Raw genomic sequence first — 258027 nt, forward strand, 5'->3', positions numbered from 1 at the left:
TGCATATGTCATTAGTTTGATCTTAGAGATTAATATGCTACACTAAGAAATGAGAAGACAACAGCCAATCATTCATTCAGTAAGCATTTAAAGAGTGCCTACAGTGAGCAAATCCCTGGGGAGAGAAGACCCAGTCCCTGTCTTCCCTCACAGGTCAGTAGGTTTCTCAAACAGCCTGTGGGGTGGGGGTGCGGGGCAGAATTTCAAACTCTTCTCTAGTGAGGCGTTAATAAGGTGGAGAACAGATGCCTGGACATCTGCTTATCTTGAATTTCAAGGTTCCTGGCTAGTGGCAGGGGTACCCTTGGAAGGTTGCTGTAGGCTTAGCTTCAAAGCATGCTGGGACAAGGAGCAGGTGGGACTGACAACTCCTGAAATTACAACAGCCCCTAACATGGGCAGCTGGCAACAGAGGATGTATTCTCTAAAGCGCTAGAGTGACCCAGGCTAGTTTCAAGCAGGAGGGTTATTGTCGTGGCTGCTTAGCTTGCAGGACCTCATTTAATCCCCACAATGAACTGCTGAGGTGGCTGTCATTAACATCCCCACTTTCTAGATGGGAGCTCAGACAGGTTATGTGACTTGCCTAAGATCACAAAGCTTATAAAACCACGGAGCTAAAATTCAAACCCAAATCTTAAGTCCATAGCCTTCAGGCTCAGCCTGGGTCTTCCCTCAACTGTTGTGATAAGGGGTTGCAAGACCTGGATTTAGTTTCTCCTCTACCATTAATCACGGTGTGATCTTAGGCAAGTTGCTTCCCTTCTCAGTGTCTGTTTCCAGGTGTGGAACATAGAGGGGGTTGGCTCAGATGATGACTAAGCATCCTTTACACATGGGCAGTTTATGGTAGGAGGGGGTAAGTCAAAAGGAAGAAGAAATGTATAAATATGGTCCAGAGGTGAAGCTTTTTCTCCTCCAAGCCTCAATTTCCTCATCTGTTAAAATAGGAATCAAGACATACCTCACATGGGTGTTGCGTGTGTTAAAAAAAGATAACACAGGGGATCCGTGGGTGGCTCAGTGGTTTAGCGCCTGCCTTTGGCTCAGGGCCTGATCCTGGAGTCCAGGGATCGAGTCCCACGTCGGGCTCCCTGCAGGGAGTCTGCTTCTCCCTCTGCCTGTGTCTCTGCCTCTCCTTCTCTCTCTGTCTCTGTGTGTCTTTCATGAATAAATAAAAATCTTAAAAAAAAAAGATAATGTAAAGTACTTGACACTGTGCAGGAAGGCACACAGTAAGTGCTCAATAAGCACAAGTTCTTATGTATTCCTATCACTCATGTACTGACAGGTGCTCCACCATGCTTGGAATCCTGAAACTTCCACCTGTGGTAAGGTCAAAGCACCATGTTTGCAGGAAGATGAGTGATCAAAACAGAAGAAAGGGAGTCAAACAAAATTACTGTCTAACAGGAATGTGTGCTGTTGCCCTTTATTGGTTTTACATACGAGTTAGTTTACGAATACTTTCAGGAGCATGTAAGTGTGAAATTGGAAAGCGTCACTCCAAGACTGCCACGAGCCACCGCACTGGCGATATATAAGGGGGAGGAGGGGGGAACAAGGTGGGCCAGGGAAGGGAGAAAAGGAGACACACAGGAAAGGAAGGTGAACCCAAAGTGTGGAAGGACAAAGAGATATAGAGCAAACGGATTTTAAAGTTCAAAGCTCATTCATCCAGATTTATTGTTGAGCACACACACTCTTATTTAACTTTTTAGACACACTCCACCCCCCACCTCTGCTTTTACTCCAGTCTTTTCCTCCCTGTGCAATTCCTGCTCCCAGCCATGGACCCTGCTCCAACCTGCCTTGGCATTCAGGCCAAGTTTGAATTTTATTTTCTTTCAGAAGACACTGTAAAGCACTCGTGGTTCAGGAGAATGTAGACTTTGGATCAGCGTCAACCTGCTCTGGAATCAAACTGGGAGAACTTGAGACAAGTTTAATTGTTTCAAACCTCAGTGTCCCAGGCTGTAAATCCCAGATGTATAACAACAAATTCAGAGGGCACAACAAACTATTAATGAGATAATGCATATGAAGCACTTAACCACCTGGCTCCATAACTTTCTCCATGCCTCAAGTGTAGCCCCTATTCGGTGGAACTAGGAACACTGACAAGCATGGCTGTCCATCCTCAGTGTCCCAGAGAAAAGGAACCATGCTTTTACTTCTGAATCCTCCATAAGAACCTAGACTTCTACTCAATAAATGTCACATGGATTGACTGCAGGAACTATGTCAATCCTCAAGCTTGTGATTATTTGCTATTTCAAGTAGAAGATGAAACATCCCAAATAATTGACTCCACGTGACCAGATGATCGTCTCCTGTCTTGCTTGGGATGACACTGTAGTTCCCCAGGAACCCAATCCATGGCAGGAATCCTTTGTTCCAATGATAATGAAAACAAGAATAATAAACCAACTTATATAAAGGATTTACTATGTCCCAAACACTCCTTGCGAGTGCTTTAGCTGTTAAGAAATCAGTTAATCCATGGAATCAGCAACTCCATGGCAAAAGGCCAATTCTCATCCCCACTTTACAGAGAAGGAAACTGAGGGGGGTGACCAAATATCTCTGTTTGCCTGGGTCTAAGACACTTGCTGGGATGCAAGACTATCAAAGCTAAAACCAGAAAAGTCCCAGGTACATTGGGATGAGTGTGCCCAAACACTGACGCACACAGGCATTAAGTAGATATCCCTAAATTAAGGAGCACCCAGGCCAGGATTATGAATAGAGGACACCCATCGCCTCTCTACAGCTAGCCATATTAACTTAGGCACATCATTTACCATCTTTGGGCCTCAGCTGTTTTCATGTTCAAAACTAAGGGGTCAAGCTAAATCAACAATGGCAAATCAATGGGCTCCCTTGCCCATGGCAGACAAAGTTAATTGTTAAGCCACTCCTCCATTTTACCCATCTTGGGCTTCAGAATCCTTCTCAACTCAATGCACTGGGCACTCCCATTTGTAGGAACGGATGCTTAGCATGGTCTCCAAAGCTGGCAGGTTTACCTTCACAGTTTGTTGGCACTAAATCAGCTTCCTGAAATCATTCTAGTCTTGTAGGATTTGGGAGATTAGCATCCAAAGACAGAGAACAGATAGATGGCAGCAGCACTAACAACGGAAGGGACAGTCTCCAGAGATGGGGCACTCCCTCGGTGTTACATATCCCTCAAAGCACAGTATGGTGAATGAGAGCAGGGACTCTAGAGAAACTGGGCTCAGAATCCTGGCTCACCATTTACCTGCTGTGAGATTTGGGACAAGTTATTTAACCTGTTTCTTGATTCCCTCAACTACAAAGTGAGAATTATAATAGGAGCTACCTAGCAAGTTCATTATAAGGATTCATAAAATTAATATGGGTAAAATGCTTAAGTGTTTTATGCGTTAATATCAGAATTCTCAAAATCATGCTCTGGGGTGGATATCAGTATCTAAAAGATGAGGAAACTGAGGTTGAGAGATTAAAGTCACATAGCAGCTAGTTAATTTAAGTAGCAAAGCTGGATTCAAATACTGATTACAAAGCCTCTGCTTTGCCACACTGCTACTACGCTTCACTGCATCTCAGGAAAAACTCAAAAACTTATTAAAAGAATGCTGGAAAAAAAATGTTGAAATAAAAGTGATTCTTGACTATCTGTAGGGACTTGCCAACCTAGCCACTGTCGTCCTACCTTCAGTACCTGTTTATCCCCCATTGGTAGTGCTTTCCTAGAAGGCTCCGAAATATTGCCTACTATGACCCCACACCCATTCACACCATCAGCAGGCAGAGATGGTGCCAACAGATGGGCAGCATCTGCTGAGTCTCCAACTTCTGAGAAACACGTATCAGTAAAATGAATTTTGTTATTTTATAGATCTGTATCTTTTAGGGAATTGAACAAACACTGATTAGGGAAAATGGATAAAGGGATTAATCATCTAGGTATGTATGCTGTATCTTATCTTCCTTGCTCCCCTAGAGATCCTCCTAAACATGTATATTTTGGTCTTAATAATCATATTCACAAAAATATCTACTCTGGTAAAAACTAAAACTCCTAAAGCTAATATATTTATCACCATGTCATTACGTCCAAAGAGAGTAAGCTGGTACCCACATTTTTTTTTTAATATATATTTTTTTATTTACTTATGATAGTCACAGAGAGAGAGAGAGAGAGAGGCAGAGACACAGACAGAGGGAGAAGCAGGCTCCATACACCGGGAGCCCGATGTGGGATTCGATCCTGGGTCTCCAGGATCGCGCCCCGGGCCAAAGACAGGCGCCAAACCGCTGCGCCACCCAGGGATCCCAGGTACCCACATTTCTAATGCATTCCATCTACTATATTCCTTTTAAAAGCAGGAAAGGTGCTCAGCTTTACACAAGATGGATTTGGGCCATCAATAACACTAGTCAAAGAGACCAGAAATTGCATTCGTTCCTGCCTCTCTCCAAATACTCAAACCCTGGGTTTGGTTGTTATGCGGGTTGTTGGTTGAGCTGAGCAGGCAGTCTAAAGCAGGTGACATTGAACTGGTGTGTTCTTTCATTCAGTGACTCTACTAGCAGGACATGACATGACAAGGTCCACTAACATCCAGAGAGCAGCCAGATGTAGGATGTCCTGCTCTCTGTCTACATTTTTAGAAATCAGTTCAACGGCTCCTCCCCCTCTTACTTCAGAGGTGACAAGAAAGGCAAGCAGGGGACACCTGGGTGGTTCAGTGGTTGGGCAGCTGCCTTTGGCTCAGGGTATGATCCTGGGTTGGGGATAGAGTCCCACATCGGGCTTCCTGTGGGGAGCCTGCTTCTCCCTCTGCCTATGTCTCTCCTCCTCTCCATGTCTCTCATGAATAAATAAAATCTTTTTAAAAAATAAAAAGGACAAGCAGGAAGAAAGTGATCTGGTGGGGAGCGGAGGAGGGGAAGACACATGTTTTCCTCCAAAGGCTCTCATGTTGCTTATTAGATAAAGTCGGCTCCATCAAGACTACTCAGTCTTTACATTCTAAATGGTTCCTTGTTTTTAGAACTCTGACACTCCTGCCCATGCTGTTAACAGAGGAAAGCAACCTCTTGGCTAGTAACTGTGGCTCTCTCAGCTCGATTACCAAGGGAGAAGCCTGGAGTTATTCAGCAGGGGAAAGGGTCCTAGAAAATAATAGTGTTTTTGCCTCTAAAATCTGCTAACTCTTGTGTGTAAGAGGTGAGGGCAGATAAAAACAAATTCCCAGGGAAGGGCTGGAGAAAGGTGGAAATGCTGAATGTAATTTTAACAAAGGGAACTAGGAACAGACTGCACAGTGCAGTGGTTAGGAACCCTGGCTTGGAATCTGAAAGATCTGGGACTCTGCAACTCAGCGTGTGACCTTGAAGAAATTACTGAACCATCTCCTGGGACTAAAGGAATGTGTTTCCTCCCCTGAAAACTGGTAGTAACAAGAGTGTCTTTTCTCCGGGGTTGTTATGACGCTTCGATGAAACAATAAAAGTGAAGGGCACAGCACCTAGGGCTGGCGTTCTTATTATTCACCAGTCTGCCTGTCTCTGCACATCATTTTACACTAACGTTATTGGACAACATTTACTGAGCGCTTACTATGAAAAGGGACAGTGCTGAGCTCTGGGTTTGACAGGAGAATTAAGTCTCAGACTGACTAGGTTAACGAATATATCAACAATGTAGCACATATAAACAAATTACATTAAAAAATATGTTGGGAGTATTAGTACTCAGATCATTACAAGGGCTAAGTGAGAGAACACCTGCCCTGAAGGGGTTTAGTATAGTGCCTGACATATACAAAGAACTCAAGTGAAGCTGGATATTCACATGAAGGGCAAGTCCCACTGGCCTTGGCGACAAGTGGGAGGGAACAGGAGTAACCTGGAGGGTTTTCACCTCCCCCATTTCGCCACATCCCCATCCTCTAACATCCTTGGCTGGACCCTAGCCTCCACCAGGCACTTGGCTCTTCAAAACAACTATGAAGAAACCAGCAGCTCAAGAGCTTGAAGATTAAAGTGATTAAAATACAGAAAACCGGTCAGGCTAACCATTACCCTTGGAGTAGCAGCAAGCTGAAGAAAGTCTGCTCGGGGCTGTGAGTGCTGGCTGTGCTCTTTCCTAGTCTATGTGGACTAGGTTATGTGGACGCATTCACTTTGAAGAAACTCAACTGCTACAATGAAGATTTGCGCTCTTTTCTGTACAAACGGTATGTTACAATAAAAAAATGTTAAAAATAGCCACTGCCCTTTTCCAATACCCAAAGCACAGAGCAGCCCTTCCTGATGGCATGCCACACCTGGGTCGTGAGCACTCCAGGTCAATCACCTGTGGCAGCCAGCAGCCACCTCGATCTAGCCACCAGGGAGCTGTAGAAATACCAGTAAAATTGAGAAATATTGCACTAAAGTACCAAATGACAACATCCTCCTCAATCACAAGAGTCTACCTGAAGGTTTTCCTTATCTAAGGTCAATTTTATTGACTCAGTTTTTAATGAGATTGTTTTATCATCTCCAACAAGGAGAGAATACACCACATTTACGGGTCAACACTCCTAGACTGCTCTTTACAAAACTGAGAGCTTGTCTTTGACATCATTCCATATCTTATTCTTCATAACAAACAAATATCTAGCATATCCCTCCCTCTTTCCCGATTTCCTTTCTCCACAATCACTGGGGGGGAGGGGCAGAGGAGGAACATAAATTTCAATCATTTATCAAGTCAATGGATATAACACAGACTACATGCTGGTTTTCTCTTTGAAAGTTTATTGTTATTAAAAAAAAACAACCCTATACTTTTTACATTTTACATTCACCTCTCAGAACATTTAATGATACCAGTTAATGATGATATATAAAAAGCCCACCAGCTGCTTGAAACGGCTGCAAATTTTTACCATGTACTGGTATTAAAGTGGTTTGAACTCTTTGGAAAAATTGGTGTAACATTAAGTACCGAGATTTCAAATTCCCAGATTAGAAGATTTCTAAGTCAGGAGGAAATTTAGTAAAAATTCAAGGCCTTAAAAGGAAATGTTAATAGAAAAACAAAAACAAAAATACTGTAAAAAATAGGATTTCCCTCCACCCCCAAGTTAGGTTAAGAAAAAAAAAATGCAACCAACCCCAACCCATCCCCAATATTTCTCTTAGAAAAGTCACCCAATCCTGAACACAGGGTCTCACACACAAATACAAGTAGCTTCATTTGCAGATCAGCCTCTGGGATCTTACACTGGCCCCAGTTCAAAGTTTAAAAAAAAATTAAGTTAGGTAGTTAGATATCCATAAATACTGGTATTCAAATGAATGAAAACATCCTAGCTTTGGTATGGCTACAAAAATCTGGAAATTGTTCAAGAGGACACTGGCTTTGGAAGAGGAGTCAGAGGGTGGGGAAGGCAACACAAACCCCCAAGCAGAGGTAAAATAAATATTGGGATACATCCACAGAAAACACAGTGTGTAATACTGAGGCAAGTGCCTCAAACAAAACACACATAGAGGTTCTTGATCAAAATAACACAAGTGCAGGTTCTTGACCAGATTCACACATATACGGGTTCTTCCTAAAAGCTGTCTAGACCAACCTTTATCAAAGTATTATTTGCAAGAAACAGTTTGAATCTGGGAATGCAGGTGGTACCAGGAATTCAGTCTGGTTTTGCCCATCACAAAAGCACCTCCAACTCCTAACAAGGGGGCTCAACCACCCCTGATCACCACAGGGGCCTGTCCAAGGGGCTGAACTGCTCAGCTCATCTCTGCAGTGATGAAAAAACTCAACCTTCTGGGATTAAGAGTACAATTTACTACGCTGTGTCACAAGTCTACTTCCCACTTGCCCCCATTCCCACAGTCTTGATTACGGATTGTGAGGATATTGAGGAGAAGGCAGTGATGTGGCTGAGGCCGGAGCATGACCTCATCACCCTAAAATTTATAGAAGAGTCCAACTTGCCCATACCCTGGTCTTCAGATGAATAGTTACTTCACAAAAGCACAAAGGTGCTACCAGAGAAGGCGAGAAAAAAAGGCAACTTGTTGCTTTGATGCTTAAATCCCCAGTAGTTATCAACACAAGCCTTTCTAAAAATAATAACAACAAACTTTGGTGTACTGCTAGGAAGCCAGTAAGACAATCATCCAAAAAACAACTTGGATGACCACACATGCTGTATCTAAATAAATTTCCATTGCAGGGCACTAGTAGAGAACAGACAGCCACCTATGATGGGATGTTACACACACCACAGTGACAATTCAAGTGACAGAGGCCCTCTCTTGGAGCAAATGCTATCAAGAAGCAATGAAAGATGAAGGCCCTGTTTACTGTGGACTTGGTTCACTCCAGTAATCATAATGGGGGCTGCGGGCAGAGGAGAAGCACAGAACATCCAGGCAACTCTAAATAAACAAGCATAATTTACCCTGTTCTCTAAAGGAGACTCCAACACCAGAAAAAAGAGAGGAAAAAACAACAAATGGGTTATAAATTAAAAACCAATCTGTACAAGTCTTTACTCTGAGTCACTAAGGTTTGGTCTCTGTTGAAGCCAGGACTTATAGGAAGGTGATTCGCTTCTCATCATGTACCCCCCAACTTGCTTTGGGGTGTATACATTAAGAGACAACACAGAGAGAATCACCGGAGTCCGAGGGTATGGCATACAAATATTTCCTAGAACGTGTAAGGTCTACTGACTACCCACAGAAATGCTAACAGTTACCCTAACCCCAAATTCTCTAAATATCCTAAGGTGGCAGCTACAATACAGAAAACTCCATCTGCCAGCGAATCATTTTTCTAGTGCTGGGAATGAGGGGCAGGAGGCAGGGAGAGTGGGGAAGCTGTTTCACCAGGACTCCTTCGGTTACTGGCAGCCACAGCAGAGCTTTCCTTTGTCTTCCACCTGGGCCAGACTCCTGGGAGGCTGGGGGCACTGACAACCAGGCTCCACGGGCTCAAGACAGTCCGTGTGCAGTAACAGCATCAGCAACAAGAGTGCGAGTGGAGTTACGAGTGAGAGTCTCTAGATCACTGACAACTGCCCTATCATTCTCCCTCAAATCATCCAAAATCATCCAAATCATCCAAAATCATCCAAAATCCCCCCCACCTACAAGAGACAACCCAGGCAATGCACCCATGCCAGGTACCACTTCATCTCCTTAGGAGCAAAGAACGGAAGTGAATTAGAAATAAAAACTTCTGAAATGACTATTTGTTCTGGTTCAGGCTAGATCAAATGTGCCTGAATCAAATACTCACATTAAGTAACATTTACACTGCAGTACCTTCAGTACTTGAGGAGCATGAGACGCCCCCTCCCCCAACCCCATTACTTCAGCACACGTAGCCACCCAGGCAAATTTTTCTGTCACTCAGCCAGTGGAATGGATGGCATACGCCAGATGTTACACAAGGCATTTATTTCTCAGAGAAAGCTGAGAGCCAGGAGAATTAATCTCCTTCTGCTAGGACCTCTGCCCCAAGCTTCTGGAGAAACAGTGAATTGGGCTCGACAAGGGAAAGAGCTACGTGATCCACTAATCAGATTCAAAACATGAAAATGCAATGCAAAGTATATCCCTTCCTAGTAGAAAGACCTAAAGACAAAAAAAAAAAAAAAAAAATGTCCCTTTAAACTCAAAGGAGGCTTAAAAAAAATAAAATAAAAAAGGCAAAGTATAAGCAAAAAAACAAAGAAATGAGTAAATCGAACTCGCAACACTCCCAAAAATAAAAGTTCGTGGTGACTGCCGGCTGGAAGAGGTCGAGGCAGGAAGGAGTAATGCAAACAGCGGAGTGGCTGCCACCAAAAGCGCCTTGCAGAATCCACAACAGCTCTCCCCGTTTTCCAAGGCCAAGGAGCAATTCCCGAGTTAAAAACTTTCTATTTGGAAGAAAACAAAACCAAAAACCACTCCAGAAAAACGGTCAAGGGAAGAAGAACACTGTAGAAAGTCAAGCCGCTGACCTCCGGCGGATCACAAAGAGCCCGCGCTGAAGCTGGCCCAAGTAGATCCTCATCTTGGTGCTGTCACTGGTCTTCCTCACCCAGATCTGCAGGGGAGAAGGAGAGGGAACAAGATGAGAGGGTCCAAGAGTGAATTCTGAGGAGTGAATCTTCCAGAGCATCAAAATATCTGCACGAGTGAGGTGTGGGCGGAAAACTGGCAACCTCTTTCCAGCAGGCCATGGCCCCCCCTCCAGGAAACCTCTAAGCGCAGAGAGCAAGCATCAACCGAGGACTTCCTTTCTCCTTTTTTCTCCCTCGCTCACACCTCTCATTAAGAAAATGTAAAGCACAGTGATCTCAGGTTCTATTTTTGCCTTGATCTTAAGGACTTTTTTTTAATTTGGTTTGATTACGGTATTATCAACATTCAAAATACATATATTCATGAATAAAAACTTTCAATCAAATTTGGAAATATTTTCCTTGCCCCAAGGGACTTCTATATTACAGTTTTTCACTCCTCTGGGTTCCTGGCAATCAAGGCTACCAGTCATGGCAGAAAAACTAAAAAATAACAAGGAAAAAAAGAAAAACCCCATGAGTTGAGTTAAGGCCCAATTAGGATCATCACAAGGCTAAATTAGCTTAAGACAGCCCTTCCCTCCTAACCATATCCTTTTCCCACAGATAGTATCAGAGGTCTGACATTTCACAGGGCAGATGCATTCTTGCACAGAATGGAAAATAACTCTTGGCAGCAGGGTGACCACCAGAGCAGACAAGGGCACTGTCATCCCTGTGGCCAGGACTGGGAAGAAAGCCACCTCCTCAGTCACCTGATACACCTGAGCTTTTCATCTTAAGAAGAACCTACAAAAGTAAGATCCTCACCCCATTTTATAGAAAAGGAAGGGCAGGTCAAACCATCCATTGTGAATCCTGGTGTCTGCTCTCAAAACCCCTTGCATTCTCGTCTACTAAACCAGCTGACTCTTCTTCTCACCTGTTCCTCATCCCTTTGGTTAAAATGCCATCAGATGGGCCCAAAAGCTGGATTAAGTTTCACGTCTCGCCCACATATGCAAGTACAAGTCTACAGAACAAACTATCTTCTCCCTCCCCCGTTCAGCTCTCAGGTTTTAAGCGTGTGTCCTCAGTCTCATTTCAATTCCTTTGATGTGATTATTTGGCAAGAGACTTTAAGGTCAAATACACCGGTTTGAAAATAAAGTTAAAGGCCTCACAGGAAGCTGAGCCTCTAAGGACCTTGCAGAAGCACTTTATGTCAAAAAATGACCCCACAAAGGGCTGATGTGTGTTTGTGGGGCTCACCACCAAGCACAGATCCACCCAACAAATGTGCCTGGAGTCAAGTTATGCCAAGGCCAACTAGCTCCAGGGTCACTTAGGAAGTGACCTGAATAATCAGCCAGAATACTTCCAAGAAGTGAGAAATGTTTCCCTCTGTTGCAATCCTCTGATGCACTGAGGCTTCTCCTCCCTCCAGGTGACAGGGCTCAGTGTCATCATTTTCTTGTCAGACCTCGTTGACACTCTCTTATGTCAAAGGATGACAATCTTCAACAGAGAGAGAAAAAAAATGTAACTTGCATTTTCTCTTTTCCTGAAAAATCTTGAGGTGTCATGGGGAGGATGAGACACTGGTTCTGATGCTAGGCTTGGGTCCTAGGAGGGCCACACAGCCAGGCACAAGGACTCTGCTGTGAAGTCACAACACCTCTTGCTGACAAACAGCAGGTCTCTCCATCAGATCCCATGTTCTGACTTGGGTGACTCACAGACACCCCCTGCCCCCAAGCCCAGAGAGAAAAGATGTTCATTCATCTGGGAGGCTCTCCCTAACTTCTGAGGAAATAGTCATTTTGCAAACTAGTCACATTTGAGGGCATTTTCAATTCCGGAAGCTAGGAGAATGGAAGAAGCTTAAGTTATTTCATAATCCAGTTTCATTAGATTTCCTGTGCACTGACACGAATAAGTTACAGAGGGTAGGCACATAAAAATCAATTTCTTTGCAGACATTTTGTGGACTGATAAAAGATCAAGCCAATTGAGCTATTAAAGTTTTAAAAACTTTTAAAAAACTACTAATAATACAAGTTACACATTGCTGACATCCCCCTAATGAAGGGCCAGAGAACTCACTCACCAGTCATCCCATCCTTGAGCATAACCCCTCTGAACTGACTTAGAACCAGTCTCTAGCCTGCAGGAGAGACTCAAGGAAACCAATACCAGGGGGGCAAGAGCCTGGCAGCTCACCGTTGAGAGGCACAACAGGACGTGTCAGATCATAAAGACAGCAGGCAAGGAGGAGTGTGTAGCTCAGATCAGGCCAACATCCATTTACTGAGCACTTACTATGTGCCAGACCCTGTGCCAGGTTAAAATCTCAAAGCATAGAACAAATCTCTTAATAGACATAAAAGCTCTAGAGAAAGAACATAGATGGAGTACGCTCCACAAGCAAGTTCCATTGTTGGTACACAGTTACCTTACAAAGCAGCAGGACTTGAACACACAGAGATCACACAGACTCGCCTTCTATTCTTTCCTGTAGTTTAAGTGGCTCCCAACTCAATTACTGTATGTGGAGCTCACCAGTACCATTAGGAATATACAAATCCACGTTATGTTGGTAATCAAGCAAAGTAAGGGATTTTCAGGGATCTTTTTATCTACATGCAATTTCTGCCAGGAAGTGCTTACTTAGATCCTAACCCACATATAACACACAATTCCCATACTTCTGTGGTGGCACCTGCACTGCAGGTTGGTCACACTGTGCTCTCCTGAGGGGGGAGGGAGTTCAGTCCCTACCTCATTGGCTCCAACAGAGCTGATCACACAGCTCAGTTTCTGGTTGTCCTTTGACTCTAAATAGATGGCCTGGCTCTTGTGGTACCTGTCAAAAACAAGAAACAGTTTATTTATATTTTTAGCCATTTTATCAAGGTAAGACTGACATGTAAAAAAAAAAAAAAGCCATACAGATTTACTGTTTATAACTCAACAAGTCTGGGAATAAGTATACACACCCGTGAAATCATCACTACCACGAACATATCCAACTGCTCCCAAAGTCTTCTCCTTCCCATTTCATCATAATATATATACATTTTTTTTTTATAAAAAGAACACATAAGGGCTATACTTTTAACAAATTTTAAGTCAGTAATACAATACTGTTGAAGGATCAAATTTTAAAAAAGAAAGAAAAACACCCAAAATATAATTAAAAGAATCTCGGGGCAGCTGGGTGGCTCAGTTGGTTAAGCATCTGCCTTTGACTCAGGTCATGCTCCTGGAGTCTGGAATTGAGTCCTGCATGGCTCTGCACTCAGCAGGGAGTCTGCTTCTCCCTCTCCTTCTCTCAAATAAATAAAATCTTTTTTTAAAAAAGATAAATAAAACAAGAGTCTTAGTTTACATTTGAGGAAAATTCTGGATTTTAGGTTTAATTTGAAGGCCTCCATCCTTCGATTAGATCACATGGCCTCCTAATCTTCTCCTAAATCTAAAACATATTCCTTGGTCCTTCTGCAGAGGGGAAAAAGGAAGTGGAGGAAAGTCTGGAAAGCAAACTTATATTTACTTTCTACTTGGGACTATATACCCAATTTATTAAAAAAGCATATTATAATTTTTCAAATAAAACCTGTTGCTGCTTTCCACCCATTCCCAAAACACTAAAGACAGCTGGATGGACAAAATAAATAGAAGGGTCTGAACAACTGATCTATTATTTATTTTCAATGCATCCAAATAGGTCATCCACAAGAAGGTAGGCCAAATTCAACTCTTACTATGGTCACTCATTCAACAAATGCTCATTCATCACTTATTGTGTACCACACCACTGAGTATGTTGGAGGTTGGTGGTGGATAGTGAACAGGTCCCTGCTATCACACAGCTTCAAATCCAGTAGCTGTGAAGAATATGGAGTAATCACACCTGGTAAGTACTAACCAGGTGAAGTTCTGAGTGTCAGGTTGTACCACAGGGATCTGATTTGGCCCGGTTAGTCAGGAGAGCTGCCTTGCATGGAGAAGACCAGACAGACACTCCATTTCAGTTCTGGTAGCTATCCTTCTTGGCCTATAGCACAGGATCACCTTCAACTTCTACAAGTTCATGGAAAAGGCCAAGGATGAAAGTGAGGAAGCCAGGGCCAAAGCCCAAATGAGATAGCAGCTGCCACAGAATGAAGGAGCAGCTGCTGGATTGCAAAAGTCGGGAATATCAGCTGAGCTATGGCTGGCAGCCCTGGCCGGGGCCAACCCTAGTCAGTCAAGAACATAACCTCTGGTTAATTCTGGCTGCACAGACCCACTAACTCATGTAAATTCTACCAAAATGCATCTCCCAGGAAAGCACGGCATTTTATCATTATTTCTGTGGGGGAAAAAAGGCACACTGTTTTGCTGGTTTAATGAAATAATCTATTGCCAGGATATCACGGTAAGAGATATACTTCACTCCCAAAATGAGCTTTTTCCAATCTAGGTTCTAAGTACTCCTCAACTTGTTACTTGGGAGCTGAAAACTCAGGTTTCCAACTCAATTTACTTCCTGAAAACACTGTTAAAAGAAATCGAATCATAAATGCAATTAGAACAGCAAGATTGGTTTAGACTCAGCTTTAAAGTTGCTTTTGGCCAGAGATCAGTTGGTAAACTGGGTCAGGGGACCTTCATTATGCTAAATATGTAATATCCACAAGGCCTGAAGTATACAGTGCGCGAGACAAGGCTGAATTAGTTCACAGCATGACTCAAAACCTCCAGTTTCCCTCCTCCATCTAAGCCAACTTTCCTATGTAAATAGTAACATCTCGAGTGATGGTTAAAATAAAAATACAGAGCAGGAGAGCATTCACAGTTATTCTATGGGGATTGTGAGTTATTAAACAAATAAACACAAAACAACATGCACCTGGCCTCAAGTCATTCTGATACTATTTTCTAAATACTTTAATAAAGAAAGGTCACAGTGAAGTGAAGGAGTATGTTACTAGTGTGGAAACATGCTCAATATATTGCTATGTGGAGGGGGAAAGGAATCTATGTCCCATTACCTTCCTGTGCTTATTAAAAAAAGGGGGGGGGAGAAAAATGCATGTCACCTGTGTATCATACATACAAAAAGCTGGGTAAAGTTATATAGTTAAGATACATAATAAAACGTGTATTACAACGTTATAGAAATAAAAAGTGTATATTAAGAATGGTGTTCATTTATTTCAGTAAAAAGAAAGCCATGGAATAAAACAGATACTACTCATATTAAAAATTAAATAAGTCATGGTTCTAGAAAATACCTAAATAACAAAGACGGGTAAAAACAAAACTTGATGATACAATTAACATCTTAATGTCTGTTAAGGACAACAGCTAACTCTGGGAGGCTAGTCAAACAATTCTCATGAGATGTGCTTCATTTTCCTTCAGATGTGTGTAGAACCCAAACCCCCAACACCTGTGACTGGCTTTTATATGAATATCGGAAGTAAACAATGAGATCCGATCTATTACCCTCCCACTACCCCCCCCCCCCAAGAAGTGGTCTGGGACTTGAGTATCTGGCCACCTCCCAAATCTGCCTGCTTTGGGGTCACCAAATGGTGGCGACTTGAATGTCCACCATTGGTCACCATCTGCTCCACAGCAGAGCTGTGGAGTTCCCAAAGCAACCCACTTCCAAGACTTCCAAGCCAACAGATTCCCAGATCTTCCTGAACCAGAGTCTCACACTATACAACAGTCTTGGAGAACCATTATCCCTAGATATCAAATCTATTCAATTATCTGAATTCCCTAGAAGAAAAAAACCTTTAGCAATTAGCATTCATATTTTCAAGATGAAACTAAAAATTATATGACAACCTTACCATACAAATTTACTTTTTAATTTCTAAAGACTAATAAAAGAGAGGGAAAGAATTCAAAATAGACATAAAAACTGTTAAAAAGCAGTAACAATGGAGCTAATTAATAAAAATGTACATTATCACTTTTTTGCCAATTAACCCATTTTACAAGCTGCAACTCATCTGAGATGAAAAAAAAAATATTTTCAATAGCCTAAGAGAACAAGCCCCAAAAGTCAAATCGATTTTATTGCTTTATTACTAATGGAAATCCTGACCTGGGAATCCCAACAAATGAGCTCTTAGAGCTTTGCTTCTACTATTAAATCCAATGAACTAGAATCAACACTACTATTACAGAAGAAAGCAATTTCTCCAAAAGGTGGGTCAAAAAGGAGGGGGGTAGAATTAATTTAATTTTATATCCTACTGGGAATCCTGATATTAACGTTTCATTTCCCAAAAAAAAATGAATACTATGTTACAGCTCTGGAACCTGAGTCCCAATGCCAGTTGTAAATATTCACTGCCTTAATAGTCTTTGTCAGTTGACGGCTGGAGGAAGCAGGGGACTTCATCCCCGATGCACATTAGCAGCCCCACATTTAAAGTGAGAAATAAACCAGTCCACCAGCACCATCAGTTAGTTATTTTAAAATATCAGCTACTTTCATGGTACTTTCTAAGAAGAGTCATCAGTCCAAATCAAAATGTGAGGAAAACTTACAGCAGGACATAAAATGCCTTAAAAGCACTACCAGAACAAGGCAAAGTGAAGATGCTTATCTTTCAAAATGAAATGTAGCTTGATAAGTCTTCATGCCAAGATGGGAAGCCTGAATCATACTCAGTTTGCTGAAGTCATTTAAAACTCAATGAAACATGTTTTGCCAGAAATAACATTGCACCAAAATACTCCATACCCCTGGAACAAGCATAAATCGGTTCACTTGCCTGTTTAGCCACAGGCCATGACTAGTGAAAAAAGAGGAAGAATGAAAGCCTCCCAACTGAAAGGGCACAAAGGCCAAATATCAGGTTCAGCCTGGTGAGAGATGAGGCCAGCTATGCACTAGTGAGTGTTCACCAGGACCCCCATGAACACCTTCCAAATGTAGCAGGGAAAGGAGACCCAGCTTCCCACAAATACGTCATCAACTCTGACTGCCAAGGCCAAAAGGAAAAACACAGAACACAGATGAAAAATCAAGAGTCTCCATATTCAACAATAAGCAACTTTAAATTCACTGAAAAAGGAAAACGCTCCGAGAGACCTTCTTTTAAAAATTTCAAAAAAAAAAAAAAAAATTCTGCAGCCCCTATGAGACAGACAGTGAAATTCATTCAAAATGCTTAGGAGGTCTAGCACAACAAATGCAACCACTCTGTTTATGTTATGAAACATCAGGCACCATGTATCCCCTCTTTAGAAAAACAAGAATTTTACCTTACTGCATTTTCACCCTCAAGTCTCATAAAGTCTGAAAATTAAGCCTTAGAAAGATCTGAAGCAACACAATTACAAAATGAACATCATTTGAAATATCACATAGCTTTAAGACTCATAGATCCGTAAAAATGTTAGTGATAAATCTCATCATTTTTGAAGACGGCTGTTATGTGCGGGCTTGATCTTTAAAGGTTATTTGGTTTTCATTATTAGAAACATTTTTCATCTTACTTTGCCCCTCAGTGTGATGAGCTGTTAGGGCCTGCCACCCAGTGGCGATATGTTCTGATAAGCAATTTTAGGATACACTAACTGGCCTCTTTGAAGAAAACCAAATAGAGGGGCAGAAGTCACTCAGATCAGGCTCCCAGACAGAGGCGGCCTTCAGCATTTACCGGGTAAAAAATTCACTGTAACCTAATATTTTGGGAGATAGATTCAGTTCAGGCATGACTAGAGGACTAGATTTCTAAGCACTTCTGCCAACTTCAGAAGTGTATTATTTTAAGGTAATCAACTAACAATCTTGGGGTTTTTCTTAACAAAGCTCAAACAACTCAAAATAATCATTACTCTAAGTTTAGAACTTTGGGTTAACATACTGAAACTCAAAAGATCATTATAAATGATAGCCGTCATAAATGATCATTACAGGGCATAAAATAACACCAGACAAACATTTTCCAAACAAGTGGAAATTCAGAATGCAAATATGTGTCTACCATGACTTAAACTGAGTATATCTGCATATGGACAATGAATAAAGGGATATATCAGAATTAAAGAGCTGTGACAAGGTAGTAAGACCTGGGGTGGCTTAACACCTAGCAGAATCCCTAGCTACAGAGCAGATAGTAATGTTTGTTGAATAAGTGAATGAGTTTGTAAACCCTCTCATATTGCTTTACAATTTCCTCCTGATGGAAACACTGGTGGTCTCAAGCTTTTAAACTGTCTTTATTCACAAGTATTTCTGGCATATTAAAAAAAGTAATGTAACATACCTTATACTCATGTGTAGCTATGAAATAATAATACACAAAACGCAGTTAAAAAAAACTATTTTTAACATAAACTGGTAACATTTTAGGATTCAATTCCCCCAAGTATGTTTCTCATAACACTCCTATAATAGGATGATGCATACAAAAAGGGTAAACCTGGATCAAATCAGTAATACCTGTTAACATCTCAGAAATTCACGGCACGCACAAGTGTATCAGAGAACCCAAAGAGCACCTACAGTGAAGAAACGCATTTAATTTAATTAACATGGTCATCCCCCAGACTCACATGACCACAAAATCCTTTTTACCACAGAACAGCTATTAATTTTAGTGCACAAGGGCAGAGTTAAGAAAAGGCAGAGAGGGACATAAACCCTGGCCTCCATCTACAGGGCACACCAAAGAATGGATGCCAGCAAATTCTAGTCTGATGCACAGAGAAAAAGGACAGCTCCCATCAGAACACATTTTTGGGAAGCACTGCCTTCAGAGATCAAATGAGCAGTATCAATCAAATGACTCCTGAAAAAAAAATTTTTTTTTTTTTTTAAAGTAAGCTCTATACCCAACATGGGGCTCAAACTCATGACTCTGAGATCAACAGTCACTTGCTCCACTGCCTAAGCCAGCCAGCCTCCCCAGTCCTGACGTACTTTTAAATGTTATTCTGCTTCAGTACTACATAAGCTATGTGGCAGCCATGCTCAGAAACAATGAGAACAAGCCCCAGCCCTCTTTCCAAGGGGTTCTTTTGAGACTCTTTAACGAATAATCTTGTGTTTATCATAACATACCATCTTTTATCATAGTACAGCTTCCCGTCTTCTATCCGAGCTTCAAATCTCTGGGCTGGAGACTCTGCCGGTGTGGCAGGCAAGTGTTCAGGAGAGGATGGGGATGCTGGAGGAACCAAAGATATTTCAATGACTAAGCATGTAACAAGCATGTGGTCCAACTGCCAACATGCTTTAACTGCAATGCCATTAAAAAGTGGTAATAATCAGCAATGCTAAGTCCTCAGGGGTATAAAAATGAGAATTCAACAAAATTCTTGTATATTATACCTAACTTGCTCCTCAAAGCAACCCTGTGAGGTAGGCAAGGCAAAGATTAACCTCACTGCACAGAGAAGAAACCGGGGATGCAGGCAGGCTGTGATTTACCCAAGTGTCCATCAGAAGCCCAAAGAGGCAGCAATTAGGAATATCTCTTTAAAATTTTAAAACTCCTGGGTGGCTCAGCAGTTCAGCATCTGCCTTCGGCCCAGGGCATGATCCTGGGGTTTAGGATCAAGTCCCACTTCAGGGTCCCTGCATGCAGCCTGCTTCTCCCTCTGCCTGTGTCTCTGCCTCTCTCTCTCTCTGGCTTTCATGAATAAATAAGTAAAATCCCAAAAAACAATAAAAAATAAAAAATAAAATAAAATTAAAATTAAAATAAAATATAATATAAAATAAAATACAATACAATAAAATACAATAAAAATTTAAAACCAAAGTCATTTCTAGATCTATTTATTACTAGACAGAGCAGGCTTGTAGTTATGAGCTAATACAGTGTCAAAGGATCTAAATTCACAGTCACGTAATCCCCTCCCCATCATGCCTTCAGAAACACAGAACCTCTCTGTGGACCACAGTGGCTCTCAGAAGCAAACTGCTTAGAGAAGATAAAAAAAAAAAAAATCTTGTTTCCTTCCACAAGACTTGGTGAGTGGATAGACATGTGAGTAATCATGGTGCTTAAACCATAACAATGCCTTGCCTCCAGAATTTTATTTTGCAGCCTAGCACTTGAGTGCCACTCTGGAAGGAACCACCTCGAACACTGGGCTGGCCCCTTCTGTAAGCTGGGACTGTCAGTCCCTCAGCAGACTCAGGACATGAAAAGCCACTGAACAGCAGTGCTTAGCACTCAAGTCCACAAAGCAAGTAATACTGAAAAATCCTTCAAGTTTCATTTCTACAAACGGGGGTGCACTTAAATCTTATGCCTGATGCCTACACAGAAGGAAACTTTTACCAAAACGGTGTGGGGGGGGGGGGAGGGCACATAAGGTTCCCTTCAGTTTTCACAATGACTACTCTGAGGCAAACGATGAACATTTTATTTTTGAAAACTGCAACAATTCCCTGTCAGGTATAAGCATGCTTCCCCCACAACATGATAAAAGAGACTGCACAAATGCCAGCAACACTGTGCACTTACCTGGTCTCTTGGGTGACTTAAGCTGTAGGAAAAACAACAAGAAATCTTAGAGCAGATCATTTCAGATGCAACGAAAGGTATCAATAGGTATCAAAACGATTTAACAAGTAACACGTGAATGACAGCACAGAGACCTATCATTCATACCTAAGCTGTCAAATAAATCAGAAAATCAGACTGTACCTTATTCAATGTTCTCAGATCCTCCATGATCTGTTCATCTGTTAACAAGTAGTTTAGCTGGGGTGTTGAGAGTTAAAGGAATGTGTCCAAGAAGCATGGGTTTTGAGCAAGCAGAAATCAACAGCACAGTACCAGGATTTACGGAGTGACTCTGCCAGATGCTGCTTCTACAACCTTTTGCACCTCACAAGTTGCTGGTTCTACTCAATGTTGTAGTGCCCAGGTACGTAAAAGAACTCACAAATTTCTTTCAAAGGCCTCTAAGTTGTTTGTAATTCTAAGAATGAGAGCACAGGACAATACAAGGAGAACTTCCTCCTTGATTTATGAAGTGCTTTTGTTTCAAAGATCTGAAGACTTGCACATATGTGTGCAAGCCACACAAATGTGGGCTTATTCTTCCTCCAATAACTTAAACCCTCAGTTGTGAAGACAAAGGAATCTGAAGTTAAGCCCTTTCTCGGCGGCAGACTACTGAATCATTTTATATAAATGTCCTCTCCTCAAGAGAACAGAAACAGACCTTTGCCGTGTGTGCCCTCTTCCCACTCCTCTATTTTTATGATTAAAGGGCTTTTTTATGTGACTGAAATCTCATTTGCTTTAACATAACAACAACTTGAGTTCTACTGTTTTCAGGATATAGATAATAGAGGTACAAAACCTTTGACCTCATTTTACAGGTAGAAAAATTAAAGCATGTGAAATCTGAGGTCGCCCTTGAGTGTCCAGATGTTAAAACCAGGTTGAATTTTCAACACAAAGTACCTTTCCAAGTAACTGCTCTCTACAAATTCCTTCCACTAGAAATAGCAACAATCGGGGACTCGATAATAAAATGGCCATTCCCAGGTGCTTGGGTGGCTCAGGGGGTTAAGAGCCTGACTCTTGGTTCAGGCTCAGGTCTGATCTCAGATCTCTCAGAGTCATGAGTTCGAGCCCCACACTGGGCTCTGTGCTTAGCATGGAGCCTACTTGGGATTCTCTCTCCCTTACTCTCTTTCCCTCCTGTGTGTGCACACCCTAATAAATAAATCTTTGAAAGAAAAAAAAAGGCTATTCCCTAGCCCAGGGATAAATACACATGCTTGCCAATCACATTCAATTTCTGTAGGACAATGGCCATGTATATTCTAGCAAACAGATAAGCAAAGGATTCAATAATCTCAAGAAAAAAAACGATTAAAGTTTGATGCAAATGGATATCAGGAGCAGGTTTTCTCCTCTTGTCTGGGATGGGGACAGGATCATTTGGTCGCCTCCGCAACTTTCTGGTCATGATGGGTTTCACTTCCATAGAATCTGTGGCAAGAATTGAATGGGTAAATCTATCCAACTCCCACCTGAAGTCAGTAAGAATCACTGTGCTATAAGAACATCTGCCCCACAGCCACCCAATCAGAACTATTTTACTGGGGACATTTGGTTCACACATGGCCCAAGCCAGACACCTGTATCAAACTTGAGAAAGAGTGCTGTGTTAGAAGTCTGACTAGCTGGCCTCAGCACACGCCCCTCTCAAAAATGTAGCCCAGCCATGCAATCTTACTTGGGGAAACATCTCTCCAGCATCCCGAAAACTAGGATTTTCCTCCTCTTCCCTCAAATTAAGAAGCCACAGAGTGGTAGGCTCCTGGGATCAGAAATCCTTGGATCACCTAGGTCAACTAATTCCTGCTGTTCCCACCGAGGGAGGAAGGAGAGCTGAAGTGTGCTTGTGCACAAGGCTCCATGAGAGGCCATGGCCTCAGTGCCACCATCTTTATAGTACATGTTCATCTACAAACTGGGCCACTATTTAATTTCAAAACCTCTTATAGCTATTTGACTATCAAGAATGATCTAATGAAGGCTTATAATAAAAGCTCTTGACTTCTCTCTGCAGTCAGACTTTGTTGCTGACTCTTTCCCTTGCCTTAAAATCTCTCCTCCCCTACCCACCATTGCACAGATCTCTCCTCTCCTGATCTGCCTCCTTGGCTCCTTTCTGCTGGTGACCACTGGAGTCCAGTCAGTTCTCAGCCTATGTCCCAGTGAGCCTCCATCGCCAATGCCAGCTCCCTCAACCTTGTGAATGGCAACCTATGCCCACCGACACCATCCACTCTCATCCCCTTGTCCCATCCTCATTGCCCTCAGAGCAATCTTCCAAAGACACCGATCAGGTCATTTTACACATCCCCCTTCTTATTCAATACTTGCATGGCTCACCACGCTCTACCAAAAAAAGGCCAAGTCTCTTTCTGGTCTTGCTTTTTTCATTTACACACACCATGTGAGAACTTCTGGCTAAATCTCTTACCCAAGGGCACATGCCTTACCACACCCTAAAGCCTTTACACACTCTCCCCTCTGCCTGGTCTTCTCTTTTCTGTCCAGGATACTCCTATCCAACATCCCTTAAGAACCAGCTCAAGGCTCTCCGTTTCATGATAGCTTCCAGAGTCACACATCTTCTAAGTAACCAGAGCAAACCTCTGTACCAAGCACCAAACTGTAGGGGACATTTTCCCCAGAGACACCTGAATTCCGATCCAGCACCTAGCAATAGTTCGGGCATGCAGTAGGCACTTCACAGTAGAGTTTCCTGCAGAATGACTAGATGAGGTCAAGTCTGGTAAGATCATCCATTCATGACCATGCAAACTTATCAGCAGAGCAGACAGAAGAGCCTTTCAGAATTCTAGTGTAGCCCTTCCACCACAGTAATGCACAGGATCTGCAAGTATATAATAATATGTAGAAAAATACTTCAAAAACTACTTCTGCGTGTTGCTCTTAAGGAGGAAAATGAGCAAAACTGATTTCTCCCCCAAATATGGAGGGAAAACAATGAGAGCCACAGACCTAATCAGTGTGTGTAAAGATGTGCATGAGAGTGGGGGCAGGAGGGAGGAGGACAAACATACTCGCCCCTGAGAAAAAGTGAGGAAAGAAATTGTCCTCTCTACGAGAACTCTCTACCTTCTCCTGAGCTGGCAATCCTTCTCCAGTTACTAACTGGCCAGTGGGTGTAAATCCCTGCTGCAGCTATGTGACTCAAGGTGCACTATGTAAACACTGTCTCAACTTTCTTCATCTATAAAATGGAATCATCAGTAATATTTCCCCCACAGGATGCTGTGAGAGTTATAGGAAAAGATACCAGTAAGGCCCTAAACACAGTGCGTGGCACAGCAACATTCAATCGATACTAGTTTTTGTTATTGTATCTGCATCCAGGAAAACACTATACAAAATCTTTAAAAAAAAAAAAAGTCAAGATGCAAAGAGCTGAATGAAATTACTTGAAGACAACTGTTATCAGCTGCAACGCTTTGCAACATTCACACCTTATTAGGAAAATAAGGTGTAAAGGGAGCTTACCCAACCCAAAGCCACTAGAGAAAAAGCACCTAGTACATGAACAGCATGGAATGTTCTGTCCACCGAAGACAATGGCCCAGTGTACCCTGCCCTCTGGGCTGCCGAGTCTTGGAGGTGGGGAGGGTAGGCAAAACACGATGGAAGTAAGCCAAGTAAAGGCATAGCTGAGAGAATACAGGAATAACCCAGTCCAATCATGGCCAATAAGCTCAGAAAGTTGTAACTGCATCACTCACGGATCAGAAAACATAATCAAATTCTTCTTACGGAATAATGAAAATCAATCCATTTTATTAGCCTAGCCACCACAATAACCTAATCAGTTGTCATCCAAAAGACAACTTCAGCAGAAGGAAGGTGCTCTGAAAACACCTCTGAAATGTATTGGCCTGTCCCCACCACCATCTAGGAAAGAGGGAGTGGGGGAGCAGATCCTGCCAGTGGTCCAGGCGAAAGATGGGATTCACAGGAAGACCAACATATAAGTATCACAGCCCCAAAACTACACAGCAGATTACCTACTCCACCCTCTTCGCTCCAGACTGCCTGAGATAGATTTTTCATGGAGGGAAGGGACAGCTGACTACCTGGAAGTTGTATTTCTCAAGAGAAGCAAGAGGTTGGCATTCTGAGTCTATGACATCAGGATCCTTGGAGTTTTGCTAGCAAGAGTCCCAAGGAGTTCACTCTGAATCCACCACAAAAATCAAACCTCTGGAAGTGACACTCAGACCTTGGAGGGTGGCCCCCCTGGAGATAGCAGTTGAGCAGAATATCAGTCTTCCTTGCAGACAAGCCCAACACAACTCTAACTGGCTTAAATCAGAAAGCCTCCCAGAAAACCTAGGGCCCTTCATGATTTTGTTCTCTTGGGGATACTCTCTGTGATCTTACTGAACACCACACACACACCAGAGATGGGGGGAGGGTGCCGGGGTGCGGGGCTGAGAAGAGACAGAGACACTGAGCAAGTGCTCCCCACAAACCACCTTGTCTATGTGATATTTAATAGTGCAAATCCTCCTGCTCTGTTTACCAGCAAGGACAGAAGGAATGGTCACACCCGAGAGAGGCACACTGGGCATCCTGGCTAAGAAATGGGAACGCAGACTGAATCAGTGCTGGGCAGAGCCATTACAGCACCATCCCTAGGGAGATATATTCCCGGTAACATTAATTACCTGCAATTACTATACAATTAGCACTTCCCTGCTGGCCTTGGGTTCCACACTTCTCTGGGCCTTGTCCTTCACTCCAACAGCTCACTATCTATAGCTCACGTGTGCAGTAAAAGCTTGATGTTATTAAAACAAACCCATGCTGATTCAGCTACTGAAAAATAACAGTGGCAGTGATTCAAAGCAGCAGCCTTAAGGAAAAGAATGTAGGGGCACTTGGGTGGCTCAATCAGTTGAGCATCTGACTCTTAGTTTCAGCTTAGGTCATGATCTATGGGTTGTGAGATCAGAGCCCTGCACTCTGGCTCTGCACTCAGCAGGGAGTCTGAGTTTCTTTCCCTCTGCTCCCCCCTCTCCTCTCCTCTCCTCTCCTCTCCTCTCCTCTCCTCTCCTCTCCTCTCCTCTCCTCTCCTCTCCTCTCCTCTCCTCTCCTCTCCTCTCCTCTCCTCTCCTCTCCTCTCCTCTCCTCTCCTTCCCCCACCACGCTGGCTCATGCTCTCTCATAAATACAAAATTAAAAACAAATCAAAACAAAAGCCACCGTGGAGTAACCACTGTAGCAGATCGTCAATTACCCTCAAACCAGGAGCAGTGCAACATGGCATGGGCCTAGAGGCCCAGAGCAAAACCCAGCACATCCAGGCCCCTCTCTAAGAGGTTGGCAGACTCATTAGCATCACAAATGGACGCTGTGCCTGTGGGAAGTGAGAGAAGAATCAAGGTTAGGTGTTTAGTGACCAACCAGGTTAAGAAGGAAGGGCCCAATCTCCCTCAGGCCAAAGCTGTCCAGAGAACAGCAATGGTGTTAAGAGAGTGAACCAGTCAAGCCTTCTCACGTCTGCACCCTGAGACACCTAGATTCCACAATGGCAGCACCAGCAAAGAGTATCTTGGTGACAAGCCTGCTCTGCCTAAAATCCAGTCATCTCTTCCATTCTCCCCGCCTAGATATCTGTGTGGGGCTTCTTCTCACCTGGACTTCCAAGGTCCCCTCTCTCTGGCATCTGTTCCTCATTGTGTGAAACTGCCTGCATTAGTACAACCGGAGAGATCTCTACAAGGTTTTACAATCAGTAAAAACAAGCCTGAGAGATCTTCACCTTCATTAGAAGCATGCTTTCTGGACACTGCCTTATGCTGGGCAAGACAAACAAGCTATGTCAGCCTTGTAACTATCAGAACCCAGGCTCCTTGAGGACACAGACCTCACCTATTAGCCTCATTTTATGAATCACTCAGCACCACATGAAGCCACAATACTTCCGTGGTAGAAAGTCAGTATACTGTGGTGGTTAAAGACCAATTCTGGGGATCTGGGTGGCGCAGCGGTTTAGCGCCTGCCTTTGGCCCAGGGCGCGATCCTGGAGACCCGGGATCGAATCCCATGTCGGGCTCCCGGTGCATGGAGCCTGCTTCTCCCTCTGCCTCTCTCTCTGTGACTATCATAAATAAATAAAAATGAAAAAAAAAAAAAAAAAAGACCAATTCTGGCTTAAGCCCTCTCACATTGGGGCACTTTGAGCCAACACTCTGTTCCTCTGAGGTTGCTCTGCCATGTCAAGTCAAAGGGAATGGCAGGAACCGAGGGATATTACAACTTTCCAAAACCTATGTGATTATTACTAACTGCACCAGCTGCTCTTGGAAGCATCTCACCCGATCTGCACACACTAAACCTCCGAGGTAGATCTGACCATCGCCTTCCTAAATGAGAAAACTCCACCACAAAAGCAAGCTCAGGACAGGCTGGGATTCATCCATGTCAGCCTAATAATAATGAGGCAGTTCTAACATTTTTATGTAACACCTGGCTCAATATAAGTACTTTTAGCGTTATGTTTTGATATTATAATTTTGATTTTAATATTATAAATACTCATAGCTCTAGCCAGAAATTCAGTTATCTTCTAAAGGAAACTCACAGGCTAAATGAAGTCATGAGTAGCTTCCACAGGGGCCAGAGGGTTGAAGGATGCCCCAGTGAGGCAAAAATTTACAAAGGAAAATGATGTAGTGGTTGCTGGGCTGGTGAGGGAAAGAAGAAAAGGCAACCATCCTCAAGACAGGAAGAGGATTAACTTGACAAAAAATAATAAGACTCCCCACACTTGAAAAATCACTGAGTTCTCACTGATTATTTGGGTTACTTATAACCTTCGCCTGAATTGCAGAGAAAACTCACACTCAAGTAATTCTACCTACACCCTGACTACTCAAAGCATGGTCCAGCCAACAGCATCAGCAGCCCCTGGGATGTGGTTAGAAATGCAGGATTATAGGCTCCACCCCAGGCCGGCTGAAGCAGCAACTGCACGTCATCAAGACCCCCAGCTGACTCATGCACACACCCAAGCGGGGGGAGCATGGACAATTCATCCCAGTCTCCTCACCGACAGTACACCTTTCCACCAGCACAACCTGTTGTCCTTTAGTTCTTCTCAAGCAGTGTGCACAGTGAGAGAACCTCCCACTAATTCCCACAGAGTCTGCAAATGCTTTTGGTCCTGTCTGGACAAACCAGGTCACTTGATCTCCCCTTCTCAATGGCTTAATTTGGTCTAAGTTTCCCATCAGTCTATAATTCGAACTTTGTTTTTCAAGAGATCTTCATGTTGAACCAGAAGAGGAGATTTTAAGAGGTATCTTTTCTGGGCAGAGCTAGGCAACACTGATATTGGGCATCAATCCACAAAGGTGAAATAAGTCACTCAATGAGAGGAATGAAATCAGGCCTTTAATCCAGCACCATAGCAGCACCATCTGTGGAAATGCTAATTATCCTTCTAGCTCCACTGCCTTTTCTTCTGACACTCTATCATTACCTTGGCAGAGCTTTCCATACCAAGGGTACCAAATGGCTTGAGGAAGGACATCAGTACCTTTAATGCCCATGGCTAGCTTTAAGCACTTGTGTAATCTATTTTACTGCGTTACAAATGACTTCCCTGCATTTATTTGTCTTTTCTACCCTGGCAGGATCAGCCTCAAGTCACTGGGGATGCCTCCTATCCCAGTTAAGATTCTGGCTGCAAATGGCCTGGCCAAACAATGTCTATTGCTTGTCAATAATCAGGATGCCAAATCACAGGTAAGTTGATGATATCCTTCCCTGCAGATGGAAAGGGAGCAGCTATAAACTGACAATATTTCCCACTAGCCTAATGAAGACTCCTGAACATCTGGTGGCTCTAGCAGAGAGCGATGAGGCATCAGTGCCAGAAATAGCCACTGTCAAAGAAAATGGTGTACAGTTCAGAAAACAGGCAGAGAGACTGGTATCAAACAAGGTAGCACAGTGCTAATGGTCTAGTCAACAAAGCATGGCCACAAGAACAAGACAGTGCTGTCTCAAGATGCTATTTTTAGCGTCCATTCCCCCCCCCCAAAAAAAATTTCTGAGCCTCTTTCAGAGGCCTTCAAGGAATTCCTTCTGCCAAGTCTTTCAAGGAGAAAGCTACCAGAAGAGACTTTCAAAAATGAGACCTCCCACTTCAGACACACCACATTCTCATAGGTGTATCTTGGGGGTTGGGGCCAAAAGTTTATGTCAACTGAATGGTCATGCTGGGTCACAGCAAGAGAAATACAGAAAAGGAAATACTACTTAACTGTTACTTTTAAAGTCCGTCCCCAAGGACTTAACATGAAAACAAAGCATTTCTTATGGACCCCTACTAAAATCATACATGCCAGACCACCTTCAGTACATGATAAGAGTCAAATCTGGGCTGTGCAGGAGGCCTACACTTACATGTCCAGGTGACAAACTTCGTCACTGACTGTGTTGCAGTATTCACTGACAGAAATGTTGCCAAATTCCAAAATACCCAGTTCAAGCCACTTCCTGCCCTGTATCCTTCTAGGATTCATCAGTCTACATATAGCAACAGAACAATCAAACCCATTTTGCTTCTCCCTTAAACTTGCCTACAACCTGCTGAGTTCTGTATGCTGATGACTAAAACCTAGAAGGCAAGGGAGGGATTGGCACAGAGTCTAATGTAACTTTACTACCTTTACAGGAAGCTAGTTCAGTTTAGCTACTCCTGCCAAATTTGTACCAACTCTGTCTGAAATGTTCACAGTAACACCTGGGGAAGGGATCTAAGAGCATAGATGATATAGTCAAACGCCTTTGTTCTCACATCTAGGTCAAAGGAAGACAATGCCTTTTCTGTAATTAAGGCAGACTGGGAAAAAAAAGAAAAAACAAAGCAGATTCCCACCACCACAGAGGGACTTGGATAAAGAATCTGTGAATATAAGCAAGATGAGAGTGGCAGCTGACCTGGAATTAAATAAAGCACAAGCCAGAAGTGGCAGCCACTCCTAAGGGTCTTCCATTTCCCGAACTCCTGGTACGCATAGGGCACTATGCTAGGCACTCACATTTCTAAGCACAATCCTGTGAGATGAGGTCTGATCAGCCCCATTTTGTAGAGAAGGAAATAAGCTCAGAGACATTCAGTGGCTTGACCAAAGTCACACAGCCAATACCCAACAGAGTTGGAACTCTGAGCTGTCATATCAAAGTCCTATCAAAGCCCTCCTTTGGGGTCCCTCTGCTCGGAGGAGGAACTAAGACAGAGGAGTGATTGTCACACCCCTCAGGCCCTACCCAGGGCTCCTGGGACCGTGCTCTGGGGTGCTTTCATACCTCCAGTCAGCTCCATTGTCAGCTTTTCATTTTCAATCATTTTCTTCTTCTCTTCTAGCTCAGCAATCAAGTTCTCTTTCAGCTCCACCTTCTTGTCTTCAAATTCTTTCACCGCTGCTTTCTTTTCTTTAATGTAGTTTCTCTCCACCTGTTCTGTCTGAGCAAAAGATAAAGCACAGGCTAGGCCTCCATGGGGACCTCACAGCCAGGGCTCCAAGTCTGGCTCTGCACTCCGGAGCCCAGAAAACACTTTGACGAGGAACACAGGAAAGCTGAACTCACATGTGCACTGGCAGAACAGGATGTCTGGGAGCAAGTTTTCCAAGAATGCATAAAATGAACCCTATGACTTCTACTTGCCTTTACGAGTATCCCCTGCTTGCTACTCATATTTCCCCTCCTCCACATCTTACATTGCACAGCTATGTTAAAATAAAACTTAAGATTCTCAAAAACAATCTCTTTTATAGACATTAATTTTAAAGGAAAATAGTACATTCCAGATGAAATACCTACATTCAAAATTATGATTACAAAATACTGAATCAGGGCAGCCCGGGTGGCTCAGCAGTTTAGCGCCACCTTCGGCCAGAGCATGATCCTGGAGACCCAGGATTAAGTCCTGCATCAGGCTCCCTGCATGGAGCCTGCTTCTCCCTCTGCCTGTGTCTCTGCCTCTCTGTCTCTCTCTACGTCTCTCATGAATTAAAAAAAAAAAAAAACCTGAATCAAGATGGCCCAAGTTACTATAATTGTTGACATTTATGCCAAGATAAAGATCAACTAGAGTAGATCATTTGTTAGATACCTGAACCCTCAAGTACACAAACACTGAAATAATACTAAATAAAAAGGTGTTCATTTTTTAAATCTCACCATTGTATCAAGTGAAGAACAAGGGAGCTTATGGTGGGCTATGGCTGCAGATCACACAATCTTGCTTACTGTGATTATGTGTGTTGCCCTGACTTCAGTAGAAAAATGGTTTCTGATAATGTGCTCTATTAAAATGTGACCTTCTCATACTTGTGTGTGGTTCTGATAAAGTCAGGACTCCCCCCACACATACATTCTAGCACCTCAGGAACAGATCATCATTCAAGATTCAGGCTCTCATCTCTGTACTACCACTGTGCCTCCAAAGAACCAACATTCAGATGTCTGCTGTAGGAAAGGAAAAATGTTAAATCCGTCCTTCCTACTGACCCAGACCGCTTCAGCTGTAAAACCACTGAGCCAATTCAGAGACTGGGCTACATCAAGGACTAATATTTATTAGACCATTAGAATTCAGACATACTCCTAGGGTGGCTTTAACATGAGATAAAAGTTAACAAGAAAGCAGTGAGGGGGGTGTATCCCCCAGCCCCCTGTGATAAGCAGAGGCTGCCCACCCTATAAATGAATAGATGGTAATTTCAAATTGAGACCCAAGATGTCCCTTAGTGAAACAGAACACTGATGAAGGCTTTGCAGCTGGGGGCTTCTTAACTGTCCCTTTGGTGACAGAAGGAAAGGTTCTCCCGATTAGGAGAGCAAGATTCCTGTCTCTGAAAGAGACTGCAAAACCAGAAGATCCAAGGTACTTACCTCCAGCTGGAGGAAGAGTTCTGAAAGAGATAAAACGTGCAATTAGACTCGCTAGGCTGTGTCACCTTTCTAGACAGTGATGGTACGATTCATTTAGAAGCAGTAATTGCTTTCTGAAAGCACAGTTACACAGAGCAAATGTTTCCATCAGTAGAGCGTTGATATACACGAAGGGGAAGGATGCAAGAAGCACTCATGTCTAGTTAAAATTTGGCCCTGAACAGAATCACTTCTGGCAGTTCTGCCCAAGGGCAAAAACAAGCAACAGGAAACAAACTACCCTGGCAAAATAAAAGCGAAAGGCATCCCTTCTTTCACTCAGTACATGCCATCCAACAGTCCTACAGGGTAGGGTGGGTCAGGAAGGAACAATGCAATTACTCCAGGAGCAGAGTCAACAGGGATGTTTTTAAAGCATGGATGAAGGGCTATGTGTAGCAAGGATGAATACTGCTGGAGAACTCAGAAAACAGAAGCTCTGAGCCCTCCTGGGGCTTTCTTTACAGGCCACCAAGCCTCTGCATACGGCTGCACGTGTACAGCCACGCCCTCAGGGTCCGAGTGTAATTCCAAGCTTCAGATCTAATGTAGCCCTTCCTGAGGAAGGGTCTCATTCACAAATGTGGTAAATCCTATGATTCTACTGTCTCCTATAAAAGCATATATATGCACATCCACATGTAATTTCACAGAATTTTGAGTTTCAGGACTCCAGATTAAGAACTTAGATCTCAATTAATAGATGTTGAACAAGAAACTTAACTGAGGAACAGCACCTGACAGGCTCAGTCAATGAAGCATACAATTCTTTTTCTTTGGGACTGTGAGTTCAAGCCCCACTCTAGGCGTGGAGCCTACTTAGAAAAAAAGATGCCTCAGGAACTGACTGCAGTGGGGGTGACCTCAGGGGCAAGCAGGTTGCGGGTAGGCAGAAGGCTATATTTCCATTTCCCCAGCACCTCCCACACCCTCCAGCTCCCCTTCTCTCTGTTGGTATACACAGGACATCTACACCCTGGAGGAAAGGAAGCTGGGGAAACACTGGATCAGAAAGCAAGAGGACAGCAGCCTGAGGAACGGCACGCAGACCTCATCTGAAAACCCAGCATTACTTTTACCACTGCAGGAGCAAGCACCACGCTTGCACTCAAAATGCTGGCTGACAAGGAGCTCCCAAATGGGACCATTGTGTTCCTGTGAGCCCGGGAACCTGTGTTTATACACTGAATGGTCATCACATTTACTTTTTGCGTGATTATTTACCTCAGAATGTCCCTTAACTTTTCCCACGTTGTATGTCTTATCAATAAAATCCCACACTTCCTCAAGTCAAGGACAATGTACTCCACCCATTTCATTTTGCTCAAAGCTTGGATGTAGCAGGTGCTCAACAAATTCTTACTGAATGAATACATTTACTATGTACAACAAACCAAAGCATACTCTTCCCCTAATGCTTATAATGCTTGAGAGAAAAAACAACAGAGCACCCCTTCCTCCCAGAGCAGAGAATTCTAGAAGAAACAAACTTCCAGGGATCCCTGGGTGGCGCAGCGGTTTAGCGCCTGCCTTTGGCCCAGGGCGCGATCCTGGAGACCCGGGATCGAATCCCACGTTGGGCTCCCGGTGCATGGAGCCTGCTTCTCCCTCTGCCTGTGTCTCTGCCCCTCTCTCTCTCTCTCTCTCTCTCTCTCTCTCTCTGTGACTATCATAAAGAAATAAAAATTAAAAAAAAAAAAAAAAACTTCCAGTAAGAGTGAAAAAAGCTCCAGTTCTTTGCCATGTAGCTCCTCTGATGGCCCATTTAGCCAGCCATGCAAACGTGGGAACATAATAGCATGGAGACATCAATAGCATGGTTAAAATAAGCTCAACCACAGGCCATTCATTAGCCACTGGAAAAAAGATGAACCAGTTTTACACAACTGCAGCTTTGAAGTCTCTCTGCATCAAACTCTCCCCTCCACCTCATCTGAGAACATATGCCATGCATTCTCAACAACAGCTTTTATGGCCATGCTATATCGCTGATTAGCAAAAAGCAAGAACACCTGAAGATGATTTACTTCCACCTAAGAGCCTCACCTGCATTTCGGATCCTCTCTTTATACTGCTGATCTAGTTTTTTCATCCTCTTCTGATATTCCTGTAAGGTACCTGATTTAGAGATTTACAAAATAAAATGTTACTTACTTTGGGATCAATATGCTCTACATTTCAGTTCCTAAAATTATTTAACACTAGCAGTGATTGTTTTAATAATGTCAGAGTAAATAAAACACAAACCAAAGAAACGCACGTGCAAACAAAGCTAACTGGACTCTGGTTCTCAACCAAGGCCCAGAGCAGAAATCACCCCATCTAGTGGATTAAGACTCTCTAGCAAGTGATGGGGAGTAGAAAGGCACAGGCTTTCTCAAGTGATTGGGATCACCTGCTGCTACAGTTTGAGCCAATGGGCCTCCTTTTCCAATTTCCTTCAGTAAGGCCCAGATTAGTGCAGTCAAGTAGAACTCTTTTTGCAATGGTAGAAATGTCCTATGTTGCACTGTCCAATATGGGAGCCACTAGTTATATGTAGCTGCTGAGCACCTGAAACAACAAGTGCAACTGAGGAACTAAATCATTAATTTTATTCAATTAGATTTAAATAGCTACACACGGCCAATTACAATTCTGGTCAGCTCAGGTACAGACCTTCACCAAATGTCTACACATGTCATTGTTTTACCCAAAAGCAGCGAATGACAAGGGTCAGAATTAGTGCAGGAAGTGTTTTCTGATCATAATGTAGCAGCGTATCTTTTTCAAAATCTGTCACTCAACCATGCCAGGTATGCCTCACAGACTTGCTGGAATGGAATGTATTTCTTTCTCTGGTAGTAGTTCTATTATCGCAGAAAGGTTAAAACAAAAAAACCCACAAAGATGTGTAAATGCAACTCATGGGAACATTTTTTCACTATTAAGCAAAAATCAATGTCCAATGGGCTAGTCCAAGCAATGTAAGTACCTACTGGAAAGTTGCTTCACTGATGTAAGGGTTCCACAGAAATAAGCCAAAGAGCTGCTGTCCACGGCTGTCCCTGAATTCCCAGTGCACCACCCCACAGTGCTAAACACCTGTCACAGGTAGTCACATCTGCTTCTGCTTTCCGAAGTTCAAAGGTCGGAAAACAAATTTAAGCAAAAGGAAGTGATGTGCCCAAGGTCAAATTTCCAGAAAGTGGTAAAGTTAGAATTCAAGCCTATGATGGCTCTTAACCTGATGCTGAACTGTCTTTAGCAGGAAATAGCATTGGATAAGACAAATTCACTTTTAACTTACCAAGCACATGACACAGAACACCATGAGGATAACCCAGAGTTCATCAGTATTTAGTTTAGAAAGAATGGTAAAATTTCATGTATTCTTTGAAAACAAGAGCCTTCCTAAGAAGGTCAAGCTTTAGGCTCACAGTGGTTTTCAGCTCATGCTTTTCAGAAGGCCCTAGGTTAGAGTTCAAAAATGTTTGAAAGCCACCACTTTACTGACAGCAGAGGATAGCAAAATGCATACTGAACAACTAAAAACAGCCGATCAAATTTCCCACAGGGGAGTGAAATACATAGATTTCAAAGGCTTGCAATACTATGTATACTTAGAAATGAAGGGTTAAACCACACACCAACCTTCCTGCAGTTGTTGCAACTGCCTCTTGAGAGAAGCCAGTTTATCCTGATACATTCTGAAAAGAAAAAAAAAAAAAAAAAGAAAACCATGTTGAAAGACAAAAACGTTCAATACTCAATTCCAAAATAATCTACACACAGGAATTACCTCGGTTGTTACAGGAATGTCATTGATGTCCTTTAGGAGACAGGGAAAACTGAAATCTGCCAGCTGGTTTAAAATGTACCAGCAGCTAAAGGGATCAGAAAGGGACAAGGATTCTGTGTTCTTGAATCATATCCCAATTCTGTAGATTCTCCTGTGTTATCCCACCTTTAGAGAATCAGTCTGAAATCTACAAATATGAAGACACGCAGATTTTAATAAATAAGTGACAATGATAAACAGGCAAGAAGATACAAAGAAAAACTGAAAGCGTGATGCCATTTTCTTAGGGGTTTAAAACTATAAACAATGCACACGAAAATGTAACAAAGGCATTAAGCTCATATCAACCTTACAATTAGATTATAAATTCCAAAGGAATAAGATTATGTCTTTGGCATGTTTTTCTATATAGACAGCATAGCTGTGTAAGCATCAAATTAATAAACCTTTATGTCATTTTTAAAAGCACTATTCTTTTAGGATCAGAGAAATAATAGTAATTCAGTACCAAAAGTTAAAATGCAGGATTTATTTGCAGCCCCAGCTGGATAAGAACACATAGCACACACAAAGCACAAGAGCCTAGCGTGTTATTCTCCACCCCCCACCCCGCCCCAACCTCGAATGGATTATAAGCAATTATATACTCTGGCAAGTCTGTTTGAATGGCGGATTCCACAAGTAAATCTTATTTCAACAATATTTTTGCTTCTACCTGAAAAACACCCTCAATTTTACAGTGACAAAAACAAGATTTGCAACCTGAATGCGCACTGCCCAACAGGTAATAAGCAGGATAGCTTTCTGACTGCTCAACTAAGGGCTGTAAATAAAACCCAACTACACAGACAGGAAACACTGGGCAGAATCTGGGGGTCACACAGGGGCTCTGATCAAGACATCAGTGACAACTGAGATGTGCTCTCAATACCCACCGTGAGTCACACAAGGCATTCAATTTTGATCAAAAGTTTTTCTGTATCCAACATTAAGAGGCACATTCAATTAAAATATGGTCTCAAGAGAAGGCTTAAATATGTCGAGTAAGAGGAGGGGAAACAATGTGTAAACTACACAGTTAAGTATTTAGAGCCCAGCATGTTCAGTTTTCTGCCACATCGAGTGCAGGAAACAACACCTTTGACTTCTGAGTCTGTCTCTGAAAGGGAATATTAACAGAAGAAAAAAATAAACAAGCAAAACAAATTTAGATTTGGGGAAAGGAAAGGTATGTGGAAATGGTTCAAGGTAAATCAGTAAAAAACCTGAAGAGAATAAAAAGCAAGCACAGTTTCAGGAATGAAGCTATGATAAAAATCACATGAATTATTAAAATAATCCTTTATTCAGCACTGGTGGATGTTAGGTGAATCGGTTTAGGTGCCCTTTTGGTTTCCAAGCCTGAAAAGAATAACAGAATCCAGAGGATGGTCACGAACCATTTGCAAATAGGACCTATAAAAAAAAGGAATGTGGATCATCTAGTTTAAAGTAAAAGAACTTAAAGTTAAATCAAGATCCTCAAAATACATTCAACAAATACTTATGGAGTATGTTTTATAAAGTCTTCCATCTGTGTTTATTACAAAAGTGAGTGGTTTTCGTTTCTCTGGGCGCATTTAGAGAACGCTTGACCCTGGATGTGTGACAAGTGGAAAGAGTACTGGAGCAGGAGTCGGGAGTCCTGCTCTCCAGTCCAGGTCTCCCTGAGCTCTCCGGGCACCCTGCACACCGTCAGCTCTCAGCAGGGTCACCCCCATCTGAGAACCAAATAGCTATGACACATCCTTTACTCTGAGTAATGGTTTTCACATTTAGAAAAGAAAAGAAAACAAAACAAAACAAAAAAAGTCAAAGGAGTGGGAAACAGTTCTCTCCTGATACATGGTTTTATTTCCCTGGGATCATCTCCCTCAAGGTTCTTCCTAGCCAACCCTCGAAAGATTGTTTTAACAGGAAGATCGATTAAACAGGACAAATCTAAGGGGGAAACTGTACACATACACATGGTCTCTGGAAGCTCTATGGTCAAAATCATAAATACAAGGTCACTGTCATGATTTCCCTGTCAACTCTAGATTCCAAACAAGAAATTTAAGACTCATACTCACTGTTCCTTCATTTCTACATAGTCCTCTTCATCATGCTTTGCCAGGTCAGTTTCACTAGCATCTTCAGTGTCTAAAAAATCAGGGAAGAAAGGTTAAAAGCATAATTCATAAAGCTGGTATCACCTGACACAGTGTCACTTAAACTTCTGTCAAATGAATGCAGGCCTGCATGAAGCCATCAGTGAAAAATATCACAGTTACTTCAGGAAAGAAAATGCCCTTTCCAGTTTAGACATGGCCAGATTTATGCAACGAGCTGCCTTCACCTGAAGTGCAGCCAGAGAACAGGGTGCGGTGCCTCAGAGGCAGGCAGTCATGGTCAAGGCTGCAACTTCACGAGAGAAGTCATGCTGGCAGTTCAGTAACTGGAGCTGCGAGCATCAGGACTACAGGCGGACAGGCCTTGCTCGTTACTCCAAAATGACCTAATGAGTCCATTCTCTTCTGGTCTCCCCCCAGTTTGGAACCTTCAGCAGATTTGACAACCCTATATACACGAAGGAGAATCCAAACCAATGAACCCTAATAAACTAAAATGTTTTCAAAGTTACAATAAGGGGATCCCTGGGTGGCTCAGCGGTTCAGCGCCTGCTTTTGACCCGGGGCGTGATCCTGGAGTCCTGGGATGGAGCCTGCTTCTCCCTCTGCCTGTGTCTCTGCCTCTGTGTGTCTATCATGAATAAATAAATAAATCTTTAAAAAAAAAAAAAGTTACAATGAAAGGGGGAAGATGATCGAAGAGAAAGTGTTTCAGAACTTTTCAAACGCTGTTCTTAGACTATGTCAACAGTGAAGGGTCTACATTATTTCAACAGCCCACTCCAGGCCGGGAATAAAAATCAATTTCGGCTTCTCGGCTCCCCCTAGTGGGCATTTAAAGCGGTCACAAGCGTCTCACGTTCAAAACCCCTAGTGAAGCCCCGTCTTCGAACGTAACTCAGTCAAACGCAATGAGTTCCTTCGACTCGGATCATGTGCACACGCCCCTGCCTTCCTAAAGGCTGCTGCAGCTCCGAGTCTCCACGGAGCCCTCTCCTCTCTCTGCCAGGAGGCCTCCGCTGAATTCCTGTCATAGGCCGGAATGACCTATGGGGAGCGAGAGGAACCAAGCATGTTCCGTATTCCAGGCACCTAGCCCAACCTTTTGCTCCACTGCCAGAACATTCTACCCACACGTTGGTCTCTATCTCCTCTCTTCTCCCGTCTTTTTTTTTTTTTTTTCCTTCCTCACCTTTCTCCGTCTCCAGTAAGCTCCTTCCGCAATCCCTCCAGAACAGTCTTCCTCCTCACACTTGCCAGACCGAAAAGCCCAGTCTGAAGAGCCAGGCTCTGAGAAGGCAGTAACGATAACACGCAGAACGTGGCACCGAAGACACAACACCTGGCTGGGCACCATTAGGCAAATCCCTATCTCCCCCTGTGCCTGCTTCCCGGCGCCGTGAGGGCCTCCCAGACCAGGCCCAGCGCTGCACGCGCGGGGCGCCCCCTCTAACCCCCCCCCCACACACACACACACACACACACGCCTGCGCCAGGAAGCCCCGCTCCGGGCTGAGGAACCTGAGGCTCGCAAGCTCAAGTAACGGGCGGCCGAAGGTCACAAAGCTGGGTTCGGTGAGCCAAGCGGAGACCCTGACCTGGCTGGTCCCAGGGCCTTCTACGCAACCCGAACTCTCCAGCGGCACCGGGCCGCACGGTCGGGGCGAGCAAGCCGGGAACCCGGAGGCCAAACTGGCCCTCACCCGGATCCTCTCCGGACCTTTCTAAAACGGGGAGCGGAAGGGTCCTCGAGGCACTCTGAGGAAAGCTTTCTCATTCCGACCAGCAAAGCCCGGGGGTTCGCCGGAGACGGCTGCGGGAGTGGAAAGGAGCCTTCGAGGGACCTCCGGCTCTGACAGCAGCTCCCCCAGGCCCTCCTTCCCGTGACCGTGAGGGCACGACGTCCCCCCCGGCCCCCCGCGGCCCCGGCCCCAGAGCCCGTGGGGGTAACTTCCTGCAGCCGCGCTCCTCCCGGCGGCCCCGCCAGCTTCCCCCGGCCCCGGACTGCGCTCCGGGCAGCGCCCTCACTCCCGCGGCGGCCCCGCCCCCGGCGGCCGCAGGACGCACCTTCGTCCGACTCGCGGCCCCGGCAGCTGCGCTCGTCGTCCTCGGCGCTCTCCAGCTCCTCGTCCTCCTCCGGGTAGAACTCCGGAGCCGGCGGCGCTCCAGCCGGGGCCGGGGCCGGGGCCAACAGCCCTGCGGCGCTCATGTCGCCTCTGGCCGCGGCTGAGCGTGCCACCCAGCGGCCGCGGCCGCGCGCCCTGCGGACTCGACGCCCGCCTCGCAGCCCCCGGGGGAGCCGCCGAGCCGACGAGCGGGAGCCGCGGCCGCCGCGGGAACCCCTTCCCCGTCTCCGCCAAGCCCCGCCCCGCGCGCCCGCGCTCGGCAACGGGGGCCTCCCGCCGGCGGCGACTTCCGGGTCGTGGGCTGCCCGGAGACCGCCTGACTCCGTCATCCCTGGGGAGGAGACGCCGCCCGACGCCCCCTTCGTCTTAACCTCAGCCCTTTCATCGCAGTCTTAAAAATCCTCGACGGGCAGTGGGAGGGGCAGAGACAACGTTCTCCAGAGTTAGGCAAATCCTTGGACGTCCCTGGCCGCGGCTAGGACCCCCGAAGCTCGCTGGCCACTTCTGGAAATGGCCGCCAGGCGGCGCAAGGAGCCAGAACTAAAGCGAGGAGCCTTAGCGACCTGAGAGGCAGAGGGGTTGAAGGGTCCTGGGAGGCGGAGGTGACCTCCTTCCCTTGAAACGGGTGAACGGCTTGAACCACCCCCCTTTATAGGCTGGGAAACGCTGACATCTAGAGTTTTTGTGATCATCTCCCAGAGCCTGGCTCCTCCCCTAATTGGAGCTTTATTGAAAACGAAAAGGCAAAGATGCTGATATTCCATCCGTGGGTCAGCAAAAGGATGTTTTTCCCCGTCCGTGGGAGTCCTTTCTGTTTGTTTAGGTGTACTAAATAAGGTATTTTTCCAATTTTACAGACGAAAACGTTTACCTAAAAAATGGTAGCGTCCCGGCTGCCTTGTTTACATGATCACACCCAAGCGCCGTACATTACAGCCGCCTCTTATTTCTTAGAATATTAATTTTTTAAAAGGTGCTTTTCCCCATCCAATAACTTGCTAACAACTCTCCACTGAGCAAGCAGAACATTTTGCCTGCCGGAAGTTAATTAAGCCGACATAAGGAAGGTGCTGTGTGGAAACTTAGAAAAGGAGAGAACTGGGGGACCTTGGGTGGTTCAGCGGTTGAGCGTCTGCCTTTGGCTCAGAGTGTGATCCTGGGGTCCTGGGATCGAGTCCCACATCCGGCTCCCCATAGCGAACCTCTTTCTCCCTCCACCTATGTCTCTGCTTCTCTCTGTGTCTCTCATGAATAAATAAAATCTAAAAAAGAGAGAGAGAGAGAGAGAGAGAACTGAATACCCACATAAATTAATGCATATGATTCCATCTGAGTAGGAGACACTGTTATAAGCTTTGCTTGATGAACAAATTTAGGATGTCCCTTGTCTAGCTGTGGGTAACAAGAAAAGGGATGTTTGTTTAAAGTACCCCTGCCCCCTCCCTTCATGTTGCTCCATAAAATAATTTATGAGTAGTAAGGCTGAACACAGATGTAAAAGCTAGGGTGGACCCAGTATCCTGATTCTCAGATCATTTGTGCTCAAATTCGTCTCTGAATGGGACCCTGCAGAGTCTTCTCAAAGTGAAAAAAAAATTTATTCTCATCCCATTTATTTCAACATTTATTTTCTACCTTGTCTTAATGAAAATCTTGGTTCTGTTTGTGGGAGATTTTTTTCCTCCCAGCAAAACAACAATTTGCAAACTGGACTGCTGCAATATCTTTCCATGAGTTCTGAGGTCTTCTGAAGCTCCTTCTAAGTAAGAGTCATTCTTGAGGCTCACTGTAGAGCCACCGTCTGTATTGAAACTAGGATTTTAGAACTGCCTCTTGCCCGAAGGATGAAGTCATTTCTATTTTTATATTAGATCACAGCTAACTTATTTGGAATCAGCTATATTGAGCAACTTGGGTTTCCATCAGAAGCAATAATCATAGACCAGAAAAAGCACCATTTTAGAAATTAGAGTTCATTGATATAATGAATCAAAAAAAAAAAAAGATTTGGCTTCGTTGCTAATTGGTTTCTTCAAGATATGGAATTTTCATCTTGCTTATGTTTTCTATCTTCTGATTGCAAATAACATCTGTTAATGGTCATGCATTTTTTTATATGAATAGACACAACTGAACACTGGTAGTGAAAACTTACATTTCTTCGACCCATATTCCCAACTGCAGAATTGCTAGGATGAGCTCTTAATATATGTTCTTTAAAAGAAGGAGGACCTAGTCAAAAAAGTTCTGTCATGACTTTAGCCTTACCTGACCTTTATAATTGTTGAATATAATAATTTTCAGGGCTCCTGGGTGGCTCAGTCGGTTGAGCATCCAACTGTTGTTTTCAGCTCAGGTCGTGATATGGGCTGATAGGATCTGACCCAGCCTCGGGTTCCACACACAATGGGGAGTCTGCTTGGGATTCTCTCTCTCCCTCTGCCCCTTCCCCACCTCCTCTAAAATAAATAAAATCTTAAAAAATACATATACATATATATATATAAAATAATCTTGGATAGTCTCCCTGGACCTATAAAAAAATCAAGTTCCCCTAGAACTACCTTGAAATCTCTCCTCATCCCTTTCCAAAATGCCAATCAACACTGCCCTGGGGCACCTGGGTGGCTCAGTGGTTGAGCATCTGGCTTGGGCTCAGGTCATGATCACCACAGTGTCCTGGGATCCAGTCCCACCTCAGGTCCCCCGCAGGGAGCCTGCTTCTCTCTCTGCCTGTGTCTCTGCCTCTTTGTGTCTCTCGTGAATAAATAATAAAATCTTTAAAATAACTAACACTGCTCTGGAAGCATCCACTTCAGAACTCACCCCAAATGAAGTCCTGCCAGCTTCATTTCCACAGGCTCTCTCTGCATACCCTATACCCAAATTCAAAGGGGACCATTGTAATTGGAACGTGGTGTAATTTTAAAACACTAGGGAAAACACGTAGTTTTTAGAAAACAAATTTTGCCAGCAGGAGTTAACACAGGAGTTCGTGATGGGAGAGTTTCCTGAGAGCAAATCTAACAAAGGCTTAGGATCGAATCGTGTGCCTGAAAGGAAACAATTTCTTCATAAAATGCTGAATTGTCAAAGTCCATAAACTTTGGGGCTTATGGATAAGGACAGCAGATTTCGATTTTTGGTATTGACTTAACATATCCAGTTTCAAAAACAAACAAAAACAAAAACAAAAATATATATAGAAGGGCTGAGTGACCCATGCCCTTTTACCCCTGGCAGACGAGTCTCCCGGATCATCACAGGTTGCCCTTTGGCCATCAGTTCACACAGAATCATGACAACATTAGCCCTAAAAACGAATACGCTGACTAAGCTCGCTGAAGCCTACCACACAGTTCCTGTTCCTACGGTCGAAATGATTATCAAAACCCACAAACTGATCATTTCTCAAGTTTGGTCCTTGTTCCTCCCCAAAATGAGCCCCAACGGTGCTGAAGGCTTTCCTTGCGCAGAGTACGGACCTCGTATAAAGATCTTCCCCTCCTCCAACAGCATTAAACTGACGTATGTCCAACGCCATGCAAGGGCACCTCCCTTGCCAAAGATCTACAAGAACTGAAATCCAGGAACTATTTACAAGGCCGCAGGAAATGCACGCTGTATTAGTTGACGGCGCAATTACTTAGGGGACTAAGCCAGGACGGAAGAATGGGGACCTCCTCGAAGACTCTCCACACGGTGGGACCCCGCCCCCGCCCCCGCCCCCACCCCACCCCGGAGTCCCAGGGGGCTCGGCCTCTGGGAGGCTCCCAAGAAAAGTGAAGGCTCAGAGGAGTGCCATGAACTTTGACCCCAGCGCAGCACAAACAAGGCGGACCGCACCCCAGGCGGGCCCGCGGGGTAACTGAAGCTGCCAGCTCTTCCGCCTCTGAGAAAACCCCGCCCCGTCTCGTCCCGCCCACCGTCAACTCCGCCAATCCTCCGGCGCCATCGGCGGCTCGGCTTCCCAGGCGCCTCCAATCGAGTACCTATGCCAGGCCCCAGGCCCGTGCCCCGCGGTCAGGGGAGGTCAGTAGAGAGCCTATTGGAGCCGAGCTGGGGGCGTGGTCGGGGGCAGGGGGCGGGCGAACTGAGACCGTGGGGCGGAGCGCGCTCGGCGCAGTCGGGTGCGATTGGCCACCCCTGGCAGGAGCCGCACCTCGGACAGCAGCAGCGGCGGCTGCGGGAGGGTCGGTGTGGCGCCCGGCGGCGACGGCGGCGGGGTCCTGCCTGAAAGAGTGGGACCCGACCTCGAGACCGCGGGCGGAGGCTCTGCGTGGCCGGGCCCGGCACTCAGCGACCCGACCCGGGCATCCTCCGGGGGACCAGCGGCAGAAGAGCGACTCGGGAACAAGTGTGGGAGAGGAAGCGGCGGAGGCGGCGGCGACGCCGGGCCCGGGGGTGGTGACAGCGGGTCTGAGGTGAGAGCACTGGGGCGCGGGACGGTGACAGAGTGAGCCGAGGCAAGGGGACCCTGGGCGGAGTGAGGTCCGGGAGGACTCGAGTGGCGGGAGTTCGGGAGAGGGTTTGTCCGGACTGGGGAGAGGAGACCCCGAGAGCTGCTGAGGTAGCGGGTCTGAGCGGGAAACGCGAGAGGGCTCGGGATGCGCTCTGAGGAGGGGGGACCCCAGAGAGTTGGGGCAGGGGGTCTGAAGAGAGGGGACCCCGAGAGGGCTCGGGATGCGCTCTGAGGAGAGGGGACCCCAGAGGGCTGGGGCAGGGGGTCTGAAGAGAGGGGACCCCGAGAGGGCTCGGGACAGCGCTCTGAGGAGAGGGGACCCCAGAGGGCTGGGACAGCAGGTCTGAAGAGAGGGGACCCCAGAGGGTTCGGGACGCGCTCTGAGGAGGGGAGACCCCAGAGGGTTGGGGCAGGGGGTCTGAAGGGAGGGGACCCCAGAGGGTTCGGGACGCGCTCTGAGGAGGGGAGACCCCAGAGGGCTGGGACAGCAGGTCTGAAGGGAGGGGACCCCAGAGGGCTGGGACAGCAGGTCTGAAGGGAGGGGACCCCAGAGGGCTGGGACAGCAGGTCTGAAGAGAGGGGACCCCAAGAAGGCTGGGACAGCAGGTCTGAAGGGAGGGGACCCCAGAGGGCTGGGACAGCAGGTCTGAAGGGAGGGGACCCCAGAGGGCTGGGACAGCAGGTCTGAAGGGAGGGGACCCCAGAAGGCTGGGACAGCGGGTCTGAAGGGAGGGGACCCCAGAGGGCTGGGACAGCAGGTCTGAAGGGAGGGGACCCCAGAGGGCTGGGACAGCAGGTCTGAAGGGAGGGGACCCCAGAGGGTTGGGACAGCAGGTCTGAAGGGAGGGGACCCCAGAGGGCTGGGACAGCAGGTCTGAAGGGAGGGGACCCCAGAGGGCTGGGACAGCAGGTCTGAAGGGAGGGGACCCCAGAGGGCTGGGACAGCGGGTCTGAAGGGAGGGGACCCCAGAGGGCTGGGACAGCGGGTCTGATAGGGGGACGCCAAGAGGAGCCAGGACGGAGGGTTTAGGAGTCGCAGAGAGCACTTGGGACAGGGGGTCCGGAGAGAGAGGACCCCGAGAGGGCTCGGGACAGCAGGTCTGACGGGGAGGCCTCCCCTCCCCGAGAGGGGTCTGGACAGCGAGTGTGAGGGGAACCCAGAGACCGGGTCGGAGCGCGCGAGCGGAAGTGGAAGAGGGGAGCATGCCTGGATTGGGGTCGCTGCGCCGGGCGATCCGACGGCTGGCGGCGCGCAGTGAGGGGACGCGTGCTGCCCCCGGGGTCCGCAGCCAGCGGATCTCCCCGACCGTGCTGCGTGAGACGCGGGACAGCCCGAGCGCCCGTGACTCTGTGGGCGAGTCTGGAGCAGGGATTATGTAATGAAACCTCCCCTGAGTAGAACTCAAGGGCTGGAGGGTCTGGCAGAAGCGCCGAGGTCTCGGCAAGAGCGAGAGACGCACCGCCCGACCTCTCTCCTCACTGGCCCCCTGGCTTCCGAGGTGTTCCTCAGAGTTTGGCGCAGATGCCTTGAAAGTGAGGGGCTTCGTCGACCTTGATACCTTCTCCAGAACCTGAAAACTTGGTCAGGGCTTCTCCAGGCCGCCACAAGCCAGTTGAAAGGGAAAGACCCATGTTTGGGATTTATTGGGATGTTGGTGGTGATAGACTCAGGTATTTTTTATTTCAGCTCAAGGAACTAAGATGGGTTTTAGGATTTGGCAGCGCTTTGGTATCAGTGTTTACAATGCAGATTCAAAGGAGCTATATCCACTAAGTTTGACTGTTTAACTTTGACGTGTTGGAGATACTTGGGAGGTCAAACCAAATTTTGAAAGGAGGTATTGGAGTGCCTAAACTGACAGCGCTTTCCAATTAAATTTCTCATCCTAAACGCTACCAGGACTGAGCTTTAGGCGTAATTCCAGGACAAGCGAAGGAGAGAGATAAGCCTATTTAAACCAGACCTTGTGCCCTGGTAGGAGGCAAGTGTGCGTCTATTAAAATGCTGAAACAAAATAGTGGCAAGCCAGAGGGGGTGGGAATTGGGGGGCATCTTCCTACTTTGATGGATGTGAAAATTAAACTAATGACCAGGCTAGTTGTTCATAGTAGTTAGGATATGTTAATACTGCCTGACTACCTCCCAAATGTTCTCTTGACTGCACTAGCTTTGTCACAGCTGTACCAAGCAGTTTTGCACTTGAATCTTTTTACCTTTTTCTCTATGTGTTGCTCCTCCTCACCCCTTCTCTTTGTGACTGTTTTTTTTTTTTTTTTTTCTATAGAAGCAGACTTAGAAAATGATGGTTTGGGGAAAATAAAGAGGAATGTCATTATCATTTCACAGTTACTTAGATATCTTCTTTGTTTCCGGTTTAGAATGTGTCTTATTAGAAGCTTTTTACCCTTATGTAGTAATGGGCGGCTTTAACGAATGGGAAAGAAAGAAATGCTGCTTTATTTCCCCAAGACATAATGGAGAAAGCTTACATAGAACTGCCTATTTAAATCCAAGACAAACATTACTGAAGTCATTTTCATCAGGGTGATAATAAGTAGAGGACATGTGTCATTTGGGGATTTTATTTGATATTACCTGATACAGAGCAGTTCTTATATGACTGCAGAGAGTGTGTAGCTGGATATGGTTATGAAACTTCCACCAACTAGAAGTCCTCCCCTAAGAAATAACAGGGACATAGGAAGAGCAACAACAGCAAATACAAATTTAAAATATGACACTGTGATTTATTTAAGATGTATTATGATTTTTACAGTAAATATATTTTTCCAGAACTCTAGATCAAATTCAAGTAAAAAAATAAAGTCAGTTCATTCAAGGGGTTATTTACACAGTGCATAGATTCATTATGTAGTGCTTATAACTTATGAAATGGTCTGTGGAAGGATTGGGAATCTCAGTACCAGTAATTCTGCAAAGTAATAGAAATGTTTGAGCAGAGGAGCTTTTTGATCATACTTGTTAGATCATTTCTGACTGGTACAGTGGTAGTTTCTTAAGACAGAACTAAATTAATTCCTTTTAAGAAAAGAAAATGTTCTGGTACTCGCTAGAATGATGACTAAAGCAATCATTTTAACCACATTACATTATGGTATTGATCCAGAGATGATGAAGAGAGATTCTTCATAATAGAATTTTTAGTGATAGAAAAGGCCTATAGTGACTTTTTTTTATTCCTTGGGGTGATGAGTGGGTAGATAGGAGGGTAGGAATTGTATGGGAATTTATTTTCATTTATTTCACAAAATAGAAGGACACTATGAGAAACTACAAATATGTGAAGTCATTGAACCTGTGCTCATTTAAACGCTTTCTTTTCAATTAAAAAAATATATTGAGGGATCCCTGGGTGGCGCAGCGGTTTGGCGCCTGCCTTTGGCCAAGGGCGCGATCCTGGAGACCTGGGATCGAATCCCGCATCGGGCTTCCGGTGCATGGAGCCTGCTTCTCCCTCTGCCTGTGTCTCTGCCTCTCTCTCTGTGTGTGTGTGACTATCATAAATAAATAAACATTTAAAATATAAATAAATAAATAAAATAAAAATATATACTGAAAAGAAATTAAGAAGGAGCTTCCCACTTCTAAGGGAATGATTGTAGCAACCACAGAATGCAAGTCCTTTTGATTTGTTGGAGTTCTTAAACTATTCTTACTCTTGGTTTAGCGGGAAGCAAGTACTACCCAGTAAATACAATAACCCATTTTACACTTTCTTTACCACTTGAGTCATACACAGTCAAACCATTGTCATCACCTTTTGAATCTACCTTTTGATAGTTGCTTTGGTTCAGTATTTAAGGCAACCTGAATAAAAGTTCTCATTGCTTGACAGTATGCATATTTGTTGTTTTCAGTAGTATAGAGATGAATGAAAACTATTGATACTTTCATTTTAGAGCTTCCTTTGAAAGCATCTTTCTTTAATAATCTTTTCTTCTAGTCTTTGTTTCCTCCTTCCCCCCAAAAAGAAAATACACTGACAGACAGACAGAAAGCTTCTACCCAAAAGTGTTTTATGACTCTGCTAGGGGAAGACTTCTTTTCAGTCTTCAATGAGATTCAATGAGCTCATCTTCAATGATTCTGTCGACCAGTGAGGAGTTTTGAATAAATAGTTTTGAGTTGTGAGATATTATGCAGTTGTAGTTCAGCATAGGAGCTTTAGATTGTGATTATTTAGCTTTATCATTCATTTAATTGGTTGCTTTGTTATTTATGAGGATATATTAAAAGTTTCTTACTGTTTCTTAAACTCAGACTGAGTAAAAACAAAACATAAGTGGTATCTATCAGTCTAGCTGTCCTTATAGATAGGTATATTGAGTTTATGGACCAAAATGTAATCTAATTCATTTCTAAACTACAGGCATCAAATTAAAAACAACTATTTAGAATTTTTAGGATAACTAGCAGGAATTAACTTGATCATTACAGCTATATGTTATATTAAATCTACCTAAATATTTTATAAATCAGCCTAATGCGATTTTTTTTCTGTCTGACCTGAGATTTGTTAGAGATGTTGAATCTAAATTATTTATATTTTATAATAGAATGACTTAGGGGTCAGTTTCTTGGTTTGTTTACACAGATCAGCCTCCTAACCATTGTCAGGTATCCCACACATACACATTTTTCATCTGCAGAATGAGTGAGAAAGAGAATTGGCCTTAGAATACTTTATACCTAGGAAGAATATTTTATGCCTAGGAAAACCACTCCCATTAAACAAAGAGGTGTGGCCCATGTGGCTTTAGGTACTAACATGAGAATTTACATGCTGGAGTCTAGTCTTTGGGGCCCTTCCACTTAGCCTCAGTGAAATGATGGATAGCAAATTCAGCCCCACAATATATTTTGTTATTCTTAATATTTTAGTCAATTATCGAAGTACCAATTAGAAGACTTCAGTTTTACTTCCATCCACTATTTCTGATGGACAATGGGATAACCCTTTATTTCCAGATTAAGCAAGGACTCTGGGCACCATGTTTATTTTGATGTTTCAGCTCTGTCTCATGACATACATAGGCTTATGTCCACAACAATCAAGGCTTATGACAATTCAAATAGATTTTATTTACCCATTACAATAGATGGCACTAATTAAGGCAGAATGCTTTCTTACATAAACTAATAACCTGGGATCCCTGGGTGGCACAGCGGTTTGGCGCCTGCCTTTGGCCCGGGGCGTGATCCTGGAGACCCGGGATCGAGTCCCACGTCGGGCTCCCGGTGCATGGAGCCTGCTTCTCCCTCTGCCTGTGTCTCTGCCTCTCTCTCTGTGTGTGTGTGTGACTATCATAAATAAATAAAAATTAAAAAAAAAACTAATAACCTAATAAGTGTTGGCAGTAGACACACAGAACAAAGTCGTAGTTTGTGGCCAATTTTCCATTCTGTTGTGGACATTAGCCTTTATTTCTTTTTTTTTTTTTAAGATTTTATTTATTCATGACAGAGAGAAAGGCAGACATAGGCAGAGGGAGAAGCAGGTTCCATGCGGGGAGCCTGACATGGGACTCGATCCCGGGACTCCAGGATCACACCCCAGGCCGAAGGTGGCGCTAAACCGCTGGGCCACTTGGGCTGCCCTAGCCTTTATTTCTTGAAGAGAGTGTGTGTGTAAATATACAAATATTTCCAAAAAACACATACAGTTTTTAAATGATTTAGGTCAAGAATTAATGGCAGAGATAAAAAAAACAATATTATGTTTCATGTACCTTTATGTTTCTATTGTCTCTTGTGCAAAACTTCTCTTCTGTCATTGCATACCAGTTCCTTTTTTGCATGCATTTGTCTTTTACTAGCCTGTGAGCACTTCAAGGCAGAGCTGAGTAGTATTCATCTTTGCATCCCCCATGCCAAGTTTAGTACCAGGCACAAAGTATGAAGGATGCTCCATAAATGTGAATTGAATGAGTGAATTAATTAATGATGAGCAAATTATTAGATCATATTTACATTCACACTTTGTTTCTTTTACACGAAAGAGACAGGGATTCAGTTGGAGCACATGAGTGAATGTTAGCATTATTCATCTGTTGTCTAAGAAACAACATGATACATTGGAAGGAGAAAGGACCTTTCACTCAGAGAGACCTAGGCATCTACTTTGGCTTTGTCATTATGCCAGCTGGCTTTCCCTGGGTAAATAACTTAAGTCTTAAGGCTCTCCATTAAAAACGACAAATACCCACCATTTGCTTCGACGTGGATGGAACTAGAGGGTATTATACTGAGTGAAATAAGTCAATCGGAGAAGGACAAACATTATATGGTCTCATTCATTTGGGGCATATGAAAAATAGTGACAGGGAATAAAGGGGAAAGGAGAAAAAATGAGTGGGAAATATCAGAAAGGGAGACAGAACATGAGAGACTCCTAACTCTGGGAAACGAACTAGGATGGGGGAAGGGGAGGTGGGGGGTGGGCAACTGGGTGACGGGCACTGAGGTGGGCACTTGATGGAATGAGCACTGGGTGTTATTCTATATGTTGGCAAATTGAACACCAATAAAAAATAAATTTACAAAAAAAAAGTCTTAAGGCTCTCCATTCTCTCATCCATCAAATATGAATATATACTTCACAGGATTCTTATAAGGAATAAATGAAGTTTATATAAAGTGCTGAGCACAATGACAAGCACATGAAAGTGTTTAATAAATAGTAGCTGCTTATTATTTTAATCACTTGAAACAACTTTTTATTGTTGTTTTGTTCTATTGTTTTTGCTCTATTCCCATTATCTAATCAGTTGATAAATCCCATGGCCCCTGACTCCAAAAAGAATAATTAATAGATTCACATATGGGGAAATAGAGACAGTAAGAGTAAGTGACTTCCCAAGATCAGACAGTGGTAAACTTGACCCCTGTGACCCAGATTTGGTTTTCCAACTCACTATAGTTTCCACTTCATACCTCTCAGTGGTCTAAGAAGGAGCTAAAGGACTACTGTGATGATCTTGCAGTCTCTTTTATACGGTTGCTCTTACTCTACCTAAAGTACAGCTCTGATTTTGTCACTCACATGTTCAAAACTTTAATAATTCCCTATGGTCTACTGAATGTGTCCAGATTTATCATATCTGTTCCTATTGCTCCTAATCTTTCTGTGTGTGTGTGTCCTGCACCCCAACCAGATGGGCCTACATACTGGTTGATTGCTTACTGATTTACCATCTCCAGGTCTTTGTTCCTGCCATTTCTTTTCCCTAGAATACCTTCTGTTTCTTTTTCAGACCTACTTTCATGCTGTCTTCCCTGAAGCCTTTTTTGATCATCCTCCTTGCTTCTCTTGCCTTGAATTCCTTAAGTACTTTGTATGTTTTCTTATTACATTAGTATTCCCTCTGATTTTACATTATAAGGTTTGTACTTGTCTTTCCTAGGTGTCCATCTTCTTGGTTTTAAAAGGATGGTGTCATACTCATCTAACTAAGTATCTTGCACCTATTATCTGCTCAGTAAATATTTGTTGAATTGTATTAAATTTAAATACTTATTTTAGGTTCAAAAATAATATTTAAATATAACTGTTGCTCCCAGTGAAGATAACAGAGAGAATTCTTAGATGAAACATTCCCTCCTGACCCTGGCAGTTGGTAAATTCAATGCCAATGCTACCAAGGACTGGAAAGTTGTATGCTCATATTTGGCTTGATAATATTCCCGAAAATGAATTTTGACTCTTGAGTGTTTGGGATTTGTTATTTTTGTTTCCTTACGTGTTGTTTTTATCTGTAAGGAATGGGTTCCTTACAGATAAAAACAGCTTCAGGTCTTCGGAAGTTTCCAAACTTTCTCTGGGTATTAGCAACAAATAAAATAAGATTCCCTTTCATTTGCAACAGAAGATGGTCACTTGAGTCAAAGGTAGAGTCTGGGAGAGATCTAATAGTTTGCTCTTCCAGAGAAAATTCCTTACTTTGTGACATAAACAATTTGCAACTATTAACAGATAAAATTATTATTATCTCTAACTTCCATATTGTATTCTTCTCCACAGTGCTTACTACCTTCTAACATACCAAATATTTTATTTATTTATCTTATATATTTACACTAGAATGTAATGTAAGTATGAAAGCAGAGAGTTTTGTTCTATTCATTGCTGTATGCCAATTCATAAAACAGTGCCTACCATGTAGAAGGTGTTCAATAAACACTGAATGACTAAGTAGCTCAATTTGTCTTTGGGAATTCCTCCAATTTGTTGGCTAAAAAGACGGTTTTGTTATTTTAAACATGCAAAGTAAAATCCTAAGGAAGTAAGATATAGCTTAGAAGAGTAGTTTATCTGTATATCTTACTCTCTCTGGATTTTACATTTTTCTTTGAGCTGCCTTGAATTTACTCTATTTTTGTTTTATTGATTTCAAACAAATGCCATTCTTGCTACCACACCATACATCCAAGATGATTGTGTCTCAGTCTGGCTAAAATCGAAGAAAACTGTTCATTGTAACAAAACCCAATGGACACTTGCTAGCACAGCTCTTAGGCATTAAAGACTAGTAAAACCAAAATTATAATAAAATTCAGTATAGAGGCATTATCCCCTTAAAATCACTTCAGCTGTTTTTCTTAGGTGGTAATATTAACCCTGAAAATTGGTCAGTCAAGCTTCTGATATTATCAGTTATCAGTTTTCTGCATATATAAGTGATTGGGGTTGAAATGTGCTTTAAGCCTGAATTAAAAGAACTTAGTCACTGGTGACTCATGATGAGTTTTTCCTTTTCCCTGCTGGAACATATGCTATTGCCTCCAACTTGGCTTTTTTGAAACATTGAAAACATAAAGAATCCTGCTTTTGTGTACTATGTTCTGGAAAAGTTCTTTTGGGTTTAAGGTGAGGGCCTTAATTACGATGTTGTTTAGTAATGAGCTCTACATTTGACTTTTCAAATTCCCATACAATTTTTTTTTAGTCACTGACTTTATGGAAGTTTTCTCATCATATATGAAATAATCAAAAGTCTACTAGATAGTGTGTGAATGACCACAAGGACTTTGTTTTGTTCTTTACTATATTCCTGTTCTTTTACTATATCCCCTCTCTGTACAAAGAACAGTGCTTTGTACAGAGAGGGGATTTTCATTTTTGAGTGAAGTCACATACATTCTTAAAAACAGTGCATCTTAAAAAATAATGAAAGTCTGTTGAAATGAATTTTCTCCAGCCCTGTTGAATTAAATAATCGTCAATTCAAAATCAAGCTATTTGGGGAAGCTCTGGAATTAGCCCAATGTAGTTCTACACTAATAGTTCTTAGCATTGATTGTGCCAACCTGAAATCTTCAGTGGTTCACTTACAAAAGGAAGAGTTAAATCGGCAACACCCAAAGGCACTTGCACCTGTGGGAACCAATGGGCGTCCTAACAGGAAATACTTTTAGCTTGCAATACCCATAGTAGTGTGCAGCGCCCAGGACATGCTGTTTTATCTGCAGTTCCTTATTAGGATTGTACATTTCTTCAAGGTTTACAAATATATATATATATATATATATATATATATATATATATATATATATATATATAAAGAGAATGCACTTTAAATTTGAAAATTAAATTGTGGATGGTTATTTCCATTTTCTTCATTGTCAAGGAATTGGTGAGTTGTCTTCCTTTAAATAAGTTCTTTCTTTACCTTCTAATGTTCTGTCCCCTGAAACTTGACGGTAGCATACAGGGAGGGGGGGGAAATTGAGGGTACATCAGTGTAAAATAATTAAAACTTAAACTGATATTATTGTCAATAGGAAATAGTTCTAATATTTACATGATACCGTGTCAGTAGCTATTGGTAGAATTTCATAGATCTTTACATAAGATGTGTTTAGCTCTACCAAGTTTTTCTCTTTTGTAAGGACTGGGGGAAAAATTCAGTGAAAGTTTTTAGAAAGTTCTCTCCAAAATGTCAAAATGTAAAGCTGTATACGTTAATGTAGAGTTGTTAACGTTAACTCTCTGACCAGGAAGTACTCTCTTGAAGCCTCATTTATAAAACTGTGTCTATAATAACTTCCTTTCTCGGAATGAAGGTGCTGATAGCGTGGTGTTGTTCTTACAACTTAAGCTGAGCTTGGTTTTATCTTTCCTAATGAACAAGAGGCGGCTTTTTAAAGAAAGTCATCTCTGGGGCAATCTTACTTATTGCTGGAGCTAAATAAAGAATTTTTCAGGTTTTTAGTATGTTGGATTGGAGATGTAGGACATGCATTTGAGAAGATCTGTGAGTAAGCTTACATTTTGTTTTACATTTAGCATTTTATTATAAATATGGTTTGTGTCTAAGCATTGCTAATAAACTTTGTTGAATTTCATGTGAATATTTATGGCTTTAGCTCAAAGTCCAGCTGAGAGTAATCAACCTCAAAAATCACTGGATTCCTATGTTCTATTTATTTTAGTTTGTAGTTTCATATTATACAAATAAATATGAGTGGGAACTTTTTTCAGAAATTGATTTTTTCCCTTTTTCTGCATAAGTAAGGTAAATACTCAGCTGCAAATAAAATATGAAAATCTTGTCAGAAGAATCTTTTAAACAAAAATTTTAGATATACTGAAGGCTATTTTTATTAAATGAATAGTTTGTGTTTATGATTGATATTCCTGTAAAACAGTATTTCAAAATGAATCTGCTCAAAATGGCACACTTTTCATCCTAGAGATCTTAAAAAATCTCAAGGCCACGTCCTATTTTTCTTCTTTTCCAGAAGGGAAATAGAATAGAACACAGAGCAGTTTCTTGAACATAATGCCAAATTTAGAGACAGAAAAGTCAGAAGATAGGATCATGTTTATCTTGTTTTGTAACTTTTTTGTTTTAATACATAAGATTAGTTACTTATTAAAATATAAAAATAAGATATCTTAGCCGTGAGGTAATAATTTATGGCACTACTCTAGTCCATAAAATGAAATTAGATGAAGTAGAAAAGTAAATAATTTAACAGTTTGTATGTTGAAAAAGTAATGCAAAATATTTCATTAGCAAAGAAAGCTGCCTTAATAGTTTCTTTACTAATTTCTCTAGGCTCTTTAAAACAAGGTTGAAATGAAATGTATATAATCCTGACTTCCAAATTCCTGATACTTTACGTGTTAGATGTGTAAATTAAAGCCATACAACCGTAGGTAGGATGAATTTTCATTTAAGAACATCGCAGTAGGGATACCTGGGTGGTTCAGTGGTTGAGCGTCTGCCTTCGGTTTAGGCCATGATCCCAGGATCTGGTATCCAGTCCAGATCTCTCTCATGTGTGTATGTGTGTGTATCTCTCATGAATAAATAGAATTAAAAAAAAAAAACATTGCAGTAGATATTACTGATTTGGGAACTGTTCCTCTGATATGTAAGAAAATTAAAACTTTCAAATAATCTTTGAAATGTGATATTTTACAATGTGTTTTTTAAGATTTATGAATATTAAACACTTAACATAAATTGTACTTTAACTTCAATTTTCATGGTTCAGGAGGCCTTTTTTGATCTATCAGCACCACAAGTAACCCAATCATAGCTGGGGTGAGGGTGGGGCAGAGGAAGTAGATGGAGCTTCACAGCAGTGACAAGATTATTGCAGATTATATGGCTGCCTGCCAAAAGGCCACTAGTTGGAAAAGTGGAAGTTACTAACTGCATCCTATTAATTTGTACATATTTATTTGTAACCATTTTTAACTGTTTGCTGGTTTCACACTGATGATGAGTATTAAACTTCTGACTCAATATGTGCTTAATGTTCTGTTCTTTAGTTTACGTTGGTCATATTCCTTGCGTACTCTGCAAAGATCACACTATTTTGTGGAAGATTGTGTGTTAGCAGAAAAAAAGGGGGGAGGGGTACATAGAACTTTAAACCTTAACTGTTTTGCTTTCTAGTTAAAAGTGTTACAGAGTTAGGGATGCTTGAGTGGCTCAGTGATTGAGCATCTGCCTGCGGCTCAGGGTGTGATCCCGGGTTCCTAGGATCAAGTCCCACATCAGGCTCCCCTAAAGGGAGCCTACTTCTCCCTCTGCCTGTGTCTCTACCTCTCTCTCTGTCTCTCATGAATAAATAAAAATCATTTAAAAAAAGTGTTAGAATTAAAATGTAAGGCATCCCATCAGATTTGGCAATTTCTGTAAAAATACAAATAAAAATAATGTCTTGTGAAGGAAATTGTAGTTCTCAATTATATTGGTTCAGTTTGAAATTGAGATTCCTACTGTTTTCAACATACAAGAAAGCTTTGTAGAGGAAATATGACATCTCTGCCCTGATGCATAAAGTGGGAATTACAGTGGAGAGTTATTTTTAGAGGTGTCTTCTCATGAATATATTTTATGTGATGAGAAGTATCTCTCAAAGTTTAGTTTCTGTTTCAGGGTCACTGGTAGAAGTTAAAAAGGCTGTTCAGGTCACTGGATATTCTATTAAGAAAATACTTCTAAAAGCATTCTGATGTCACCAACAAGCAGCCTAGTTAGTCTTTAGCTGGCTGATCTTAGTGATAGCATTTTTCAAAAATGTAACCAAACTGAGAAGATATCGAGATGCTATCAGTACCATCAAGTAGTAATATAAGTGTCCTACTAAAAGAGGGGACAACTAATTTCCATTTCATAGCAGTGTCCTACTCCTTCAAGAAAAGAGTGCACTGTTTTCAGTATAAAGAAAGATTATAAGGGATTCGAGGAATCTGTTCATTGGTCTCTGACAGCTCTTAGATGTCCCTCCCTAATTCTTATACAGTGAATAACCTGTCCAGGTTTTATTACTTTTGGTCCCATATGTTTTGAGGCTGGCAGTTAATTAACAGGAGCATATCAGCTGAACATGTCTGCCTCTTACAGCTCACCAGCTTTGTGACCTTATACAAATCCCTTAACTCTTGAAGCCTTGGTTTCTTCAACTGTAAAATGGACACAATCATAGCACCTACCTTATGGATTATTGTGAGGCTCAAGTGAGATTACATATTAAAGGAACAAGTTTGGCTGCACATCATAAAGGAAGATCTCAGTGAGTGGTAGTAGCTATGGTTATTTTTGCTGGTTTTTGGACATTTCAGTTCTTATTCACAGTTCTACCAGAAGATGATTCATGGGAAGAGATATAAAACAATACATGCAATCATGTATAGATAATAGAATCAGTCTTACTGGGATCCCTGGGTGGCGCAGTGGTTTGGCGCCTGCCTTTGGCCCAGGGCACGATCCTGGAGACCTGGGATCGAATCCCATGTCGGGTTCTTGGTGCATGGAGCCTGCTTCTCCCACTGCCTATGTCTCTGCCTCTCTCTCTCTCTCTCTCTCTCTCTCTCTCTCTCTGTGTGTGTGTGTGACTATCATAAATAAAAATTAAAAAAAAAAAGAATCAGTCTTACTATAGTAGAAGTATGTAAAAATACCATGGGAGGGGGCACCTGGGTGGCTCAGTCAGTTCAGTGTCTGCCTTCGGCTCTGGTCATGATCTCAGGGTTCTGGGATGGAGCCTCTGCATTGGGTTCCCTGTTCAGTGGGAAGATGGCTTCTCCTTCTGCCCCTCCACCCCAAATAAAATCTATAGGTCTTATTTATTTATGCCACTCTTAACACATTATATACTTCCTATCCTCAGGGGAGAGGGGAAACAAGGGAAGAGTCGACTGTAAATTTAATTTATTAGTATAAAAAGTTAATGTGCCAAATTCAGCTTTAGCAACATTTTGTTGCTGTTTTTCACTTCAGAGAAATTTCCTCCCAATAGGATATAGCACAGCTTAGGAAAGCAACATGGCTAAGTGTTGATTTTGTCATTCATTTTCTCAACAGTTTTTCTTCTAACTGGATCACCATCAGATAAAGTTAGGACCATGTCTAAAGATTCTGGGTCAGCTCAAAAAAAAAAAAAAAAAGTTGGGTTTTTTAAGGAATGTTGTTCTAGTTTGGTTTGGTTTTACTTGGGTAAAACCACACAATAAAGAGTATGCATTTGAGTATAAAGAGTGTTTTCTGGTTTTGTCTTAATGTCAGGGGTTGATACCTATAATGGGTCAGTTAACTTTATTGAAAAACAACTAATTTTTACATTAGCAGATTTTCATGGGGGCTGTGTTAACAAAGCAGATGTGAGATTGGGGGGGGGGCACCTGCAGTAAAGAAAGCAATGAAACTACTTATAGGGTATTTGAAAAACATTTAAGGTTTGTGAGTATATTTTTAGTGTTGGAAATTTCCAGATTTTTTTTTAAAGATTTATTTATTTATTCACTAGAGAGAGAGAGAGAGAGGCAGAGGCACAGGCAGAGGGAGAAGGAGGCTCCATGCAGGGAGCCCGATGTGGGACTCCATGACCATGCCCTGGGCCGAAGGCAGGTGCTAAACCACTGAGCCACCCAGGGATCCCCATCCAGATTTTAATCTATAGCGCAACCCCTTTACCTGGTTGGCAGCCTTTGCATTAGTCTGTATCTCATTCTTGTTTCTGATACCCCCTAATTTTATAGTCTGAAGGCCCAGCATGTTGCTACTAGAAAACACAGTTTCTCTGTGCAACTGTCTTACTTAGACCCTTAGGCCCTCATCTCTGGATTACCACAGTTGCCTTCCTCCATTTCTGTCTGTTTTTTTCCAATTCATCCTGATTAACCTTCTTTAAATGCTACTCCTCCCCTTTTCAGAAAGCTTCACTGGTTCTATGTTTCTGCTACATTAAATCTAACCTCTTCTGCTTGACTTTCAGCATCCTTTCTAATCTGTCCCACACTACTCATCCAGCTTTATTTCCTATGTTCTTTGGCCTCTTCTTTCTGCTCTATTGAAGTCAGTCTGTTTCTGCAACACGCCATACGAGTTTAAATCTGCACCTCTGGTTCTCTCCTTCATTCAAAAAGCCCTCCTTCCTGGGGGGACACCTCGGTAGTTCAGTCAGTAAAATATCCAACTCTTGATTTTGGCTTAGGTTATGATCTCAGGGTTGTGAGATCGTGCCCTGCATTGGACTCTGTGCTCGGTGTGGAGCCTGCTTAAGATTCTTGGTCACCCTCTGCCACTCCCTGACTCAAAAAAAAAAAAAAAAAAAAAAAGCCCTCCTCCCTTCTCTCTGCCTATTCAAATTTTACCTTTTCTTCAAGATCCTGTGTAAAGTTCACTTCCTGTTTGAAGTAAAATCAATTTTGCTGCAAAATCCCAGATTTTTAAATTAGCAAACCATCGAACACAAATGTGCATAGTATCTTAAATCATCCAGTTTTATCTTCACTAATGATGTAAACACTTTGAGTACAAGGACCATGTCTTACACTTAAATCTTTCAGAGTTCCTAGCAGAATGCTGAGGTACCTGACCTTCATTTGAAGGAAAAGAAAAGAAAGTAAATCTATTTCATCCTGCCTATCTAAAGTCGAGTCAACAATCCTAATAATATTGAAGAGACCAGAATGTTTCTCCAATTTGAGTCAGGTCTGTCACTTCATTGACAAAAAAAAATGTGAGGCAAATGAAGACAATTTTGTAACTGATTACAGATTGACATGTTTGCTTTTCTTTATAAGAAATTGTGTATGTATAGATGTTCATATATATGTGTGATTTTGTTTCCTTTATTAAGGAATGAGATAGCCAGCTACTCTCAGAGAAGTTTAGTTTTGGTATTAACAACTTTCCATGCTGTCACTATAGAATTAAATATGATCAATAAATTTTATGTAATCAAGGAGTATTCCTACCCAATTCTTTAAGTGACATAAGTGTAAATGTCTAATTTTAGGCTTTGTGAAGGAATGTTGAAGTTAATTATTAATTACATATGATCCCTTCCCTCATAAAACTGTTAATTCTATTAGGGAAAAATATATATATACTCAAAAGCTTAAACATAAGAATACTTGTTAGTTCAAGTGGATGCCTATTGCTTTAATTTTTAGTCAATCTCTTGTCTTTTGAAATGATACATGCTGGGCACCCCCGGTGGCGCAGCGGTTTAGCGCCGCCTGCAGCCCGGGGTCTGATCCTGGAGACCTAGGATCGAGTCCGCGTTGGGCTCCCTGCATGGAGCCTGCTTCTCCCTCTGCCTGTGTCTCTGCCTCTCAGTCTCTCTCTCTCTCTGAATAAATAAATTTTTTAAAAAAATGCTTAAAAAAAAAGAAAAGAAATGATACATGCCTTCTTGTATTGATGCCAAAGACCATATAGGACGAAGAAATGAAAGAAAAATTTAAGAAATTCCCCCATCATTGTTTTTCCAGTTTGTTGAGGTATAATTGACATGTTAGTTCAAGGTGTACAACATAACTTATGTATATATAGTGAAATGATCATCACAATAAATTTAGTTGACACCAATCACCTCACATAGTTACAAATTTTTTCCATCACGAGAATTTTTAAGATTTACTATCTTAGCATCTTTCAAATATACAATACAATGTTAATTATTATCACCATGCTGTACATTACATCCCTAGAACTTATTTATCCTATAACTATAAGTTTTTACCTTTTGATCACCTTCACTTAATTTCCCCCTATCTTCCACTCACTGCCTCTGCCGACTACCAATCTGTCTCCAGTATCAATGAGTTCAGTTTTTTTAGATTCCACATACATACAGTATTTTATTTCTCCTTCTGACTTATTTCACTTATCATACTGCACTAAAAGTTCATCCATGTTATCGCAAATAGCAGGATTTCCTTTTTTTTGGCTAATAATCCATTGTATACTACATTTTCTTTATCCATTCATTCATTGATGAACACATATTATTTCCATGTCTTGGCTGTTATAAATAATGCTGCAGTGAACATGGGAATACAGATATCTTTTCAAGATAGTGATTTCATTTCCTTTGAATATATATCCAGGGGTGGAATTGCTGAGTCATATGGTAGCTCCGTCTTTAATCTTTTGAGGAGCCTCCATGTTTTCCATAATGGCTGCACCAATTTACATTCCCACTTGTTTTTAATGTATGCCTTCCTTTGTATTGATGCTAAAGAGCATAAGGGACACCCAAATGAAAACTTTTAAAATACAAAATGTTTTACATATGTAAAAGTATGGATATTTGGAAATGTCTAGTTAATGCTTTATTTTTTAAAATACTTTATTTAAAGATTTTACTTATTTATTCATGAGAGATACAGAGAGAGAGGCAGAGATATAGGCAGGGGGAGAAGCAGAGTCCTTGCAGGGAGTCCGATGCAGGACTCATCCCAGACTGGGATCACACCCTGTGCCAAAGGCAGACACTCAACCACTGAGCCACCCAGGTGTCCCAAGTTGATGCTTTAGATTTTGTTTTGATGCTTGGTTTTAGATACTACCTTTCATTTCAAAGATTAGGTTCAATAACTCTGTGAAGTATTGTACTGTTAGTGCCCACAGAATAAGTGCTATAAGTCCAAGATGCCATTCATATATAACAATAAAAGCTGGTTATCTAACTTACCAATGATAAAAAGCTAAAATTATGGGCTATTCAATACAGTTTATGATTTTAAAAAACTATTTTACAAAATAACAAGGTTTTTCATTTATAAAGGGCTTTAGAATTTATATAATGATTTCACATTATTTCATGAGTCTCACAACTTTGTGAGGTATTATTCTCACTTTATAGATGAGTATTGAAGCTGAAAGAAGTGATGTACTTAAGATCACACAGCTAGTCAGCTAGTAAGTAAGTGGCAGAGTTAACTTAAACCCAGATTTGCTGATTTAAAGGTTAGACTTCTTTTCCTTTAGACCACAAATCCAAATTGAGTTATTTGGGGCTTAAAACTCAGTTTTTTCCTTTTTCTAGTTAAGATAAAGTTCACATAACATAAAATTTGTCATTTTAAAGTTTATAAATCAAGTTTTTAGCATATCCACAATGTTATGCAACCATCACCACTGTCTAATTCCAGAACATTTCCATCACTCCAAAAAGAACCCCAGAACATTTCCATCACTCCAAAAAGAACCCCTGTACCTGTTAGCATCCCATCTCAATTACCCCCATCCCTTGGCAACCACTGACTTTCTATCTCAATGGATTTTCCTACTCTGGACACTTAATATAAATGGAATCATAAAATATGTGAATTGTCTGACTTCTCCACTTAGCATGATGTTTTCAAGGGTCATCTGTGCTATGGCATGTGTCAGTGCCTCATTCCTTTTTATGGATGAATAATACTCCATTAGATGGGTAGGTCACAGTGTATTCATTCATCAGTTGATGGACATTTGAGTTGTTTCCATTTTTTAGCTATTATGAATAATGCTACTCTGAACATTCATATGCAAGTTTCTGTGTTAATATGTTTCAGTTCTTTTGGTTATATACCTGGAGTAGAATTTCTCATAATTATTCTTGTAAAATAATTCAAATGGAAGTGCTTTGAAGTTATTTCTTTTGAGTTCTTCATTCACAACTGTCACACACATATGCACAGAATTGTTTATTTCGCTAATTTGTTTCCCACATCTGTTCTTCAGAAGTAAGGCAGAGGCAAACTTTAGCTTAGATCTTGGACAAGAAGTCTCTAATTCTAAGTGAGTGTAGTCTGAGTTCAACACTGCCTGCTACATTCAAGATACTGTGGAGTTCAAATAATTCAATAGTATTTCTTTTGCTAGTCACATTCAATTAATGGAATTAAGAAATGTCCGTGTTCTTTCAAAGTAAGGCAGAATGGCATCAATGCCACAAGAAGTACTTTCTATATATGAGAAACGAAGAGATTACTTCCGCACTAGGGTGATGGAGTAACTTGGAGATAGAATTTGAGCTGAGTCTTGAACATTGGGTAGTTTTTCAGCAGGTGCAGTAGAGCATAATCTGTGTATTTCTTAGCCTAGTTCAGACATTGTGAATAAAATATAGGATACTTAGGGACAGTGGCAAATCAAAGGCCCTTGAATCCTGTACAAAGAGATTTGAACTTTGAACATTCAGTAGTGGAGAGCCATTTAAGGTGCTTGAATAGAAGATACTGATGCAATCAGAGCCTCTGAAACATGACTCCTTCAGTAGTTGGTAAAGCAACCAAAAGAAAGAAAGGGATTTGGGATGAGGACTTGGACTGGTAATGAGGTTCTGGAACTAGGACAGCCTCAATGCAAAGAAGAAAAGCAGCTTGTGAGAGATTTAGTGAGGACATTGGCAGCTTGAGTGAGATAGCTGAAAGCATAAGAGTGAATCAGATCAATAAGAGAAAGTGCAGCGAGAAGAGAAGGGGCCCAGTATAGACCCTTGTGTTAAGAGGTAAGCAAAAGAGGACAAGCCAAGAAGGTGGGTTGGAAAGAAACTTCTAAGAGGAAAGTGCCACACAAGCCAAGAAATAAGATGTTTTTCATAAAGGTTATGAAAGGGTACCACCTGAGAAGGATCCTGTTGGATTTGGAGACTCGGAAGTTAGAGCTAGTGAGTCCTAGGGAAATAAATAATAAATAGAATCTTCAAAAAAGAGAAATAGAAAATATCTTGAATTACCTCAGGCTTATGTAGAAAGATCAAATTCTGTCTTTCCATCTTATATTAATATTCACTTTTTTATCTGTGTACTGAACATCTTTGCCAATTCTTTTAAATGCACTTCCCTCTCCAAAACATAGGAGACCTAATATATAGACTACCAGTTATGCTTGTTGAGTCCATTTTTCTACTAATTTTTCAAGATGTGTATTTTAGTGTTGGCAACTCAAGTACAGTATTTAAAAGTTCATAGTCCTCAGTTTGAATTTTTTTTACATTTTTTTCTAAAAAATGCCCCAAACTAATATTATTGTGCTTTCTATAGAATAGAAACTTGTTAGTGATCCATTATAGTGTAGCAAGCACTGTGAAAACATTGTAATCTGTACAATATTTTTTTGGTTAACAGTAATATTGCTGAAAAAAAACAGTAATAATCATGAATAGTCATTCCTGTTGTAAGATGTTGCAAAATTAGTTCCTTATGAGTCCTGAAGTTTGGAGTTCCCAGCAAGAACACTTGTTGGTAAATGAGTAGAAATGGAAGCAGGTATCTATCTCCCTTGTTCCCATTAATATTTTCTCCTATTCTCTACAAAATGGTGGGAAGTCCTTGACCCAAGATAGTTCTTGGTAATTTTTAACAACTATATAAATAACATATGCTTTTCATTTTAACAAATAGAAAATATAGATGAGTAATTAGAAAGTAAAAGTTATCTTCTATACTCAAATATATTTTGACATATAACTTCCCACACTTATTTAAAAATATACTTTTTTTAATGTAGTGATTAAGGGGACACCTGGCTGGCTCAGTTAGAAGAACATGTGACTTTGAACGTGTGAGTTCGAGCCCCACATTGGGTATAGAGATTACTCCAAAATAAAATCATTTAAAAAAATAATGATTAAGAAGGTTATATTGCATTATTTTATGGTTTTATAAGCTGTTTTTTAACTTCAACAGCAGTATATCATTATACCACATAAATAATCATATTTCTATGCCCAAGTGTATTGCTTCCATAGAATTTCCTTTTTTTTAAGATTTTATTTATTTATTCATGAGAGAGAGAGAGAGAGAGAGAGAGAGAGAGAGAGAGAGAGACGTAGAGGAAGAAGCAGGCTCCCTGCCAGGATCCTGATGTGGGACTCCATTCCAGGATCCTGGGATCACAACCTGAGCTGAAGGCAGAGGCTTAACCACTGAGCCACCCAGGCATCCTGCTTCCATTTTTTTTTTAAACCAATATTATTTTATGGATATTCAAGGTGAATTTTTTTGGTTAGTTTTTATTCTCAGAATTTATCCTAAATAGCTCCTTAGTTTTTCATCTCCATTAAAACTCTAGATTTCTTTACAGTCATAGAAGATTCTACAGCAGATGGACCATAAGAACCTGGTTTCCAAGATCATGTTTTTTTGTTTTGTTTTTTTAGAGTTTCTTAAGATTTTATTTTATTTATGAGAGACACACAGAGAGAGGTAGAGACACAGGCAGAGGGAGAAGCAGGCTCCGTGCAGGGAGCCTGATGTGGGACTCGATCCTAGGACCCCGGGATCACACCCTGACTCAACCACTGAGCCACCCAGGCGTCCCTCAAGATGATGTTTAGTTTTGTTTTAAAAAAAGGGGAAGAGCATTATTATACTATGTGTTCCAACAAAGGCTCCCAATGCTTAAGAACTGTCCTCTTTCCCCACCTGCTAGAAGCACAAGCTAATAGCGTCTAACAGTTCTGTCGACCAAAAAGGGTTTGAAAGGATGCGTACTTATCTCCCTAAACACATGGCTTTTTCCTTGGCCTTCATCTCCTCCAGAGGAACTCCAGCTCCCCTTCTTCCTTTAGACTATCACCAGCCTTCCTTCCTCTTATATTCCTGCCTATTCAGGATTTTTTTGTTTAATTTTTGCATTCAAACTTCTTGGTTAAAAGCCAAGATCATCATTAAGGGGGGGTGGGGGAGACTTTGGATTTGTATAAAGTAACCAATTACTACAGTTATTTAATTAGTGAATATTTTATGCCCATTATTATAAAGGCTATATTTCAGCCTCCTTAATTTATTCTATTTTGTATTTTTTTAAAAAACTGTTTCCTGAGCTGACTGTAAAAAATAGATATTTTCATTCTCATCATACTAAAACTTTTACTTTAAATTTATATCACTACAGTAAATATGAATATAAGTGTAGAAGGTGTTCAGTAGGTTCAGAAGGCTTAGTTTTTAACATTTTATTTAATGGCTAGGTGATTGAGTAGACTAAGCTTATAAAATTTGCCAAGTGATCCTTAACTGGCTAGCATCATAGGAAAACAAATTAAAGTTGTAATTGTCCTTGACAAGGTGAAGGGGTACCTCAGTATTAACAAGAAGTTAACTAGAGGACTTGAAGTTAACCAAGCGATTCCATGAATGACTTAAAAAAAAAAATAGAACTGCAGCAGGGGACACCAGACTTTCAAAAAGCATGGCAGAAAAAGAAATAGTCTTGCTAGTTAGAGTCCTGTTAATTATGGGAGAGTAAACTACCATTGTCATTTAAAAAGCTGTAATACTGTAAATAGTATTATTAATAGAGCTTGATTTCTGTTGCAGTTAAGGAGACTTCAGCTGAATTCCACTAGTTTCTAATATGTATTGACAGAGAAGAGATGTATGCAAGTGATAAAAAAAAAAAAACCAGAGGTGAGATCAAAACATTCTAATTGCCACATATCTTTCATTTTACTGAACGTATCATAAAGCGATAGTTGCTGATACCACATTTCTTAGATGGAAGTTCCATCACTGTCAGTGTATGAATAGGTATTGTTGATGTGAAAGCTCTTCTTGTGAGCCAGGTAAGATGAATGGTTCGGTCAGAATGTGGTGTTCTGTGTGCTGTATATATCAACAGAAATTTACACCTGCACTTTTATATAACTGAACAAATCAACTCTGTAATTGCCTTATTTGAACCTAGTGGATTATATGTACTGTGACACCTGCTTTCACTTTGCTTTAAAAGAATCAAGACCGGGATCCCTGGGTGGCGCAGTGGTTTGGCGCCTGCCCAGGGAGCAATCCTGGAGACCCGGGATCGAATCCCACATCAGGCTCCCGGTGCATGGAGCCTGCTTCTCCCTCTGCCTGTGTCTCTGCCTCTCTCTCTCTCTCTCTCTCTGTGACTATCATAAAAAAAAAAAAAAAAAAAAAGAATCAAGACCTTGAATTTTAGTATTTTGCCAAATCAGAAAAAAAATTTAAAGATGTATGCAGGATAAAGGGCAATTAGTACATTAGAGACTCTGGGGGGAAATGAGTGAAGTCAATATAAAAAACAAAAATGAACAGGATCAGAAGTCAGTCCATTGTCACTGTTCTAAATTTGTAAGTGTATACAGGGTTTCTTATATTGCAGAACTTGGAAAAATTAAGCTCTAGGGAATTTTTTTTTGTTGTTCTAGGGAATTTTTAAAGAATCTCTAGGTTTTGGTTTTTTTTTTAAAAAAAATATTTATTCATGAGACACAGAGAGAGAGAAACAGGTTCCCTGTGGGGAGCCCGATGCGGGATTGGATCACGCCCTGAGCCAAAGGCAGACCCTCAACCACTGGGCCACCCAGGTATCCCAAAGAATCTCTAGGTTTAAAAGAAAACCTAGTCTCCAAAATTCCCATCTCTGAATTGCTGTCTTTAAGTACTTCTTTAAGTTTAAATGTATTCATGGTTTAATTTGGTATCATTCTGACACTTTATTTTACAGTTTGCTAATGCACCTAATGCAGTTCCTTGTACATATCAAACACTCAGTATTTTAAATTTTTTTACTGGGTATTATAAGTCCTAGGTTTAATATAAAGTGTCACATATATGGAATGTACAGAGACTCCTGAATTTCCATGACAAATTTTTGATGTTAATTAAGAATTTACCCCACAATGTAGTGCTATCTAGATTCTACCAACATATGTGGAAGGGACCTGTGTGTGTGTGTGTGTGTGTGTGTGTGTGTATAACCTGAGAGATATGAATAGAACCTGACGTGTGTGTGTATATATATAAATATATATGATATATATTATATATGTATATAACCTGAGAAATATGAATAGAACCTGATATCCAAATTTTTGAAGACCTTAATAGGTCTTTTAGTTAAGGTTTACAACGTGTTTGTAAACCCTACAAAGTAGGGTTTACAATTTTTAGTTAGGGTTTACAATGTCTCACAACCAACCAAGTATCATCCATTTATATTGTATTACATATTTTATTTATTGATAGCACACGAGTTTATAACTCTTTGTTATTTTACCTGGGTGAAGAGTCTGACATTTACTTATTGATTTCTTCAGGCTTCTGGGGATGATAAGTTTCTAACCATTATTTTTTGTTTGTTTCTAACCATTATTATTTCAAATCTTGAACTAAATGTACTTCCTTCCTACTTGTATAACAAGATCTTTTAAACATGTTGGAGAAAATATTCTTTACCAAGCTTTAAAAAGGGTAAAATTCAAAGTTAGTTTATTTTGTACTAATAAAACTTTTACTGATCATATTTACATAGTAGGCTCTGTTAACATAGTCTATAGCTATTAGCAAATTGATTTCTTAACCTAGCTTTTCACTGGAAGCACCAATAATATAATAACATCAAAGCTGACTGATACAAGGAAGCCACATGGTCCCTCCCAACTCTGAAATCCTGTGATTTCAAGCTAATTTCAAATAAAGAAGAAAGTCTTTGGCTAAAGTAAGACAGTGAAAATATTAAAACAAGCAAGTGAAGGATTAAAAGTTTTTTAGCAGGGTTTAGTGAACTTCCTTGATAAAAATCTTATTAAAACTATTATAATAGGCAGTTTTATAGTTAAAACTGTGAACAAAGAAGGAAATGTTTTGAAAACAGGCAAAAATGAAATCAGCGCTTCCCCTTACTTTTTTTCTAAGTTTGCTTAGTTTGACCACATACCCATACATTTGTAGCACGCATGTTAACAGAGTGACAATGTGGTTACTCCTTTTATATTAGATTTAATTATTTAAATTAGTTAAAACTTATGGTTAATTAAAAATTTTAAGATGTATTATTGCTATTAAAATAAAATTTGGCCAGATCAACTAACCAAAATATTTGTACCTAATTTATTTATTTTTTGTGTGTGTGTACCTAATTTAGACTCATATAAAGACAGTAAGATAAAAAAAAAGAGAGAGAGACAATCTGGGAAATTTAAAAATTTGACCTTATATTTGATGACATTAAAATTTTGTTAAATTTTAGGTATACTGATGGAATAGTTATTATGTTTTTTAAAGTAGGTTTTTTATTTTTTTAAGATTTTATTTGAGAGAGAGATAGATATATAGTGAGAGCACAAGCAGGGAGGAGAGGGAAAAGCAGACATCCCAATGAGCAGGGAGCCTGACATGGGGCTCAATCTCAGGACCCTGATATCATGATCTGAGCCAAAGGCAGATCTGATTGAGATTGAGCCATCCAGGCATCCCAAAAGTAGAGTTTTTTAGATGTGCAGTCTGAAATGTTTATGGTTGAAATGGCGTATCCAGGGTTTGTTTCAAATAATGCGAGTAGATATAGTGGCGAAGTCATGAGTTGATAATTTAAAGCTGGGCATGACACAGTTCAACTTTTCTTTACATTTGACATTTTCCATAATAAAAAAAATTCAAAAAATAACATTTAACACCCATCTATGAAGTTTTACTACAAAACTATTTGAAATGCCTTTTTATTCCTTGTACAATGGAAGAAAAGCATTATCTACAATAAATTCGACACCTTGACATTTTCTCCTTATACTCCATGTTCCTGATCCACTCTTTGGTGTTGGCAAAGAGCTGTTAAAATTGCCACATGGTAGAAAAAGAGCAGAGGGGAGAAAGTCACTTCATTGTGCCCAGAAGGAATTATATTTAGCTCCTTTGCTTTTCTTCCCTCTCCAACCTAGTGGAGAGTTTTCTCCTTTTTTGGGAGTAGGGTTGGAGGCAGCCAAGTTATCATTAGGTAATAATAAAAAATATATATATGCACAGAAATGTATGGAAAATACTTATAGTTATCTCCACAATTCAAGTTTATAATTTATTCTCTACAAAGATCAATATTTTAGTTATCAAAGCTCTAACTTGTTGCTAAAATAGTCACTTTGTGTTTTAAGAGAAATAAGTGTCATTTCTCACTAGCATGAATAGTTGTAGAAATGGTCATTTTTGATGATCAAAATATAAATAAGCTAACCACAATATGCAAGATTTTGTGAAATATGAAGAATAGCTTATTATTTCAAAATTTTAGAAATTGAGAAAAAGGAGAATTTCAAATAAACTAAATAGCATGTTTGTATTAGAAGAATCTGTAGAAAAGAACAACTAAAATTCTCAATAAATGTCTCCACTTCACAGCCCTATGATATGATTCATTACACAGATTTAAAGATAACAATGTTAAATTCAGGCCAATAATTTACAAAGAATTAACTTCACAAATGCAGTACAATTGACTTTTGGTAAATTGAATATTATGAAGAACTGAGACTTTTCATTCACTTCAAGCCCTTGTCTTGGTTTCTCAGCCTCTCTCTCTCCCCCTTCCTGCTGTGTGCATCCTGCTCACTGCCATCAGAGTTAACTTTCTAAAAGGCAAATCTGACCATCATTCACTGGCTTCAGAAACTCTACTGTCACCCACATTGTTCATGCACAAGTCCATATTGCATCCAGAGTCAGGCCACTAACTTCATCCTTTTTTTTTGGCCTCTCCTAGGAGAGAACGCTAAGCTCAAGCACAACAAAGTCTTTGCTGGTGCTAGGGAATCCTATGCTTTTCTGATATGATTGTGCTTTTAAAATGCCCTGTTCCCTCAGCTTAAAATGGTTTCAACACTTCTTATTGCCTCCTCTGTTTTCATAAGCACTTTTCATTATGTCACTATTTTTTTGTACTATATTCTAACCACTTGGTGGTGTTTATCACCCTTTCTATTGATTTATTATTTCATTCAGTCATTTGTTCAAGTATTAAGTGAGAAGTTACTATGTTCCAGACACTGTTGTGGCATTGGAGCTAGAGTGGTAATTAAAATTGTCATGGTCTCGGGGATCCCTGGGTGGCTCAGCGGTTTAGCGCCTGCCTTCCGCCCAGGGCGTGATCCTGGAGACCCAAGATTGAGTCCCACGTCGGGCTCCCTGTGTGGAGTCTGCTTCTCCCTCTGCCTGGGTCTCTGCCCCCACCCCCGTGTGTGTGTGTGTGTGTGTGTGTGTGTGTGTGTGTGTGTCTCATGAATAAATAAAATATTTTTTAAAAATTGTCATGGTCTCTAGAGGAGGACGCATATATTTGTAGATTGCCCACTCTGCCTTCCCACCTCCACCCACCAGCACAAAAGCTAACCCCTCACACTAAAGAATTGGCTCAGTAAATGCTTAATAAAATGAGTGATGTGGGCAGCCCGGGTGGCTCAGCGGTTTAGTGCCGCCTTCAGCCCAGGGTGTGATCCTGGAGACCCAGGATCAAGTACAGTGCCCGGCTCCTTGCATGGAGCCTGCTTCTCCCTCTGCCTGTGTCTCTGCCTCGCTCTCTCTCCCTCTCTCTCGGAGAATTAAAAAAAAAATGAGTGATGCATGTATAACTATACGGATTTGTTAGGTTAAAGTTTATTTTGAGATTTTTGTAGATTGACACAGTTGTAAAAAATAAAGATATTTCACATACTCTTTACTTATTACTCTACTGCAAAGATAATGTCTTAAAAAACTGTAGTATAGTACCACAACTAGGATATTGATGTTGTCCCAAGATTTCCCTGTACACTGGTACATGTCTACCTATATATATTTGTGTGTGTCTTTAGATCTGTGCAACTTTTCACATGTGTAGGTTTGTGTATTACACCACCACAGTCAAGATAAATAAAACAGTTCTACCACCACAAGGCTACATCACCACTCCATCCCCATCTCTCCAGCCCCTATCCTTAAACCCTGGCAACCACTAATCTGTTTTGCATCATTTCAAGAAAGTACACAAATGAAATCCTATAGTAGGTAACCTTTGTTGATTGGGCCTTTTTTCCCACTCAGTATATTTCTCCAGGGATTCTTGAAGTTGTTGCATGTATCACTGGTTCATCCCTTTTATTGCTAAATAGTATTCCATGGTATGGATGTATTACAGTTTCTCATTTATCTGTTGAAGGACAACTGCATTGTTTCCAGTTTTGGGCTATTACAAATAATGCTGCTGTGAACATATGTGTATAAATCCCACTCAAATTTCCATTTCTCTTGGATAAATACCCAGGAATACAATTAATTGCTGGGTCATATGGTAATGTTTAGTTTTATAAGAAAGTACCACAGTTTTCCAGAGGATTGTAACATTGTATATGTAAGAGCAATATAGGGGAGATTCAGTTTCTCCATATTCTCACTAGCATTTGGTTATATCACTTTTTTTTAATTTTAGCCATTATGGTAGGTATGTAATAAAACCTCATTGTGGTTTTATTTGCATTTCCCTAATAGCTGATAAAGTTGAATATCTTTTCATTTGCTTGTTTGCCATTTGTATATTCTCTTCAGTGGAATTTCTTTTTCTTTTGCCCATTTTCTAATTGCATTTTTGGCTTTTTTTTTAAACTGTTGAGTTTTGAGTTTTCCATATATTCTACATATTACTCTTGTTGGATATGTGGTTTGCAAATATTTTCTCTCACTCTATAGCTTGTCTTTTCATCCTTTTAATGAGATCTTTTGCAAAAGAAAGGTTTTAAATTTTGAGTAGGTACAATTTATCAAATTTTCTATTTATGGGTCATGCTTTTGGGGTTAAATCTATGAACTCTGTCTATTGCTAGATCCCAGAGATTTTCACCTATGCTTTATATCTAAACATTTTATAGTTTAATGTTTACATTTAAGTCTGTAATCCATTTTGAGTTAATTTTATATAAGGTATGAGATTTAGCCTATGGATGTCCAGTTGCTTCAGCACCATTTGTTGAAAAAGGTATTCCTCCTCCATTGAATTACTTTTGCACCTTTGCCAAAAATCAGTTGACCATATTTGTATGTGTATTTTTCTGGGTTTTCTAATTCTGCTCAATTGATGGATGTATCTATCTCCCCACCAGTACCAAATTGTCTTGATTACTATAGTTATATACTAAGCTGTAATACTGGAGAAAGTGATATTTATTCTTCCAGGTTGTTTAGCTATTCTAGTTCTTTTCCCTTTTCATAAAAGTTTTAGAGTAAGTTTGCATATGCCTACAAAAAAAAACTGCTGGAATTCTGATAGAAGTTGCTTTAAAACTATACATCGGTTTGGAAAGAATTGACATCTTTTCTATGTTGTCTTCTGATCTGTGAACACGTTACATCTCCTTTTTCATTTAGATCTTTGATTTCTTTTATCAGCATTTTGTAATTGTGAGCATGCAGATTCTGTCCATGTTGTGCCAAGTTTTTTCTCAAGTATTTCATTTTCTTTGGAGTGATTATAAATGATGCTGGTTTTAATGTCAGTTTCCCCATGTTTAATGTTAGTATATAGAAATTTATTTTTATGGTCTGATCTTATATTCATATCTTTGTGACCTGGCTCAACTTACTTATTAGTTTTGTATTTTTGAGATTCCTTAGGATTTTTCATATTGACAAGCATGTTTCTGCAGTTACAGTGTTATTTCTTCCTTTCCAATCTGTGGGCCTTTCTAGTATATGTGCTGCCGAAGCAAGCACTCTGTAGGCCTTTCTTTTTCTTGTCTAGCCACCTTAGCTAGAACCTCAGTACAATGTTGAATAGAAGTGGCAAGAGCAGACATCCTTGTCTTGTTCCTGATCCTAGGGAGAGGACATCCAGTCTTTTACCATTAAGTATAATGAGATATATGTATGTATGTATGTATGTGTACATGTATGTATGTTTTGGTAGATGTTCTTTACCAAGTTAAAGTAGTTCTCTATTCCTAACTTTCTAAGTGTTGGGGTTTTTTTTAAAGTCATAAATAGGGACGCCTGGGTGGCTAAGTGGTTAAGCATCTGCCTTCAGCTCAGGGCGTGATCCTGGAGACCCAGGATCGAGTCCCATGTCGGGCTCCCAGTGCATGGAGCCTGCTTCTCCCTCTGCTTATGTCTCTGCCTCTCTCTCTCTCTCTGTGTCTCTCATGAATAAATAAGTTTTTAAAAAATTAGAAAACATTAAAAAAATAAAGTCATAAATAAGTGTTGGGTATTGACACATGCTTTTTCTTCAGCAATTGATATGATCATAGGATTTTTCTTTAGCTTGTTGATGAGGTAGAGTATATTCAAATGTTGCATCAGCTTTGAATATCTTAAATAAATTATGCTTGTTTATAGTCTATAATTCTTTTTATACATTGTTAGACTTAATTTGATAATATTTTGTTGAGGATTTTAAAAATTTTATGAATATATTTAATAATTTTATTAGACCTTTTTTTAAAGTAATCTCTGCACTGAGCATGGGGCTTAAATTTACAACACCACAACTCTTACCGACTGAACCAACCAGGTGCCCCTGCTTTGATGAGAGTTGTTGTGTTCATAAGAGATACTGGCTTGTAGTTTCTTTTTTTGTACTGCCTTTGTCTGGTTTTGGTGATATGATGACAATAGCCTCGTAAAATGAGTTGGGAAGAATTCTCTCTTCTACTTTCTGGAAGAGATTATATAAAATGTGGTAATTCCTCTTTAAATATTTGGCAAATTTTTCCAGTTCAGCCATTTGGGGGCCAGGGATTTCTTTTTCAGGAGCCTTGACATTACAAAGTCCTTTTTTTTTTTTTTTTTCATGGTTATAGGACTATTCAAGTTATAGTTTATGTTGGTGGATTTTTAGTGGTTTGTGGTTTTGGAGAAATTGGTCCATTTCTTCTAAGTTGTCAATTTGTGAATATAAAGTTGTTCAGAGTATTCCCTTATTATCCTATTAATGACTATAGTGATCTGTTGTAATAGCTCCTGTCTCATGGATAATTATTAGTAATTTATCTGTCCTCTCTTTTTATTTTTATTAGTCTTGCTGGAGATTTATCAGTCTTACTGATTTTTTCCAAAAATTCATCTTTAAATTTCATTGATCTTTATTTTTCCCATTTTCAGTTTCACAGATTTCTGCTCTTATTTCCTTCTTTCTGCCTACTTAAGGTTTATTTTACTAATATTTTCTTAAGTTCTTAAGGTAGAAACTTGGATCCACTACTTCCAGACCTTTCGTCTCTGTTAATATAACCATTAATATTATAAGTTTCTGTCAAGGACACCTGGATGGCTCAGTTGGTTAAGTGTCTGATTGTTGATCACAGCTCAGGTTTTGATCTCTGGGTCCTGAGTTCAAGCCCTGCATTGGGCTCCATGCTGGATATGGAGCCTACTTTTAAAAAAAGTTTCCCTCAGAGCACTCCTTTAGTTGCAGCCCACAAATTTTGATATGCTGTGTTTTTATTTTCATTCAGGTCTATGTATTTTTCATTTCCTTTGAGAAATAAAAAGCCATGCATGGTTTAGAATGTGGTGTTGATTTCGAAATGTTTGAAGATTTCCCTGTTGTGTTCCCATTATTAATTTCTAGTTTGATTTCATTATGGTCAATAAACATACTCTATATGATTTCAGTTATTTTAGATTTATTACAGTTTGTTTTGTTGTCCCAGGATATGGTGAATGCTCCGTGAGCACTTAAAAAGAATGTGTATTCTGCTGTTGTTGGGTAGAGTGTTCTATAAATGTCAGTTACGTTGGTTAATGGTATTCTCCAATTCTTTTATATCTTTGCTAATTTTCTGTTCAGTAGTTTTATCAATTGCTGAGAGTAAAGGTGTTAAAGTCCTCAATTATAACTGTAGGTTTATCTGTTTCTTCTTGTAGCTTTTATAGCTTTGTCAGTTTTTGTTTTGTATATTTTAAAGCTGTTGTTTGGTGAAACACATTTAGGATTGTTGTCTTTTTGGTGGATTCATCCTTGTATTCCTATGTAATGTCCTTCTTTGTCCCTAGTAATTTTCTTTTCTCTGAAGTCTGCATTATCTGATGTTAATATAACTACTCCTGCCTTTTTTGATTCAAGATAGTATATCTTTTTCTGCGCTTTTACTTTCATCCTACCTATGATGTGATATTTGAATTGAGTTTCTTATAATCATCATATTGTTAGGTCGTGTGTTTTTATCCATTCTGTCAATCTCTGTCTTTTATGGTGGCTACTTTAAAATCTTTGCCAAATAATTCCAACTTCTGATTCATCTTAGTATTGGCATTAGTTGATTGTCTTTTCCCATTGAAGTCGTGATTTTAATGGCTCTTGGTATAACAAGTGATTTTTTTTTTTGTATGCTGAACATTGTAAGTATTATGATTGGAACTACAGATCCTATTTAAATCTTCTATTTCACCAGGAAGTTGCCCTGTTTAGGTTCAATGTGTAGGTTCTATCCTACTTTTGTGGGTGGTAGTTTCTTTTTTTAATTTTAATTCCACTGTCAGTCAGTTAAGCATCGGACTCTTGATTTTGGCTCAAGCCATGATCTTAGGGTTGTGAGATTGAGCCCTGTATGGAGCTCCATGCTCAGCTTAGAGTCTGCTTGAGATTCTCTCTCTGCCTCTGCCCCTCCTCATGCTTACTTACATGAGCACATGTACTCTCTCTCTAAAAATATAAATAAAATTTGATTCCAGTGTAGTTAACATACAGTGTTATATTTATCTCAGGTGTGTAATATAGTGTTTCAACAATTCTATATGTAACTCAGTGCTCATCAAGATAAATATATTCTTAATCTCCTTCACCTATTTCACCCATTCCCCCTACCATGTAGGTGGTAGTTTCCGTGATAATTTACTTGTCCTTTCAGTGCTATCTTGGTCTTACTTCCTTCTTCTGGTTCCACTTGAGCTCCCCACTGGGATCCCTGCTGGTACCACCTATGAGGATTGATGACACTTCCCTGGACCTCCCTGGGCTTCCCATTGTCATTAGGTAGGGGGTGTAAGATGCTAGATATCCCCTTTTACTTCCACTCTGTCTCTGATGGTGCTTCTGGGAGAAGTAAGCATCTACCCTGGGCCACCTGCTGCTGCTGATGGAAGGTCAGGAGCCAAGGGATTTAGGTGGCTCTCTGCTACTTGATACAGTATATGAGACCAGGCCTGGTTCGCTTTGGGCTGTTGGGTAAAGGGCTGGGAGACACCTGGCCTGGATTGGCTTTTGCCACGGAGTGACTGGCCAGGAGCCACCTGTGTTGGGTGGTTCTCTGCCACTGGGTAGAGGCGGAGAGACATCAGCCCTCTTGGGGTCACTAGAGTGGATAGAGGTGCACACCTGCTGCCATCTGTTGTGAGACAAGAATTGACCAGCCTGCTTGAGTTCCACTGTTGCCACTAATGTGGCAAATGGGTCCCACTGCTGCCACTAGATATGAACCTTTCTGTGAAGTCCCTGATATGCTTCCTCTTTCCCAATCCTTTGGCCAGTGAGAACAGGGGTTTTTGTTTGGTTTGTTTGGTTTTGATTTTATATGTCTGTTGGTGATTCAGTGTGTAGACATTTCCCAGGCTCAGATTGGGATATAAGGGAGATAAAACACAACCTCAGGGAAACAGTTAAGGTGCTCTTTAAGTCCTGAAATCCCTATCCAGTCTGCACTCTTGTTTCTACTGTTTAGGGTCCTTTATGATCGTGTCTACTGAATCATTTCCAGATTGTATAGTTGTATTTAGAGGGGGAAGAATAGGGAGAAATGCATCATCTCTTGTCCCAGGTTCAGAAACCTACATGGATTTTTAAAGAGAAATACTGTACAAACAGCACTAAAACAATACTGGACATAACTGAATTTTTGATGATGTATCTGTTGCAAAGTATAAGTTGTGTGTGTGTGTGTGTGTGTGTGTTTAAACAGCATAGAAGATGATGAGTTTACTTAACATTTCCTTATCCTAAGAGAACCACGATTTTCCAGTTTTTATTATGACAAACCTGAGGTTCTTCAGGTCTTTCTCTTCTTTCTCCTTAAGCTGGGGTGGAGCAAGCTGGCCAGCATCATGAGTGTCACAAAAGTTGGAGATGTTTCCTGGACCTTCACAGGCATGAAGCTCCTGAATATCATTTTTAATGCACAGTAAAGAATAGGAGCTTGGGTTAAATTTGTGGTGATTAAGTAACATAATCTGTAAGTGTGTAATATTAGTTTATTTAGTATTTGTCTCTATTTTATAAAAGTAGAGTTCAATTTTTAAAAAATCTTATTTTGGGTGAGGATAAATGAGAATTTAATCTACTTTTACATGATTTCAAATGTTTAATTTAAATTTAAAAACTGCTTGGTGATTGCATGATCTAATTCTACCACCTACCCACACCACTGTGTTAGAGACTGTGCAGTTCTCCTTATGGAAAATGATATCACCAAGCAGTGGAGAATGACTAACTGATTTAATGACAGGACAACAGCATAGCTTCTTTCTGTGTATTCTAAGGAAGGAATGCAGTAAAAAAAAAAAAAGTGAAGGCACTTCTTTATTCTGATCTAAACTGTAGACTTATACTGGAAAAGAAGTACAAGATATATAGGTGCTGCTGAGATGTTAGTTGGCTTGCAAATAGAGGAGAAACATTTCTGTAGTGGTATTTTTTAAAAATAATTAATTTCAAGAAAACAAGGAGGAGAGAAACCTACAAGATAGGTCTACTAATAGAGAAAAAAGGGGGGAGCAAAGGAAGAATACCTTAGAAAAAATAGCTTTGTATATAACCCAAGTGTGAGAAAATAAAGTCATATGATAGAAACCGAAGACTGGATAGTAGGGGAAAGGGACAGTAGATGACAAGAAGAAAATACATAAGGAAAGACTATCCTTAGTTCCTAAAAGTAATTAGTGTAAACACTATATTTTTCCCTAATTTTTTATCCTATTCATGGTATCAAAGGTGTTAAAAATAAATTTATTTGTAATGTAATAATAATCATACTTTACTTTCATAGGTTTTAAAAGGTTTTTACTTACTAGTAGTATATAATATTTATAGCAATTTATAATATACCTTTACATGCATTATTTTATTTGACCCCCAAGACTGTCATAAGATTTGAGGTTATTATACTTATTTTGGAGTGAACCACTGACCCAAAGTCACAAAGCAAGCAAATGGTGTGGCAAGGACAAAACTAAGCTCTTTGCTTTCTAATTTAATGAGGTACAATGTATCTTCATTCCCTCTTTACATCAATTCAAAAATCAAAGGTTAAATGTTATTATAGACTTTGTTCTAGAGGAAATGGAACTGAATTCCAAGTCACATTTCTATTCTTTATTTTTTTATTTATTATTTATGATAGTTAGAGAGAGAGAGAGAGATGCAGAGACACAGGCAGAGGGAGAAGCAGGCTCCATGCACCGGGAGCCCGACGTGGGACTCGATCCCGGGTGTCCAGGATCGCGCCCCGGGCCAAAGGCAGGCGCCAAACTGCTGCGCCACCCAGGGTTCCCACATTTCTATTCTTTAATAACTACTCCCTCATAAAAAAATACTAATTATCTGTATGCATGTTTCAAGAAATCTTCCCCCTCAATATAACATGAGACTATGACCTGTGTGTACCATAACTACAGTTTTATATTGCTTATTTGACTTTTGATTGTTTTTGGTAGGTGGCAGTTAGTCACAGATAAGTTCCATATTCTTGTTCTTCACACCAAAGGAAACAGATGTCTCATATTTTCATGAGGTTTATGGCAGTTTCAGACTTATGAACCTCATAAAGACAAATGAGTACTGTCAAACCAAAGGCTCTTTGTTCACCCAGATTGCCTTCTGCACCTTTCTACCCACTTCTGGGTCTTTCTTACTTACTTTTCCCTGTTTTTCTCTCTCTTCTTTTTCTACCTTCTTCTTTCCTTTCCTTATTCCCTCTTTGCTTGTTTTGACCTCCTATCCCCCCCCTTGATTTTTTTCTTTTTTTGCTTATTGTCAATGAACACATTTAAAGTTTAATTAGCAACTGCCTTCTTTTGTAATCAAAAGGAGCTGCAGTGCAGTATATACTTCCTCTTTGTGATAGGTTCCTCTTTGCCCTACTATCAACCGGGACCAGATATACACAAACATAGTATCTTAACTATCTGGAGGGTGCCTAGGGCCTGAGTTATGATAATTGAGTTGGATCAAGAATGTGAACAATACCTAAAATTACACAGAGCTACTTTGGCATAATTTAAAATTCATTCAGCAATGGAACTTTTTTTTCTACCACCAATAGATACGTTTATATTGGCTTTGTAAAAATACGTATAGTTATTCTTTGCCCACGAGGGAAGTCGATAAAGACTTCTCAGACCTCACTATTCTACTATAACTCAAGCAATCCACTTTGAAACAATTTCATTCATAGACTTGAATATAATCTTTACATTTACTTTCTCAACTTTCATTTTTACTTTTTATAGTGAGGGCTTTGTTTTTTGTTTCCCATCCTGACATCTCTAGACATAATTCTCTTAAAAGAAAAAAAGACAGGAAATGAGAGTTCAGGTTTTACTTTAGGACTTCTGTCATTTTGTAGGAAGCACATGCCATTGAATCCCCTAATGTATTTTTCCCACTAAATATTGACAATCTCCAAATACTTTTTTGTGTTGTTGATGACAAACAGTTCTAACTTAATGGCAAACATTGACAGTGTCTTGCTATTCTTCTGTCATTGCTTAAAGAATTAAAAAGCTCATAATCTATTGTTCTTTCTGATCAGCTACATACCAGACTTGCATTTTCAAGTCACAGCAGCAGTAGCTTTATATAGCCACTTCATTCAAATTCTGATTGTTTTTACCAATATCATGTCAGAGAAGTCATCTTGGATTCATATGGAAGACATCAAAATTGAGGAGATATTTGTGTTTACATGTCCTTTGGTTTTTATTTAGTTCTACAGTGGTGGCTAAGTGAACACTACTCACATTTAAAATGGGAAAAGAGGGATGCCTGGGTGGCTCAGTTGGTTAAGCATACCCCTTTGGCTCAGGTCATGATCTCAGATTCCTGGGATAGAGCCCTGTATCAGGGCTCCCTGTTCAATGCTTCCCCCTCTCTCCCATCCCTCCATCCCCCACTTGTGTGTTCTCTCTCTCTTAAATAAATAAAATCATTAAAAATTATAATAATAAAAGAAAATGGGTAGAGAATGACCTTCTTCCTAGTGTAAGCCGAAGTCATGGGATATAGCTAGCTTTTTATCTTGATATAAAAATCTTGTTCCTCCAATCCCTGTAAGTATGGAACATATAGAAAAATAACTCATGGTATAGAATATAGTCTTTTTGCTACTTATGGTTCTGGCCAATATTTATTCTTAGTACATTATCTTCTTTTTCTCCATTTTACTTTTCCTAATTATACTCTGAAAGAAATGATGTATAGTATTTTTGGTATTTTGCTGGGTTTTAAAACATTGAAAGTTTTGAGTTGCTCTGGAATTCAAGTCTTTCAGGACACAGAGTCCTGGTGTATTCCCATGTTCTTCTGGAGAAAATAATCCAAATCCCAAGAACCAAACCAACCTTCTTAGTAGAAGGGACTACCACATCATTTCTTTTAGGAAATATCACATAGTGTTTAAAGGAGGTTTAAAGGCCCAAACCTCTATATTCTGTTATCCAATCTATTGATTGTGTTCATTAGTCATTAACTCTGTCATGCTCTCTTGCCTCCAGGCTTTTGTGTTAACTACTCCCACCTCAAACACTTTTTGGTTTCTCTGGGACTCCTTTACCCCCTTTCTCAAGAGACTAGATTAGATATCCTTTATCTGTGCTACACTATTCTGTTACTGTCTATATAGGCCTTGCTTTTCATCAAATGTCATCTCCTTGAGGACAGAGATTTTTAACATGTTCATGATTATATCTTTGCTACCTGGCATGAAAACTGGCATATAATAGATATTAAATAAGTATTAGCTGAATAAACAAATAAAATTACAGGAAAAAAATAATTTCATATTTTCTTTCATATTTAAAAACCTTTACAAATCCCTTATACGAAGGTGTTTGTTATCTTGATTAGTACTACACTTCATTATACAAATGGAAAGTTTCGATTATTTGGTTAATTTTATTTATTTTTTAAAGATTTTCTTTATTTTGGGGGGCACTTGGCGGGATGAGCACTGGGTGTTATGCTATATGTTGGAAAATTGAACTCCAATAAAAATTTTTTTTAAAACCCTCTAAACACTTAAAAAAAAAAAGATTTTCTTTATTTTTTATTTGAGAGAGAGAGTGGTGGGGGAGGAGCGGGCAGAAGGAGTTGAACAAGCACACGCCATGCTGAGCATGGAACCCAATGCAGGGCTTAGTCTCACCACCCGGAAATTGTGACCTGAGTCAAAATCCAGAATTGGATGCTTAATGCACTGAACCATCCAGGTAAATGTAACCTATTTCGTTACATTTTAAATTAGGGACTGGCAAAATGGATTCCTTGGTAAGAGATCTCCAGTTTTCCTTGAAGAAAAAAAAATTTTAGGTCATCTACCCAGAGGAAATAATTAATATAACCTGTTACCCCTTAATGTGATTTTTCTGAAATAGCTAGATTTTTTTGTTTGTTTTAAATAGCCTGCTTCTCCCTCTGCCTGTGTCTCTGCTTCTTTCTCTGTGTCTCTTATGAATAAATAAATGAAATCTTAAAAATAGATAAATAAATCCTTTTAAATTCATCTTAGTTCTTTGTGTGGACTCTGTGATAGAGTGTAAATGGCCAATATATAGAGTAAACTCACTGTTTAAATATAATATACTTTCTGAAAATAATCCAAATCTGTTTAGATTATGAAAATCACAAATTTGCAGTCAGTTTTATATAATATGGTCACTCTTTCAGGAAAAGTCAGTCTAAAATTAATCCAAAAAGAGCAAATGGACTTTTCAAATTTTATCTAGCAATAGAAGTTGAGAAGGATAGTGTTTGTGGCCACTAAGTAGATCTTTATTCAGGGAGACATAAAATGGAAACTCTAAATGGGGATCCCTGGGTGGCGCAGCGGTTTGGCACCTGCCTTTGGCCCAGGGCATGATCCTGGAGACCTGGGATCGAATCCCACATCGGGCTCCCGGTGCATGGAGCCTGCTTCTCCCTCTGCCTGTGTCTCTGCCTCTCTCTCTCTCTCATTGTGACTATCATAAATAAATAAATTAAAATAAAATAAAAAAAAAAGAAACTCTAAATGCCAATAATCCTGAGGTTTATTTGTGAACATTATGGTTTAGGGTTTTTATAAAAGTTCATCTTCTGCCAGAAAGGAACCTTGAGTTTAAGAACTAGTCTCCAAGGAGTTGATAATATTGAATGAACTTAACTCTTTGTCTGACACAGATTGATTTTATTATTTTTGGCACAAGGTCAAAATAGCTTCAACATAGCTTTTATTTGAATGTTTGGAACATTTTCCTTTGGTATTTCTCAACATACGTGAGTGCTTTTCTTTCCAAGTGTTATATGCTCACCTTATATGAACAAGTGCCTCAAACTTGTTTAGACTTGAGCTTTCATGCTGTGATTAGAAAATCATCAAATGAACTTTCTCTAGTTCTGGTTCTTAACCTTTCCAGAACTTCAGCTTCCTCATCTGTGAAATTGAGTTAATAGTGCCTACCAATTAGGATTCTTCTGGGAATTAATTAATATAATATACATAAAACCTCTTGCACTAAATATGCATGTTGTAGATAGATGAGTGATAAGGTAGAATCAATAGTTTGCATCATTAAAGCCAGATGTTGGGATCGAGTTAGGTATTATGCTTGTCTGTTTGTGTTTGATCATTGTGTCTTTTAAATATGAAATACCAGTAAGGAATACTTTGCAGTTACCATGTAGTAATTTAGGCTGATATGTGAAGATGTACATCAGCAAGTTGCAGTTGGTATTATAGTATGACTCCATTTGTGTAATAAAAAGGGTATGATCACTGTATGTACTTACAGATAAATTTTTAAAGAATACACAAGGGGCGCCTGGGTGGTTCAGTCGGTTAAGTGTCTGACTCTTGGTTTCAGCTTAGGTCATGATCTCAGAATCATGAGATCCAGCCCCACATTGGGCTCTGTGCTCAGCATGCAGTCTAGTTGAGACTCTCCCTCCCTTTCCCTCTGTCCCTTGTGCTCTCTCTCTCCAAAATGAATAAATCAGGGCACCTGGGTGGTTCAGTGGTTGAGCATCTGCCTTTGGCTCAGGTTGTGATCCCAGGGTCCTGGAATCGAGTTCTGCATCGGGCTCCGTGCAAGAAGCCTGCTTCTCCCTCTGCCTGTGTCTCTGCTTCTCTCTCTGTGTCTCTCATGAATAAATAAATGAAATCTTAAAAAAAAAGATAAAATAAAATAAATAAATCATTAAAGAAATACACAATAGTTTCTTAGGAGTAATTACCTTTGGGAAGTGAGAATAGGGAGGCTATCCCTTCTCCACCCCTTTGTACTTCTGGAATGTTGTTGGAGATATATTACTCTTATAATAAAGACTGTTGAATGTTTTGGCAGCAGTTGGTGGAATGAAGACTGTAAGTAGAACCAATAAACTGCCTAAGTGAAACGTAGTGAAATCTAAGTGTGATTTTTTTATCATAACTAATAATTTTGGTAGTTATATCCATAATTATGAAAATGAAGTGATATGGATAGTTTGCTGCTCAAATTATAATGAATCCAAACTAACTGACAGTGCTGTATGTTCTGTTAAAAATGAGCACAACAAAAATTGAAAATGAAATTCCTCCCTAATGACACCACCATTGACATTTACTTATTGGTAGTGATCTGGTATATTTTTCTGGAATTTTTCCTGTGGACATTCATAAGCACTCACATAATTATAAGCATGTATTTCTTTTTTTTAAAGATTTATTTATTCATGAGAGACACAGACTGAGAGAGAGAGTCAGAGACACAGGCAGAGGAAGAAGCAGGCTCCTCGCAGGGAGCCTGATGTGGGACTCCATCCCAGATCCCGGGACCACGACCTGAGCCAAAGGCAGGCCCCCAACCGCTGAGCCACCCAGGCGTCCCATAAGCATGTATTTCTTAAAGTGGGATTTTATTATACGTACTATTATGTAACATGCTTTTCTCACTTAATATATTTATATAAGATCAGTACATATGTACTTATCTTCTTTCAATCACTAACCTGTAGTACCTTCATTTATCTAATGTTACTGATGAAAGTAAAAGTTGTTTGCATTACTTTACTACATTGAACATTACTATTTCTCTTGTGTATTTCAGTAGAGCAAATGTCTAGAAGCAGAATTGCTGGGATGACAAGATATCCCTGTTCTAAAATTTGGTAGACATTGCCAGCTTGGCCACCAGTGAAGCTCTCTTGTTATACAGACTTGCACAACCGCCCACCCACAGGTTCTGATACGTTGCCTCTTTACCCCTTCTAACACAGTACTGCCCTGGTATGAATAAATTAATATGATATAATTTAATTTACATTTCTTTATTACTGTGATCAAAAAAAACTCTTCACATGTTCATTAGCTATCTATAGTTCTGTAAAATTAGCTAGTCACCTTCTTTTGCCCATTCCCCCTTTATATTGGTAGTTGCTCTTTATACATTTTGGAAAATGGTTATCTCTGTAGTATATGAGACAAGTATTTTCCCCATTTATTGTCTATCTCTTACTAGTATTTTATGCCAAAAGAGCATCAACTTTTATTTTTACTTTTATTTTTATCAATATTATACATTTATACAGTTTAAAAAGTAAAAATTTTCTTCAGATTGAAATGAAAAATTATTGTCTCCTGCCTCATATCTCTACTCCCATTTCTAAATCCTGCACTTCTTTAAAGTAAACACTTTGAAGGTTCATAGGGGTTTTCTCTGATTTTCTTCTCCATATTTCTGAAGAATATATTTATTCTGCCATCTCAGATTTTAGTTTTAGGTGAAAGGTGAGAATTGCACTTTCTTACACATAGGTTTTGCCCTCATCTTCTAGATATAGTTATAATTTTTGGTTAGCTCAATATATGATATTTCCATTATCGTGTATATTATTCATGGCTATGATTTTTTTTTTAAGTAATCTTTCTGCCCAACTTGTAGCTCAAACTCATGACCCTGAGATAAAAAAATCTCATGCTCTACTGATTGAACCAGCCAGGTGCCCCTGCTGCTGTTTTTTTTTTAATGTATTCTGAATAAATTTACCTTTTTTGCATAACATTTTGTTTTCCCTAGGGTAAATAATTGTTTTACTTTCTTTTGTTAATATGGATTAATTAATTCCCATATTTTATGCCAAATGATAAATAACCCCTCAATATATCCATTCAGTATATTTGGTAACTATCTATTTCATCTTTTTCTTTAAGATTTCCATACAGGATCCCTGTATCCTTTCACTCCAGTCTGGCCTTGTGGTTCCTAGAACACAATTATCCTGAAATTTCCCTTCAGCATCATCTTAGAGATTTGCATTTTTATTTAGCAAAAATAATTAGTGTTTCTCTGAGTTTCTATATTTTGTGTCACACTTAAAATCTGAGATCATACAAATATTCATCCATATTTTAGCTGTTTAATGGTTTTATTTTTTCCATGTATGTTCCTAAATTATCTTGGTGTAATGAATGAGGTAGAGGTTTATTTTTATTTTTATTTTTTTACACTTTGAATGACTAGTCACTTTTCCTTACATCATTTTTATTGAATTAGTAATTCATCTTTACACACTGATTTGAAATGCTACCTGTATCACATATTATTAAAAACCCATTTGTATTTGGTTCTATTTTTGCAGCCTTCCTTCAGTTACATTGACCTTTCTGTTCTATTCCAATGCCGGATCTCAATATTTGATTTGTTTTAGTTTTATAATTTGTTTTAATATCTGATAGAATAAGTCTTCCTTCATTACTGTTTTTTCTTCCTAAATTTCCCTGGCAATTTGTTAGATGTTTATTTTTCTAGATTAGAAGTTTGCAAATGATAGCCCACAGACTGAATCTGTCCTGCTGCTTGTTTTTGTATAAACTGAGAACTAAGAATGGTTTTTCAATTTTTTAATGGTTAGGGGGAAAATGAAAATAAAATTTCTTGACATGAAATTAAAATCTCAGTGTCCAGTAAAGTTTTATTGGAACATGTGCTCATTTATTACTTATTATCCATGGTTGCTTTCACACTACAACACAGAATTGAGTAATTACATCAGAGACTGTATGATCCACAAAACCTAAATTATTACAGATACTTTATAGAAAAAGTTGGCTGACCTCTGATCTAGATCAAATTTTAAACCATTAAAAAGAAATCTATTAGAATTGCATGTAATATATAGATTAAGGAGAAATAATCTCTTCAATGCTAATTTTTACCATCAAAGAAAAAAGTATTCCTTTCATTTATTTAGATTTATTATTATATCTCTTAGTAGGAATTTATGATATTTGTTCCATCTGGTTCCTGTACATTATTTACATTTATAACTGGATTCTTTTTTAAAGATTTTATGTATTTATTCATGAAAGACACAGAGAGAGAGAGGCAGAGACACAGGCAGAGGGAGAAGCAGGCTCCATGCCGGGAGGCTGATGTGGGACTCAATCCCAGGTCTCCAGGATCACGCCCTGGACCAAAGGAAGGCCCCAGACTGCTGAGCCACGCAGGGATCCCCCTTGGATTTTTTTTTTTTAAGATTTTATTTATTTATTCATGAGAGACACAGAGAAAGAGAGGCGAGAGAGAAGCAGGCTCCATGCTGGGAGCCTGATGTGGGACTCAATTCCGGGACTCCAGGACCACACCCCGGGCCAAAGGCAGACACTAAACCATTGAGCCACCCAGGGATCCCATATAACTGGATTTTTTTGGATTGTTGTAAATACAATTTTGAATGAGATATTTTCTTCCATTCTATTTTCTTTATAAAAAATTAGAAACATATACTCATTATAAAATTGTGAAGATGTATCATAAGGTCATCACTGAGTAGGAGCAATCTTGCTGGGCGCATGGGTGGCTCAGTCAGTTAAGCATCTGCTTTCAACTCGGGGCATGATACCAGGGTCCTAGGATTGAGCCCCTCATCAGCTTCCCTACTCAGTGAGAAGCCTGCTTCTCCCTCTCCCTCTCCCTCTGCCACTACCCCTGCTTGTGCTCTTTCATGTTTTCTGTCAAATAAATAAAATATTAATTTAAAAAAAGCAATCTTGCTATCTCAATCAGGTAAGTGAAACAACAAAGAAGATAGAAATTGGTACAAATGTAGGTATTGGTAAAAAATTATTTACCTGGAATTTTACATTATCATTTTTTGGAAATGTCTTGTGATCTTAGTTTTTTTTTAAATAAGATTTATTCATTTATTTTAGAAAGAGAACACAAGAGCATGGGAGGGAAGGGGCAGAGGAAGAAGGAGAGAAAGTCCTCAAGCAGACTCCCCATTGAGCATTGAGCCCCACTTGGGGCTGGATCTCAGGACCCTGAGATCATGACCTGAGCCAAAATTAAGAGGCAGATACTTAACCACCTGAGCCACTTAGGCACCCCCTTAGTTTCTGTAGTACATGTTTTAATTATGAGTCAAAGACAAAATTACTCTAAAATTATTACTTAGTTTAAAATTATAATTTATAGTTGAAATTATTTTAAATTAAAAATATACTTCTATTTTATTGTTTTAAGATTTTGTTTATTTATTCACAAGAGACACACAGAGAGAGAGGCAGGCAGAGACATAGGCAGAGAGAGAAGCAGGCTCCATGTGGGGAGCCTGATGTGGGACTTGATCCCAGGACTCCAGGATCACACCCTGGGCCAAAGGCAGATAGATGCTCAATGGCTGAGCCACCCAGGCATCCTAATACTTCTATTTTAAATACCATAATGCACAATATATAAAGTAGATATCCCCAGTCAAGTAAAAATCCCCAATCATACCAACCTTTCCCACAACAGTCACTATAAACAGTTTGAGAATATTCTTCTATATTTCTCCTTTATGCTTCTTAACATTGTTCATATTATTAATGCTACTTTTAAAAACATATCATATTACTATTTACTTGATATTCTAGTATATAAATCTGCTTCTGGTTTTATTAGCTACATAGTAGTCAAGTTTGTAATTGTTCCAGTTCCTTTGATGGGCATTTGGGTTTTTCCAAATGTTTTCTATTACAAACCATGCTGTAATTATCATTATAAATAGCAGCATGATTCATTTTCAGTTCATCTACTCTGACTTCAGAATATTCCAGTTTAGGGACCCTCTTTCTTCATGAACTCCCATTAGGTTAAGGGCCCCTTTACTTTAAAGCAGTGTGCTAACCAGCAGTTCTTTCTGTTTTTTGTTTCTTTAAGAATAAAATAGCCCTTTTAACAGTGAACTTACAGTCTAGTATGGTTGGCCAGGGATACCCAGTTGATCATAACTATGACTAATTAATGTTGTTTGTAAAATGTCAATCATTACTATGAGCCAATAAACTTAACTTGCCTTGGGCTTCCATCGGATTGTGGGAGAGTGGGTTGATTAATCCAGTATAGGAAACAGTATACATGAAATGGTAGCAAAATGCTGTTTATTGATGGGCTTGTGCCAAAACGTATCTCTCATCTAGTAGGCTAAAACTACATATTTTAACAAGGGGGGAAGAAAAGGGGGAAAAGAAAAAAAGGATGTAAATCCTATCCTGGCATTCCAGGATATGCTATCTTGTTTCATTATTCAATATGTGCTAGCAGCATCAGCTTCAAGAAGTAATGGTTGGGGACGCCTGGGTGGCTCAGCCATTGAATGTCTGCCTTTGGTCCAGGGCATGATCCTAGTCCAAGTGTCAAGTCCCGCATCCGGCTCCCCGCATGGAGCCTGCTTCTGTCTCTGCCTCTCTCTCAATCTCTCTCGTGAATAAAATCTTAAAAAAAAAAAAGAAGAAGAAGAAGAAGAAGTAATGGTTGAAATACATGTAAACCTATTTTTTCAAAATATAATTAAGTCACTTAACCTTTATTAAATCTCAAAATTTCACTAGACCTCTGATCCTATGTTTACTAGGACATGTGATTATAAGAGTACAGATGATTCATATTAAGTGAAAAATTATTAACTTTATTAATAATATAGAAATGTAAATTAGAGGGGCATCTGAGTGTCTGTTGGTTAAGCATCTACCTTCAGCTCATGTCATGATCTAGAGGTCCTTGGATCTAGCCCCATATCTGGGTCTGTCTCGGCAGGGAGTCTGCTACGCCCTCCCCTTCGGCCCCTCCCTCCTGCTCATGTTCTCTCTCTCTCTCTCTCAAATAAATAAATCTTAAAAAAAGAAATGTAAATTAGAGTTAATGTTAAGTGTCTTAATTATTATATGCCTTTTGACAAATCAATTGCACTTGTAGAAATTTATCCTAAGGAAATAATCATGGGTACATCACCACATGTATTTCCAGAACTTTTTTGTTATCCCGGACAGAAACTCCCTACCTGTTAAGCACTAATCTCCATTCCCCTGTCTTTGCCCAGCACCTAGTGACCTCTTACCTACTTTGTCTCTATGAATTTGCCTATTCTAGATATTTTATACAAGTGGAACATATAAAATTTGTCCTATTTTGTTTGACTTATTTAAATTAGCATAACATCTTCTTATCATGCTGTAGCATATACCAGAACTTCATTCCTTTTTATGGCTGAATAATGTTCCATTGTATGTATACCATCATATTTTGTTTATCCACTCATCTCTTGATAGACACTTAGATTGTTTCCACCTTTTGGCTATTATCAATAATACTGTTATAAACATTGGTATACAAGTATCTCTTTGGTCCTTGTTTTTGATTCTTTTGGTTCACCCAAATCTACCTATGCATAGAGTTGCTGGAATAAATGGTAATTCTGTTTAACTTTATAAGGAACCACCAAATTGTTTTCCATGTTCCTGTACCATTTAACATTCCCACCAGCAATGTAAGGGAGTTCCAAAGTCTTCACAGTCTCAACAACACTTGTTATTTCCCATTTTTAAAGTAATGGTTATCCTAATGGTTGTGAAGTGGTATCTTAATTATCAGGGAAATGTGATTGTTAATAATTAAGAGTGTGGAGCATTTTTTTCAAGTGTTTATTGGCCATTTGTCATCTTTGGACAATTGTCTATTCTAGTCCTTTGCCCATTTTTAAATTAGGTTGTTTTATTGTGTTGTTCAGATGTAGGGATTCTTTATATTCTAGACGTTGAACCTTTATCAGATATATAACTATAAATTGTATAATTTTCTTCCATTCTCTGGATCATCTTTTCAATAATGTATCCTTTGCACATAAATTTTTAATTTTAATAAAGTCCATTTTATTTGTTTTTACATTTCATTGCTTGTGCTTTGGATGTTATATTTAAGAAAACTTTGCCAAATCCAAGGTAATACAGATTGCCCCTATATTTTCTTTAAGAATATTATAGTTTTAGCTCTTAAATTTAAAGTTTGGATCTATTTTGGGTTCATCTTTGTATATGGTATAAGATAGGGGTCCAGCTTCATTCTTTAGCAAATGGATATACAGCTATTTAAAAACAAAAATTGCCTTTCCTCCATTGTATTGTTTTGGTACTCTTGTTGAAAATCAGGGATAGATAGGTCGATTGATTAATGTAAGAGGCTTTATTTCCATGCTCTCAAATCTGTAGTGTTGGCTTGTATATGTCTATCATTAGGCCAGTAACACACTAGTTTCATTACTGTAGCTTTGTAGTAAATTTTAAAGTCAGGAAATGTAAGTCTTCCAACTACGTTCTTTTTCTTCAAGGAAATGCTATTCTGTCTGGGTCCCTTGAAATTCCATAGTTTTACGATGGGCTTTCCCACTTTTGCACAAAATACCATTGGGATTTTGGTAGGAATTGCATTGAATTTGTGTATTGCTTTGGATAGCATGGTCATCTTGACAATATTAAACCTTCCAGTTCTTGAACACAGGGTGCTTTTCCGTTTATTTAGGCCTCCTTAATTTCTTTCAACGCTGTTTTGTAGCTTTCGGTATACAAGTCTTCCATCTACTCAAAAAAAAAAAAAAGTCTTCCATCTACTCAAATTTATTCCTAAGTATTTTAGTCTTTTTGATGGTACTGTAAATGTAATTGCTTTCTTAATTTCCTTTTCATATTATCCATTGCTAGTTCATAGAAATAACAACTGATTTTGTGTGTTTATTTGTATCCTCCAGATTTGCTGCATCTGTTTATTAGCACTAACAGATTTTTTTGTGTTCCTTGGGGTTTTCTAGAATGAAAATCATGTCATCAAGGCAGAATTTTTAAAAAGATTTATTTATTTATTTTGAGAGAGTGGAGGGAGGGGCAGAGGGAGAGAATCTTTCAAGCAGACTCTCCACTGAGTGAGGAGCCCGACACTTGAGGCTCAATCCCACAACCCATGCATTCATGCCCTGAGCTGAAACCCAAGAGTCAGACGCTTAACTAACTGAGCCACTCAGGTACCCTGAAGCAGAATTTTTTTAACATCATATCTTCTCTGAGTAAGAAAAAAAAAAAAAACAATTTATGTCAAATAAGTAGAAGCTCTTCAGTTTTATGTTTTTTTTTTTTTTTTGGTTTGGTTTTTTTTTTTTTTTTTTTTTTGGTTTGGTTTTTTCAGTTGGGGAACCATTTCTAAATGGTTTCTAAAAAGGAACACTTGTAATAAACAAAATTTCTGAAGGAAAACTAGTGCATTTAACCCAATTCTTTTGAATAGTAGGTATGCCATAGTTAAAGGGAAAAATTAAAAGAGAAGTTGAAATGATAAGATTTATATAGACAGATTCATGATCAGCCTTTGTTCAGACTCCTTTAATTGAACATTTTAATTTAAAACATTATACTGCATATAAATATATTAAGAAGGCAGAATCATCGCAGATTCCCCCATGTAGAATGCCTATTCTGTAATAGGCAAAAGTGGAAACAACCTGAATGCTACATGTCTACTCTTGGATGAATGGATAAAGAAAATGTGAGACAGACACACACATACACACAGATATTAGCTGTAAAAAAAAGAAAGAAAGAAATCCTGCCATTTGCAACAACACGGATGGACCTTGAGGGCATTATTCTTAGTGAAAAGAGAAAGACAAACACTCATCTCACTGTGGAATCTAAAAAAAAGCGAAACTCATAGAAACAGTAAAATGGTGCTAAGCAGGCACTAGGAAATAAGGGAGATTGGGACATGTTCGTCAAAGGGTACAAACTTGTAGTTGTAAGATGAATAAATTCTGGGTATCTAATATTCAACATGGCAACTATAGACAATAATCCTGAATTATATACTTGAAAATTGTGAAGAGAATAAATCTTAAATGTTCATAACACACATAGGGGAGGTGATGGATCTATGATTAACTAACCTTATTGTGGTAATTCTTTTGCAACCTATACATGTATCAAATCATCACGATGTACACCTTAAACTTTTACAATGTTATGTCAGTTATGTTTCAAGGAGGAAAAAAGGAAGGCAGAGTCAGTCATCCATTAGCATTAGGAATAATTTGAGGAGATATCTAAGAAGTCAAATAAGATTAAGTTTCTAGGGATCCCTGGGTGGTGCAGCGGTTTAGCGCCTGCCTTTGGCCCAGGGCGCAATCCTGGATACCTGGGATCGAATCCCACGTCGGGCTCCTGGTGCATGGAGCCTGCTTCTCCCTCTGCCTGTGTCTGTGCCTCTGTCTCTCTCTCTTTCTCTCTCTCTCTCTCTCTGTGTATGACTATCATAAATAAATAAAAAATTAAAAAAACTGGAAAAAAAAAGATTAAGTTTCTAAGTTATATATATGTGATATCCCATCCCCTGTGCAATCTTTCTTGATATCAAAACCTCATAATAACCTGCCTTTCACTGCACCATCCTGAAAATATCCTAGCAGCAACCTAACTGTTTTTATCAATATCACCAGCTCATGGTGAACTTGGAGAATTATCTAGTCCAGAATTCACAATCTCCTTTTATTTACTTAATTTCTTCTATCAATTTTGCGTTGTGATTTACACTTAAAATTTAGTTCAATTTTACCCCAAACAAGTTTTTTCTCTTACGTGTATATGCATATTATATAGTCAATCTTTCCCCAGACTCTCAATAAACTATTCAATCTAGTTTCCTCCCTGTTTAGATCTGCACTGGGGGAGGAAGGCAGGGGAGGAGGATTATCTTCTTTTTTAAAAAGGTGAAATATTTCAAAAATGGAAAATGTAATTAATATCTGTGAACCTCTCAATTTTTAAAGAAATACAGCATTATATAATTGAATTGTCCGTTGTACCACTTCCTAGTCCCATTCCTACCATCTGTTCCATATCCATTTACTCTTCTGAGGTTAGTGTTCATTCCTGCCCTTCCATTTGTACTTATATGTATGCTTCTACAAATAATATGAATGTTTTTGTGTTGAAATTCTAAATAAATTTCAATATATCCTACATGTGATTCTTCAGTTTGGTTTTTCCTCCATTATGTGTTTGACATTTATCTATATTAATCAATTTAGATTAAGCTCATTGCCTTAAACTATGATATGGCATTTATACGAGGTGATTATACCACAACTATCTTTTTCCCTATTGATAGATGTTTAAGTTGTCATTTTTTACCATTACAATGCCTTAATGAATATTTATGTGCCTATGTGGGGGTTATGTAGTGTACACATCTCCAAACTTACTAGATATTGCTAAATTTCATTGATAAAATGATTATGGTAATTTTTTAAATTTTATTTGTGAGCAAAATATGGTGTTGATCATGACTGGTAAGCCTTTTATAATGGAAAGACACTGGATGAGAATTAGGATGGGGTTTCAGCTCCAGAACTAATTGGTTGGATACCTTGTATTTTTTTCCATCTGTCTGAGTCTCAGTTTCTCCATCTCCAAATTAAGATCAGATTGAATATGATCTCTGAAGTCTTTTCCAACTAGATGTTCTGTGGTTTTCGTGCTGATGATATATGGTATGTCGAAAGACAGAAGAGCCATACATTTTCTTTTTATTTTTTTTTATTTTTTTTTTGAGCCACACATTTTCAAATGAAAGTGGATCCAATAAAGAACTGTCAGCAGTCCCTAACATCCTTAAGTAATCCAAAAGTTCAATTCAGAATGTCTTCAAATCTGTCATTTTTATGTACTCATTCTTTTTGCTTTGTTTTGTTTTTTTTTAAGATTTATTTATTCATGATAGTGAGAGAATGAGAGAGAGAGAGAGAGAGAGAGGAGAGAGAGAGAGAGAGGCAGAGAGAGAAGCAGGCTCCATGCCGGGAGCCCGACGCGGGACTCGATCCCGGGACTCGGATCCCAGGACTCCAGGATCATGCCCTGGGCCAAAGGCAGGTGCCAAACTGCTGAGCCACCCAGGGATCCCCTATGTACTCATTCTTAATTCAAGATATAATTTTTAAATTACTCAATTAAATGTTTTCTGATTTGCATAATTAGTTGTATTTCAGCAGTACTTTTTTGCTGTTGTTGATCTCATTAACTTTATTGTAGGGTAACATTGAACATGTTACAGAGGCAGGATGTTTGACTTGCGAGATAGGTGACCCTAATTTTAATCTGTGCTCTTAGCAGTACTTTTTAAAGGTATTTTAAGTGCAAAATAAATTACTAGGTTTGATTATAGTTAATATACTCTGTGGACTAACCTCAAAACCTAAATTCTATATGAAACATTGATTTGTGGATAAAAACATACTCAGTTATAGATAGATAACTAACTTGGAAGTGCACATTTGGAACCCAACCCTTTTGCAAGTTGGAGACTTTCTGTAACATTAATCTCAGGAAATCCTAGGCAAATATACAATTATTACTCCAGAAGATATATAGATGATATGTACCGTGATGGAAATTAAAATGTCACTGCTAAAAGATTTGCATTTTGTGGGCTTGGAAGGCTCTGGACTTCCATGTTAGGCTTTGTTTTCTCTACTAGCAATATCATTCATTTTACTACTCCATGAAAAAGCAGGCAAACATAAAGGCATGGAAAGGAGAAAGTTTTATCAAATAGTTTGCAAAAGGCCAAAGAGACAGATTTAAGGGCAATGATAGTAAATAACTTTTTTAACTTAGTCACCAAATAAGATAGATAAGATAGAGCTGCAATTACTTATTCCAGTTTGAGTTCTTCATAAGAAGTTTTTCTGGATTTCCTTTAATGTAAAGGTTTGGTTTTCATTTCTCTAAATTTTAAGCATCAGATTACTGAGCAGTTTAGACATTGCTGTTATGTATAAGTTTACTATTGAAATATCAGAGGGATGCCTGCATGGCTTAGCAGTTAAGAGTCTGCCTTCGGCTCAGGGCGTAATCCTGGAGTCCCAGGAACGAAGGAGTCCCACGTCCCCACATCGGGCTCCCTGCGTGGAGCCTGCTTCTCCCTCTGCCTGTGTCTCTGCCTCTTGTCTCTCATGAATAAATAAATAAAATTAAAACAAAAAGAAATATCTGACACAACCTTATAATGGGGTTACTATTGACAATAATCTTTGAAATATTGGAGTGCCTAAGTCTTATGTGAAGTTCTAAGAGACGGCCTTTTGTTCTTTGTAATACAGCTGAAAACACCTTTTTTGCATAATGTCTTACCTGATCTTTCTGCTGGGATCCAGTATTACCTCTAGTTGGTTGGCTATCTTTTTATATAGTTTTTAAGCTAATTTTTTACAGATTCATTTTGTTTGCTTTTAATTCTTTTTCAATAGCTGTTCAACCTCTTTTCTGCATTTTTTCCTCTCTTTAATGATAGGGATTTTTTTTTTGTCAGTTTCATTTTCATTCCAGTTTTTAACACAAGGCTCAGCAGAAAAGAGCCTCAGCAGATAAGCACTTTTGATTGACGGAATTCACATCTGTTGTGTTTCCCCAAATGTATTTTTTCCTCCACAGTCTTTCAACACTCTCATTATGATTTTGTTGTGCTAGATCATGATACTACAGGCTTCTGGTTAAGATCAGTGTTACTCAGTAGCCAAAAATAATGTGAGAGTGCAAGGTTGTGACAAAAGCTGTGAGAGAAAAACAAAAAATCCAAGTAGAGTGATACTCTTCTTCTGTTGACTCAATATGCAACTTTGGGCAATTCATTTCCTTTAGCTTTGCTTTCATTTCTTCATCTGTAAAATGACACAGAAGTTGTCTTGTGGATTTCTTAAATAATTTGATTATCAAACATTTATAAATTATGATGCCTACGAATTGGCTAATAATAACCTATACCAAATAAATTATTTTAAGAAGCCAGTCCTTCAGTACTGTCCAATTCCCTACTCCCAAGAAAAATACCTTTATTAATCTGCCCATGGAACACCTGCGTGGCTCAGTGGTTGAGCATCTTGGCTTGGATCGTGATCCCAGGGTCCAAGGATCAAGTCCCGCATCAGGCTCCCCGCAGGGAGACTGCTTCTCCTTCTGCCTATGTCTCTGCCTTTCTCTGTGTCTCTCATAAATAAACAAATAAAGTCTTAAAAAAAAGAAAAGAAAGAAAGAAAAAGAAACTATCCAAGGGGATCCCTGGGTGGTGCTGCGGTTTGGCGCCTGCCTTTGGCCCGGGGCGCGATCCTGGTGACCCGGGATCGAATCCCACGTCGGGCTCCCGGTGCATGGAGCCTGCTTCTCCCTCTGCCTGTGTCTCTGCCTCTCTCTCTCTCTCACTGTGTGCCTATCATAAATAAATAAAAATTAAAAAAAAAAGAAACTGTCCAAGGCATGACTAGTTGCAGATTCTGGAAACATGGCAATTTTATCAACCATAATCCATAATTATGGTTGGTAGTGGTGTTTATTTTAAAAGTCACAGTTGTTTATATATTTCTTCAATGGATTTTTAATTATTTCTAATAAATGTTAAACTACAAACTAGATACTAGATTTTCTTAAAATTTTAATCCTTAAAGGGAGTAAAATCTGTCTTAAATTTTCATAGCTATGATTTTTGTCTTTCTGGTATAAAATAATTAATACACACAAAACCTGTTTTGTTAATTACTTAATTTTTAAGTCAGTAACTCAAGCAGAAGAATATTGGAGTGACAGTAGTCTCCAGGTAGCAAATATTCTCAGATTTGTTCTTGAGCCTTTTTTGCCTGATTGCCCGAAGACTATTTTTAATTTTTGGAATTTAGTAGCTTAATTAGGACTTGTCTCGGCATTTAATTATTCTATGATCATTTTCTCTGGTTTACTGTGTGTCCTTTCAAACTGTAGCTTTTTTTAATTCCTAGAAAGTTTATCATATTAATTTTCAAATTTTATATTTCCATTCTCTTCTTCAAGGATGCTTATGAATATGTTCATCGTTTGTATCTATAATTTTCCCTAATTTTTAAAAAACTTATTTAAAATTCTGTATTCCATGTCTGTGGCCGTGCTTTCTTTGACACTACAGGTTCTTTGTCCTGCTTCCAGTGGAGGCTTTATTTTGGTAGTGGTTTGATCTTTACCCACATCTCTCTTGACTTCTGCCAACTCATGTTTCATTCCCTTTTGGCTCATGATATCTTCCATTAACTCTTCTATCCCTGCTATGAGCTCCTGCTTCACATATCAACTACTTCATCGAGGTTTTTTTTCTTTTTCTAATTCATTGTCAGTATGTTCTGACATAACTTCCGTCCAATGTATGACTTTTTTTTTTTTCTGAAGAGAGTTCTTCACCTTCCATTTCTTTTCCCTATTTCCCTTTGGTTTTCTTTTTGTTTTCGTTTTCACAAATCTTTAGGTAGACCCGATACAGTTTCCTTTTTATAATTATTCATCTCTAAATGAGATGAATTCTCCTTGGTCTTGTGGTAGTCCCATGGGGAAGAGTCCAAAGCCATGTTTTAGGCCAGCAAGTGTTTTCCCTATTTAATGATGAAATCCTTATAACAAACTTATTTGTGAGTTTTTCAGTCTTTACTTTTACTGAGACCATGGATTTGCAGTTTCATTGCATTAATTTGAAGAAAGGGCCAATACAAATCTCTTCTGGACACAGTTCATTTATTGTACTTAAAAAGTTCTGCATAAATATCCATGAAACATTTATAAGAAAAAGTAAGGTTATAGACTGTGAATATCTATACACGTTTTGTGGATATAGCCATTAGCTATTATTTACAGATGGAACAAGGAAATAATGTAGCTGTGAAATGTCATATGAATGCAATTAGTTTTCCCACTGCCCTACAACTCTAGATTCAGCACATATTATGGTGATACTCATTGTAAAGTTTACACATTCTTGACTCCTTTCTGTCCCATACTTTAAATCCCTCCTCCATACTCTCCTATAATAGAAGAAAAGACCTACCAACTTCACTAAGCAGATGTGGTAAATCTATTTATATGACTAGTAACAATTCAATAGAAAGGTGATTATAAACATTGAACAAATTATATCAAATGGATATATGTTAAATATACAATAGAAATCCGAGCAAAACAATGGATAACTTTCATATTTCTATTTTAAAACAATATACAAAGAAAGGAAAGGAAAAGTTTCAGGAATTAAATTTGAGAGCTCAATTAATAACATCTGAATATCATAAGGAAGTAGATTATAGGCATTTTTTACAGTGTGCACTTTTCCCAGAGCCATTTTTTGGGGTAGCATTCTTGCCTTGTAGAGGTATTGGTATACTAGAAAACATGAAAAATCAGATACTAATAAAAAAATCAGAATAATAACAATTGATCTTTCTATCCTACTAGGATGTTAACATTATTAAATGTGATTAGGTATGCTTTATACAAATATAAGCTTTTAATATTGTTTGTTAAAATATGGAGGAGACCGAACTTGATTCTAGCAGTCTCTTTTAGTCTCTCCTGTAGTGACAAACTCTTTTATACTATAACCTGTAAAGATGGTAACAAGTCTTAAAACTACTCACTGGAGCAGTACGCAACCTAACATTTGTAGTATTTGAGTAATAAAGTATCATTTCCTTGGGTAGAGAGTTCAGCATTTTGGAAATCCTTTAAGGCAAGAACTCCCTGAACTTTGTTAACAGTTTAGGGAGGACACCATTACCTCTAGCTATTGGTGAGACTATACTATCAAGTACTTGGAAACTTCTCTAACAGGAAGAAGGAAGGAGAAGCTATAGCTGTTCTTCTAGACCATGAAAACACGTATTCATACATACTCTCATCCTTCCAGTTGCTATGTGATAACTAAATGCCATAGTTCCTGTTTCCTATTGTGGTTCTCTTTCATTCCTGTTTAAAACAAAGACAGCTGGTCTCAGAGCTAACTAAATGTAAGCAGCCTGAGAAGATATTAGAGAAAGACAAGGCATCAGTGGCAATATCTCCATCCCTCAGAGGTTAGGCCACCAAAAACAATTGACTAACCTTAGGAGCCTCCATAGAGTTAGACTACTGGTTAGAATTTTAGATCTTAGCTTTTTGTTTTACAAATGATTTCAATGAAAGCGTATGAGGCCACTAATGAAAGCAGGAAGGGAGAGGGAGAGGCTGGTAGAAGGTTGATTCGTAAAGTGGTAAAACAGTGTGAAACCTCAGTACTCTGGGAAACAAACTAGGGGTGGTGGAAGGGGAGGAGGAGCGCGAGGGGTGGGGGTGAATGGGTAACGGGCACTGAGGGGGGCACTTGACGGGATGAGCACTGGGTGTTATTCTGTATGTTGGCAAATTGAACGCCAATAAAAAATAAATTTATTATTAAAAAAAAAAACCTCAGTACTTCTTGCTCAGTTAGTCAAGCGCTGTGTCAACAATTCCTGAGGCAATGATAACTTTTATAGCTAGTTATAAGAATCATTATTATTCATTTTCATCATAATTACCAATGTTTTTAAAAACTATCTAGAACTGTGCTTTCCAACATAGTAGTTGTTAGGCATATACTACTTAAAACTTAACAAAATTGGAAATTCAGTTCCTCAATCACATTAGTCACATTTCAAATGCTTAATAGCCACATGTGGTTAGTGGCTACCCTATTGGACAAATGCAAAGATACACTATTTCCATCATGATGAAACATTCTATTTGAAAGCACTGATCTAGAACAAACTGAGAACAAACGTATAATGTTAAGCATATCTAGTTTACAAGCAAATGACTGAAGTCCAAAGTACAGTATGTAAAATGATGACCTTTTAGAGATGGAGTCTACAATTGTGGCTTGGTTATTCTAGACATAAATAATACTTCTAAAATGAATCAGTGTCCACTAAAAAGGACAAATAGATGTTAATTTTAGGCTTGAGGGAAACATGTATAGATAATGAAAAATGTCTTTCTATTCACAATCCTTCAGGATAAGTCAAAATTTAGAGAAAGTATTAGAAAGAATTTAGAGAAAGTATTCATATAATTAAAGTTATTGGTAGAAAATAAAACATGAAAAATCTAATTCAAACAATGACACAGGGTACTTATAAAGTATGCAATATTATTTGATGAAAATATGTCCTCTTGAATATATCTTAAAAGTGGTTTCTATAATAAAATTTAAGCATCAGTAAAGAAAGAAGGTTTATCTAATTCTTAGTTGTAAAACAGTAATGAATGTTATTACTGTATCCAGAGCAATAGGGGAGAATAATTGAATGCCAATTGAGCTCATTTTTTGAGCTATTTACTATTCATAAATAGAATAGTAAAAAAAATAACAGCCAAATACTTTGTAATTTATAGATAGGCACTATACAGATTTCACATTTAAGTATTTCATTTATTAATAGTAATAGATGAAATTTACTGAATGTGTGCTCTGTGCCAACCACCCTATCACTTCACATGCACTATCTTATTAAATTCCCCCAGGAAACAATTCTATAAGTTAAATACATTGGTTGTATTCATTTTACAGATGAGGAAACTGAACCTTGGAGTTTTGATACTTGCCCATGCTACTTAGGGACAGACTGGAACTTGAATGTAGTTCTGCTCCAGTCCAATTCCCATAATCTTAACTGTGATTGCCTTTCCAAGTAGCAGGCTAAAGATCATAGTAGTAAGCAGAAGAGTCGTATTTAACAAGAGAGCTTTGAGGGTTCTAGTGTTCAGTATGAGAAATACCACAAAACGTGAAATTTCTAGAGAGTAAAAATCAGAAGTTCTCTTTAGTAGAATATCCCCTGAAGTGAATGAAATGTAATTCAGCCAGTTGAATCACTGAACTATTTTATTGCATTGGAACTCATAAAAGAATTTTGTTTGAAAAACACTGCTTGCCGTTTCAACAACTTAAAACAGCAGTCTATTCAATCATCTCATAACAAAGTAGTGTGGAGAGTGACTTCACTGAAATAGGGCCAAACTCTCTTGAGCAAAGTGGAGTTGGCATGAGGCAGCAAAAAGGAAGGGCCAGGGATGTAAAGAAGAGTTAACAATACTTTTTTTTTATTAGCTAGCATTAAAATATGAAAGCAATAAAGAAATAATATGTGGAACATCTTCCAGAAAGTTATTCTAATTGAGAGAAACCAGTTCATATGAAACAATATGAGATTTGTAAAGTGACTAACACAGGAAAATGATACATAGTTAAAAGTCAGTGCAAAAATATTTTACATCATTTTGTAATAGAATTGATTGATTCAGTCTTTCATTAACTATTTTTTGCAGAATTATCAATTATAGTCAAATATTGTTTCAAGCATTGGAAATGTAGTAGTTAACAAAACAGACTAGAAAACCTGCCCTTAATAGAGTTTACATTCTAGATGGGGAGACAGAAAATATACATATTATGCAAAGTACATTGTATTTTAGAAGCTGATAAGTGCTATGGAAGAAAAAGAAGAGAAGATGGACAGGCAACAGGATGGGGGAGGAGGTTGCCATTTTAAGAAAGGTAGCTAGGGACTATGATATATCTTTTATTAAACTTGTATTAGTCTGTAGAAACTGAAGTTGAAGCAGAGCCAAAGCTCTTCTCCTTAGTGAAGTAAGAAGTGAAAGGAATTTAGTGAAGGGAATGAGAATGGTGTCAGGTACTTTGTTGATCCCTTTCCTGATTCTGGATGTGTTCTTTTATTTGTTTGGCTGGTGTTTGAGAAGTACATACGGCTTTTTGGTGGGTCAGTTGGCCATTTAGATAAAATTGAGTGATGGTTGTAAGATATTATCCCTGATAGTACAGCACAGTTCCACTCATCTTCCCCTGAACTCTGCAAACAGTTACATCCATTACTATGGAATGATATTTCTGATAATGGCATTTTCACTTTTTTTGCTCTGTCCTCTTAAAATCTTGAGAAGTAATCATAGTTAAGAAAACTCTGCCTACCTCTTGCCAAACCCCTCTAAAACAAAGTTGATCAAGGGTTTGGCATTGAATTATTGGCATTGTCGATTCATTGAGTGACTAATGTGCATATGTTTGCTTTTTCAAGTGTATTTAAACATTTCCTACTTTGCCATGTTTTTTTTAAAAGATTTTATTTATTTATTCATGAGATACACAGAGAGAGAGAGAGTGAGAGAGAGAGAGGTAGAACATAGAGGGAGAAGCAGGCTCCATGCAGGGAGCCTGAGTGGGACTCCATCCCCAGACTCTGGGATCACGCACCCTGAGCCAAAGGCAGACCCTCAACCACTGAGCCACCCAGGCATCCCTGCCATGATGTTTTTTTTTTAATTTTTTAAAATGACTAAGTATTAGCTGTCCTTGTCTCTTCCTCTCCACCGACCCCTTCCCTCTTATCTGTAGGCAAGCATAGATCTCTACTTATCTATAAAAACCTGTTCTTGACCCTCCTACTTTATTTTGTTTTACTCTGGTGTGCCTATAAAAATATTCCCCCTGCCTTCATTTCCTTCACTTTCTACCACAGTCCAAACCCAACCCCATTCCAGCTAACTGAAATAGTTTTCTCAAAGATCATCAGGAGTTCCATTTTGCCAGCTTTAATGATCTTTTCTAAATCTTTATTTAACACTTAATCCTTTTTCCCAGTTGTATGCTAATGGCATTGAAATGGATGCCTGTAAGAATTAGTGTTCTATCCCATTTCTCTGGACTGTCTTACTGTCTTACAATTCAAACTGTTTAAAACATACTTCATCAATATAACTTCAGATGGTACTGCCTTCTAGTGATTTAGTCAATGACATTCTCATCATCCTAATCACTCAGACTTGAAACCATCCTTTACTTCTCTTTTCCATTTCCCTATCCTAATTCACATCAGCTGATACCGTGTTATTCCCAAGGGCTACAAATATATGACTAATCCTTATGTGTCTGATACAGATAATAAAGTCAATCTGAGAAGTGTCTTCATTACTTCCCTTTAGTTAAAAACTTATTATTGTTCGCTGTCATTTTAGAAACATACAGTGAAAAAAACTAAAAGCTGTTGGAAATTTTATATTTTTGGAAACTTTTTTTCCAGTATCTTACATAACTGGAAAAATGACACATGTCACTCTAGATTCTTTCCTTGATCTGTACAGAAAGCCATGTTTTATTTTTTTGTATTTTCCCCACTTAGATATGAGTAAATTGAGACAGAGTGACCAAAGACATCCACTAGAAAAACATCAGAAAGCACACAAAAATTCTAAAAGAAGCACTTTGTCCATATATAATGTAATTCTATGAAAGTTAAAGGGAATTAGTCTGAGAAGAAATAAATATCCATTCTTTCTCACTTTTGATGTACTCATTCTTGTCATGCTTTGAACTCTAACATATTCTGACCACAGCTTCAGGCTTTAATAACTGTAAATCAAAATGAAAAAGAAAGCATTTTTGCTGAATCATGAAGAATTTCATGAATTCTTGCTTTGGGGAGGAGTCTTAGTTACAAAGTACAAGATTAGTTGTGATGAGAAAGTTCTTTAAAACTTCAAGAAAACACTTAAGCAAATATATTACTGAGTTCCTTCTATACCAGGCAGTCAGCTACATGCTAGAATATTTTTTCAGCTTCTATCAGCTATTTTGCTTTTACGTCTCTACCTCTTTGCTATTGTAATCAAGCCTTCCGGATGATGACATCTGCTTCTACCTGTGCATTATACTATGTATCTAACATTTGTCAAGTGCCAAGAGAACCCAGGCCCAGGATAGGAGTACTACTGAAGAAGAAACAAATGTGAAACTCACTAAAATATCCATACTGGAAGGAGAACTGGATTTGGTCATTTTTGGCTGTAGGAAGGAGGTAAAAAAGAGGATGGGAGAGATCCTTAAAAAGGCATAAAATGATCAGAGAATGAGAACACATATAATTGTTGAGGAACAAAGAATAACAGAAATTTAGAAAGAAAAAGCACTTGGCAAAATATCCTTCAGTATACTAAAGATTTTTCTTCTTTCTTTCTTTCTTTCTTTCTTTCTTTCTTTCTTTTTTTTTTTTCTAAAGATTTTTCAGTGTGTGTACATTTAATATAATGAGGTTGTTTAGAAAACCGACTCTGGGCTCATCTTTACTTAGAGTGAGTCTTAGGTTTGAAAGCTGGCTTCTCTATGATTAATCCTTGCCTCTTTGGTACTCAGTCCCCACCCGAAACACAAACGCAGAGTCTCTGAGAATTATCTCTTTTATCACTTGAAATTCAGCTCGCATTTACTTACTCAGACTTTTGGAAGTTACCACTCAGACAGATGCAAATTCAGTATTATGCCTGCCAAAATGTGCAGAAAAGAGACTTTCTTTTACACCTTCCATCTTTTGAGCTTTTGGTCCTGCTCTTTCAATCCTTGCTAAATAGTAAATGGGGAGATTGTTGTTCAGATGAACACGAGTGCATTTGCATTACTGAGCTTGCTGTTTCTAGTTCTAAAGAGATTCTTTACAATTTCCTTATCAGCAAAGGAATCGCCTTGATTTCCTTTGATGATGTTTCCCGGCTGATATTCTAGAACTAACTAGCAGTTCATACTCTCGTGAAATAGCTCTTGCTGGGTAATCCTGCTTAAATTGTACATATTAGGTTTTAATTTACAAGGTTAAGAGGATGAATAGAGAAGAAAGCAAAAAATACCCACTGCCCCCAAATAGAGCTCTATCAAATCAGCTTGACTCCCTCAACAGAGACTTGCAGGAAGAATACATTTATATCATAACTGTTTTTAGCCCTAGTTGCCAGCCATGAAGAATAAACACTTAAGACTTTAGTAATTCAACCTGAACACAGATTGTGTTAATAATAGTTCACAAAATTGTGAGAAACCCTGAATACCTTAGACTTATAAAAAGCATCTCAAAACACATTTGTGCCTTTTTTGATATGCTATTAAGAGCTATTTTTTTTCATAGGTACCATATTCTGATCTCAAGATAGCTGTGAAGGTCATATGAGTCTAAGTGTTTGTATTAAGTTGAGAGAAGTTTACCTACGGGAAGTAGAAAACCAGTGCTGAAATAAATGAATATTCTTCAAAGGTTTTGGAAGATTTTAATATTTTATATATTTGAGGAACTCTATTTTTTTTCTTTTTAAAGCATAATTATCCTTTTAATTTATTCTTACATTTCTAACTACTTAGTCTTTTTCTTTTTTTTTTAAGATTTTATTTATTTATGAGAGACACACAGAGAGAGGCAGAGACACAGGGAGAGGGAGAACCAGTCTCTCTGCAGGGAGCCTGATGTCAGGCTGCATTCCAGGACCCCAGGATCAGGACCTGAGCCAAAGGCAGATGATCAACCACTGAGCCACCCAGGTGCCCCTAACTACTTGGTCTTTAAAACAAAAGCTAGAGCCAGTATAACTGAAGTATTTAAAAGTTGTCATATGGGTTAATGACCTACTGAGAAATGGCAAGGTTTTAAAACAAGAGAAAACCATTTTTGACTAGTAAAATTATCCAAATTAAACTACCAAAATTAATGCTCCCTTTCTAACTTTAACACTTCCATAAATACTGATTAAAATGAAATTTTTTAGAGCATTGGAAAGTAGAAAAAAATGGAGCTTTTAAATGTACTTTTCCTTTTTTATTTAATTAAGTTTAAATTAGTTGAATAGTTCTGATTAAAGGGCTTGCCTTGAAAAAAGAACCCAGTTTTGTAAAAATGGGCTTGCATTTATGGGGGCATGGAGTGGGTGAAGGGAAATTAATAGGCACAGCTGTATGGAAAACTGACATCCCCTTTGTAGCTTTCAGCTACCTAGCGTGGTCTTCTCCTTTCCAGTGAATAGAAATATACATTTTTAAATCATAAAAATATAGTGACAGAAGAGCATTGTTTTTACAACTTTATTTTGTGCCTTATAATTCAAAGGTTAGTCCATGGACCAGCTATAAGGGCCTGGAGCTTGTTAGAAATACAGATTCTTTGGCCTCAATCCTACTGATACTCAGAATCTGCATTTTAACAAGATACTCAGATGGTGGATGTCCATCAAAGTTTGAGAAATACTGATCTAAGACTTGCAGTTTGAGGCTAAAAATCTTAGGAATAGTAGCTAAATTTCCCTTTTATTTTTAGTGACCTCTGTAAGCATGTAAAAGTAGCATTAATTGAGTCATTTCAGACTAATATGTCTTTCCCAATTAATATCTTACTATGAAAAAGAAATTGTGAGAGTACTTTGGAATTTGAGAGGCTTTGTAAGGATGGATTGAAATATGGAGTTATTCCCAGTTTCTGAGAAATAGTTTGGGTTAAAATAAAAACTACCTTATATTTGGGCATATACCCTGGCATTACCAACTGTGTTATCCACATTCCCAAATATTATTATATTTTTGTTATACTTTAAACAGTATGCTATATCTGAATAAACACTAGTTCTTTTGGATTTTCAGTAGGATTTAGCAGATCACTTTTTACCATGTGATTGATTCCAGTATAAAAATATAATTTGAAGGGCACCTGGGTTCCTATATGGAACTCAGTCGGTTAAGCCACTGACTCTTAATTTCAGCTCAGGTCATAATCATGGAGTCGTTAGATCGAGCCCCACATGTGGGACTCTGCTCAGTGAGGAGAGATTTTCTCTCTCTCCCTCTGTTCCTTCCCCATTCTCTCTCTCTCTTTCTCTCAATAAAAAAAATCTTTAAAAAAAAAAGGGATAGGGATCCCTGGGTGGCGCAGCGGTTTAGCGCCTGCCTTTGGCCCAGGGCGCGATCCTGGAGACCCGGGATCGAATCCCACGTCGGGCTCCCGGTGCATGGAGCCTGCTTCTCCCTCTGCCTGTGTCTCTGCCTCTCTCTCTCTCACACTGTGTACCTATCATAAATAAATAAAAATTTAAAAAAAAAATAAATAAAAAAAATAAAAAAAAGGGATATACTTTGGGTATCTCCTTTTATTCTTTTAACAAACATTTGCTGAGTGTCTATTATGTGTAAGAAAGTATGAGAGAATGTAGCAGTGAACCGAACAGACAACAAAGAAACAATAACAATGTAAACAAAATAATTTCAGATAAGTTTAAGTGCTATGATGTAAAGAAAACAGAATGATGATAATCACGGAGAGGTAGAAAAAGCACTTTAATAAGGGTGCTTTGGGAGAGGGCCCTCTGAAGTGGCCACATCTGAGCAGAGATCTTAAAGCCATACCCCTGCCTGGCCTTCTTGATTCCCATCCCGCTCTACTTTTTTCTTCCAAAGCACTCATCATTTTTTTTTAAGATTTTATTTATTTATTCATGAGAGAGAGAGGCAGAGAAAAGGGAGAAGCAGGCTCCCCTCAGAGCAGGGAGTCCAATATGGAACTCAATCTCAGGACCCTGAGGCAGACACTTAACTGACTGAGCCACACAGGTGCCCTCATCATTCTTTAATACGTAATTTACTTTATTATGTTTATGGTTAATTATCTTTTTCTCTCCACTAAAATGTAAGCTCCACAAGTTAGGAAGCTTTGTTTGTTTCTCGAAGTACTTAGACTGGCACATGGTCAGGCATTAAATAAATATTGTTTAGTGGATTATGAATTAAATTGAAAGTGCTGCTCAAGTCAGCCTGTCTAAATCACATATTTAAAAATGACACTGTGCTCCAAAAGAGCACAGGAAGAGAAGAATCACTTCTATGTGGAGGAAAAGATCAAGGATCCTACTTTCTAGTTGAGAAAACAAGTATGTTCACAGTAAACTGTTCTTTTAATATCAGCTGTAGATGATATATATTATAATAAGGATACAAATAAAGTACCATGGTAATTTTGAATTTTAGCTGTCAGAGGTAGGGAAGAGATGTGGAATTTAACTAGGTCTTAAAGAAGCAGTAGGATTTTTTGACTTGTAAAGAAACAAGATATTCCACTCTAAGTAAAAGGTGCAAGCAGTGAAAAGTATGTAGCACATTTAAGGAATAACTAGATAGCTGGTAAACCTGGATTGGAACCATATCTTAGCAGCCTTGAGTATCTTTCTGTGGAGTTTGGATGTCTTCATCAAAGATATTTGAATAGCCGAGTGATACTATTAGAGCTCACTTGTCTCAGGAAAATGACATTTCAGACCATGTATGGGAGAGGTTGAAAGCAAGAAAACTTAGGAGACAATTGAATTTACTATAGGTGTCATTCTTTGCTTATGTGACTCATCTCTTCTTCTGCATATAAAATAGCTAAAGGATAAAACTTGACTGTGTAACATTCTTCTGCATATTAAGTCTGGTTCCTGTTACACTTTACCCCTTCAAAGTTAAGGACTTTGGAATACCCCAAGTCTTAAGGACTTAAGGACTTTGAGAATACCCCAAGTCAGTTGTTGTAGGAATGTTTACTTTTAAGAAGCAATTTAATATTGGATTTCAGTGTTTGCTTGAAGAGATAGTCGTACTTTTTTGAAGGCAGTCCTATAGGAGAGAACTGCTGAAGCAGGATAAGGCAACTCTCAACAGGAGCAAACTGCTCTAACATGTATTCTGCCAACATGTATGGGTGCTTGCCCTACCTGCCAGTGGCAAAGCAAAATTAAAAGTGACTAAGAACACTGAGTTACCCTTTCAACATGGGAAATTAGGCAAGAGTTTCAAGTTTTAAATGCTTTTAGCATATAAGTGCATCTCTGAAAGTCCCAGGACAGAATTACCTTAGAAGATTTTAGATACTCGGGCTTCTTTTGCCTTTAAAAGGCACATTACTTTTTACTGAACAGAAATTCTCAGGGATGACTTTAACTTTTTTAAAAGCACAAAGTGAAAAGAAAGTTTTAGATGGAAGGATCTTAATCTTCTGGTTTGGCCTTAGGTAAAGCAAATCACAATAATTAAGCAGTTAACATTCAGGAATATTTTAGACTAGATGGAATCCTTTTTATTTATCAAGTCATTAATTTCTGAAATCTCTGATACAGTGGTTTAACCGAAAACTGCTGTAGTGTTAACAAGAGTAGCCTTGAGGTTAAACAGGAAAGATTTGAATCCCAGCTCTACCATAGAGGAGGTCTGTGAAGTTTGACCTCAGATTTTTATCTGTGAAATGAGATCAATAATAGTAACTCTTTTGTAGTGTTGTGTTAAGGCTTAAATGAGGTAATGTACAGTGCCTGGCATATACTGAGCATTGAATAAATGTTACTATGTTGATGATGCTGTTGATTACATTAAACTACGCCCTACTAACAAAAGTAACTCCTCTTTCGGATCCCTGGGTGGCTCAGCAGTGTAACACCTGCCTTCAGCCTAGGGCGTGATCCTGGAGTCTCGAGATCAAGTCCCACATTGGGCTCCCTGCATGGAGCCTGCTTCTCTCTCTGCCTGTGTCTCTGCCTTTCTCTCTCTCTCTCTCTTTCTGTCTCTCATGAATAAATAAATAAAATCTTTAAAAAAAAAAAGTAACTCCTTTCTACCTTTAGTGCCTGTGGTAGTCTAAAATAAATGACTTCTTCTCTATTAGTTCTAAAATTAATTCATTTATCAAAGGTAACAATGAAGGAATATTAAAAAATCCTAATAAAAGACTGAATGATGGCCTATAAACCAATATAACTGATATTTTGGACTTGGTGACTAAAAGCAGGCCTAAGTAATGGATTCTAAACTACTTGTGTAAGAATATCATGTATTATAACTGTGCATAAGGAAAAAATATTACATAGCAGGATTAAGTTTTTGTTTAATGTTAAATTTTTTTTAAATGAAAACATATAGACTTGAACTCCAAAGGGTTTTCTAGATGTTAAAATAGGATAATATCAACTGCCAGTTTTTTAAGATAACCACTAAAACAGATCGGTTCTTAATAATTCTGATATTAATATTTGGGTACCATGTAGTTCAATAAAATACCAAATTTCCATAATAAAGATCAGGTTCATTTTAGGTAAAGCAAGCTGTAGAAATATTAATTTAAAAGACACATTAAGGGGTGATGTTTACTTGCTTAACAAAAAAGTTTGCTCTAGTAGTCCTTAAAATCAAAATGTTTTAATATATTTGATATATGAATTACTGTAATTCAAGAGCATATTTTGGCCACATTTAGTAGGCCAGCCAGCGTGTTAGATACTGGTGATATAAATGTGATCCAGGCCCTCTAGCAGTTTATGGTTCTAATCAGAGACATTTACCTAAGATAATCTAAATCTTGTGTCTATATGATGTATATGAGAAATGTTGCAACATTCTTCTCTGGGGAAAAAAACCCACCCCAACTTAGGGGAGAATCAGGAAAGTTTCCCTGAAGTGATAGTATCTGAGCAGATTCTTGGATGAATTCTAATTATCTAGAAAAAAGGAAAAGAAACAGAATGCCAACAGGTACTTCTTGATATTCCAAGGTAGTGGTTTGAAGTCTCCAGGGCATCCAGGGTGAGGCCCTGGCATTACTAAGGACAAGGTTCAAGAACAGACAAGGAACAGATCACAGAGGGTTTTGTTTGCCATCTATCTACAGACAGCTTGAATTTTATATACTGTACGTGATGGGATTCAAGGCTTTTAAAACATGGAGAAATGGCATTGTCATATTGTCCTTTCAGGTTGATGATGCCTGGCAGTCGTTTAGGGGATGAATTCCATTCACAAACAGCTTTAAAGAGTTTTTAAGATCAGGTGGTATATAGATAACTGATAGAGTTCATTCAGTTTCCAAATTTCAAGTAAATCACTCAATCATGAAGAAATTGTTTTAAATACCTAAACAAGAAAGTACTTGTAATCACTTCTATCTTGTAGAACTTACACATTTGACATTCATATTCAGAGGCAGTGTTGTTGAAAGATCAAATAAATGTGAAGAGTCTTTGGAAACAGATTTTAGGTCAGGATTTTATATTTAATCAAGCATATGTATTCTGCATTTGTGTTTTTATGTTGTTATTATTATTATTATTATTATTATTATTATTATTAAATCATCATAAACCTTTTCTTGTAATTCAGAGTATTTCCCCTCAGTTCTTTAAAGTATCAAGATATATATTTTTTAAAGAAATGTTTTTATCTTTTCCCTCTGCTTTTAGGCAGCTTTAAAAAAAAAAAGATTTTACTTATTTATTTGAGAGAGAGAGAATGCACGTGCACAAGCAGGGGGAGCAGCAGAGAGAGGGAGAAGCAGGATCCCCCCTGAACAGGGAGCCAGATGCGCTGCGAGGTCCATCCCAGGACCCTGGGATCATGACTCAAGCCAAAGGCAGATGCTTAATGGACTGAGCCACTCCCAAGGTGCCCCAAGATACATTTTTGAAAGGAAAAGGATTATCAAAGGATCAGTTTATCTAGCTACCTGGGAAAGAATATATTTTCACTCTTAATTTAGTAACTATTCAAATATTGCCCAAATCTTAGTCCAGAAATTCCCTAAGGAGGCTCAGGCTGCTATAACAAAATACCACAGACTGAGTAGCTTAAACAACAGAAATTAATTTTCTCTCAGTTCTGGGAAGTCTAAGATCAAGGTGCCAACAGATTAAGTTTCTGGTGAAATCTCTCTTCCTGACTTGCAGAATGGCCACCTTCTGGAGTTGTATTCAAATGGCCTTTTCTCTTTGTCAGTGTAAGAGAGGGAGAGAAAGTGGAGGGAGTGAGAGACAGAGAAAGAGAGGAATGGAGAGAGGGAGAGAGAGGAGGAGGAGGAGGAGGGGGAAAAAAAAGAGAGACAGAGAAATGAGATCAAAATCTTTCTTGTTTCTTTAAAAGCCACCAGTCCTGTCGAATTAGGGTCTCACCCTTCTGACTTCATCTAACCTTAATTACCTCCCAAAAGCCCTATCTCCATATACAGTCATTTTAGAGGTTGGAATTTCAAAATATGAATTTGGGGGTGGGAGAAAGATACAATTTAGTTGATAGCAGAGGCTAAATAGACCTTTTCCAAAAAAGTAAATATAAGTATATACAATTTAATTTTGGAGTTTTGGGGTCCCTAAATCTGATTGTGCTAATGAAAACTTTTATTTTCAGGGCAATATTGTGGAGATAGGAGAAGTGGAGATAGGAGAAAAATAGTTCCAAACAAACACAAAAAGAACTTGCTAATAGCTGTGACATTTTAGAGAAATTGCATGCTAGATAATCCTTCATTAGTTGTAAGAAGGTTTATTTTCAAAGCTCTTATTTCTACATGTTCTATTATCTCCAGTGTCTGGCATTGTAATCCTGTAGCAGGGAGTCAAAAGTTATAAATACAGGGCTCTCACAGTGCCTTCATGTATTTGGTGATCAGTGGCAGGTAAAATTTGCAGAGACTAAAGGTGTTTACATCTTGGGTTTTTCTTTTGTTTGACTTGGGAACAATTAAATATTGCTGGGAATTTTGGTTATAGAGAACTCAGGGCATTTGTGTGTATGTGAATCTGAATACAAGATTTTAAATCGAGCAACTTGCCAAAAATCATAGAATTTTAGGGTTGGAATAGAACTTAGAAATTGTCTCAGCCCCAAGACCAGGAAACTGAGGTTTAGAGAAATTAAATAACTTGATCAATGCCGCAAAGCCATTTAGGGACCAATATGGGACTAGGATCTATGATTTCTGTCTTCCAGTTCAGAGTTCTTCCACTGCACCGTAATGGTGTTCCCCATTATGATTGGCAAGTATTCTTTGATCATGAATTCAATCTAGACTATAGTACTAAGTCATTAATATTAAACTACTTAAAAGAGAGCCTCCTTGAGCCCATCTTCAATACATTCTAAATCTGAAATTCTTTTTTTTTTTTTTTTTTTTTTTTTACACTTTATGATAGTCACAGAGAGAGAGACAGAGACATAGGCATAGGCAGAGGGAGAAGCAGACTCCATGCACCGGGAGCCCGATGTGGGATTCGATCCCGGGTCTCCAGGATCGCGCCCTGGGCCAAAGGCAGGTGCCAAACCGCTGCGCCACCCAGGGATCCCCTAAATCTGAAATTCTGATTACAAAAAGAATGTAAAAAACATTTTAAAATATATTAATAATGAAAAGATCAGGGGATCCCTGGGTGGCGCAGCGGTTTGGCGCCTGCCTTTGGCCCAGGGCGCGATCCTGGAGACCCGGGATCGAATCCCACGTCGGGCTCCCGGTGCATGGAGTCTGCTTCTCCCTCTGCCTGTGTCTCTGCCTCTCTCTCTCTCTGACTATCATAAATAAATAAAAATTTAAAAAAAAAATAATGAAAAGATCAGTTGGTTCACTTGATTGCTATACTACACATATTTTCTTTTTTAAAAAATACATTTTTCCATAATTGATATCAAGAAAAAATTTAGATTCATATAAAAATCTAAATTTTCTTTCTTATAGTATTCTTTTGACTATTCATCTCAATTTGTTAGACTTAGGGAAGTAATTTTGAACCTTTTGATTGAATGGAGTAAAATGAAGAGAATGCCTAATTATAGAAATATAATATTAGTTTAGCATTTGTGTAGCATTCACTAAGAATTCAACTACAAGATATTTCCCCAAGATTTTATTCTCAGCCTTCTCTTTTCTCTCTATTCTTTACCTGAATTACTATAGTTCCTTCTTGAATTTCTTATCTACCTTATACAAATAATTCCAGATCTGAATGTCTAGCTGCCATTTCCCCTGAATTCCAACCTTCATTTCTTACTACTTGCTGTATATCTCTCCCTGGATGCCTATCTAGCGCTTAAAAGTCAATTTGGCAAGAAAGCACTCATCATTCTTCTACCATTGAACTTGTTCCTTCTACTAAATTCCCTATTTTTGTTCACAGAACAATGATCTCTTTTGTCACTTGTTCTTACAGCTTCAGAGCTAACTTTGACTCCCATGTCTTTTCCAGGCTATTCAGCCAGCGTCAGTTGCTGACTTTAAGCTGTGTTATTGTGTTATTCTTGCATCCAGAGTCATAGTATCTGCCTCCTGATTTCAGTTTTATTGCCAACGTTCTAGGATATGACTATTATTCTTTCTAGTTCCGTAGCCTTAACCTGACCTCCCTGATCTAGTCTCCTTTAATTACAATTCAATCTTTTAAAAATATTTTTTACTTACTTTTTTCACTGGAGAAAATATAGAAAATACATAAAGATAAAAAGAAAACAAAATGCCTATGTTCCCAATACTCAAAGATAACCACTATTAACATTTTGGCCTATAGTCTATCAGTTTTTTTTCTATGATGTGTGTATAGTATTTTTAAACAAAATCTTCCCAATTCAGCCTGTATATTACTGCTAGAGAATTAGAGTATTATTCTTGAAGCCTGAATCTAATTTAAAATATTTTTTCATCATTTTCAAAAAAAGCTTAAAATTATTTGCATGATATTCAAGATCCTTGAAAATCTAGACCCAATAGACTCTTCTGTGTCTTTTTCCAAAGGATTCTTGTCCCAAATCTGCAGAACGAAGTTACTTGCCATTTCTTAAAATGCTGCAACCTCCCATCATATGCTCAGAGCATTTCCTAAAAATTCTACCTGTTCTCTGCAGAGCAATCTAAATGTCATCTCTTCCATGAACCCATCAATCACCTGCCCATCCCCATCCCCTATTCTTTATAGAGTTGGAAGTTCTCTTTCCCTCATTTGAACTTCCATAGTACTTACAACATTCGCTGGTTCTAAGTAATTAGTTTCTGTGTTACATATTTTTCTTAACACCTAGCACAATGTCTTAAGCATAATGGATATCTAGTAAATGTTGAATGAATAAGTGAATGAATGAATAGTTGAGCACTACTTCAGGGTCACTATACCTCTTACTAAACTCATGAAAATAAGATTTTATAGATACAGAAGAAGCTTAAACAAATAAAACTTAGGTTAGAAGGAATTGATTAAAGAGACAGAATTAGTGGAATGCTACAAATCCAAGTTTATCACTTAGCTTCTGGGTTGTGATGTGGCTTTTGATCATTAATGAGTAGATACTTATAGTATGGGTTGCCCATTGCTTGATTATCCTGTTTTGAATAGAAGGGAGGCCATGTTACTCCTTCTGTTATGGATATGGAAGAAGAACAGGTAGATATTTCTATCTCAGTTGCCTGGCAGCTGACATGTGGACATGTGACCTTGGTAAATCAGATGTTCCCACCCAGGACTATGAACCTTGATAGCTCAGGGCACAACAGAGACAAGTTTTGGCAGTTGTGAAGGGGTTAAGAGTTCAGTAGAACAAAAGCAAGTAGCAGTGGCAGCTCAGACATTTACCGTAGAATGATCTTGAATGTGCATTCGCCCTTTTAGGGCTCATTTTCTGAGCTTTCTGGTTCATTCTGTGAGATAGCGTATTCTAATGTGTGTTTTCCAAAACCAACAAACAATTCAATTCTGACACTATCTGTCTGGAGCTCATGTCAGACCCCATAGGTTAAGGGCTCTGTCCCACAAAACTGCCCCCCCAGACCCCCACTTAAGATGCCTGCCGCAAGTCCATGTTGTTACCTTTGCTTCAGACTGACCAGCTACATATTGGAGGTTCTCATAACACTGTCTTCAGGTTCAGTTAATTTGCTAGAGTAGCTCACAGAACTCACAGAAACATTTACTTGTTTACCAATTTATTGTAAAGAATATTATAAAAGATACAGATGAAGAGGTACAATGGGTGAGGTCTGGAAGAGTCCCCTGCGCAGGAGCTTCTGTCCCTGTGGAAGAGGAATATGTCACTCTCTTAGATGCAGATGCATTCACCAACCTAGAAGCCCTCCAGATGCCATCCTTTTCTTTATGGAGGCTTCATTATATAAGCATGATTGATTAAATCACATGCCATTGGTGATTGAATTCTTTATCTCCAGCCTCCCTCTCCTCCCAGAGGTCAGGAGGTATGGCTGAACATTTCCACCCTCTAATCAGGGTTGGTTCCCCTAATAATCAGCCCTCCATCTATAGGGGCTTTCCAAAAGTCACCTCATTAACAGAAACTCTGGTGTAATTGAAAAAGGACTTCTTATGAATAGCAAGACTCTCTACGTTATTGCTCTTATCACTTAGGAAATTCTAAGGTTCTTAGAGTTTCTCTACCAGATGAAGACCAAATATATATTTCTTATTCCAAATCACAAATTCACACCTATAAAAAAATGTCTGGCCTTAGTTAGCCAGAGTTGGTGTCTATCACTTGCAACCAAGGACCTCATAGCAACTGTTATCTTTGGTATACGCAATGGAGCAACATCATACATGAATTTCACCTAATTCCCAAAACAAAAGGTGAAATTCTACAGAAATGAGACCACCAAAGCCAAAAGGTATAGGAGTGAGAGCTATTCAGTGGAACCACAGTGGAAAATGCTAAGTTATTCTCTACAATTTTTAAAATAACAGTGTATGCTATATGAATGTGATCAAGGAAGAATTACATTCACATCTAGCAACTCTTCCTGAATCTACTAACATGCGTGGCATGTTATTTAATCCTCACAATATTCTATTAATTTCTATTAATAGAACTTATAGAAGCTTGACAGGAAACAGAATGAATTAAACTCTATAAACAGGCAGGAACTCTTTAGAATTCCTCACTAATATACACTTATACTGGTTATCTTGAAGAGAGAATGGTTTGAATGCCCAAATTTCTGTAGATGAAGAAAGGTGTTAGAAAACATTGTTTTGTTTTTAGTAATTCTAATATATTAATGTTGGCAACAAACCACACAAGTATAACAATATCTGAGACTTTGTCACCAGTCACCAATAGATATTTTACAATATAGTTATAGAAATCTCAAAATATTATTTATGTTCATTGCTCTTTGAAATTATTGTAGTTATTAGACTCCCTACTAGCTCTCATTACTAAATGAATAAAGCAGCATATATATTACTATATCACAAATTTTAAAAAAATATTTTGGGGATCCCTGGGTGGCTCAGCGGTTTAGCGCCTGCCTTTGGCCCAGAGCGTGATCCTGGAGACCCAGGATCGAGTCCCATGTCAGGCTCCCTGCATGGAGCCTGCTTCTGCCTCTGCCTGTGTCTCTGCTTCTCTCTCTCTCTGTATCTCTCATGAATAAATAAATAAAATCTTCAAAAAAAATAAAATAAAAAATATTTTGGTAACTATTTCAGCATAACTGCTTTCCTTTGTAATTCCAAATGGTTATTTTTTTTCTTTTAAAACATTATCGAAGAAGGACGTGGACTTCACTAGGCTTCCAAAGAGATCAATGTCCTGGAAAAGGTTAAGAATTATTTTTATACTGAAATTAATATAACACCATATGCTAACTATACTGGAATTAAATTAAAAATCAAACATTTAGAAAAAATTGAAAACGTCTTTTTTTTTTTATGATAGTCACAGAGAGAGAGAGAGGCAGAGACATAGGCAGAGGGAGAAGCAGGCTCCATGCACCGGGAGCCCAACGTGGGATTCGATCCCGGGTCTCCAGGATCGCGCCCTGAGCCAAAGGCAGGCGCTAAACTGCTGTGCCACCCAGGGATCCCTGAAAACATTTTTTAAGAATTACTTTTATAGTTTTCTTTTTCTCCATTAGACTAGCTCAATGGCTTCAACACTTAACTATGCATGAGAATTAATTTAAAGGATTTCACAAACAGAGCCACGTATAGTTGACCCTCAAACAACATAGGGTTTGAACTGCATGGATCTATTTATATGCATGTTTTTTTCAATAAATGTAGCAGAATATGATAAATGTCTTTTCTCCTTATGATTTTCCTAATATTTTCTTTTAACTTTATTGTAAGAATACAGTATATAGTACATATACATACAAAATTGACTGTTTTGTTATCAGTAAAGCTTCCACTCAACAGTAGACTATCAGTAGAAGTTTTGTGGTAGTCAAATCTATATGCAGATTTTTTACTACACTGGGTGTCAGTGCCTCTAACTCCTGTGTTGTTCAAGAGTCAACTGTATACTGGATTCCCAAAGATGATTTGCACTGTATGAAGTTTTGGCCTTAAGTGTCGACCTTTGTACCTAACCACCTTGGGTAATATATGATTACAGTCTAAAGTGTTTTCAAGTAGATCCACAGACTCCTGGAAATTTAAATACATGAAAATAGCTCTAAAAGTTCTCTGTGAGATTTTTTACATGTTATATCTGTTTTGATGATTATCTCCTTAAAAAATGCATGGTGAGTCATATGGATAACCATTTTATTACCATACTTCTGTGATTTGCTATTATTTCAGAGCGTGAGTTTGTGTTTGCCATAGCCCCAGTGCCAAGTGGTACTACTCTGTCTCAGAGTAATAAAACAAGTATAGAAGTGATATTAATGCACAGATGTTGGGTTCTTGCCTTGTGAAGACCAGATGATGTCGAGTCAGGCTGTATAAATGAATTTTCTCCAGCAGTACAGTTAGAGAAAAGTGGTGGGAGAATTAAGCCATCACATGGTGAGTAAACATAGGGCCATATTTGTTTTGGGGGTTACTATATCAACATAATAATACATCTATTATATTAAATCAGTGTTGTTAACTTGGATTTGGGGAGGTTTGTAAATTTGTTATATGTTGTATAAAAGCTTAAATAAGAAATTTATCATGGTTTTATAAATAGGTAGTTTTAGTAGTTCAGGCCACAGACTTTTGAGTCCTTTCTTCTTTACTCCTCTCTTTCTTACTCAGTAAAAACAGCAAAGCCCATTGTCTGTTCCTTCTCAGTTATTCCAGAATTAATCCACTTCTCACTAGCTCCACCACTACCTTCACCTTGGTATTGACTACCATCATTTCTTGCCTGGACTTTTGTAACAGCTCTTTACAGGTCTCCCTGTTTTTGGTTTTTAAGATTTGTCTATTTATTTTAGAGAGAGTGAGAGAGAAAGAACGTGCCAGAACACACAGGGGAAGAGGCAGAGAATCTTAAGCAGAATCAGTGCTCAGTGTGAGCCTGAGCCTGTGGCAGGCTCAGTCTTACAACCCTGAGCTTACAACTTGAGCCAAAACCAAGAGTCAGGCACTTAACCAACTGCACCACCCAGGCACCCCAGGTCTCTTTGTTTTTAACTGTGTTCGCATATAAACTGCACACAGTTGTCAGAGTGGTCCTTCATTTTTTTATTTTTTTGAGTGGTCCTTTAAAATATATGTCACCGCTCTCCTAAAATGCTTCATTGGCTTCCCATCTCACCATGAAATCCAAGGTCTTAATCATGTTATGAATACCTTATCTCTTCCCCTGTCACACTCCCCATTGCTCACTCTGTTTTAGCCATACTGGCCTGACTTTTCTTGAAATACACCAGGCAATCTTGCTAGGCTCTCTGCCTGGATTGCTCTTCCTGGCTAGGTATCTTTAGAACTTTTACTTTACTTCCTTTAGCCTTTAAGCCTCTGTCAGTTTTTATCAGAGAGATCTATCCTGACCACTAACTTTGTTTTATTTTATTTTTCTTTATAATATTTATTAGTACTTGACATGTCCATATTCACATGTTTCTCTCCACTAAAATATAAGCTCTATGAGAAGAGGGAAGAACCTAAAGCCTTGTTCAGTACTGGACATATGTTAGGCCCTTAATAAATATTTGCTGAATGAATGAATAAATGAATAAGTAAATAAAGTGAATAACTAAAAATAAGAAAATGTTGGGATCTGTGAGAATTTTTCATGAGGGATTTGAATATTAATCAAGTTTAAGAAACTGAAAGAGTAAATTATCATTATGTATTACAATTATTTAAAGTTTTCATACCATACACATGGCTAAGTGCAAAGTGAAGACTTCAAAGCCTGGTCAAATCTTTTAGAATAGTTTAGGATTTATGTAGACATGCCAGCACCATTTTTGTACTGACATTGACTTACATTAACTATCACTTTTTCCCCAACTTGATTCATCATAGATTTTAAGTTGCTAGCTTCGTATCAGGATATCAGAACAAAAATTTCAGTGTTAAACTTATGAAATCCAAAGGAGCTTCTCCTTTCCCATCTTTCTCTCAATCTAAACGTATTTTTTTATGGAGGGGGAAATGATATTCATTAATAAAACAATATATTTACTTTTTAGCACACATAAAGGTTTTTTTTAAGATTTTATTTATTTTGAGAGAGAGTATGCACATGAGTTGGGGGAGAGGTAGAGGCAGAGAGAGAGGGAGAGAGAGAGAGAATCTCAAGCAGACTCCACACTGAGAGGGAAGCCTGACATGGGGCTCAGTCTCACGACACTGAGATCATGACCTGAGCAGAAATCAAGAGCCAAATGATTAACCTTGAACCACCCAGGTGCTCCACACATAAAGTCTTAAAGGGTGACTCATAAGAGTCCTCTTCAAAATGTTTAACATCAGTTGACCCAGAAGTAGACTAACAGTTATCATTGTTATGATAATCAATAAACCCCAGCCACTTCTGCATTATTTGCTGAGTAGAAATTAGATGACTTTAAGGTCCCTTTCCAGTTATCAAGTGCTATGATATATCATCACAGTGGGCTACATGATCATAATGGCATAAAAAGCAACTAGCATCTAGTTTTATTTTCAAAGTGAAAGTACCATGAAAATGGTTTACTTCAGAATAACGATTACATATTAGTGGCAGAGAGTAGCAGCAACAGTTTTCTTTCTTTAAAAACAATTCTCTTCAAGTCTGTGTGGGTAGTTTATTATAGGAGGGAGAATAACGGGACTAGTTCTGACTTTGAAAAAGTCCTATCACCTATTTGTACTTAATTTTTCATTGCTGTAAAATGAAGATTTTACCTGCTTCTACCCTCTGGGAGCAAGATGGTGAATAAAATAATAGGAATTTACAAGCTAATTTAGAGTAAGGTTTAAGTTTCAGAGCCCCTTGTTTGTACCAGCCCCTTCTGAGGCCCTAACACTTATTTCTGTATGGGAATTTTGTAAAAAAAAAAATTCTCTTAAATAGATACCCAAATTTTTTTATACTTCAGCCTACATAACTGAATCTACACTACTTACTCAAGTGTTATGAAATATTTTGGAGCAAAAAAAATATTTTGGAGCAATAATAACACAGAAGGCCGATTTTATGTTTAATTAAACTTTTCTTGACCACCCTCCAATCTATAGCAAAATAGAAAAACTTTTAACTGTTTTGAAGTCTGACTTAGCTTGATTCAGAAGGAGGTTTTCTGGAGTGGGAAGCAGAAGACCTAGATTTTAATTTGAGGTAACTCCACTACATAGGTGTGATTTGACACTTAAGTTTCCTGAGATTCAGTTTAAAAAAAAAAAAAGAGTTGAAATGTCTGATCTCTCAAATCTTTCCAATATGAAACATTCATTCTTACTTCCTAATGCTGAAGTGTTGTGGGTTTTTCAAACTAGTTGGCTTCAGGTTTATTATTGAAGTAGTTGTGACTACAGCATTGAAAGTCGACTAAGATCTTCCATGAATCTTTCTTGAAAGTTTCTGGGAAAAGGGAAATAATGAAAATTATATATATTTTACTCTGTATCAAGCAGTCTTCCTTATATTAAATTAGGATATCTGTGGAAAAATAATGTACTTGATTATCATTGTTGAAAGATTTCCATTTCTTAGAATAAAGAGTGAAGAAAATTATTCCAGTTGCACTTCTCTGATGAAATCCACTACTCTAAGCTGGCTGGTTGTTCAGTTGGCCCAAGGGCCTAAGACCAGAAATACTGCATTCTTGGCAGAGTTCTCAGTTCTCACTATAAATGCAATACCTGAGGTTGCAGAGGTCAAGGAAGAGGGAAAAAATAATTCCATGCATGTCATTTCATCTTCAGTTAATTCTTAAAATGCACTCAATTCTCTTAAAGGAAAAATGTCCTTGTTCACATTTTGAGGAAAGGATGAATTTATAGATCACTTTGAGAGTAAGATTGGAATAGAAACGGGAAAGAGATTTCAGCAGATTTTTATAGAGTACCTGCTATGTAAAGATGTCACAGGGCCTAGCAATTCAACTCTTAGGTATATAATCAAGAGAAATGAAAATATATGTCCACACAAAAAAATTGTGCACAAGCTATTATAACAGCATTATTCACAGTAGCCAAAAGGTCGAAACAGCCCCAAATGTTCATCAGCTTATAAGTGGATATACAACATGTGGTATATTTATATAAGGAAATATTATTCAGCAATAAAAGAAATTAAATACTGATTCATGCTACCACATGGACAGATCTTCAAAACAGCATGCCAAATGAAAGAAGCCAGTCACAAAAGACCATTCAAAGTAAATGTCCAGAACAGGGATATCTATAAAGACAGAAAGTAGACCAGTGATTGCTTAGGAATCAAGGGGTGGTAGGGTAAGAGCTAAAGAGTATAGGGTATCTTTTTTTGTGGTGATTAAAATATTCTAGAATTGACCATGATGATGATTGCAAGTACCAGTGAATATGCTAAAAACCATTGAACTGTACCCTTTAAATAAATAGGTGATTTGTATGGTATGTGAATTAGATCCCTCCCCAAAAAAAATGGCTTTTTAGAAAAGATGTCATGGGAAACAATGATTAACCAAAACATAGGTTTAGAAATGTATCCTCCTCTAAAGAAGCCCTTGTCATCCAGTTAAAGTATTAATATATATGTATTTAAACTAAAGGGAGAAAATGGCAGGTCTCTTACCAGAGGTTATGTTCACCTGGACTGTGAAAGTGGTTGGGGTTTGGATATTCTAGTCAGAGGGAACAGCATAAACAAAGACAAAGCTATGAAAGTGTAGCTTCCTTTTTTTCCTGATTATAGAGTTGAAGAATTTTAGTTAAAGTAGTGGTTTAAGGCCAGTTTTGAATGTTAATTAGGTTAAGTTATGCTTTATACCATAGACCATAGGGAGACACTGAAGGATTTTGAGCAGAGATGTGATATTATCTGACCTTTGCTTCAGGAAGATGATTATGATAATAGTGTTTTCAAGATGAATTCCAGAAAAGATAGACTAGAGTCTGTAGACTAGAGTCTGACCAAGTAGAAGCAGAAGAAAGAGATAACAGAACTGGAAAGCAAAGATACAGATACAAAGAAATACTTAAAACAGAATTGTGAATTAACAGAGACAAGGGAAAGGGAAAGGTTAAAGTTAACTTAAGGTATATGTGAGAGGAAAAACCAAAAAGATATCTGAAAATATAGGTCTGGGGCTTGAAAAGGAGGTCCTCACCATGTAATGCCATAATATTACTGGAAGCTGTTGAATGGACAAAAATTAGGATAGCAGCTCACAGTCCCAGAGCTTCAGGCAAATACTTGGAGGAATTTTCATTTAGAGATCAGAGAGAAGAAGAGAAATTGTAGAAGGAACAATTTGGAAAAACAAGAAAGAATAGTTTTATGGAACTCAAGAGACCTTTATAAAGAAAGAAGGGAGCTTGTAGAATGAAAGAAAGCTGAGATCATCCCTTAGGTGTAATGGGCAAACTTCACAGTATAGCTTTCAGTATCAATGGCATGTGCAGTCTTCCAACAGAGAAAAAGAAAGATAAAACCAAGAAAGTGTAATTCCTAGAAGTTGTAGACTTTATTTTAGAATATTTAGAGAGCTATGCAACTGAAGATAGAGAATACATGTTAAGAAAATTATGTAAGAATGAGGAAATATTTAGAGAAAAATACTGAGCGTATGTGTCCATAGCATGTCCAAATGAAGTGAATAGTTCATCCTGCATTTGAAATTAGGAAATGAGAATGTTAGTAAATGCCTTATTTTATGTTGCTTTCTTAGAAATATTCCAACTAGTGTTCCTCTAATAACCTAAGGAATATTTTATTGAAGCTATAGTCAGATTAGATTAGCAGGATAGATATGCAGACATGGCAGTTATCAATTGGTTTGATGGTTAGTTAAAATGTGGTACAGAATTCAGTTTTTAGCTGCCACTTAATCTAACATTCCACAGCCAGAGAATCAGAATGAAAAATAAAAATAATGAGAAAGATTAGTTTATAAGTATAAACTTGAGAGGAGTTTGGATATTCCTCATTCCTCAACAGGAAAAATGTGAAAGTGGAAGTCATTATCTTTTTTCTAGTTTTTCTCCCCTCTATAAGGTCTTCATCTCCAAAGCCAGTCAGATTACTTAAAAAGTATTTCAATATGCATATTATATGTTTTAAATTGTTATATTCTTTGACTGAATAACTCTAGTTCTAGAAATCCATTCCAAAGAAAACCCTAAAACGTAAATAATGTACACAAAGATCTTCAAAACACAGTAATATTTAATAGTTCAACAAAGAGTTGAATATAGCCTTGGTTTCTAATTGTGGAGAAGGAGCTGTTGAAGGAACCCTCAAGATATACGTTGGGAGGGATCCCTGGGTGGCGCAGCGGTTTGGCGCCTGCCTTTGGCCCAGGGCGCGATCCTGGAGACCTGGGATCGAATCCCACATCGGGCTCCCGGTGCATGGAGCCTGCTTCTCCCTCTGCCTGTGTCTCTGCCTCTCTCTCTCTCTGTGTGTGTGACTATCATAAATAAAAATTAAAAAAAAAAAGATATACGTTGGGAGATACACACTGAGCAGTCATTAAATGAGCTTAGTAAATAGTGATAACATGGCAAAAATGTTTGTAATCTAGAATTAGATAAAAGAGGTAGATTGTGGAATTATATGTACAAATGATCTCAACTGTATATAATAAAATAAGTATGAACATGAAGAAATAAATATGAGCATAGAGAAAAGTATGCCAAATTGTTGATGGACTTTGTCCTCGGTAGGATTATAGATTTTTCTTCATAACAATATTTAGTTCCCATATTTTCTATATTGGGCATATACTTCTTTAATAGATAATAAAGAATAAACATTATGCCCCAAATGAAGAAGACTAGTTATAGGGGAGCCTATGAACAGGGAGATAGATGAACCGATGTAAATCATCATGCTGATTGGAAAAGCAATTCAGAATATAAGCTTTACTGACAATCAGCAGCATCACTACATGCTATCAGATTAATCCTGTCTACTGGTAGACTCTATTGAGTTTCCCTGGACCCAAACAAACCAAAGGAAGTCTTAGTGTAGATTCTGAAATATAAGGACACTTTCATTTTCCTGATATTTCCTGTGAAAATGTAGCCCAAGTCGTTGATGTGAAAATCTTATATTTTGCATTTGTCATTCACAAACATATGAAGATAAAAGTTTTAAGTTTGTAATATTACATGTGTAAATTTGTAAAGCTACCATATGATCAATTATTGCCTCTTTAATTTTGGTATTATAATTATGTTTTATTCTTCTTTTTCCATAGGTGCACCATAAATACAAAAGACTGAAGTGCACCATAAATACAAAAGACTGAAGTTTTAAAAGAGGACAAAGAGTTTGCTGCTAAGATGAATCTGAGCAATACAGTGTATTTTGTGCCATTCACAAAAAGGTATTGTCCATAGATTAATGACATAGCTTTCTCCTATAAAGTGGAAAGATATAGTATCTTCTAGTTTTTCAATAATTAATTTTTACTGTATTTGTAAGAAAAAATAGGAAGTAAAATATTAATAAAATCAGGATAAAATATTCTTTTATAAAAATATTTTAGTTTTAAATTATTTCCTTACAGATTTTCATTATTCTCAGTCATAGCTTACAATTTAGAGAAATACTTGGTTAAAAGAAATGAGCTTACCTAAGGTTTTTTGGTTTGTTTTTTTTTTTAAAGATTTCATTTATTTGAGAGAGAGAGAATAAGCAGGAGTGGCAGGGATGGAGCAGAGGGAGAGGGAGAAGCAGACTCCCCCCTGAGCAGGGAGCTCAACGCCAGGCTTGATACCAAGGGCCTGGGGTCATAACCTGAGCCAAAGGCAGATGCTTAACTCACTGAGCCACCCAGGTGCCCCTTACATAAAGTTTCTTGCCTCCTATTATCAAATTATTTTCTGGAAATATATATTGACTTTTTTGTTGTAATGCTTTATAATTAGACTTTGAAGTAACAAAATTTTTCACATCACTTTTCCTCTGATTATAGAATAGACTTTGCAGAGAATTTAGAAAATATAAGCAAAAAAGAAAGAAATATAAAATTACCTGAAATCACAACACCTATTTCAGATAAAACAAGCCTGTAAAGAAATCCAAAGTTGGAGATGAAAGAAGCCATATTTCCCATCTTCATGGTCTCATCCTTCTTTATGCTCTTTTTACTTAAATCCTAACTTTTTTGCTAAAACAAAACAAAAAAGACATTGCCTTATATAAATTCCTAGAAGAATATTACCTGGTCAAAAAATGTATCCATTTGGGCAGCCCGGGTGGCTCAGCGGTTTAGCACTGCCTTCGGCCCAGGGTCTGATCCTGGAGACCCTGGATCGAGTCCCAAGTCAGGCTCCCTGCGTGGAGCCTGCTTCTCCTGCACCCCCCACCATCTCTCTCTTGCTCATGAATAAATAAATAAAATCTTTTAAAAAATGTATCCATTCTGTTCTTCCAATAATATATAAAAATGACTGTTTCCTTATGCCCTCACCAAAAACAGTATCTTTTCTCTATAATTAGTCAGTTTGGTAGGTGAAATGAGGTGTCTTATTATTTTAGTTTTTTACTTCTTTGATTGCTAGTGAAACTGTGTACGTTTCATATCATTAATAGCCACTGCTATTTCTTCTTAAAATTTCTTATATATGACCTTTGTGTGGGTAGGTGTATGTATATGTAGGGGTTCACCTGTCCGACATGTTTCTATTGAAGTATAATTAATATACAGTATTAGTTTCATGGATATGATATAATGATTCAACAATTCTATATATCACTCAGTGTTTTTCAAGATAACTGTACTCTCAAACCCCTCCCATTATCTACTTCACCCCTGCACCCACCTACCTCCCCTATCACTACAACTACTGGTTTGTTCTTTGTATTTAAGAATTTTTTTGTCTCTTTTTTTCTTTATTTGTTCATTTTTCCTAAATTCTACATATGAGCAAAATCATATGGTATTTTTTGTCTTTCTCTGACTTACTTCACTTAGCATTATACCCCTTAGGTCTGTCCATCCATGTTGTTGGGAATGGCAAGATCTCATTCTTTTTTATGGCTGAGTTAACATTCCATCATGTATCTATGCATGGGCATGGGTTTGTATACCACATCTCCTCTATTCATTCATCCATGAATGGACACTTCAGTTGCTTCCCTATCTTGGCTATCGTAAATAACATTACAATAAACGTAAGAGTGCCTATATCTTTTCAAATTAGTGTTTTCATTTTCCCTGGGTAATGGAGAATATACCGAATGATGGAATTGCAGGCATATATGGTAATTCTATTTTTAGTTTCTTGAGGAACCTCTGTACTGTTTTCCACAGTGACTTAGCCATTCTGACAGGTGTAAGGTGATATCTCCTTGTGATTTTGATTTGTGTTTCTCTGATGATGAATGATGTTGAGCATCTTTTCATATATCTGTTGGCCATCTACATGTCTTCTTTGGAAAAATGTTGATTCAGGTTCTCTGCTCATTTTTAATCAGATTGTTTGGGCTTTAGGGGTGTTGAATCCTGTAAGTTCTTTATATATTTTGGATATTATCCCCTTATCAGATGTATCATTCCCAAATATCTTCTCCCATCCAGTAGGCTGCCTTGTTGTTTTGTTGTTGGTTTCCTTCTCCATGCAAAGCTTTTTATTTTGGTATAGTCCCAATAGTTTAATTTTGCTTTTGTTTTTCTTATCTGTGGAGACATATTTAGAAAAATGTTTTTATGGCCAATGTCAAAGGAAGTATTGCATGTGTTTCCTTCTTAGGAGTTTTATGGTTTGGGGTCTTAAATTTAGGTCTTTAATCCATTTTGAGTTTATTTCTATGTATGATATAAGAAAGTGATCCAGTTTCATTCTTTTGCATGTAGCTGTCCAGTTTTCCCAGCACCATTTGTTAAAGAGACTGTCTTTTCCCCATTGCATATTCTTGCCTCTTTTGTTGTAGGTTAGTTGGCCCTATAAGCATGGGTTTATTCCTGGGTTCTCTATCCTGTTTTTTGATCTATATGTCTCTTTTCATGCCAGTACTATTCTGTTTTGCTTACTACGGCTTTGTAGTGTATCTGGAAATCTGAGATTTTCATACCTCCAGATTTGTTCTTTCTCAAGATTGCTTTGGCTACTCAGGGTTTTTTTGGTTCCACAGAAATTTTAGTATTCTTAGTTCTGGTTCTGTAAAAAATGTTGGTATTTTGATAGGGATTGCATTAAATCTGTAAATTGCTTTGGGTGGTATGGACTTTTAACAATATTGATTCCATTTTTTGTGTCATCTTCAGTATGTTTCATCAGTCTTTTATAGTCACCTGTCTGATATTAAGAATAACTTTTAACCAGCACATATTTTGCAGCATTCCTACTTTATTTGCCTTTCTGTTTTGTTTATTGCATTGTTTTAAAACAACCTTCTTCGCTTATAACTAACATACAATAACCTGAACATAATGAATATGTTATGCCATCATATATATCTGTGAAGATAGTAAATATATCCAACACTCCCAAAAGCTCCTTTTTAATCCCTCCATCCCACCTCTTCTCACTCAGCCAATTCCTAGGCAACCACTGATGTGCTTTCTGTTACTTTGGATTAGTTTGCATTTTCTAAAATTTTACAGAAATGCAATCATAAAGTACATACTTTTTTTTGGTGGGGGTCTATCTTCTTTTCACTCAACATAATTATTTTAAGATTCATCCATGTTGTAGCATGTGTCAATAGTTCATTTTATTGCTAAGATGCATTCCATTGTCTGCATGTATGACAGATTGTTTATCTGTTCCTTTGTTTTTGTTTTTGTTTTTAAGATTTTATTTATTTATTCATGAGGGACACACAGAGAGAGGCAGAGACACAGGCAGAGGGAGAAGCAGGCTCCATGCAGGGAGCCTGATGTGGGACTCAATCCTGGGACTCCAGGATCACGTGCTGAGCTGAAGGCAGACACTTAACCACTGAGCCACCCAGGAGTCCTGCATCTGTTCCTTTGTTGATGGGGTTTTGGGTTGCTTCCAGTTTGGGCTATTAAAAATAAAGCTGCCACAAACATTTGTGTACAGGGCTTTGAATGGACATATGCTTTCATTTTTCTTCCATAAATACTTAGGACTAGAATGGCTACATCATATGATAGATACATGTTTAACTTTTTAAGAAACTGCCAAACTGTTTCCAAACTACCATTTTTACATTCCCACCAGTAGTATATGTAAAATACAGTTACTTCACATCCTTGCCAACATCTGGTATGCTCAGTCTTTTTAAGGTTAACCATTCTAATAAGTGTGTGTAGAATTTTAGTAAGATTTTAGTTTGTTTCTCCCTAGTGAATAGTGATATTAAGCATCTTTTGTTTAGTTGCCATCCACATATCTTCCTTGGTGAAGTGTCTGTTCTAATCTTTTTTCCATTTTTATTATTTTTTTTAAGATTTTGTTTATTTATTCATGAGAGACACACAGAGAGAGAAAGAGGCAGAGACACAGGCAGAGGGAGAAGCCGGCTTCATGCAGAAAGCCCTATGTGGGACTTGATCCCGGGACTCCAGGATCACACCCTGGGGCCAAAGGCAGGCACTAAACTGCTGAGCCACTCAGGGATCCCCTCCTTTTTTTTTCCATTTTTAAAATTGGGTTATTTTCTTTTATTGAGTTTTGAGGATTCTTTATATTTTCTGGATACAAAAGTGAGATTATGAGATATATTTTGCAAACATTTCTTCCAATCTGCAGTTTGGCTTTTCATTCTCTGAACTGTCTTTCAAAAAGTGTATATTTTTCATCTTGATAAGCCTAATTTATCAATTACTTCCTTTATAGATAATGCTTCTGTTCTTATATCTAAGAAATCTTTGTCTAACCCAACCTCAGAAAGATTTTTTTCTTGGATTTTTTTCAAGGATTTTTTTTAATTGTATGTTTTATATTTAGTTCCATGATCCATTTGAAGTTAATTTTTGTATATGGTGTACTTAGGTATGGATCAAAAAAGATCCTTTTTTTTGTATATATTTATACAGTTATTCTAGTACCATTCATTGAAGACTTTTTTCACTGAATTACCTTTGCACCTTTATCCAAGTTCAGTTGTCCACAAATGTGAGGGTCTCCTCTGGACTTCCTATTTTGTTGCATTTATTTGTTTGCCTATATATGCTAGTTTCACACTATCTTGATAACTGTAGCCCTATGATAAATCTTGCAATTAGATTATGTCAGCCTCCCAACTTTGTCTTCCTTTTCTCAAAGTTGTTTTGGTTATTTTCGGTCCTTTAGCATTTTCATATGCTGTTTAGAATCAGCTTCTCAATTTCTTTTTCTTTCTTTTTTTTTAAGATTTTTATTTATTTATTCATGAGAGACAGAGGGTGAGAGAGGCAGAGACATAGGCAGAGGGAGAAGTAGGTTCCCTGCAGGGAGCCCGATGTGGGACTTGATCCTAGATCTGGGATCACACCCTGAGCCAAAAGGCAGATAGATGCTCAACCGCTGAGCCACCCAGGCATCGCCCAATTTATTTTTCTAAAGAAAAATCAATATTGATTCTTCTGACCTATAGCCACAGTTACCTCTCTTCATTCTGTCTTTAAGTCCTTTCACCATTATTTTATAATTTTCAATATATAGGTCTTGCACATTCTTTGTCAGATTTATCCCTAGGTATTTCATATTTTTATGCTATTATGATGTTTTAAAGTTTTGATTTCCATTTGTTCATACATAAAAGTATAATTAAGGTTTATATATTGATCTTGAGCTTGTATTTTGCCACTTTGGTTAACTCAGTTATTAATTCTAGTAGTTTTTGGTAGATTGCATTGAATTTTCTACTTAGGTGGGTTTGTTCTTTGTCAGTAAAAGTATAACTCCTTCCTTTCCAATCGTAAAAGTATAACTCCTTCCTTTCCAATCTTGATGTCTTTCATTTCATTTTTTTTCTTGCCATATTGCACTTTATAGACCATCCAGCACAATGCTGAAGAGAAAGGCTAAGAGCAGACTTCCTTGCCTCATTCCTGATCTTAGGAGGAAATAATTTGGTCTTTGACCATTACATTTGATATTAGCTATAAATGCTTCATAGATTTCCTTTATCAGGTAAGGGATATTACCTTCTATTCTGAGTTGGTTCAGAGTTTTTATCAGGTTTGAATTTTGGATTTTGTCAAATGATTTTTTGAAATCTTTAGAGATGGTCACTTGGCTTTTTATCAGATTGTTGATTGGGGGAATTACATTGCTTAATTTTTGAGTATTAAACCAACATTGCATTCCTGAGATAAATCCCATCTACTTATGGTATATTATCCATTTTAAATATTATTGAATTTTACTTGCTATAATTTTGTTATCAGTTTTTGCATCTGTATTTATAAAGAATTTTGGTCTGTTTTCTTTCTTGTAATGTTAGTTGTTTCTGGTGGCAGATAATAAATCCAGTTCCTGTTACTCCATCTTGGCTGGAAACAGAAGTCCATTCATTATATTTTTCAAGATAAAGAAGTTATAATTGTATATAATCAAACTTACTGATTTTAGTTTATGACTTTTGCCTCTGGTGTCTTGCTTAGTTATTAAAGATTCACCTGAAATTTATTTTATAAGTTTTTGTGGTCTCTTTTTTTATATTTAAATATCTGTCTCTTTTGAGAATCATTTTAGTCTAGAGTATGACATATAGTGATCTGTGTGTTTCCTCCTAATGATTATCCATAGTACTTAGCTTTATTCACACTAAAGCCAAAATATTTAAAAGTTTGGAATGCATTTTGATGATTGGAAAGGTCACAGATCTTTTTTGTTTTTCCTAAAGACAAGCTCATAATTTGCTTTTTTTTTTTTTTGGCATAGTTTCCAAAAGGCATATCTTTGATTTAATGCATAGTTTCCCTTTTCTGTTCTCAAACATAAGCAATGAAAGCAATAGCACTTTTTGAATGTTAGTTGTGTACTTTTTGTCACTTGACTGACAACTAGATTTTTGTTACTTTTTCAAGAGTATCGATATATTGACTTTACGTTTGGTTATGTCGGCATTTATGGAATGTCAGGATTAGTGCCCAAGATTATAGGTGTAGTATTGCAGGGGAATCGTTTTTTCCTATTTAAAATATTTAATGGTTCCCCACTACCCTCAGGATAAAGTCCAAATTTCTTAATATGGTCTAAAAGGCCTGTTGTGATTTTCCTTGGCTTAACACCAGCTTTATATTTTCTCCTTCCACCTGTTACATACATCCATATTGAATGATCTACTTTGATTTTTCCTAAAAAGGCATGCTTTTTTATATCCAAGAAAAAATAGACTGGGTCACCCTATTATATCTTCTATTAAATTTTTTGCCCTTTCATCATAATAATCATTTATAACCATTTTCTTATTTGTATCATGATATTGTAATGTTTATTCCTCCATAAGACTCTAAACCCTTTAAGGACAGGGACCATATCCCATTGTACATGGGACCAACATCCAGTACATGCCTGGAGAATAGTAGGAACTCAATAAATATTTGTTGAGTCAGGGAAAGAGTTGCCTGGCTAGATGGATAATTAGGTTGATGACCTGCATATGCTAATGATTTAAATAGACTAACCATATGAAGTAATGTACATGGTCACCTAAGGCTTTCATGTCACAAGAGAAAAATGCTTCTTAGCACTGACTACTGGTACTTCTGTATTAACGACACTCATTTTCTCTTCTCCTTGAATGAAGCTTGTTGGCTCACATTTTTAAAAATATAATTTTATTGACCAATAACTAAATGTCTAGCGTATTTATCTAGTGGGTCAAGGAAGAAACACAAACTGTCCAGTGATAAGTTCAGTGTTGGAGTGATTGATTCTCATGGTGGCAAAGTATTTACGATAACAGAGGAAAGTTAATATTTCAGTTTTTTTCCAAAAATAAAAAAGGATCTATACCAACTAAATGTAACTATTAACAACTAATATATGTCAAAATATGTCATTATATAAAAATGTTTTTATGTATTTTTTTCATGAGAGACACAGAGAGAGGCAGAGACCTAGGCAGAGGAAGAAGCAGGCTCCCTGTAGGGAAGCTGATGTAAGACTCAATCCCAGGACCCTGAGACCATGACCTGAGCCGAAGGCAGACACTCAACCACTGAGTTACCCAGGCATCCCAAAATATGACCTTTTTTAATATAAACTATAAAATCAGAATATTTTGTGTAGCAGCAGAATAACCTTCCTCTTTAAGTGAATATTTAGCATAATCTTCAAATTATAGCAGTTTGTTACTTAATTACCTATTCTATATGTCTGTATTGTATATTAATTAAGATCCTGGGCTTTACAGTTAGATCTGGGGTTGGGCCCCAGTTCTGACAAATACTAGCTGCCTGATTATGGGGGGAGTAGTTTTGCCTCTCAGTTGTAGTTTGTTGTATAAAATCAAAGTAATGAAGTCCTACAATATGAAGCTGCAGTAGGGATTAAAGAAGATAGTATATACATATATGGAATTTAGTGTTGCCTGACATGTGCTTAATAAATCTTAGCTTTTATTATTTCAATATTAATAGACCAAAATACTTTTAAAAACAGATTTATTAAGGGATGCCTGGGTGACTCAGTGGTTGAGTGTTTGCCTTTGGCCCAGGGCTTGATCCTGGAGTCCCGGGACCAAGTCCTACATTGAGATTCCTACATGGAGCCTGCTTCTCCCTCTGCCTATGTCTCTGCCTGTGTGTGTGTGTGTGTGTGTGTCTTTCATGAATAAATAAATAAAATCTTTAAAAAAAAACAGATTTCTTGAGATATAGCTCATTTAAAGTATACAATTCAGTGGATTTTGGTATATTAACCATTGGGCAACCATCACCACAATCAATTTTAGAACATTTTCATCACTCTAAAAAGAAAGCCCATACATTTTAGCTATCACTCCCAAACTCTACTTCCTCTAGCCATAGGCAACCAATAATCTGCTTTCTGTGTCTATAGATTTAGTTATTTTGGGTATATTCTATAAATGGAGTTATTTACTACATCATCTTTTGTGACTGGCTTCTTTTTTTTAATATATTTTTTAAAATTTTTATTTATTTATGATAGGCACACAGTGAGAGAGAGAGAGGCAGAGACACAGGCAGAGGGAGAAGCTGGCTCCATGCACCGGGAGCCCGACGCAGGACTCGATCCCGGGTCTCCAGGATCGCGCCCCGGGCCAAAGGCAGGCGCCAAACCACTGCGCCACCCAGGGATCCCTGTGACTGGCTTCTTTAACTTCACATTATGTTTACAAGTTTTATGCGTCTTGTAGCATATTATTGCCGGAATAATATTCCATTGTACAAATGTACCACATTTTGTTTGCTCATTCATCAAATGGACATTTGAGTTGTATCTAGCTCTGGCTACTATGAATCATGCTGTGGTCAATATCCGCCCATATAAGTATTTGTGTGGACTTATGTTTTTATTCCTCTTGGGCCTATATCAACGAGTAGAATTTCTGATTCAAATGGTATCTTAATTTTTAAGTTTTTGACGAACTGCCAGTCTCTTTCCCACAATGATGCACAATTTACATTCCCACCAGCAGGTTTAGAGGGTTCCAATTTCTCCACGTCCTTACCAATATTTATTTGACTTTTTGATAGTAGTCTTCCTAGTGGATTTAAATGGTATATTACTATGGCTTTAATTTTTATTTATCTAATGACTAATAATGTGGAGCATCTTTTCATATGTATCTTTGGATAAATGTCTATTCAGATCCTTTGCCCATTTTTCTTTAGAGTTGTCTTTTTATTATGAAGTTTTAAGACCAAGGTATTTTTTAATATTAATTTATATTGACACAAACCAAGATGTTTTAGAAATAAGTTAATGTCAAACCTTATTTTTCTACAGGTACTAAAAACTTACCTCCCTCTCCAAATATTTGTAAATGAGAGATAAGGCTGACTGGGATATCAAAAGCAAGACGTTTGCAGATATTGGTCATCATGCGTAAAGGGGTGCCAAAGGACCCAGAGATTGCTGATCTCTTCTACAAAGACGACCCTGAAGAACTTTTTATTGATTTGCATGAAATTGGACATGGAAGTTTTGGAGCAGTTTATTTTGTAAGTAATTTTAGAATTGTTTAGAGAGATTAAGTTAGAGAAGTTTGAATTCTGTACATTCCATTACTTGTAAAATATTGGTTTTAATGTTTATTCTGCAAATTAAATGTCTACACCAGAGGCAAATACTCATTGCTGAAAAGACAGTCCTAGAGTCGTAGGCATTATTAAAGTCAGTGGTATCTCTATCACCACCTGACTCTGCTATCAAGGAAGTCCAAAAAATGTTATAAGCCTGAATTTTGGCCCTGTGCATTTCTTCTATATGCCAAGCTATTTTTCTGCCTCAGGGCCTTTATACATTCTCTTTCTCTCACCTGGAAAACTCTGCACATTGCATCCCCATCCCTACCTAACTCCTGCTTATCTTACAGATTTCAGCTTAAGTACATCCACAAAATTGGCTTTCCTGTTCAACTGTCCAGCACTAAATTAAGACTTTCTTTATGATTTCATAGTAGCCTGTGCTTGCATATTGTTGCATTTATCATGGTTATAATTAAATAATTATGTGTAAGACTTTTTGACTCATGTATGTCCCTCCTCCTACATAAGTGCCATGAGGGTAAGGATTATGTCTATCTTATCATTGCTATATCCCCAGTAATCTATATAGTGTCTGATAATAGTAGGAACTCAATAAATGATGGATGGATGGATGAATAGATGGCTACTCAGAGAGATGGACCAACAAAGATTTTTAGTAATATCCATGTCAAGTCATAATTTTAAGTTAAAGGATATAAGGTTTAGTACCCTAAAGTCAATTTGAATTCTAAGACTGTGATTATCTTCTGATGAGGAGAATGGGAAGTGACTGAAATGTTATCATATCTCATTCACTTGAAATTCATTACAGAAAATGTACTTTTTAATTTATTTACATAACCTTAGAAGTTTGCCTCATCAAAGTCATAAATATTTTTAAGAGGCCTAGTCCATTAAAGCAAGTAATGTTTAAATACTACTTATTACTTATTTCTCCTCTAAACTTGTTATAGAATAGGTTTTTTTCTTAAATGGTATTTGATTTTTAGGTGATCCTTTATGTTTTGGCATCTGGGTAGGGCTTATCTTCAGTTGTCCTTACAGATAAGATTTTATTAATTGCTTTTTTAGCTCATCTTTTTGTTTCTAGCCAAATCTTCAGCCTGGATTTTCCCTGAACTTTCTCATGCTTTTGTGTCTGTGCTCAGCACTACCACCACTTCTCCTTTGCCCCCATCTAATATTTGACTTCTATTCAAGTATATTTTATCATTAAGTGGCCTTCCAGGGCTGAAAAGAGTGCTAATTTTCTAGTCAACAGTGCTATATTAGTCTTTGAGTTTAGAATCCTATTTAAGGCCCAACTGAAGTCCTGTCTTCTTCATTCAAAGGGATGCTTTTTTTCCCCTTAAGTTTATTTGTTTGTTTGTTTATAGTAATCTCTGCCCCCAACATGGAGCTCAAACTCACAACCTTGAGATCAAGAGTCACATGCTCTGCCAATTGAGTCAGCCAGGCACCCTAGGGATGCTTTTTTAAAAAGAGGATTTTTAAATTATAAATATACATACAGAAGTGTGCACAAATACATACCCATATATTTTATTTTATTTATTTGTTTGTTTGTTTATGATAGACATAGAGAGAGAGAGAGAGAGAGAGGCAGAGAGAGGCAGAGACATAGGAGGAGGGAGAAGCAGGCTCCATGTGGGGAGCCTGACGTGGGACTTGATCCCGGGACTCCAGGATCTCGCCCTGGGCCAAAGGCAGGCGCCAAACCACTGAGCCACCCAGGGATCCCCCCCATATATTTTAATATGTAACTTAAAGAACAATTAAAAGGTAAATCCCTTTATAAACACCAGCCAGGCCAAGAAATAGAATATTGCCAGCACCTTGGAACCCCCTCTTAAGTTTTGTCTATTTTGAATTTTATGGTGATGATTTTCTAGCTTTTCTTTGTATGGAGCCCACTTTCTTCTGCATCTTAACAATATAATTTGGTTTTGCCTGGTTTTGAACTTTTAAAAAATAGAAATATCCTGTATATATTTATTTATGACCTATTTGTTTTGCTCCAAGATACTTTCCTCAGTCATATTTTCTTACTTTCCTTCTATTTACAACTCCATTCATCCTCTCAGAATCTTTCTTGGCCAGAGTCAGAGTAGTACCAATCTCTATTTGACTTTAATATTTTACAAAGCAGCTAGATGTAATGAGCACTGGATGTTATATGCAACTAATGAATCACTAAATTCTACCCCTGCAATCAAAAAGACCCAATACATTAACTAACTTGAATTTAAATTTTTAAAAAGTAAATTTTTTAAAAAAGCAGCTAGAGCCCTCTCAAAATTCACCTTTGACTACAAAAAAACCAAGCATGTTTTGAAACTTACCTGCAAGCCTTTGTACTAAGGACTAAATGAGACCTACTTTGTAGTAGGCTGCAGAAGACCTAGTGATCTATTTGCTGTTTGGGCTAAGTCTATTTAGCGAGAGTATATGCCTTTTGAAAATGAGGACCATTTCTAATATCTCTTTATAACTCTAAAGGCTAGCCCAGTGCCTTGTTTACAGCAGGCTCTAAATATATGTTATTTGTTGATATGATAGACTAGAGAAATCATAAGCATAACTGAGTGGTTTTGAAAATGTAATCCTTATCTATATAGTATCACCCATATGCAAAATGAATAATACAGGCTCATAGAAACCCATAAAGCCATAAAAAACAGATTAAAGAAGAATTAACTTATACTTTACAGTAATACTTAGAAAAGCTTAAACCTTTTATTCATAGGGTCACATAGGTTATACCTTAAAAATGGAGTTCTCACTGGCCACAGTAATATTTATGTATAATTCCTCCCTCAGGATTAATAGATTCTTCCTCTAGTTACTCATACCATGAGAACCCAGAAGACTATCGTCTTTTCCTTGGACAACTGCAATATCCTCCCATCTTTGTGTGTCCATTCTAGGTCTGTCTTTAGTCTGTTGTCTGCACTACAGTGAGCTTGGGAGAAAAATAAGTAAATCCGATCACATCACCTTTATCTATAAAGCCTTCAGGAGCTCTCCGTTCTTAGGCTGAGATCAAAACCCTTACTGTACCCAGCCTACAAGGTCTTCCACGATGTGTCCCTGTTTGTACTGAAGTTATATCTTGTTCTCATTGCCTTAGCTATAATATTATAGCTTTCTTTTGACCATCATCATAGGATCTTTGCATAAACCATTCTCTCTGGAATGTGTTTCCCCTTTTACCTCACCTTCTTAACTCCTGTTCCTCTTTTAGCTCTCAGCTGAAGCCTCATTTCCTCAAGGACATCTTGTCTGACATGCCCAAGTCACATCCCCGGTTTTTTTCTCAGAGTAACACATACTCTTGTTTACAGCACCTGTCACAATTGCAATTTTATATTTGTTGGTTATAATGTTTTTGTTACTGTCTATGCTGCTACATGAGAGATAGATAGTAGACATATTTACTCATAATTCTTAGCCCAATACCTGGCAATTTTTGAATACCTAATAAGTATTTGTTGAATGAAGGAATGAATTATAGAGAGCTCAGAGAAATTGGGAGCACTGCTAATTAGTACTTTTCATGAATCCTGGTCGTGCTAGCAAGCCATTAAGACCAGATTCTAGCAACCAACATTTTTATACCTAAACACTATAATTCTGTTAGATTTTTGTAGTTTATAGCTTTTACACAGAATGATGCCAGGAAATATGTTCAACGTGAATTATAAGCTAGCTCAGCTCTTATAGGATCAATCAGCTGAGAGTATATTTAGAAAAAATGGAAGCTGTTAACTTGATGAAATATCACTGTGTGTCTGGATTTACATAATTCAGAAATTAGCAGCATGAACAGATGAGATAGTAAGAAATCATATTAAAGGAAAACAGAAAAGGGCCAAGCATGCTCATTTTTGTATTCACTCAACACGACTATGTAGGTTCTACATTTCTAGTGTTGCTTTGTTGAACTTAGTGTATCTTCTATAATCCACCTAAGGCTAATAATTTAGTTCTGTTCTTCTGGATATAATTATTACCTTTTAGTTTTAGTTGAGACTTAATAACAGCAAAAAGAAAAGCTTATTTTTAATTTTTTAATTTTTTTTATAAATTAGCAACAAGTGGATGAGAATCAAATATAGCTGGAAATGGTTAAGAAAAAATCAGAAACACATAGGAATCTAAATATTTTTTGAGTTAATGATCTTGCTTAAAGTTACTGAGATCAGTGAGACTATTGGAAGTGTTAAGTATGAATGTAAGCTTCAAAACAACACTTGAAATGTGTAGAGGTTGTAATCATAATATTGTTTGAAGTACTGGAAAGCTGAGACCCCACTGATAGTTAGCTTTCTCTGTATTAAAACATTGATTTTTTTTTAAGTTTCTGAATTTTAACCACTATAAAATTATATTAAAAATTTCAGGGCAGCCCGGGTGGCTCAGCGGTTTAGCGCCGCCTTCAGCCCAGGGTGTGATCCCGGAGACCTGGGATTGAGTCCCATGTCGGGCTTCCTGCATGGAGCCTGCTTCTCCCTCTGCCTGTGTCTCTGTCTCTGTCTCTGCCTCTGTGTGTGTGTGTGTGTGTGTGTGTGTGTGTGTGTGTGTGTCTCTCATGAATAAATAAATAAAATCTTTTTTAAAAATTCATATCTAAATAGACTCTTTAGAGAACACACTGATGGTTAGCAGAGGGGAGAAAAAGGGGATGGGTGAAACAGGTGATAGAGATTAAGGAATGCACTTGTGACAAGCACTGGATGATGTATGCAAGTGTTGAATCACTAAATTCTACACCTGAAACTAATATTATACTGTATGTTAACTAACTGGAATTAAAAACTTAAAAAAATAAATTTCACATCTAAGAAAAATCAACATGGAAATGTTTTTCAAATATTGAGTCAGTGTTCCAGTAGACAGGTTCTGTAAGCAAGTGTACTTACCAAGTCCTAAGTAATGATTACTCTGTAAATGTAAGGAAAAATATATATGCTTTTTAAAGATTTATTTATTTATTTTTGGAGAGAGTGTGTCCGAAGGAGTGGGCAGAGGAAGAGGGGGAGAGAGAATCTTAAGCAAACTTCCCTCCCTGAGTACAGAGTCAGATGCGGGATTAGATCTCACAACCCTAAGCCAAAAATCAAGAGTCAGATGCTTAACCAACTGAGTCACCCAGGCACCCCAAGAAATATCTTTTTATTCTAGGGTGATTTATTTTCTAGTCTCTGGTACCGAACAAGCACTGATTATAAATAACCTTAATAAGCAATTAGATAATACCTTCTGATTCCATTTGTGTGGGTCTTTTCTTTTCTTTTCTTTTTATAAAGGTTAAGGATTTGTTTTTTAAAACCCCACTACAGGTTAAAATTCCTCATTGCTTGAGCATTTCCTTACACACCTTTCCCAGGGTGCGTAAGCTGCACAGTACATAGATTCATCCCCCAAAAATCTACTTTTCAGATATAATCACTCTAACCTTGCTTGACTGTAATACTGAATTCACATCAGCTTGTCTTTGCTGCTGTCATATAAGCAGTCTTAGCATTAAATTTTAAAAGCCAGCAAAATGTGAGAGACTTGTTGTTAGCAAAAATCTCTGTACCTTCTAAATGAACAAAATACCTAAAAAAATGCCTTTGTATAGACCTACTGATTTGAAAACTCTTAACTAGGAGATACTTTATTTTTATAATAGGTACTTTACCTTTAGTGCTTGTAGAAAAATTTTTTTCATTAAGGGTTCATTTGCTCAGTATTTTATCATTCAGTAAGACTCTAGGGTTGAATTTTTTATATCAAGTTATTGTTCATTTTTAATTTTAAAATATTTGAGGCAGACTGGGTGGCTCAAAGGTTTAGCACCGCCTTCAACCCAGGGCCTCATCCGAGACCTGGGATCGAGTCCCATGTCAGGCTCCCTGCATGGAGCCTGCTTCTCCCTCTGCCTATGTCTCTGCTTTTCTCTCTATGTGTCTCTCATGAATAAATAAAGAAAATCTTTTAAAATGTATATATTTTTTAAGTTAGAAATAAAAATTTTTTAATTAGAAACTTATAGTTTTACCTGAGGAGCTTCTTTAAAAGTATTTAAGAAAGTGATTATGCATTTTTCTCTAAAATCAGTGACCTGATTTTATCAGTGAGTGAATTCCAGTCTTTTGCCTCAGAACCATTGCTATAGCTTTACTAGTTTACAATAATAATATCTTAGAACCAAAATAGCTTACTGACATCAGGAGTGTGGCACTGATACAGAGCCCTGTTATTAAAAGAAAGCCAAAATTAGATAATCTTTTAATGTCTTATATTTATTTTTCTGAAATTTTTTAGAAAAATATCTAGTTTTAAATATCTTATGTAAATTTGGAGGAAGACTGTTATTTGAGTTATTTGTTATTTTCATGTGTGCTCTCAGTGAACTATTGTATTTTGGGTAGCAAAAGATATATAAAGATAATTATGAAAGAAGGCAGTCTTTGTAGATGACTACACACATGTATGTATATATGCAACACATTCTTATTTAAAACATAAGTACTTTTGGAAGTGAAAGCCCCTCTTAAAATTTTACCTTCTGCTGCATTGTTCAGTGCAGTAACCACTATTTAGGTTTAAATTAATTAAATTATAAACTCCATTTCCTCAGTCACTGTAACCACGTTTCACATGTTATCATATATAATGTAGATATAAAAAATGTCCCTCAAGACAGAAAGTTCTGTTGGACAGCACTGCTCTAGGAATTATCACTGATAGATACTCTGGTATAAATTCTTTCACATTGTTTCTACACATACACTCACATACGCTCACATTAGTGCTGCTTTGCAAAAGTAAGATAATATGCAGTTTGTTTTTGTCATATTTTTATATCTTTCCATATTACTGTATATTCATATAGGTTACTTCATTCTTCAACTATTTATTTCATCATATGATTGTACTACATTACCTAACTGGTTCTCCATTGATGGACATTTTACATGGTGAAGCCAATATGGATATTTTGGAAATTTGACTTATTTTTGTTTGATTGGATGTATTTTTTTAAACTCCAATCCTTTGTAGTATTATAGTCTTTGCACATATATGGATAGGGATCAAGAGAAGCTATACATTACAGTGGGGTAGAAATGTCTATCTAGCCTATGAGAAGTTTCAGCATCTTTAAACTGTGATAATGAAGTGTGAGAATATTATTTAAAGTCTCTAGTCAAATATTTACATTAAAGTGGCTGAAACATCATTCATTCTTTTTATTTTTTTTTCTTCTGCTCTCTCAACACAGGCCACAAATGCTCACACCAATGAAGTGGTGGCAGTTAAGAAAATGTCCTATAGTGGGAAACAGACACATGAGGTATGTTAAAGACAGTTGTATACCTAAACTGACAATGAGCCAGTTAGTATGAAACTGACAGTAGAAACAAAGTTCTTTAAACATTTCTTTATCATAGTTCTTTTTATTCTTTTTTTGTGAAGTGTATAATAAATATTCTTAATATTCTATCTCAATCATATGGATTTTTGTGGAATAGAACATAAGGTAGTATGATAGATTTGCTAAATATTTGGTAATAGATTTACATTTACATATACTAAAATTAAAGAAATAACACAAATTTAAACAGCTTCTTCACTTAATTAAACCTTTACCTTGTCCATTTAAAATAATGAAAAGGATACTATATATGTATACTTGATAATAAAATACTATTTCCAGCCTAAAAATCATACCAGTTTCTTTATTACTTCAATAGAAATGGCAAGATATTCTCAAGGAAGTCAAGTTTTTACAACAATTAAAGCATCCTAATACCATTGAGTATAAAGGTTGTTACTTGAAAGAGCACACTGCTTGGGTAAGTCAAAGGACCTGTATTATCACTTATTTCCTATTAAAAATTTTTCTGTTTTTTGTTATCTCTTTGATCTGCAGAATTATCAGTCCCATTTCTGTCCCATTTGACTTTTGTTATCAGTATCTAACATTTGTTAGTGTGTGATATGGTAAACATTCTGTAAGATTAAATATGATATCTAGCCTATCAGAAATTTTATTCTATAAACAATCAACAAACAGTAAAAAGTTAATATTGTTTTATAATGATTTATTTGCAGAAGTAAAAGGCAGAGTCTTTTATCCTCATCCTAGAATTTTCATCATTGCCATTTCTCATTCCTCATTCCAATTCCCCCCAAATTTAGAATTATGTTTAGTATTACTGTCATGGTCTAAGTTTTATCAAAAGGGCCTAGCATATGATTAAAATGACAGTCTTGGGTGCCTGGGTGGCTCAGTCAGGTAAGCATCTGACTCTTGATTTCAGCTCAGGTCATGAGATCAAGCCCTGCATTATGATCTGCACTGGCTGTGGAGCCTGCTTGGGATTCTCTCTCTACCTCTCCTTCTGCCTCCTCCCCCACTCCTCAAAAAGTCTTTTGTTTCACTCTATCTTTTTTTAGTATGTTTTCACATGATTGTATTTTTTAGGTTAGCACCTTAGGCACTGTTTAGTACATGAAAATGCTATACTTTGTGCTGTATCAAATCTTAAATTCCAGTTTAAAGTCCAATCTATCATTTATTGAGATTCATTTATTGAGAATTACCAGTATAAGTGCTTTCCTATACATGATCTCCAGTTAGGGAATATAATTTTTGTTCCCAGATAGACAACCAAACAATATACTTAAACATTTCTTTTCAAGCATCTTTTAAGATATCTAGAGCCATCACTTCTGTTCTGAGCCAAAGTAATTAATCAGAGGAGTATCTCATTATCCGGCAGTCAGTTCTCCTGAGGAGTGTCAGCCACCTTAAAGGAGTCAAGAAAGGGATTTTAAGCAGGCAGGATAAATGTTACACAATCAAGTGCTAAATATCGTGTTTGGAGTCTTCAGAAATTCCTCTGAGCTCTTATTTAAAGCTTATTTACTCTTAGGTTACATAGCGTGCTAATAAGCTTGGTTAACGGGTCTCTGCCCACAACAGATTTGATAGGCTAAATAGAAGATGCTCATAGGAACTAAACTGCCAGACATGCATACAAATAGCCACAAGACGGATTTGACCAGAAAGAAGAAACCAGGGAAGTTAAAAAGCAGACTTCCAATTTAGAAATAGAGGGACACCTGGTGGCACAGTCAGTTGAAAGTCTAACTCTTGATTATGACTCAGGTCATGATCTCAGGGTTGTGAGACTGAGCCCCATGTCAGGCTCCACCCTTAGTATGGAATCTGCATGAGTTTCTCTCTCCCTCCCCCTGCTGGCTCAGTCTCTTTCTCTCTCTCTCTCTCAAATAAATAAATCTTAAAAAAAAAGAGCAACTAGAGCTATTAACAACCGGCCTCAGCTCAGGTGTCCATATGTTATGGAATAATAAGAAAAAATATCCAAGACAAAAATATACATTAACATATAATTTTTAAAATATAACCATAACTGTAAACATATTCTCTCCATTTGGTTTTAAAGTTCTATGTTCATATTCCATATACTCAGTTAAAGGAAGTTATATGTGCATATTAATTTACTTAGGAAATCTTTCCATCAAAATTGCTTAAACAAAGAAATAGTGTATGTCAGTTATACCTCAATAAAGAAGAAACAAAATAGTGCGCCTAAAAAGCTAATGTTTATTATAATATTGATTTAATGTGGAATCTTTCATTTCACAATAAGAAATAAAATTATACTTGACATCAATTAGAATGGCTAGTATCAAAAAGACAAGAAAAAAAACAATTATTGACAAGGATGTGGAGAAAAGGAACCCTTGTGCATTGTTGGTATGAATGTAAATTGGTACAGCCACTGTGGAAAACAATATGGAAGTTTCTCAGAAAATTAAGAATAGAAATACCATACAATCTAGTAATTCTACTACTTGGTATTTACTCAAAGAGAACAAATGGCACATTTGAAAAGCTGTACGTACCCCTATGTTTATTGTAGCATATTTATAATAGTCAAGGTATGGAAGCAACCTAAGTGGTACTGACAGATGAATAGATAAAGATGTGGTGTACATATACAACGTAATATTACTTAGTCATAAGAAAGAATGAAATCTTGCCATTTGTGACAACATGGATGGACCTAGCAGGTATTATGCTGAGTGAAATAAGTTGGACAGAGAAAGACAAAAGCTATATGATGCCACTTATATGTGGAATCTAAAAAAACAAATGAACAAACAAAAAACCAGGAACAAACTCATATACACAGAGAACAAACTGTTAGTTGCCAGACAAGAGAGAGGTGGGGGGGAATGGGTGAAATAGGTAAAGGAGATTAAGAAGTGCAAACTTCCAGTTAAAATAAAGAAGGTGAAAAAAGTACATGGGGAATATAGTCAGTAATATTTTAATAACTTCCTACAGTGACAGATGGTAACTACAATTAGGGTAGTGAGCATTTCATAACAGATAATTGTTGAATCACTATGAAGTATACCTGAAACTAACATAATATTGTATGTCAACCATACTTCTATTGATAAATAAATAAAATTAATGTTTCTGAATCTGCTTATTTTAATGTCAAGCAAAAAACTAATAAAATTTCAAAACTTTAAACTTCTGTTTTTCATGTTTTAAATTATTCTGGTAATGAAATAATTTTAATATATATAGTTATATATTTAGTTACCTATATAAATACATAACAAATTTAATAGTTTAGATGTAAATATGTCTCTATTATACATAATAATATGATATATAATATGTATTATGTACCTGGCATTATTAGAATTATATAGAAGAATATGATACTATAAATTAATCTTATATAATGCATTATTATGTATAATAATATATAATATGATCATAACATTATATATCATGTATTATATAATTTTATCTCATATTCTTCTAAATTATTCCAGTAATACAACATACATAATACATAAACATCTGTTTTTGCATCAATTATTTTAAATGAAAAGAGCTAATATGTTAATAGTGATCATGTGTAGATGATGTTAGGAAATTTGTATTTCAAAAGGAGCATAATGGTGTTTTTTAGAATAAGAAGATAGTATGTAGAGTGTATGTGTGTGGAGATTGGTCACTGAGAACTCGTGGTTCTGACCTTGTCTGTAAATCAGTAGTCTGGGATACCTAAAAAAAAAAAATCTAAGATGAGAGTAAAAGAATTTTCTCCTTTTTGCTTTTGAAAAGCTTCCGAAGATTGCAAACCCAGGAAATACCAGTAGTATGTTAATAAGATTCTTCTAGGAATATTTTAATATAAAAATTTAAATAGCCCATTTCAGAGATGCAAGATAATGTAAGGCTACATAGCAAGGTACATCTTCAGATTGAGTTCTGAATAATATTTTCTTGTTTGGAAGTGTTTTAAATGTGAGAATAAGGGATTTACTACTTACTGGTTTATTTTAGTTTTCCCAGAATAGATTATATTAGTATTGTATTTGGTTGCCACTTTCCAAGGTACAAATTTTAACTTAAAGTGTAACCTAACTACCTTAAATCTTTTTGAAACAAGATGGTGAAAAAATAATAATAATAATAAAAAAATTAAAATAAAAAAATAAAAAAATAAAAATAAAAAATAAAAAAAAAAGAAACAAGATGGTGTAGAACCTAGTAAATAAGTAGCAATCTCAGCTTGACCATTTCATATCAGTACCCTTATAGTCTTAGAACATTCCAGTTCCAAGGAGGAAATGGCAAAACCATATGATAAGTTATAAAAATCAATTAGTGTCGGATGACCAAAATTTAATCCAGGTTCAAGTAGGTCAGAATACTTACTCTCCTAGCGTCCTTAGTTCCTTGGTTACTTGGTTGGTTTTAGCAGTTTCTTATTAACTGTGATTATTTTGGTTATTATTTTAATCTATTACAGTTGGTGATGGAATATTGCTTAGGCTCAGCCTCCGATTTGTTAGAAGGTAAGAATAAAAGCACTATCCCCTCCTTTCTGTTATGCCTTGACCAGAATATTATCTACTCCTATATTAAAATGCAGTTTATTTGTTTATTTATTTATTTGGGCAAAGCAAATGGATGATGACTTAGACCTAATGATTGTGTGGATGAGCTGTGCAAACTTTATCTCTACAGTGGCTGAAAGTGAATTAGTAGCCTTCCTGTTGTTGAATACATGGCCCATCCAGGGCAAGTACTTACTAAAATGTTTGGCTAATGTGATCTAATGTATGTAGCCAAAAACGTCAAATTCACGTGTATGTATGAAAGAGAGGTAGATGGTATCAAATTATATTGATATTTAACTCTTTCAAATATCTTGACTGACCCAGTTCTCTTCTCCAAATGCTATTATAAACAGAGATTGAGTTAAAAATTTACATTAAAAAAAACTTTTTATATCATCCTTGATCTCTGAATAGAAATTGCTTATTAGCTGCTTTCACAAATAATGAAAACCTGTAGTTAGAAGAGGTATTTATAGATGCGCTGTGGAGAGGAGAATAATACAACCTAAAACACTCTAGGCATTTAAAATGTCACAAAGGACTGGTAAATTTGGGCCTGGCCAATTGGAATCAGTGGAGGCATTGACTTGCAACTGACAAGTCAATTAACAATTCATTACAGTGAATATCAGGCTTCGTTTTATTTTGTTTTAAGGAATTTGTTTGTTTTTGTACTTGGGTTTCCTGTTAACTGATTATTTATTGCAATTCTTTAGGAAATATGATGAATCTATTCCCAAATTGTCATTTGAGAGTATGTAATTCAGTATGATACAACTGTATAAAATATTAAAAAGAATGCAATTGATTACTACTTCTGAATTTTTTTTCCCTTTCTCAGTTCACAAGAAACCACTTCAAGAAGTGGAAATCGCTGCCATTACTCACGGTGCCTTGCAGGGGCTGGCCTACCTGCATTCTCATGCACTGATTCATAGGTAAGATTAGAGACCAGTTACATATTAGTGACAGGGCTCTCCAAGGAATCTTGAAAATTAGTGCATGCTCCACTTTTTAGGGTGCCTGTGGATTTATAGGGGGCAAAGAGATTGCTGCTCCTGCTGCTGCTGCCGCTGGATATAAGAAATAAGGTTGTTAGAATGTAGCTCCTGTTTCTTGGTCTGTCCCAGATGTACACAAAGATTTTCTACACCTCTGTTCTGTCAGGAACTGTTCTCCAAGCTGGCTGTTGCAGGAAATTTTGAGGAAGGGCCCAACAGCCTTTTGATACAATGCCAAGAAGAAAAAAATTAGCCTTCCTTGTATATGTTTATTTTCTAGCTGAGTTTCTTCTCCTTTTCCTATTTCGAATAACAAGTCAATCCTCTATAAATATATGCTGTTTTATCACTTTAAAACATTGTGCATTTCTATAGTCTACATAGATATTTAGGAAGATATTATTGTATTTATCTTGGCAGATGAAGAAACTGGGACTCTGAAAGATTTAAATAATTGCCCGTAGTTTCACAGGTTTTACATAATAAAGATTGAAGATCAGATTTCTTAACTTCTAATCCAAGGTTTTCCTCTACCTTTTATTTTCTCTACCACAACTCCACTGTCCTTCCTCCAATCTACTTCCTACCACTAACTTGTCTTAAATAAAAATGTTGTTCTTAATCTTTCCTTCTCTCAGTAAAGAACTTCTAACATAGTTACCTTAATGAATGGGGGTAGAAGTAGTGGAATATGAGGTAGATATAAAGGATCTCAGATGACTCAAAAACAAAAGAAAAAACTTTTATATTTACTAGGGAGAAATGAAACTATTACATTGTAAGTTCCCCTTTTGCTTCTGCTTTAATCACCATAGAATAGCCATTACCAGTTACTGGTATGACAAAAAAAAAACTTCCTCAAGATAGGCAGACCAAAATTCCTGCCATGAATTTGGCTTACTTATAAATACAAAGAATGAACCTAACCATATCTAATAAATGTTGATAAAATGGATTTAACCATAATGTCTATGGATTTGACAAAAAATATTTTAGTACATATTTTTGATACCAAAATGTCATTACCAAATGCCAACTTGTTTATATGTGATTTTGCCAGTTCCTATTTAATTCCATGGTTCATTTTTTTGTGGCTTTGTTACCAAAATCTGCACATTAATTTAATGTTTTATATTCTCTATTATACTTTATCTTCTTTGCTATATAAAAGAAGTTGGAAAAAAAACTTTTAAAACTTGCTCCCTATTTAAAAATAAACACCACATCTCAGATTCATTATTTTGATATGACAAGTCAATGTTCTAATTGAAGCTAATAGAGAAAAGATATTTTTCTGTTATTAGAGAAATGAATGTTTTTTTAGTTCTCTCTGACAATGCCTAATGTCATCTTGAGTAAAGAAACTGAATTTTCAAGAGAAGATTTTTGGAGACTTTGTTTTGGAAGCATTTGAACCTTCTCATCTTCAATTTAAATTTTCCTCATTCTCTTTGTCTTTCCACGGCCCATCAATTTATAAATCTTGATTCCTAGTATTCATTACATCTCATGCTTTTTTGGAAGAGAATCAAGAGTACATCCACATCTTTTCATTCTAAATTATCATCCTTAACAATGAGTATTTTTAAATCATTTTTAAAACTTTCTGCTGCATACAATATCTAATAGCTTTAGTAGTAACCACTTGCGATCCTTTGTCTATACAATAGAAATGCAATTTCCTAATCCCTAATCTTTGTTTGTTTTGATCTTTCAGGGTCTTCTTTTTACTGTACAGTGTTATTTTTAAAATAACACCTTCTATATAACATGTGCCCTCAAATGCCTTAGAGTTGGCAGTTACAATTAAAGCAGAGAGAAAGGGTCACAGGCAAGAAAGAAAAGGTATGTGTGTAGTTGAGGTTTATTGGTAGGTAGACAATACAGAGTTATTGAAAGTTGGTTTAGACTCCAAAAATGTTTTGTAATTTTGGAAAAAAAAAAAGGCAATTACAAATGGCACCGGTTTTCCCAGCATAAAGAATACTGTTGATGACTGGATTTAGCATCTGAGAATATGCTTTTTTAAGTGTAGCAACTGAATAGGTTTCCTGTCTGCCATGTCTGCCTTTTTTCTCATTGCATTCTCTCCCTCTAAAGAAAGCTCTACCTTTTAGTAATTACTTTGACCTACCTGTAAGTATACCCAGGAATCCGGGCCCCCTTATAACATGCAGTAATTACTAAATCCCCTTCTGGCTAACTGAACAAGATTCTTTTTAATAAACTTTTTGTCTTATTAATTGCATGCTCTGACCTATTCCATAATCAAAGATGAAAAGTAATTTTCTAACCCTCTTATTTTTTCCTATAGGGATATTAAAGCAGGAAATATTCTTCTAACAGAGCCAGGTCAGGTGAAACTAGCTGATTTTGGATCTGCCTCAATGGCTTCTCCTGCCAACTCCTTTGTGGGCACACCTTACTGGTATGTAGAATTTAAAAACTAGAATTTTAAATGAGCATACATGAACAAGATGAACTCACGGCACCACTTTTGTTTTGTTTTTTGACAGTGTCTCACCATCTTCCTCAAATGAGATTTCATTAAAGGATAAAAACTTACTGCAAAAAAAAAAAGAAACAGTATAAAATTTCCAGTGACTTTAAATTGTTCAAAAAAGGTTGATGTCACTGCGTGTAAACCGAATAGGATTATTAACTCACTGACCAAGCTCAGGTTTTAGATTTCATTTGAAGTTTCTTTTGAAACTTTCTCTTGAGGCAGAATCTCTAGGCAAAGACAAGGCAGTTTCTTTAACCTTCTCTAACTAGTCAACAAGCATAAATATTACCTTTCAATGAAAGAAATCCAGGTTCCCATGTTTGTTGAGTTCTCTGTTACTATAGTTTGTCACTAACTTAAAATTTCACCCCATCTATTTAAGATGCCTTTCCTTCTTTTCATAGATAAACTGGAATTTCATTGTACCTTGGAGAATGACTTATATCCCTGGTTAATTACTTACCTACAAAAAAATATATATCAGCTACTATATTGAAATTTTTTGTTGATGATCATCAGAAAGTATTTACTAAGCAGTCACTTACACATAGTAACAGGAAAAAAAACATTAAACTGATAAGGCCCCTTCTCTCCTATGGAAAGCCATTCTGGACAAACAATATCAATTACCATAGTCTGTTTGTTTGTTTGCTTGCTTGTTTGTTTGTTTGTTTGAAGTTGTAATATTTTTTAATATCTTTGAAATATCTGATTATATTGTTTTTAAAAATTCCGTAAGTACGGCACCCTGGGTGGCTCAGCGGTTTAGCGCCACCTTCAGCAGGACATGGTCCTGTGGACCCGAGATCAAGTCCCACATCCGGCTCCCTGCATGGAGCCTGCTTCTCCCTCTACCTGTGTCTCTGCGTCTCTCTTTCTGTGTCTCTCATGAATGAATAAATAAAATCCTTTAAAAAAAATTCCATAAGTATTTTTCATGTTGTCTATAGTTACTTGTTTAAGTGTTTCATACATATTCATCCTTTACAAATCTCTTTGAGGTATCTACTAGAATTCTCTCCACATTACAGTTGGAAAAACTGATGTACACAGAGGTTAAATAATTTATTCAAGGTAAAACTGATAGATAATGATGGAACCAGGACTTATTGAAAATAATGTGTTTCATATAAATACTTGAATATCATATTGCAGTGTTTCTCCAAATTACTTGGATAAGGGAATAATATCTTTATTAGACAAAATTTTAGACTGTGCACAAAAAGCTATTTCACTGAATTGCTTTGTGAGATGAATTTTAATTTGCAACTCAAGTTTTGCCCATTATGTTTGGCAGGATGGCTCCAGAGGTGATCTTAGCTATGGACGAAGGACAGTATGATGGGAAAGTTGATATTTGGTCACTTGGAATCACCTGTATTGAAATGGGTGCGTAAAAGAGTTGTTTTTATTATACTTTTGAGAATCACTCCTTACTATGATTGTTAATTCATTCATCCTGCTATTATTTAATGGGTCACTGCTATATGTGAGCCAGGCAGCATGAATTTATTATATTTTTTTCTATGCTTTTGTATAACATCAGAAGGTTACTTTCTCTTTGCTACATTTTCATGTCATTAGTTTAAAAGAGTTTGAGCAGGGGCACCTGGGTGGCTCAGTGGTTAAGCATCTGCCTTTGTCTCAGGTCATGATCCCAGGGTCCTGGGATTGAGTCCTGTATCAGGCTCCCCGCATCAGGCTCTTCCCTCTGCCTACATCTTTGCCTCTTTCTGTGTCTCTCATGAATAAATAAATAAAATCTTAAAAAAATTTTTTTGAGCAGATAGAGCAAATATCAAATGTGGGAATACATAATAGTTAATATTAATATTTGAAAAATACCCATTCTCCATATCATGAATGATAACTTATGTCCTTCCCAGTATTAATTTAATTTCCACATGTATAAGGAAAATCTGAAAAAGTAACAGCAGGCTTATCTAAGATTTGACTGTAAAAACTGTATTTGACCCATTTACAGAGCAACCTTAAAGAAAACTTTGTGTTAGAAGATGCCCTCTGCTTTAAAGTTGTTCCCCAAGTGTTGTTGTATTTACGTAAAATTCTCTAAAACACCACATATTCTTGATTCTGGTTGTATATTTGGAACTTTAATGTATCTGAAAGTTACCTTTATCCTGGGCTATCTTGACAGATTTAACCAATAATTCTTAGGTGGTGGAGAGATAGGATTACTATGGAGTTGAAGAAAGGGATGCACAATTGACCTTTCAAAGCCACTGAGAGCCGACTTTGGCACAATACTGCCTTTATATAGATTTGTTATTTAAAATTTATATAAATATATTTAATTTTCTAAAAAAGTTTTAAAAATTTTCTTCATCTAGTTTTTTGGCTAATATCCTCTATTCTGGTATCCAAATTTATCCTATAAGAATTTCTGAGCTCCAGTTTGATTCTAAGACTATAGTTTTCTTTTTTCTAAAACTAAACAGGTAAACTTTACCAGTTTAACTGGTAAAGACAACTTGGTATACTTTGTATTGCATTTCCAATTGCTTCTCTGACCCCTTCCTTGAACTAAGAAACACATGATATACATGACTTTTTTTTTTTTTTTAACTTGAAGAGATACTAATTTTTTAAAAAACTGAGTTCAGGGAGAGAGTTAGAATATTTAAATATTTGATTTTTAAAAATAAGTAATATTCATATGGTTTATAAATCAAAAAATCTAAAAAGGCATGCAAAAGAACTTCTTAGACCTCTGGCCCTATTTATCCATTTCCTTTCCCACCCCTGCCAGTACACACAAGGCACCACTGTTACTAATTTCTTGTATATCCTTCCAGAGTTTCTTTGCAAATATATAAACAAATATGAGTATACATCTATTATATTCCTTTTCTCACCCATGTTAACATATACAAGTGGTTCTGTTCATTGATTTTTCACTTAACATCTTAAAGATCTGTTTTATATTGGTAGCTTAGACCTCTTTATCATTATTTTTTACTGGCATCTTCTTACTCCTCCAGTATTATGGATATACCATAATTTATTTGGTCCTCTGTTAAAGGATATTGAAGCGGTAGATTTCTTTTTTACAGTCTAATATTGTGTTATTCTCTCACTGCAAAGGAAATTAATCTAATTTATTCATACTGATTGGGATGGGGAGACCCAGCAGAAATAATTGCATATTTTACAAAGGACATATGAGGGGTGGCTCAGTGGTTGAGCGTCTGCCTTTAGCTCAGGTTGTGATCCCAGATTCCTGGGATCCAGTCTCACATTAGGCTCCTGAGGGAAGCCTGCTTCTTCTGCCTATGTCTCTGCCCCTCTCTGTGTATCTCTCATTAATAAATAAAATCTTAAAAAATAAATATATAAAAATAAAATAAAAAGGACATATGATGCACTTCCAACAATACTATATAGAACTTGACAGGGTAGTTTTAAAAGTCAGAGGGCCAAAACTAGTCCAGACAATTTTGAAGAAGTAGAATTTGAACAGAAAACTCATGGTAAAAAAAAAAAAAAAAAAAAAAAAAAATTCATGGTACCAAAACCCATACCATCATAATTAAATCAATACACAATTGATATAGGGAAAGACTAATATCCAATAGAACAAACTATAAAACCTAGAAATGGTGGGGGCGCCTGGGTGGCTGAGTGGTTGAGTCTCTACCTTTAGCTCAGGGCACGATCCCGGGGTCCTAGGACTGAGTCCCACATCAGGCTCCTCACATGGAGCCTGCTTCTCCCTCTGCCTATGTCTCTGCCTCCCTCTCACTGTGTCTCTCATGAATAAATAAATAAAATATTTTTTTAAAAAACCACACTAGAAATGGACTCATGTGTACCTCAGATTTTGGTGTAAGACAGGAAAACAGTACAAATCAGTGGGGGAAGGATCATCCATTTGATAAGTAATAGGCAACTTGTTAATTATATGAGAAAAACTATAATTAGACCCAAGCTTATGCCATGCACAAAAATAAAATTCCAGATTGGCTAAATACCCACAAGTGAAAAGTAAAACTTTAAAACTTTTAGGAGAAGTCCTCTTGTGACTCAGTTTCCTCATCAGCAAAGAAGAGATAATAATGCTACAAAGTAGGTGCTATTATTATGAAAATTGATGAATAATATATAAAAAAAATTATCGGTGGGTACTCGGACTGCTTCTGTATCTTGGCTATTGTAAATAATGCTTCAATAAACATGGGAGTGTGTATGTCTTTTTGAATTAGTGTTTTCATTTTCTTCGGGTAAATACCAATAGTGGAATTATTGGATCATATGGTCTTGTCTATTTTTAATTTTTTAAGGAACCTCTATATTCTTTTCCACAGTGGCTATACCAGTTTACATCCCCACCAAAAGTAATGAGTAGAGAAGATGTGGTAGGTGCGCTCACACACACACACACACACACACACACATACACACAAAGAGAAATATTACTTAGCCATTAAAAAGAAATCCTGCCATTTGTGACAACATGGATGCACCTAGAGGGTATTATTCTATATGAAATTAGTGAGACAGAGAAAGATAAATACTATATGATTTCACTTATATGTGGAATCTAAAAAATAAAATAAATGAATAAACAAATGGCAGAATCAGACCCATAAATACAATGAACAAACTGATGATTTCCAGACGGGAGGGAGTAGGGGATGGGCAAAATGGATGAAGGGGAGTGTGAGTTATAGGCTTTCAGTTATGGAATGACTAAGTCACAGGAATAAAAGTAATAAAAGTCAGAGGCATGAGGAATATAGTCAATGGTATTGTAATAGCATTGCATGGGGACAGATAGTAGCTACACTTGCAGTGAGCATATCATAATGTATAGAGTTGTTGAATCATTGTGTTGTACTCTTGAAACTAATGTAAAATCCTATATCAACTATACTTCATATATATAATTATATTATATATATGAAGTCATATATATAATTTATATGTTATTAACATATATATTAAGATATAATATAATATATAATATATATAATATATATGTTAATATAATTATATATATGAAATACTTAAAATATGGTAGCCATATAATAGGCACTAAATAAATGTAATTATTGTTACTATTATTACTATAGGAGTACATACCTTTATGGATATTGGAAGAATTTTTCTAAAAATATTTTGAAAGCATTGACAAATATAACTTTTTGTATTTTAAAATATAAAGCTATGTAAAATGCAAAAATTAAAAGATGAGCCAGAGGCTAACAGAAAGTAGTTGCAATATATCTAACCAACAGAGTATTGGCCCAGAATTTTGAAAGGCCTAGTATGTATCACATTTCTTTATTAAAAATAAAAAAACAAACAGCCATTAGAAAAATGAGTCAAGAATGATCAACAAGTTCATTGAGAAAGAAACCTAAATGGACATCAAACATTCATAGATACTAGGCTCATTAGTAATAAGGGAAGTGCAAGTTAAAACCTTTTCACATTGGGGCACCTGGGTACCTCAGTCAAACATCTGACTCTTGATCTCAGCTCAGGTCTTGATCTAAGGGTCATGAGTTCAAGCCCTGAATTGGGTTCCATGCTGGGCTTGAAGCCTACTTTAAAAAACAACAATAACAGAAACCTTTCACATTTATCAGACAGCAAAAGTTCTTCAGTCTGAGGATAATAAATAAATTTTGGGAAGCTACTAAAGAAACAGGAACTCATTGACTATAGGTAGAAATGTAAATTGACCTAACAACTTTGGAGTATAAATTGGAAATATCTAGTAAAGTTGATGACGAGTAGTCTCAGTGACCCAAAATTTCACTTCAAAATATATTCCTTAAGTAAATATTTATGCATGTACACTGGAAATGTGTACAAGAATGCAACCTTGTGTAGAAGCTAGAAAAAAATTGAAAAAAAACTAAATTCTTATCCAAGGAGGAATGACTAAATCAATTATGGATTACTGTATCTCTGTTAACTGCATGTATCATCATGGACAAATCTCAAAAATTGTAACATTGATGAAGAAAAAGCATTTAACAAAATACAACATACTTTCTTGATTAAGAAACTTCAACAAAGTAGGAATAGATGGAACATACCTCAACGTCATAAAGGCTATATATGGAAGACCTACAGTTGATATCCTTCTCAATAGGGAAAAACTGACAGCCTATCCCCTACACTCAGGAACAAGACAGGGATGTCCATTACTATTTAACATATGATGCACTATTTAACATAGTACTGGAAATCTTAACCTTAGCAGTCAAACAACAAAAAGAAACAAAAGGTATCCAAATCAGCAAAGAAGAAGTCAAACTTTCACTATTTGCAGACGAATAATAATCTATGTAGGAAACCTGAAAGACTCCGCCAAATACTTGCTAGAACTAATTCATGAATTCAGCAAAGTTGTGGGATATAAAATCAACATGCAAAAATCTGTTTCATTTCTATCCACAAATAATGAATCAGTGGGAAAAAAAAATCAAGGAATAGATCCCATTTGCAGTTGCACCAAAAAGAGTAAGATACCTAGGAATAAACCTAACTAAAGAAGTAAAATATGTGTACTCTGAAAACTATAGAACACTTATGAAAGAAACTGAAGATGACACAAAGAAATGTAAAAGCATTCCATGCTCATGGATTTGAAGAACAAACATCTTTAAAATGTCTGTGCTACCAAAGCTATCTACACATTTAATGCAATCCCTATCAAAATAACACCAGCATTCTTCACAGAGCTAGAACAAACAATCTTAAAATTTGTATGGAACCACAAAGGACCCCGAATAGCCAAAGAAATACTGAAAGAGAAAAAACTAGAAGCATCACAAGTCTAGATTTCAAGCTATATTACAAAGCTGTAGTCTTCAATACAGTATGGTACTGGCTCAAAAATAGACACAGAGATCAATGGGACAGAATAGGGAATCCAGAATTGGGCTCACAACTATATGGTCAACTAATCTTCACCAAAGCAGAAAAGACTATCCAATGGAAAAAAGACATTTCTTCAACAAGTGGTATTGGGAAAACTGGACAGCAACACACAAAAGAAAGAAACTAGACCACTTTCTTATACCATACACAAAAATAAATTCAAAGGAATGAAAGACTTAAATGTGAGACTGGAAACCATCAAAATCATAAAGAAGAACACAGGCAGTAACCTCTTTGATCTTGACTGTAGCAACTTCTTACTAGATACATCACTGGAGACAAAGGAAACAAAAGCAAAAATGAACTCTTGGGACTTCATCAAGATGAAAAACTTCTGCACAATGAAGGAAACAATCAACAAAACTATGGAATGGGAGAAAGTATTTGCAAACCTCATATCAGATAAAAGGTTAATATCCAAAATCTATAAAGCTTATTAGCTTATCAGAATCAACACCCCAAAAATAAATCAGTTAAGAAATGGGCAGAAGACATGAACACTTTTCCAAAGAAGACATCCAAATGGCCAACAGATACATGCAAAGATGTTCAACATCACTCATTCTCAGGGAAATACAAATCAAAACCACAATGAGATACCACCTCATACCTATCAGAATGACTAAAATTAATATCACAAGAAACAACTGGTGTTAGTAGGGATATGGAAAAAGAGAAACTCTCTTGCATTGTTGGTGGGAATGAAAACTGGTGCAGCCACTCTGACAAATAATATGGAGGTTCCTCAAAAAGTTAAAAATTAAACTACCCTATGACCTAGCAATTGCACTACTAGGTATTTACCCAAAGGATACAAAAGTACAGATTTGAAAGAGTATGTGCACCCCGATGTTTATAGTAGCATTTTCAACAATAACCAATCTATGGAGAGAGCCCAAATGTCCATTGACTAATGAATGGACAAAGAAGAGTGATCTACATATACAATGGAATATTACTCAGCCATCAAAAAGAATAGTATCTTGCCATTTACAATGATGTAGATGGAGCTAGAGTGTATTATGCTAAGTGAAATAAGTCAGAGAAGGACAAATACCATATATCTCAGTCAAGTGGTATTTAAGAAAGAAAACAGACGAGCATATGGGAAGGGGAGGGTGGAAAGAGGAAGAGAGGGAAATAAACCATAAGAGATTCTTAATGATACAGAACAAACTGAGGTTTGATGGAGTTGGGTGGATGAGGGCATGGACTACATGGATGAAGGGGTTTGAGGAGGGCACTTTTTGTGATGAGCACTAGGTGTTGTATGTAAGTGATAAATCACTGAATTCTACTCCGGAAATCAATATTTCATTGTATGTTGACTAATTTAACATTAAATTTAAATTAAAAAATCATAACGTTGAGTATTTAATAAAGAAAGTTGTAAAAGTATAGGTGCTTTTAAATTATAAAAGTTTTGGGCAGCCCGGGTGGCTCAGTGGTTTAGCGCCACCTTCCGCCCAGGGCCTGATCCTGCAGACCCGGGATTGAGTCCCACATCCGGCTCCCTGAATGGAGCCTGCTTCTCCCTCTGCCTGTGTCTCTGCCTCTCTCTCCGTGTCTCTCATGGATAAATAAATAAGTTAAATAAATAAATAAATAAATAAATAAATAAATAAATAAATAAATAAATAATGAAAGTTTTATAAACACTTCTCTGTATTGTTTGAGTGTATGTTAATATATATATTAGCACATACATATGTATTAATAAAGCATAAGAACATAGATGTAAAAGATGTAATTTCAGAATAGAACATTCTCTGCAGGGAGGAAGAATACAGTTATACCTACTTTATTACTTTGGGAAGAAAAAACTTCTGAAACAAATATCAAAATACTGATTAAATGGTAGGTATCATCTGCAAATTTTTACATATGAAATATTGAAGAATTTAACTTTTTTCAAATATTTTATTTATTTGAGAGGGGGAGGGGCAATGGAAGAGGGAGAGGCAAAGAATTTCAAGTAGACTCTGCACCTAGCGTGGAGCCCATCATGGGGCTTGATCCCATGACCACTAAGATCATGACTCCAGCCGAAACCAAGAGTTAGATGCTTAACCAGCTGAGCCACCCAGGTACCACAAAGAATTTAACTTTTTAAAAATGAGAAATAAATGTGCATTCCTGAGGTTAAAAAAAAAAAAAAAACACTGTTCTCTGCCTAACATAGAGTTAGCAATTTATTTTTTTTTCTTTTTTTTTTAATTTATTTTTTATTGGTGTTCAATTTGCCAACATACAGAATAACACCCAGTGCTCATCCCATCAAGTGCCCCCCTCAGTGCCCGTCACCCATTCACCCCCACCCCCCGCCCTCCTCCCCTTCCGCCACCCCTAGTTCGTTTCCCAGAGTTAGGAGTCTTTTAGAATAAATTTTAAAATGAGATACCCTGGATTTGAATTTTGGCTTTACCAACACTTAGCTGGCAGGACATAGTATTCACAGTCTAGGATGTGAATGACACCTTTCAGAGTTGTGTAGCATGTTCATCCTGGCTGTGAGAGTTTGGACAACTTTCTCAAATTGCTTGAGCCTCAGTTCTCTCACCTAGGTCAAAATAACAATACACATGCCCTAGATATTGTCAGACTTCAATAAAATAACATGTATTTAACATAATGCCTGGCACATAGCAAAGGCTCATAACAGCTAATTGCACTTATATGTAGGATTATTCCTTATGTTTGCCATTTATATTCTAAAAAGAACAAAAATTATACTTGTAACACTGAAGCCATAGCAACTTGCCTGTTATGAAAATTTAAGAGGATGTACTACCTAAGTTGAACTTTACAGCTAATTAGTGTCCACCCATTGTTTTAACAAATTTTTTCTTACCATACATAGTCTTTCTAAATGTAATATGAATTCTACCCTTTCCAACCTTCTTAAATAGAGCAAACAACGTGTATCTTATGATGATTCAGGATCACCATCATATCACTTTTTGAGCTGTGTAGATGTAGTAATGACTGAAGTTTCAAATAGCAGTTCACACTGGGTGAAATATAGGTACTTATCCCAGAGATATTTTTAAAACTTCCTATCTTGAGAGATGCCCTGCTATGTGCTTAATTTCTGATTTTATTTTTTACAAAAATGAATTAAAGTATGTATGAAAACATAATGTCTGTATCAGACTTTGATTGCCTTTTGTAAAATTATTGAAATAAAGAACAAAGTAGCCACCTCCTGAATTGCCTTATCCTCCACAATGGCTATTCCTGCAAATTGATAGATGATACTATTGAATTATACTTGAAAACATAAACTCTGTGGTCAAACTTGAGTTCTAATACCAGCTCTGCCATTTCTCTCTGTCTGTCTCTCTTTTTTTTTTTTAAGATTTTATTTATTCATGAGAGACACAGAGAGAGAGGCAGAGACACAGAGGGAGAAGAAGGCTCCTTGCAGGGAGCCCAATGCAGGACGCGATCCCCGGACCCTGGGATCACGCCCTGAAACCAAAGGCAGACACTCAACCACTGAGCCAACCAGGCGTCCCTCTGACATTTCTTAGTTGCGTGACTTTCATCAAATTATTTGAATTCTATAAAATTTGCATAATAAGAACCCCTAGCTTACCAAGATTGTCTGGATTAAATGAAAATATGGATTTAAAGTGCTTATTAATACAATCCCTACATAGTATACTTAATAAATATTAGTCACTAACAATGCAATCCTGATATATATCATATCCAAAATTTTATTTACTTATTTTTTAAGATTTTATTTATTCATGAGAGAGAGAGAGGGGGGCAGAGACACAGGCAAAGGGAGAAGCAGGCTCCACGCAGGGAGCCTGATGTGGGATTCGATCCCGGGACTCCAGGACCACGCCCTGGGCCGAAGGCAGGCGCTAAACCGCTGAGCCACCCAGGGATCCCCTATCCAAAATTTTAATTTACCTTTTAACATCTCTTCCAAACTGGGAGATATTTGACAGGCAACAGTATTTTATAATTGGTAGCATTTTCCCCCCAAGTTATACATAAAATAGTAGTGCATTTTAATAGTGGAATATTTTATAGTCAGTGGCATCTTAGAATCAGAGAAAGATGGTAGTACATGCTCAGTTAATATTCATTAAGTAAAACTGCTACCAAGGACATTTAACTTATCAAGAATTTTTCAAAATGTACTATATTGCTAATGCAATAGACCATACAAGTATCTTTTTGACAGCTTTTCTTCTATATCTATATATCTATATATTTTCTATATCTATATCTGTCTCCCTAGCATTAGTCTTGTTAATGGACATATAAAAGAAGGGTATTTTTTTACATGAAAAAAGAATAAACTGGCATATAAAACCCTAAACAATTATTTTTCTAAGTTTTCTATATGTTTGAAATACTTTAAGTTGTTGTACTTTTAATGTTGAAATTACTTTGACAGTTGCTTTCCTTGTGACATTTCTTTTATAATACTGTATATTTTTTTAAAAGCTCCCTAATCTGTAATTTAAATTACTAAAGTCATATCACAAAGGAGGAAGATGATAATGTTACTGGCACTGTGCTTCTTTCCTGCAGGAATCTCTATAGTTCCTAAGTGGTGAAGCCTGTTCCACAAATTATCTTTTGCTAAATTAATTTTCCACTGAAAGAACTAGTTAAATGCAAGAATCCTCAAATCTTTGAACACTAAAACTGTCCAGTCAGCAAATATTTTATTTTTCAAAATTATTTCAAGAGAAGTTAATATGATGTTCATTTGTTTAACCTACAGACACTTAGTTCACCTGCAAAGGTCACTAAAGAAGCTACAAATGGTCCATTAGCATTGAATTTACTGTGCTCAGAAATGAATTCTCCAGGAAAAAAAAAAAAGAAATCACACACACACACATTGTCATGTAGGTTTTTTGCCTGGTATTTTCATCTTCCACATTAGCCACTCATTGTTTATTGTTAATAAATGAATGTTGTGATGGCTGTTGGGGAGAGGCAGGCATATTTACTCTTCTTAAAGCTGCTGATGCTGCTAATGCTGATGCTTTTTTTTTTTTTTTTTAAGTTTATTTAGTTTTTTAGTGATCTCCACACACAGTGTGGGGCTCAAACCACCCTGAGATGAAGTGTCACACCCTCTACCAATTGAGCCGGCCAGGCATCCTCCCCCCTTTTATTTTAAATACCTGTACAATCTCTCATAAAATGCACAGGGTTGTTGAAGATGCACTGAGACCTTGTGAAAAGAACACATTTCTTGAATTCTTACATGATGGGTTGAGATCCCAGTTTAGCTACTTACCATGTGACTTAGTTCCATTATTTAGGCTAGCTGAACCTCCGTTTCTTCAGCTGGGCAATAATGCTTATAATAATTACACTTATCCTGTCAAGCTAGTCTGAGAATCGTGAATGACATGTAACATGTGGTGAGTGCCTAACCTACGGTAGGAATTCAGTACATGGTTCTAATTATTGTTATTGCTAATTATTATGGTTTTCAGCCACATTTGTTCATAAGAAATCTGTTGCCACAAAAACTTGGTCATTATCTTTAAAGAGAAATCTTTCTTTATTTTCTTTTACTTAACTCAGCTTTTTTATGCTCCCACCCTTTTCCTTTCTTTTGAGAAATTATGAATTATATATCACAAGGTAGCTCCTAGTTCCTATTTTGCTGCTTCTGTGGAAGATTGTATGCCGACTATTATATTCCAAAGTAAGGGTTGACAAACTTCCTGTAAAGGACCAGATAAGTGTTTTGGGCTTTCAGGCTAGGCCATACATTCTCTGTCATAACTACTCAACTCTGCTGTTCAACCATGAAAACAGCCATAGAAAATATGTTAATAAATAAATGTGGCTGTAATTCAACAAAACTTAACAAAAACGGGTTTCTAGGTAAATTTGGCCTACAGACCATAGTTTCCCAACCCTTGCTCTATGGTGTTCTGGCTTAGCAATGAGTCCTGTCCCCATGACTCAGAGGATTATGTAGCACATCTAGCAAAGGACTTGAACGTAGCTGAGGCCATCTGAAACTAATATTTAGCAAACTCTGCCGAGACCATAGAGCTGTTTAGAATACCTTTAGTCATGTACTTCTCTGCTATAGCTCTTCTATCATCATGTGGCTGGTTGTAATCTTGTCTCGTTCACAGCAGAGTGTTGGCTATTTACAACCTCACCATTCCTGTTTCAAATCTGAGCTATTGCCTTTCCTGTCACTACTGAATTGAGTTTTGTTGTTGCTTTTTTTTCCTTCATCCTCATCCCAAATTTGTTTTTCTTCTTCCTTTAGTCCTCCTTCCTGGCTGTTTCTCTCAGGCAATTCAGTGTTCTTCTGAGCAGTTTGAATTTTTTACCTTTTGCCAGTGAGGGTTCCTGTCCTTCTGGCAAGGAATGAAGCCGTCACATAGCATCTGATGTAAGCCCCAAGACTTAGTCCCTCCTTAGTCATTTTTGTGACTTCTTGCTGCACAAGATTCTTTGTTGACAAAGTTTCTTCTTTCCTTTAATTTGCCTTACCTTTATTTATTTATTGGGCTGAAGGCGGGCGCTGAACTGCTGGGCCACCCCGGGGTCCCCTGCAGTGACAAAAATCTAATAGGACCTAGTAAGTGTATAATAAGCCTTGAATAAATATTTATGAAATGAATGCAAAAATGCAATTATATTTAAGGTGAAACCTGGAAGGTTTGCAAGAATTAACCAGATAAAGTTTAGGGAATCAGAGTGAGAGACAAGTCCAGACAGAAGTAGCAGTGTATGTGAAAGGCTCTGAAGTTGGTTCTCTCGGTGAAGCAAAAGATGATTTGAGATGACAGGGGAAGCATTGCTTCTCAGAATGAAATGCTAGAGGTCACCAGGGTCATGTTAATAAAGGCAAATAGGCTAAATGTAAGGATCTGGACTTGGTCCTAAGAATGGGAAATCGTTGATGGTGACATGAGTTCCTAGTTCCACATGTCAGAAGGCCAAGCTCTAGAAACTCTCCAGAGTGTACCTCATGAAAAATAAACTTGAACCTAAACTTGAACTCTTCTACATTTGAAATAGATATAAATCCATTTGTCTACACTACAACTTTCAAATTTCTACTTGTGGACAGTCCATGCCCCTATAATAGTGGTATAATAGTGGTAACTATTACATGAGTTTATAGTATCCTGTTGAGAGGCTAATAAAAAATATTTGTAGAATGGTAGACTATGTGTTTTAAAAGTATCAGGGAACGTTTAGTCAGGACTATAAGAGGCCCCTCCAAAGTATCATGGATAAATAACCATTGTTGTCTTCTGCTGGGATACTGCCAGTGACTTAAAGTTCACTACTTTTAAAATTATTCATTCCAAGTTTTTTTTTTGGGGGGGGGCGGTTGTTTTCTTTTGTTTTCTCACCCTGGCTTTTCACAAGTTCATCCTTCTGTGAATGAAAATGTGTTTTGTGTTACTTCTGCTCTTAGTTCTTATTTCTTAGAATTGCATAGAATAAGCCCATTTTACCATTTTAAAAGTGCTTAAAAACCAAAATGTTTTGATAAAATCTGAGAATTAAATTATGAATTACAAGATGGAAGTGTGTAAAGAATCCATTAAGATAAGCATGGTAGAATGAGATAGTGATTAATCTTCTAAGGCATACTAACTAGTAAATAATATAAAATTAACTGTATTCAGAACTAAAACCTGTTTCTTTCCTTTGGTCAACAAATTGAGCACTTAATATATGAATAATATTATATATTGCTTGAGGAATAAAAGCATAAGAGTATTAAGGTTTTAAGAGCTTACTCATAGAGCTAATGATTTCTTTTGAGAGAAAAGATTTGTATGTTTATGTAAGTGCAGTAGGAGAGCACATGCCAAATAAACAGTATACTAAAATAGAGCTATAGAATTTCCAAAAAAAGAGACAATGATGGGCTGAGATGGAATAAATCTATTAAAAAGTACCTAATTTCACTGAGTTTCTCCTTAAAGATTTTATTTATTTGTGAGAGACACACAGAGACATAGGCAGAGGGAGAAGCAGGCTCCCCCCTGGGAGCCAGATGCAGGACTCAATCCTAGGATCATGCCTTGAGTGTAAAGTAGACGCTCAACCACTAAGCCACCCAGGCATCCCTGAGTTTCCCTTAAAAAGGGGCTGGATCAAGTCTTGATTATGATTTATCCTCCACTTCCACCCATTTCCCCTCCGCTATCACCTGTACCATTTATTTGGCCTGAATGAGCCTTCAGACAGTGTTTATTGAATTGAGTACTTAATCTTCCTTGCTATATTAGTAATGTTGAAGATGTTCCATTCTATAATAATTTTTCTTATTCTATTCTGTACCTTATGGATTTTTTCAATGAATACAATACATAGGTTTAAATTAAAACACATACACTTATTGTGGGAACACAAGCAAAGACCAGCCATTTGAAGATATGTGGAAAAAAATAATTTTTTTGAATCTTTTGAAATGGTTCTGTTAGGAGCTTTGCCAATGTACATTAAGATGACCGGCAGCTTCTTCTGAATGGCTATCCTGGGCTGACCTTAGAGATTAAAATAAGTGGATTATGTGTCATGATGACAGTAACGAGCCATTGATTTAGCAGCAAAGCTTTGATCACAGATCCTTATTTCTCTATCTGCCTGATTTCTTTCCAGAACACTTAATCGTGTTTTCTTTTCCTTCAGCGGAACGGAAGCCACCGCTTTTCAACATGAATGCAATGAGTGCCTTATACCACATTGCCCAGAATGACTCCCCAACGCTACAGTCTAATGAATGGTAAGACTTTGCTCTCATTTTAAATCTCTTAAGGGAATCACCATATGGTTTTAGGCACTTTCATTAAATCACATTTTAAATATCTGACCTAGAAACCATACATTCTTTCATTGTATGTTATAGTGACAGTGGTGCTTTATAGATGTGAACTGGCTATGCACACACACACATTTTTATTTCTGCCCTCACTGTCATTTGTACTGTGTTCTTAATGTGTGTGTAGGAACTGAAATTCTACAGGGAACACACCCTGCTATCTTCCTAATAAGTCTCTTCTCTTATATCCTGACAGTCTTGTATTGACCATCTCAGTTTTTATCACTTCTTGGCAGAGATAAAGTACCTTCTCTGGTGTCATTATTTTTCCAGTTGTCATTTCTTTTATTATATGTATATTTAAATATGTTGACACAGAACATACACTATCTAAGGAATGACATATCATTCCTTACAGAGAATTATGACGTTTTGATAACTGTTTAGGCCACATGAGTAATAGAAGAAGGGCAATTTTAAAGAAGAGTGGACAAAATGGAATTCTTAAGAGAAAGACATTTTTTCATCCAGAAACCATATTCCTAAGTTCTCTTCCCTTATGCTTCAGATTTTACTACCTGGTTATGGTGGTAGGTGATGGAGAAGTTACCAACTGGCAGTGAAGAATATAGGCTTGAGACTTATAAGAGTTGTTATCTTTGGAAAGAAAAAAATATATAAAACTATTACATATATAAATATAGTATTTTTCATTTTCTGACATAAATTATGATTTATCCGTGCTTGTATGTTAAGATATGTTTAGGTGTTGACTAATTTGAAACTCTCCACATTCATTATCCAAATATTAATTTTTAGCAACACCTGGGTGGCTCAGCAGTTGAGCGTCTACCTTCCGCTCAGGGCATGATCCCAGAGTCCTGGGATCAAGTCCCACATCAGGCTCCTTGCATGGAGCCTGCTTCTCCCTCTACCTATGTCTCTGCCACTCTCTCTCTGTGTCTCTCATGAAGAAATAAATAAGGTATTTTAAAAAAACAAATATTAATTTTTAGATACCATAAACTTGAAAATTGTCCACTTCTCCTAATATTCCATATATTTTATTAAAAATCTCTTGTAAAGAGATGTAAAACTTTCCCATGAATGAGAATTATTTTAAGTACTCAGTGTATTCCAGAGACCTGATTTTATTTTCTTTCGATGTATTTGCACATACAGGACAGACTCCTTTCGGAGATTTGTAGATTACTGCTTGCAGAAAATACCTCAAGAAAGGCCAACGTCAGCGGAGCTATTACGGGTAATTTTTCAAATTTATATTTGAGGAGGGGGATTTAAAGTCATGTTGTAGTAGAGTATAGTAAATCATTTCTGTGGCAGCTTATCATAACAAACTGGATTAGAACGTGCTGCCTTGTCATTTATCCAGAGATAATAGCTAGGCATAAAAATAGCAAGATTATCACAATGGATGGTGCTATATATTCCACTTGGACAGTTTTTTCCTCATCTTTTCTATCTTTTCTTTTTTCTCTTCCCTCTTTTCTGCCTTATGACAACAAGTATTTCTCTTTGCTCTGGTCAGGATGTTCCATTGACTAATATCTGCATGAACTTCAATACAGTGCTTTCAGGACAGTCTACCAATGGTTCACATGCCCACTCACGGATTTTCAGTTAGGTTGTTGCCAAATCATCAAGCAGTGAAGATGTACCATAAATATACAAAACATGCGTCTACATGGCATTACATCATACATGTTGGTGACAAGAGTATCATGTTAACTTCATTTATTTAAACATCTTATTTTGGGGCATCCCTTCATGTAACATTTTATTATAAACTTTATACGTAGGCTCCATCAATATCAATGAGGTATGTGGAGACTTCTACAATGTAAATGTCACTTATTTGGCACAAACTAATCCAGATTTATTTAACCTCTTTCTATATATATATTTTTTCAACTCTTTTTTGTTGGTTGGTTGGTTGGTTGGTTTTAAGAAAAACTCAGAAAGATTATATTGCCTAAATTTGAAAGCTTAAAACTGTCAGCTACCTTTATAATTGAAGAACACCTTGTCTAGGCTGCACATTTTTGGTTTACATTTTCTTTTCCTGAGAACTCTGTAAATATTATTCTATTTTCTGGAAGAGAGAGCTAGGTCTGAAGCCAACTAGTTTTTCCTTGGAAAATTAAGTTATTTTTTCTTGTAGAGAGCAGCCCACAGGAATATGGTGGCAGAAGCAACAGGGCAAAGGACTCTGTTTAATATCCTTTTGGCATAGGGCTATCGTATGTTCTAAACATGAACTCTTCTCTGTATGCCTTAGCAACAGCTCTACATATCTGCAGGGAAAATGACAACCAGAACAAAAGCACCAGGTAACCCAAGATAAAATAATATCTTTATTACTTTGAAGTAGGTGAAGATTTTTTTTTTAATTAGAAAGTACTACCATAAAGGGAAAGAAAGATAATTTGGGGATGGTATTAAAATCAAACGGGAAAAGCATTTCAAAGAAAAAGATACTACAAGGATTCAGAAATGAATTTTTGGGCACAGACACCAAAGAGGCATGAAAAGCAAGTGGGCAGAGGTAAGAAAAGAAATGGAAGAGAAAAATTTAAACACAGAATCATAGGCAACAAACTAATGTAGTAAACCAACCCATGTAGAGTATTTCCAGTGACAGGAAGTTGTAGGGAAATAAAGTTAATTGCAAGAGGAAAAATTGTAAAGATGATCATAATGAAGATGACACATAGGGAAGACAGGAGTTCTCATATACCCCGCCTATTATTCCCGAAGAAGAAAACAAAGCACATCTAGCAGAAGATATTTAAAGATGTAACTGAAGAAAACTTTATTGGAAATAAATGTTGATTTTTATTTGACTTGATTTAGTCTTAATTTGATTTGATGGACAAAATCACCTGAGACTACCATTTACTCAACAAATATTTACTGTCTACAGTGTGCCAAACACTGTTCCAAGCACTAAACAGACAAGTAAATATATATCAGTTCATAGTAAATTCTTTGCAGAAAAATAAAGCAGGGACAGGGATGAAGAGTGACAGGATCTGGCATCCTTTTTTAAAGTAAACTCTGCCCCCAACATGGGGCTCAAATTCACGATCCTGAGATCAAAAGTTGCACATTCTCCTGACTAAGCCAGCCGGGTGCCCCAGGACCTGATGTTTTAAGTGAGGAGTTAGGGAAGGCCTTTCTTGGGAGATGACTTTAAAGCAGAGCCCTGAAGAGAGATAGCATGGAACCAGTCATCAGTAACTCTCTTTCAGTGTTCTTTCTGCTGGGCTTCCTTTGAGAGATCATGCAAAAAATTGTTATAAAGGAAGCTAACTTGTTTCTTCCCAGTTGGCTATCTTGTTCCCAAATATTTTTAGTTAATTCATCTTTTCTTCACATTTCCTTCCTGACATTTTAAAATGTCACCTTCACGTTGAATCCATTTAAATATAGAGCCAAAGTAAAATAATGTATATGGTTAAAGAGCAGAATGTAAATGCTGTAAACATTGACAATGTAAAAATACTAATGTAGAACAAGTTATGGGTAGGAAAGAAAGATAAGTGTACTAATTTTCCTATTTTTCAGAGTAGATGGTCAATAATAATTCTTAAGTTGAAATGGCATAGTTTAAAAAAAAAGTAACTCTAATCTCTGTCATTTTTTGTTGTTCACTTTAGAGGGTCTTTTAAGAACTCGTAACTCTTGGTGAAGAAATTATAATTAAAGTTAAGCTTAACTTCATTGTCTTCTAATTCCGCTGTATTTAAGTATACCCTGATTTAACAGATTTTCTTAAAATTAGCATGTATAATCTTTCCACGTAAAATTGTTTCTAGATATCTATTATCCTGAAAGAGAACATCTGAAATGATATTCTTTAATTTAACAATATTTATTTCTGGATGGTGAAATTTGGAATAATTTACTTTCTTTTATGCATTTTTCTGTATTATTTAAACATTTCAAAGAAATATACTTTCAAGAACAGTAAAACCATTATTTTATAAGGATCTGGGGACATTTTAGTTGTAGGGGTTTCGAGAATAATGAGCTTTGGAGAAGAGAGAGGAGATGGGACTGAATCTTTCTGCAGGCATAAAGAACATAAGCAAAGGCATGTAGGTGTGAGACACATGGCATGAGTCCAAAACTATCTAGAATGTACTATATGTATTAGATGGGAAAAAGGACTAGGAGTGACTAGGTTTGAACCTAGAAATAGAACCATGAACCTGGCTGTAAAAGGCCAGACTTCATCATGGAAGCATGTGTTTAAGATGTTGAGTGTATCAGTTTTAAAAGGCTTAAACAGGGAAGGGTTTAATTATCTTGTGAAATAAGAAGTCGAGGGCATTGAGAAAGGAGATGTCATAAACAGTCCAGAACTATAAACAGCTCAACAGTGTCATCATGGATCCAAGCTCCTTCCATTTTCCTACTTTATTATTTTTGGTATGTGGCTTTTATCTTCTTAGTCACAAAATGGCTCCTGCATCTCCAGGATTCACGTCTTTATCCCAAGAGGGAAAAAGGAGGAAAGGCAGAGTGGAAAACCTCTTATCTTCAGATGCTTTGCCTTTTTATTCTAGAAAACAAAACTTTCCTCAGGGACTTTTCTGCCTCTACAGTACAGCTTAATTTACAGTATCTCATTCACCAGATTTTAGTCATATTGTTATCTCTAACTACAAAAAAAGGCTGGAGTTCAACTCTTTTTACTTTCTAGTGCTTACAATAAATGAAGGCAAGGAAAAGAGTTGGAATGGGGGATAAATGGGACACCAGTGTCTGTCACAATGAGTGACACAATCAAATCTATGTCTTAGAAAGATAACAGCAGTGGTAGACCACCAGAAAACAAACACCAAATGAGGAAATGTAAGTTGCATGCCTAACTCTTAGTTGTGTAAATCATTTAACCCCTCCATGGCTGAATTTCCACACCTTGAAAACAAAAGAATTTCTAAGAGCTATTCCTGCTCTAAATTTCACTGATCCTGTTATAGCTTGAAATTCACTGTAAACCAGTTTGCTCTTATATAATCACAAGCACTAGAGGAGCAAAATAATTTACTTTCTCCTTTTCATGCTCATCTGGAAATATGCAGGCTGCACTCACTTCCGGGAATAGTGTTTCATTTTCAGAAAGGATTCTTTGCAGAGGAAGAGATATTTTATAAAAGCAGGAGCAAAAGCCACAATTCCCCTGATAGCAAAGTCAGGGTGAAGAACCACAAGACATGTACATATTTTTCTCACAGTGGCCCTACTCCTCTTTTATGGCTATTTAACTTATGAAGAGATGAAATCTATTCTATCATCTAAGGCTTACCACATTATATCCCATTTTCCCAATGTCTTAAAATTATAATTTCACAGAAGTGAATTTTCCACATAACAAACTTTTCCTTTAAAAAAACAAGACTTCTTCCTCCCACTTTTGATCATTTTCTGCGTAATCTTGTCAAAATACACGATGTACTTCTCTGCCTTCTTAAAGAAAGCATAATGAACATAATTTCACTTCTTGATGGCTCAGAAGCAGTAGTATTTCATCAACTCTTGGAGTATAAAAGGACTACATGAGGAGCATCTTCCTCTTTGCAAAATAGTCCACAAACCTTTGTTCATTTTTATGTGATTGGTTGATAGATGTCTTAGTCATGGATTTTTCTTTCTTTTTCTTTACTGTCAGGCTGCCTAAGAACTTTCAAAGGACAGTTCTTTTTACAACAAATAACCTTAGTTCTAATAGCTCTCAGTCCTCTATTCTCCCACTTTTATTCCTTCCTTCTAAACTGATAGAGGCTGAGAAACCAGGAAACCAGAATATGTGTAAAGATCACTGATAATGTTGAAAGTAAGAGCCGTTTGTACCATAAAAGTTTATGAACTTTGGGGCAGTTACTTTCACTCCTCAAAGTCCCTTGTCCCTTATTTCTGGTTGTACAGCTCTGTAGAGGCAAAATGGAGTTATCCAAATTATGATCTCTATATAAATTGATTAGTTGCCATATTTTCAAGTGTACACTAGATATGACCCCAAGAAAACAAAATATTCAGAAGTCTGTTTCAACAGGGTAGTGTAGGGTAGGTAGGAGGATTGAAGCAGATTATAACAATAATACCTATAACTCTACATTACTTCTACTTATATATATTCAAATCTTTCAGATTTGAAAGTAACAAGCCTCTAAGGTGCTAGTCATTATTACTTATGTGTTAAAGTAAACCTCAAGAATTCACAAGTAAACTCTGGACAAAGTCCACAAAATGGGGTTTAAGGAAGAAGAGAAGAGCATAGTTATCTCTTTATAAGATTTATACAAAATGAAAGGCTATATGAAATGAATCATATCTTACTATTTCTGTAAAATCAATAGACTTACTTTATATCTATTTACTTTTATAATGTAAATCTTGCCCCCAAAAATCTGTTTTCTCATTTTCAATTTCTGTTTTTTCTCTTCCCTCAACTAGCACGATTTTGTTCGACGAGACCGGCCACTACGTGTCCTAATTGACCTCATACAGAGGACAAAAGATGCTGTTCGTGAATTAGATAACCTACAGTACCGAAAAATGAAAAAAATCCTTTTCCAAGAGACACGAAATGGACCCTTAAATGAATCACAGGAGGATGAAGAAGTAGGTTCAGTTTATTTGAGTAGGCACCGATAGAATGCCTACTACGTGGGAAGGTTCTGGATAGGGCACTATGAAAACCACTTTTGGTGATAAAAATGTAATTGGTGCTCTGTGCTTCAACATGTAGAGTTGCAAAAGAGACATTCATAAAATTACTCTTATATAAGACAAAATATAAAAAATACTATCGAGATATGTCACCATGCAGCGGTCCATAGTGTGGATAAAATTAGCCTGCTGGGGGGCATTAGTAAGTTTGTGTAGAGGACATGATGTGAGTGGTTTCTAAGAGACAGGCATAAGGCATTTTAGACTCAGGAAAGTATTGTGCTTTAGGAGGATTATTCTGGCAACAGAATGTATTACAACAGACTTGAATGTGTCACATTCTGTATAATAGTCCATGCAAGAGGTAATAAGGGCAATGTCAATGGGGATGGGGGGGAAAGGAACACTTTTGAGAAACACTGTAGAGGTAGATGTGATAATACAGTGCTTCTCATTAAAAGTGGTAGTGACAGATGAGGAGGAATTTAAAGTGATTCTGAGCATTTTAGCCCAGGTGACTGTACAATACCAAGAACAGAGAAAAAGAACCAAGGAGAAAGAGTAGGTTTAGGATGATTTCATTTTGATGCCTGTTGAGTTTAAAGTCCTGGCATCCTATGCTGCTGACATAGTATGCAGATGGAGTTTTCAAAGGAGAGGTGACTTCCTGGTTTCTCATTCAAATAACTTAAGAAGGATTGGTTGAGACAAGGGTAATGACAGTCAAGACACCTGAATGGTGATGTCTGGCAGTTGGTTAGGAAATTCAAACCCAGAACATAAGAAAGAGGTCTGGGTAGAGTGGTTGGCTGGGGGTCAAGAGCATTAAAATGATTATAAATCAGGAGTTGAATGTAGTATGGGAAGAGGGCAGTGCCATATGAGGGACCCTAGGAAACAAACATCAGAGATGTTTGAGAGTCCACGACTTCAAGGACGGAACAGCCAGTATCATCAGATGCCATAGACAAGTCAAGTTAGACAAAGACCAAAAAAAGAAAAAAAAAAAACAAGTTTTATTTGTAGAGTTAAAACTGGGTTTTACAAGCAGGGCATTCTTGATGACCTTCATAAAAGCAGTTTTACAGTAGTTACAATAAATAATAGATAACTGTGGGTTTATAGAATAAATGAGAAGTGAAAAAATAGAGACAGTGAAAGCTAGTTATTTTAAGATTCATAAATTTAGCTAAGAAGGAAAAGGGACAAAGGGCAGTATGTAGAGAGGTATGTAAGTATGGGGGAGGTCTCTTCATATTCATAGGCAGAGGGGCAGAAGCCAAGACAAAAGCTTTGAATTTATAGACAAGACAGATGTAGCCAAAGAAGTAGGATCTCTGGAAGTACATGAGCTAGGAGTAAGAGTACTAGAACCTTGAACGAGAGAAAAGACTCCACTTCCTCTGAAACTAGATAAAAAAAGAGGAAAAGAATGGACAATGAATTTTATTTTACCTTTTTAACATAAAAGAAAAATTATCAATAATTATAAAAATGAAATTCAGAAAACTGAATTGGACTTTAAAATCTCTTGATTGCAAATATACAAATGATCCCCTATAATTGGGAAAACAAATCTGTTAAAAATATTAATGTATTATCTACCATTTATTTTTTTTTATGATAGTCACACACACAGAGAGAGAGAGAGAGAGGCAGAGACATAGGCAGAGGGAGAAGCAGGCTCCATGTACCAGGAGCCCGACGTGGGATTTGATCCCGGGTCTCCAGGATCGCGCCCTGGGCCAAAGGCAGGCGCTAAACAGCTGCGCCACCCAGGGATCCCAATTTTTAATTTTTTAAAAAGATTTATTTATTCATGAGAGACACACACAGAGAGAGAGAGAGAGGCAGAGACACAGGCAGAGGGAGAAGCGGGCTCCATGCAGGGAACCTGATGCAGGACTCGATCCTGGAACTCCAGGATCATGCCTAGGCCAAAAGCAGGCACTCAATCACTGAGCCCCCCAGACATCCCTATCTACCATTTTAAATTACCCAAATTACCTATGTCAGTGATTCCTTATAGTGCCATGACTAAGTAACAATTCGTAAAGTTATATACATACAGTATAGTTCTCTGAAAATAGGATTTTTGGGGAACTAAGTTGCTTTAATTATATTATTTAATCATATCAAAAGATATCCCACTGTGATGGGTAAATTACATATTCTGATTATTTTACCACTTCTCAAATAGTAGTCTTTGGACTAGCAGTGATGAATACCAGTATTATTTAACAGATACATTTAATAAGATTACAGAGGTAAGCATGATAGAATTGCTTGAAGGAGGCAGAATTTAATTACCTGTCCAGGACAGTAGAATTAATATCCCTGCTTAGACATGAAGTTACTCAATAATGATTTGTGAAGGAACACATTGCTTGTCAAATCTCTGAATACTCTTTTCACTCTATTTTAGTTTCAAAGACAACTGCCCTATTGGTAAATATACCAGAAGTTACCTGTTCAGTTGCCTATAGTCTTTCTTTAGTACCTTGATGTTCCTGAAAGTCTCTTACACACCTGGCCTGATTTCTGCTTACTGAATAGCAAAACAATAATATGATAGTTGCATATGACAGAGGAAAGCCCTGGGATAGCAGCATTTGGAGCCTTATGACCCATATCCAGAATGGCCCCAGAGGAAGGCAGAGAAGTGAATTTGAGATGTCTGAAAATGATGAGGGAGTATTGGAGTCACTATATAAAAAGTTTATCTTTGCAGATTTGGCAGAAAAGCAACTTGGCACTGCAGAATTGAGTGTGCTTAATAGCTCAGTCAATGGATTGGCACTTTATCTCCAGTCATTTTTTTTTAACCCCCATGTCCCATTTTTATAGGACACTGAACATGGAACCAGCCTGATCAGGGAAATGGACAGCCTGGGCAGCAACCATTCCATCCCAAGCATGTCTGTGAGCACAGGCAGCCAGAGCAGCAGTGTGAACAGCATGCAGGAGGTCATGGATGAGAATAGCTCTGAACCTGTCCTGATGCACGATGATGAAAGCACTCTAAATTCCAGTTCCTCTGTTGTGCCCAAGAAGGTAGGTTCCATGGTCCCCTTTGTAGCTCTAGGTTTTGTCAATTGTGATGAAATCACCTCAGGCCACTTGGTATCCAGACATTTCAGTGGTGCCTTTCTACAACTGAAATATGGGACTAAACTTAGCACTTGATAGTTCTCTTACAGTATAAAGATAATAAAATACTGTGTAAAGCTATAGCTGGGCCTATTTCTTCATCTTCCTCTCCTGCTACTCTGATGTCTTCCATCATCAGTAAATAAAAATAAATCCATAAATCTCCAAGTCAAAGAAATTAAGAAAATTCTCTCTAAACCAGTAACTTTAATACCATAAATCTTAACAGCTTCCCTAGTATAGGCTGTTGGTTGTGCCCTTTTAGAAGTATGCCCTCAGAAGTATGTTTCTTTTTTTTTTCAGAAGTATGTTTCTTAATGTATATTCCCAAGATACCATTTGTTTTATAAACAGTTTCTACTCTTTTCTATTGCTCTTAGATTTATTTCTAATTCTAAAACTAGCTCTGTCTTGTTAAATATTCTGACTTTTGAATAAATGATTCTGTTTTTTATTTTTAATTTACGTTTCCAATTAAAGATCCACCAGGGTGGCTCTGTCAGTTAAGAGTATGACTCTTGGTTTTGGCTCAGGTTGTAATTCCAGGGTCATGGGATCAAACCCTGCATCCAGCTCTGTGCTCAATGCAGCATCTGCTTAAGATTCTCTCTTCCTCTCCCTTTGCCCCTCCCCTGTTCTCTCACTCTCTCTCTCCCTCCCTCTCTCTAATAAACAAATCTTAAAAAAAAAAAAAAAGATCTTCCTTTCATACAGGCCTACCATGGTTCATAAGTTGAAGTACTTCATGAAAAAAATGAAAAAAAGTTTTAAGGATTCTTCAGAGTATTTTTCTATGAGTATTTTACAGGATTACCAATAATTCTTTGGAATAAGTCCCAAAAATATTTTGAGTGACTTTAGGTACGCAGTCTACAGTGTAGAATTATATGAAAAAATCCCTTTTTCCTTTTCCTTATAAGGTAAATATGTACTTATTTTGATAAATGCCAATGATTGCATTCTAATTTCAGTGACAGAGCATGTTTAAGAATTTTTTTTCACTTAGACTTCAACTGGTGCATTTTCCTTGGGGCAAAAAGGAAATTGAACAGATAAGGATGAAGGGCAGGAGAAAATATATTGGTCCCTGGTCATAAGTAGTGGAAGTATACACATTTATCTTCTGAATGAATTAACTTATTCATTTATTCAACAAAAATTGGTGAGGACTTCTACTACATACCAGAAACTATGGTTAGGCCCTGTGAATGCGTAGGAAACAAAACAGACATACTGCTTTCATGAAACTTATTATCTGTGGGGGAAATTAGGAAAATAATTGTACAAATAATGTGATCATGTAATTATATCATGTAATTATGAAACTTCTGCTCTGGGTAAAAGGATTTAATCTATCAGGGAGTAGTGGAAAATATACTCAATGAAGTGACATTTAAGCTAAAACTACAAAGATATGTTGAAGTTAGCTAAGTTGGAGTGAGAGATGGGGATGAGTCAGAAAGCAACAAGCACAAAGGCCCTGAGACAAAAAGAACTTTGTATGTTCAAGGAAGAGGTGAAAGGTCAGAGAGGTTAGAGCTTGGTGAGCAGTATGAAAAGTGAATGAAGTCTAGAGAGAAAGCAAGGACCAGGTTATCAGAAAGCCATGTAAGCATTTTGAGTAAAAGAGTGATATCAGAGAGATGCAGAAATCTGCTAAGAACTCAGCATTGGCAGCCAGGCTTCTCTAAACATGGGCAAGGGATCTTATATATAAAGAGTAGAAAAGAAGGTTTTTGCTGGGCTCTTTTTTTGGAAGGAGCTATCATGGATCCTGACGAATGTGGCTCTTTCCTTTCTGTTACCTCTGAGCCTACATGGGAATAGAGACCAAAAGAAAAGGAATTCCACTGGATCTTTTTACTCCAGGACTCCTCAAATGAGAACAGAATTAGAAGAAAGATACTACTGGCATATCAACGAGAAGGAAAAGCCTAGTCTTGAACTCATTGGAGATTTTAATTCTAATTTTGCTATGTGATAGTACAGACCTATCTTGTGATAATATAGGTTTTTCAATACTTTTTTCTCTTGCATGGTGTAATTACTTAAGAATAGATAGTAATTTAATGGGGCACCTGGGTGGCACAGTTGGTTAAGTGGTTGATTCTTGGTTTTGGCTCAAGTTGTGATCTCAGGGTCATGGGATTGAACCCCACATCAGGCTCCCTGCTTAGTGATGAAGTTTCTCTCTCCCTCTGCCCCTCCCCACCCACATTAGGTCTCTCTTTCTCTCTTCCTATCCCTCTCTCAAGTAAAATAAACAAGTCTTTAAAAAAGGATATTAATTTATATTCTGAAATAAAAGGTAATTGTATTTGATCCGTGCAAAATGTTTAAGAAGAACTTAAATTATATAATGTATTTCTGTTTTATTATGAAATAAATATATAGAGAAAATGAGATTAAAAAATTGAAAAACATATGCAAATGAAACTAAATAAATTAACTGAAAATATAAGCAGGCTAACCAAAAGACAGTTTCAAGAGAGCAAAAAAGCAGCCTACAGAATGGGACAAAATATTTGCAGATCATACTTTGCATATCTAATATTTGCATATCTAAGAAGGGATCAATATCCAGTTAGAGAAAGAGCTCCTAAAACTCAACAACCAAAAAACAACCCAAATAAAAAATGGGCAAAGGATTGAATAGACATTTTTTTAAAGATAAATAACCAATAGGCACATAAAAAGAGGCTCAATATCATTAATCATTAGGGAAATGCAAATCAGAACTACAATAAGATACCACCTTATGCCCATTAGGATGGCTACTTTCAAAAAACATAGAAAATGACAAGAATTAGAAAGGATGTGGAAAAACTGGAATCCTTGTGTGTTGTTGGTAGGAATGTAAAATGGTATAGATGCTGTGGAAAACAGTGTGGTGACTCCTCAAAAAGTTAAAAATAGTATTACCAAATGATCCAGCAATTCTGCTTCTGGACATATACCCCAGAAATCAAAAATAGGGTCTCAAAGAAATATTTGTACAACCATGTTCATAATAGCATTATTCATAATAGCTAAAATGTGGAACCAGCCGAAATGTCCATTGATGGATGAATGGATAAGCAAAATATTGTATTTACAAACAATGGAATGTTTATTCAGACATAAAAAGGAAAAGAAATTCTGATATACACTATGACATGGATGAACCATGAGGACATTATACTAAGTGAAGTATGCCAGTAAGCAAAAGACAAGTAGTGTATGATTCCACTTAAATGAGGAATTTAGAGTAGCTAAAATCATAAAGTAGAATGGTGGCTGCCAGAGGGTGGGGAGAAGAAAGAAATGAAGAGTTGTTTAATGGGCACAAGTTTCGGGATCCCTGGGTGGCGCAGCGGTTTGGCGCCTGCCTTTGGCCCAGGGCGCGATTCTGGAGACCCCGGATCGAATCCCACGTCGGGCTCCCGGTGCATGGAGCCTGCTTCTCCCTCTGCCTATGTATCTGCCTCTTTCTCTCTCTCTCTGTGTGACTATCATAAAATAAATAAAAATTTAAAAAAAATGGGCACAAGTTTCAGTTTTATAAGATGAAAGAGTTATGGGGATAGATGGGGGTGATGGTTGCACAGCACAGTGTATTTAATAGTACTGTACTGTATACTTAAAAATAATTAAGATGGTTAATTTATATATTAAATTATATATATTTTCCTTCCACAATGAAAAGGGGGAAAATTTAAGCAGGCAGGAAAAGTAGAATATGTTATCTATGAAAACTGGAATGTTAAATATGATATATCTTCATGAGACCCATTTAAATCCTATACCTGGGCTTAAAAATGTATCATTTTAAACACAACAGAAATTTTTTTTAAATTATTCAAGAACTTTATATTTGTTGGTGTACTTGACTTCCCAAAAGTTTTCCACTTGGGAACATAAATGAAATAAGATCTTAAGCTCTCAATAGAAAATTTTATATAATCATAGGAATGAGGAAACTAGTTTATAGTTCTGTCTGCCACACTGTTATGTTCATTTACTTTAGACAAGTCACAAACCTCTCTGGGCCTCAGTTTTTCCATCTGTAAAATTAGGAGTTGTTCTGTATGGTTTCAGAGATCCCTTCCAGCTCAAATTCTGCCTTTCTATTCCTGTAATCTTTAGAGCAGCAGATCTTTGTGACTTTCAAACTGTTTTGTAGAGAGGTACCTCAGGAACAGGCCTCATCCATACCTCCTCCAGGACAAGACTGGCTTTTATCTCTTAGGTTATATGATTGGATTTCACTTAAGATTTCACTTAAAAAGGGCATTTTTCTAAAAGCCACTGTTCTGATCAGTCCTTCCTTTTTCACACAGATGGCATAGCAGTGACACTGTATTAAATGTAGGAACAGCTAACATTTACGTCATGGGTTGGATTCTCTGGGAAGCAAAGCTGAGACGGTTTCAAGCAGCAATTTGCTTATTAGGAGTTTCCTTTGGGATCAACCCCTGTGGAAGAGAGAAGGAAGCAGGACTGAGCAGAGGGCAAAGTTGAAGTGAGATGCAGACCTAACAGCAGCCTCAGCCTTAGCAGTCTAAGGGAGCTGTGGGGCTCTAATGACACTTCAGGGTTGTCCAGACTGAGTCAGAATGGCTGGGCCTTATTACCCTCACCCAGACCATTCATTGAATATGAATAACCTGGGAAGAGTGTGAACTTGCTCACAGCTGCTCCCTGCAGCCAAGGCATCCCCTGAATGGACCAACAGCCTTTCTGACTGCCAGGATTCTGGCAGCAATCTTTTCTTAGAGGCGGATCTAGGTGGAGCATTTCTGAGCCTACCATAATTTGTGACCACAAAGATTATTTTTGAAAGAAAGCAATCAATATTATCTTTTAAAACATTTACTAGTTTTGCATGGGTTTGTGACCAAAATCTTAGAAAAGCCTATATATCACTAAATTATCATATTACAGCCTATATTCTACTCATTATCCTATTTTATTTTCTTTTTATTTTTTTTTTTTTTTTAATTTTTTTTTTTTATTTATTTATGATAGTCACAGAGAGAGAGAGGCAGAGACACAGGCAGAGGTAGAAGCAGGCTCCATGCACCGGGAGCCCGATGTGGGATTCGATCCCGGATCTCCAGGATCGCGCCCTGGGCCAAAGGCAGGCGCCAAACCGCTGCGCCACCCAGGGACCCCTTATTTTCTTTTTAATACTTGTCACTATCTAATATTATATATTAATTAGTTTATTATTTCATTAGTAGAATGTAAATTTTATTAAGGCAAAGATTATGCCTACCTTGTTCCACACTGTATCTCAACACCTAGAACAGTGCCTGGCATAGCACAGGCATTCAGTAAATAAGTATGCAATGAGTGAATGAACGAACAAACAAAAAACACAACGACTGAATTAATGGCCAGATAGAAAACATCATTGCTATTTTGGTTCATTAAACATATAGATTAAAAGAATTAAATAATCTTATCTTTATGGTTTGAAAGACTTGAATAGCATTTCTCCAACAATTATACCCAGACAGTAAGAACATGCTTAATAAATATCAAAATATAAGAATAAGGGTGGGGGATCTTTTTACCCCCACACACACATCTTGATTATTACAGTCAAGCAGACATTATCTTAAATTAGTCAAATCATAGATATGAAACAGATTACCATTTTATATAAGAAGTAAAGGCCATGTGTAACCAGTAAGAATGTGACTTGCAATTAACTGCTCTGCGTCCAGAATAAAGATGCCCTGATTTTAGCAGGACAGTTCTATCACAGATCAAGCCCCCAAAAATGTAAAGTGGGACACAGAAAATTTTCCTTTGACATCAGAATTTCAGGTCATTTCTTTTTCTCCAGTCCTCACCTCTGCTCTGAATGGACCCTAATCTAATCTTCCTTGTGAGCAAAAATGACTTGATAAGTCTAAAAGTATATTCTGACAAACTTTAAGTACTTTTCTGCTTCCTAATGTTGCCACACTGCTTTTTCGAATAACAAGAATATCTCTAGACTGTTACCTCCTCAAAGACATCTCTCTTCTGCTACCACCCAGCACAGTGTCTGTCACATTGTAAGCACCCAATAAATGTTTTGTGAACTAAAATGAAGGTGAACTTTTATAGGACACAATTCTACATGTGCCTCAATTCTCAATTTTTTCCAAATGACTCCAGAGCAAACTCCAAATCCAGATTAGGTCTTTTGCCATTACCTACCCTCCTTCTGAGCCTCCACCCTACTACTTAAAATCACTGTGGATGTAGCAGCAGCAAACAGATTTTAATAGCATTGTAACCAACAAGTCTATTCTTTTAATTTGCCAATTAAAAGGTACACTTTTATCTTGTTTAAGTCTAAAATCAGTTATCTTTGCCTGCTACTGCCTTATATTAATATAGATCATAAGACTTTAATATATTAAAGCGTTTGGTCATTAATCACTTTGTTATTTTAGGTATGCCTAATGAACTTTAGTCATCATGACCCCCTTTTAGAGATTATTTTTAAAAATCACTCTATCCTAACTTCTAAAACTTTATTTGGCCTTTTTCTTATTCATCAATGTTCTTTTCCCCCCTCTTCTTTGAAAAAAGAATGTCTTTCACCATTTTTGTGGGGAAAAAAAAAAAGAGAGATGTCCTTGAGGGGATAGGATGTTCTACTTTAATTTTAGCTTTCTTTCAGGGGCATTTCCAATCATTTTTTGCTGAAGAGAGGGGTGGGTTCTTTGACTCTTCAACTCACATTGGTCAAAGTAAAAGTAAATTAACATATGAATGTAATGTTTTTTAAACAGAGCAGTCATACAAACCACCTCTCTATAGTAGCATCATTATCCTCTGCATTCTAGTCATTTTTTTCTCCCTAGTAGCTATCCTCCCTGGTAAAGATAGCCTGTCCATCTTCTTCCCTTCCTCTAGCCCTAGCTTTTGATAGCTATAATGGCTTATGCAATAATTTAATACTTCTAAAATGAGGAAAAACAAAGGAGAGATGGTGGGTTTGTCGATCCTTTCTCCACACCATAAAAAGTGTAGGAGTAATAAAAAGACTTCTCATCATCCAATGAAAGCCATTTTTAGATCCTCTTCCTGCCCCCAAGTAAAAGTGTGCTTGTCACTATTTTACAACTTTCTTAGAGTACAGATTGGCAGGTTTTTTAAGAAATACAAATCTGAATTCTGTTAAATAATAAAAGAGAAAATGTCATTGTCTCAGAATCTTCTCACACCTATATTCTTTTTTTTTAAGATTTATTTATTTATTTATTATTTATGATAGACACACACACAGAGAGAGAGAGGCAGAGACACAGGAGGAGGGAGAAGCAGGCTCCATGCCGGGAGCCGGTTGCGGGACTCGATCCCAGGACCCCAGGATCGCGCCCTGGGCCAAAGGCAGGCGCCAAACCACCGAGCCACCCAGGGATCCCCCTCAGACCTATATTCTTGAACTTATTTATTCAGCAAACATTTACTGAATGCCTACTAAGTATCAAGCACTAGATGGGGGTCCTAGGGAGACAGATTTTTCAAGCCACATTTACTCTATTTTCGGAAAGCTCACAGTCTCATAGACAGACACATAAGGAAATATGTGATAGTATGGTAAAGGTAAACCCAAAGTATAACAGAGTCCAGAGAAGTAGTTTCTAGGGTTAATTTCAAGTTAATCTGGAAACTAAACAAGCAGCTATACCATGAATCTTAATTTGAGAATCTTAATAGATACTTAGAGAAAAACTTTTTAATAAAAGTAAAGCTCCCTGTTCAGGGTATAAATAGTAAAGTTGGTGCTTCATGTTTCATGTACTTCAGTATATTATATAAAAGTTCAATTATTTTTGCTAAAATCTGAACAAAATTACAACAGCTTTTTTTAATCTGAAGAAGTTTTATTTTTTTTACAATGAAAGAACATTATAAATTTACCTGCTTAACATAGAATTGCTTAAAACTGGTCCTCAACTATATTGGTGTTTCAAAGAGCTATTTTGTTTATTCCCAGATGATAATGTTTTAAAGATAAATTAAAACAAGACCTATATTTTGTCTTGGTAAAGTAGAACATGATATTTGTTCTTTAAAAAAAAATTGTTTTTGTAGGTATTCTCTACCTTCAACATAGGTTCAAACTTAGAACCCCAAGATCAAGAATCACATGCTCTACCAACTAAGTCAGCCAGGCACCCCAATATTCTTCATCTTCTAAAATCATTCTTTAACATCAAAGATGCTGACCCTCACATCATTTGTAAATAATCTGCATCAATGCCTAACTGCATAAAATAGCAAATTGACTCTTTCCACTATTAGTCTTAAAATGTGTTCCGTTCAGAAAGTCTGGGAGCCAGATATGGTGGTCATTTTCAAAAGGACTGCTATTTTGAAGGGGCAGTATAACCAACAGACAATATACCCAGTAAAGTCAATAGTTTCATTTGTTTGTACTTCTCAAGTCAACTTTCCCTCATTTTAAAATTGCTTCATTGTTTAAGTTGTCTTCAGAGTTTTAAACTTGCTTTATGCAATGAAATTGAATATTTTAAAATTCATTTTCCTATGCATTTGAAATGGATATTCACTGTTAGACCAGAATTTTACCTCATTTTGTGATCTCTTGCATAACGTTTGAAGACTTTTAGTGTAGGGATAGGTTATGAAGCTGTTGTGGAAAACTAAGAATTCTTTTGTAAAATGAAAAAATTTTTAAGCTGAAATAAAGAATTATACTGTTAACATTATTTACTATATTTGAAGTAGATTAAAATCTTGGGCCTATTCTTCAGATTAACTTTTAAAAAATAGCATTATTTTAGGGGGATGGCAAAAAATAATAAAATAGCATTATTTTAAAAACATACCTTAGGGATCCCTGGGTGGCACAGAGGTTTGGCGCCTGCCTTTGGCCCAGGGCGCGATCCTGGAGACCCGGGATCGAATCCCACATCGGGCTCCCGGTGCATGGAGCCTGCTTCTCCCTCTGCCTGTGTCTCTGCCTCTCTCTCTCTCTGTGACTATCATGAATAAATAAAAATTAAAAAAAAAAAACATACCTTAGTAGATTATTGAATTAGCTATGTGTTAACTAAAATCACTGTGATTTTGAATTTTAACTTTCCCAGTGTATTCCAATATCCTTGGTTTAAAAACTTAGCAAATATAATGTGACTTTTAATTTGCTAAGCAAAGTCCTAGCCCATAAGTGTTAATTTTTATCTGAGAGAGAACACACGAATAATATTAAAATTATACATATTTGTACATGAATATGTTTCACTTTATTCTGTTAAGTGTAGATTCTAGTGTCACTAGTTATCTTTGTAAATCAAGTTATTACAATTTAAAACTGAGCTGCTACCTCTCAGTGTCAATGTACTTAATGTTAGCTAATTAATAATCACCAAACTGACTTCTTAAGGCCTCCGATGAAACCACAGGACTCTACTTAGTCTGTCTCATCTGATTGTTGGCATTTAGAAGCTTCTTCTTTTTCTGGAACTGTAATACTAGGTAAGATCAATTTTTTAGGTAAGGTCAATAAATGTGACTTATTAATAAATTCTCAGCAATGTGAATGGCAGTAGATCCCAGTGCCTTCCTCTCAGAACCTTAAACCTAGTGCATAAATTCTAGTCCCATACTTGATCTCTCTTTGCCCTAAAAAAATAAGAGGTTAGATTTCCTGGGAAATAGTATAGAAGTTTTAATTGGCCTATCAAGGTTTTTTTAAAATAAATCTCAAAAATATGGGTTGAGGCACATTTTTAACCTGTAGTACTGTCTAATGGAACTGCTTGCAGTGATGGAAAGAATCTTATCTGCAGTGTTCGGTATGGTAGCCATAGTTAGTGGCTACCTTAAACATAGCTGGTGTGACTTAGGAACTGAATTTTATATTGCATTTAATTTAAATATCCAGAGGGATCCCTGGGTGGCTCAGCGGTTTCGTGCCTGCCTTTGGCCCAGGGCACGATCCTGGAGTCCCGGAATCGAGTCCCGCGTCGGGCTCCTGGCATGGAGCCTGCTTCTCCCTCTGCCTGTGTCTCTGCCTCTCTCTCTCTCTCTATGTCTATCATAAATAAATAAAAATAAATCTTTAAAAATAATAATAATAATTTAAATATCCATGTGGCTAATAATAATAATTTAAATATCCTATATGGTTGTCAAATAGGACAGCACAGTAATAGAACATCCTTGAATTTGATGTATATGTCCTCAGTGGCATTAAAGGTCCCTTCATTATTTAAAAACAAAATAGATCTCGGGATCCCTGGGTGGCGCAGCGGTTTGGCGCCTGCCTTTGGCCCAGGGCGCTATCCTGGAGACCCGGGATCGAATCCCACGTCGGGCTCCCGGTGCATGGAGCCTGCTTCTCCCTCTGGCTGTGTCTCTGCCTCTCTCTCTCTCTGTGTGACTATCATAAATAAATAAAAATTTAAAAAAAAAATAGATCTCAATACAGTATATTGAAAAAAATCTCTAAATATAGATGTAATGGTAGATACCTTCCCAACATTCTGGAGCATTCTAAATTTATAAATGGAAAAAGAAAATCAGCCCCATGGTAAATTTAATCTTGCCTCTTGGCTTTTACCTAAGAACCTGGATATAAAATTTAATTTCCCTCAAGAATATATGTGTCTTGAGTTTTCAAAATTTTAGACTATGTAATAAAATTTTGTGTTTTCTGAACCTCTACAATTTTTGTTTTCTGCTGAAAGAAAGAGCAATTTTTTAAAAAATTTTCAAATAGTCATAGACAAAATGCAAAACTGACTTCTCACAAATGGTTTCTCCTAAAACCCAAGGGCAATTAGGAAATTAATTCCGTCTTCCCCATCCTGAACATGTACTGTTTAAAAATCCCCCATGGTTGTACATGTTTTTGAGCTATTATTATAGTGTCTTTTTTTCCTGAAGGGTTAGAGCTACTTACTGACTGACCACTCCATCTTTTATAGAGAAAAGCATCACCCTTTGAAAGCATTTTCCCCTTTAAAACTCATTTAAATTGCATTTAAGAAACATCCATTATTACCCTTCCAGGGAGTGTTATTTTTCACTGGGCATTACAACAAGATTAATCATCTCTGCCTATCAAGAAGCACAGATTTGATTAAATCAGCCAAAGACATTAAATCCCAGCCTTACTCACTCTAGTGACCATATCAAGACTGAGTTGAGGGAGAATTTGTGAAAGTATCATTTGGTTAAAAATTGTATGCCTGTCTCTTTAAATCTAAAAAAAAATCCTTTCAGAAGCTGTAGAGAGAAGGTGCTAGAACTGTGTACGATCATGACTGGAAAGCAGGATCCCTCAGTGACTGCCGAATCTTCCCAGCACAAGACAGAGAGGCAGCTCAGCACAAGCCTACACTGGTTCTAGGCAGAACGATGATCCTACCGAACAGATCTCAAATAAAATTAAATTGAGAAAGCAGATCTTTCAAGGGAATGAGGCGGAGGCTCGCTTTTATGTTAAAAGCAACCAGCATCCTCCTTGCTAGACATGGACATGACATTTTTAAAGGAATTATTTGGTTACAGCGTTTTAAGCAAACTGTTCTAAGGAGTCTGTACATTGCATTGTTTTTTCTATTCTTTTTTTCTTTTGCATATATGTAATTCTGGAGGTAAAGAAAAAGCCTGCCAGGGATTCAGAAGGCATCCCACTAGCGATCAGCTGACATTCCTAACTGAAGGCTGCAATGTGTTGCTTATTCATTTTGTACCGTGGGAGCTGCGGGGACTAGCAGAGAGCTAAACTATGCATTTCAAACAGCAGTGCTTGTGCAGAAAGAGGGGTGAGAGAGAGGCAGCCGGCGAGGAAAGAGCACAGCTGGACTTTCTCCTTGTTTTTATCCATTTCTGCAGGATCATGTATTCATAAGGGATGAGGCGGGCCACGGCGATCCCAGGCCTGAGCCGCGGCCTACCCAGTCAGTTCAGAGCCAGGCCCTCCACTACCGGAACAGAGAGCGCTTTGCCACGATCAAATCAGCATCTTTGGTAAGCAAACACCCCTCTACCCACCTTCCCTTCCTTCCCCTCCTCCCCATCTGGCAGCCTCTCGCCCTCCCTGAGCCTCTCTCGGCTTCATGGATGGGAGGAAAGGAGTCAAGAATGTTTTCTCCCTCCTAATAATTTTATTCATTTTAGAAAAAAATCTGTTGGCATGGCAACCTGATTCTCAGATATTTTAGCATTGTCTACGGCATGGAAAAAAACCTTTGTGTGTGTGTGTGTGTGTGTGTGTGTGTGTATTTATATATGCTATATGTGCAAAATAAAAGGCCTTTAAGATGAAGTTGCTAACCTATCCAATATTTTAAAAGCTATTTGTCTTTTCATTGAAATAATAATGCTAAAAAAATTTTAAAGGTATTTGATGTATGTGTATGCAGGGCACTAGGCTTCTTTTTGTATAGATGCATGTGTATTTGTAATGTATACACACATATCAAAAGATAAAAGAATTTTTAAAATGTATCACTGCTGGCTAATGTATATAATTGTAGAAAATAAGATACTAGCTTCCTAGGGATGAATTGCTGGTTCGTTCTGGTTCATTCATTTATTTATTGCAACAATGGTAGTGGCTGCACTTCCCCATTTAACCCCTGAAGAATTGCCTGGCACCAATAAAGCAAGAAGAAGGGCTTTGTAGGAGAGGATAGGGATGGTTGTGGAAAAAAAGATACTGTAGGATCCTTCAGCATTTTTACTATTGCAAATGTGATTGCTGGATGCCCTTGTAGTAGCAAAAGGGGTGTGTGCTGGAAGAGTTAGTTTTCATGCCTCCTCCCCTTGGCCCCCCACGCGTGCGCGTGCGCGCTCACATACTCACACACACACACACTCACATCGTTTCATCCTTGGCACTCTAAACTCTCTTTAATCTTTTGCTTCTGAATCTCACTTCTCAGCCAAAAAATTATTGAAATATTCATTGTTTTGCCCAGATTGATGTTAGAGGTCACATGGGCAGGAAGAGTTAGTGTACACTGCCTGGCTATTACATTTAGATCCTATGATGACATCATCCAAGGCCGACCCAGAAATTATTTTTCTTGTCCTATTTTTTAAATCTGATTTCCACTTTTATCTCTCAAGTCTTTGAAAGGCTTCAATTATCTTTGGAATCAATAATGGATTATGATCCTTAAAAACCCAAATATAAGGAAAATGGAAGTTAAAGCACCCACATATATTGCTATACCTGCTGCTATCTAAAAGCAAGCAATTTAATTGAAACTGCTTATCAGTAAGCCTACCTTTAAGTTCCTTTGTATAGAAGTTTCTTGTTATCTCTTTAATGGACAATTTTTCACTTTACATGAATGTTATACTGTGTAATGGAGATATAAAAATGTCCACTATGTATTTGCTAATGATTACTAAGCAAGTAAAAAAAAAATGCTTTGAGTCTAAATAAAGCATCATGAAATTATTAATAAATATTTTCATGTCATGATACCTGACCAAAAAAATATGGTATTTATGTAATATCATTACTTACCACTGACTCTTGTGAGACTTGTATCTTTATCCAGACATGTTCATGTTGAAATGAGAGGAAAAATAGTGAGCAGCCACTGAGACTCAGAGCACCAGAAGCAGGTTTTGAATGTGAAACAAACATTATACCCAAGTGGATTTTCCCCATCTGGAACAGGTTCCCTTCTTTTGTCACTTGCCACACCCTCATTCCCACATCATATATTCATGACCTCTCCTACCTCCTAGTAAGATGTTACTACTGCTATACCACAATGATCTCATGCTCACGTTTATATACTCACCCAGGGCTACTCTGTGTGCCTATCAGCCATCACAATCTTCTCTGTGGTTGATGAAAGCTGATTCCCTACTAGGCCACCTCAGGACTATAGGCAAAGTCCTTAGGAGCCCCTCTGAATCATATAGCCTTTCTAGTGCCCAGCCAGAGAATAGCTGAGATCAGTCTCTGATGGACGGTTGATTTGCTAAAAAGGCTCCCTGTCCCTATACTAAGTTAAAAACTGAGTAGCTAATAGGCTGTTGCAGTAGCCACTATAAAATAAGTTGTTTAATGTGGATAACCTTCTCTCCAAATGTAATGCTTTGGGAGTCATGGTGGGATTGATGGAAGTTTATCAAAGGTCAGTGGTTTTTAAAGAAGAAAAAAGAATTAATAGAAGGGAAAAGTGATATGATTCTATATGGTCTCATTTTGGACAATCTAATTATTAGTGTGAATATTTTAAAGTACTACAGTTCTACTGCCTATGCTGTTTTAAAGGCTAACTCCAATTTATAAATCAGGACACTGGAATATCAAAAAGAAGTATCTAAATTTTAAAAGTATATCATGAATCTTATTGCTTTTCATGGATCTCTGCTCAAAGGAAAAGGACTAAGTTACTTAAATGACATAAAAGTAGGAGCAAGATCATGGGAAAATGAAAGTCTAGTATAAAGAAAAATCAAGTCATTGTTGAAACCTCTCTTCACTTCCTATAGGTGGTAATTATACTGTATTGATTTCTTTAGTTTAGTTTTAGTCTTTACAATCCTCAAATAGAAATGCTAACAAGCCACAGAGTGATTTAAAGTGAACAGTGAAAAGAAAAAAGAATGTAGAAATTATTTTTTAATTATTAGATAAATAAGCAATGAGTATATATATTTTAAATGAGTGTACATTTTAAATAGACTTGCAAACTGACAAAAAAAAAGTTATAGTTTCTTAAATTTGTTTTATCAGCCTACCTCTTCTACATAAACCTAAAAGAGGCCTAAATCTGTGGGATTTGCCCTTGGCATTTTTTTCTACATTGTGCTTTTGAATGGGGTCATTGACCAGTGTATGTATGTAGCCCATGGGCTACAGGCTTTTACTGCTCGATGTTTTTACCATTTTGACACCTTAAAACTGAGATTTTTATGTTATTATGGACTGCTGCACAATTACATTTGTAACAAAGGAAAAGCAAGGACTGTGAACCTTGATATCAGAGTTAACTCCGAGGAAACTTTAGAATTATGTATTTTTTATTATAATTATTGAAGGCAGCAATTATTGACCATATTTTGAAAAACTAGGAAAAGGAAGGGCATTTTATAAAACTTTCTTTGTTTTATCCTTTCTTTTTCTTCTTCTGTAAGAAAATTCATAATGGACTGATTCATGATCTGGAGAAAGGAGTTATTTATATAATTCTTCAGAATTACTCATCTGCCTTATTGGGCCTTTGAGATGTCCTGCCTTAAGTTTTTATTGTTGGTGAATGGAAATCCTAATATTTTAATTGGATTAGTGACCCATGAGAGTGTTTTCAGCTGTTGTTACATCTGATATCATTTCTTAAAATTTCATAATGTTCTGGATCATATGGTAGTTCTCATAATAGATGTTAATATAAAGAGCACAAGTCCATATCTGTCAGACTTTTGGTCTTATGAAGGAATTCTCACTGGAATTAGTGGTCTTACTATAACAAGTGAATTTATGTTAAAATACATATTGGTCCAGGGAGCAGGAAGCACGTGGATGGCTGAGTTGGTAGAGCATGCAACTCTTGATCTTAGGGTTGTGAATTCAAGAGCCATGTTGAGTATAGGGCCTACTTAAAAAAAAAAAAAAAAAACACTTTAGGAACAGGGGCATAAAACTCTTAGTTTCTAATCTCTAGTAAAGCATGTAGACAAAAATGATGTTCTTTCCATACAAATACGGATTTTTTTATTTTGCTTTTACATTCAGTAGGAAATGTAAAGACTCCATATAAAAATGGAGTCTTCATTTCAGTTTTAAAAATGCAACCTAATTTTCAGCTAATCGTGAAATTGGATACCTGAAGAGTTTGATAGACAAGCATAAAAATATTAGAGCCTCTGCAGTAAATGCTGTTTCACCTCTCATGAGCTCCTCTGTTCTATTTCTAAAGGCTTGAAGATGTGTTCTCTTCCTGGATAGTGTACCAAAGGATGCTTGTCAGAATATTTTATAGCTCTTCTTTCCTTTTCCTTGGCTTCTTAATCTCACTAAGATCATTACTGAGAGCATTTTTCATTTATGCTGCCCAGTCTATCTGCCCCAACCCGCATGACCGAACTCTCTCCATAAACATGTTGAATCAGTGAATGAACAAATGAATGAGTGAAGTCTCTTCTAGCCCTACTAGCACATGAGAATTTGGATTTGCAAGTATACATTTCTAAGTGCTTTGTTCAGTGTTTCTGTATGAGACAGAATTGCCTGTTATCCATCATTACTTTTGCTATGAACTTAAAACATTTTTCCCTAGGTGTTCTAAAGAGTGGAATATGAAATTTCTAATGTCAAAATGTGACCCAGTGTATTCTTTTTAAGAACTTGCTATAAATTTCATTTATTCTAAGAGCCAAGGTAGGCAGTTTTATCATATGCATTATTTTGATTCTTACTCATAATTAATCTTTTAAGTTGGCTTTGATCTCTTAAGAGGGTAACATTATCAGCTGCTATGCTCCTCTTTTATGTTCAGTAAGTTGCTTATTAGCCCTCTAGTGCAGTGTTCTTCACTTGGTAGGCAGATAGTACACTTTGGATGTAGTAGTGTTTTAGGTCCAAATTTTTGCCAAAATTAAATAAGATGAGATGGAATAGCTATAGAAACTTTTTGGGAAAAGTTCAGTCTTTTATGGCTCTTAACTTTTATATATTACTCCAGGTATGTGAAATGGTTAATAATTCAAAGTCAGAGATTATGCATACTTATTTTATAAGCCATGACCTGGATACAATTAAGTTTTATTTTTAAACTTGCCCTTTTTCTTGGATCCACTCCTTCTGATCTATGTCCGTATCACTAGAAATGATAGTGGAGGGACAAAGAGACATACTACTCAGACCCTGGCAGGACAAGGAAGGAAATCAACATATATCACACATCTCTTATGTGTCAGACATCTTGCTGGACCTAAGTGTTATCCATCAGTGATCTCAATGTAGCAGTGGCTCCTCTTTGAGAACCTTCAAGAAGTTAAGTAATTTGCCCAAGGTCAGTAATACAGTAAAGGACAGAATGGTATTGTGTTCAAGCAACCTACTAGGTGCGGCAAGATGCTACTGCCCACTTTCAACTAATCACATTTTTGAGACTACCATTGTGAATACTACAGTCACTATATTTCTGTAACTTCCTTTCATTTTTAGACTTATTCGGTTTGTAGTTTAGACTTGCCATTCTGTCCAGCTTTGACTTTTTGGGGTGTTGATTCCTTCCATTACTTAATAATAGAAAGTTTCACTCTGCCTTAATGGGGTAAATTTCCTCAGGCAATTCAAGAACCATAGGACCTCAGTTCAAATCCCAGGGTTTATAAAAATTAGAGGTAAATTGCATGTGAAAGTACATTGTAAACCATAAAGCATGGTAAAATTTAAAATTATGAGCTATTTTTTAATTCTGTTGACCAAATAGTGTATTTGGAAGACATGCGGTATAAACTTAAAACCTGCAGGTGTACATAACTGTAGATAATAATTTTATATGTTTCTAGTTAGACTTCATACATGAAGCATCTGGCCAGACTTGTATTTAAATTTGTCTACTTTGCTTGAGTATGGGATTGTAAAACTCAGTATCTCCATTTGTGTCCAACAAGGTAATTAACGTTGAAACATAGAAAGTTTCATTGCAACATATTGAAGGTGATATTAGGAGTTTAAGAAGGTGATTATCCAAATTATGGGAAGCATTAGAAGCAAAGTGTTTCTCCTAGAATTCAGTGATAAACAATGATAGCACATTGAGCTTTGTAAATTTGTCTTAGCCACACAGTTGTGTGATCTGGTATGCAGTAGGACCACCCTTTTCACAGGGACTCACCCACCACTTAGGATAGAAAATGTTCTTGAGGGACGCCTGGGTGGCTCAATGGTTGAGCATCTGTCTTTGGCTCAGGGCATGATCCTGGAGTCCCAGGATCAAGTCCCACATCGGGCTCCCTGCATGGAGCCTGTTTCTCCCTCTGTCTATGTCTCTGCCCTCTGCCTCTCTCTCTCTCTCTCTCTCATAAATAAATAAAATCTTTAAAAAAAAATGTTCTTGACACAATTCATTTCCACTTTAGATTTAGGTACCTGGTTTAGGGAAACGGCCATCCTGAGAATATTTGACCACAAGCTAGTCAGACCTTCTGTTGTCACATTTTAAATGTGTCATGATAGCTTTAAGGTGTACCATATCTCAGTTTGGGGAATTTGATTAAAGAAGGAATACTAACATAAGAAAAAATAAGTTTAGAGATAAAACAGATCTCAAATCATTACCCTAGAATGGACACTTTACTGACATATTTGTAGGAAAAACAAGTGAATTTAGTAAGGACTAAATGGTAGTCCCCTATAGTTGAACTTTAGAAAGGTGTAAGCATGAGGAAGGTGTAAGCATGAGGAAGTAAAATATACAAATATATTTCAAATTCTTTCTTTCTTTCCTTTTGTCATGAAGTAAGTCCATTAAAAAGAAACATGATATTGTGATGACAAAATAGATTTCCTTTAGAGTGTTAGGTGCCCCTTTGGTGATGCTTGTCCTTCTTTTGGTCTTGAAATATCTTCTGCTCTTATTCTTCACACTTTAAAGAGGATTGTCCTTTAGAAAAGAGAAATGAATATGAAACCTAGTGTTAGTTTCAGTTGGAAAGGTTTCAAAGTTCGGCTAATGTTTAATGGTGTACTTTGATAATACTATCCAGTTACAGAACAGCACTCTCTTGATAGTAAGGACTCAGTCTGGTATGCAGGGACACCTTCTAAAAGGAGCAAAGAAACAAACTGTTCTTTGTACAAAATGCACTTTGACCCATAAACTGAAAATAGTAAAGAGAATTAATAGCAGCATGGAAATTTCTAGTAAAACTTGTTTGAGGGTGAGGTTGGGGAGAATTGGCTTATGGTAGATAGGAATGACAAAATTGCTTAGCAATAAACAAAGCTCAAGTTATAATTTTGTAATTATTTTATAAAAAAGGAAAGATGAAAATGAAGTGAGCAGAGAAAATCAAGGGAAAATAAAAAGAGGGGTGATAAACTGAAGGAAGGAGTAGAAAATCAGAAAAGGCTTAATAGTAAGAAACAAGAGATGCCAAAATTCATATTTGCAATCTTGAATTTGTTGGATATTCACCTGAGAATGGGTTAAAGAAAAATTACTAAGAAAAGCCATCTAAAAATCATAGAAATGCTTTCTCTTTAGGAGAGTGAGTAAATGTATTATAATTTGTTGACATCTCTTCTGTGGGGAAGGGGAGGTGGGAGAGGGAGATTTTATTTTATTTATTTTTTTAATTTTTTATTCTTTATTTATGATAGTCACAGAGAGAGAGGGAAAGAGAGAGAGAAAGAGGGAGAGAGGGGCAGAGGGAGAAGCAGGCTCCATGCACTGGGAGCCTGACGTGGGATTTGATCCCGGGTCTCCAGGATCGCGCCCTGGGCCAAAGGCAGGCACCAAACCGCTGCGCCACCCAGGGATCCCAAGAGAGGGAGATTTTAAAGAAGAGAATGCTGTCTGTTTCTCCTCTCTCCCTCTTCCTCCTTTCACCCCCACAGCCCCCACCTTTCATATTAAGAATCAGAAATAAATCTTGTTCAAACAACTTTAGGAATATAATCAAAATTCCTGTGACTGTTAGAAATATGTTTATTTTTTTGATTTATTTTTTATTTTTTTATTTTTTTTAATTTATGATAGTCACAGAGAGAGAGAGAGAGAGGCAGAGACACAGGCAGAGGGAGAAGCAGGCTCCATGCACCGGGAGCCCGACATGGGATTCGATCCTGGGTATCCAGGATCGTGCCCTGGGCTAAAGGCAGGCGCCAAACCGCTGCACCACCCAAGGATCCCTAGAAATATGTTTAAAAACAAGCGGTGTAATATAATGCAGTGGTTCTCAACCAGAGGGATTTTGCCCCCCAAGGGACATTTGCCAATGTCTAAAGACATTTTTGATTGCCTTGACTTGAGAGGTATGCTGGCATCTAGTGGGTAGGCCAGGGATGCTGCTAAATATCCTGCAATGCAAGGACAGCCCTCAAAACAAAGAATTACCTGGTTCATTGTCAATAGTGTTGACATTGAGAAATCCTGGTGTAAGGGAAATAGCATGGCTCTGGAACCAGACAGAAATGGGTCTGAATCTCAGCTCTACCGTTTATTAGCTATGTGACCTTGAAGAGAGATGCAATAATATGTCAAAAATATGTAAATTCAATTTGGCTGAATGAATAAGTTAATTGCCTCAAGTCTCAGTTTCTTCATCTATAAAATGGAGGTGGTAACAACTAACCTCATTAATGACTAAAATGAATGAGTGAATGAGTTGGTTTTTAGGATTAGAGATAAAGAATATAAAGAGGACAAAGCATAGTGCCTGGTACAGGTGAGCATTCAACAAATAGGTAAATTGATGGTGGCAGTGATAGATAGAATTCTGCCAGAGGGCTCCTCTACTTTCCTTGAAAGTTTGTCTTCCATGAATCTGGTTACCTGAGTTCTGTTCACCACCCCAAATCAGGTTACACGACAGATCCATGAGCATGAGCAGGAGAACGAGTTGCGGGAACAGATGTCAGGTTATAAGCGGATGCGGCGCCAGCACCAGAAGCAGCTGATCGCCCTGGAGAACAAGCTGAAGGCTGAGATGGACGAGCACCGCCTCAAGCTACAGAAGGAGGTGGAGACGCATGCCAACAACTCGTCCATAGAGCTGGAGAAGCTGGCCAAGAAGCAAGTGGCTATCATAGAGAAGGAGGTCAGTGTGCGCACACATGCCTTTGTGTTGTAACCAAGCCAGGACTATTTCAGTCAGTGGCATCACATGAGCAAAAGGCAGGAGGGGTGTGCTTTTTGGTGAGAGAGGAACAATGTTGCCTTGGTGGTGGTAGTTGAGAGGGGTTAGGTTTTGTGGGGTACTTAAAATTGCCATTAAAAGTTAAAATAGTTACTGCAGGCGTATATTACATTCTTGTCTATTCAAATATATTCTGAGAGTCAGTTCCTTGAGGGGGTCTGGTGCATATAAAAAGAAACAAGACGCTTCTATCCTGTGGAAACTTGCACAGTTCAGCCCTGTTATCATGCCTGCCACACCCACAGTCCTCTTCAAAAGAATACTGCTCTACAGATTGTCCCTTTCAGTGGTGATAATCCCTGCCTACACTGATTGGACTAGGAATGGGCACCTGACCAGTGGCAACAAGTAATTAATCCTCTATTGCTTGGGTCTTCTAGAAGACATCTCTCTTCCCTATCTATGTTCTAAACAAAGAAGAGGCTAAGGCAGACAGTGAGTCAAAATATTACCTTTATTACTGATAAGTGTTAGATGGAAGAAGTGATTTATGTCTGAAGGGAAATGCACTAATAATACCGTACAAAACTGAACAGACTTGCCTATCTAGGCACTGGCCCCGTGCTAAACCAGTCACCTTCCCTGCTGCCCTGCCTCACCCCCATAAGACTTACATAGCGTGGGAAAGCAGGGGTGAACATATGCTCCTTGGGGATGAAGTGACTGGAGACAGAGTGCCAGAGGTGTTTTGGTAATTAAGCTCTCTCTCCACGTGGAAGGGAACATCAGAACTGCAGATGAAGCATTCCCCCAACAGCCATCAAGCTGTAAAGCAGCCTGCCATGAAAACTTCTGCCCAAACAGGGATGATATTGATTAAATAAGCCAATCAGATTCTTTCTTGGGGATTTTATTTGGTAAATATGTCGAGAAAATTGTTCATGATGGAAAAATTATTGATAATAGAAGTTAAAGGTGAAAAGATAACATAAAGAGAACCATGAAACATAATTCCCTCCCTGTCTCCAAAGCATCTCATCTTACATATGTGCTGCATCTAATGGTCCCCAGAAACTTAGATTGGTCACTTTCAGGAGCCAGTGTTTATTGGGTTATCTTTTATTTGGTCTGTGTTCTATCCATTTGGGATCCCTCGATATGTCCCAGTGTCTGACTATTGTGGATTGTAGCAGGTGCCTAAGAAAACAAAATGTTATTCATCAATTAGAGTGAGTTTCTTGAAATAAAACTGGCCCGTCATGGTTATTTAACCATTTTTATAATTTAATCTGTGGGCTACCGACATTATGAAAAAAACTTTTATTAGAATCCTTAGTTCACTTTTCATCCCTTGTATATTTTGTGTGTTCAATAAAACATGTTTATGGCTTGCTTTCATATTTTTCCCATAATTGGGAATATATTTCTCAGTGGTAAAAATTCCACATTTTTTTAAGATACAAGAGAATCAGAGCAAGTATTTATTTTGTTTTTTATTAAGTGTTCAAAAAACACCACATTATTCAGCACTTATGGACTCTTTCATGCATTGGAAGATATAGACAGCTGAATTCTGTGTGAAAAACAAATTATCCTAGATTGTATGTCATTTTATCAGGCAAAGGTAGCTGCAGCAGATGAGAAGAAGTTCCAGCAACAGATCTTGGCCCAGCAGAAGAAAGACTTGACAACTTTCTTGGAAAGTCAGAAGAAACAGTATAAGATTTGTAAGGAAAAAATAAAAGAGGTAAGAGTACCAATATTTGTTGTCATCAAGTTGCCATTAGAATGGTTAGAGCTTAAGGGGAACCTGGCTGGCTTAGTTGGTGGAGCATGTAATTTTTGATATTGGGTTATAAGTTTGAGCCCCATGTTGGGTGTAGAGATTTTATTTTTATCTTAAAAATAAAATCTTAAAAAAAAAGAATGGTTGAAACTTAAAATTGATTAATCTTATGCTGTCATCAATAGTCTAAACCATTTATTCTCAAACTTTATATCACCTGAAGCACTTATTAAAATGGATTGCCAACTCACTAGAGTTAGTTTTCTGATTTTCTGATTCAGTGGGTCTGGGTGGAATTTGAAATGTGCATTTCTAACAAGTTCCCAAGTGATGCCAATGCTGCTGATCCAGGCATCAGATATGAAGAACCATTGATTTAACTCTAACCCATTCTTGCCTACTTCCAGTTTATTCTTCAGCCACTTTAGCCAGAGTGATCTTTTCAAACCATAAGTCTTGGGGCATCTGGGTGGCTCAATCAGTTGGGCATCCATCTCTTGTTTTGGCTCTGGTCATGATCTCAGGGTCCTGGTATTGAGCCCCCTGTCAGGCTCTGTGCTAGGCAGGGAGTCTCCTTGAGGATTCTCTCCATCTTCCTCTGCCCCTCCCCCTGCTTTCTCTCTCTCTCTCTGTCTCTGTCTCTCTCTCTCTCTCACTCACACACACACACAAAATAAAGCTTAAAAAAAACCCTAAGTCTTATCACATCTCCTCATGATTTTAACATTTGTTGGCTTCCCATTGCTCTTAGAATTGATCAAAATACTAGAAGTCCCTAAGTAATCTGCTATCAGCCTCCCCTCTAGTCTCACCACTGTACCCCCACCTGCTTACCCCACACCTGACTCTTTGCTACTCCTGCCACAGTGGTAACCTTTTGGTTCTTCAAATGCATCAAGTTTCACTTTTCTCCAAGGCCTTTGGAGAAGACTGTTTCTTTATACTGTTTCTTCCACCAGGATGCTCTCCCAGCCCCCACCTCTCCCTCTGCTGTTAATTCTTACTCCCTCCTCTTGTAAGATTTAGGATTATTTATTAATACCTTACCTTGGACCACCTGGCTGGCTCAATCTGTAGAACATGTGATTCTTGATCTCAGGGTCATGATTTCAAGCCCCACATTGAGCATGGAGCCTACTTAAAAAAAAAAAAAATCATTTCCTAAGGGAAGCCTTTCTTGCTTCCTCAACCAAGACAGGTGCCTCTGGTTTCATAACACTAGTTTTCAAGTATCCCCCCCCCTCATTTTTTTAGTTTACAGTTGTTTGTTTTGTTTTGTTTTAGTTACTTACTCTACTAGCCAGTAAATGATAAGAGCAGAGACCATGTCTCTCTCTCTTCCCCCTCCCCCCCGCCCCCGTGACTGTATCCCTGCCTGGTACATGTCTTTATCAGAGGATAAATTATTGAATGGTTCTTAAAACTTGGATTGAAGTCCACCAATAGAAATGAAGAGCCCTCTGATGAACTGCAGTTTGATCTGAAAGCTCAGGTTTCTAAAGTTCTCCCACCAGTGCTTATAGTGAATGGCCTGCATGCAGTTCCCTAAGCTTTGCTCCTCGTAAGACTTAGCATTTCTTATTTGTAGATTACTGGTGTATTAAGATTAAGATTTAAAAAAATTCAATATGGGGCATTGTTTCAGTATGTGAAATCATTTATTTGAGCCCTTATTCTAGGTTAACAAATGGAACTTATCAAGGTTCCTCTCCAATTCTGTTTTACTTAGGAAGTGAAAGCAAGTGGGTTGGGGTGAGCCTCAGGACTAAAGTCCTGCCCAGATGAGCCATAGTGATTGTTGAGACTGACAGAAATTTGTATTTAACCCACACTGCCTAAATGGGAAAATCTCTGACGCTATAAAGGTCTAGAAAACCAGGCTGTAGGGAGAAATAGCCCAACTAAGAAAGTTCATGTTCTATCCATTTTCTCTGAGTTATTGCTTGAGCCTAATTATTATATAATAATAGAAAGATATTGCTGGATCACAGAGATAACATTGATTTTTCTATAAGATATTTTGAAAAAAAAAGAAATTTTGAAATATTCTCAATTACACTTACATTCTTATTTCTAACTCCATGTGTTTACTCATGCTCTGTAGGCCACACTTTGTGACTGCAGCCACCATTTTGAACTTTTCTAGCACTGAGGTATTTGGAGATTGCATGAACTCAACCTGTAGAAGATTCTCCCACAGAACAGCATTCGAGAATCCCCACTTAATCCTCAGACATCTTTGTTACTCAGATTTATGAGTGCAGGAAACCACAGGCCTAAACTTACAAGTCTTTCAACACTCTCATGAGGAAAAACAAGCCTAAACTCAGTTTGAGATAGCCCCTGTAAGCCTTTCTATGCAAAGCTAATACTACTGCTTATGAAGTAAAGTTCAGTTCTGATTATTTAAGGTGCCATGTATATTTAGACATTGATATATTTAAAGGTATTGCCCTGGGGGTAGCAAAACAAACTCCATTATTTCCACTGTTTGATAGACAATGGGGATGTGAGCAATATGGATGATGGGTGGTCCAGAAATAATTTATTCTTGATTTTGGAGTGACTTTACATGGTCACATTTGCACTTGGGTGTGCAATGTAGTGGTTAATGCCAAACATAGTAGTGAAGTCATAGCATCAAGAGATGAGTCACTGAGCCTTCCTGTTGTGATTCCAGCTTACTCCATACTCAAAACAGCTTTCTCTCTTGTTGATTCTGATATTTCACTTAAGACTTCACTGGAATAGGAAAGTTGAAAGTTGATTTACCAGGGCTTCTTGACTAAGTGCAAAAATAATCTAAATAGTATGTAATATCTGCATCACAAAATATTAAGTAAAATAAGTATTAACAAGATTAGTATTAATTAGTATTAATAAGATTTTCACTGAGTAGTTAACCAAATATTATACGTCAAGCTTGTCAGTATGAACAAAAAAGAGTGCACTGTGCTTTCTCTAAAAATGGTCTTCTTTCTCCGTAAAGTTAACATCATCTTAAGTGTTCTGATTCTCTGCTTTCTTTTCTTTATCCATATAGTCTGGAAAATTGTGAATTTTGTCTTTTTGGAAATATAGGTAGTTCATTTACCCTCTAATAGCAAATAAAGAATGTTTTTTCCTGAAATTAAAACTAATGACATTTACTGAGTTACCTCTTATTTGTTAAATCTGTCCACTTTTCCCGGTGTTGTCTCCTCCACTCTGTTCTCCACAAGGCAGCAAGAGTCCTCTTTTTGAGATGCATCTCATTCTTTCATTCCAACATGTATAAAATCCTTGTCTCCTGGGATCCCTGGGTGGCGCAGCGGTTTGGCGCCTGCCTTTGGCCCAGGGTGCGATCCTGGAGACCCGGGATCGAATCCCACGTCGGGCTCCCGCGTCGGGCTCCCGGTGCATGGAGCCTGCTTCTCCCTCTGCCTATGTCTCTGCCTGTCTCTCTCTCTCTCTCTCTCTCTCTCTCTCTCTCTCTCTCTCTCTCTCTATGACTATCATAAATAAAATAAAATAAAATAAAAAGATACATAAAGTCCTTTAAAAAAAAAAATCCTTGTCTCCTATGCTACAGATCAGTGTCTTTAATTTGGCCAGTAAGACTTCTGATGGTCCTACTTCATTTCATGTCACACTGCACCCACCACCCTGGCCTGCTCTCTGTTTCTTGATTGTACCATGTTTCAGTTAACATACCTTCTACCCAGAGTATTCTCCCCTCCTCCTTTTCAGTGGTTAGCTCCTACAGGTTTTTCAAATTTCAGCTTAGTTGTTACCAAAACCAAGTATGTTCTTTTAAGCATCCTTGTAAAATGAAGTACTTCACCTTCACAGCAGCTATCACAGTCATTTTCAGTTCATTTCCGCTGTTCTTTAATTTTTGCTTCTAGACTGTGAAGCCCCATGATAGTGGTAATCATGTTCTTTTGCTCATCATTGTATCCTTGTGCCTTGCACAGTGCCTGTCACATGATAAGAACTCAGTAAGTGTATATTGATTGAATGAGTGAACCAATTATTTCAGAGAGGAAGAAGCCAGAGACATGGGAACTAATAAGCCTCCCTCTCACTTAATACTCAGTTAATCAATAAACAAAATTTGGGAGGTTGGTATACAGTGCCAAGTCTTTCTGCCTTTACATTCTCAGTTGCTCTCCAGATAATTTAATCTGCCATTGCAATGAACTGTTAGTTCCTTTTACTTGATGAGACCAGCATGCTGATTTTGTTTGTTTTTGTTTTTGTTTTGTTTTGTGAAGGAGATGAATGAGGACCATAGCACACCCAAGAAAGAAAAGCAAGAGCGGATATCCAAGCATAAAGAGAACTTGCAGCACACACAGGCTGAAGAGGAAGCCCACCTTCTCACCCAGCAGAGACTGTACTACGACAAAAACTGTCGTTTCTTTAAGCGGAAAATAATGATCAAGCGGCATGAGGTGGAGCAGCAGAACATTCGGGAGGTATTTATTATATTCATTACTATCATCACTGACTTATGAGACAAGAAGTTTTGTGAAGATCATGACTGTTGTGTCCATTCTTACATCCTGAACCTTTACAGTCTTTAGTGTAGTGCCTGACACAAAGTAGGTGTACAAAAGTAGTCAAGGAACAAATTCACTACTGAGATGAAAGAGAAAGCCCATTTACAAAGTAAGGAATCAACATTTTCCAAATAAATGTAATAGGGTTTTATTGAGCACCCATTATAAGCCATATTATGCAGTGGAGAATCAAAAGGTATAAAGAATTTCTGCTTTCAGCCTCCTTGTCAAACACTGGGGTTTTGCTCCACATGAAATACTAAGTAATAGAATGATGCTCCACAATGAAGCCATCTAGTCATCCAGTGCCCCTTAGTGCTAGGCACTGTGCTGGAGATGCCAGGGCTCAGGAGGAGCTATACTTCCTGCCTTCAAGTAACCCTAAATCTAAAAGGAGAAACAGACATGTAACAGACTAGTTACAATGTAACACATCATATACAATAGACATATAAATAAAATGTCCTGGGCATGCAGTCCTGAAAAAACTCAGGGACTGATGAGAAATGGAGTTTTCCACAAAGTGGAATGTCAGAACAAGGGTAATTAGAAGCAGAAGGCATAGAACCTTTTTTGTTAAGACACGTTATTTCAATTTTAGCTTGAAGGCAGTTGCATGGCCATTTGAGATTTTTAAGCAGGAGGTCAAAGAGAGTTTTCTTTGAAAGAAGTAGTGAATCAGTGTGAGAGTAGGCTACAGCAGCAAGAAGCAAAGTACAATGAGATCAGCTAGGACATTCTTTCTCTAGCTTGACCTGGAAGAGACAATGGAGAGAGATTAGATCTGAAGCAGAACTGACAGTAATTCCAAACAAATGGCATCAGAATTTCAGAAGAGAGAGGAGTCAAAAATGACTTCAAAGTTTCTAATTTGGAAAACTGGATGAATAAGACATTATTCACTGAGATGAGGAGCACAGAATGTGATTCAGTTGTAGATACAAAGTTCCATAGGAAAACATCTTGACCTGGAGTAATCAGAGAAACCCTCATAAATGAACTAAGACATTGGTAAAAATATGAAAGTTTGCAAAAAAAAAAAAAAAAAAAAAAACCGTGAGAAGAGAAACAAGCACTGAAGAAACATATATAATGGGAATGCGCATTGGTACAGTATAAGCTCTTTGGAGAGCAGTATTCAGCTGGGAAGGAGAAGGAATGGAATAAACTAAAATTTGTCAAACGTGTGATGAGTCAGGCTTAGGTCCTTTATCTGTATTGTCTCATCTCACTGGAAGAGGGAGAAACTGCTGGCCATTGATTTTTGAGCCAGGCAATGAGTGATATGGCTAAAATTTTACTTCTTTTTTTTTTTTTAAAGATTTCATTCATTTATTTGACAGAGAGAGCACAAGTAGGCAGAGTGGCAGGCAGCAGGAGAGGGAGGAGCAGTCTCCTCACTGAGCAGAGAGCCCAATGCAGAGCTCAATCCCAGGACCCTGGGATCATGACCCAAGCTGAAGGCAGACACTTAACTTACTGAGCCACCAAGACACCCCTAAAATCTTACTTTAAAGAGAACAGCCTGGTTTGGGTGGGTGATGGGCAGATTGATTCAAGCATACATTCTCAGTGGAGGTGATACTGTCCCTAGGGGAGTGAAAATGGGTTCTTGCAGGGGAAGGGTCATAGATACTACAAGACTCAGGCCCTCTCAAGTGCCACAGTACATAAACAGATAATACAGTGTATCGGTGGTATTCACATTTCATGGGTGGAATTGATCAGGGGAGGGGAAAGTCTAGAAAGACTCTTTATGATTAAAAAAAGAAAAAGAATGATAATTGGGGGGGAAAGGTTGAGAAACATTGAGTTAGGGGGTAGAAATAAGAAGCAAAGTACTCAGGGGGTAAGAAATAGGGTATAGACAAAGATGGTCATGGCAGCTATAAAAAGAGAGGCAAATTGGAAGCATATCTTGAATATAAAACAAACAGGACTTGGCATACCATTGAATATGAAAGAAAAGACAAAGGTAGAATCAAAGTTATTTCTGGTGTTCAGGACTTGGTTACATGTAAATTTGGGCAGAAACCAGGAAGCTTAGAGAGAGGTGTTGATAAGAAACTGATTAATTCTGTATTAGAGGGATCCCTGGGTGGCGCAGCGGTTTGGCGCCTGCCTTTGGCCCAGGGCGCGATCCTGGAGACCCCGGATCGAATCCCACATCAGGCTCCTGGTGCATGGAGCCTGCTTCTCCCTCTGCCTGTGTATCTGCCTCTCTCTCTGTGACTATCATTAAAAAAAAAAAAAATTCTGTATTAGACATGCTGTCATTTGTTAGAAGGCAAAAAAATCCTAATGAAAAAAGTCCAAAAGCCATTTGAAAATAAGATATTTGGGATTCTTTTCATCTGGCGATTATTATTGTTGTTCTGATAATACATATATGGAAGAAGTCTAAGGCCAAAGAAACAATTAGTGCCAATAAAAACTGCAGAAGACAGTTATTCCCCAAAAGTGATAGAAACTATATTTGTGACTTCATTAGTGTCAGGTTCTAACCAACTGACAAAGTTCTAGCCCTCTTACAAGAGTAGTTTTCTTACAAGAGTATTTTTCTTAAGAGTCTAAGTTTTTATTTATGAGAACATAAAAAAAAAACATAGTTGAGTAGTGAAAGTTCTTGATAATCCCATTCCACTCAGTCTCTGACCTGACTACCATTAACTTGGTATCCAGATTTCCAAATTTCCTTTTCTTTATATATATGTATGCATACATTCAGCTTATATATAACTTTAACTTTGCAAAAGTAAGATTACATTAGTATCAGTGGGTTTTTTTGGCTTGCAAGCCATAGGAACAAACACTGGCTGCCCAAGAATGGAAAGGAATTTATTGAAAGGATATGGGTAGGATGACAGAGCTGAAGAACCAAGCCAGAGAAGATGACGACCTAAGCTGGAAAAGTAAATTCCATGACCTAGAGAGTAAGAGCTAATGGACATTCCTCAGAACATTGCCATATGGATGTATTTCCTCCTACCATGTTTAATCTTTGTATCATTTCTGCTTAAGATTCACATTCCTCGGGGAGTGAGACCTTGATTGGGCAATGCACTTAGTCCCTTACTCAATACTCTGATTACAGATAGGGTGGAGGAGTTTCTCAAGCAAAAACAGGAGCCTGTTAATAAAAGAAGGGGAAATGGATACTGAACCTACAAAAATGTCCACCGTACTATTTTGTAACTCTTCTCTTTTTCTCATTCACTGTCCAGGACATACAGCTCTTTCTGTTTTTTTTTTTTTCTTTTTAACCATTAATAGTGAATTTTAAGGGTATGGCTATAAAAATATTTATTTAATGAAGTACTTCTCAGTGGATATTTTGTTGAAGTTCTACAGTATTACTAACAGTCCCACAGAGAGCATCTTTTTATGCAGATCTTTTTACACATATGCAAATATTTTGTAGGATATATTCTCAGAAGTGGAATTTTGGGGTCACAATGTATATGTGTAAATTTTCGATAGACATAGCCAGATTGCCCTTGAGGGGTTTATACTCCCACCAACAAAGACCACCTGTTTTTCTGTGTCTTTGCTAAAACTGAGTATGAGCGATCCTTTTGGTTAATGAAAACATTGAAAAGGCTCACCACAGACTGTACACAGTCTTCCCCTATCATCACTGTACACAGATGCTGGCTATTTTCTTACCAGTTATGAAACCAAGAACTGAAACTAAGAAAGCGTTGAATGTGATAGGCTAACAACATCTCCATTTAGAAGTTTAAGTTCTAGTTCTTAACTCAGCCTCACTGGGCATGAGGACACAATTTTTTACTTGAGTGAGAGCAACTGCTTTTAAAGTAGTAGCACTTGGGTCATGGTTGGGAAAGGTTTGTCATGGGACACACCCTCATCCACATCTTACACAGGAGGTAAAGTCATAAAATATAGTCATTTGTTCAAGGTCCATAGCATATGAAAAGTACATGTGTTTCAACACTAACCTCCCTCTCAGCTTTGGGGAGGGTGCACACAGCGTGTGATGTGAGCTGAGGGAAGGGGAGCCCACATGTCTCTCATTTTCTGCTGCCTCCAGGGCATATAGATGTGGAGAGCAATAGTGGGCAAAATCACCTATACCATTACATTTGCTTTTGTTTTTGCTCAGCTCATTTTATGTAATTGGTATAAGCTGAAGGTGACTGCACATTGTGCCATTTGTACAGACAAAGCAACCACTGCATCATGTCTAGCCAGAGCAGAGGGATTCTTCAGAGTTGTGTCACAGGCTAAAAAAAAAAAAAAAAAAAAGGCATAAAACGGGAAAATATAAACCATTTGTTGGGACATCTTTTAATGGAAACTGTTGAAAACTCCCAAATCTGAGTTTTAGACTCAGTTCTGCTTTATAGAAGTTGTATGATCTTATGTTAGTCTCTCAATTCCCAAATGTCTTACCATCCTATGGAAAAGGGGTAAGCCCTTGCAGTCTTACCACCTCATAGGGTTGCAAGTGGGACTGAGTGATATATAAGAAATCACTTTTAAAAATTTAAAGTAGGGCAGCCTGGGTGACTCAGCAGTTTAGCGCTGCCTTCAGCCCAGGGTGTGATCCTGGAGACCTGGGATCAAGTCCCACATCGGGCTCCCTGCATGGAGCCTGCTTCTCCCTCTGCCTATGTCTCTGTGTCTCTCATAAATAAATAAAATATTTTAAAATAATAATAATAAAAATAAATAAAAATTTAAAGCACATTACACATCTTTATGTAGGCACAGCAATAGACTCGTAGGGAGTCAGTAATAATAATAATAATGTAGACAGTTTATCAACTTACACCCCAGCAACTTAGATGTGTGAATTAAAGGTAAAGGGAGCAACTTAACAATTGTAACAGAAAAGCAATTTCATTATCCTGCTTATCTCCCTTTTTTAATCATTTATTAAAAACTAGATTTAAGGTATTATATGCCAGATTCTCACTTCTGAATACAGAAAAATAATAATAATAATATGTTGATATGTTCTGAAGCCTTTCTGAAGATTGTTCCTGGCCTTTCACCTCATCTTCACAAGAATGGTTGTCTGTGGTATAGGTACTGTTATCCTCACTTTACACCTGAGGAAACTAAAATGCATGTTAAAAGACTTGTCCAACATCATACATGATTGACTCATACCCTGAATATTTTTCTATTGATTCTCAAACTTTAGTAAGTATCAGAATTAGCTGGGTGGCATGTTATTACAACCAATCACGTATAGCCCAGGTGATTCTGATGCAGGTATTTTGTGGGTGGCATCCTGAAGCATCCTATGAAACATAAAGCAAAGTATTTGATTTCTTCTGAAAATGTTGTTTGCTTTGTGTCTTTTTCCCCCCAGAAGTTTTAGGGCTCTTGGCAGCCCAGACTCATTTTGGACTTTTAAGTTTAGGAAGATGTGTAATGAATAAATGCCCAATGTTGAGAGACCTGGTACTCAAAAGTTAAAAAAGATATAGTAATCTAGGAACAGGATCTTTACCTATTTAAAGGCTTTCCTTGGCTTTTTTCTTGGTCATTGGTCTAGAATAGCTTTAGTTCTGAGAAGACTTCACCATCCTTTGGTGCCACCTAGGGGCCAGTTAGTGACTTTTAAAAGAATACATTCAATGGCCTAGGCAGAGTAAAAGTAAAATAAGGGAAAGCAAAATGCAAGAAGGAGTGAGGTGAGGTGCTCTAGGTTATCTTTTTTCCTTAAGACAAGTGTAAATTGCATTTATACTTTGTTTCCCCACTAGAAAATAAGCTCCATGAGGGGATGTACTTGTTCATGGCTGTATCTCTACTGTCTACAACAGTGCCTAACACATGTGAAGTGTGCAACAAATATTTGTTGAATAAATGAATGAATGACTAGTGACTTTGCTCCAGGTACAGATACTGTGCCATTTAAAGGACTTCTACAAATAAATAAATAAATAAATAAATAAATAAATAAATAACTGACTTCTCTTCGAGTGGTTAAAAGAGCCAAGTGTGCAAGATATTCTCAACAACCAATATGCAAATGTTATTGATATTATCGTATCTGAAAATAAATGACTTAAACTTTGTCCCACAGTGGATGTCATCAGAGAAGAGAGTCACTCTTGTTCTCACTGAAAGTCCAGCTCACAAACTTTCTTTTCCTTTGACCTTTTTTCTAAAAAAGAAAAAAGAAGAAGAAGAAGAAGAAGAAGAAGAAGAAGAAGAAGAAGATTTTATTAATTTATTAGAGAGAAAGAGAACACAAGCAGGGAGGGGCAGAGAGAGAAACGGACTCCCTGCTGAGCAAGGAGCCCAATGTGGGGCTCGATTCCAGGACCCTGGGATCATGACCTGAGCCCAAGGCAGGTGCTTCACCAACTGAGCCAGCCAGCCACCCCTTTTCTTGACTGTTTTAACTAGTAGTAATACCACCCTTTCAGAAATCTTACAGCAGAAGTTTTTACATTTTTTATAGCATTTATCATTTTTTAACCTTGTTCTCTTTTTTAAAATTTACACATATAACTTATTTCTTTGTGTTAATTAAGGTTCTTTTGTTTACATGTTACTAAAATTTATTTGAGTGAGTTTAAGCCAAAACCAGGGAATTTATTGCAGAACTAGAGGAATATTTCAAAAAATCCAGTAGCAATAATACAGCTGGGCCTACAAGAGAGCTATGAATACAACATCATCCCCAGTTATGAACATGGGCACCAGCATATTACCTGCACGTCTGTCTTTCCCTCCTTCATTCTTCATGTTCTAAGCCCAGATTTCTCTAATCCTCAGCCCACCTAGTAGCGTGGATGGCTACCACATATGTAGTTTTTATATGCCCCTCAGTTCCAGCCACAAACAGAGACTTACTGTCTCTGAATCCCAATTCCATATTCCCAGGAGAGAGAATAGATTCAGTCAGCTGTGAGCTAAGCATATAGTACTTCAATAAATGTGTAGTACAGTTCCCTATTAGAGTGTTAGCCAGTTGAGAACAGAATCATGGCTGAGTAAACATCTTTATATACCCACAGCACATGGTTCAGATCTTGGATATGGTGCCATATAGGAAATATTCTTGAACTGGCGAATGAAAAAATTTTGCCTAACTACCTCTTTTTTTTTTCTAGTTTTCTTTCTTTCCCCCTTAAAGACAGACCAGACAAGACAAAGAAAGAAACGACAGACATGAATAGAACTAGAAAGAACAGAATGATTCGACCTAGAAATGATCAAACTAACTAATGGAAAAAATGGAAGGAGAGAGCTCTCATCTGCTTTTTCCCCAGCCTGCCCTTACTCTGAGATTTTAAAAAGCAGATAATTGGTCTACTTCTAACACATGCAAAAACAGGGTTTTTCCCAGAAAACTAAGAACATTGCAGACATTGCCAATTTAAGTCATTGATTTTCAACTCTGACCACATGTTAGATTCACCTGAAGAACTCTAAAAAATAGTGATGCCAGAGTCATCCCCACTTTCAAACATAAAGGTTAAAACAAACCTTTAAGTTTGAAAAGGTTCCTCACATGATTTTTAATGGGCAGCCCATATTGAGAGCCACTGTCTTGACTAAAGAAACATTTATTTACACCTGTGCGGAAGGCATCACCTATGTAGAGTTCATAGCAACTCTGAGGTAAGAAGGGGTCAGATAGAATTAATCCCATTCTATGGATAGTGTGGTTGTGATGCCTGCAAAATCGCGTTTTACAGATAGTGTAGTTGCCCATCTTATAAATGATGGACCCACAAACAGAACCTAAACCTCCAGGGATTGTTAATCTAATCTCATTAAGTCATGCTGCCAAGCACTAATGGGTTTAATTAAGAGACAGTTAGTAGTACCATTCCTTGCCATCTCTCACTTTGTTGTGAATTCCTTCCAGTTCACCTCCAGTCATCTCTCTCCATTTATCTTTTGTTCCTGAATGCAGGAACTAAATAAAAAGAGGACCCAGAAGGAGATGGAGCATGCCATGCTAATCCGGCACGACGAGTCCACCCGAGAGCTAGAGTACAGGCAGCTGCACACATTACAGAAGCTACGCATGGATCTGATCCGTCTACAGCACCAGACTGAACTGGAAAACCAGCTGGAGTACAATAAGAGGCGAGAAAGGGAACTGCACAGAAAGCATGTCATGGAACTTCGGCAACAGCCAAAAAACTTAAAGGTAAGAGGAAATTCAAGTGTTCCCTTATGTGTGCTCCAGGATACAGTTAGACTGTATCAGTAGTTCCTGCATCTGGATGACTGTCAGATTTCCCTGGGCAACTCTTCAAAAATTACAAATTTCTGGGCCCTGCATCTATTGAATCAGAATCTCTGGAAGTGAAGCACAAGAGTGTATATAACAAACTCTTGAACAGATGCGACTCTGGAAACCATTGTACTGGATGATCTCCATTTTTCTTTGTATCCATCATACAGTTTCTCTGATGCCTTCATGACCTGCCCTCTTTAAAATAGTAACTTATGGACAAACAGCAGACCATAGTTCTAATCTCAGGAAATAAGAAAGTTACCTAACAGGTATGAGGCAGATAAATTTTATGTCATGCCACTTATTAGTAGTAACTACTTTGAGTGCTGCTATATTGAGAAAGACTAAAGCCACATCCAGGCTGAGTAGGAAAGAGTATGATTTATTAGTGACATCTGTGATGGACATGGGACTCAGGAGTGAATCTACATGTACCAGACATTTAGTATCCCTGCATTAGAGATTTGGAATTCCTTTGGCCTTTACTGCCTCAGATAATTTTAGCTGACTGCTAATTCACAAGCTCTGTGGACTAAGCCATTGCTGTATTTCAAGGAGGTCATTGTTGTTATGTTGTTTTTTAATTTTATTTATTCATGAGAGACAGAGACACAGGCAGAGGGAGAAGCAGGCTCCATGCAGGGAGCCCGATGTGGGACTCGATCCCGGGTCTCCAGGATCATGCCCTGGGCTGGAGGCAGCACCAAACCACTGGGCCACCCAGGCTACCCCGTCGTTGTTGTTATTAACACAGATAGGAGGCCCACCTCAAATGCACTGGCCGTGTTCCTGTCTAGCCAAATCCTAACCCGTCTAATTAGTGTTCTGTGTCATCACAACTTCAAGCACTCATGAAATGCACATGCAACTCTGAGGCAACCTGATGGGTGCCTTCTGGACTTAAATAAAACAGCCAAAATGCATATTTGATGTTGCTACATGAAAGTATAACCTCTTCATGGGAAAGAAATCTAAAATCACATTTTCCCTTTCCATTTATGCTGAAATCCAGTGGAAATAGGTCATGATGTGAGGTATTATCCAGATGTTCTTATTTACTTATTTATTTATTTTAGATGTTCTCCTTTATTGATTTGCCAAGGAAACGCAGAGCTGTGAGAGCCAGTTTATACATTGCCATCCCTTTTCTCACTTAGAAATGGGTAGGGGAGGACATGACAAAAAAAAAAAAATGGGGGGAAAAACAACAAACAATAGATGACACTGAAGATTTTGACTAGGAAGCCATTAAAATAATGAACAACCCTTAACAAACTAAGCTTCATATCATTCTACAATCTGTTAGGAGTTGTGATCCCCTTGTAATAATTCATTTTTTAAAATTCATTCATGAGTTCAAAATTACTTTTACTCATTTAACAGAAGGCCAAAAGTATTCGCAAATAACTCTTGTCTGTGTCATATGTATTATTTTTTCATTATTACTGACTAGTAATGTAGGCCACTGCACCAAAAGACAACTGGTCCCGGCACTGTGTTGTACTATTAAAATGGAAGGGATTCTGTTTTTAGTAATGTGTCTTTATTTTCCTTTTGTCACTTCTACACAGGCCATGGAAATGCAAATTAAAAAACAGTTTCAGGACACTTGCAAAGTACAGACCAAACAGTATAAAGCACTCAAGAATCACCAGTTGGAAGTTACTCCAAAGAATGAGCACAAAACAATCTTAAAGACACTGAAAGATGAGCAGACAAGAAAACTTGCCATTTTGGCAGAGCAGTATGAACAGAGTATAAATGAAATGATGGCCTCTCAAGCGGTAAGTGGTTAGGTTCAGTGCCACAGCTTCAAGAGCTTTGGGAATCAAGAAAATTCAAGATCCAGCCTTTTGTTCCCAAGATGATTCTTGCACAAATTTAGGATACTGGTGTTTTTTCTGCCCAAAGAACTAAGGAAGTGACGACGCTGAATAAAGCCAAGCCAATGTGGATACTTGCTGGAGTATGTCTTATGAAATGGAACTCAAGGAGTAACATGCTCAATCAGACCCGTGGCACATAGGGACTCTGAGGGCAATATATAATAGATACCTCATATAAGATGTTTTCATTCATCAAAATTGGCGCAACTAACATCAGGCACAAATGAATAAGACACACAGACACATTCATTCAATAAACTTTTACTAAGCATCTGTGTTCAGCACTCTGCTGGGCTTAGAGAGAGAGTGATAAGCTAGAGAGACAACAATTGGTCCCTGTCTTCACACTTTTTGTTAGTCAAGCAAGGAGGTCATATAATTAAGCAATTTTTTAAAAAGCATAATAAATGCTTTGAAGTGGGAAGTGCAGAAAGCTATGGAGGATAAGTAAGAATAACTATCTGGTCTAGGAAAAGCTTCCCAGCAAGAGCCAAGAAACTTGAAGGAATGTATTAAAGTAAGCAGGCCCTATGGGAAGGGTCCTACATGGGCAAAGGTCCAAACACTGCAAAGTGTGTATTTGGGGCCTGAAAGAACTTTGGTGTGAGTCCAGAATTTAAGGAGGATTTATGGGAACCCAAAATGGAAATGTTGTAAAGGTCTTGGTAACCCAGGGATGGGAGCTTTCCTGTGATTCAGTGCAGCTTTCACCAGGAGATGAGTCTTAAAGAGTAATAGTTTGTCAAACAGAAGAGGAAAAAGTTATTCCCAGCAGAGTACCCAGTGAATGCAAAGATACGAGGCCTGAAAGAGGATAGTGCATTTGAGGAACAATGAGTAGTTGATATGGCAGGAGTATAGAGGGAAGCAGGTGGATGGTTGGGGATCAGACCCTCAAAAAGTCAGGAGTTTGGACATCATTCTATAAGCAATGGGTAGCCTGCTGAAGCCTATTTTAAGAAGGAGAGTGATGAGATCAGATTTGTCATCTAGAAAAATACTGGCAGTAATGTGGCAACTGTAGGTAAAGAGACCTGTTAGGAGACTATTTTATAACCTAGGGGAAAAAGTAATGAAACCCTGAACTGAGAACATGCTCCTGGAGATGGTGAGGAGGGAGAATGATTTGAGAAATATTTAGGAGTTAGAATAGATGGAGCTCAGTGACCAATTTGGGAAGTAGGTTTGATGACAGTGGAATGGGTTATCATTTTACCAATACAAAAAAAAAAAAAAGAAGAAGAAGAAGAAGAAGTTTGGATGCCTGGAAGAAAATTGACTAAGTTGTGACATGTTACCTGAGCTATGTGGGTATCCGGGTAGAGAGGTACAGAAATGGAAATCTATAGCTCAAAAGAGTGTTGGAACACAAGATGAATAGCTAGGCATCCATGTTAGATGAGGGAAGCTGTAGCTGTTGGGAATACTTGAGGCCTTCTAGGGACAGGAGATTTTATCAGGAAGAGGACAAGGGACAGAGCTGTAGACATCACCATTTGAGAGTGGAGGAGGAGCAGATCAAAGAAGATGAATAATCAGTGCAGGAGGGGAACTGGAGAGAGCACATCACAGATGCCAAAACAAAAGCTTCTAGCTGATCATTTCAGATGTGGCAGAAAGACCAATTGAATCTAGCAGTGGACTGTCACAGTCAATCAGTGGAGTAGTAGGAGCAAAATATATTGTGGTGCATACTACTATACGCTATAAAGTGAGGTAGGAAACTGTATGCAAGATTACTTTTCCCAGCTGCTCATCAGTGAAGGGAAGGAGAAAGAACTAGCTAGAGGAGGAGACAGTTGAAGGAGGAATTCTGTTTTTTTGGAAGGGCTTAAAGGTGTTCTTTAAATGTGAGGTTGAGGGTATGAATCCATATACCATTCATTCATCCATTCATCCAGTAAGTATTTCTTGAGCACTCTATTGTGCCCCAGGGACCCTGGGATACTGTGGGGAATGACAGTCATGTATCATGTCTTCATGGAATTTATGGAAAGGTGAGGAAATGTATTGAAAAAATCTATTCCATGTAATGGCAGAGCCAAGTGCAAGCTTGCCAACAGATTGTAACCAGGAGAGGAGGCTGGTCTGGAGAGTCGGGAAAGGCCTAACACAATAAGTATTGAAACTGAGGTGTAGAGAGCACATTCTAGGCAAAGGAACTGCATTGGTAAAGATGGGAAATAATGGCACTTTGACAAATTCAGAGTCCATTATATTTGGAATATAGAGAACAAGACAGAGACCAAATGAGAATAAGACTAGGGTAAACGGGCCAGATCATGGAGGGGCTTGTAAGCTTTCTTAAGGATTTTGCTCTCGATCCTAAAAGCAATGGGAGGCCATTGAAAAGCATTAAGGAAGGGGACCTACATCAGATTTGCATTTCTGAATGATCACTCTGGTGACAGGCAGAGAATGGCCTGGGAGATGGTCAGATGGATCTCAGGAGATCATATATAAAGTTGCTGCTTTTACCTGAGCACAAACAAGTGGCTAGACCAGAAGGGGGGAGATCAGATGAAGGAGAAAGTGATGAAATTTGAGAGATAGGCAGAAGATAGAAGTGAAAACGTTTAGTTCCAGAGTAAAGTGGAGCATGAGGGACTAAGGACGACTCCCAGTCTTTAGTTTGAACAAAACTGTAGATGATGGGGGATCCCTGGGTGGCGCAGCGGTTTGGCGCCTGCCTTTGGCCTAGGGCACGATCCTGGAGACCCGGGATCGAATCCCACGTCAGGCTCCCGGTGCATGGAACCTGCTTCTCCCTCTGCCTGTGTCTCTGCCTCTATCTCTCTCTCTGTGACTATCATAAGTAAAAAAAAAAAAAACTGTAGATGATGGTGCTACTTAGCTTTATGATAAAGAAGAAAATGGAGCAGCTTGGGGAAGAGGGAAGGGAATGATGATAACCTAGTAGTCATGCTGAGCTTGAGGGGCCTGGGCACCATCTAGGTGAAGGTGTCTCTAGCAGACTGGGGAAGCTAGCCTGGGCGTCAGAAGAGAAGTCTGAAATAGAGGTGAAGAGGTGGGAATCATCCACATCTAGATGATAGATAAGATTCCTTAGGAAGAGAAGTTAGAAGAAGTGAGCCCATATTTAGGGCTGGAAAGGAGAGGAGGGAGGGAACAACCAAGAGAATATCTCAGAAGACTAGAGAAAAATTTCCAGAAGGGAAGGGGGAAATCCACAGTATTAAATGCTGCTGGGAGTTAGATAAGATAAAGACCTCTTGCCACCTAAGTAAAGGGTAGGATGGGAATGGGAGTGCAGTGAGAGCTTAAGAGTGAGGAGGGGGAAAAAGAGGTGGTTGAGACACCAAGCTTGGTAGGATTTTTGTCTTGTTCATCTTTGTGTCATTGGCCTCTGCAACAATTCCTGGTGCACAGCAAGTGTTCAATAAGTGCCTGTTATATAAGATGGACAGAATGGGATCAGGTATAGAGGTTCACTATTGACCTTGAATAAAAAGAGAGAAATTCCCATTCTCCTGAGGCAGGGAGGAGATAAAAGTAGGTATGATAAATGCTACTATCCTTAGTGACTCCTTACCATGGGCCAGCCACCACTAAGAGTATGTTTTTTTTTTAATTTTTTTTTATTTATTTATGATAGAGAGAGAGAGAGAGAGAGAGAGAGAAAGAGAGAGAGGCAGAGACACAGGCAGAGGGAGAAGCAGGCTCCCTGCACCGGGAGCCCGATGTGGGATTCGATCCTGGGTCTCCAGGATCGCGCCCTGGACCAAAGGCAGGCGCCAAACCCGCTGCGCCACCCAGGGATCCCTAGGGGTATGTTTTAAGTGTTATTTCATTCTTGTGCAACCCCTTTGACCTTTGAAGTGTTTACTGTTTTAACTCTACCTGCAAGGTATGGTTCATTGAAGTAAAGCCACACAGCAAGATTTGGCAAACTTTCTGTAGAGGGACAGGTAGTAAATCTTAGGTTTGGTGGACCCCAGGGTCACTATCACCACTTACTCAACTCTGCTTTTGTTGTGCAAAAGCAGCCCTAGGTAGTATGTAAATGAATGAACACATCTGTATTCCAATAAAACCTTACTGACAAAAAATAGGCAGCAAGCCAGATTTGGCCCTTGGGCCAGAACGTGCCCACTCCTGGCTTAGGGGCTCACATAGTGGTAATTAGCTAAGTAGTGATGAAGCTGGGATTTGACCCCATTTCATGGGGGAGCCAGTAAGTCTGGTCATACTACATTATGTGGCTGCCATCACATCCTTTTATTCATGTTAATCCACTTAAGGAAACAGACATGCTATTTACCTGTATTTCTATAAAACATTTTAATGGGTTTGATATGTGCAGCTTTGGGGTGATGAATATCAGATAACGGAATATCCTCTCTGATTTCTAGACTGGCACTTCTACAGAGTCAGAGCTAGTACAAAATAACATAGTTATGGACCTTAGTAATAGAATGCCAGAAATAAGAGAATATAGAGATGTTTAAGAGAAGATAGAGATGGTCTAAGCTGCTGAGGAAGAGCCTCTCACCCATTTGACCAGGACTCATAACAGTTAACAAAGATGAGTAGAAAAGAACACACTATCATTCCCTTTGTTGGTAAGAAACTCCCATGTCAAGAGGGAATTGGTAAATCTTATTGAGAGCCAGTAAACCCTTTGGCATTTATCTGTAAGGCTGTGGAGTGGCTGTTTTATCTTGTGTTTCCTCTCCCTTCATTTCTCATTGGGAAAATAAGAGGTATACTCTTCAGTAGATTTTAGTGAAAGCTGGGTAAGATTACTAGAAAATACTTTGGAAATATGATTACATTATTTCATGTTCATATGATATATTTCTCCAAAAGTACTAAAGAATACACCATGCAGATAACTTGCTAAAACTAGTGTAAGAAGATTTCCAAAAGTATTTTAATCATTATATTGGGATATATTGTTAAATGTCACAAATTGTACAGATTAGGGGGGAAGAGTATAAAATGGAGAATAAGTGTCTGTATGGAAACATGTGGATAAGCTCAGAGTTGACAGAACTGTCTAATTCAAGGATTTTTATCTCATGGTTTCAGCTGAACTGAGGGCCTGATAAATTTAAACAAAACCAAGCCTGGGACAGGAGGATCATCAGTCCCAAAACATAAGTCCCACTAATGGCCCCAAACCTCCAATTATGCTCATTGAAAGAATGGCTGGCTTTGCCCATTCCTCATACAGAATCTGTACTGTGGTGTGTAATACAAAGTTCAGGTGCTATTGGGAGCAAGAGGACTCTATCAGCCTACTTTATAATCTGGACTTTACTGCTTCAAACCAGAACATGCCCCATAAGATCATCCAAGCTATCTTCTGCGGAGAAGAGATTTTTGAACAGCTTGAGTTTTAGATTGGCTGGCCTGTAGGGTAATGTGTATAGCCAACAATAGGGACTGACATTACTTGCTAGGAACTGTAGGATGTCCCCAAGTGTAATTGGAGATTGGGCTCATTTTTTTAGAGTTAAGGATATCTAAATGTATGATGGTTTAAGGGTTAAAGATACATAAATATGGAAATGGTTAGTCAAAGCAAAAATAATGATAACAGCTACTATTTACTGAACACTTGGTATACATCTAGAACTATGCCTAAGAATTCATATGAATTTTTTTGTTTAATCCTCATACCAGTCTTAGACAGTAAGAACTATTACAGTTACTGTTTGAGAGAAAAAAAAGTGAGACTTGGAGGGGTAACTTCTCAAGGCGACATACCTGAGTGAATCGTGGAGCTAGATTTCAAGCTCAGGAGTCTGCCTCCAAAACCCACAGGCTTAATCACCAGAGCATGTAGCCATCCTGACTCCTGCTAGTGTGGTTTTAAGAAAACCAGTTTTTCTTAAGAATGTTTTGTTAAGAAAGAATGTTTAAAGAACGCATTCAAAGAACCTTGTAGCCCATGGGGCAGAATGTACTATTTTTTATTCCTCACTCTGAATGTACTTGGGGCATCTGTTTTTCTGAGGGGACCTGTTTCAGTCCAAACAAGGAAACCTCTTCCAGCAGTCACCAGGTGCCATAAACTAGCAGTGAATTACAGTGTGTGTCTTTTGTGCCCGCAGTTACGGCTAGATGAGGCTCAAGAAGCAGAATGCCAGGCCTTGAGGCTACAGCTCCAGCAGGAAATGGAGCTGCTCAATGCCTACCAGAGCAAAATCAAGATGCAAACAGAGGCACAACATGAACGTGAGCTCCAGAAGCTAGAGCAGAGGGTGTCTCTACGCAGAGCACATCTTGAGCAGAAGGTATGAGAGTGTTACTCTGGGTCCCATACAGTTGGATGGAGGATGGACCGTAGGGCTAGGGAACTGCCTTTTATGAAGCCCTGCCTGTGTACCTGAACTAGGCACTGTTCACTTCCTATCTGGTTTTATCCTCCTAGTACCCCCTGAGAGATAGGAATCATCTCCACTCGACAGGCAGGATTCTAAGGCTCCAACTGGTTAAGTTACTCGCATAAATCTGACCCCACAGCCTAAGCTCTTTCTATTACTCTGCTAGGAAACCCTACACCTTCACAGCCAGAAGAATAGCATGATAAGACGTTTCTGAAAGGTGTTATGAGCTGATAGCATGACTGCTTAAACGGTATAAGGAAGCGAAATGCAGATTGGATTTTTATTTTCAGCTATTTCTAAACCAAAGAAATCACCAGCAGAACTCCATAAAAAAAATTAAAATGAAGAGAGGCTGATATTGCCATGCATAATAAATGTTATCAGAATGGAAATATACATTGCTTTAAATATTGCTGAAGAATATGAAGTAGAAAAGATTTCATAAAGTATCTCAAAGCTGTTAAGCATTTATTTACTTAACCAGTTATTTGTACTTTCTTCTGGTACTTCCCTGAGACCAATGTAAGAGACTATTTTCACAGCTCCTGTTCTAGAACTAAATTGCTAATGACCCAGGGGGCATTTGGCTCTCTATGGGAAAGCAGCACAATCTAATTGTGCTTGAGTATCTTTTAGCTTCTCCTGAGCCATCTCCTGCTGAGACAGGACACTGACCTAGATCAGCCCAGCTGCTTGGTTTGCTAGAATGGTAGTGCTAGCCCCAGGTGGGCCCCAAACATTTTAATTCTTGTGAGCAAATTTTAAATATAACGGATTGGATACAAGACATTTATCCCAGGATTCTCCCAGCCTTCCCCAGTCTAGTTTACACTTAGTTCCTGTGTGCTTGTGTGTTGTGTGTGCATGTATGTGAACATGTGTGTTGTGGGTGCCTGCAGGGAGATCCTTTCCATTAAGAATTGCTCATTGTGCTTATTTCAGATTGAAGAAGAGCTGGCTGCCCTTCAGAAGGAACGCAGCGAGAGAATAAAGTACCTATTGGAAAGGCAAGAGCGAGAGATTGAAACTTTTGACATGGAGAGCCTCAGAATGGGATTTGGGAATTTGGTTACATTAGATTTTCCTAAGGAGGACTATAGATGAGATTAAATTTTTTTGCCATTTACAAAAAAAAAAAAGAAAAAAAAAAGAAAAAAAAGAAAACAGAAAAAAATTCAGACCCTGCAAAACCACATTCCCCATTTTAACGGGCGTTGCTCTCACTCTCTCTCTCTCTCTCTCTTACTCTTACTGACATCGTGTCGGACTAGTGCCTGTTTATTCTTACTCCATCAGGGGCCCCTTCCTCCCCCCGTGTCAACTTTCAGTGCTGGCCAAAACCTGGCCATCTCTTCTATTCATAGTACACGTCACAGTATTGATGTGATTCAAAATGTTTCAGTGAAAACTTTGGAGACAGTTTTAACAAAACAATAAACCAACAACAACAAAAAGTGGATGTATATTGCTTTAAGCAATCACTCATTACCACCAATCTGTGAAAGTAAAGCAAAAAAATAAATAAATAAATAAATAAATAAATAAATAAATAAATAAATAAATAAATAATAAATGCCAAGGGGGAGAGAGACACAATATCCGCAGCCTTACACCTTAACTAGCTGCTGCATTATTTTATTTTATTTTATTTTTTTGGTATTTATTCATCAGGAATAAAAAAAACAAAGTTTTATTAAAGATTGAAAATTTGATACATTTTACAGAAACTAATTGTGATGTACATATCAGTGGTGACATATTATTACTTTTTTGGGGATGGGGGGTGGGTGGGGTGAAGAGATCTTGTGATTTTTAAGAACCTGCTGGCAAGAGTTTAACTTGTCTTCAGCATATTCTGATTGTATCATAATCATTTTCTGCTGTTGCAGAGGATGTGAATACACTTAAGGAGCTCACAGAATCCCAGTAGCACAAATTGGGCTTTGGCAAATCGTGTATTTTGTGTATAGAAGGAATTTAAGGAGAGGTATTACTTATTTTCATATTGTATTTTAACTGTTTCTCTGATCAAATTTTTTTACTTCCTCCTCCTATTCCTCCCGACCTCCCTCCTTTTCCAATTCAGTATTTGGAGTTCAACACTGTCTCTCAATCAGATCATCTTGATCTTTTTCTTTATGTCCCTTCCCCTCCCTGAGTCCCATATCTTGGTCATAAATATTGCATTATTCACACTTTCAAACTGTGTATTTTCTTACAATAAAAAATGATGAAAAAAAAAAGGCTTTACTTCTTTTGCATGCACTTTAAAAAAAAAAAAAAAACATTTTTCAGGTTCCAAGGAAGAGCATGATAACTGTCAGAGCTTTTAATTATATTTGTAAATAAAATGTTCATTACATCGCCTTGCTGTGTTATTGTAGCAGGAAGTTTCCCTTCTAGGTTCAGCAGTTCATGATTCAGAGGGAGACCTGCCCTCCAGAAACCATTTTCCACAGCACTGGTTGTTCCAAGAAGAGCCATCTCTGTTCCAAGAGATTTTCAGGTAAAGCTATGTCTTCCAAGTTCTTCTACAGAACTGAAGATAATGTTGCACTGTTTCAAGTGGTAAGTTGCACCTGTTTGCCCTTTAGAAAAAGGCACATGTGCATGCATGTGTGCCAGTCATATATAAGCACATGCACTGCTAAGTAGTTATACATTCTTACAGGAAAAGCAAGCTATTAGAGGTTATGACCAAATATTTGAAATAGTCCCACTATAATAGATCCTCTCATATTCTGCTTCTCTTAGAATAATTTTATGTGCATAACAATGAGGTAGTAATATATATATAACTTCTAAGATATGTTTTTAGGGTCAAGACCATTTCAGTAAGATCTCCTATTTTTAGGGTTCTAAGTCCTGGACAATGAAAATTTATGTTTAGCATGATGACCTGAAAATCATTCTTTTATCCTACAGGCTGTTCAGTCATCCTAGATAATATGACCAGCCATGTTCACTGTGATAGACTAAAGCAGAAAGATATACTCAAAATATTATACAATAATTACCAACAGAATAATTATCGAGTATCCAAAATAAGTTTCCTAAGCAGCTTAGCTCACTGACATTTCTGTATTAGATCCATCCAAAAATAACACTGGAAAAGGCTAGAATACTCATAATTGTCCATGAAAAACATAACCTGTATTGCATGCTTATGCTTACTATTTGATGGGATACAACATTAAGCATTTTACAGATGAGGAAATAAATTCAGACCAGGGTAAGTGGTAGAAGTGGAGTCTGAATCAAGACCTATCTTGGGCAGCCCGGGTGGCTCAGCAGTTTAGCACTGCCTTTGGCCCAGGGTGTGATCCTGGAGACCCAGGATCAAGTCCCACGTCGGGCTCCCTGCATGGAGCCTGCTTCTCCCTCTGCCTTTGTCTCTGCGCCTCTCTCTCTCTCTCTTCTCTCTCTCTCTGTGTGTCTCAGACTAAATCATTAATAAGGCAGAAAAACTTCCTATAGTTTGTTTGATTTCTCACTAGCAAAAAACATCTAGCTAGCTTGTGAAAAAGCTTTATTTCTGTGAAATTATAGTGCTAATCTCTAGAAAAAGTTCCCCTCTACAAGTTTGTCAGTGATGTACCACAAGGTAAAGTTACTGGAAAGAAGGAATGTAAGTCCCTGCTCCTAACACCTGAGTCTTCCAACTCCTAGTACCTGCCTAGGACCAGAATGGCAGCAAAAGAACGGGTACAAAAGAGATACTAAGGGCGGAAGCAGAGAGCCTGCGTCCTGTATTCTCCAGTATATACTAATCTCCCCTGAGTTTAAAAAGGAAAGAATTATTACAGGTTTGTCATATGTATTGGTAAGGGCTGCTTATATTTTATTTGTAACTATTTATTCAGTGAGTACCTTGTAAGTCTGCCGCAATGCCAGATGCTTAAGATACATCAGTATATCTTAAAGAGGTAAAGATCCTTGCCCTATGACAAAACATAAGAGACACCTAACTCTGGGAAATAAACAAGGGGTAGTGGAAGGGGAGGTGGGCAGGGGTTGGGGTGACTGGGTGATGGTCACTGAGGGTGGGGGCACTTGGTGGGATGAGCACTGGGTGTTATGCTGTATGTTGGCAAATTGAACTCCAATAAAAAAAAAAAAAAAAAAAAAGATCCTTGCTCTACCGGGGCTTACATTAGGAGTAGGAGGAAAATGATGACACAATAATTTAAAAAAATAAATGATCTTACGTGGTCATACATGCTATAAATAAAAAGGCAGAGGAGATACCCAAAGTGCCAAGATCAGCTCATTCATTCAAAAAAATGTTTATTGAGCATCTATTGTGTGCCGGGGCAGGGGGGAGATACAGCCGTAAATAGGGTGGATGGGGGTCACTACTCTGCTGGAGCTCATGGTTTAAATCTCCACAGAAATAAGGCACTAAGTTAATCAACAGTGGACAAGCCATGACAATGCAAGTTGGGTACTACCAGGAGTTCAAAGGAACTGAAACAATTACAATCATAGGAAATATCAGTGAACACTTACCAGTGATATCTAATTGAGTAAAAAAAAAAATTATTTCTTGAATTTACCACCATCTGAAATTATTATGTATCTGTTGAAAAAGCATATTTTGGGGCATCTGGAAACATGCCCATGTATGAACTCCATATACCCCTCTGATTTTAATTTAGTAATCTACTTTGCCATAGAAATGGTATAAAAGCTATATTTTTATTCTAGTTTGGCATAGCAGTATGTTTTTCCCTCTGATTACAACTAAAAACTAGACCAAATGCAAAAGCAACTATCTGAGGACACTGAAAAAAATAAAAGCAGGTGAATTATGGAAAAGCCACCTACACAGAGGAATGAGGTAAAAAAAATCATCCTCAGATGAAGAAAAATTAAAAGAAGTTACTGTCAGCAGAAGTATTCTACAAGAAATGCCAAAGGGAGTTCTTCATACTGAAGGGAAATGATACCAGAACGAAACCTGGATCTCTGGGAATGAAAGAACAACAAACGGTAAATACCTAGATAAATATAAAAGTTTTTCCCCTCCTATAATCCCTAAAATATGTAAAAATATATAGTCTTTTCATTGAAAGCAAAAATTATTGTCTGGGGAGGGTTTTGATGTATCTAAATGCAATCCATAATAACTATAACAATGGCTGGGGGTTAAAGGATGCATATGGTTTCCATGCTTCTACATTTTACATGAAGAATTTACCATTCTAATTCTCAGCAGACTATGAAAAATTAGTTATGTATATTGTAACTCCCAGAGTTAACTACAAAAACAAAAAGAAAACCCAAAGAGGTATAATAGCCAAAAGGCCAATAGATAAATTAAAATATTCAATAATCCAAAAGAAGGTAGGACAAGGGAAAACAGCCATAAAAAGAGGAGCAAAAAGAACACATAAGATGGTAGACTTAAATTTAAATAACTTATATTAAATATGGTTTCCAAACAGTCCAGCTAAAACTGACAGAGTGAATTTAAAAAAAAGACTGTTTGCTGATTATAAGAGACAAACTAAATATAAAGACACAAATTGAAAGTAAATGAATGGGGAGGGGAGTACCATGCAAATAGGCATAAGGCGACTATCAACTAAAATAGACTTCAAGACTAAGAGGATTATCAAAGATAGACATCCATAATGAGCAAAGGAGTACCAAGAAGATATAATTTTAAATGTTGAAAAAAAAATCAATTATAGGGGCGTCTGGATGCTCAGTTAAGCAGCCAACTCTTGGTTTCAGCTCAAGTCACGATCAGGCCATGAGATTGAGCCTCGCATGAGGCTCTGTGCTCAGCATGGGGTCTGCTTGAGACTCTTGCTCTTTCCCTCTCTGCCATCCCACCACCACCCTGCTCTAAAATAAATACAATCTTAAAAAAAATAAATAAATAAAAGATACAGATTCCTGAGTAGAGGCGACACCAGACTAAGATCAGCTTTCTGATATTTATGGTCATCAGAATTAGAGAGTTGATAAATGGGCTTTAGAGAGCTCTGTAAAACTGTTGTATGTGAATTTTTGTAGAAGTATTTGGGAAGAGGAGAATGAACCTTTAGAATATGGCATATGAATATAAAGAAGTCCATACTCCCTAACTGAAGAACCTCTTTACAATGATTCATTCAACTGATGGTCATTAGATTTCTTATGTCCAATGCTGGAAATACTAAGCAGGACATTAGTTATCCTTGCCTTCAAGAAGGCTCCAGGCTAATGGAGGAGATGAACATTAAAAAATGACACGTTTACTATTTTAAAATTACAACGGTAAAATGTTACAATGCAGTGTTACAGGAGAATCCAGCCTAGTCAGGATTTCCTGAAGGTCAGTTAAGGGATACTTAAAGGATAAATGGGATAATGTCAAAGAAAGTGGAAGAGGAAGATTCCAGGCAATGTTTGTAAGGGACCAGTATGGCTTGCCAAGGAACTGAGAGGCAGCTGGCAAGTTTGGAGCTTAGTGAGAAGACAACCACAGGAAGCTAGAGGCAAATGGGGGGGGAGGGGGAGTCACATCATATAGACTCTCATAGGCCATTTAAGGATCTGGTCTACATCACAGATCAACTCAGACAGCTGCCAGGTTTTAAGTGGATGCTGAGGCTCTTTGATAGAGCACCAACTTAAGAATAGAAGTCCTTTGCTCCCTGACCCAGGAGAGGATATAGGCCATGGGCTGCCATGCCTAAGTATTAGATAGATACCAACCTTGTGTTCCCAAGATCTGATCTCATCTGTTGATCAGGTTTAATTTAGGGTTTCCAGAATAATGACCACATCTGACACATTTGGCCATGAAATCAGAATGAGCACCAGTTCCCGAGATTCCAGGGTTGTTAGAATACTGGCCTCTGGCAGGGCTGCTCCAGCTGTACTGTAATGCAGAGTAAAGACTCCCGTATCTCTTCATTCTAAACCCTTCTATATAGAGACACATTTTTGGCAAACATTCTAAACAGGAAAGCGCCTTGAAGAAAGCTGGTCATTTGTGAACTTTGTTCCTACGGCTGAATCAGGTCAACCTCATCATTTCCACATATTCACTTCATCTCAACAAAAGACCATTTTGTTCTCCAACAACCCTGGAGGTAAATATGGAGACTGATGATCCCCTGCCTTTGCCTGCCCTGCCACCACTCCTTTTCCACAGGAGGCTGAGCCTCAAAGGGAACTTGTGGGTTTGTGGTTATGAGCTGGGCTCTGAGACCAGAGCTAGGTTCAGAATCCAGATCACCCACTTCCCAACTAGGTACCCTTGGGCAAGTTCACTTCACCTTCCAAGTTTAAAAGGGGAGACAGGCTATCCCCTTGCTTCTATGCCTCCTAATATATCTTTTCCTATGTATTCTTTTCATGTGAACGTCTTCTGCATACACTTCACCTTTTTTGGTTGGGTTGTTTGCCTTTTTCTGAATCATTTTTGAGTCTATACCTATTTTAGATAAGAAAACTAACATACCACCATAATTCCTAATTGATTTTTCAGTCTCTGTGACTGACACTGGGTGTTATATGTTAGTAAATTGAATTTAAATATTTATTTTTTTAAAGATTTATTTATTTATTTATTCATGAGAGACACAGAGAGAGAGAGGCAGAGACACAGGCAGAGGAAGAAGCAGGCTCCATGCCAGGAACCCGACGCAGGACTCGATCTCGGGTCTCCAGGATCACACCCTGGGCCGAAGGCAGGCACTAAACCGCTAGGCCACCCAGGGATTCCGAATTTAAATATTTAAAAAAATAAATAAAGTCAACAGGGCAAGGGGCACCTGGCTGGCTCAGTAGGTAGAACATACGACTTGATCTCAGGATTGTGAGTTCAAGCCCCACGTTGGGTGTGGAGCCCACTTAAAATATAAAGTCAGTGGGGTAGTTGTTTTCTTTACATAATTTTTGTCTTGCAAATTATTTAAAAATTGAATTTTAAAACCCTAAAGTTAGAAAATAATTATTCTCTATCTTCCCCCTATAAAGATTACACAAAGCAACATTTTGGAAAAGGAACTGCAGCAAAAGTTTGGGAGAAAAACCCAGCCGCGCTTAATTAGCACAGGCCCATCCATGATCCTTTCTCTGACACAAACCAGGTCAGTGATATGAACTTTCAAATAGTTTCAAATCCTTTCCTTTCTTTTTGGTACATCAAAAGGTATGAAAGTACAGTGGACCCTTGAACAACAGGGGTTTCCACTGCGAGGGTCCACTTTTATGTGGAGTTTTTTCAGTATAAGACTGTAAATGTGTTTTCTCTTTTCCTTATAATTTTCTTAGTGACATTTTCTTTCCTCTAGATTACTTCATTGTAAGAATACAGTATATGATACACATAATATGCAAAATGTGTTAATCAACTATTTATGTTATCAGTAAGGCTTCCGGTCAACAAGAGACTATTAGCAGTTAAGTTTGAGGGGAATGAAAAGTTACACAGATTTTCAACTGCACAGGCAGTGGGTGCCCATAATCCCCATGCTGTTTAAGGATCAGCTGTAATCTCCCCCCACCCACCCTTTCACCTTTTGGGTGTAGATTCTATATGGATAACAAGTCAGAACAGTGAGAGGTGTGGCCTATTTCTAAGTCACTATTTCTGTGAGCAACACCACCAAGGGGAAAGGCTTCCCACTGGTTTCACTCTCTGGTGGAAAGGACCACTTGAGAAAAGCAAAGGTACTTTTTGAGCAAGAGGAGTTAGCCTAAAGCTTTGTGATTTTTTTTTTTTTTTAAACACTCAAGCTAGAATGGTTGCTCCTGCTGTAGTTTGATGGCATGTGTACAAACATGGATCCTCTGTTTTGGTCCCTGAGTGAAGTCCCAGTCATCACTAATGGTCGAAAGGGACCACTCACATTAGAGGTTGTCTCTTGACTTCCCACATTTATGAGGCCCCCATAGCCAAAAAGGGCAAAATACCTGGAGACTGGGTTTATCCACACAATGTTTTTATTTTTATTCACTATAAGCAAACAGCAGAATTAACACAACATTCCGCAACTCCAGATCAGCTTTTCTACAGATGAAGAGTGACTGGTTCAACAGGCAGAGGCTAAAGGATTTTGACAACCCCCTCAACCAGCCCTGCAGCTCATCCAGATGGCTGTGCCTCAACTGCAAAGCAACTCTCCCTATTGCTTTTTTCCAGTACTACCCTTGAGAGAAACCAGAGCATGACACTGACCCCTAGAGTAAACAGTCTGAGATGTACCATGCTGGGGGTTAGTGGACACACCAGCCTCTGGCTGTCACGGTGAGAGACACGGCCATGAAAACATGACCCAGAAGTGCCATCGGGCACAATTCCGGACTCAGGCTGACAAAGGCAGAGGCAATGAATCTTTTTTTTTTAAACCTCCCTTAAAGATTCTTTGATGCTTGGCCCTATTAACTACAGACCTGGTCTTTCATCTCAATTTTCCTTTCTTTAAATTCTGGGTTGCTCTTCTTATATTAACAATTTGATAACCCCAACATAGTACCAAAATATCCCCCAAAATGGAGTTCAGTTTTGATCAAAACATAAACCCGAGGTGTGACTCTCTAGAATTATAAAGGATAGGCAGGAGGAAAAGTCACTCTAAACCACTATCTGATTGCTCAGGCCTCACCTGTGAGAACGGGGATGGGGAAAGTGGAGAAATCTACATGCATCACTGAACTTGAGAACACTGTTTGAGACTTCTGGGACAGCTACTGTCTCCCAGCACTGCCCTACTTCCCAGACAGCTGCTCACAGAGTTTGGGCACATAGTCATCCCATTCCGCCTGGTAACACGTGCCAGCCACTGGGGGCCCAAGCTCGTACTTTTTGCGAAAAGATGCCACTTTGAATTTGCCACGGTGGTCTCCAGATCGGTTGCTGAGAATGGGCTCATCACACTTCAGTGGCCCACTCTGCTCGTATACCAGCCAGATGTATCGATGAAGGCCTGGAGGGGGAGGCAGGAAGATGTATGCATGGTAACACATCAGGGATGGAGACGTCCCCCATTTTCACAGAACATGCCAATGTGGAGGGCCCCAGCCACTCCATCTACAAGAGGAACACTAAGTACCCGCAGAGGTAGGAATCAGATCATTCAGCTGCTGACAATCACCCAATAGCTTCCCACTGCAATGGGTGTCAGGTCCACACCCAGCCTTACAACCTCTGAGGCTGCTGCCCACCTCTCCTACCTAGCCTAGCCTTCAACGCTTACTCACCCTGCTCTAGGCTCCCAGCCCATCTCCACTGGGACCCAATTGCTAGCCACTACCCCCATGTGAACACCCCTTTCACTTCTGTGATGGTAACACTTCTCTAAAAGTCTGACTTTTTCTCACTAGAAAGAGAACTCTAGCATAAAGCAATGGTGTTTGTCTTGTTGACCGTTCTCACCCCAGAACCTACCCTAGTGCCTGGTAAGACTCACTTTAACCAACTAAGTAGGAAAGATGCTGAGAAACATCTTGTTTTCAAAGATGCTTACGTGGGTCACCATCTATCAGTCAATATTCACAGACTAAAACTATGCTTTGGGCATTTTATTCTTTGTAAATTATGGGATATTTTTTAAAAAGCAAGAGGGAAGGGAAAAAAGTTGTCAAGGCTGTTAATGAGAACAAAGCTCCTACTAGAGAGAATTGCTTTATTCTCATGTGTGCACTTCCCATAATTAAACTGCCTAATTGTATAACTGCCCTTGAGAACTTAATAGATTCCTGGGAAAGTTGTACCTTTACCGTCCTCTTAGGAACACAAGAGAGGGCCTGAAGCCATCAGAAGCTTTGAGGTCTACAAATAAAGAGTCTAGGGCCAACTGTTCCTGTCAGGGACCTTCTTATACCTCCTCAGACTAGACAACATGTCTCCCCATTGCCACTACTTCCTTGTTCCAGCAAATGAAAGCATCCTGTAATGCACAGTAAAGCATTAACAGCGCATCTTCCACTATCATTAGCTTATCCGACTTGGAGAGTTTCAATGCAATATTCTCTTTGTATATAGAATTATGATATATAACACAACACAATACCATGTGTGTATCTTTAGTATACTTCTTAAAGCCTTCCAAATCTTTTCAAGATGATACCACCCTAGATTTTTGACACAAAGGAACTACAAAGAGATAAAGAAGCCAATATCTTATAATCAGGAAACTATGATCATTTCTGAGATCTTTTGTGGGAAGTGGAAACTCAAAGATCCCACAGGTCAAAGGCTGAATACAGAACTTAGATGGGTTAACTGCATTCAATCCATGTGCAGCAGCACATCCTACTCCCCACCCCCAGCCCCCACCTCTCTGAAAGTTGTTCCAAGCTTTCTGCAACACTGCTTCCTTAGAATCCTCTCTCAGACTTTCCTGCATATAGAGGCCTAGTGGCTGAGAGGCAGTACTAATGGACAATCCACCTGACCACAACCCAAGATTCTAGCCACCCGATGCTACTGTAGGTGTCAATGTCTCTGGCAGGCCACTGCCCGGAAGGTGAACTACACTGTCTGAAAGCTCCACTAGGCTAAGGGATCGGGAGAACCAGACTAAACTTTGCAGCCCTTTGGGCCAATCCTAATGTGTACACACTGCCACTCCCACCTCCCCCACAAAGCAACCTTTACTGACCTGTGCCCTTGGGAGGCCCAGAGCCGACATAATCGGAAAGGACTGTGCCACTGCTAATGTCGTTGCCCTTCATGTTGACCACCAGAAAATGGTGCCATTCCCTAGGACGAAGAACACAAGACAGTCAGCACCACAGGAAGTAAGTACACACTCACTGCACAGCCAGCAAACATGCAATGAAACACATGCTCTGGACTAGGCTGCAGTGATGAACGAGACTGAGAGTCCTGCTCTCGTGGGCACAAACCTCACTTGGTCTGTAGAAGAGAGGGCCCCGTACCTCCCTCCCTCCATCTCTCCCTCCAAGATGCTCTAAGCAGTATCAAGCAAATTTTTTTCCACAGGGCCAGACAGTAAACGTTTTAGTCTTTGCCATGCACACTGAAATTTGAATTTCATGTAATTTTCACATGTTAACAAAGTATTATTCTTTCAATTTCAATCACTTAAAAATGTAAAAACCATTCTTAGCCCATGAGGCTATATACAAAAACAGGTGTTGGGCCGATGTAGCTCTCCACTATAGTTTCCAGACTCCTGCTCCAGGGACTGAAGGAGGAGGAAATGGCTTAAGCGTGGGTGCGACCATCCCAAATGGGGTCTACTTCTGCTGGCACAGCATGTCCAGCAAGGGGTTTACACACTACCAGGAAGCACCAGATCATACTTGGATGACCTGGTACTTCCCAATCTTTCCTCAACTTGCCTGTATTTGGGGTCCTTCCTGCTGGGAGCGTCTGGATCTGTCAGGACCAAGGTGTAGAGTTTACCTGGATCAAGACCATCCCATGCAATACTGGTGGGCCGGTTCTTAACCTGTAGGAAGGAACCACTTTGGAGTTAAAAAGAAAAATGCTGAAGAAGCCAATGCTATTTGATTTCAGGTTCTTCAGAGGTAAAACACAGTAGATTATTAATAAACGCTAAAGTATTGACTCTGCTAAAAGCCAGGAGCTTAAGTTCAATATACATTAATTTATTTTAGTCCCAACAACACTATAGGGCTGGCATGTTATTAACAGAAAGGATCTCAACCCTGGTGGTGATGGAGTCTTCCAAACTACAACCTCATGGTATGGAATGACCGAGTTTCTAGATCTGGTTACCAGCAGCTGAGCTAGGGCCTGCTAAAGTGAAATCTGAATTAACTGGACACTTAAAAGTGCACAGAAAATAAAGTCGAGGTGGACAGACTGGACAGTGCGTCCGGGAAAACGGCAGGCTGCGAGAGGGGCACTTTATATTTAAACATCCAAAGCAATAAACTGTCAGCGCAGTTGATTCACATCATTGCCCTGGAGTTTCACGACCAACAACTGGCAAGTACTGGACGCTTTAGTTTTCCTACTTGCGGTCGCCAGAACCTGACCTGGTCGCGCGCCAAACGGCAGAACAAGGCCGTTGCCCTAGAGTCTTCCATCTGCAGAAGGCTTGCTTAGTTTTGGGTGGCTACGTGCCCTAGCCCGCTAAGACAAAAGGAAGAATCGCTGAGCGATCCTGGTCACCGGTTACATAATGCGTCACATGCCTTCGGATGGGGCTTCTGCTCCCCAAACTGAGGCCTAAAATCCTGAGACCTGAGGGGAGGTCTGGAGCCCAAGGGGTGGCCACGACCCAGCACTTCTCGGGCACCGCCGCCTCCTCGCCCCCGCGCCAGGCCCCCTGCCCGCGGCCCCGAGCTGTTTCTGGGCCTACGCCCCAGCCTACGCCTTGAAGTGCCCGGGAAGTAGACCACTGTCTCCTACAGGCCGAGCCCGCCCGCCACATGCGGGTGCCCGCAGGTGCCCGCAGGTGCCCGCAGGTGTCCTTAGGCCTGCGGTGTGGGCACCGCGACACCCTTCCCTCGCAGGAGCCGGCGCGCGCAGGCCGGACCCTCCTCCCCATCTCCGCCGGCCCCCCGCCCCGCCGGCTCCACGCCTCGAGCAGCTGCACCCCCTGCGCCCTTGGGCACCTGGGTGGGCGTCAGCACTTTGCCCAGCTCGTCGACCTCCGTCCCGGTGTATTTGACATGCAGCGCATGCTGAGGCCGCTCCTCCACTTCCTGCAGGCTCAAAGGCCCGGACCACTTGCCGAGGTCCACCGGCATCACGGAGCCGAGCTGAGCAGACAAGAGGGAAGAGTTTCTGCAGACGGGACACAGGCACGCAGCACCGACTTCCAGCAGTCAGCAAACTGGCCAGAGGAGGCGCGGGCCCAGCGCTGGGGAAGCGCAGGCGCGGGGCCCCAGTCCCGCCCCACCCGCTGCTGCAATCACAGGTGAGGCCCGACCCACTCCGCTCTCTAATTGGTTAAAGCGGGTAGCGCGAGGCGTCTCGCGCTCCAGGTCAACGCGTAGGTTTTGCCTTTCTATTCGCAGCGAGAGGAATTTGCTACCCGCCGCCGCCGGGGTCCATGGGAACTGTGGCTCGGTTTGCAAGGCCCCTTGTTTCAAGAAATGCAACAAAAATTGCTTTGAATTTTGTTTTGTTTTGTTTTACCACTTTGCATGATTCTTTGTCTATTTTTTAAGTGCAGAAAAAGCCTTGCTTTTTTCCCCACTTCTCACAGCCAGCTTGTTTGCTCTCGCCTCTCTGTACTTTTGCGCATGCTCACTGTTTTGGTAACTGCTGCGTGAGAGGGCCTGTGATCGAATTTTTGAGCATTCTTCTCAACGCACAAATATATTTACACATATATTTGCTCTCCTTGCCCCTGCTTGGTGCAAACAAGATTCCTGGGAAGTGATTTTTTTTTTTAATTAAATTTTGAACCATTAAATTTTTGAACTCCTGTTTTGCTGACAAGGGGCTCTACCTCTGCCAAAACTGCTCTCCCGGTGGCCAACAAATGCTTTCTTTTTACTAAATATAATGGGTACTATTTAATAGTCCTTATCCTGTTGATGTTAGGACAGCTGTTGACAGTGATAACCTCTCCTGCCTAGGGAATTAAAAAATTCTCTTGTTTTCTTAGTGGTTATATACAAGTTCATTGTAGAAAATTCAGAGGAAAAAAACCTAAAAGTAAATATTTTTATTCCACTATTTGGATATAAACATCAGTAACAATAATTTCATTCCATTTGTTCACCAAAAAATTGCATTAAACTCCATTATAGAGAACCCTGGGTGGCTCAGTTGGCTAAGCCTCATACTCAGTTTCTGCTGAGGTCATGATCTAAAGATCATAGGATCCTGTGGCTGGTGCTGGATGTGGATCCTGCTTAAGATTCTATCTCTCTCCCTGTAAGCCTCCTTCTAAAAAATAAATAAATTCTACCATTATAGACTATATAAAAAAATAGATCATTATTTTAATGACTTCTAAATGCACCACAATTTATTCAACAATTCTCTTGATGTTGGACATTTATGCTTTTTGTTGATTTTTCCTTTTTATAAATATCAAGGAAATGAACATCGTTATACACATATATTAAAAACACTTGGGGGGATCCCTGGGTGGCGCAGTGGTTTTGGCGCCTGCCTTTGGCCCAGGGCGTGATCCTGGAGACCTGGGATCGAATCCCACGTCGGGCTCCCGGTGCATGGAGCCTGCTTATCCCTCTGCCTGTGTCTCTGCCTCTCTCTCTCTCTCTCTCTCTCTCTCTCTCTCTCTCTCTGTGTGTGTGACTATCATAAATAAATAAAAAAAAAAAACACTTGGTAGATAGTTTCAGGAAAATCTTATTAGGGATTATCTAGGGAGTACTCCAATCACGACCACTGCCATTTATTGCCCATCACCACTGCCATGTGGGGGCCCTGGCCCAAGGAAAGCCTTGAAACTCCACGTCTCATTTCATCCTCACACCAACCCAATGTGGGAGGCACTGCTGTTACCTCATTCCATAGATTAATAAACCGAGTCTTGGAAAGGTGTCAGTGACAAAACCAGATGAAAGTCTGCCTGGCTGGCTGCAAAGGCCAGACACAAAGCCCTTAGACACACTCCACCTGGGAGTATGGAGGAAATCACAGAGGAGGCAGTCATGATCTGGCCTCCAGAAAGCTTCCTCTAGGAAAGGTGTCACCATGAAGACCCCACATGGCAACCATGAGAATGTGCCTCTTACTTGCACAGCCATTTCCCCTAATAAGTTCTTTGTACAGCTTCTTAGATGACCAAGAATGATGCTCCCAAGTTTAATAGTATGAAAACAAGCTGAAGTGGAGGCAAGCTTGGGGTGTTGGACCTTGGAACAGTGCGTGGACAGGTTTTGTTAGAATAGGGCACTTAGGTAGGGGCAGATGGGTGGCATAGCAATAAGGCTGAATAAGGCTAAAGAGAAAGGAAAAGGAATATCCTTTTATTTTTTTAATCTATAAAAAGTTTAAATTTTTTCTCAATACGCAGATAATCAGTTACATAGCATAATTTAAGGGCATGGGTATGGGAAACAGAACACGTTCATATTCTAAATCTCTCACCCATTACCTATGAAATCTTCCATGTGAGAGGCAGAAGAATGACCTCCCTAAGATGTCCATATCCTAACTCCAGAGTCTGTGAATATTGCAAAAAAAGAGAAATTATGGTTGCAGATGGAATTAAGGTTGCTAATCAGAGGCCCTTAAAGTTGAGAGATTATTCTGGATTATCTGGGTGCCCAAGGTAATTTAAAAGTCCTCAGTGGGAGGAGGAAGGCAAGATTGTCAAAACCAGAGTGATTCCGTGTGAGAAAGACTACCAGCCATTGTAGCTTTGAAGAGGGAGGAAGGGGCCATGAGTCAAGGAGTGCAGGTGGCCTCTAGATGCTAGAGAAGACAAGTAAACAGATTCTCCCTAGAGCCTCCAGAATGAATGTAGCTGTACTGACACGTTGATTTCAGCTCAGTGAGACTTCAGACTTCTACTTTCCAGAGCTGTAAAATAACAAATCTGTGTTGTCAGGGAACCTGGGTGGCTCAATGGGTTAAGCATCTGCTCAGGTTGTGATCCTGGAGTCCTGAGATCAAGCCCTTAATCAGCTCCTTGCTTAGTGGGGAGTCTGCTTCTCCCTCTCCCTCTGCCCCTTCCCCAGCTCATGTGCATGCACACGCTCTCCCTTTCTCACATGAATAAATAAAATCTTTAAAAAAATAATAAAATAAAAAATACATCTGTGTTATCATAAGCCACTGAGCTTGTGATCATTTATTACAGCAGCCACAGGAAACTCATATAGCATATGACTTATCTTCACTAAGCCTCAGTTTCTCCCTTTCTAAAATGGGTTTCCGAACATCCCTGAAATGATCATTGTGAGGATTGAATGAAACTCATACAGGGATGCCTGGGTGGCTCAGCGGTTGAGCATCTGCCTTCGGCCCATGGTGTGATCCTGGAGTCCCAGGATCGAGTCCCACATCAGGATCCCTTCATGGAGCCTGCTTCTCTCTCTGCCTATGTCTCTGCCTCTCTCTCTCTATGTCTCTCATGAATAAATAAATAAAATCCTTTTAAAAAAAACATATGATGTGCTTCACACGCAGCCTGGCACATCCAAGTAGGAAACTATTACTTTATTACATGTTCATTATATAAAACTCATAAATAAGCAAACATAACATTAAGCCCATTAGTAATCCTACCACCCAAGGCAATGAACATCTTGCTGCATTTGCTTCCAGACTTCTTTCCTCTTTTCTTCTTTCTTTCTTTCTTTCTTTCTTTCTTTCTTTCTTTCTTCCTTCCTTCCTTCCTTCCTTCCTTCCTTCCTTCCTTCCTTCCTTCCTTCCAAGAGCAAGGGAGACAATCTCAAATTGAAATTGACAATCTCAAATGCCCAGTGCAGAGCCCAATGCAGGCCTCAACCTCACAACCCAGAGATCACCACCCAAACCAAAATCAAGAGTCAGATGCCAAACCAACTAAGCCATCCAGGCACCCTTTTCCAGACTTCTTTTTTTTTTTTTTTTGGTATATAAATAAGAATATGCATATATGAAAGTATGATTTCAATATAACATACATACTATTGAGTAATTTGCCTCTGTTCACTTTTTTCAATCATGTCTATAAATAAATATGGCAACATTTTTTAAAGATTATATTTATTTATTTTAAAGACAGAGAGAGCATGAGCAAGGAAAGGAGCAGAGGGAGAAAGAGAGAATCTCTAACAGACTCTGATCTGAGTGCTGAGGGCAGAGTCCAACAGGGGGCTCGATCCCACAACCCTGAGATCATGACCTGAGCTGAAACTAAGAGACTCTTAACTGATTGAGCCACCCAAGTGCCCCAATACAGAAACATTTTAAGAGCTGAACTGGATTCTATTGTGTGGATTGTCCCTTGTTTATAAATGCAAACCCCCCTTTGGGAACATGTAAGGCATTCTCACTATTATGCTCTAGAAACATCTGTGCAATGCTTATCCTTTTGTGTGTACCAGAGCACTTATTTAGTTGGTTTGTTTTCTCTTGAGGATAAAATCCTAAAAGTGGGTCAAAGAGGCTGTGTTCCAACCTGGTTAGGGCGTCTGTGATTGGTTGATTTTTAAGTTGAAAGGGAAATTAGTGATCAACCAGGTCTACTCTGTTATTTATTTCAAATACTTCAAGTTCCACAAAGTTTTATTTTCATGTTTTGACTATATATATCTATATAGATATATAGAGAGAGTATATTATCCACATAAGAATACGTACATAATTCTGCATTATCTCCCATTTAATATTTTAAATGTGTTCTTTCTTTCTCCCTTTCTTTCTCTCTCTCTTTCGGGAGAGAGAGAGAGAGTGACCACGAGCAAGGGTAGAGGCAGAGGGAGAAGCAGGTTCCCACTGAGCAGGGAGCCCGACATGGGACTCGAGCCCAGGACCCCACGATCAGGATCCAAGCCGAAAGCAAATACTTAACGGACTGAGCCACCCAGGTGCCCCCACTTAACATTTCATTTTGAACATTTTCTGATGTTAAATACATTTCAGATAAAGATTCTTTTTTAAAAGGCTAATATGATGGTGTTGTGAATTATCTAATTATGCATTTGTTACTAGATATTGAGGCTGTTTCTCATTTCCCCCCTCATTTGATGGCTGAGGAAAGAGAAGTGCAAGAAATTCAGAAATTTCAGGGACTTGCCATAAAGGCTGACATCCGGCTGAGAGGAGAACCATCTGGTCTATGGTGAGTGCTCTGCAGAGTCCAGAGCAGGTCTGGACAGAGAGGCAGGGCACCCGAGAGAGAGAGCTTCTGCCAGCCAGAGTCGGAGAGCCGAATGCTCCTGCAAATGCCTAAGGAAAGCCTCATTTTCACCCAGAAACCGAGCAGTGCCCTAGAAATCCAGGTTAAAAATCCAACCCTGGGGGAGTTAGGAGGCTCCTAGCATATAGCAAATGCCCTAAATTACTGACTACTCAGAGCACTGTTCTCATATTAAAAGAGGTGAGGAAAGCAATTTCTTAAAAAGAAAAAAGAGAAAAAGAAATGTTCTATTTATTGACACATACTCGCTATATACTTGCCTTTCCTGGATTGTAATTCGTCTGTGTGTGTGTCTCCTGTAGGTGTTGCCCTTGGGTCGACTCAAATGAATGAGTCTGAAAAACCGCAGCTTGTTTTTGTTTGTTGAGTGAGGAGAGGAAATTCACTGATGTGGTTATTTGGTGGAATGGCTTCATTCCAGTTTTGCTCCTTATGCTTCTACTAGAGAAAGTGTTTCACCAGAGAGGTCTAGACTAAAATAAAGCTCTGTCCTGTGGCTACAGTTTAGAAATTGTTGCTGAGACCATACTTGATTTGGAAGTGTGACTCCATGGGATCCAGAAGCTGGCTGTTGGCCATGGAATCTGGACCAAGATACTATTCTGGAAGGTGACCAGGATTTTGTTCTCCGGGATTCCCCTTGTTAGGTTTTTTTCTATTGAGATTTTTGCTTTTCTGCTATGGGAATTTCAAAGCATTTTTTTTTTTAAGATTTTATTTATTTATTCATGAGAAACACAGAGAGAGGCAGAGACACAGGCAGAGGGAGAAACAGGCTTCCTGCAGGAATCCTGACGCAGGAGTCCATTCCGGACACCAGGATCACAACCTGAGCCAAAGGCAGATGCTCAACCACTGAGCCACCCAGGTGCCCCAGCATTTTATTTTATATTTAAAGATTATATTTTTAAGTAATCTCTACAACCAGTGTGAGACTCGAACTTAACAACTCCAAGATCAAGAGTCTCGTGCTCTACTGACTGAGCCAACCAGCCTCCCCTGTACATATTTTACAACACCCTTGACATTCTCACTGCCATCTTCTGCATAACTTATCTGTAGAAAAAATAGAAAATTAATTTTTAAAATGAGCAGATTCTTTCCTCAAAAAATTTAAGATAGAATCACCATGGTCCAGCAATCCCACTTTTGAGTATATATCCAAAAGAACTGAAAGTAGAATCTCAAAGAGATATTTGCACATCATATTCAAAGCAGTTTTATTCACAATAGCAAAGAGATGGGAACACGCCATGTGAACTAATGGAGGAATGGATAAACAAAATGTGGTCTATCCAGACACAGAATATTATTTAACCTTTTATAAGAAAGAAAACCCAGGGGTGCCTGTGTAGTACAGTCAATGAAGCCTCTAACTCTTGGTTTGGGCTCAGGTCTTGGGATCTTGGGGTCATGAGATTGAGCCCCATGTCAGGCTCTGCACTCAGCCAGGAGTCTCCTTGTGTTTCTCTCTCCCTCTCCCTCTGCTCCTCCCTTCTATGTTCTCTCTCTCTCTCTCTCTCTCTCACACACACACACACACACACACACACACAAGTAAATAAATAAATCTTAAAAAAAAAAGAAGGAAACCCTGTCACACACCACAACATGGATGAACCTTGAGGATATTAAGCTAAATGAAATAAGTCAGTCACAAAAGGACAAATACTGTATATGAAACATACATGAAATATTTAAAGTAGTCAAATTCCTAGAGACAGAAAGTAGAATGGTGCTGCCCATGGGTGGAGGAAGAGGTGGGAGATGGAATGAGGGGTTGTTTAATGAGTATAGTTTCAGTTTTGCCAGATGAAAAAGTTCTGGAGATGGATGGTGGCTATGCTTACACAACAATGCAAATGTATTTAATGCCACAGAGCTGTGCTTAAAAATGATTAAGATGGTAGGGGCACCTGGGTGGCTCAGTGGGTTAAGCGGCCGACTCTTGATTTCAGTTCAGGTCATGATCTCAGGGTCATGAGATTGAGCCCTGCCTCGGGCTCTGCACTGAACATGGCGCCTACTTAGGATTCTCTCTCTCCCTCTCCCTCTGCCCCCACCCCACACTCGCACTCTCTCTCTCTCTGTCTCTCTCTCTCTCTCTCAAAAAAAAATAGTAATGGTTTAGATGGTAAAATTTGTGTTGCCTATATTTTACCACAATTAAACAAAAAATAAAATAAGAAGCAAGCTAATCTTGTATACACACACATGGAATATTACTCAGCCCATAAAAAGGAATGAAGCACCCATACTTACTACAATGTGGATGAATCCTGAAAGCATAATGCTAAGTCAAAAAAGAATGTATATATGACTCCATATATATGAAATATCCAGCATAGGTAAGTAAGTCCATGGACACAGAATGCAGAATGGTGGTCACCAGGAGTACAAGGAGCAAGGACTGAGGAGCAACTGTCTAATGGGCGTGGGGCTCTATTTTGAGGGGATGAAAATGTTCTGGAACTAGATAGAGGTGGTAGTTGCATACTATTGTGAATATACTGAATGCCACTGCTTTGTTCACTTTAAAATGATTAGGTTTATGTTATGAGAATCTCACTTCAAATTAAAAAAAAAAAAAAGCAAATTCTAGAAGTCCCCTGCAAATGTGTTGGTAGGCTCAGAAGTTGTTTGCAGGATTATTCCACAAATAGTACATGCTTTTAGAGACTGGCAAACAGAAATGGACAGATTAACAAGTGTAGACACTAGTGGTGTTTTGCCAGCATTCATTTCTCTTTCAAGTAAGAGCACCCCACTTTTCCTTTGGGGAAATCACTCTTCTGTCACTCTCAGGGCATATGGTTTAGGAGGGCCTCTAAGGATGGTCATGTGACAAGAGACTGGCCAGCCAGAAAGCATTGCATCTCTCTGGCTGAGCCATTGGTTCAAGGTGACCAAACCAGACCACTGAGACTCTGCTTGGGGACGTTGGGTAGGACCACTGGGAAGAGGTCCTTCTAGCCAGTGCTGCAGCGGAGCAAGGATGTCATCCTGGAGCTATAGGTGATCATCTTGTCACCGAGACAAAAGAGGCTGCTTGAGAACAAGTCAACACAGAGGGAAGGTAGCACCAAGAGAGTCTTCATGCCATGATGACACTGACACTGACCTCTGGATGGAGCCAAGCATGAAGCAAGAACTACCCTTGGACTTTGCAGATACATGAGCCAGCATATTCCATATTGGACCTGTGCCTGTTTAAATTGGACGTCGTTCACTTGCGACAGAAAGAGTCCTTAGTTAATGCAGATGATCCCCTCATTAAAAAGGAGCTAGAAATAGAAACCAGTTCTCACAAACTGTGCAAAAATTTGGTAAAGCTTCATTCATTCAGACTTTAGCTATCACATTAGTGTTATTCAAACTGGAATCTTTACCACCTTCATGAAAATGGCTTGCTTCATGTCTTTTTGCCTGACATGCCCAGGGCAACTAGGAAGCCCTCATGAGTCCACCCCTAACCCACCTGACTACCAATCCACAAACATGTCAAACCGCCTATAAAATAGACACCAGCTAGAGCTCAAGAGAATGAGCCAGCCCAATCAGATTTGACCTCTGGAATCTGCGCTGGTGTATAAGAAGAGACAGGCAGGTATGAAGCGCAAGAGCTAATCCAGAATGGAGAAGATGCTCAGAGGGTGCAGAGGGGCCACTGAGAGTCTTGCATAAGCTGGAAACCAGAGGCAACAGGGAGTTTGGGTAGAAGTATATATAGAATAGAAGAAAAATGGCCCAACAGCCATGTGAAAACAACAGATTCCCAGAGAGAAGTAAGCACTTGGAGAGAGATCTCTGACCTTTTCCACAACAGGGCTCCAGGTGGGTGCCAGACCACCAGTATCCTTTCAGCAAATACCTTGTCCTTGATGTGACCTCAGCACCTCACTATCTCTGGAAACCCAAAGATTCTGGCCAACTGATTTTTATGTTAATCAGGATTCTTTCAGTTTCAGGTGACTAAATCCCAATGCAAATCAGAATCTTTAAAAAAAAAAAAAAAGGAATTAGTTTAGGTCCTGGAACACCAATAGGTTGTTGGCTTCAGAAGTATCTGGGTCTGGGGGCTTCAGTGGTACCATAAGTATGGGTCTCTGTTCTATTTCTCAGCCTTGCTGGCCTCTGACCTGGTTTCTTTTTTTTTTTTTTAATAAATTTATTTTTTTATTGGTGTTCAGTTTACCAAGATACAGAATAACACCCAGTGCTCATCCCGTCAAGTGCCCCCCCTCAGTGCCCGTCACCCATTCACCCCCACCCCCCGCCCTCCTCCCCTTCCACCACCCCTAGTTCGTTTCCCAGAGTTAGGAGTCTTTATGTTCTGTCTCCCTTTCTGATATTTCCCACACATTTCTTCTCCCTTCCCTTATATTCCCTTTCACTATTATTTATATTCCCCAAATGAATGAGAACATAAAATGTTTGTCTGACCTGGTTTCAATCTCTGGTAGACTCTCCCTTTATGTTGCCAGAAAGCCACTGGGGTAGCAGTTTCTAAGAAGGCCCTGGTGATCCCCACCTCCTGGTATTCATGGCCTTGTATAATCCCTTCCTCTGGAGTAATCCAATTTTAGCCAATAGCATACCACAGTGCTAAAGGAATGTCACTTCTGTGATTAGGTTACGTGAAATTGTGCCTTACGGCTTGCTAGCACACACTCTCTACAGCCTTCTCGATTTGCAGGCTTTCATGAAATGAGCTGCCACGTGGAAAGGCATTTGGCAAGGAATTGGCCTCTGGCCAAGAGCCAGTGAGGATCTGAGGGCCACTGTCCAATAACCCACAAGGAACTGAATCCTACCAACAACCACCAAGAGAGGCTGGAAGCCACTGATTCCCCAGTAAGGGCTTCTGATGATGAGGTGTCAGGCTCCTGGTTTAAAACCTACATGTGACTCCCCAGGCCAGCCCGTAGGCGATGAATGATAAAGGTGTTAAGACCTGGTGGGCCTCAGAGGGGAAAGCTGGGCTCCCCACACTGGCCTGGTGCACAGCAGGCAGGGGACAGTTTCTGAAGAGAGATGCATCAAGGACTCACACCCCTCTGACCAGTCATGCTCTTGTGTGTGTTTGTATTGTATTCTGAGCCCTGACACTTTTATACCTAGGTCTCTTTATCTGAAGTCTTGGCCAGAGGTCCTTTTCAGATGCCTGTGCCAAGGCCACCTTCTGGAGAAAGGATAGGACCTTGAAGACACTTCCTCCACTCTGACTCAGCACCAGTGATTTTCCACTCCAAGCCCTGCTCCCTCATCTTCTGCACCCCAGCCCACAAACTCTAGAATCCAAAAACCTACCAGAGTCTTTTTTCGGGGTTCTTTCAGCAGCGAGGTAATCCCCACGTCTGTGCTAATTGCCCTGTGCCATTTTATGGGGGGGGGGAATACAACAGGGAGATGAGGTGCTTTCACCGGGTTCTTAACTGACTGAGCCACCTGGGCACCCCAGCCCCCAGACTATTTAATTTGGTATAAATTTAAATTTAAAAAGCACATTTCTTTTTAAGTCAACTTAAATTTCTCTCTCTCTTCTAAGTGAATATATTGGCATTCACATAAATTATATATGTAGATAATGTACCTCCATTCCACAGTAAAAAAATATCCAAAATAGGGGCACCTGGCTGGCACAGTCATTAGAGTGTGGGACTCTTGATCTCAGGGTTCTAAGTTCGAGCTCCACATTGGGTGTAGGGATGACATACAAATACAAAAAAAAATCTTTAAAAAAATATCCAATGTAGTCTACAGATGGGAAAGGGTGAGCATATGGAACATCTCTTTATACACAGGCAAAGAAAGGTCTCCTCTCTCTAATTTGAAAACTCCAATATCTCAGATATTAAAAATCCCATTTAGAATCAGATCAGCCTCATGACTACACTGGCTAATAATGCAGGCCTCCTCCTGCTTCAAATAGATAGAAATACTAAAAAAAAAAATAAATTAATTAATTAAATTTAAAAACTATAAAATAAACTAACTGGTTAAAAAAACACATAACATAAAATTTACCATCTTAACTGTGTACAGTTTAGTGTATAGTTCAGCAGTGTGAAGTGTTTTCACATTGGGGGCACCTGGCTGGCTCACTTGGAAGAGTGCACAGTTCTTTATCCTGGGATTGTGAGTTCAAGCCCCATGTTGGGTGTAGAGATTGCTTAAAAAGAAAAAAAAAAGTATATTCACATTGTTCAACCAATTTCTAGAATTTTTCATCTTGCAAAACTAAAACTCCATACCCATTAACCACTAACTCCCCATTTCCCTCTCCCTCCAGCCCCGGTAACCACCATTCTGCATTCTGTTTATATGAATCTGATTGTTTAGATACCCCATATTAGTGGAATCATACAGTATTTGTCTTTTTGCAACTGGCATATTTTACTTACCATAATGTCCTCAAGGTTCACCTATATTGTAGCCTGTGATAGAATTTCCTTCCTAAAAAAAAAAAAAAAAAAAAAAAGAATTTCCTTCCTTTCTAACGCTGAATGATATTCCACTGTCTGTATATACTGCATTTTGTTTACCATTCATCTGTCAGCGGACATTTGGAGCGCTTCCACCTCTTGGTTACTATGAATAAAGTTTCTATGAATGTGGGTGTGCAAATATCTTTTTGAGATGCTGCTTTCAATTATTTTGGATATATACCCAAAAGTAGGGTTCCTAGTTCATGTAGTAGTTGGACTATTTGTAATTTCTTGAGGAACTACCATACTGTTTTTCATAGCAATTGCATCCTTTTACAGGTCCCAAGAACAGTGCATGAGTGTTCCAATTTCTCCACATCATCTCTAATACTTTATATTTTTCTGGGGGGGGGTATGGAATAGCCTCCTAATGAGCTAAGTGATATCTAATTGTGGTTTCTTTAAAAAGATTGTATTTTACTTGAGAGAGAGAGAAAGAGAGAGAGAGAGAGAGCACAGCCAAGGTGAGAGAGAAAGGAAGAAGCAGACTCCCTGCTGAGCAGGGAACCCCATGCTGGGCTGAATCCAGGTCCTCCAGGATCACACCTGAGTCAAAGCAGATGCCTAACCAACTGAGCCACCAGGGTGCCCATCATTATGATTTTGAGTTACATTGCTCTAATGATTTGTGATGGTAAGATTGTTTTGATGTACACAACAATGTGAATATGTCTAACGCTACTGAAGTGTACACTTAAAAATAGTTACGAAAGTAAATTTTATGTTTTGTTTTTTACTACAATTTAAAAACATTAAAAAAAGACTATTTATTTATTTTAAAAAGGGAGAGAGAGCATATGTGAGTGGGGATAGGGGGAGAGGGAGAGGGAAAGATTCTCAGGCAGACTCACGCTGACTGTGGAGCCTATGTGGGGCTGGATTCCAGGTCCCTGAGATCATGATCTGAGCCGAAATCAAGAGTTCAATGCTTAATGGACACTGAGCTCCCCAGTTGCCTTTAAAAAAATATCTTTAGGGGTGTGATCCTGGGGTCCTGGGATCCAGTCGCACATCACGGTCCCCACAGGGAGCTTGCTTCTCCCTTTGCCTATGTCTCTGCCTCTCTCTCTGTTTCTCTCATGAATAGACAAGTAAAATCTTTTTAAAAAATTTAAAAACACTTTTTTTTTAAGATTATTTATTTGTGAGAGACACACAGAGAGAGGCAGAGACACAGGCAGAGAGAGAACCAGGCTCCATGCAGGGAGCCCAACGTAGGACTTGATCCCAGGACCCTGTGATTGTGCCCTGGGCTGAAGGCAGGTGCTCAGCAGCTGACCCACCCAGGCATCCCTAAAAAACTTTTAAATGAGCAACAAAAAAGGAATGAAGTGGATGAATCTTGAAAAAGTTAACTGAAAGAAGCCAGACACAAAAGGACAATGTTGTATGATTCCATTTATAGGAAACAGCCAGAAGAGGCAAATCCATTGAGACAGAGGCTAGATTAGTGGTTGCCAGGGGTTGGGCTGTGTGAGAGGAGGACTGCCAATGGCCATGGGGTTCTTTTTGAGGTGATAAAAATGATCTGGAAGTAGTGGTGGTTGCACAACCTTGTGAATACACAAAAACGCACTGTATTGTATACTTGATGCAAAATGGTTTTTAAAAAAGCAAGTGTCAGGTTGCTTGGGTGGCTCAGTGGCTTAAGCACCTGCCTTCTGCTCAGGTCATGATCCTAGGGTCCTGGGATCGAGTCCTGAATCAGGCTCCCTGCTCATTGGGGAGCCTACTTTTGCTTCTGCCCCTCCCCAGCTGGTGCATGCTCTCTCAAATAAATAAATAAAATCTTTAAAAAAATCTTAAAAATATATAGTGTATGATCTTATCTAGATTTTTTAAAAAGCTGTATCTTTATATGTCATCTATAATGCATATATATGTAAATACGTAACTGGAAGGATAAACAACAAATGGCTAACTGTGGTTTCCCTTTAAAGAAGAATACAGAATTTAAAATTTGTTACAGAGACTTTCACTTCTCACAATTGGACTCAATTGTTTTAAATTATATTTTTGCTTCTGACTTGCTAGCACAAAGGGATTTAAAAGCTAGGAAACTAAAGTAAGCCAAATAATTAGTATGATGACATTGATTATTTGAGATACAAAATGTAGAGAAATAATAATTTTTATAATTATAAAAGACTGTAAGTTATGAGCCATAATATAATTTTATAATACAATTATTGCATTATATTTTATTGATATGTTTTCATGATTAAAATACAATAAATTAAAATAAAATAATATATACATATTCTTCATGTCCCAGATGGCATGATGATATTTATGCAGCTCTCATCTTTGCCAGGTTCCATGGTAACAGGTAAGGGCAATAGTTATCATTCTCATTTTAAAATTTTTTTCTAAGATTTTATTTATTTATTCATAAGAGACACAGAGAGAGGGAGAGTCAGAGACATAGGCAGAGGGAGAAGCAGGCTACCTGCAGGGAGCTGGACTCGGAACTTGATCCTGGAACTCTCGGATCATGACCTGAGCCAAAAGCAGATGCTCAACCCCTGAGCCACCCAGGTGCCCCTCATTCCCATTTTATAAAGGAGGAAACTGAGGCTCAGATAGATCTTGTAGCTTAGAAGCAATGGGCTAGACATAAATCCAAGTGTGTTTGATACCAGAATCCAGGGCCTTATCCTGTAGTCGGTTAGAAAAGACTGAAATGCAGGCTGGAAAAGAGTGCATAAGAAAATGAAGAAGTCACTAAGGAGGTAGATGTTGAGGACATGAGCAATGAACCCATGACCTGCTCTATACTTAGATGAGGATGCCCAGGAAGGATGGCCGCCCAAACACAGGCTGTACCCTGAAGCAGAGAAGATAAGCAACTAAAAGGAGGGGTGCAACTAAAAGTTGGGTAAGCCTCCAACTCTTGGTCTCAGCTTAGGTCCTAATCTCATGGGTTGTGGGACCAAGTTCTGCATCGGGTTCTGTGCTCAGAGCAGAGTCAATTTGAGATTCTTTTCTCTCTTTCTTGGCCCTCCTGCTTGTGCTCTCTCTGTCTCTCTAAAATAAAAACATCTTTAAAAAAAAAAAAAAGCAACTGAAGGGAGATCAGATGTCTCCTGGAAAGAGAAAGCAAACTGATGGTCAAGAAGATAGTTTCTGGCAAACAAGAATCATCTGTAAGATTGTAGAGTTTTGTGAGCAAGGGTGCCAAAGTAAATTCTCTCCCAAGGACTACATTCAGGTCCACTTTGGCTAGAGCAACACTCTTATTGGTTTACTTGCCATTTACTGAACATCTGTTATGTGCCGAGTCTTGTGCTAGACCCTACGGACCCATAAATAGATGAGACACTATCCATACCTTCAAGGAGGTTCCAGCCTAGAGCAGGAAAGACAGACATGGAAAGCAGTGATTACAACTCAGAGTGGCAAGGTTTATGATACAAATTTCTGCAGGGCGCTAGTGGAATGCAGAGGAAGGGCACATGCACCTCCTATATGCACCATAGAAGACTTCCTGGAAGAGATGACCACTTGAGCTTGAAGAGTTCCAGATGAAGAAGGGCACCCTTGTAGTAGAAAGAGCAAGAACATGGTTGGGGAACAGGGGCATGTAGTGAAAACATGGCTTGATTGAAACAGCTGTTGTCTGATGTGACTGGAGCTTTGGGGATAGGGATGAGTTCCTTGAGACAGAGGCCACACCGTGTCCATTCCCTGGTATCTAGCACTGTGCCTTGTCAGAACTCCAGTAAAGACAGGGAACAGAGGGGAGGGGCTGGCCTCTAGGCCTGCAGTGTGTGAGTGTCTGAAGGCTGTGCATCTTTATTTTTACTTTATTTTATTTATTTATTCATGAGAGACACACAGAGAGAGGCAGAGACATAAGCAGAGGGAGAAGCAGGCTCCCTGCAGGGAGCCCCATGTGGGACTCAATCCTGGGACTCTGGGATACATCATGCCCTGAGCCAAAGGCAAATGCTCAACCACTGAGCCACCTAGGTGTCCCAGGTGTGCATCTTTAAAAGAATTAACAAATCTGCTATAAGGTGAAATTTCACACTCCTTGGGGTTTTGCCTTCTAGGGGTCTCATAGTTGTAAAAATACAATTTCACTGCTATTTTACCTTTGGAATGGTCAGAAATACATGCTGAAAAGAAAAAGGAGATCTAGGGATATTGAACCTCAGGGCAACTTACTTTTCCAGAGTCTAATCTTCCATTTCCCTTCTGTTCCCACACATGCTCTATCCTATGAAAGCACCCAGCTGGCACTCAGCCTCTCCAGCACCCAGCTAGGAGCTGGGACTGCCAAGCCACAAAACCTCTGTCACAGAGTCCCTAAAGGAACAGGAACTTTTCTTCTTCAGTGCCTATGTATTCTTATTTTCCATAGTGTTCTTTAAAAAAAAAAAAAAAAGATTTTATTTCTTTATTTGAGTGGGAGAGAGAATGAGCACAGAGAGGGACAAAGGGAAAGGGAGAAGCAGACTCCCTGCTGAGCAGGGAGCCCTATGCGGGCTCAATCCCAGGACCCTGATATCAGGACCTGAGCCAAAGGTAGACTCTTAACCAACTGAGCCACCCAGGAACCCCTTTCAGATTGTTCTAATAAGCTTAGTCATGTAGGTTCCAAGGAAGAGTGTACATAAGTAGCAGTTAAAGTAGCAAATTAAAGTAGCATATTGACAGTAGCAAGAACTACAGCTATATTATAATAATATAACTATATTAATAGTTACCAATTAATTGGATATCTACTACCTGTTGGGCACTTTACTGGCACATGCCTCTTGAAATCCACTCAAAAACCCCCAGAAACTGAGGCTCAGAAAGAAGATAACATTCCTAAGGACACATAGACGCATAAGTAAATCTGAAGCACAGGAGGACCAACACCTGTGTTCAGTGCCTCACCCACGAGTGCAATTAACAGAGAAACAGCAGTCTAGGACCATTTTGTGTGGTCGATAAATCCCCCTAGTTTTGTACAGATAGCACAGCACAAGAGTTAATGTTCACAATGTCCACACACACAAAAGCTCATTGCTTGAATTGTCGTGAGAAAATACCGCATTGTGTCCATTGTGTTCTGTTCAGAGTAAGGGAATTATGTGATACATTTCAGAAATACGTGAACAAAGATAAGTGGGTGAGTCCTGGCTTTGTCCATGAGCTGTGACCTTGAGCAAACTCCTTAGCAACTCTGTGCCTCCTCTCCTCCTCTACATGGTGAGGGTTACTGTTTGAACCAATAATCTCTGAAATTCTTTGAGTTCCATGCAGCTTGGACCAACTCTTAGAAGACCTTGGCCTTGGGGACCCAAGTCCTTTCAGGGCTGAGAGCTCCACCTGCTGATTCAAGCTTGTACGTGAGCTTTCTACCTACCTCTTGGGCCCTGCCAAAAGTTTAGACCTACAGACTTAACCTGGTCTGTTATTTTCCTAACTCCTTTAAGTTACTTTTATTTTTTTAATTGCTTTAAAAATGCTGGGAATAGGTGCACCTAAGTGGCCCAGTCGGTTAAGCATCAGCCTTTGGCTCATGATCATGATCCCAGGGTCCCTGCTCAGTGGAGAGTCTCCCTCTCCCTCTCCCTCCCCCCACCCTGCCCTTGCATGCTCTTGCTCTTTCTAACTCTCAAATAAATAAATCTTTTAAAAAATGTTGGGAATAGGTGCATCTTCCTAGAGAGAGGGTACAAAGTTTTCATCAGCAGGTTTCTTTTTTCTTTTCTTTTCTTTATTTTTTTTTTTTTAAGTTTTGTTTTTAAATCATCTCTACTCCGAACATGGAGCTTGAACTCACAACCCTGAAATCAAGAATCGCATGCTCCACAAACTGAGCCAGCCAGGTGCCCCTCATCACAAGGTTCTGAATCCTTGAAGTGTCCCCCTAACCCAAGTGTTTACTCCTCTGAGTAAATGTGAGGCCTAGAGCAGGAGTGATTCATTTTATAAACATGGGCCTGAGGCTATGACTTCATTAGGAAAGTTCTTCTACCTCTCCAAGCCTCAGCTTCCTTATGAGTAAAATGTAGGTAAAAAATAGTACCTACTTCAGAAGTTTGCTCAGAGGATGGGAGGAGACATTCCATGGAGAGCGGGCCTGGCAAGAGCAAATAGTGTACATTCTGAGGGAATTTTCTGGAGCTCTTACAGGAAGTCAGCCATCCAAAGAGACAGGAGGCAAGCGGTTGCCATGTCTCTACCAGTTTAGCAAGACTAAGTTCTCCTGGACAAGGAATGCAAAAATCTTAAAGTTGACTTAAGTTTGGCTTTGAGAAATAGGATGGAACTTTTGTAGGTTTGGGAGAAAGAACTAAAGCAAGCGATGATCAGATGCTGGAACCCTAAAAAGTTTAGAATTCTTGGCTGTGTATCTCCAAAGGAGTAGGGAAAAAAGAAAAATAATGGCATAAAATGCTACTTGATTGAATCCCTTTTCAGGTGCTTTGGAATATACAGAGCTCAAGCCAGGTAAAGAGAGGCAGGCTTTTGTAAATGCCAGCCTGCTCGTGGTAGAGCAGCAAGGGCAGCAAGAATGCTTTCTTTCCAGAAGACACACATAGAGTGATGGGTAAGTAAGGCAGAGAAAAAACCAGCAAAAAGATGCCCTGAGTTCTCTGGGTCACATAGTGGCTTGAATGTTTATTGACTATCACCTGATGAATGGATAAATAAACATGTGGTATCTCCGTACTATGGAATATAATTTGGCCACAACCAGGAATGAAGTGCTGATAGATGCCACAACATTGGTGACCCTTGAGAACATTATGCTGAGTGACAGCAGCCAGACACAACACACACTGTTTGATTCTGTTTCTGTGAAATGTCCAGAATAGGCAAATCCACAGAGATAGGACATAGATTCATGGTTGCCAGGGGCTGGGAGTGGGGAGCATGGGAGGTGATCGCTAAAGGGTGAGGTGTTTCTTTTGGGGTGGCAAAAGTAAGAAATTGTTTGTGGTCATGACTGGACTGCTCTGACAACTAGAAGCCACTGAACCATACACCTTATTTGTTTGTTTGTTTGTTTTTAAAGATTTATTTATTTTATTTTGGAGAGAGAGAATATGCAGAGGGGAGAGGGAGAGAGAGAGCGTCCCCAGCAGATTCCCTGCAGAGTGGGGAACCCGACGAGAGGCTTGACCCCACAACCCTGAGATCATGACCAGAGTGGAAATCAAGAGTGGGAAGCCCAGGGCAGACCAGGTGGCTCAGTATTTTAGCGCTGCCTTCAGCTCAGGGTGTGATCCTGGGGACCTGGGATCGAGTCCCACAGGGAGCCTGCTTCTCCCTCTGCCTGTGTCTCTGCCTCTCTCTCTGTCTCTCATGAGTAAATAAAATCTTTAAAAAAAAAAAAAAAGAGTAGGAAGCCCAACCAACTGAGCCACCAAGGTGCCCCTGAACCAAACACTTTAATTGAGTGAATTCAGGGATGCCTGAGTGTCTCAGTCAGTTAAGTGTCCAACCCTTGATCTCTGCTCAGGTCTTGATCTTAGGATCCTGAGATCAAACCCCATGAAGAGCCTACTTATAAAAAATAAATAAATAGATGAATGAATTCATAGTATATAAAGCTGTTGGGGAAAAAACCCTCATTGAACTTTACACATCTGGGTAATCATAATAGCCAAATCTTCTATCATTGCATAAACTTTGAAAATACAACTGTTGATGGCTGTATAATATTCCAACAGGTACATGTTAGGTAACCAGGAAAAACTGTAGTTTCCAGAAGTTGGCAAGACTGGGTGTTACTGGGAAGAGGACTGGGACCAGGGGGAGGTGGGCAGAAGACTTACCTTTCAGATATGATTGCTTGGATTTTTTTTGGTATGACTCACTTTCTTTTTTTTTTTTTTTTAAGATTTTTTATTTATTCATGAAAGACACAGAATGAGAGAGGAGAGAGAGAGAGAGGCAGAGACACAGGCAGAGGGAGAAGCAGACTCCATGCAGGGCGCCCAATGCGGGACTCGATCCCAGGACTCCAGGATCCACGCCCTGGGCTGAAGGCAGACTGTAAACCCCTGAGCCACCCAGGCGTCCCTGATTCACTTTCAATTCACAAATATGAGTAAAGTATCTCTGTTCTCTGTCCCATGTATGTATTATTTTTTTCTCATTGTTCTCCCACTTCTCCATTTTCTTCTGCATTTAAAAAAAATTTTTAATTGTGGTAAAATATACATAACATAAAATTTACCATCTTAATCTATTTCAGCATACAGTTCAGAGGCATTAAGTACATTCATATTGTTGTGCAACTGACACACCATCTGCTTCCAGAACCTCTCCATCTTGCAAAACTGAAACTCCATACCCATTAAACACTAACCCCCATTTCTCTCCCCTCAGTCCATGGCAACCACCCTTCTTCTAATTCTGTCTTAGGAGTGTGACTACACTAGGCGCCTCAAATAAATGGAATCACACAGTACTTGTCTTTTTTTCTGACTGGCTTATTTCACTTAGCACAATGTTTGCAAGGTTCATTTGAATTTTTTATCATAATTTTTTAAATATTTTATTTACTTATTCATGCTAGACAGAGAGAGAGAGAGGCAGAGACACAGGCAGAGGGAGGAGCAGGGAGCCTGACTTGATCCCAGGTCTCCAGGATTACGCCCCGGGCCGAAGGCAGCGCTAAACTGCTGAGCCACCCAGGGATCCCCCATAAAAATTTTTAAAAGTTTTCTATGGGTATCTTATTTTTTAAAAAAGATTTTATTTATTTATTTGAAAGAGAGAGAGCACAAGTAGGGGGAGTAGGGGAGTGGCAGAGGGAGAGAGAGAAAAGCAGGCTCCCCACCCAGCAGGGAGCCCAGTACAGGGCTTGATCCCAGGACCCTGGTATCATGACCTGAGCTGAAGGAAGACTCTCCACTGACTGAGCCACCTAGGTGCCCTTTTACCATTAATGTTTTATTACTTTTCCAGTTTAAAAGACTAGTTACTTGTAAAAAAAAAAAATTACAACAATACTTAAAAAGCTAAAGAAACAAGCAGGAGTCAAAACTTTGGGTGAAATGTCATTACAACTTTGTAAAAACAAAACCACACACATTGGAGCTCAGCAGAAATGACTAGAAGGTTCTAATGATGTTCTAATGAAGGTTCTAATGATGACTATTTCTAGTTGGGTTATGGTTACACTTTATTTCCTATTTTTCTGTTTTTCATTATTTTAGAGTGAGATTGGTATGCTTAAAATCAGGAAAAAGCAAATGCCATCTAAGAAATAGGTATGTCAACTTTGGAAAAATGTTTCATCCAAGTTTCCTCTGGAAATCCTGAGTTTACTAAGGTCTTCTATTGCTGTAAATTAAATATACTTGCTGTTATCAAGCCATATGTTTCAATTTGAAGGTAGGAAAATCACATTTATTTTGGCCAACAAATGGCATTCAATAGATGAGTGGTGAGATAAAAAAAAACAGGACACTGATCAAAGAATGTTTTCTACCTGAGTCATCTGTTTGGTTCCTGGGACATCCGGTCAAAAGTTTCCCATCTTGGAGTTGTCTCACTGGGGGAAAGTGATGTATTCCAGAGGTGCTGGCTTGGGAGAACTGATTGTACCTACTGTGTGGTCACTTCACAGTGATAGCCTGGAATTGGTTATGGTGGAAGTATTTATACCAGAGAAATTGGCAATCACTACAAGTCAACTCTTACCCCCCCCCCCCCCATCACCACCAGCAGGGGAGTCTCCGGTTAAACATTTACCAGGTTACCTGCTGGGTTGCATTCATCTCTCTGGGTGGGTGAGCCATCCTCAGCCCCCTAGCTGCCAGTTTCTCAAGGAACTGGCTGGTCATTTCCTTCATCTGTCTGTGGCACCATTTTGCTTTCTGGGTTTGGGTCCACCTTACACTTTCTGTGGTTCTCTGTCACTCAGAGATACTAAACTTCACCCTCCTGGTCTCCAGTCCAGAGAGGAGAGGCTGGGCTCTGGTCAAAAATAGTAGACTCATTTGACAACTTTCCATTTTTCCATTTTCCTATCTCATCCTGCCAGCCTCTTCTTAGAACTTCGCCTGATTTCAGGAGCTTTCCTGGTATGGCCTCTGCATGCCAGTTCTTTTCTTCTGGGAAGAAGGCAGAGAAGTGGTATTTTGGGAAAATTTAGCATGCATTCTTTTCCAGAGAAAGGCCAGGTTGGTTCTGTTGTCCCTGTTCCTTGAGGTGCCAGCCTGTGGGTCCCAGGCCTTTCCACAGAGTATAGGTAGGACTGCCATCCACCTCTTTATGCCTCTTGAAGTGAGGGGGTTGCAGAGTTTACTGAGTAGCCAGACTGCTACCCCAGCTGTTCCCAACTGGCCTGCTCTTTCTGAAGCCCTCAGTAGAATATCTCTAGGTTGAACAGAGAAGCAGGTTGTTGCTAAGAAACCTTTCAGCATTACCTCTAGGGAAAGGACAGGAGAGGAGGATTAGTGGGGTAGAAATAATAAGTAGCTTGATGGCCTCAGAGACCCAGGCTGTAGAGGGCTGGCTACAGAGTCAGGCGGGAGCCCCGTGCTGTCCCTCCCTCTGAGACTGAAGAACACAACTGTGCCTTAGATCTGGGTTCAGATCAGCCACTGCCTCCCACCGTCCTCCTCCCCACCCCCATTCACTTGCTATGCCACCTGGCCTTTCTGAGCCATCTGTAAATCCAGAATGATAATCCCTACCTCTCAGGGTTGTGTTGAGGAGTGAGTGAATTAATGTAAAGCACTTAGTGGAGGGGAAGTTTTTTTTTAATTCATCAGAGGTGAACACAAAATGAAATAAAAACAGCCTTGTGTGGCAGCCTGAGCAAACACCTCATATTTAACATGTGACTGTTGGATTTAGGATTTATATATGACTGTAGATGGGGGTTGATGCCTTAACAACATTTTTTTGAGTCCCTTTCTGCAGGTCAACTCTATCCAACAACCCATCATAAAACTAAGGCTCTGAAAGTCCCTGTCTTGTTAGGAACCCCACGGTGAACCCCCATCTCACTGGTCACTGTTTTAGACAGGATGCTTTCTACTGTTCAGAGCAGCCTGACACGCTACCGGCATTTCCTGACAGTTCCTGTCTTAGGGTCAGCCACATCCTGGATCTAGACCAAAGAGGGTGGATATTTCCTGGGCCACACAGCTGTTCTTGGAGCCCTGCTTAGGGACATGCCCATGTCTGCTGGCCCAGTGACACCCAAAGCATCCAGCCCAGGGTAGCCTTTATATAAGGAAAAAAAAATAATTTTGTTTGGCAAGAGTTGGTGTGGGACAGAGATGGGCTCCAGTCCTGGCTTTGCTATCAACCAGCTTTGTAACTTGGAGCTTACCCTCCTGGAGTACCAGGTATCTCATTCATTAAGTGGGATTGCATGATTTCTTAGGTACAAGGGTTGTAGGGAGGGCCCAATGAGATAAAGTTTCTACAGTGGCTTTGGAAAAAGGCCCCAGCCATGCACACTAATTAGCATTGTAAACCATCCCAAAAGAAGTTGATCCTTCTGGGGTGGAGAACTGGTCATAAGCACTTCACAATTTGACTCATTAAATATATCGGAAGGGCCTGCTCTGTGCAATTCCACACTTAAGGTACCACCAGGGTCACAGAAGTTTCTAGATCCTCTGCTGGAAACCAGCCAGTTATTGATTTGACTTCTATCCTGTGCACTGCAGGATGAGGAATGTGAGGTAAGGAGCTTGTCCAGGAGCTACAGTATCGAAACTGGTGAACTCTCCTTTGTTTACTTAACAAATACTTGGTGGGTTATAAACTGCCAGGCACTGAAAAAACAGGAAGAGGTCATCTGGGATGGAGTTTACCTTCCATCACAAAGTAAAAGCTGAAACAGGAAAGTGAAGGGAAAGTAGGAAAGTTGTCAGGAACTGACTGAAGAGTTAAATCATTTTGCAAAAGACAGAAAAGGGAAGAACCGTGCAATTTTATGGCTCAGCTCATCAGGCAAAACATACTTTTTTAATTAGTTTCAAGAGGATTTCATCATGGAAGAAGTATTTCAATAAGGGGCCTGTGGGCAACAGAACAGATGATGTTTCTTAATAGTAATTTTTGGGTTTTGCTCCAAGATTTTATGATGAACATTTTCAAACATATGGAAAAGCTGAAAGAAGGCAAA

General features: G+C 38.5%; 3 protein-coding genes across 4 annotated transcripts; 1 reads left to right on the top strand and 2 right to left on the bottom strand.

Annotated features, from left to right (window-relative positions):
* Positions 1–6778: 6778 nt before the first annotated feature.
* Positions 6779–39850, bottom strand: SUDS3 (SDS3 homolog, SIN3A corepressor complex component). The gene is made up of 12 exons (XM_055322738.1): positions 39563–39850; positions 37457–37526; positions 35198–35253; positions 33611–33682; positions 31526–31545; positions 29936–30092; positions 21941–22036; positions 20735–20796; positions 20552–20573; positions 19138–19243; positions 12837–12921; positions 6779–10099 (listed from the first exon to the last, which is right to left on the bottom strand). Exons 1-12 carry the CDS (start codon positions 39702–39704, stop codon positions 10001–10003), a joined length of 987 nt encoding a protein of 328 aa, XP_055178713.1. The 5' UTR covers positions 39705–39850; the 3' UTR covers positions 6779–10000.
* Positions 39851–43772: 3922 nt separating this feature from the next.
* Positions 43773–223025, top strand: TAOK3 (TAO kinase 3). 2 transcript variants are annotated; one of them, XM_055323084.1, is made up of 21 exons: positions 43773–44045; positions 126146–126274; positions 135768–135982; positions 143301–143372; positions 143773–143874; positions 147892–147937; positions 148824–148920; positions 151298–151411; positions 152787–152878; positions 167069–167162; positions 168381–168462; positions 173682–173849; positions 176745–176951; positions 188904–189038; positions 197574–197810; positions 199468–199596; positions 203892–204095; positions 212089–212328; positions 213990–214202; positions 220385–220567; positions 221603–223025. In XM_055323084.1, exons 3-21 carry the CDS (start codon positions 135863–135865, stop codon positions 221762–221764), a joined length of 2697 nt encoding a protein of 898 aa, XP_055179059.1. In that variant the 5' UTR covers positions 43773–44045; positions 126146–126274; positions 135768–135862; the 3' UTR covers positions 221765–223025. The 2 variants fall into 2 exon arrangements, with proteins under 2 accessions (XP_055179059.1, XP_055179060.1); XM_055323085.1 differs by lacking the exon at positions 126146–126274.
* A 6563-nt stretch (positions 223026–229588) lies between these two features.
* PEBP1 (phosphatidylethanolamine binding protein 1) lies at positions 229589–234474 on the bottom strand. Its single transcript, XM_055321847.1, has 4 exons — positions 234218–234474; positions 232973–233082; positions 232267–232367; positions 229589–230589 (listed from the first exon to the last, which is right to left on the bottom strand). The coding sequence occupies exons 1-4, from the start codon at positions 234350–234352 to the stop codon at positions 230372–230374; spliced, it is 564 nt and encodes a 187-aa protein (XP_055177822.1). The 5' UTR covers positions 234353–234474; the 3' UTR covers positions 229589–230371.
* Between the last annotated feature and the right edge of the window lie 23553 nt (positions 234475–258027).

The sequence above is a fragment of the Nyctereutes procyonoides genome, unplaced genomic scaffold (assembly GCF_905146905.1).
Source record: "Nyctereutes procyonoides isolate TBG_1078 unplaced genomic scaffold, NYPRO_anot_genome, whole genome shotgun sequence".
Taxonomy (NCBI): domain Eukaryota; kingdom Metazoa; phylum Chordata; class Mammalia; order Carnivora; family Canidae; genus Nyctereutes; species Nyctereutes procyonoides.

Coding starts and splice junctions, on each gene's coding strand:
- PEBP1 (XM_055321847.1), bottom strand. CDS start 234,352: ATGCCGGTGGACCTCGGCAAGTGGTCCGGGCCTTTGAGCCTGCAGGAA. Junction 232,368..232,972: donor AGGAAGGACCCCAAATACAG/GCAAGTTGAGGA, acceptor TCTTCGTCCTAG/GGAATGGCACCATTTTCTGG. Junction 230,590..232,266: donor TGGGCCTCCCAAGGGCACAG/GTCAGTAAAGGT, acceptor CTCCCCCTCCAG/GCCTTCATCGATACATCTGG.
- SUDS3 (XM_055322738.1), bottom strand. CDS start 39,704: ATGAGCGCCGCAGGGCTGTTGGCCCCGGCCCCGGCCCCGGCTGGAGCG. Junction 31,546..33,610: donor AGAGAGGATCCGAAATGCAG/GTGAGGCTCTTA, acceptor TATCTCTTTCAG/AACTCTTCCTCCAGCTGGAG. Junction 20,797..21,940: donor GAGGAGAAAACCTGCTCCTG/ATATCCATTTGC, acceptor AACTCTCAACAC/CCCAGCTAAACTACTTGTTA.
- TAOK3 (XM_055323084.1), top strand. CDS start 135,863: ATGCGTAAAGGGGTGCCAAAGGACCCAGAGATTGCTGATCTCTTCTAC. Junction 197,811..199,467: donor TGGCTATCATAGAGAAGGAG/GTCAGTGTGCGC, acceptor TCATTTTATCAG/GCAAAGGTAGCTGCAGCAGA. Junction 204,096..212,088: donor AGCAGCAGAACATTCGGGAG/GTATTTATTATA, acceptor TCCTGAATGCAG/GAACTAAATAAAAAGAGGAC.